Source organism: Sorex araneus, chromosome 8 (assembly GCF_027595985.1).
Source record: "Sorex araneus isolate mSorAra2 chromosome 8, mSorAra2.pri, whole genome shotgun sequence".
NCBI classification, from domain to species: Eukaryota; Metazoa; Chordata; class Mammalia; order Eulipotyphla; family Soricidae; genus Sorex; species Sorex araneus.
The window spans coordinates 38,519,065-38,804,986 of record NC_073309.1 but is presented as its reverse complement, the minus strand read 5'-3'; the positions used below and the strand labels follow the sequence as shown (position 1 = coordinate 38,804,986).

At 52.6% G+C, this 285,922-nt stretch overlaps 3 protein-coding genes and 1 long non-coding RNA gene across 5 annotated transcripts in view; 1 reads left to right on the top strand and 3 right to left on the bottom strand.

Annotated features, from left to right (window-relative positions):
- CHST8 (carbohydrate sulfotransferase 8) overlaps window positions 1-18,343 on the bottom strand; it is a 113,018-nt gene extending 94,675 nt beyond the window's left edge. Inside the window, exon 1 of one of the 2 annotated variants that reach the window (XM_055145530.1) lies at window positions 18,329-18,343. The gene's annotated coding sequence lies outside the window, so the exon portion shown is untranslated. Of the gene's footprint in view, window positions 1-17,352; window positions 17,693-18,328 lie in introns of those variants that run through there. The other variant, XM_055145528.1, reaches the window with a different exon arrangement.
- An 80,593-nt stretch (window positions 18,344-98,936) lies between these two features.
- LOC129406754 (uncharacterized) lies at window positions 98,937-101,223 on the bottom strand. The gene is made up of 3 exons (XR_008631211.1): window positions 101,109-101,223; window positions 99,460-99,501; window positions 98,937-99,201 (listed from the first exon to the last, which is right to left on the bottom strand). It is a non-coding gene; the product is annotated as an uncharacterized LOC129406754 (long non-coding RNA).
- Window positions 101,224-101,386: 163 nt separating this feature from the next.
- Window positions 101,387-190,218, top strand: PEPD (peptidase D). Its single transcript, XM_004600991.2, has 15 exons — window positions 101,387-101,478; window positions 108,964-109,147; window positions 110,822-110,949; window positions 116,183-116,246; window positions 122,820-122,867; window positions 124,079-124,140; window positions 136,011-136,055; window positions 142,995-143,070; window positions 143,661-143,707; window positions 174,782-174,850; window positions 175,701-175,778; window positions 183,256-183,404; window positions 187,424-187,608; window positions 189,343-189,534; window positions 189,790-190,218. Exons 1-15 carry the CDS (start codon window positions 101,462-101,464, stop codon window positions 189,910-189,912), a joined length of 1,467 nt encoding a protein of 488 aa, XP_004601048.2. The 5' UTR covers window positions 101,387-101,461; the 3' UTR covers window positions 189,913-190,218.
- Window positions 190,219-193,108: 2,890 nt separating this feature from the next.
- CEBPG (CCAAT enhancer binding protein gamma) lies at window positions 193,109-203,724 on the bottom strand. The gene is made up of 2 exons (XM_055146236.1): window positions 203,548-203,724; window positions 193,109-196,515 (listed from the first exon to the last, which is right to left on the bottom strand). The coding sequence occupies exon 2, from the start codon at window positions 196,415-196,417 to the stop codon at window positions 195,965-195,967; it is 453 nt and encodes a 150-aa protein (XP_055002211.1). The 5' UTR covers window positions 196,418-196,515; window positions 203,548-203,724; the 3' UTR covers window positions 193,109-195,964.
- Between the last annotated feature and the right edge of the window lie 82,198 nt (window positions 203,725-285,922).

Below are 285,922 nucleotides of genomic sequence, written 5' to 3'. Positions count from 1 at the left end.
TCAAGCATAATGGAACCAGGACACAAAGCGATTCTCAACTAAAATTAAATAATCAATAGTATGCAAACCACAATCTCTGACAACAATGCAACAAAATTGGAAAGCAGAAAAAAATGCCCTTCGAATGTTTGAGTTTATTTATGAGTCAAAGAATCACAAAGGAAATTATGAAGCTTCTGGTTACTGAACAAGCAGTATAATGAGATAATATATTCCAGCAAATTAAAATTAATCCATAAATGCACTATAGAATGGTTCAGTGCTAGAATATGTGTTAATAGAATTTATTGCATCAATAGGTCAAAGAAAAAAACATGTTTACATACATAGACAATATATTAAAGGTGTCTGATTATTTATGAACACTAACACAGGATCCTTTTTTCTAAAATAATTTATCCCATAGACAGCATAATGATTAATAGTGAAACATTAAAGTTAGATATAGAACAAAGGAAACCAATGCTATTCAATAATGTCCTGAGAACACTTGTCAATTTAATTAGAAAGAAAAATTAAACTAAAAACAAATAATAAATAGAAAGCAGAAAGTAGTATATCTTCATGACTCTGAGTGAAGCAAGGCCTTTTTAGACATACTATCAAAGGAACAAGCAACAAAAGGGGAAAAAAAAACAGACAAACTGGGATTCATCAAAATTAAAAACTTTTGTACTACAAATGATACTATCAAGGAGATGATAAGAAAACCCACAGAGTAGGATAAATATTTGCTAATAATATATTTAATAAGAAAGTCAGGTCCAGAATAAAGAACAAAATAAATAAGGAACTCTTATAACTTGATAATAGAAAAAAATTAACTTGTGAAAAAGGATATGAATAAACTTTTCTCAAAGATTACCAATAATCACATGAAACTATGCTAAACATCATTAGTCATTAGGGAAATACAAATCAAAACTACAATGGAATCAAAGATTGCCTCGCACTCACTAGGATGGCTTACATCAAAACGATGGACAAGAACAAATATTGGCAAAGAGGTAGAGAGAGAGAATTCTTGTACATAGTGCTGGGAGGAATGTAAAATGGTGCAGTCATTTGGAAAAACTGCCAAGAAGTTCCTCCAATGGTTAAGCACTGAATGACCAAATAACTCAGGAATCTGACCCATGAGCAAGGGAAACATATGTTCACCCAAAAAATGAGCATGTGACTTTGCAAATAATAGCTCAAAGGTAGAAATAACTCAAAAGCCCATCAGTTCATGAAAAGATAAAATAAGAGGTGTGGAGCATACTCATAAATTGGAATATTATTTTATCATAAAAAAGGAATCAAGTACCACAGAGTGAATGAAGCTATTATGCTATTTTAAAAATTATACATTGCATGATAAAATTTATATGACATTTCCAGAATTGCACATTTAAACAGAGAGAAGCAGACTTGTGATTGGCAAGGGCTGAGGAAGTGTAAATGAAGAGTTAATATTACAGAGTTGCTTTCGGGATGATGAAATGTTCTGAAATTGACAATGCTGGCAGTTGTACAATTCATTAGCATTCTGAAAACCATGGAATTCGATACTTGAAATAGAGGAATGATATGATAGGTCATTATATCTCAATACTGCTGTCTGTGGGTTTGTGTGTGGTGGGGGGTGGAGGTTCCAGATTCTACCTACCATGTTCACCCATGATGCCTTTTCAGCCTTCCCTGGAGGCCGAGGGACTGATGGGAGAGGCCCCGTCCACATCTATGTCCACTACAGTTCCAAGGCTCCAGGCCCATAAACACATTGTAGTCAAAACAGACACAAAGACTCTCCCTCCCTCTTCCTCTGCAGCTACATTTCCATCTCTTGCCTCCCCTTTGTAGAAAACATCTGGAGTTATCCATCTCATCTCTCCCATTCCCTCACAGACGCACGTAAATCAGAACCTTGTCCCCCCTCACACCCAGCCACTCCTGCTGGTTCTCCTTGCTGAGCCCGCTGGCCAATGCTTGGTCACTGTCTTCCTTGACCTGCCCCCAGCACATAAATCAAAGACCATCCCTCCTCCATGAAGCACTCTTCGCTCTTTCTGAGACGCGGTTTTCCTTCCTCACCCTCACTTCTCAGACTCTTTTGTGGCTCATGCCTCATCTCCATGACCTAATGTGTTGGAAGATTCTTGACCTCAATGATCACTTTTCTTCTCAGTCTGAGATCACTTCTTTACTGACCTCAAGCACTCTTTTGTATGGTTCCAAAACCACATGAGAGCCAGATGAGAACCACCCCCCAATTTCTATATCTAGCTCTACACTCTCTACCTACCCCAAGCCCGCCCAAGCCAGCACTAGGCCAGGTCGGCATTCGACATCCCACTTACAGTCCGTCCTTACCTGAATCCCAATGCCTCTTCTCCCCCGCCCGCCTCCCCCCACTCCTCCACCCCTCCGTCCTTCCTACCATAATTGCTGGGCAACTCCACTCTTCTAGGGTCTCCAATCCCAATCCAAGATATAAGAAAGTTCTGTTGGTTCCAAAATCTGCCTGGATTCTGCCCTGTTATTTCCAAGTCACTGCGAGCACCTGAGTTTGGGTCCTCCAAACTCTTGCTAGCTTTATTGAGTCACATGTCCTGGAAACAGGCTCCATCGTGGCATGCGTGGCTTTGGAACCCTATGGTGACTTAGCATAAAAATCTAATTTTTTATCCAGCCTGCCAGGCCCAGGTCACTTTACCTCTTCCCATCACCCCTACACCCACCCTTTGAAGCCTCATACTCAGCTGCCCTCCCCTTCCAACGACGCTTTCTCTCTTCCCCACTTCAGCCTTAAGACCTATTACCAAGTGCCTTCTCTGCCTGGAAAATCTTTGTGAGTTCAGTATTTCTCAGCCTCAGGACCCTTGTTGTTGTTGTTGTTGTTTTTGAGCTACACCTGGCAGCGCTCAGGGATTACTCCTAGTGGGGCATGGGAGACCATATGCAGTGCCGGGGGTTCAAATCCAGGCCTGTCACATGTGAGGCATGTACTATCTCTTCAGCTCAATTTCAGGATGGTTAAAATTTGGGGTCAGATGATTCTTTGTGATGGGGCCTGTAGAACATTGAGCTGTATACCTGGCCTCAGTCTGCACGGTTTCGGGAGCGTGCCCCTACATTTCCCAACTCCCAGCTTCGAGGCTGAAAACTGCACCTCAATTATCCATAGACCTTCAATCCTCTGCCTTTGCTCAAGCCTCATTTTCCCCTGGAGGCTCACCCTGGCCATCCCACTCAGTTCTCTGGCCCGCCCCTGCACCCTAACTCCCTGTTCCACCCCCCTCATATGGATTTTTCAAGGCAACTCTCAGGCTGACATCTCAGAGTTGAGGGAGATCCAGGTATCCCCGATGCCTTAGAAAAGTACCTGGCACATAGCTGGTAAACATTCACGGGTTAGACAAATCAGAAGACTCAATACGGTAAAATGTAATCAATATAGTACAAGGTCAGTTTATCTCCAGATTGATCCTAAATGTATCTCTAAATGAAACACAAGCTCAATATGAATCTCAACTGGATAGTATTTAAAACGCAACCCAATATTTTAAAGTGTGCCTGAAAGAATACGGCTATGAGATCATAAGAATAATGAGAGGGAACTTGCCCTCTCAGCCTCTCAGCTATCAAAAAATGCATCTATGAGGTTCAATCATGGAAATAGTGGGTACTGGTACTAAAATAGACTAAAACAGAACAGGCAGCGCCAGTAAATAAAAGAATTAGCAAATGATCAAGCTAACATGCGAAAACCAGGAAATAGGGCTGGAGGCATGGTATAAGGATTAAAATATTTGCCTTTGCCTGTGACTGGCCTCATTTTGAAACCCAGCATCACATATGGTCCCCCTGAATACTGCCAGTATTGACCCCTGAGCACATACCCAGCCCCTGAGTGCTGCTGAGTATGGACCCCCCCCCCAAAAAAAAGAGAAAAAAAATGGTGTGAAAACCAGAGAGCAAACAGTGAGGGTTCCTGAATGATGCTGGGATAACTGGTTCCAGTTCACAGGGCAGGGCCAGCCCCGTCACAGACGCAGAGGTGGTGGCACTCACAGGAACAGCTCCAAGAATATAAGGGGTATCTATAGTTTTGTTGCCAGGTTAATAACACTCTTTCATTATCTCGGCTGTTTTAAAAAGAAATTGGGGACCCACTTGTGCTCAGGACTCAATCCTGGCTCTGTCTCAAGGTTCACTCCTGGTAGGGTTTGGGGGTGCTGGAGATAGAACCCGGATCAGCCACATACAAGGCAAGCACCCTACCCACCATACTATCTCTCCAGCTCTATATAAAAAAAATCTATGGGTATATATTAGTTTAATGAAAAGAAAAGTTACGCTTATAAAAGCAATAAGCCTGCCCCTCTTTAACCTAGACAATTGAGAAAGTTTCTGCTTTAAACGAAGATTTGCTGGCGTGAATCTGAGCGAGACGGCGCGCGCAGGCACCTCTGGGTCTCCTTGGAAGGTGATTTGTGAGCAGGAATTAAGTCTTAAAACCATGCATACCCTTTGAGCCAAAGACTCCACTCCCAGGAATTTATCCTGAAGTGACATAGAGGAATACAGCGAGAATGTTCACTTCTACGTTCTGTAAAATTGAAAAACAAAAATGAAAAACCGCCAAAATGTCCAACAGGGAACCGCTTACATAAATTATGATAAATTCAGAGCAAGGCATGCCACACAGGTGTCAAAAGCGAGAGGGAAACGGATCCATTACCACGGAGCAGCGTTTCTGATACATAAAGTGATTAAGCAGGTTATGTGCAGGAGGCATACAAATTACTGCCTCTCTATCAAATGAGCATGACTTATGAGCCCGGGTACCCAAGGTGTCAGAGCTAAGCTACGCCTCTGACAGAGTAGAGGAGCCGCGCCGGGGGAAGAGCGTTTTCACTTTCCTTGGACTCCTGGGAAGGATTTCTGCGGGGAATGGCTCAGATTTAGGAAGGGACGGGTTGGGAGGTTGGGGGTGGGGGAGAGCCCTCACGTGGGGGTTGGGGCTCACACAGGCTATTGCGGTTCCCACTCATCCAGAGAACCCCATGTTGACTTGGCCAAGTGGGCAGGGCTCGACTGACGCCAGATCTAGCTCAGGACCGAGCCGGCTGGCGGCTGGAGGCTCACGGCCCCACTGGCCAGCACTTCTGCAGCCGCCATGGACCTCAGGACAGTGGGCAGGGGGCAGGCTGCAGAGACAGCGCTGCCACCAAGGGCCTGCAGTCTCGGGGGTGGGGGGCGGGCTCTGGCCTTTCCGGGTTCAGGCTAATGACACTGTGGGCTCCAGGATGGCCCTGCCAGACGTCGTTCATGGAGACACTGAGGAGTGAACTTAAAAAGTAACCGAAAAGTTTGGTGTCCGGGCTCCGGAGGGGATGATATTCCATATCACAGTCCTCCTGATCTCAACCTCCAGCCCACCCAGGCCCCATGGCGTCCTGAGATATCACTTTGCTAGCTCTTGGCCTTCAGGCAGGGACACTGGGACATCCCCGCCTCCTGCTGTCTGTTCCCCCCGGACCAGACTCCTCGTCCTTCCCATGTGGGACCCGATGCCCACACCCCAGCACCCCGAATCCCCATTCTACCCTCCCCCTCCGGATCATCCAGTTTCCTCACACACACACACACACACACACACACACACACACACACACACAATCCCTCCAGGTCTGCAGTCCCCCAGGCCTCCAGCACAGGGGGTGTGGCCACTCAGATTGGGGGGACAGGGGTGGGCTTTGGTCCTGCTGGTGTCCAGCTGCAGGAGGGCTGAGTGGGGCAGGCTGGACTGGGGCTCCTGACCAGTCAGCACCGATGGGGGAGGTCAGGAAGCACAGTGCTGCTTCTGGGGTGCGGGTACTCACCAGTGGGCACTCACAGGGCAGAAACAGTACCAGGGAGGCTTGAGCTGAGCTGCCCCAATGTTGAGTTTATTGGGGAGACCCCCTGCTAGGAAAGAACCCCTGGAGGATTTGAGGAGGTGAGGGGGAGGTGGTTACTCCCCAGCTGGTCCCACAGGTGGTCAGTGCAGGACATGGGGCAGATTCTCCCAGCAGCCCCAGAGGGAGAGCGTGGCCCAGCTTGCCGGGTTGGATGTCAGGCGTCCCAGGGAGACGCCCTCTTGGGGTAACCTCCCGGGGAAGCCTCCAGAAAAGACTGGAGGCCAGGATGAAGAGCTAGCATGGGGAAACTCAGTCACATCCCCGGCATTTATTTGAAACAGAACATTAATTCTGACTGTCATTAGAGTCCATTTCAATTTTGTAATAACATAAAAAGTTAAGAGTCTAATTTATTCATACAAATCTTGTTAGCATCCAATTTCCACATAATGTAACATATTCCTTAAAAAGCTGACAAAGCAGGAGAAATTAAGAACGCAAAAAAAAAAAAGAAATCCATCTGTGGATGCCTGTCGTCACAGCACCGAAGGTGAGCAGGAGGCAGGGAATGAGTCGCAGACCTGCACGGGCACCTCCACGCCACTCCCCAGACAGGAGGAGGGGGGCTGGGGGCACCCCACCCCGCCCCACGCCTCCCCACACTCACCCCTGCCCTCTGCGCCACAGACAGCTCTCTAGCATTTTCTTCCGCAAATCCACCCCGGAGAGCCCGTAACTCCTCTTAATTACACGTCTGCGGTGTTTGCATTAGATGGCTGTCACCCTGCAATTTACCGTACACGGGTTTTAATTGTACATTAATCTTTCCTACACGCCACTCCTCTGCTCCAACCTGGAACGGCGGCGGTTTGGGCCATTTTGTTTATTCCTCAGCCAGGAAAAAAAAAAAAAAGAGCTGATGAGGGGAATTGCAGCGTGTCCCTCCCCTTCTTTTCCAGGATGCCCTGGCTGGGCGCTGCAGCTGGAGAAGGCTCCTGGCATCCACGAGGCCCCTTTAAACACAGTTTTTGACGGTTTTGGGGGCTGACGGATTTCAGAGGCAAGATCAACCCCCGGCAATCTTGTTGCGTGCTGTAAACGCCCTTTCCTCACAGCTCCGGCCTGTGGGGTGTGGCGGTGAGCCCTCGGGGACAGGACCCCACCAGAGAAGACAGGGGACCACAGGGGAAGTCACCAGTGTGGAGGTTCCAAGGTCGCCACGAGAACCAGGAGGGAAGGAGAAGTATAAATTACAAAGCCCTGGATGCCTGCCAGGGCCCCAGGAAGCTACATTTAGCATATCATTCTCCCAGCTGCAGGAGGAAGCCTTAACTCCCTTCCCGACAGAATTTGAATGGAATTTGTTACAAGAACATTGTGATTGAAATATCACCAATTGGCTTTGCTGACAACCCTGCAATAGATTGCAGTTGCGATGGTGTAAGTGTGTCTGTTTTTGAGAGTGCTGTGTGTGTGTGTGTGTGTGTGTGTGTACGCGCGTGTGCGTGTGAGTGTGTGTCAGGGGTGGCCGTTGTCTTCTCCAACTGGCCGAGGTGGTGGTATCAACACTCCATACAATATTTATGAAATCTAGATGAAGCCCTACCCTGGCAATGAGCTGATATCATAACACAGATTTCAAAAACGCCTTGACATTTGCCCAAGATCAAATTTTCCCTAGCGAAAACCCACGAGGCTTTGTGCTGACAGAGGTCTGCGCACTTGCTCCCCGCCCTCCAGCGAGCTTCTCCGTTTTTTTGGCCCCGGTAATTAACACCGGGAGGGGGAGGACCCAGGGGCTGGAGGGGTGCAGGGGAGACTAATACCACGAAAGCCCACTTGTCCTTTGTGGGAAACACGCAGCCGAGGATTTTCAAGGGGTGAAAGACGGGAGATGTGATGATTTTTATTGTTAAACACTTTCCGATGTGCAAAACAAAGCTTGGTGATCTCCCTGCTGACGAGCCTCTGACAGCGTATTTGGACGGAGAGAGACAGGTGGTGATCCATCACACTCCCGCCCAGGAAACAAAAATGAAAGCAGAGATTATATTTCCCTGGGACCACAGACTGCAGCTGGGGATGACCTGTGATTTGTTTTAGGGGCACTCTGGAAGAAGGTGACCCTATCAGGAAGAGAAGGAGCCCTGGCCTTCTCATGGTTTGGGTGATGGGTTATTTGTAAATGGGTCCCAGGTGGCAGTCCACCTTTTTTTCCTGGGGGTTTCCTCTCTTGCCCCACCCCACAGGTCTGCGAGATAAAGCCTCCCCAAGACCCTGGATCAAAAGCAGTGAAACTGAAGATCCACGGGGCATCCAGGCAGAAGCCCCCCTCCCAGCCCCCAACAGTGCTCGAGCGTGGAAGGCAAGGGTGGTTCAGTAAACACTCCACAGTGCACATCCGATGAGAAGCAGAATACTTGTCAAGCATGCATCTTTATGAGCTGTCCGCCTATAAACCTCGCACGCAAGGTCCGTGCTTAATGTTGGTTTGGCAGTAAATTGGCGCGATGCATGGGTCTGCTGCATCAAATTAGCATCGACCCATAAAACGTTACTGAATGATCCCTCAAAACTGCCAAGTCTTCAAATCAATTCTGGAGAAACTGTCAGGGTTTCTTTTTTTAAAAAAATTTTTTTTCTGATAAACCTTTCATATTAGTTATCACAGAGGAGCATAAACCTTTCTAATCTGTCTCCCAACAAAGAGAGAGAGAGACAGAGAGAGAGAGAGAGAGAGAGAGAGAGAGAGAGAGAGAGAAAAGGTGTTGTTTTCCCCAAACTGCTTTTAGCTCTTCCATCTTGCACACCCGCCTCCACCTCACATAAACAATTGTGTGTGTCGTGCATTCTTGGGTGCCCTATTTTACAGTGACTGGTGTCCATGGTCAAGGAGCTTGAAGAGAACTTCATCCAGCACCAGGAAAAGGTCTCACCTCTGACCTCTGATGGACAGTCCTAAGCCCACCTCCTTCAGGAAGCCTTCCATAACTCACCGTTAATTCTGGTCATGCCTGCACATCCTTGGATGTCAGATCAGCCCCACCAAGGTCTCCCACGGACTCGGAGCCTGAGCCCTCACTGGAGGATCCTTGTGGCGGAGACTCACACTGAGTGGGCCACGAGGTGTCATGCCCCTCCCAGGCCCCTCTTTGAGCCCCCATCCAGGACTGCCTCCCTTATCCCCCACTCCAGCCACTTCCGTGACCCAAGAGCATGGTTGTGCAACTCCCAGAGAGCCTCTCCAAACCAGTCAAGGACAGAATCCAGATTTGAACCCCAGGACCTGGCCTTCAGGCCCCAGCAAAGCTGCTTTTGGAATAACTAGGTCCTGCTGGAAGGAGGAGGCAGAGGGAGGCAGGGCTGAGGGGGAAGGGAGGGCAGACCATGGCTCTTTTTGCCTTCCCCTGGCCAGTGGTCACATCATCTAAGAAAAGGTGGCATTTAGGGCCAGAGAGAGGATTCAAAGAGGAAGCACCTGCCTCCATCCTCAGGGCCTGGCTCAAGCAAGGGAAAAGAACCTTGGGGGGCTGAGGTCATGTAGGGGAGGCTTTCAAGCCTGCAGTCAGCGGGGGTGGGGGACGGTGTCCGGGGCCTGCAAGAATCTGTGGGCCTGGGCCGTGCAGTGGGGAGAGGTCGGGCTGAGGGGATGGAGCACCAGGGCAGGACTCCCCCGGGGATGAGGGTGTGGCCTCCAGAGCAGGCTGTCAGGTCAACGAGAGGACAGAGGCTGAGCGGGCAGCCTCCTTCCTTCCGTCTGTGGGCAGAGATGTATCCCCCACACTCGGCACGGCCCCAGGCACTGGGACCACAATAGCTGTTATGACAGGCGGGTGGAGTCTCAATGCTCGGGGAGGGGGAGAGCACGGGGAGCCCCCGAGAGATTCACAGGCCACGGGGATCCACGTGGGGACTCTGGCACCCCAGGGGATTCTGGGGCCGGTCCCCCAACCGCACTGGGGCAGCGCCTGCGTGTTCTACCCTCTGCCTCGCATCAGAGCCGGTTCCAAAGCAGCACCCCTGCTCATTTCAGACATCTACAATATGGAGATGAGAGGGAATTTTCAGATTTGTTGAATAATGTTTTCAGGTTCAAAATATCCTTGGCAAAAAACGTACTATATTAGTCATCTGGGAAATAAAATTAAAACCCCAGGATGAGGGCCCAGGGAGGTGGCTCAGTGGCAGAGCGTCCAGGCGCCGAGTGTCCCGGCACCCCCCACCCCCCAGCTCTGCTGCAACCATGTATGTGAGCATGAAACCCAAGCACGTAGGACCCTGGGCATCCCCCTACCCCCATCCCACCACGAAAAGGAAGTGAAAGGGAAAAAAAAAAAACTCAGGGTGAAATCTTTGGCCCCATGCACTCAGAGAACAGTGGAAAGAAAAAGATGAAGAGAAAGGAAAAGATAGAGATGCAGAGCACGGAGAGCAACTGGGACCCTCTGACAGGGGAAGGGAGAGAGCCTGAGCACCTGCTTAAGAAGGCTGCAGATGACCCTCCAGGGAGGACACTGCATCCCGTGAGCCTCGCGCATCAGAGACGTCTGCTGGATGGGCCCACTGCATGGTTCTACCGGCCCCGGAACCAAAACAATCCCCCCACTCTGGCAACAGGAGAGCAGAGAAGCACATTGGGGTCTCTTCACCCAATAGTCCCTGGACGGCAATGAGTGAGCGAGTGACTGCAGTTTGTGTGAGACTGGAGGGGAAACCAGTGCACACATGTTCACATGTAAGAACCCACTGACATCAAGTTTCAACCCGTATCACTCTGGGCATGGAGAGAAATGCGCCATGGTGGGGATGCACAGCCTGGGGGCTGCCAGGGGCCCTGGGGAGGCTGGTCCCATCCTCATTCTGGCTTCCTGGCGGGCACTCAGGTCTCCGGCGTTTACAGGAGCTCACCATGACAGCACACAAACTTTTCGGTGTACTGGGAATGAAAGGTCTGAAAATGTGGGACAGTGACGGTAAGACGGGGGAAAGGCAGCAGGGGGAAACTACTTCGGAGGAGCAGAGCCTGGAGGGTGGCGGGGGAGGGGTACATGCTCTCTAGGAAACGTGAGCATCAAGCTGGGCCTGAGACGGAGGACCGAGCCTCAGTGGAGAGATTAAGCACAAGGTGACAGGGCCACTGGTGGCGGTGGGGGCAGGGGCGAAGCTGACAATACAGGTGGGCTCTGGGGGTCGGTTCAGTTGTTCCCATTTAGGGATGAAAAAGGAAAACGAAGACTTGAACCTGCTGAAAACATGGTTCAGTGATGGTGGGGAAACGGGACGCAGTGAGTGGCTTCAGCGGCGTGGCCATGCGGGGTAGCTGTCCAGCAACTTTAATTCATGGCAGGGGGAACTGGGAAGAGTTCGGGAACGGGCATAAATTGTGCTTTCACGGGGATGAATGGTTGAGAAATTAAATTTGCAGATGAGGCTCACCCTCAGGAAGTGAAATAATATTGGTGGAGATGGAGGCGTGAGACGGCAAGACGGACCTAGTCGCGGGCAACAGGATTTATGACGCATACCGGGGCGGTGATCCATGCGGAGCACGGACATGGCCCCCAGCACCATCACCACCACGACAGGGGAGGGCCACTGGTACCCGCTCACCCAGCCCATGTCTACACCACTCCCGGCCCCAAGCCGGCCTTGGAGAAAGAAGACAGGGAACCTGAGGGCCCTCAGGGGCAGAGCTGTGGGAATGCCACTTGAGCCGGACTATGGGGTCAGAGGGGCAAGGGGAGGAAGCAGTGAGGACCCTCTGGTAAGGGGGTCTGAGGAGCCAAGGCACTGATCTTAAATGATCGAAACCCTGATCCGACCACCTTACCAGCATCCTATGCAAACTGATGGCCTGTCCGGGAACTGCACCCACTAAACTCTGCCCGTGTAGACAGACCACATGACAAGCTGTGCACCCCACTCTAGAGTCGTGTCTAGGAGCAAGTGTGGAAAGCTTAGCCCTAGGTCATGCCACTGAAAGCAGAGATATCACAGAGGGTGGTGTTGGCAGAGACTAACTACCAGGGCTCAACCAGCACGGGTGAGCGCTATACCAGGCGCAGTTCCACGGGTGTAGACAGATGGCACAGCGGGGCTCCATCTACCCACCAGCAGCAATCAGAATCCCAGCCTGTGCTGGGTCATTGTGGCCAGAGACGGCTGTCGGGGCATCTGCACCCTGGCCTGGCAGGACAGACGCCATGGGCGTTTCTGGACGCTGGAGGGGGGTGCCTCTCAAAAACCAAAGCTCCAGGCAAGAAGGGCCTCCGCAGTCATAGGCTTGGGCAGAGGGGTCTTGCCCGGGGGGATGAGTCAGCCCCAAAGATGGACAGCCTCAAGAGCAGCGGCAAACGGTCTGCCACGGGTGTGCCAACCTGAGCCCGGGCAAGAAGCTCCGAGCAGCAGGTGCTTGTGTGGCCCCTTCCAGGGAAAAGCCCTGGCTCATTCATAACCCATGGTGACAAGGATAGTGGCCAGAACAGAGGAGGCCTGAGTGGTGCAGCCAAGGGCCCCCTGCCCGGCCCGAGGAGATGCTCTGGACCCCTGGCTTCCTCTCCTTGGCTCTCATCCTGCTCGGCCCCGGGCTGGCCCAGCCCGGGAGGAGTTGGCTCAGGCCCAGGCAGAGTGAGGACAAGGTGACAGCGACCTGGGCCCGTGCCTACAGTCGGCGGCTGCTCACGCAGGGCTTGCAGCCAGCAGTGTGGGCACCACATCGAAGCGGGGTGACTCACAGATCCGCTCCCCACCCCCACCAGGAAGGAAGACCCTGCTACCCCGGGGTGGGGGGGAAATCCCAAGTGTGAGCTGAGCTGCAGGCAGCCCCAGGAAATTCATGGCCCTGGGAGAGTTTGGGGACCCCCAAGCCTGGAACAGAGATTCCAAAAGAGCCATCCCAACAGTCGGAGAGGGAGGACAGGGCACCTGGACAGAGGGCTGGCTTGAGCACAGGGACAGGAGTGGGGCAGGTGCCAGCCAGCTGCCAGGTGCAATGTACGTGGGTGACAGGTGAAACTTGCTGGGGACCAGGAGGCTTTGTGGATGAACCAGAGGCCGAATGTCTGGGCAGCACCCCCCGAGGAAAGAGGCTCCTGATACGGCCCTGGGCACTGGGCATTGACTTCCTAGATGCCCACTACCACTGCCATCTTCCTGCAGGACCACTGCTGTCATCCTGTCCCCCTACTTTGCAATGTTGGTCAGACCCAGGCCCAGTTCTTTGGAGTTTTAAGACTCCTCGTGCATCCTCAGCTACCTCTCCTGCTCCATTCCACAACCACACTGAGATGGGCGCTGTGTCCCCGCTACATGCACATCAATGGCAGGACCTGCGCCCAGCAAGCTCTTTCCTCCCCACCCCCTGGTTTGGTTCTAGGAGCTCGGCTCCACGGACCCCCCAGCGGCCAGCCGGGTCGTTCAGGTGAAGAAGCTGCCTAACAGGCGGCAGAGCCTAGAGACCACACATACTGGTTATCTGGCAATGGCACGGCCTGACAGAATGAATCAGCGAGTGGGGGCTGACGAGAGCATCTCTGTCCCCCAAAATTATAAATCCCAAAAAGACAGGGACCACTTCAATCACTTAAGAGTTTCCGGCACAGTAACAGACACCAAGAGATGTTCGCTAAATGTTACTAGATGGCAGAACAAGGGATGGAGGTCTGGCCCCAGGAATGTGGACTGGAGAATCCTGTGGCTCAGTATGGATGACTCTCGTTCAATGCAAAGAAACGTCACTTGGGGGTGGGGGAAGGCGGAGCGATAGTCCAGTGCATAGGGAATTGGTCCTGCACAGGGTCGACCTGAGCTCAATCCCCGGCACCCATATGGTCCCCTAAGCACTGCTGGGAGTGATCCCTAAGTGTAGAGCCAGGAATAACCCCTGAGTTCCAGGTGTGCCCCCCCAAAAAAAAACCAAAATGGAAAAGGAAAGAAAAGAAAAGAAAAGAAAAGAAAAGAAAAGAAAAGAAAAGAAAAGAAAAGAAAAGAAAAGAAAAGAAAAGAAGAGAAAAGAACTGTCACTTGGGACTAGAGAACTAGTAAAGGGGTTCAGGCATTTGCCTTTTATGTAGCGACCCTAGTTTCATCCCCAGCACCATAGAGTCCCGCTGAGCACCCTCAGGAGCAACCCCGGAGCACAGAGCTTAGGAGTAGTCCAAAGGCAGTGCTTGGGTATCACCCCACCACCCCCCCAAAATAATAAGTGGATGCCACTTGCGGGACCAGCTCTTGCCATGGTCTGGCAGACACATGCATCCTGCACTAGCAGCACTTACTTTCCGGAAATGCACAATTGCTAGAGTGGGGGTGGGCACCCCAAGCCATGTGCGCCCCCCCACTCCATCCCCCAGCCCCTCGCTGGCACACAGACCCCCTGCCTGGAATCAGGGAGCCTTTCCCACCTCAGCCCACCCGGACGCGGGCGGAGGCTGCTCCGTGGCCAGCAGGCAAGAGCTCCAGATCACAAATGACAGGTAGTTTTGTCGAGGGTAAAAGTCACAACTTTTCCCCACGGCCGATCTGTAAGTCTCATCTTCTGCCACGGTGATTTACCGAGTGCAGGTCACACCGCCAGCAGCCTGGGAGAAATGAGACAGCGTCTCGCGGAGCTGATGTGCAGCCATTCCCCCGAACCCTCCTCCCCACCCCCAACCTCACACCGGAGCCCAGGGACACCTCTGCTAGGGTCCAGCCTTTTCCCAGGAGGGAACCTGGCTGCTCTGAGCTCAGGCAGGTCCCAGCTATGATTCTAGGAACCATCATCACCAGGTCGTCACCATACAAGCTGCTGCCAGCCCAGAGAAAACTTCCTGAGTCCCCAGACGTGTCGCCGTGGATACATCCATTCCGCCCTCCTGGCACTGGTTTATTTCCCACTGTCCTGTGGCATGCTGATCTCCTGGGCCAGCTACTATATCAATCCCCCCTTTATAACTCACTACTTTCTGATTGGCTGGAAGGCCAACATGGCTTCAAGTGTTTGCTGATTCGCACTGTGACCCCTGGTTCATTACAGAGCTGCCATAATCCTTGGCTCACCTTATGCCCATAGGTCCCCTCCCACCTGGACGCCAGGATAGCGCAGCAATCTCTGCCCCCCCCCACAACATGTGGAAGTTAGAGGTGGGGGGAAGCAGGAATCTGAAACTCCAGACCAGGCAGGAAACCGGGTGCCACTCTCCCCCAGACTCCAGCACCCACTGCCGGCGCCTCCAACCAGATGCATCAGCAGACAACGCTAAAAGCTCTCAGCGCCCATCTCTTCGATCAGCAAAACCACAAAAAGCCCATCAGGCCACCTCTGGCATGAACTCGGAGCGGAGAGCAGCGAAGCAACCTGAACGATGGTTCCAATCAGGAGAATCTGACTCAGTGAAGCGTAAGCGAACTAAAGGTCAAGTCTCGGATGAGCCCACCAGGCACTTTCCCAACCATACAACATGTGGCGAAAAGGAAACCATAGCTAGCCAACTTTCCCGGCTTGTGAACATCTATAAACAGAGATTTGAATGGATGTTTTAAGAAATGAAATTCCCTTGCTACTCTGTAATCAGTAAATGTTCGTTATGGAAACACAGCAAATATGCATGAAATTTCCCAAGTGGTGTTCTGGTTATAAGATTTAAGAGGCATCTCCAACAGCAGGCTGGGGTGCAAAGCCTCCTTCTCTGCCCACCATCCAGCAAAGCCTGGCTGAGCCCGGGACCTGGCACAAGCCAGCGCCTTGCCCCGCCAGAGCCAGCGAACTGGGAAGCTGCTCCTTTTGCCTGCTCAGGCGATTTAGAAACCAGTCCCTCCCCACCCCCATGACCACTGATTGATGTCTCTATAAATAATTCATCTTTGACCTTGCTTTAAGAAAGCCTTGACTTTTTAATTTGGGGTCTTTTAAAAAAAATCAATACCGGGAGAACATAATTCACTGCTGTGGAGTCTGGTTCCAGGTAAACAAGGAAGCGGTGCCATCCACCTGACTGTGGGTGAAGGGGTCGGGCAATAGGTGGGGGGGTCACTCTTGCATGTTTGTTTCCTGTGTTGGAAAGCTGGGGTTCTCTGCCAGCCAGCCAGTCTCTGGCTCCTCACGTCCAAGATCCATAGCCTCCTGTGAGTCACTTCCCAAGGCAGCTCTGACAAGGCTCCTGTATATGCTTTTCCTCCCTAGACCCAGAGAAGGTCCCTAGACTCCATCCTGGCAGGTGGAAGGGGCTGCTGGGGCCAAGTGTCGTCCCATCCTGTGGCCTGCATGCATTGCTTTTGGAACAGGGGCAGAGGGTTGGCGGGAGATGCAGGGCATCGGGAAAAGTGGTTACACTGTTAAAGAACAGGGCTTAGGAAATACCCTCCACCGATGGACAGGGGTGGTGTGAATTTGAATTCACGAGGCAGCTCAAGTCGCCTGGTGCAGCTTTAAGTCCCCCCAGGGATGTGGGGATGTGGCAGGACCATTTCAGCTGGAGTCTGAGAGTGCCTCCACTCAGATCCGCCTTGAGAGGGGAGCAGGACCTGGCAGTCTGCCCAATTCCGACTCAGGACCCCAGGGCCCAGGGGCCACCCTTGTACCCAAAAAGACAACAGGACAGGGAGTGGGAACCAACCCTTCCGGATCCAACAAAACAGTTGAGGAGGGAGCTAAGGGGCAGACACCCGCAGGGTCAGGCCTGGAGACCCACGAAAGTTCTGAAAGTCCCACGCTGGGGAAGAGATCCTGGATCTCGGATCCTATGCCGGTGAAGCCGCCTGGCCTCGGCAAGGGCAGCACAGATGGGCGAGAAGTAGAAACCAACGGGGCCAGAGCTGCTCCCGCAAGAACGCATCCCTCCATCCCTTACCCCACACACCTCAAGCCGCCTGGGGGGGAGGGGCTCGCACCCCCCCAACACATCCCGCACACGGTCCCAGACGCCAACACAGGATCCCCAACGACTACATAGGTCAGTGGCCTGCGGTGCACCTCCTGGGGTGCACATGCCCCCACCCATCATCATCTCCTCCTGCGTCCCAGTCCGCCGCCCGCGGTTCCGGAGCCCCAAGCCCCCCCAGCCTGCGGCAGCGCCCAGCCGGGGGCTCCCCTACCCCGGGCGCCCCAGTCCGGCTCTTGCGACGCCCGACGCCGCCTCCAGCCCTCCTTGCACCCGGGGCGGGGACGAGGAGCAGAGGCTCCGCGGGGACCTCGGGAACCCGCGGGGAGTCAGTTCACAGGCGCGCGGCAGCGAGTAGAATCCAAGGAGCAAAAGTCTAATTAAAGTTCCCGCTCCCGCAGCAGGTCCCCAAAGTACAGCCAGACCGGAACCCCGCGCGCCCAGTCTCTGACCCCGGCAGCCGGCGGCTCGCAGCTCCCCCCGATCTCCCGACCGGAGGAAAGGGACGTCCCTCGCCCTCCCGGGACCCTCCAGGCGCCCCCCTCGCCGCCGGGAACCCGCACCGGGCGGGGCTCGGGGTGCGGCTGGGGGCGCCAGGCACTCACCTGGCGCAGCCGGCGCGCGCGGGGCGGCCGGAGCTCCCGGCCGGGGCGCGGTCTCTCGGCGGGGATGCTCTGCTCCCGGGCGCCCGGGCAGCCTGCCGCACGTCCGCCCCGGCTCGCTCGGGCCCGGCGCCTCCTCCCGCTGCGAGCGGCCGGCGCGCGCGGGCGAGGGCGCGGGCGAGGGCGCGGCGGCGGCGTCTCCCCGCAGCCTCCGGCCCGGGTCGGTCCCCCACCTCCCCACGCCTCCGGCCGCCGCCCGCTTGCCCGCTCGCTGCAGCGCGGCGGGCTCGGGCTCGGCCGCCGGGAGGGCTCCCAGCGAAGTGCGAGCGGAGCCTCCGGCGCGGCTGCAAATAGCGCCGCGCCCGCCCCGCGCCCCGCCCCCGTCCCGGGCCCCGCCCCGCGGTGGCCGCGACCGCGGCGGCGGCGGTGGCGGCGGCGGCGGCGGTGGCCCGGAGGGCAGGGGACCCACTCCTCGGAGCCGCTCGGCACCGCCGGGCCCGCGCGCGCTCTGCGGTCCCGGCGCCCCCACGGGCGGGAAGCTCCGAAGTAGCCGCTGCTGGGCGCGGCCGGCCGCGGGGTGGGGCTGCCTGTCCGGGGGGCCTCGGCTGAGAACCCGAGTCCCGGCTGCCACTTGGCGCCAGACCGAGGCCGGAGTGCTTGCCAGTGCCTCGGTGGGTCGCACGCCGGCGCCGACCCGAGAAAAGGACAAGGCGTCACCGGAACGGTGGCTGTGACCACAGCCCCGCAGGGGCGCGCGCCTTAGGAGTGACGCCGCGGGGGAACCGGGCCGGAGAGACTCCGGGTACTGATGCGCAGGAAGATTCTAAGGGGTCCTGCCCGCGCTTACCGCATCGGCGGGCTTCGGACCAGGACTTGGGGCAGCGTCGAGCCCTGTGGTCTGCACCGATCCCTCGCCCGACCCCTCCCCATCCATGCCCGAGGCTCTGCATTTTGCGTCAGGTGCCCCCAAGCCTCGCACCTGAGTTACCTCCCGGGGGTCCCTGAGGTTTCTCGGGAACTGCCCACGCGCGCGCCCCGGCAACAGTGGGTGTGGCAGATCCCGAGTCACTCAGCACCCGGCCGGTCTGGGGCGTGGACGCCGCCGAGGTGCCAGTCCCCCCGTCCTTCCCCGGAAGAGGCAGCCCCGCCTGCAGGGGGCGAGCGGGCGCCAGGATGCGGGCTTTCTGCAGGCACGCCTGAAACTGAACTTGAGGAAGGCTCACCCAGCACTTGGCAAAGCCTGCAGAGAAGCCATTTACGGAAGAGAGGGATGCGCATCCCCGCTCTCATTTCATCTGCTGAACTGTTGGCCTGACCTCAGCTGGCCAACGGAATGTGAAAGAGGGAATGTGAATGGGAAGGAGTGGAAGCGTTGGAGCCCCCGCTCTAGGGCTCCGCTCGCATGGTACCCCAATTCTCAGGGAAGCCTTCATGGCCCAGGTGAGCTCAGAGTCTCAAAGATAGGACAGGAGACGAGAGGGCACCAACTGTGACCTATTGATGTTCATGACCGTCCTTTAATTCTAAAAACCGTGTGGTCGTTGTTGCTCCTGGTGAGGAAACTGAGGCAGAGCAACATCACCGGGCTGCAGGAATCCTCCCATCTGGAAGAAGGGCATGGCCAGGATTCGAACGGTCCCAGAGGGGTGCTGGGGCTCCCTCTACAAGACACCGAGTCCAGGGACTGTTCTAGACTGAGGTTCATGGTACTGGCTGTCTGTCTAGGAGAGAGTGTGTGTGGCTGAAATCACCCCTGCCTACCCCAGGCAGGGGCAGAGGGTGTGAGTGGACAAGGTGGACACTCCAGCGCTGGGAGGAGCAGGGCTGGTAATCTTCATCCAACACCTCCCCAAACTGCCAGAGTGGGGGAGAGATGATGGGAGATTGGGTGAGGGGGAGTGGGCAAAGACACACTGAGCCACAGGTCCGGACTGTGTACTCCTGTCCCAACCTCCTCCTGACCACTGGTTGGCTGGGGGGCTGGTTGTCGAGGGAAGCTTGGTGGTGCCATGCACGGTCCCCTGGGTGTGCGCGCACACACTCACACTTACGCTTGCTGGGCCATGGGGAGCTGGTGACGTTCTAATTCCTTGACCTGGAACAGAGCATGGCCTCCAGACCCGCGGACAGAGGCGTTGCTGGGGTCAGACCTTGTCAAGGTTGGGCCGCTCCACCCGACTGCCCCACGCATCTGCGCACACCACGCTCCATCCTCCGGGGAAGGATGGTTTCTCCATTAGCTGCTCCAACCGTACTTATTAGCACTTATTTGCATCTAATATTCAGGCAGCCTCCGCTAGGAATCAACAATGCTGCATCCCTTTGACATATGCTACAGTTTTGATGTTTCGCTCAGACAGCCTTCTTGCTTTGAGAGGCCCTCGGGAGAGCCCCTAAGGGGGCCCGAGGGCCCTGGCCCTCCCCAGGCTGAAATTTCCCTCCTTGGGGCTTGCCAAGGGCTGCATGCCCTTTTTTGAAAGTCAGGCTCGGCCTCTGCAGCGAGGGAGGCGGAGAATCACTGCAAATCCCGGCCTGCAGCTCTGAGCATTGCTCGCAGTTTTTGATATGTGGGTCTCCTCTGTGAGATTAGGGGCAAACTGGTCCTTTTGCATCCCAACGAGGAGAAAGATACATTTCATTTATGGCCCTGAGCCCACCGCATGGCCCCAGCTTTGGTAACGAGGAGGAAAGTTCCTGTAACTGCTGCCAAAAGGGTGGGAGTGGGAGCCGGGGTCCAACCCGTTTGTTGGAGGACACAGACCCCCCATGCCCCATTCCCAGATTTGGGCCCCGGCTGCTCTTTCTGAGGGAAGATTCCCTCTTCCGGTGCTTGAGCAGGAGTTGAAGGCAGAGCAGCGGGGGTCACTGTGAAGGACAGAGCAGCGGGGGTCACTGTGTTTGAGGAAGGGCAGTGCCGCTGTCCAGCAGAGCGTGGCAGACTGCCCTCTCACCCTCCCATCCTGTTCTCAGTGGGGAACAGGACGTCAGGGGTGCGATACCCTGAATCCCACGGGAGAAAGACCAGGTGGTGTGGCTCGGTGATCCTGGGTGCAGGCTGAGTGGGGAAGTATTCCAGAAGGTACACCCAGTTGCAGAGTCCTCACCTGAGTCGCTGACCGCCAGGGACAAGGGTGGCAGCAAACATCCGTTCTGCTGAGGGTGAAATAACCTCCACCCTCCAGGGTCCCAGAAATGACCAACCCGCAGCTGTCAGTGACAGGCTGTTGAGAGCCCCCAGAGTGGAGCAGTCTCTGGTGGGCCTGGGGGTGGGCTTGGGGGAGTCCCCCCCACCGCTGCTCAGCAGTGGGGGGTGCAGCCCAGTCCGGGAAGGGTTGGATGGATGCTCCTTCCTGCCCTTCCCTCCCCCTCCACTCAGCTCTCTTCCTTTTCTGTTCCATCCAGGTTTCTGGATGCTGGAGTGCCAGAGGAACCTTCCCCCCACCTTCTATGGTAGGCTCCTGAAATGTCCTGATGTCACCTTGCCCTTGAGAGGGTCCTCTATATTAGTAATGCTGTCAGAGTTCCAGGCACCCCACCCTCTCCCCACGCCCTCCCCATTCCATGTACCTGCTACAATTTCTGGTATCGCTCCCTCATCCCTGCGGGCATCAGAAAAACTCTTTGAGGAGCTGGTTTCCAGGGCCAGCTGAGGTGAGGCCAGCACCCATCCTTAACACGGATGTGACTTGGAGAACAAATGAGGTTTTCTGGGTAATACCCAGTAGACACTGACTGTGGCTAATTTGAACAGGAAGGGAGGGATTTCTTTTGGTTTGTTTGTTTGTTTTTTTGGGCCACATCCAGCAGTGCCCAGTGCTTCCTCCTACCTCTCTCTGCACTCAGGGATCAGTCCTGATGTGCTTGGGGAAACATATGGGATACCAGGGATTGAATCCATGTTGCTCACATGTAAGACAAGTGCCCTTCCCGCTAGACCATTGCTCTGGCCCCCAGCTGTTTTTTGGTTTTTTTTTTTTTGAAGAGTATTGGGGAATCTTAGAGCAAGAGGAAAGCCGACCAGCAGATAGGAGGATGGCAGGAACGACAGCAGGGGGCTAGAGGGGTCTCTAGGGAGGGTCTCTAGGGAGGCAACATGCCCCCATATCCCACATGTGCAGGTTTGCACACTGGGCTTTGCTGGACCTTCAATCCAAGAAAGAGCCAGGCCCAAGGCCAAGTCCGTGCACACTGGGCGCTGAGCCAGCCTAGAGTCTCTGATGAGGTCTTGCCAAGTTCAAGTTCATTATTGCTGTTTCTTCATTAAAAAAAAAAACTCACCCCTTAGGGACAGCAGAGCAGCTGAAAGGGCTGCAGTGCCTGTTTTGCCTGTTGGAGCCCAGGTTCAATACCTGGCATGCGGGGCTCCCTAAGCATTGAGCATGCTGCCAGGCGTGGCTCCAACAAAACAAAACAAAAACGATCCAGGTGGATACCCCCTGCCGTTCCCACAAGTCCCTGAGATGCCTCAAATCCTCCAGTTGGTGATGGGCAGAGAGATGCTAAGTGCGGGGGTGATGCGCAAGAGGGAGTGCATGAGTGTCACCACGGAAGACTTTCAACTCTCAAATATTCAGTCTCTGCTGTTGAATTTGGGCCAGACTCATCAAGCATTCCCGTCATGCAGGCCAGACTGAAGTTTACTTTCTCGCTGTCACTCAGAGGTGTGGGAACTAGCCCTGCAGCGGGGGGAGTGTCTCCCCTACCTGGCACAGTAATTGGGTTTGACTCCTCTTGCCACGGTGGTGTGTGCAGACCTCTGCATCGAGACATGAACGAGCTCATTAGAAATAGTTTCCTCTAGTCACTCGAGCTGGCTTGGCTGGCTCTCTCTCTCTCTCTCTCTCTCTCTGGCTATCTGTTGTGGTTAGTCATTATCTGAGGTGACTATTCAAATGAGGAAATCACTGTGTTGCACAAATGGATGGTACTTCCCCTTAAATGCTGCTGATAACCCAGAACTCCAGCGAGCCAAGTCCCCAGCTCCCCCGCCCCGAGCAGTGTGGCTGGTGTCGGTGTCACCTTCTCGAGCACGCTGGTACTGGTGCTCCTCTCTCTGGCTCAGCCAGGGTGCATTTTCAAATCCCCGCCACCCTTGCCAAGGGTTCTAAATCAGTTCAGCCCTGTGCTGGGCGCGTGGGCCTTTAAGCGTCCGCTGAGCCGTTGAGATGGCAAAGAGCATCTTTTTCTAGGCAAAGTTGAATACTGTTCTCAACGGAGAGCTTAGTTTGAAGAAGCAGGTTTGGAATTTGCGAAACCACAAGATTTGCTTTGAATTGAACAGAAATCCTCCTGTGGAACATTCTAGAAACATTCATCAGCTGTCAGGGGGACCATGCCCTTGGTAAGGGGACAGACACCCTGAGACTTCCTTGCCTTGGGCAGTTTCGCAGGTGTGCTTAGAAATGTGACACAAAGACAAAAGCGATGCAGGGACAGTTTTGTGTGGACAGACGGAAAGTATCTCTTCCTGCAGGAAGATCCCTTCTGAGCTTAGAGCTGGGGGCACAGTGCTCTCTGCAAGCCCAGTATTCTCCATCTGGTGTTCATCTGAAGACTGATGTGACTCCAAGGGACCTGGGTATAGTTCAGCGGCTAAAGAGCCTGTCCCACAAATGTGAGTCTGTGAATTGGAGCGTTGGTGCCACCCACATGCGCCGGGCAGAATCCTGGCAGCTCTGCTGTCGGTGCCTCGTGGTACTACCAAGATCTCCTGCACCGCAGCCAGGCATGTGTGACGAGCCCCACCACCAACATGTGTGAGCAGTGCAAGCAAGAACAGCAACAGAGGAGCGAAAAGGCGAAAGCATCTCTCCCAGGCTGTCGGTTTACCTAGCGGCTTCCCCAGACCCTCTGAGCCTGGATAGATTGTGCCATCGCCCACGTGGCAGCCACTGCAGAGATGGCCCTTCTCAGACGATCCTGAGCAAGTGGCACTCATTCTCACTCTGTGCCAAGAGCACACGCAAGGACTGGGGTGCGTCTCGATGCTGCAAACAAAAGCCTGATGGAAGATACGCTGCGGGGACCGGACAGGGAGGTGCTGTCCATCAGGCTGCGCCCTTGGGGACTCCACCTGGGGCTGCAGTGCTCCCCCATTCAGAGGCCTCCCACCCACTGCAGCTGCAGAAATGCCAAGTTAGTTCTGGAGGCAGAGCCCGGGTGAACCTTGTCCTGCGGGTACCCTGAGAAAAAGAAACTGGAAATCCCGCAGAGGGTTTTGTCCCTCAGACACAGCATAAGTTTTCCTAACTGGAACTACCGGTTCCTCCAACAAGGGGCATTTGCTAAGGGCCCCCGTCTCCAAGTATGCTGGAAACTCCCCCAACCTATCCCGCAACCCCCAGCCACACCAGAGCAGAGCAGATGCCAGGGTTACAGACGTGGGGAGTAGATGACAGGCCCACAGAAGATTCCCAGTGGGCAGGGCAGTCCCAGTTCTACAAGGTTGCTGGGTGCCCGATGCCCTTCCGGAAAATACTTGGACCCTAGAACCATGATACACTCACGCCAAGAATAGAATAGACCCTTGGGGCAGGAGCAGCGGCAAGCAACTGCCAGTTGGTCCTGGGGTTCTCCCTGCACCCAGGAAACTTGGTCTCGCAGGCAGAAGCTGGATGTGCGGAGTTCAGCACTGCCCGGTGGCGTCCTGGCGGTCGCCATGGCAACAGTGAGCCCTGGCCGCCCTGGCGGCTGGTGTGTTGGAGACATCTTGCTGTCAGCCGTGTTTAAAGTTAGCTTAGAAAAGACAAGACAACCCAGATCTCCTCTTTGACACCACACGAACAGCCCTGTGGCGTGGAGGCAGCCCTGCAGCCGCCAGCACGGAGCCTGTCACGCTGTCCTTCCCTCCACACAGACACAAAGTCCTGTCTGCTCGCTCTTAGCACTGATGTCTTGGGCTCGGATGAGTCACCCTTGGTGCCCGTTCCCGCATCAATACCTTGTTCCTTGTTCCAAGATTGGGGTAGAGGGGGAGCAGGGCGTGGGCTTCATTGGGGGTGTTGCCAAGATGAGGCCTGGCTCTGAGTGGAGCGAGGAGGAAGGAGCACTTGGGCAGAAGACTGGGCCCCCTACTTCGGACAGAGCCCCCTCCACCAAGCCTTTCTTATCAACTGCTCACCGGGAAGGGGGACCTCAGGCCGACCATCTGTGGACAGACAAACTAGAATGCAAGACAGGTTCCAAAGTCACCATGAAGGGCTGGCTGAATCGTGTTCCAGGGAAGAGAGAAGGTTCAATGAATTGCTGAGATGAGGTGGATTCGGGTCTGACCCTTTGGCCTGACCTGCTTTCACCTGGCCCGTCCTCAGAAAGAACCAAGGGGAGATAATTCAATATACATTTTGAATTTATTTTTCTTCTTGGGTCATACCTGGCAGTTCACAGGGGTTACTCCTGGCTTCCTGCACTCAGGAATTACTCCTGGCGGTGCTCGGGGGACCATATGGGATGCTGGAAATTGAATCTGGGTCAGCCGCGTGCAAGGCAAACACCCTACCTACTGTGCTATCGTTTCAGCCCCTCAATATACATTTTGTTAACCATACAGGAGAGCTTTATTTACCGAATAAAGACCATGGCTTCCATGGCTCTGAAATCAGGTAGGCACTCCAGTGGAAGGGAGGGATTGCTGATTCTGGCAAACAAGCCTAGCATTTAGGAAATAATGTCTGTGGGGAAACAGCTAATCAGCCAGGGCCTTTGGAGGGAGCAACGGGGCTATAGGCAAGGAAAGACGAGCATCTCATTTATGTGGAATAAAATGATTTCTCATCCAAGGCTGTTAAAATATTAAGCTAACATGCTTTTATTTTTGAAAGTGAATGGGAGGGTTGTACTCTATGAGGGAGATTTAAAATAGAAGGGGGGTGGCTGGAACGGGTGGGTTGTTCACCTTTGATCTCTGGCACCCTGTATGGTTCCAGGAGTAATCCCCTGAGCACAGAGTTGGGAGTAAGCTCTGAGCACTCGTGGGTGTGCCCCAACCCCTCCCCCCCAAGTAGAAACAGGCAGGGCTAGTGATCCTCCTTAACTGAATGTCTGTCTGGATCCGTGACCCATGTTCCCCTCAAGGAGACCCCAGACCAGCTTTGGGTCTGAGTAGTTTATTGGAGAATGATCTCAGGAATCACGAGGTGGAACCACAGAAATTGCATGCAAAGAGAGATGTGGGAGCTAGAGGGGGCACTGCCTCCTGGGCTTCAACTCAGATGGACAGAGGGGGACTCACGGGGTCTGCTGGAGTCCCCAGCAGCATACAACACTACACAGACAACCATTTCCATAACTGCATCTTGTCTAGTCTGCTTGGACCCAGCAAGCCTCAGTGATGTACTGGTCTCCATGGTGAAGTTCTCCCTGGGGTGTTTTTGAGATGATGGCGGATGAGCCAGTGGGGTAGTTTTGAGTATTCTTGGATCCCCAAGTGATAACAGACAGACCGACTAGATAGAAAAACCAGAAAGCTGTGTGAGATGTTCCCAGTGAAATGGAGGGCCAAGATGAAAATCCTAGTAAAGGGGGAAATGGGGTACTTGTGCCTGAGAACCCCCAGACAGGAGTTTATTGGAAAGCACAGAATCCCGTCTAGAGCAGAAGTCGAACCTCCTAGGGTTAGTTGGCTCCTCCAGGCACACAGGTCAAAGCACCTCTGGGGAATGCTTCAGCGGGGAGTAGAACAGCCTGGAGGATTCCAGAAACTGCCCAGCTCTACCTTCCTTCCTGTCCAGGCCCCTGCAGGGAACCCCGGGCTGGCAGCAATCAGAAATGAGGGAACAGCAATGAGAGCTCAGGGGACATAGAAGAACCCAAGAAAAGTAGGGCTACGGGCCAGAGAGTACAGTGAGTAGGGCACTCGCCTTGCATGAGGCCAACCCGAGTTCAATCCCAGGCACCCTATGAGGTCCTCCAAACCCTCCAGGAATGATCCCTGAGCACAGACTTAGGAGCAACTCCTGAATTCAGCTAGGATGTGGCCCCACTCCCCCCAAAAAAAGGAAAAGAAAAGTGGGGTCAGGAAATCCAGAAAAGACAACGTGCCCGATGAGACCACTTGAAACAGGGAGCTCTGTACAGCAGAAAAGCAAATTTGAGGGCTGGAGAGATAGTACACAGGTTGGACACTTGCCTAGCATGTGGCAGAGCCAGGTTCAATTTCCAGCATCCCATATGGTCCCTAGGGTCCACCAGGAATGATTTCTTAGTTCAGAGCTAGGAATGAGCCCCGAACATTACCGGGTATGACCCCAAAACCAAAATAAGAAAAACAACAAAAAGAAAAGCATTATGAACAAAGCCTCCTTTTAAATTTTTAGAAAAATAGGTGCCTGGGGTCTGGAGAAATAGTATAGTGGGTCGGGCATTTGCCTTGCACATGCCAGACCTGGGTTTGACCTTCGGCATCTTATATGACCCTCCTAGCACTGCCGGGAGTAGTTCCTGAGTGCAGCGCCAGGAGCAATGTCTGATCATTGCTGGGTGTGACCGCCTCCCCCCCCCCCAAAAAAAATAGACAAAATAAGAATAGGTGCCCAGAGGCCTAAAGTGGGTAGGATGTTTGCATTGCATGCAGCTAACCTGGGTTCTATCCCTGGCAGAGCCAGACAGGAGTAAACCCTGAGTACAAACATGTGTGATGAAAAAAAATGGGAGAAAAAAAATAAAAAGCTCTGAGATGTGGCACATCAGTAGAACATCTATACAGGCTTTTGTGTAGATGACCTTGGGGCCAATCCCTTCCAAAAATTCAGAAGAATTGATTTAACCTTTACAGAAGTGAGCACAGTAAGGGCTAAGGTCATATCTCATACAAGTAAGAGAAGAGAGAGCGGGAAACCATCTCTATAGACAAGGCGAGGAGCAGCAGAAAGACGTGCCTCTGAAACAAATAGAGCTACAAAATACCTTTTTCCTTTCAGCCTTTGGGTTACACCAGCAGTGCTCAGGGCTTAGTCCTGCCTCTATGCTCAGGGAGTTATCCCTGATGTTGTTTGGAGGACCCGCAGTTCGAGGGAGCAAACCCAGAGCTCATGATCGAAAGTATGTGCTCAGTCTGTTAAACTCTCTTTGGTCCTAAATTTAAAAAAAAAGTGGGTAAACGAAATGCAAACATGAAAGTTCATAAGTTTGTAACTGTACCTCACAGTGATTCACTAATAAAAATTTTAAAATGAATAAATAAATAAACAGAACTACCTCAAAAAAAGTGGGGCTGAAGAGATAGTACAGTGAATAAAGCACTTGCCTTGCATGCAACTGACCTGGGCTCAATCCCTAGCTTCCTGTATGGTTCCTTGAGCCTCTTCAGGAATGATCCCTGAGTACAGAGCCAGGAGTAAGCCCTCAGCACTGCTTGGTGTACCTCTCCCCCCACCCCCCCAAAAGAAAAACAATCTGGGAAGGAAGGAAGGAAAGATGGAAAGATGGAAAGATGGAAGGAAGGAAGGAAGGAAGGAAGGAAGGAAGGAAGGAAGGAAGGAAGGAAGGAAGGAAGGAAGGAAGGAAGGAAGGAAGGAAGGAAGGAAGGAAGGAAGGAATTCTAGGAGTAATGGCATTGTGACTCAGGGATAGAGCATTTGCCTTGCATGCATGAATTCCTTGAATTTGATCCCTGATACCACCCCATGTAGCTACCCAAAGTGATCCTCCACTGTAAGATAAGACTCTGAGACGGAGGTGGACAGGGAAAATCATTTCAAAAATAAAAAGTAAACTAGGAAGAATGCAAGAGTGAATGCCTATGACTGATAATTCCTTAAAAGAAATAGAAGATTGGAAGATGGGTATTTTTTTTAAATAAAAAAATACATCAGCTTTGCTTCCAGATTCACAGATAATCTTGGAAGAGCTGCAAGCCAAACTGCAAAAATCCACGGGCACACCACCAGTCTTCTGGCTGAAAACTTTGGTGTGCCCTCGGGAGGGAGGGAGGTGGATTGTCTGCTTTGCCAAAGCCCCAACACCCCATAGCTGCCTCCACACCAACAGTCCAACTTCAGGACTAATCTCTGTAGAGACACCAAACTGATGACAATTCCAGGTACACCGTTTTTCAGGCTGAAAACTCTGGAGTCTTCTTGGAGTGGGGGCCAGCAGCCTACCCCCAACTCTCTCATACTTCCAGGAGCCCCAGCAGCTACCCTCACAGCTCACGCAAATTCATCAGCCCTGTTTGACAGAGTCTGGAGTTCCCGGAGTACATGGCCTCCTGTGCAGCTGTGCAATACCTTCAACTTCAACAGTACTGACCGCCCAGCAGGCGTACACCAAATTAGATAGGAAAATAGCATAAAAGCCAACGTAAACAATAACACAGAAGGCGCAACTAGCAACAACGCTCAGGGAACCCTCAGACCAGGATTTTAATGACTCCATGGTGAGATAGAACAGCTTTCACAAATTTTCTCTTACAGAAATATATATATACATATATATATATGTATTTTTGATTATTCAAGAAGTCACTTTATTGTAACAAGCAATACAAAATAAATTGTTTTGTGCCTGCTAGGGAGGCATGCTTTGCGGGTGGGGTGGGAAACTGGGAACAATGGCAAGAGGGAAGGTCACACTGGTGGTGGGGTTGGGATGGAAACACTGAATGCCTATAACAGCAGTTATTATGAACAACTTTATAAACCATGGCATTTTTTAAAAGTTCTTTTTTTCAAAAAGATGTGAACATGATACAAGGGATTCTAGAGAAAGTGGAGGAAGGAAAAGATTATCCAACATACAGTGAATTGAGAGTCTGAAGGGGAAAAAAAACAATATCAGGAAACGGAAGAAACAGTAAAACATATAATTCAGGAAACACACACTCAAGATACTCAAGAAAACAAAATGTAAGTCGAGGGCCTTTCATCTAGGGAAACTGGCTCGCAGTACAAAAGGCAGAAGCTCTTACCAAAGTGTGAAAATTCAGCAAAAACTCAGCTAGTGTTGCCGTAGCCCTTCCTTACTGACAGTGTAAATAGAGAAGAGTTTCAGAGAATTGCAGTGACTTGTCATGAGGAAGGGAACTCTGCTTCTAGGGTTGGTAAAATTAACTTTACATACAGAGCTGGGGGGGAGGCTGGAAAGATAGTACAGAGGTTAAGGCATTTCTCTTGCATGTGGTCAAGCCCAGTTCAATCCCTGGCATAGAGTTCCCAGAGTGGTTCCGGGAGTGATTCCTGAGTACAGCCAACTGTGCACCCCACATACAAAAAAGAACAAATGGGGGTTACAAAGGAAAAATCATTGCCTGCAATTACTAGGTACTCTTCCAGTTACATGGCATGTCTGTTTATTTACAAATGGCAGAGAAAGAGGATGAAGAAATTACACAGAAAGACTATTTCAACAATCATGCTGATATGTTTTATAGAGATAATCTTTTGTGGAATCCAGGATAGGTTTTGCAAGTGAGCCCTGCCTCGTCGAACTCCAGACTCCAGCGTTCTTGAGAGTGAGGTAAAATCCGTGGTTAAGAAAAGGGGATTTGGAACCATAAGGTACATTGAAGACAAGGTCGGCAAAACCCTCCATGATATTGAAGATAAAGGTATCTTCAAAGATGACACGGAACTAAGCAATCTAGTAGAAACAGAGATCAACAAATGGGACTACATTAAACTAAAAAGCTTCTGCACCGCAAAAGACACAGTGACCAGAATACAAAGACTATCTACAGAATGGGAAAGGATATTTACACAATACCCATCAGATAAGGGGTTAATATCAATGGTATATAAAGCACTGGTTGAACTCTACAAGAAGAAAACATCCAACCACATCAGAAAATGGGGCGAGGAAATGAACAGAAACTTTCCCAAGGAAGAGATACGAATGGCCAAAAGGCACATAAAAAAGTGCTCTACATCACTAATCATCAGGGAGATGCAGATCAAAACAACCATGAGATACCACCTCACACCACAGAGACTAGCACACATCCAAAAGAACAAAAGCAACCACTGTTGGAGAGGATGTGGGGAGAAAGAGACCCTTCTACACTGCTGGTGGGAATGCCGACTGGTTCAGCCCTTTTGGAAAACAATATGGACGACTCTCAAAAAATTTGAAATCGAGCTCCCATTTGACCCAGCAATACCACTGCTGGGAATATATCCCAGAGAAGCAAAAAAGTATAGTCGAAATGACATCTGCACTTATATGTTCATCGCAGCACTGCCAGAATTTACAATAGCCAGAATCTGGAAAACACCCGAGTGCCCTAGAACAGATGACTGGTTGAAGAAACTTTGGTACATCTATACAATGGAATACTATGCAGCTGTTAGAAAAAAGGAGGTCATGAATTTTGCATATAAGTGGATCGGCATGGAAAGTATCATGCTAAGTGAAATGAGTCAGAAAGAGAGAGACAGACATAGGAAGATTTCACTCATATGTGGAATATAGAATAACAGAGTAGGAGACTAACACCCAAGAATAGTAGAAATAAGTACCAGGAGGTTGACTCCATGGCTTGGAAGCTGGCCTCACATGCTGGGAAAAAGGCAGCTCAGATAGAGAAGGGAACACCAAGCAAAATGTAGTTGGAGGCCATGCGGGGGAAGGGTGATGCGTGCTGAATGTAGACTAGAGACTGAACACAATGGTCACTCAACACCTTTATTGCAAACCACAACACCTAATTAGAGAGAGAGAGAACAAAAGGGAATGCCCTGCCACAGTGGCAGGGGAGGGTGGGGGGAGATGGGATTGGGTGGGTGGGAGGGATGCTGGGTTTATTTGTGGTGGAGAATGGGTACTGGTGAAGGGATGGGTTCTCGAGCTTTGTATGAGGGAAACATGAGCACGAAAATGTATAAATCTGTAACTGTACCCTCACTGTGACCCAGTAATAAATAAATTAAAAAAAAGAAAAGAAAAGAAAAGGGGATTTGGGTATAGGAAAGAAAAAAGTTTATTTATGTTTTTAAATTTTTTTTTTTTGCTTTTTGGGTCACACCTGGCTCTGCACAGAGGTTACTCCTGGCTCTGCACTCAGGAATTACCCCTGGCCATGCTCAGGGGACCATATGGGATGTTAGGAATTGAACCCGGGTCAGCTGCGTGCAAGGCAAATGCCCTACCCGCTGTGCTATCGCTCCAGCCCCGGTTTTTAAAATTTTTTTAATTTAATTTTATTTTTATAAAATTGTTCACAATAATTTATTACAGTTAATAATCCAAGACCAGAGTGGGGGTGGCAGGAGGGATACTGGGAATATTGGTGGTGGAGAACAAGCACCAGTGGAGGGATGGGTACTCGATCATTGTATGATTGAAATGTAATCATGAAAGTTTTTAAGTCTGCAACTACATCTCACAGTGATTCATTAAAAAATATTTTTTAAAAATTCCGACACCAATCCCATTACCATTAAACCTTCCCACCGCTGTATTTTGAATACTTCCACCCCAACCCCAAAAGGCTGCCCCTGAAGGAGGACCTAAATAATTTGCTTTGTATTGCTTGTTGTGAATAATCCACTAAAACTGTTCCCCCCAAATTTCCTTAGCGGAGAGTGTGTGTAGATTGTTGTAGTTCACCCTGGAGCCATTAGGCCCTTGTCTTGGTACATCAGTGGTGTAGAGTACGAGATGTCATGCTTCCACATCTGCGGCTGCGAACTCCAAGAATTCTAAAATTTTAAATACAGTGACACAGCTGAGGTTAAGTTAATTTTTTTTAACTGGATGGTGACTCTGGGGTCCAGTGGTATCCCTGCGGTGTATCGCTCTCTGTTGCTCTCTTCTGAGAGATTTATTTCCAAGGCTCAGAAAGAAAGCTTTAAATGAACACTCAACAGTTCTGAATTTGAATAAGAAAAATCCTACAAGTTCAGGAGGGATTTTTAAAAATCTTTTTTTTTTAATTAATAGAAGTAATTTTGAGCAGTTTTAGATTCACAACAAAACTGAGTAGAAGGCACATAGTTCCCATACACCTCTCTTCTCCCCTGTACAAACACACAGAGACATACACACAGACACAGACACACATACACACACACACGCACACACACAGCACACAGCCTCCTCTACCATCAGCATTCAACATCTGCATGATACATTCATAACAACGTACCAGCAATGACCAGTATCAACTTAAGTCCATTATTGCATTAGGGTTCACTCTCTGTGTGGTAAATTCTATGAATTTTAACAATGTCTAATCACATGTCATTATAGTGAGTACAAAATAGTTTCACTGGCATAAAAATTCCCTGAGCTCCCACAATTCACCCCTGCCCTCCCTGTACCCCCATTCTTCTTCCCCTGAACCCCTGGTAACCACTGATGGTTTTACTGTCTCCATAACTTTGCCTATTCCACAATGTCACATGGTTGGAATCACCCCGTGTAGCTTTTCCAAATTGGCTTCCTCCACTTAGGAAGTTTAAGACTCTTTCATGTCTTTTTGCTGTTTGATAGCATATTTCTTTGTATCTCTTTGTATATTTTGGATGACATTCCTTTGACAGATACGTCTTTTACAATACTTTCTCCTAGACTGTGATTTGTCTTCCTTTTCTCTTGACATTTTTATCTTTTAAAAATAAAAAGAAACAGACAACAGAGCTAGGTACACACATTGATAGATACATACACGCGCACGCACCCACACGCAAGGAGGATAAATAGAGACTCACTAATAGAAACCGGGACTTACTGGTGAAATAGAGCAAGAAATGTAAAGACAAGTCTGGACTTTTTATCATGCAGACAGCAAGGAGACTAGCCAAGACCAAAAGACCATGTCGCAAGGTCATAGGAACCACCTGCAAGATACTCTCAGCAGTCAGACACAGAATCATTTGAATGTCACTAAGATTATAATTGGAGCCAGAGAGGCTGAGTCCTGCTTCGCATGTGGGAGGCTTGGATTCAGTTCCCAGCACCGCCAGATCCCCTAAGTACCACTGGGAGCACTGCCGGGTATGACTCTCTAACAATAACAAAAGAAGAAGATTATAAGTATAATGGATTCAACCCAGGACATATGCGTTAACACAACTTTTATTCATAAAGCTGCTTAAGACAGGTTCACCTTCAGAGAACAGAAACACATTCATTGTCTCAAAACTGCAAAGAGGAGCTAGAGACATAGTACAGCAGGTAGGGCACTTCCCTTGCACACAGCTGACCCGGGTTTGATACCCATATGGTCCTTTGAGCACTTCCGAGAGTGATTCCCGAGCACAGAACCAGGAGCAAACCCTGAGCATTGGCAGGTGTGGCCCCAAAACAAAACAAAATAACAATGACCACACACACACACACCCACACACACACACCCCAAATAATAATGAATAAAAACCTGCAAATATAAGGAAAGAATCAGATACTTATCCTGCCTTTTCATGTGACTGTCCCATTAATTGGCAGAGGTAGATGACTGGAAGTGTCTCTTTACAGAAGTACTCAAGTTAATGTATGAAAAAGCAGTGACTGGATTAGAATATCACCATTTGGAACCTTGAGTAAATTAGCAGAGTTAGGAACGGTGTAGTGACAGCTGTTAACCTCACAAAAGAGAGGAAAACAGACATCACTTAGCTCCCCATGAAAGAACACAGCAGCACTGGAGGTTTTGCCAAAGGGACTGAACCCGAGTCAGATTCAACCCCGGGACTCAGCTGCCAATTTGCAGGAAATACAGAGAGGAACGTATTGAATTGCAACCAAGAGTATCAATCAGCAGAATCCAGACAGTGGGAACCGGTGGGTCAAAAGGCTCAGATTCTTCAGCAGATAAATTGTAAGGAAAATAAAGGGATGGAACAGGAAACCTGTAGATTAAAAGAGACTCCAAAGATAGATCGGGTTTTTTTTTAATGGCATGTCTACAGGCTATGTCTGGGAAGGCACACTCGGGTGATAGAACTAAAGAAAGACAGCGACTGGGTAACTCTAAATGTCAAAGAGGGCTCAGTTCTGCAGGAAGGAGGCTGGTAGGAGACAAGGGAAGCATCTGGGCACGGGACACGGAGACCAGGGAAAGGCTCTGTTCCTTGACCAGAGTTGTGCTTGCTTAGAATAACTCCTCAAGCAGTGCATTTATTTGGCTGGTGCTTCTTTTGTTTTGTTTTGTTTTCTGTCTCTTATTTTACAAGAAAGTATCTCTTTGAATTTTTTTTTCCCAATCCACACTGTAATTCTCATTCTGCGCATGCCCAGAGGCGATGATTGTGGCTGTGACTGATTTCTCAACATAATGCCTAGGGCTCCAGTCCAGAACACAGACACGGAGTGTCTAATTAGCAAGACCCACTGACCCACTGGGACACGAGCTCCGGGAGAGCGGAGACTAAGGTTGCTGTGTTCGCCTCGGACTTTTCAGCCGCCCCTGGCACCCAGGAGGTGCTCATGTGGTGTCTGTCCAATGAGCGTCCTGGGGAGAACTCAGTGGGGGAGCTCCTTCCTTGCACACTAGGTGCCTCGAGTTTGATCCCGGCACCAGCAGCCAAGCGTACAAAACCCATCAAAGCAGCAAGCGTGCCATACCCAGACATTGCAACAATAACAACAAAGGAAAGGGGAAACATGCAACAATTTAGATCACACTGGAAAAAAATAAAGATGTCTTAAGAGAAGAATTTGTTGGAGCTGGAGAGATGGCACTTCAGGTCGGGCTCTGGTCTCAGGCTTGATTCCTGGTGCTACATATGGTTCCCTAAGAACCACCAGGAGGGATCCCTGAGCACAGAGCTAGGAGGAAGCCCTGAGCACTGCTGGAGGTGGCCCCCAAACAAACAAACAAATAAAGTCACACAAAAAGGAGGATTGGTTGAATGGATGACAGGGGCTAGATTCACATTCTGGCTCATGGCAGTGAACTGAAGGGCACCTTGGCTCATTGAACAGACCTTGTGCTCTGCCCCAGGGATCAGCTCCCTCCTGATTTGTGCCTCTCATCCCCACATCCCTGAGGTCATTTCCTGGCCCTCCTAGGGACCCTGGCCACCTCCTGCTGTTTGGCTGAAAGGTTGAGGAGCTCTAGGAAACTGTGCGGCCATCTGCAGCTCCACAGGAAGTGTGACCGCTCCCAAATGAAGGCCAGTGAGATGATGCTGGCGGCCAGGCTGGGTCATCCCTTTACCTGATTTGGGACCAGCATCTGGCGATGCTTCAGAGAAGCTGGGACAAAGCCGGGATGGTGCCTGTACCCCTATGTCTGCTTCCTCAGGAAGTGTTTGCTCATCAGAAGCCCTGAAGTCTAGGGGCTCCCCGGCTCTGGTTAGAACACAGCGATAATATCCCAAGACTGGGATTGTCTTTGCCAATAACTTATTGATCACAGGTTCACTGCAGAAATTGTAATCTGTAATAAATAATAAGCCCAAGTCTAGAGCAGACTGGATAATGTCTCTAAATAGGCAAATAAAGAAATAACAAGCTCCCAAACAATGATCGATGAGCGACACCATTATTCCAGGCAAGGGGGAGAGGAAAGAAGGAAAGCCCCTGTTCCTATCTAGGAGGGGGTCCTAATAGTCCTTCTAGAAGGGGGTGGGTGTCTGCTGCCCCCCAAGACTGTCACTGCTGGGGCGCCACCAGGGCTGGCAGACACTGCCCATTAGTAATAGCCTGGACAAGGCAGGGAAGATGTCCCTCCTGTTCTCGAGACTACTGCATCACTTAGCGCCACGGCTGACTAAGAGCCGCGGGGGTGAGGGGCAGAGAATCAGACAGACAGAGACTTTAATTTTAGTCACTGTGAATTACAAAGTTATTCATAATTGGGTTTCAGGGGTCCAATGTTCCAACATCAGTCCCTTCACCAGTGTCTTCTTTCCTCCACCAATACCGTCCCCCCCCCCATTTTCCACCCGCCCACCAGCCTGTCTCTTTGAGAGGCACTTTTTAAAAATAACTTTTGGGTTTTGTTGGAATAAGCAATGTAAAAACTGGAGCGATAGCACAGCGGGTAGGGCATTTGCCTTGCATGTGGCCGAGCCAGGTTCGATTCCTCCGTCCCTTTCAGAGAGCCCAGCAAGCTCCTGAGAGTATCCTGCCCGCACGGCAGAGCCTGGAAAGCTATTTGTGGAGTATTCGATATGCCAAAAACAATAACAACAAGTCTCACAATGGAGACGTTACTGCTGCCCGCCCGAGCAAGTGGACGAACAACGGCACAGCACGACAGTGACAGTGACGGTGAAACAATATAAAGTAAATTTGTTCTGTGCCGAAGAGGGCAGGATGGGATTGGGAGGAAAGCTGGGGATATTGGTTGGAGGGAAAGTCACACATGCTTAAAACAACTGTGTGAAGAACAATTTTGTAAATCATGGGGTTTTAATTAAAAGTCATTGAAAAACGAATAAATAAAATAACTTTTGGCGCTGCCTTGTGCAGGATCGTTCCTGACAGGGTCGCATGCCTGGCTCTTTCCTGCTCCCGGCATCGTCTCCTCCTCATGATTGGACTCTTGCCTCCACCGCCATGGCAGCCTTCCCTCCCCTCCCCAGCCCCCCACTCCCCGACGTGCTTTTTATGAAAACCAGTTTTCATGTTCTCTGTTTCTGCTGCCTTTGAGCATTTGTTCTTCCCCTCCCATGTCTCTTTATAACCCACATAGGACAGAAATCATTCCATGTCCAGAGTGAGAGATTTTGAGCGAGTTACTTCAATCAGCCATGAGTAACCCTGCCTAGATCCTCTCACTACTGTCAAAGCGCCTGATTTTGGGGAGAGCACAGGGCTAGAATAGCCCCTGAGCACTGCCTAGTGGGACCCACAACTTTATTTAAATCTAACTTCCAAGGCAGGGATTGAAAAGGCCAAGTCTGCACGCCACAAGCTAGGTGTCCCCGCCACCAAAGCACCAGAAGTTGGCACTGGGGCTGTTGGGCAACCTTCTCCCTTCTTTTTCCCAATCAGGCTTCTGGCAACCCACCCCCCCCAAAAGCATAGGGATGTGAGGGACACCCACAAGCAAACACAAGATGTCACCCACATCTCAGGAGACCCAAATTTAGGGCATATTTGGAAGGTGGCATCGCTAAGCTGATTTAGATCAACTTCAAGTTCACACAAACTCACTGAGAATCTATCGTCCCTTCTCCCTGGTTGATCAGCCCACTTGACAGCTGAAACTGCAGAGTCAAAAAGGCTGCTCACTGTCGTCTGTGTGAAGAGGGAGGGTCCTCAAGAGCTCCATCTGCTTTCCAAGCAACGCGCAGTTCCCAGTGGGCGTGGGGAGCGGCTCGGCCTACAGTACCTGCATGTACTTGCGCATACAAGACTGAGCCCCCGCAGTACCCCTGTGGTTAATTGTGTGCCTGGGGGACACTCCCCATGTGATGCTGGGCACCCTCCACCTCAGCGAGAGCAGGCACAGAACTGAAGAAAATTCACTTCTAATCAATCTCTTCACAGCTAACATGTGGGCTGGAGCGATAGCACAGCGGTTGGGCGTTCGCCTTTCACGCGGCCGACCCGAGTTCGATTCCTCCGCCCCTCTCGGAGAGCCTGGCAAGCTACCCGTGCGTATTGGATATGCCAAAAACAGTAACAATAAGTCTCTCAATGAGAGACGTTACTGGTGCCCACTTGAACAGTGACAGTGACAGCTAACACAGCAAGAGCGGGAGCTTGGCGACTGCACCACAGCAATGGGATGTGGAAGGAGGCGGGGTGGGGGTGGAGGAATAAAGCCAAGCACACCGCACCAGCCCCGCTTGTGCCAGCCTGTCCTGCCGGGAGCGGCCACCTTCCACAGGGCCTCTGAACTTGACCTTGGCAAAGGATGGAGAATCGGCAGGGTAGAAGCTTCCCTTCACTCTCCTGGCCTGGCTTGCCTATTCTTGCCAGGACTCCCAAGGTGCCACCCCCCCACACACACACTCACTGAACCCCCTTCCCAAAAGACATGCTCCGACAGCCTCCTAGAATCCAACATGGGTTCCTGGACCACAGGGTCCCCACAGCTGCCCTCTGTGACTTACTCCCTCGCATCATTGTCCCATCCAGGTCAGGACTGAGAAAGCCTCCCATGCCCTCAGCCCTCAGTGGCTGGTCTCTGGCCTGAAAAACACTTCTCCTGGCACACCTCCCCTGGGTGGAGGGTGGTGTCCTGGTCTTGAAAGAAAGGATCGAACCCTGCATCTCCTGGGGAGCCCTCCTCTTCACTAACTTAAGTACCGCATGGCCTTTTTAAGACTCTCACTTAAGACACGTAAAGTTTATTTCACTGCATCATATAATCCCCAGAAAATAGGGAACCTGTAATGAGAATGCCAGCAGCAGGTGCAAAAGGCAGTTTTACATCAATAGAAAATTCAATTCTAATTAATCTCTTCACAGCTAACATAATTGAGTCTTCACAGGGACCACCAGACACCCCCACCCCACCCCATCCCACCCCACCCCCCACGTGGTTTCCGGAGACCGGCCTGTCTGGCCCACTGCTCTGCTGGCATCTGCCTGGAAACAAAGGGACAGGCAGAGACGAACCATCTCAGGGGATGGGGGTGTGTGGCGCTGAGTGTCTATTTCCATCTCGGAGTTATTACTGACACCCCAGCAGAGAGAGCGCGGTCTCAAAGGCCTTCCCCGGCACGTACGTAGTGTCCTGTTCTGTTATTTATTTGCCAGTGCTCCTCTTTCCTCCCCTGCCCCCAGGGCTGTTATGGTGTGAGTGAGTGTGCGAGTGTGTGTGTGTGTGTGTGTGTGTGTGTGTGTGTGTGTGCACGCGTGTGTTTAAGCCATCACCGGGTGCGCCTCTCCCTCATTGCTCTCACGGCACTCTCCACTTTCACAGGCTAAGCAAGAATTATGAGCGGGGCCAGCGCCCGTGTCCTGCATGCGGGCGGGCGTCTGTCTTATCTGCCTCCCCGTCCTCCTAGGTTGCGGCGGTAATTCAGGCCTGGGTGACAGCCAGTGGAAAAGCGATCACCGCGAAGCCACGAGAAAATGCACAGAATTCATAAACTCCCAGGATTGCTGCCTCTGATCTATTTCCTTCATTGCTTTCTCCTCCCGACGTTAAACGGCGATCAGCGTTGAGCAAAGTTACAGCAGCCTAATGTTTCAGACCGGTTGTGGTAATTAAGATGCTCCCCCCCGTGCTGAGTTCTCATTGGCTGGGCTCCCAGCAGCCCTGGACATCGCAACAGCCCAGACCGCACTTGGCTAGCAATGCATGGCCACGCTGCTGCTTCAGAAGCAGCAGGCCCAGCAGGGGAGGTGGGGCGGGGGAGCCCCAAGTCTGCCTGTGAGCCTAGGTTTGTGGCAGAAAGAGGAAGTGATCCTTGAAGCCGGGGCTCCTCATCAACCTAGTGGTTCCTTCTTATTTGGAGTCCCGGGCCTGCCTAGGATGCATTGGGAAACTCTGCATCTTCTCTTTTTTTTTTTTCTTTTTGGGTCACACCCAGCGATGCTCAGGGGTCACTCCTGGCTCTGCACTCAAGAATTACCCCTGGCCATGCTCAGGGGACCATATGAGATGCTGGGAATCAAACCCGGGTCGGCTGCGTGCAAGGCAAACGCCCTACCCGCTGTGCTATCACTCCAGCCCCCTCTGCATCTTCTGTTGCCACTGGGTTCCCGCCCCACGTGGGAGAGTGAGCTTTGTTTGGCACAGAGACCCTTTTGACAACTGCTGAAGTTCCCAGCCTAGCATGTAGAACCCCATGGCGGAGCAGAACACTGGAATGGCAATTCTGTCCACTGTCCCTCTTTTTGTTTGTTGGGGGCCACATCCAGCATTACTCAAGGCTTATTACTGGCTCTGTGCTCGGGGACCTGAATGTGATGTGGGAATCGAACCGGGGTCAGCAGTGTTCAAGGCAAAGCGCCCTATCTGCTATGCTGTCTCTCTGACCCCACCATCCTTCTCAGACGCTTGCGTTGTTTATATTCCATGAATTAAGACAATAGACCGCCTGCGAGATGGCCAGACTTCTTCATCAAGACCCTAAATGGTTTGAGGCTCGTCGTGTACCTGGAGCGAGCAGACACCAATGGGCTACACTAGCACTCAACAGGGGCAAATGGAGAAGTTACTGGCCCCCGCTTGAACAAATTGATGAACAAGGGGATGACAAGTGATACAAGAAGACAATAGGGGGCAGCAGAGAGCCCAAGGACCAGAGAACTCTTGAGTGGAGTCCTGATGGTGACTGGGGCAGTAGAGGACCAAAGCTATGTGGCCAGGGCTTATCCTACCCCAGGTGCTGACTTCCCAAAGGGACCCTGAGAGCATCCCTTGGTCTCGTCAAACTCCCATCTTGAGAGCTCGTTTGGAGGTTCAAGCAGGGCCGTGCAGTTACTCATATGCCCTTGACCAAAGGAAGGCTCGTCTCTCTCAGGGACAGCCAGGTGCCTACTTCAGGACACACAGAGAGCAGAGAGGGACACCCACCTAGCCCGCCAGAGCAGCTGAATTAATCCTGGGGATCAACGGGGCTACATGTCACAGCCACATCGTCCTCATACCCTCACATACCCATCTTTGGGCACATCCTCCCACTGCCCAAGCTCTCAGGCCCCTGCAGCCTCCGTCCCCTGCTCCCCTCTCTGCCCCTAAGGGCCATGCCTTCTCTGGGGTCCTCTCACTGCTGGCTGCTATGGATGCTGGGCAGGCTCCACCCCGCCAGGACCTGCCTCTTAAGGAGGAAGATTCAGGGCTGGTTAGCCTGAGGGTGCTAAGGGGTGAGGATGCGCTACTCCACTGTGGGTCCCAGGCCTGCGCGCCCATCCTCACACCACATCTCAGAGGCCCAGACATTCCCACTGTGCTGGAGGTGACAGGCAGAACAGACTTTAGGTGACTGATCCAAAGGCAGCTATTGGAGGAGGTGTGGATGGGGGGGGGGGAGTGGGGGAGCGTGGGGGGCAGAAGGAGAAAGCCAGGCCTTCATGATTGGGTCAGAACATTGTGGATTGGGGTTCTGCCGTATCGACCAATCAATCCCAAAGCAAGGCAAACCCCACAAAGGACCGCCCTCTAGGGGATAGAAAGATAGTCCGGTGGGCAGGGCAAGAGCTTTTGCCTTGCACATGCCAACCCATCTCATCCCTGGCACCACATAAGGTCCCCGGAGCCTGCCAGGGGTGACCTCTGAGCAGAACCAGAAGTAACTCTGAGCACCATGAGGTGTACCTCCCCAAACAAAACAAAAGCCCAGCATCTTTTGAAAGTACAATAGTACAATGGGGACATTCTCCTGGAAAATGAAAAGGGAAGAACTGCCGACAGCTCAATCCTCGTGCACTTGAGCCAGGATGAACCACAAATCTTTGTGCTTGGACCCACTCCAAACACTGAGCCATGAATCTTTTTGTGCCCCGGGACCTATGGCTTGGGCCAGAGAGATAGCACAGTGGGGAGGGCATTTGCCTTGTATGTGGCCAACCCGGGTTCAATCCCCAGCATCCTATATGGTCCCATGAGCACTGCCAAGAGTGATTCCTGAGTTCAGAGCCAGAAGTAACCCTTGGGCAATGCCAGGTATGGCCCCAAAACCAATCCAAACCAAAAAGACTCACGGCTCTGGGACGTACCCTCGTCCCAACAGAAGACCTGGGTTCTCACGACAGAGGGAGCAGCAGGCCCCCAGCACTGAGCATGGCCATCCCCTGAGTGCCTCTGTGCCATGATGTGTGAAGGTTTCACTGGCTGCTCTGTCTGGCTTTCTGTTCCCTGGGAGGCACAGGGTGAGTCCCGCTTCCCAAACAACCAGAAAACCCCAAGAGCTGCCCTTCTCTGGGAATCCAACCCACAATCCTCACCCTGACTTCCCGGACCAGCTTCCCCCTTCCTTTGATTAATCACCCACCAGAGACATCGCCTGTTCCTCCCCACAGACTCCCCACCCCAGCCCCGGTGCTGGGCGCCTGCCCTCACCCACGTCTGCTCCCCTGCTCCCTCTCCTGCGGCAGCCACCTGGAAAACAGCGAGTTCTGAGTCAGCCTGTGCAATAAGTCACAGAAAAATGTGTCGATATAGCAACAGGAAAAGAGGAAAGAAATAATGATTTGAAGATGATACGCTTAAAAAAACACATTAGAACATCAACAAAAGAACTGAGAGTCACAGTTTCCTTATATACCAATAACTACTAGTTAAATACCACTGAAAAAACAGTTCCACTTGCAAAGCAACAATATATATATGTACATATATATATATATATAATATCTAGGAATGAAGCACAAGAAATTGTGGGACCGTATAGAAAAAAAAATCTCTAAGACTGTACTATAGGCTATAACATAAGAGCTTAATAAATGAAGAGACGTGTTATGGCAGTGGTAATAAAAATATTTCAGTCCTCCCTAAATTAATCTATAAATGTGACTCCAATAAAAATCCCAGCAGGATTTAGGGAGAACTTGATAAGATTCAATTGGAAGAATTGCCCATAACCGAGATAAACTAAGAATTAAAAAAAAAAAAAAGAAAGTAGGTAGATGTGGTTTACTGATTATGAAAGCAGAATATAAAGGAATGTTTATTAAAAATAAGAAGTAGACAAAAAAATTAAACAACAGGACAGAAAAGAGTCCCCAGATGGATCCTTACGAAGGTAGAAATTTGGGATGTGAATAATAGCAGCCCCTAAGTACTCCCGTGTCCCTGTTTAAGCACGTTGCATGTATTAATTCCTTTCACCCTTGGCAACAGCCCATTGACAGAGCGTGAGATAATACAAAATACACGCATTAGTCTCTGGCCCCAGTTCCCAACATAGAGAGAGCCCCTAAAATCTGAGAGCATCTTTAGTGAGGAACTGCAGGAGAGTCTGTGATGGGGGGCTGGTCCCCAGAAGGACAGAGCCATGACAAGATTTCCCTGGAGAGTGGGGAAGGGCTAGACACAGAGTCCAGAGTTGACCATGCCAATTTTGAGGATTCCTCCATAAAACCCCCAAAGAAAGGGTTCAGGGAGCTGCCAGGGGAGCAGGTGGAGGTGGGGGAGGAGAGAGATGCCAGGAAACTCTAGCCTGGGAGGGCATGGAAGCCCCACGCCTATCCCCTGGTGCTCATCTGTATTCTTCCCCACATCCTTTAAGGCTAGGAAACCATAAGCCAGCAGTTCTCCTGAATTCAGGGTGCAAATCAAGTTGATCAATCCAGCCTAAGTGGGGGAACTTCCAATCGAGATGTAGAACAGCTCAGTTAACAACCCAAATTTATGAGTGGGATCTGAAGTAGGGTTTGGGGTACATATTGCAGGGGACTGACATCTTTCCTTCTAGCATAGAGTGCAGCGCTGTCTATTGACAGTTGAGTCAGAACCTGGTCACTTTGGAGGTGCTGGCACGGAGAATGGCTTGGTGGCCCACCTCAATGTCCAGTGCACACATCTGCCACGAAAGTGTGCTGTGGGGGGCTGGAGCGATAGCACAGCAGGTAGGGCGTTTGCCTTGCATGCAGTCGACCTGGGTTCGATTCCCAGCATCCCATATGGTCCCCAGAGCACCGCCAGGGGTAATTCCGAGTGCAGAGCCAGGAGTGACCCCTGTGCATCTTTGGGTGTGACCCCCCAAAAAAAGCAAAAAAAAGTGTGCTGTGAGCGAGCAAGAAGGAAAGGCAGGAAGACACAGGTGAGGGGAGATGGGTCCTTCTTACAAACATTCCGAGTTCCAGGTGGGAAAGGGAAGCCAGTTGGGCAAAATAACTGGCCCGAAGGCCTCTTGGCATCAAACCCAGGACCGTCCGAAGAACATGTGGCCATGAGATGAAGGAAGAAAATGAAGTAAGGGTTCCCACCTCAACTCGTGCCCAGAATTAAATCACGAATGTTGCAGAGATTGCCCCGTACACAGAATCAAGAAGTAGTTAGAGGCCCCATTGGAGAGATTGTACAAGAGCTAAAGTGCTTGTCTTACATGCAGCAGACCCTGGCTTCCTTCCTGGCACTGCACGCAGTCTCCTGGCATGGGCCACTCCTGCGCACAGAGCAGAAACAGCCCCTGAACATTAGAAGGTGTGCTCCCCAAACCCCAAACATAAAACTAAAAATAGAATAAATTGTACTGGTTTTGTTTTTGGTTGGTTTGTTTGGGGGGCCATATCTGGCAGTACTCTGAGCTTACTCCTGCCTCTGTGCTCTGGGATCACTGCTGGTGGGTTCAGGGGACCATACGGAATGTCAGGGGTTGAACCCAAGTCATCCACATGCAAGGCATGCACCCTATCCGCTGTACTATCGCTCAGGCCCTTAAACAAGGGGTACTTCTTTTTGGAGGGGGTCACACCCAGTGATACACAGGGGTTACTCCTGGCTTTGCACTGGGGCTGGGAAGATGCAATCTGTCAATTTGTGATGGCAACTATTGTAACAAGCTACTGCAGTATTACACCAAGAATTACTCCTGGTGATGCTCAGGGGATCATATGGCATGCTGGGAACCGAACTTGGGTCAGCTGCGTGCAAGGCAAATGCCCTCCCCGCTGTACTATGGCTCCAGCCCCAAACAAAAGATACTTTGAGGGTCACTGGAGCATCATTCACATGGTAGAAAGAGCTAAACACCCATCAGCTAATTGTGGGTAAATAAATGTGGCCATTCCTTCCCAGGAGCCACAGGATAAATCTGGCACAGACGCAGGCAACAGCATGGCAGAACCTGACAACAACAGAGGCCCAAAACCCAACAGACTTTATGAGTCTATATAACAAAGCACCCAGAGTAGGTCAACCAAGAGAGCTGGATATCAGGGGTCCAGAGTAGGGGTGGGGCTGGGGGCTGGGGAACTGTGGGCCTGGGTCTTCCTTCTGGTAGGGAGTTGGGAAAATCTGGCATAATAGATATGATGGCTTCTCAAAACTGGAAATCTGCTAAATGTTGTTGAAGATGGTTCAAGGTTCATTTTACCCACTTACCTGGAGGTGAATTTCACCTCTCCAGAATTAAAAGGCACCAGAAGAGTCTCTATTAGAGGAGGAATTTTAACATCACTGCAGTAGCTTGTTACAATAGTTGCCATCACAAATTGACAAATTGCATCTTCCCAGCCCCTTTGTACTGCTGTTTGGTTTTTTTTTTTGTTTTTTTTTTTTTACTGTCTTCCCACTTTTTGAAGTGAGACCTCCTGACACCTTTTGGCAACTATAGTTCCGGCTAGTGTCAGCCCCACCGTAGGGGACAGTGTGGATTTGACTCTCACTCTCCAGGCCTCCACACGTGGCCAGGAAGGAGGCCAGTATGGAGAACTGACTGAGGCCCCACAACTAGAATCCAGAACCAATCTGCGTGCAACCACAGCAGAAGCCAGTAGAAAGACAGGCATGTCCCTCCCGGAGAGCCACAAATAACAGCTGTGGCAGTTTCTTGGAGCCACTAGGATTCAGGTGGAACCTTTTGCTACAATAGATTGTTGGTACATTTGGACCAAGCAAAGCCTTTCAAAAACACAGAACAAAGGGCTGGAGAGATACTACTGTGGGTCAGGTAGTACTTGCCTTGCACACCGCCAGTCCTCAGCCCCTCCAGGAGTGATCCCAGAGCACAGAGCCAGGATTAAAACTTGAACACCCTTTAGCGTGGTCCAAAATCAAACAAAAAGAAAGAAACAAACCAAAAAAGGTAGAACAATAACCAAAAAAAGGAATAAAGAAAATTTGAGTAGGGGGAATTTTAAGCTGCAAGAGAAAACATGTCACTGTCACTGTCATCCCGTTGCTCATCGATTTGCTCGAGCGGGCAACAGTAATGTCTCCATCATGAGACTTGTTGTTGCTGTTTTTGGCATATCAATTACGCTACGAGTAGCTTGCCAGGCTCTGCCGTGCAGGTGAGATACTCTCAGTAGCTTGCCGGCTGTCTGAGAGGGACGGAAGAATCAAACCTAGGTCAGCTGCATGCAAGGCAAATGCCCTACCCGCTGTGCTATCGCTCCAGCCCACCATTAATCAATGGTCCTCATCCTGGGGGTGCACTGTCCAGGGAGCTTTTCGAGATGCACAGACCAGACTATTTGGGATTTCAGACAATGGGAAAAGACTACTTGGGATTTCAGCACGAGGTCAAGGGACACCAAGCACCGTGGTGCCTCGCAATGGCCTTGGATCTTGTTTACTGGTTATGCGTCCTTGGACACAGCTTCTCCGTGCCCATGGCTGCCTCTGTAACAGCCACACAATAACAGTACGTACCTCATAGGGTTATTGTTGTATTGATTAGGCCAAGTTAATACGTGTGAGGCAATTAGAACAGTGCCTGGCAGAACATAAATATTTAATAAATGTGACTAGCCTGTGAATATGGAAAATTTTTCAAGCGATTCCCATAACCACCTAGGAAACCCCGAACACAATGTTTGATGTGCAGGCGGGGTCCCAGGAAGGGATGAGTAACACATAGAGATAAGCAAAGGTTATTTTTCTCTGTGTTTAAAGAATTCTTGATAGCAAGAGGGGGAAAAAAAAGACAAATGCAACCAATTCCCAAAGAAATGCAAATGTACAATGAACATGAAAAGACCTTCAACCTGTTTTCCAATAGGCCCCTGTCAGCTAGGCCCTCAATGCCTCCATTCCAGCCTGCAGGCAAGGACCTGCTTCTGACCTGTCATCCTCTCCCTGCTCCCTGCGGTGTCCTGGGGCCAGAACTGAGTCTAGCTTTCTTCCCACTGGGCAAAATAAAGGGGCGGGGGAGGTATATTTGATTTAGAGGTCATACAAAAAGCTTGTGGGTGGGGAGCATGAGTAGCCAGGGAGTTGAGAGAGGGTGCAGCTGCCCTCTGCTTGGCCCACCCTACCCTGGCCTGTGAGTGCCTGGGAAGGTCAGGGCTGGGCAAGGTCCTCAGAGAGATCAGCATGGACACTGAGATGCTCACATCTGCCTAGGATCCCCCCAGGGGCTCATTGTCAGCCCTTGCAGAGGAGAATTTCAGAAGACAACTCGTGAAGTCAAGTACCTTCGATTAGGAAATGTGCGAGAGGGGAGAGAGGAGGGAGGGGACTCCATAAAGAGAAAGGAAGAAATGATACCTCCCAAGCAAGGGGATGCAACTGGGGCTTAGGTCTGCTTGTTTTTGTAAAATTGGTTTTACAGATCAAATGGTCCAGACAGGCGTTTTCTATGTAGATGAGTTTCCCTTGCTAGGGTGTGGTCAAGGAGTTTGAACCTTCAATATCATTATCTTTGTATCTCATCAGAGCCCTTCGTGCTTGCTAAAGTCTCTGGTCTTCGAAGGCGGTCCCGTCTTCCCCGTCTGCACTGGAGTCATTCAGAACCTGTCTGGCCTCAGTTTCTAGGGAATCGGCTGCATCAGGGGGTCGAGGCTTTGTGCCTTTGGACTAACAAAAGGGCCGACATCAGAGTCTTTTTTAGATCACATCTTGGTTTTCTGACTTCCCAAGTCTCATTGCCAAGTGGGTACCCCTACCTGACTGCCTATTTCATAAATCTATATAGAAACCATATTTCTGGTCTTTCACATCTGCAAAGAGAAAGAAAGGATGAAACAGGGGCTGTCAGACCCTGCTGAGCTGATTCAGGATTCCTCTTCGAGGACCAGGCGGTGTTCAGCATGCGCATTGGGAATGTGGTCTGCTTCTGAGCTGGAGCAGGAGGAAATCATCAACCAGCTTCTAAACAATACCAGTCAAAGGATGCTTATAATATCTTCCATGTTATAGCAACCCAGACACGAATTAGGAAAGATTGTACTATGAAGGATGTTGGGGGCCTGGGAGATAGCTCAAACATTTGAGCATATGTCTTGCATGTTAGAGGTCCTATTGGCCCCTGAGTCCCACCAGACATGACCCCCCCACCTAGAGCAAGAGTGAAGAAGGTATTGCCAAGAGATAGAGCCCAATTCTCTACAGAAAATCTATTACTAGTTCAGAAAAACTAGTACAGTGGGTAGGCCATTTGCCTTGCAAATGGCTGACCCTGGTTTGATCCCTGGCATCCCCATATGGTCCCCCAAGCACACCAGGAATAATCCTTGAGTGCAGAGCCAGGAGTCATCCCGGAGCATTGCTGGGTGTGACCCAAAGAGCCAAAAAAGATAAAGGGGAAAAAAAAAAGAAAAACTATGACATAGTTTAGATACATATGCAGGAGATGTCACTAACTACTGTCCCAGCTGGTGGGAGGGTGGGTACTTGGGTATAAAATGTGGGCGCCCACCAGGAGCCGCAGATCCTGGAGACCTCATGTCAGCCTAATCAGACCCCAAACTGATTATCTCATCTTCATCTGATTGCTATATTTTATTTTCCAGTTGGTTCAAACCCTGATGGGAAGAGAAAGGTATTGTTTATTGCTCCGGAAAAGTGTCCACAAACCCTTCATCTCCTCTTGTTCTTTCACAATAGGCCTGATTGGACGCGCCTGTAAGCCCATCATTTAGCCACCCAAACCCTAGTTACCCTTTCTTTCCTCAAGGGCAGGCAGGGCTTGATATGCAAACCAAGGAGAAATGAAATATTTGCATTTTGTCTCTCTCACAAAAAGGGAAAAAAAGATCAAAGAGTCTAGATTCTCCAATAAAGCAGGATGAGCGTGCATATTCTGCTGCCACATACATGTAACTGTTATGATGAAGACAGGGGGAAAACAGATGGGGAGGAAGTGGAGGAGGGCAGGCGAGTTGAACAGCATGTTAAGAGTAACTGGGTAGATGGGAATCAGTATGGTTCCTGTTTTCTTTTTTTTTTTTTTTTGGTTTTTTTTTTAAATTTTTATTATATCACCATGTGGAAAGTTACAAAGTTTTCAGGTTTATGTCTCAGTTATACAATATTCAAACACCATCCCTTCACCAGTGCCCATATTCCACCACCAAAATCCCCAGTATACCCCCTGCCACCGCCCCCCCTCAACTATATGACTGATGAATTTCACTTCATTTTCTCTCTACCTTGATTACATTCCATATTGCAAAACAAAACTCATTATTGTTGTTGTAGTTTCCCCCCAGGGAAGACAGCCCTACTAAGGAAGCATTTGATAATTGGTTTGTCATTAAAAGATTGTATATTTTCAGTTTTTAGAAAAGGTCAGGCGCTGCCCCACTCCAGTGCCCCCCCGCGGCTCGGATGTGTTCCAGTCCCGCAACCCGGAGCCGTGTAAGTTGCTGCTCAGTGTCGCCAGGGTTCCATCCGGAGAAGGTGTACCAGCTGTGGTTCCTGTTTTCTTGACTTTGATAAATTTATATATATTTCTTTTGAAATAAAAAAGTGATCTTCTATGCTATTTAATTTTTGTCTTTTGGTGGGGGGTTGTCTTCAGCTCAAACAAATCCTAGACCGTTATTCTGATTGTGTTGATGGGCATCTAGCTACCCTCTTGTACGACCACCATCAACTCCGCAACACCAAATTCTGTCTCCATCCTGACCCAAAGTTTTAAACCAGGAGAGGGTACTAACCTGAGCTGGGCTCACTGAGATCAACAAGGAAGTTGGTGTGACAGTCCTACCTGTAGTGAAACCTACAACCAACACAGCCAGGAATGGAAGGCGATCATGGTTTCAAAACTGTGGAAACAGGACTCCCAGTCATGAGAGAGGGTTGGGTCCTGCTCTTGGTTCCACCTTCTTTAAAAAGCACATTTTAATGTAAGCCTGTTTTAGGTGGATGCTATACTTAGATGAATAATAACAGATATGATTATATTATGTTATTAATCTTCATGCCAGAAGTAGAATTCCAGGTAGCCATCCTGTGGAATCTAATGTGCTGTCTGAGGTATGATGGATAGGAGGAAATCAGTCATGAGAAATTCCCATCCAATGCGGAGAAGCTGTCCAATGGGGTTAGCCTATTAGAGAAGCAATGGTGACGCATTTGAGTTATTGGACAGGGATGTTGGGGTCCACAAAGAGCACAGATATAGGGCACCCCTGCAGAGAGAGGGCTCGGGTCTTCACAAGAGATGTGTCTCACCAGAGAGAAATGAAAGCCTGGCCCCCAAGAACGTGAAATCCCCAGTCCTGGGAATTCTGTGATTCTGAGTGTCACTCTAGCTGGGATTGAACTCTGAGGTGATTGGGCGCTTCAGGGGAATCGCTTTCCTCTCTGAATTATCCTTACAGATCACTGGCCAGAACTTCCCTGATGAGCCAGAGCCTTGGGAGGCCACAGGCAAGCAACCAAAGAGCTGACAAAGCAAGAATCTTCTGCTGTTGCCACTTCCTTCTTCCTCCCGAGCAGAAATACATGGTGCCTACTTTAGACTGGCGACTGAATGGGATTCTTCTCTAGAAGATTCTTACATATCCTTCTTCTCATTGAAATTCCCCACGATTCAGGGACCCGTTCTCACTCAGCCTTAGAGCGGCAGGTGTCATGGCAGCCAGGCTGAGTGGGGCCATCAGGAGACCATTGCCTGAGGAACTCTGAGGATCCACCCAGCAGCCTTGTTTGGGGGCTCTGGAGTCCTCTGGTCTAGGAGAGAGACTGCTGGACAGGTGATGGGGCTGTCCTTTTAACATTCCCCCTGCTTCCAGGCCTCCCCATGCTGACTGCCCTCTTGGCCTTAGGCTTACATGAGAATCTCTGACCCTTCACTTACATACCCTTCATGCTCATGTAAACCCTCACCTGGATTATGCTACTTGCAATGGAAAGAGCCTTGAATTTTTGTAATGAATTTATTTTTCACTAAAAAAAATTATCTATGGGGGCTGGAGATCTGAGCCAAGTAATCAAGAATATGTCTTTGATCACTAATCATCAGGGAGATGCAAATCAAAACAACAATGAGAAATCACCTCATACCACAAAGACTGGTACCCGTCAAAAAGAACAAGAATATCAGCACTGGTGTGGGTGTGGGGAGAAAGGGACTCTCATTCACTCTCATTGCTGATGGGAGTGTCGACTGCTCCGGCCTTTCTGGAGAACAATATGGACAATCCCTTTAAAAAGGAAACAGGGGGCTGGAGCAATAGCACAGTGGGTAGGGCATTTGCCTTGCACGAGGCTGACCTGGGTTCAATTCCCAGCATCCCATATGGTCCCCTGAGCACTGCCAGGGGTAATTTCTGAGTGAAGAGCCAGGAGTAACCCCTGTGCAATGCTGGGTGTGACCCAAAAAGCAAACAAACTAGGATTGAGCTTTCATTTGACCCAGCAACTCCACTTTTTGGAACATACCCCAAGGTCTCAAAAACAAAATGGAGAAAAGTCATGCAATTTGTTGCTCCATGCAAGTATCTGAGAGTATCCTGCTGAGTGAAGTTAATCAGAAAAAGAGAGAGATCAACATGGAATTATCCTCTTCTTTGAGGGAGGTGAAGAAACATAAGAGTGGAATAATGCATGTCCAAAGACACTGGAAACAAAGAACATGAGACCAGGATCTTCAGGAGAAAACATGCCGCTTAGGTGTTAGGACAGGGAGAGGGCAGCTGTGGTGGAGGAAATTGTTCAACCTGCAGGAGGAACGGGTGCTGAGATGGCAAAATGAAACCCTATCAGCAACATCCTGTAAATCACAGCGCAAAGTTTCTAAAATAAGCGCTTCTCATAGAGCACACCGGTGAGCTGGAGGAAAACGGGGGACGTCATGTGGGGGGTATTGGTAGAGGGAAGTGGGCAATGGTCAAGGGATTGCTGTTGAGACACAGTATGCCTCAAAACCAATCACCAGCAACTTTGTCATTTCATGGTGACTCAATTTTATTTATTTATTTATTTTTGCTTTTTGGGTCATACCCAGTGATGCTCGGGGTTTACTCCTGGTGCTACACTCAGGAATTATTCCTGGCGGTGCTGGGGGACCATATGGGATGCCGGGGATCGAACCCGGGCCGGCTGCATGCAAGGCAAACGCCCTTCCTGCTGGACTATCACTCTGGCCCCTCAATTTTAAAAATAACTATTGAAAAATAAGTTCATGCCTTAAATGGATGAGGCCCTGATGTGGGTGTCCCAGTTCCCCATGTCCCATCCCCCAGGACTACCAAGAGTGACCCCTATTTTTGAAAAAAAGATTTAAAAAAAATTTATAACTGAACACGGTACCTATTTAAATACATCAATGAAAATTTAATTCAATCATTACATTTAATAGTTCTGATTAATTTAACTTAATGGATACATTTCATTGAATGAAAAAGTAGGTCTCCCTTCCACTTCAGACCCTGGTTTCTCTCTCTGAGGCGCCACTTAGCATGAGCAGATCCTAGAAAACCCTTTCAGGAGCGGTTGGTGCAGACCGAAGCGCGTGCATGTAAGTTTTTAAATAGACAAGGGCTCATTATGTACACTGCTCTGCACTTTTAAAAAACCTGAATACAATCTCAGAGATGATTTCATGTACTAATTCATTTTTAATTTAAAATCCACATAAATAAATAAGTGGTGCTGGGATAATTAGTTAACTGTTTAGGAAACATATTAAATTGGTTTCCCTCCCCACACCATGCACCAAAATAAAATTCTAAGTAGTGGATTAAAGATTTATTTATAACAAGTGAAGCTCTCAAAAATAATAGCTCTCAAAAATAAAGAAAACGTGGGTGTGTGATTTCCATGTGGTGGATCCCAGAGTGGAAGGAAGTCCTTTCAGGTCTCACAGAAAACAAAAATGGAAAAACCCAGGGCCCACAGGCTTGAGGTGAGTGAGTGTGTGTAAGAACGTGTGTGAGAATGTGTGAGATTGTGTGAGAGAGAGAGCATGGGAGTGTTTGAGAGTACGCGATTGTCTGCGAGAGACTGTGTGAGACTTTGAGTTTGAGTATGTGTGTATGTATGTGAGAGACTGTATGAGAAACTATACGAGTGAGTGTGTGTGTGTGTGAGAGAGAGAGAGGGAGAGAGAGTATATATGTATGTAAAAGACTTCGTGTGAATATGTTGTGAGACTGAGGTGCTTAAGTGTGTCAGCCTGTGAGAGATTGTGTGAGTGTGTGAGACCTGCCTGAATGTGTTGTGAGACCATGAGTGTTTGTGTGTGTGTGAGTGTGTGATAGAGAGACTATGTGAGTGTGTGGTCTTGTTGGACTCTCCTGTCAGAGGAGAGTATCTTAAGGGGGTCCCTTTAGAAGCTGACCCTGAAGAAACACCACAGTGGAAGAAAGGCGTGGGCCACTCAGCAGCCTCCGACCAAGTCCCTGCTGACCCCTCCATCCTGCAGTGTCTGGGCTCTGTCTCCTCGTTCCTGTGGGTGGCCCGGGGTGGTCAGGGCCTAGGAGACTGACCTTACCAGATGCAGCTCACAGCGTGGGGGCAGGAGATTCGAGAGGGCTGGGTGGGGCATGGCTAGTGTCTAGCAGAGGGAGGTAGTGAGTGAGGGGGGCTGCGGGGTGGCTGGGGGAGGGGCGAGGCGAGGGCCGTGCCGCTCTCTGAGATGTTGAGATTAGAAGTGAAGCACTGAGTTTGCAGCGGTAATTCCCCAGAAAGCCGCCCAAGCCCTTCCTCGCCAGCTGCAGCCAGCCGCCTCACAGACAGCAGAGAGGCGCAGTCCCGGATGCAGATTGAATCTGGAGCCAGGTCACGGATGGACGGGCTCCAGGGGAGAAAGCCCAGCAGGGAAATGAGGAATTCAGGAGAGAGTGCGAGGCTTTTCCATGAAGGGCTCTGTGGGTGGAGGCGTGGAGGTGCTTCCCGGGGCACTGTGTTGAGAGGGACATTCCCAGGAGTCTGCGTGAGCTCTGTGCACCCCACACAGGGACCCGAGTGTTCTCACCCACGGGAGGGACTGAGGGGAACCCAAGAAGCAGCAGAGCCAGGCCATTGGGACGGACCCCCGAGATCTCCCCTCTCTGTATCCTGGGGTGGTCCCCATGCATGGGCTGGCGGGGGGTGCCGATGTCTCCTAGAAAAGGAAAGATGGTTTCAGAACCTGGGGTATGGGGACACTGAAGGTCAGAGTGAGAAGAGTCGCACACTGGGTGCCCACAGCGAGGCTGGGGGTGGGAGACGCTCCATGGAGGGCTCTGCAAGCCTGAGTATGGGGGGCGGGGCTTCTCCAACAACTTGCTCTGCCTCCGCAGGCTGGACCACTTTGCCCTCTGCGAGGGATCCACAGAGCATGGCCTGGACAGTGTGGCTTTGGCTTCCGCTTCCCCAAAGGCCGGGAAGGGCAGAGGCTTCCTGATGCCTTGAGCCCCGGGGCTGGCTCCAGAGCTCGTGTCTGGAGGGCTGCTGTGCCCCCACCGCCACCCCAACCCTGACTGTCACCTCGATGTTGTTGCTTGGAAACAAGTAGTTTGGAGAAGCAGGTGTGTGTGGGGGGGGGGCAGGGGGAGGCCACCCTGGGGACAGTGGGACTACCCCACGTCCTTTTGCAGCAGAAAGCAGCTCTGCGTGTCCTCAGGGCGCAGGTGGCAAAAGCGGGCGGCTCAGGCTGGAGACCCCACAGAGGTGGGGCGTGGGCTCATGCACAGCTGAGGTCCAGCGGGGGCGGTGGGAGGGGGCGGGGCAGCACGGGGCTGGAGCCCGGGTGTCGGGACGCCTCTCTCGGCTTTGGCTTTCGGGTGTCTGGTTGCCAGGAGACAGCACGGCCTGCCTAAGTACCCCTGGAAAGCGGATCTCCCAGAAACACCCCGGCCAGCGCGGAGCCCGGGGCTCCGGCCTCATTATCAGCAGAGCAGGCAATTCTGAACAAATTGTCCTTGCCAAGCTTCAAGCAGGGCAGCCGGGATCGGGTGGATGGTGGGGAGCGACGGGCCTCTTGTGCACAGAGAGGGGCTCAGAGCAGAGCTGACGGGGACCGACGTGGGCTCAGGCCCAGAGCCCTCCCACCGACACGCTCCGCAGTCTGAGCCTCAGGCTGCCCTACGAGAGCCAAGCACTAGGAACTACGCCCCGAACTGGAAAGGACAGCGAGAGGCCCAGGACGGGGCTTTGTTCCCCTGGGCTAGGTCCCAGCCCTGGGACCCAGAGGGCCACTGGGACCACTGGGGGCAGAAAGGGCCAAAGAGGGCTGAAGAGGGCCAGAGAAGCCAGAGAAGCCCCCCGGAGAGGGCCAGGGAGGACAGGACAGGGCTGGGAGGACAGAGGAGCATGGGAGAGGGCAGGAGCGGGCCGGGGAGAACCAGCTCATGGAGGAATGAGGCTCCGGAGGGCGGACTCAAGAACCTGCAAGTCCGCTCTGGAACATACATACAGGTGTGTCATCAGGGAAGATACTCCTTAGGGACTAAGGTAAATGGGGATGGGGGTGGGGCCCGGGATGATGGTGCCGCAGATTCAGGTCTGGGCCCTGACCCTCACTGGAAGGAGACGCCCTTCAGGATGGCAAAGGGTCCCAAGTGCCTCCTCAGTGGTTCTGCAACTGCGGTCCACCCACCTCCCCCTGAAAACCGTCCACACAGGTTCCTGCTGGGCTGGAGTGAGGCCTCCGGACAAGTGGACTCTTGCCCAGGCCTCAGCACCTCCGACATTCAGCTCAGCCTTCAGCCAGTGAGGCTGGCGGCCAGGCATAGTCGGAGCGGGCATGGTCAGCTGTCAGGGAAGCACAGTGTTGTGATTCTCCGGTCTCCGTGAGTCAGTCACCGCTCACCTCTGCTGTCAACGTCCAGGGGCTGGTGTGGGATGGAGGGAAAACAATGTCCGTCTCTGTTCTCAGGAGGAGGGAGCTTGGATGGATCCTTCTAAACTGTGCTCTGCTCAGTGGGTCTGCTCTGCCAGCTGAGCCGTGTGTGTGTGTGTGTGTATGCGTGTGTGTGTATACAATTACAATGGGCCTAAAGAAGCCATGAAAGAAAGTGCAGGGCCTTCTGGGGACATCGAGCCCCACATCTGAGGATACTGGAAGAAGAGGGAAACCAGGGTTGACATAGACAAAAGGGAAATCTCAAAACCGTTCCTCTGGGTCCAGTAGGATAGTCCAGTGGGTAGGTCGCTTGCCTTGCACGTGGTTGACCCGGGTTTGATCCCCAGCATCCCATATGGTGTCCTGAGCCCGACCAGGCGTGATCCCTGAGTGCAGAGCCTGGAGTAACCCCTGAGTATCGACAGTTGTGGCCCCCAAACAAAACAAAAAATGCAATAAAAATAATTACAAAGCAGCCCTCGTTGGCAACCAGTAATAAATCTCTGACCCCAGCCCTGTTTTCTGGGGCAGGTGGACTGAATCAGGAAGTCACAGAGGCGTGAGGGAGAGCAAGCATACCAGAGCCGGAAGCACTACCAATGTCATTCACCTCACCCGACCCCCAAGTGTCAGGCTCAGACTTGCAGACCTCTCAGGAGTGTGATAGGACATCCACTTGCTTGCCAAATCATGTCTATACAGTAAAGGACGGCTGAGTGTGTTTGGTAGTTTGTGTCTTGCTTAAATTTCATACATGGGGCTGGAGCGATAGCACAGCGGGTAGGGCGTTTGCCTTGCACGCGGCCGACCCAGGTTCAATTCCCAGCATCCCATATGGTCCCCTGAGCACTGCCAGGAGTGATTCCTGAGTGCATGAGCCAGGAGTAACCCCCTGAGCATCACCGGGTATGATCTAAAAAGTCTAAATAAATAAATAAATAAATTTCAAACATCATCAAAGCAACACATGCATGTGGTTCAAAGAGTGTACTGCAAAAAATACGCACGTGGAAGGAGGTGTATTCGAGGTCTCTCCAGGCGACTCTCTCTCACCGCCAGCCTTTGGTGCTCTCAAGCTGCTGTGTGTGGACTGGATCTGGACGGCTGTTGGCGATAGACAGGCGAAGGAAGAACAAGGACCAAGCTGGTTGCTGATAAGTTGCTATTTATTCAATCTCCCATCTCTCCCATCTCACACACTCTTCCTTCCTAGCCCCTTATTCCTCGATCCCAGCTCTCCGGATTCTGCCTCTCCCCCACTCATCTCTCCACCCCTCACCCCTAGCCCTATGCCACACTCAATCTGGTAGCAAAATCCACATAAGAGAGCCCTTCCTGACTGCCCATCAGGCTCAAGGGCGGAAAACACCACCTAGGGGTATTCCTCTTCTCTTAACATCTTAATTAACATCTTAATATTAGTTATTTTTGTATTGACATAGTAAGAGATACATTGAGGCTTGTAGGGCAGCTCTCCTGGGAACATCTTGCCATAGACTCAGACTACAGTGCTCAGGCTCAAGACCCTAGCAGGGTCCCAATCTAGTTATTGCTGTTTGAATCATGACAGCATTTGTCCATGATCTTGCTCTTAACTTATAGTTAAGCATTATGGCACTTTGGCCAGGCCCATCTTGATGCCAGGGTAGCACATAGCTCATCGCTTGCCCTAGGTCCATCCAGTCCCTCATTGGGACCCTGATTTTGGGGGTGCTAGAAAGTAAGGGCAACTGAGGCTTAAAGAGAACAGATGCCCAGGAGGAAAATATCATTTGGAGTCAATTAGCTCTCATGTTACAAAAGCATAGCATTAACTGTCTTCTTGTGTCCATACAAAAAGGACATTGCTGGGGCTGGAGTGATAGCTTAGTGGGTAGGGCGTTTGCCTTGCACGCAGCCGACCCGGGTTCGATTCCCAGCATCCCATATGGTCCCCTGAGCACCGTCAAAATGATTCCTGAGTGCAGAGCCAGGAGTAACCCCTGTGTAATGCCAGGTGTGACCCCCCCCCAATAAAAGGACATTGCTCTTAATTAACTATACAAAGGACTTAAGGAGAAGAGATGAACAATATTTACAAATTAACAGAGCACAAAGAAAGAAGTTACAAATAAACACAGAGGAATGGGAGCACTGTGATAGGAGTAACCCAATAAACCTAAGCTGCCTGCGGCAAGGCAGAAAGGACAAACAAATGTTATCCTACAGTCAACTATTATCAAAGGATTTGCAATAAGAAACAGTCATCCTCCCTCTCCATAGCCCCGTCTTGCTCCCAGAGGCAACGCTCTCAGCTCTGACGCCATTCCTTAGGAGTTCTGCCATGTTTTCAGTCACATTCAGAGCCACGGCCCTGTCTCCATTTGTCAATCTGTCATTCTTCGATCTCCCACCAAGTGGGTGAGTTTCTCAGTTCGCTCTGGGCCCCTTCCCTGCTTTTTCCTCTGCTACCCCCATCACACTTCTAGTTAAGACTGTGGCCAGAGTTTATGTCCTGACAATTTGCCTGTTGTTTATTGTTGAGTCCAGAAATGCAATATGGTCTCATCTCCTTTCTTAGCCAATAGGGTTTTTCTTCTTCCTCAGGGCTAGTCATTGCTTCACTTTTTGGTTTTCCAGATTTTCAATGTACTTGTCATTAATTTTTCCATTCATTTTTTTCAGGTTCCTGCTGGGCCTGAGCAGGGCCTCCGGACATCTATACTCATGTCCAGGACTCAGCACCTCCAACACTCACCTCAGCCTTCAGCCAGCTATTTGAAATCTCTCTCATAAACCCATTAACAATCCCAGTCACTGTGTCATCCCGTTGCTCATCGATTTGCTCGAGCGGGCACCAGTAATGTCTCCATTGTGAGACTTGGTGTTACAGTTTATGGCATATCTAATACGCCACGGGTAGCTTGCCAGGCTCTGCCGTGTGGGTGAGATACTCTTAGTAGCTTGCTGGGCTCTCCAAGAGGGGTGGAGGAATCGAACCTGGGTCGGCCTCATGCAAGGCAAACACCCTGCCATTGTGCTATCGCTCCAGCCCTCTCATTAACAATATTTTTGATATGTTAATGACCAATTTGATACTAATATCATAATTCCCTGTCTTAGGTCCCCCAAGACACTGACACATAAACTCATGATGGGGCATTTTATGTTTATGAGAGACCCAGAGCCCTAGTCTGTGTTCGTTAGCTATCAGAAGCTCCTAGCACTGTCAGAACATCTGCATCAACCTACTTCCCTCACCATAATGTATTTTTGAAATGTTGAAGTTTCTGCACTTACTATGATAAAAAGCAAGTACTTGGCAAATGTTGAGTAAGATAGAACATGAGATGTATGTTCTAACTCAGGTATTTAAGGAATCATGTAGTGCCTACGAGACATGCATTTAGGCACTCATTAGGGAGTGATTGCAATTATTAATGGATGACTTTTTCAATATTCTCTCCTACGCTAGGTGTATTAGAGCTACAAATAACTAGGTTTTAAGGGCCTAAGCACTAAGCGTTGATTAAGTTGCTTGTATCTAATTATTTAACAAATAGAACCAAGTAATTCTTTTAACCTAGGATATGTGTATATATGTACCCATACACACACACACAATTTAAACCCAAAATTTGGAAATTTCTTGACCCTGTGCCTTAATACATTTGTTCTGCTTCATTCCAGAGGGCTTTCCTCTGGAACTTTCTCCACATGTGGCATCTGCTGTGATGCTTCCCCCTGCAGAGAGGTCCTCATTCTTCCTGATTGGGTTCTCTGTTCCTGTATCTTAAGCATCTCATTTTGCTGGAGCGTGTTCTCCTGCTACTTCTTCTTCATCATCATCATCATCATCATCATCATCATCATCATCATCATCATCATCATCATCATCCCGTTGATTGTCAAATTTCTCGAGTGGTCTCAGTAACGTCTCCATTCATCCTAGCCCTGAGATTTTAGAAGCCTCTCTTTACTTGTCCTTCCCAATGGTGCCGCATTGGAGGCTCTTTCAGGGTCAGGGGAATAAGACCCAGCATTGTTACTGGTTTTGGCATATGAATGCACCATGGGGAGTTTGTGAGGCTCTCCCACGTGGGCAGGAAACTCGGTAGCTTGCCTGGTACTCCCAGAGGGAGAAGTAGGCTATAAGATATCTTCTGGGAGCTTGGTTTTAAGTCTCTGGATGTTGGCCATTGGTGGAATTACACAGTGCCTGGGGCAGTCCCTGGGTGTGAGCGCCTAGCTACTGGAAAATGGGGAATCTGGATGGAAGAGGCCCAGTCCTGATCCGAGCAGTCTTGGAGTTCTCAGCCCCGGGTCCCACACACCTGGGTTCCTCTGCCGGTACCTTTATGTGTGAGGCTCGTCCGAAGGTGTGAAAAGGGGCCTTGATTGAGTATGGCTGTGGCTAGGCTCCGGAGGTCTTCAGCCGCTGGAGCGCTGCTCAGGGTGGGGAGGGAAGCTGGAGCCCACCCCCTCCAAGGGGCCCCAGGGAAGACAGCCAGACGCCCGGGCAAGAGACTCTCTGTGTCACTCTCTTAAGGAAGGGTATAAGAATAAGTATCGAAAATGGAAAATAAGAATTTTTGTTTGGTTTTGGGGCCACACCCAGCAGTGCTGACTCTTCCCGGGGATCACTTCTGGGCAGGGCTCAGGTACCATATGTGGTGCTGGGGATTGAATCCAGGTCAGTCATGTGCAAGGCCTTAACCTTGTACAAGCTTTCCAGCCCTGGCAAATAAATATTTATACTTGAAGACCAAAGTTTTTGTTCTGCTCTCATTCTTTTCCTTTTTTTGTTGAATCACCATGAGATATCATTACAGACTTACAAACTCTCATGATTATGCTTCAGTCATGCAATGATTGAGCACCCATCCCTCCACCAGTGCTCAATCTTCACCACCGATGTTCCCAGTATCCCTCCCGCCTTCCCCACTCCTTCCCACCCCTGCCTCTGTGGCAGGCACATTCCCTTTCTCTCTCTCTCTCTCTCTCTCTCTCTCTCTCTCTCTCTCTCTCCTTTTTGGTGCTATGGTTTGCAATATGGTACTAAGAAACCATCATATTTGGTCCATAGGCTACTTTCAGCACACACCTCCCATCCTGAGCGATTCCTCTAACCATCATTTACTTAGTGGTCCCTTCTCTATCCCAGCTGCCTTTTCCAAGCCGTGGTTCTTCTCTCATCCTTGAGTGGTATACATTTTAGATTGAAAATAATTTTTCTTCAAAAATTTAAACACATAGATACATTGTGTTCAAATTTTACAATTATTTTTGCAAACTCCTATACCAATTGAATCCCCAGTTCTTTGTATTATATCTGAAGATGACTATTATGAAAACTATATCTTTTCCCTCACTGATTCTTTTTGGTGTCCTTGTTGAAAGTCAGTTGACCACATATGCAAGAGTTCATTTCTGAGTTCTCTATTCTATTACCTACCTGTCTTCATATGCTGTTTTGATTTTGGTATCTTATCATGTTGTTTTGATTTTTGTAGCTTTAAAGGAAGGTTTAAAAGTAGAAACAATAAATCTTTCAATGCTGCTTTGTTTTTCAAGATTGTTTCTCAAAATGTTCTTTCAAAGGATCAAAAACTCAAAGTTTTTAGTTTCAAAACTCAAACCTCTGGTAAAGTTCTTGTAACTGCTCTGATAGGTTTTGATTGTGGGCCTCCATTCCGAGACTAAACTTGTCTCTTCCGATTTGAATTCACTATGGACTCTTTATTTCTTTTTAAAATTGTCCTTTGTAGGACAATAGAAATACAGCTGATTTTCATATGCTGGTTTTTATCTTGCAATTTTTACTAAATTCATTTATTAGTTTTAATATTTTGTGGATTCTTTAGAGTTTCTACATATAAAATTCACATCATCTGTATCAGAGATTATCTTCTTTCTTCCCAATTTGGGTGCCCTTTATTTATTTTCACAATTAATTGAGTCCAACTTTCTATACTACTGAGTAGAAGGTGTAAATGGAAATTCAGTAAAGTGGTGAAAGCAAGTGTCCTTCTAACCCTGACCTTAGGGGAGGCATTTGGTCATTCACCATTAACTGTGATGTTAGCTGTGGGGGATTCCTTATGGTTTTTCTTATGTAGAAGATAAAGTTTCCTATTCCTGTTTTATTCAACGCTTTCATCATGAAAGGGTACTGATTCTTTTGTCAATTTCTCTTTCTGCATCTACTGAGATGATCGTGTGCTTTGTCCCTCATTTATTAATGTAGGTATCATATCAATGGATTAATTTTGTATGTTGAGCCATTCTGACATGCTTAATCCTTTTAATATGCTGCTGGATTTAGATTGCTAGTATTTTCATCAATATTCATGTGAAATATTAGTATATATAGTTTTCTTCTCTCATAATGTCTTTTCTGGGATTTGCTGTGAGCACAATGATGGCCTCATATGTTGAATTATAGTGTTCCCTCCTTTATAATTTTTGTAATCATTTAGGAAATAAAGGTATTCTTTAAATGTTTAACAGAATTCACAAAGGAAGACATCTGGTATAGGACTTTTCCTGGTTAGTTTATTTATTTATTTATTTTGCTTTTTGGGTCACACCCGGCGATGTACAGGGGTTACTCCTGGCTTTGCACTCAGGAATTACTCCTGGCAGTGCTCAGAGGACCATATGGGATGCTGGGAATCAAACCCGGGTCTCCCGCATGCAAGGCAAATGCCCTACGCCATGTGCTATCAGTCCAGCCCCTAGTTGTTTTTTTTTAAACTCAGATCCGTTCTCCTTATTAGTTATGGCTTCAATTGGAGCAATAGCACAGCAGGTAGGACATTTGCCTTGCACGTGGCTGACCCGGGTTTGATTCCTCTGTCCCTCTCCATGAGCCCGGCAAACTACTGAGAGTATCCCGCCTGCACGATATGCCAAAAACACTAACAACAAGTCTTACAATGGAGACGTTACTGGTGCCTGCTTGAGCAAATCGATGAACAACGGGACAACAGTGCGACAGTGCAACAGTTATGGTTTATTGAGATTTTTTTCTTTCACTTTGAGTATGCCTTGGTACATCGCATGCTTCTAAGAATTTGACTATTTCATTTCAGTTCCCATTTTTTGACATACAACTATTCATAGTGTTTTCTTATCATTGTAATCATATGCTCACTTTAAGTTCTGATTTAAGTAACTTCAGACTTCCCAAATTTTTATTTAGTTTAGATAAAGGCTTGATCCACTTCTGACTTCATTATTCGTATTTCCTATTCCCTGCTTTATTTTTTCGCTAACCTTTACTGTATCATTCACCCACATGCTTTAATTTTAATTTGCTTTTCTTTTAAGTTCTTTATACTGCATAATTAAGTTACTGACTTGAGATCGTTCTTATTTTGTATTGTAGGTTTTTACCTCTATTTATTTCACTTTTCCATACTGCTTTTTATTGCATCCCACAAGTTTTTATACTTTCTAACCCCTGATGGTTTCTATAATCCACTGGTAGTGTGTGTAATGCTCAATTTTCACATATCTGTGGACTTCCCAGCTTTCCTTCTGTCACAGAGTTCTCACTTCATTCTGTTATCTATTTCTAATTTTTATTTTTCTGTAATCAGAAAAGATATTCAGCTTTTACAAATTCATCAAGGTGTGTTTTGTTCTATAACATCTAGGGAAACATCCCACATGCATTTGAGAAGAATGCATTTTCTGCCATCTTGGGTGGAGGGTTCCATGTATTACTGTTAAGACTAATCGCTTTACTATCATTCAAGTTCTTTTTTTTCCTTATTGGCACTTTTTCCATATCGCTTTTTCCATTAGAGAAAGTGGAATATCAAAATCTCCAACCACTACTGTAGAATTATCTCTCCTTTTAATTCTGTGGATTTCTGCTTCATATATTTGGGGGCTCTGTTGTTAGGTGTGTGTAAATTTATAATTGTTGTAACTCCTAACTATATGGAATTTTTATTTAACTGTCAATATTTTGTTTAGTATTTCTTTGTCTATTTGTTTTATATATAAGTATCTATTTTGTAAAGGCCCATGCCACAGCTTCTGAATCTCTGTTTGCTGCTCCACCCTTTCAGATAAGACCAATCTCTGGCTCACAATCCTGGTCCTATTTTTAATGAAAGGCAGAGCCCTTCTTTTATGGCTAGGTCCTGGTAGACTCCACATTCGACCTACACCATATTAATAGGCCCATGCTAAAACTCCTGAAGTTTGTGGTCACATATATGGCCATGCGACACATCTACTTAGCAAATTTCACACTTCTCACAGATATACTTACTGTTATTTAGTAAAGGCAGTCAGAGAAAGAAAAGAGCAACCCTCTGTCTAATCTTTCAGAGTCTTTCAGAGGTTTAACTACAAAGATTCATCCTCAATATAGTAGGGATACTGGAAAACCAATGAGTGAAAACTTGTAGACGTTCAAAGAGCTAAAACAATAATATGTAAGGAACAAACAATGCCAACTAGCTCTGTAAATCTTCAGAAAATGACTTCAGTGACACTGTGATGAGGATGTTTAATAAGCACAAAGAAACTATGGCACAACTAGTCAGCAAAGCTCAAGAAACTACAAGAGCTGAAATGAGAAAAACTATAAGCAGAAATGGCAGAAATGAAGAGTATGGCAGGTGATTAAAAAAACTCATCAGAAGCTCTGAGTAGCAGAATAACAGAAGCTGAAGAAAAGATGAAGAAACGCCAAGATGAGATGGAGGAATCCTCTAGAAAACTACAGAAGTGTAATAAAATTCTGAAAAGAAAAAGCAAATGAACAGCACACCAGAGAACTATGAGATGAGGAACTTAAGAGGAACAATAGTGAGGGTTTTTTTAGAATTATTGAGGTCCCTAAAGACCAGGAAGACTAATATCATAAAGAAACCATAGTTAAATTATAGTTCAGAATTTCCCAGAGTTCAGAAAAGCAAACAACCAAACACAAGAGACCCAAAGAGTTCCAATGAAAATAGACTCAGCTAAGACAACTCCAAGACACATTGTGCTCTGAGTGACAAAAATCAAAGTCAGGGATAGAATATTAAAAGCAGCGAGATCATAAAAGGAACTTACATACAAAGGAAAGTCTGTATGATCTGTAGCAGACCTATCACATGAAAGTCTATGAACCAAAAGAGAATAGTATAAAATGTATTAAAAAAACTCAACAAAATTACCACCTCTCCTAGAACACTCTACCCAGTTAAATGACCGTTTCCGACATTAATTCAATTTCTATAAAGAGAAACAAGTATATTTTCTATTGTTCTGTATGCCATATAATTTTTGTTCTATTACCCCATTAAACAAGCATCACTTACATCAATAATAGACCATATATAACACAATGACCCTAAAAAAACTATATCACATTGCCTGTGTGTGTAATAGATGATCCCTTCTAGGTTTGTATTTATGAGGTTTACACAATGTCTTCTCCAATATATTTCATCATTAAGCATATTATAACTATATTGCCACTCTTGTATTTGAGTGTTTTGAGGAAAGTCCCAATTTGATTTTCTTCTTTTATGTATTTGAATATTGGAAATCAAACCCAACACATCTCATAAGTAAATTAATGAGCTACATTCCTTGTCTCTCCTAAACACCAACAGGAGTAATTTCTGAGTGCAGAGCCAGGAGTAACCCCTGAGCTTTTCTGGGTGTGAATATCTCAAAAGGAGTAACACCCCCCCCCAAAAAAAAGGAATAAAAGGAAAAAAAGGCTTTAATCTATGGAAAACAGTTTGATAATTTCTAAAAAAAAAAAAAAACTAAAAACGCAGGACTGAAGTGATAGTTCACCAGGTAGAATGTTTGCCTTGCACATAGCTGACCTGGGATTTGATCCCTGGTATCCCATATGGTCCACTAAGCACCACTAGAGTGATCTCTGAGAACTCTAAAATAAGCCCTAAGTACCACCAGTTGTGGCCCCCAAACATTTATTTACTTGTTTATTTAAAATGAATCTTCCCAAACTTGTGATCATAGTTGCTTTCAAAGGACACACAGGAAACCCCATGTTTTTTTTTAGGAAACCCCATTTTTATTGAAACTCAGAAAGGTTCATTTTCTTGGACTTCTCCAGGGTGAGACAATAAATGTAGCACAGACAAATGGTGTCTGAGAGTTGGACGCTCATCAGGAATGACCAGGACAAAGGCACCTACAACTTAAGTTATGTTCCTCTACTTGAGGATGAGAGATGCTACAGTGGGACAGGGGCCAGAGAGCGGAGGGATGGTCAGCAATTTCACTTCTTGTCATCTACCCCAAGGGCCGAAAACTCTCACTATTTTGAAAAGTCGTTTGTAGTGCTAGGTACAGTGCAGTACTATTCCCAATAGCCAAGATCTGGAAACAACCCAAGTGCCCAAGAACAGATGACTGGATAAAGAAACTATGATACATAAACACAATGGAATATACTTGGCTATAAGAAAAGACAAAATCTGAACAATTCATGCCATGATTTCGTGATTTCATGCCATCAGTCAGCAGATGACTGATGACCACAGCAACAGAACCGGAGAGTGGCCTGTGGAACTCAGTCTGCCAATCAGGGGCTAGGGTGGGTGTTGGGAGGACGGAGGCACGGTCAGGGCTTAGCCGCCCTGCTAGGCACAGTGGGCCATGCTCCCGCTGGGTCCATCAGCTCTTCGACTCAGTGGTCCCCTGGCTTCTCCCATGAAGGGTTCAGCAAGTCCACTGGGCTCTTCCTTCTGCCTCGCCTTCTCCCACCTGCAACAGGGATCTCCTCTGGAGAGCTGAAGGGTGAGGCTTAGCCTGTGCCCACTGTCTGCCTCTCTGGTCCCCAAGGGCCATTTTACTTCCTGAAGCCACAGAGCAGCCTAGGCCGAAGCCGAGCCAGCATGATCCCAGGAGTAGGTGACTCTAGAAGCAGAGTGTGAAACAGCTGGACTAGCTGGAGGGGACCTCAAGTCCTAGGAGGGGGGCAGGAGGGGTGCAGGACCAGGGCAAAGCCACCTGGGACTTTGTCTCAGTTTCCCTGGTACATGATCCAGTCTTTCTTTTTAAATTTTTGGACTGTATCTAGAAGTGCTTGAGGCTTACTCCTGGACAGTGCCTGGAGACCAGTTGGGATATTAGTCCCAGGTCAGCTGTGTGCAGGACAAGTGCCTTACCTGCTGTTTTAGCTCTCTAGACTGACTCCATGCTACAAACTTTCAGCCCTCAGATTCAGACCTGTCCCACTTCAGTCAGTTCTCCTTTATTTATTCTGGGAGGTTTATTTCTTTCCTTCTGGCTCTGTTCTCCTGAGTGCAGAGTCAGAAGGCAACCAATTTCATGGTCACTTCTTAGAGGATACCTGGTCTTCAAAGACGCTGGCCCTGCTCTCGTTCCTTCTCACTTTTCTTGTCTGATTCCACTGAGTTCTGACTTGGAGCCTCTCAGACACCCCTCCTGCCTCTGACCCTGGTCTCTGGGGCCCCTCTGACTTCTCCCAGGGCAGAAGTCAAGGGTGCCACTTGTGTCCACCAACCCCCATCCCCGCCTTGACTGCAGCTTGTTGTCATCCTCTCTTCGTTGCTTGGTCTTTCAGAGTGACTATGTGCATTCCAGGAAAAAAAAGGGAAATTGATGTCTGTGTCCTGGAGAGACTATTTCCCACCGGGGGTGAGTTTTTGGCTTGCTTGGCCTTCCTTGCTGTGAGCACAATGTGGTTTCCGCTCCAGTACCCCTTCTTCCTGGAGCTTCCCTCTCCCTGGCAGACTTCTGCTGCCCCGTGGGGGGCCTAGAAACCATGCCATTGTGTGAGAAAGGAGGCCCCTCCTACTGGGAGGGTGGACGAGGGACAGAGCCCAGCTCCAGCCTCGCCCTGGATCAACACTGCTCCTGGTGTCAGGTGTCTGGGAAATTCAGAGATAAAGAAAGCCCGGCTTCCGTTTGGACACAGGGCAAGTAACAGCATCTGCCTCGGTTTCTAAGGCTGAATTAATTAAGCGATCAATATTTGCAAAGCCCTTAGAACAGGGCCTGGCCCACAGAGGAGATCAATAAGTGATGCTCAGGCCCTATTTACTGTTGTGAAAGTGTCACTCTCATTCCTGCTACAACAGGCGTCCTGGGTAACGGCCTGCGTGGCGGGGAGCTCACAGTCAGTATTTACAGGAGACACGCAACAAGTCTCCCCCCTCTCAAGGGCCGGGGTTGGGTGGGGAGCAGCAGGCCCCAAATTCATGCATTCACTAAAGAACACGGGGAAAATTAGCATGCCACTTTGTAAGGGAAACAAAACAAAAACCCTTTGAATGATTTAGGACTGTGCTATGAAAACAGGTCTTGTCTATAAACTCATCTGGAAATAATAAATGAGAGAGAGAAAGAGAGAGAGGGAGAGATGGAGAGGAAGGGAGGGAGGGAGGGAGAGATAGCTAGAGAGTGAGGGGGGAGGGAGGGAGAGTGAGAGCGGGTCCTGAATAACATTGTTTTGTTCAATGTCCTTTTGTCACAATACTGGTGAGAGAAAGAAGATCCCAGAGCAATGAGGACATTATTCAAGGACCTGCTTTCCTTGTCATTTCACTTAAAGTGATAGCTTCCTAGAACGAACCAATGCCACCAAGTAAGGCCTTTCGTAGTTTTCTGAATAACCTACACACACACAGGACGGAGACTTGGAAGGACTAATTTCCATCTGGTCTGATGCCCTTTGCAACCTGACTAAATGGGACTGTTTCCTCCTGGGGACTGAGTCAGCAACCCCTTCCCAGGTCTCTGCAGTGGCGTCCCCAGAGCCAAGTCCCCAGAGCCCTGCCTGCCTCCCCTGTGCGGCACCAGCTCCTAAAGTGGGAAACCAGCGCTTATTCCCCAAGTGCAGTTACCCCCAGGGAGACACCGCAAGGGGACCTGTGAGCTGAGGCTATAAGAAAGGCAGTACTGTGCATGGCCCAGGGAAGTGGGTCAGTGTCTGTGCCTGAATGGCCCCATCTCGAGGCTCAGAGGGGCCATTCTGGGTCCCCACGCACTTATCAGCCTTTCCAGTCTTGCAGGAAGGAGGACTGCTTGGAGGCGGTGTCTCTGTGGGCTGGCTCAGAAGGGAGGGTTGCATGCACCAGATTGAATGGGATGTAATGTAGAAGGCAACCAATCTCGGTTAACAAAAGATCAACACAGAAGGCTTAATGCGTAACAACATCTTAGCAATCTCATACACAAGGCTTAATAGCTCCATGGTGAGAGACATAATCTTCACTAACTCTCTTCCAAGGAAACTTTATTTTTTGATCATTCTTTTAGCAAATTATAACACGCAATATAAAAGAAATCATTGAGGGCCTGCTATGGGGGCAGGCTTAAGGGGTGGTTGGGAAAATTGGAGATAATGGTGGTGGGAAGGTGCAATGCTGGTGGGATTGGTGTTGGTATATTGAATGTCTGTAACAAATCGTCACGAAGAACTTTGTAAAATGCAGTGTTTATATAAGGTGTAAGGGGAAAAGATTTTAAAATCTATTAAACATTATCATAAGAAATTAAAGAATATCTAAATAAACAAATGTTCATGTTGAAAAATAAAACTAAATAAAATTCTATACCCAATCCAAAAAAGAAGAAAAAAGGAACGGGTTTCACGGAGGAGGTGACAATGTGGGCTGGCTCAGGTGACTCAGCACAGGAGCCCCGAGCAGCCATGGGCAGGTGCACCCCCTCTCCAGCTGATGGGAGAAGCTTCACAAATTGACCCTGGGTAAAGGGGCATGCATGGGAGAGGCAGTGGAGGGGTCCTCAGAGCCCTGCCTGGTGGGTTACCCCACTCTGGCCGCCGCAGCTATTTGCCAAGCTGTTAAGCTGTGTCTCCTCCCACCGATCCCCGGCTGCGGTCCCCACGGACTCTGCCCAAACACTGTGCCAGGCGTTTCCTTGAGGCGAGAGGAGGAGACAGCTCAAGTGACTCTGGTCCACCCCCAGGTTCCTTATCTCCCCAACAGCCCCCGCATGGTGCCCGTGGGTGCTGCTGTGGGTGCTGGTCTGTGCCACTGTCCGACCACACAGCACTGTTGGCTGCTCCATGCCAGTCTGCAGCCTCTCCAGGCTCCGAAAATCACTGTGCCTGGGTCAGGGCACTCATTCATGCCACCAGCATGTCTCCCTGTATGCACCCACACACACCCCGACACAGACGTGGACACAGGCACAAAAGCGGATTCAGACACAGACACAGACAGGGTCACAGACAGAGACAGACACAGACATGAACATGGACACAGACACAGACATGGACACGGACACAGACCCGGACACGGACATGGACACAGACATGGACATAGACACAGATACAGACATAGACACGGGCATGGACACAGGCCCAGACCTAGACCCAGACCCAGACACAGACACAGACATAGACACAGACATGGACATGGACACAGACCCGGACACGGATATGGACATAAACATAGACCCGGACACAGATATTGACACGGACATGCACACGGACATAGACACAGGCACAGACATGGATATGGACATGGACATGGACACAGACATGGACACAGACACAGACACAGACATGGACACGGACACAGACATGGACATGGAGTCAGACATGGACATAGACACAGACACAGACACAGACACAGACACAGACACAGACAGACATGGACACAGACAGGAGACATGGGCTTTGGGCACTGTTCTCATCTCTGGGTCCCCGAGATTGCCCGGCCCCTCTGTGCCCTCCCCAGCTGGCCCTGCGTGTCCCCAGCAGGTGGGGGTCTGATTCTCCTTCTCTGCCCTTTCCCCCCCAGCTCAGTCCCAGGAGGCAGTGCTGCAATTTTCAGTTTCTTCCCCTCCTTGACGAGACCTCGGCCACCTCAGCTGCCCAAGGGAAAAAGCATGTTTCGAGCTGAACAAGATTCATTTAGGAAGCTCCAGAGGGGTGTCAGACTGTCTGCCAGAGTGTCAGACTGTTTTTTATAAACAACCCAGTGTCTGGTCTAGGCACGGGCCTTCTGATAGGCGCGTATTCGAGTGCGTGCACGCATCACACACACACACACACACACACACACACATCCCCAAAGTATATACTCATGCAGGCAGGCTCATGTCAGAGACATACATGGAAATGTCTTCCACGCTTTCCCTCCCACACAGCACAAGCACACACAGTGTACACACCGAGACACACACACGGGGAAACCAACTCAGAATCAGCATGCATGCACACAAGTGCCTACGTAGGGACCAGATTCCAGGGGCGTCCTGGCCTTGGGATCCAGCCCTGTCTCCTCTGCCAGACTGTTCCAGGAGGGCCCCTCGGCTGAGTGAAGAGGAGACACGCCAGCTTGGCTGACCTCCAGCAGAGGGGAAGCAGAAAGACGGATTTCACCTTCTATTTTCACATGCCTCCTGGCTGGCCAACGCTCTCTCCAGGATCTGCTATCTTGTCAGGATGCAAGAACAAGTTGTTTTAAGGACCAGAGCGATAGCGCAGCTGGTGGGGCCCTTACCTTGCATGCTACCTACCTGGGTTCAATTCCTGACACCTCAGCTGGTCCCCTGAGCCCTGCCAGGAGTGATTCCTGAGTGCAGAGCTACGAGTAAGCCCCAAGCACTGACAAGGAGACCCTCCAAAACAAGACAAAACACAAAAAGACAAAAGCAAACAACAACAACAAATTGTTACAGAGGAGGTGTGGGGAGGGCAGATAATCAAGATGATCTGATTGGCCATTTAATTTATTTATTAGGTTTTTTGGGCCACGCTCAGTGGTGTTCAGGTCTTATCCCTGACTTTGCACTCAGGGATCATTCCTGGCAGGGCTTAGAAGACCTTGGGGATGCCACGGATTGAACCTGGGTCAACTACATGCAAGGCAACTGCCCAACCCGCTCTACTATCACTCCAGCCCTGATTGGTTGCTTTCAACCTTGCTTACATAGGGTGTAAACCAATAAGAGATCAGAAACAGAAGAGGAGGGGATAAATAATATATACCAGTGAACACAGGTCCCTGCATAGGAGGTCAGGCAGGTGGTATAAATGGACAGCAAGACAGATCAGCAGACAGTGCGACGGACAACACAGGCAGGCGGACAGCATGGACCAACAGCAAGAAGACGCCGCTCATCTGCAGACAATGCAGAAGGCAGAGCGACGTGTGGCAGGTCGTGAGTGACAGAGCAGAGGCTGGCAGAAGGTGCAGACTGGAGAAGAGTGGACAGCGGCAAGAGTGGCAAGTGGCCAGCTGGCTGAGCTGCGTAAGCCACCAGAGACTCGATGTTCCTATTTCTGTGGCTACTGCAGCCCCTAGAGCTATTCCGATTTGAGCTGTAAAGTAAAGATCATTCACTGAACAAACTGTAACACTGAAGACTCCGGGTGGCCGGTGCTCATCTTACACACAATCCAAAAGAACCTGGGAATGGGCGGGATCAACACGAGTCTCTGGCAGCTCCATGGTCATCCAGAGAAATATTTTGCATAGTGACAAATATCAGGACAATAGCTTAGAGGTGAGTGGAAGGTCGGCTCCTCTCCTGGGGCTGCTCTGAAGGGCCGGTGGGATCTAACTCAATGTGGCGACCCCCGAGTGTCCACGTATCAGTTCCATCCCAATGTCTTGGCATTGTCCCTCCTAAGGCCAGTGCATAATCCAACAGGATCAAGAACTTCCTTGGCTTCCTATACTTCCTTTGTATCTGTCTACCTCCCCGCTCCAAGCACTTCCTCGCATCAACACCACCCAGATTAAGTCCTCATCATATTTCCCAAGCGTGTGAACCTGTTATTTGAGCCCTCATGAGCGCAAAGCTATGGACAAGCAAACTCTATCCCTTCCTCAAGCTGGTCCGCAGAGGCACATGGTTTATGCCATTGCTTATTCTGTTGATTCTGATTCAAAGTTGTTAGCCCACATGGTCTGTGTCCCATCCTCGAATACTGACCCATGGGATGAGGATTCTGCTCTCTATTCCTGTACTCTTATCCAGGCAGCACGCAATGGTTTCTGACTACACCACTACCTGGCTATCCACGAGGACACGGATCTCAGACTTACCCTGAGGTTTCTACCCAGGGGCATGCTGTGCCCCGTCCCTGGGGTTTACTTCCTAGGCAGAAACTTTCAACTTTGTTCACAATCAAAAGGAAGCAGCTCCTGGCTCCACCTTTAAGTGTCCAGCCATGAGGCTACAGGCTCTGAGCTTTCCCCAAGGTTCTTATCCAAGGGGCAGAGACTCTACACCATAGCCGTGGGTGATCACCCACTGGGATTATTAGCTCAGTTTCCAGTGTTTCACTGTACCCTGGGGCAGCATTCTAGCTCATGGGATGAAGGAACAGCTCATTTGTCATTGGCGTCTCGCCCATCAGGTAACAGGCAGCACCTCAATCCCTGGGCGTCTCTTTCTCTGAGAGTTTGCATCAGCCACAGGTGGCTCGCTGGATCTCTGAATCTACTCAGAGCTTCCTCCAGGTAAGCCAGGGGTAAAGGAACATACACCCCAGTTTCTGGTCTGGTCCTCCAGGCCACTCTCTAGGGTTTCACTTTAGGCAGTGCTATGTCCTTAGGTTGTCACCCAGGAGTAGCAACTTCACCCTATGCCCCTGGATCTTCACCCACTGGGTGGCAGGTCTCTGCCTCTGCCAGGGAAGTTCTATTCATGGGGCCCCTGCCCCTTCTATGCACTTCATCCATGGCTTTACGTCTGCTGGGTAATGGCTCCAAGGCCTGTGGGGGCACAGGAATGTTTCATCTATTGGTGACTCCCACGGGGAGTCACGGCCTTGGGTTTTGGTAATAGAGAAAGGGGACAGAGCAATAATACAGTGGGTAAGGTACTTGCACACGGCTGATCCAAGTTCGATCTCTGACACCCCATAGAGTCCTCTGCGTCCCTGTCAGACATGACCCCTGAAAACAGTACCTGGAGTATGCTATGAGCATCTCCAGGTGCAGCCCCGAGTCCCTCCCCAGGTGAGGGGGACAGCTCACCACCTCTTCTGTTTGTGTGTTCATAAACTCACAGCAGGCAGCCCCAAATATCAGAAACAAGCTTCGAAAAACAGACGTGGCATCACAGGTTACACTGGCCTCCTTGTTCTATTACAATCGAGAGCTTGAGGAGGGTCAGAGGGTCCTAAAAGGGGACAAAAGAGAGCCAACCTCCTGGCTATAGCTCTGAGACGGTCCCAGCCACCCCAAAGGGAGAGCCCCCCCAAACAGCACTGGAGGAACAGGGGGCCAAGTAGACCCCAGGACCGGGCAGTGGTGCAGAAAGAGGACTGGCGCAGGGCTGCCCCTCCATCACTATTGCAGTCCTGAAAATCTCCCCAGAGGACACCTGGGGGGCGCCAGCCCCAGGAGCTCCCCAACAAATCAGTGTTACAGGGACTCCCTGACAAATCATCAGCATAATGGCAAGGGAGCCTAGGGGGACATTGGCAGTGACAGGCAACACTGTTAACTTCCTCTTGGATACCAGAGTGGCCTGTCTAGTCTTATTTTACTTAATTTATTTTATTCTGAGGTTAGGGGACCACATTTGGCCATGCTTAGGGCTTCCTCCTGGTGGGGCTCAAAGGACCACAAGCAAGGAATCAGGAGCTAGGGCCTTAACCCCTGCACTGCCTCTTGGCCCCATGTTCCTTTTTCAATTCCTACATGGGACCCCAATCCTCCCACACCTGTTTAACTATTGGGACTGCAGGTAAATGCAGGTACTGGGGCTCTCTGTCTCACAAGTTAATCAGGAGACCACAGTGCATACTTACTCCAGGAGCTAGACGGGATCCACCGGAACAAAAATGAACGTCCAAGTGTCTCTGAACTGAAGTCAGACTCCTCTGAAGTCAGGGCTCCGCTCTGGGGATGGAGGATCTGGGCCAGCAGGCGAACCCACGCTTTCCAGCAACAGAGCTCTGGAGTGCGGCTGAGTCCCCAGAGGGAGGGTCCTGCCAAGAGCACTTGGTGTGGGAAAGGAAAGTTCATCTCTAGGTGCCATCCAAGCAAATGCTGCCACGCTGGGGAAATCCCGTTCTCCAGAAAAGGGTGTGTGGAATCCGAGGTTCTGTATTGAAATCTGAATGATTTCAGGTCCCTGGCTCCAATCTGTTCCCAACCAGCTGTGGCTGGGAGCTTGGGCTGGGCACATGGAAGGGGGCAGTGCTCCTGCCCTGGCGACTTTGGTGGGAAATATCACATCTCTGTCTTGAACTCTGCCATGGGTTATACCTGTGTGCAACATGGCAGAGCACAGCCGCACCCAGTGGGGACCCGTGGTAGCCTAATGCCTGGCAATATTGCAGTTTGGGCATTTGTTCCCGCCCAGCCTGCCCTGATGAAGTCGACCTCCCCTTTGTCCACCTCTTTTTCTGTAAGTCCAGCTTGGTCCAGTCTTCATGGAGTCATTGACTTTTTTTTTCCTTTTTGGGTCATACCCAGCGATGCACAGGGGTTACTCCTGGCTCTACACTCAGGGATTACTCCTGGCAGTGCTCAGGGGACCATATGGGATGCAGGGAATCGAACCCGTGCCAGGCAAACGCCCTACCCGCTGTGCTATTGCTCCAACCCCAACATTGACCTTTTAAAGACACTTAAGGATACATTTTTGTTGTTGTTTTGTTTTTGCTTGTGCCACAGACAGCAATTCTAGGGCCTTACTCCTGGCTCTGTGCTCAGGGATCACTCCTGGCAAGGCTCAGGGGCCAGACATGGTGCCGGGGATTGAACCTGGGTGAGCCGCATGCTAGACAAGTGCCCAGCCTGCTATGCTATTGCCCCAGTCCCAACACTTCTGAAACTTTGTTGCTGGAGTTTCCAGTTGATCACGAAAGCAATTATCAGCTCTAAGCTCCCTTCTCCCTGAGACAATGTCGCAAGATAGCAGGAGCAGGGCTACAGTTATAAATAACGTCTCTGCTTCCTGCGACTGGTTTGCAGGACTGTATAAATCTTTAGGTGTGCAAGTTCCATCATCACCGGCATTCTTTAAAATGTAATAAAACTTTCCTCGTTAAGAAAGCCAGCCAATCAAAACCCACCCGTCCCGGGCCCTCAGACTCAGCCCCTTGGAATTTGCATTGCAGAATGACTGTAATTTTATTCATGAGTTGGCTTCGCTGCAGCCCATCAGTAATTAAACCCGGAACAGCTGTCACTCTGCTGAGTCCGTGGCAGACAGGAAGGAATAATGAGCCCCTTTCCCTGGGCCGCTCTGGGTCTGGCCCGGGAGGAGGGGTCCGGCGGAGAAGGGGCTTGTGCTGGCTGCGGCTGGCCTGGGTGTGGGATCTGAGCCTGGGTGAGGGACCGTCCTTGGCTCCCGAGTTCTGGACAGACTTTCCTCCCTGGTTGGGTGGGGTGGGGGGCACAGGCATAGACCATGCAGCACCGTCGGAGTGGAGATGACTAGAGGTGCCTCTCACGTGGGTGCATGGGGTAACGCGCCTGCAGGTACTGCTTTTAGGACGGACAGAGAAGCCTTTTGGTTTCATTGTTTTTTAGTTCTGGGGTCACACCCAGCGGTGCAGGGCTGCCTCCTGCACTCAGGAATCACTCCTGGAGGTGCTCTGGGGATGCCAGGATTGAACCTGGGTCAGCCTCATGCAAGATAAATGCCCTCCCCGCTGTACTGTCACTCTGGGCCCGAGGGCAGCATTTTGAACGGGGCTTGGCAGTGTGCCGGGCACACCAAGAAAGGAAGGTGGGCTCAGAGACGAGCCAGGGCACCCGTGGCTCTGGACAGCAGGCAAGCAGGGCCTTCTGCAGCCTCAAGCCCCACACCCCCATTTTTTTTCTTTAAAAAAATTATTTTACTTTATTTTATTGAATCGCTGTGAGACAGAGCATTACAAAGCTGTTTGTGATTGGGTTTCAGTCATACAGTGTTCCAGCACCCATCCCTCCACTGGTGCAACTTCCCAACAGCAGCGTCCCCAGTTTCCTTCCCACCCCTCCACCCCTGCTTGCTTCTATGGCAGGCACCTCTCTTTGCTCCTTCTCTTTCTCCACACCCTCATTTCTACAGGAGGCACGAGAGTGGCGCTGCTCTCTCGTTGCTATTGGCACCGCCCAGCTCTGGAGCGTATCCCTCAGGTCTGGGTTTGGGGCGCTCACAGCCTCCTACAACCGCAGCAGATCCATCTGTCTCCATCTGTCTCAGACTCAGGGGTCCCCCAGCAGGGCATGGGGAACCGGGCCACAGGCGTCCTTAGGGCTGTCTTCGCAGATAGACCCTCATCTTCGGGGGCTCAGAGGGAGCCCCGGGATAGGGGGACTGTGTTCGGTCCCTCCGGCAACCCTGCTGGCATCCCCTGGTACCTGCCTCTCCATCCCAGACAGCACAGCAATGCCGGACACCAGGGACCCTCTCCTCTCCCTCCTTCCTTCCCTCTTGCAGCCCCTCAGCGTGTCGGAGCCACCCTCTGGCCAGCAGGGACCTTGCAGGTAGGTCTCCCAGGGCTCTGCACTCCTACAGGGGACAGCCCCGCTCACTTTGTTCCTGCCTACTGCGGAGCTCACCCTCCCTCAGGTGCCAGTGCATCCTGACCCAGCCCCTAAGTCTGGGCTGAGGAGAGGCCACCTCCCCCAGGAAGGCTCCTTGGCTTGTTTGGGCCCTGCCCTCTCACCTTCCTTGTTGCCAGTCACACCCAGGCAGGGAAAATCACAATGGACCTGATCCCTGGGGCTGCTGCTGCACTGGGTGGCGTGGGGGCTGGGGTTCGTGACACACGGTGCAGACTGCAGGTCCCCTGGGAATTAGCCAGCCTTGCCAATTCTGGGACCTGAGATCTGTCAGCGGCTCTCGGGTCCGGCATCCCCAGTGCGGGGCACAGGGGACCCCACACAGAGGAGGGGAGAGAGGAGAGCAGGGCTGAACCCTGCAGCAGAGGAGTGTTTTGTACCCTGCACTGGATGGGCACCTCCACCGCCCAACTGAGCCCAGGGGCTCAGCTGCTCTGGAGGTGGCCGCTGGGCTGGGGATCCTCTGCGGGAGGGGACAGCTTCTCAGCTGGCATGGGCACAAAAAGGCTGCTACAGCAGAGGACATGTGAAGTCAGGGGCCACCGGGGGGTTGCCGGGCAGACAGCATGTCAGTGTGTGTGAGTGTGTTGAGCGTGTGTGTGAGTGTATTGAGGGTGCATGAGTGTGTGTGTGTATGACTGTGAGTGTGTACATGTGTGTGTGTAAATGTGGTTAATGTGTGAATGTGTATGTGTGACTGTGTATGTGAGTGTGTGCTTGAGGGTGTGAGAGTGTGTGTGAGGGTGTGTATGAGTTTGTGTGTGAGTATGTGTGTATAAGTGTGAGTGTGCATGAGTGTGTATGTATTGAGTGTGTATGAGTGTGTATGTGTGAGTGTGTATGAGTGTGTGAGTGTGTGAGTGAGTGTATGTGAGTGTGTGCTTGAGTGTGTGTGAGGGTTTGAGGGTGTGCATGAGTGTGTATGAGTGTGTGTGAGGGTGTGTATGAGTTTGTGTGAGTATGTATGTATGAGTGTGAGTGTGCGTGATTGTGCATGAATGTGTATGTATGAGTGTGTATGAGTGTGTGAGTGTGTGTGTGATGTGTGAGTGTGTGGGAGTGGGAGTGTGTGTGAGCGTGGGTGTGCGTGGAGGGCGGGGGTTCACAGGAGCCTCAGTGCTGGCTACCGCCCACCTACCATGCAGCTCTGAGGGCAGGAAGGGCAGGAGCAAATGCTTCTGGGGCTAACCTCACTCAGTCAGGGCCTGTGGGTGCTGCAGCTCACCCAGGGGCACCTGCCAAGCCTTCTCTGCCCTAGCACCAGCAGAAAAAGCAAGCACGTGCTGGGAGGACATGTACACACATGTGCACATGTGTATGAACATGTGAGTCCATGTGTGTGCATGCATATGCCTACCTGTGTATTTCTGTGCATGTGTGTGCGTGTATCCATGTGGTTCCACTTCACCGCGCAGTTCCCAGGAGCCCCCACACCAGCTGGAGGCCGGGCCCTGTGCTCTCCTGCCTTCTCCAAGCACAGACAGACCCAGAAGCCCGGGAGGGGAGTGCTGGTCCCCTTAAGAAGTGGCTTTCCCTGACCATCAGGGCCAGCGGAGAGCAAGCGAGCAGGCTCTGGTGCAGAGAGAAAGCTGTCTGGGGACAGGTCCCGACCCACACCGCCACCTGTGAGCCGCATGGAGAGAAGCAGCTGGGAAGGAAGCCCCCGCTCAGGGGCTGGGATTCAGACTTTCCCCCCACACACACACCTGGTTATAATGGGTAGGGGCTGGTGGACGAGTGAGCCAGAAGCTGCTCTGCTCCCAGCGAGGGCCCCCAGGGAGGTCTGTCTGTACGGGGAGAAAATGCTGTCACTGCAGTCAGCTCAGCGACGGCTGCAGGGAGGTGGGGACAGCACCAGGAGGGCGAGGGAAACCTGGGCGCTGCCTCTCAGGTGGCTCAGGATCCCAGGCACAGTCGGGAACTGACGTGCTGGCCGCTGCCCTGCCCGTCCCTCCCGCCTCCTCGCCTCTGCTCTGAGCAGGATCAATACAAAGCTGAAGTGGGCGCAACCAGGACCCCGGGCCAAGCACCATCAATCAGGAGGCGCCCTGGCCAAGAAGGCAACCGGATGCTGCCAAACCAGCCCCAAATGGCTCCTGCTAGTGGTATCAGGGCCCGATGGAGGTCCGTGCTTCGAAGTTCTCTGGCCTCCTTTCCCTGCCCTGTTCTGGGGGTGAGCAGGCAAGTTCCCCAGTACCCCTAAGAATGGCGCACTACCCAGCTCAGCCCTGTGCATCCTCGGAAAAGCCCGAGAGGAGGGAAGCACGATGCCCTCCCTTTGTGTTGGTGGAGACGCATGGGGTCACAGGGCGAAACAGCCGTCTGAAACAAACACCAGCAAAACGAGGGTGGCTGGCGCATTCAGCTCCCAGCCTAGGCGCCCAAATGACTCCCCTGGACATTCCCCATCATTCCTGAGAGATCTCAGGGAAAGTGACATCCGGCACCAGCTCCACATGGATGTGTGCTTGGCCAGAACCAATCACCCTGACTAGGAAGTGCGCTCCTCTGATTGGCCCGTCTCAGAGATGGGTGCCGAAGCAGAAAGAAGAAGGAGAAGCGTGCAGCCTGGTGTGTGTGGCCAGGAGGGAGAGGCCACGCTGCGCTGCAAAGCACAGGAGCCCACCTTGAAGGCCAGATGTGAGTCATGACTCCAAAGCGCTGCTCTCCCTGCTTTGCTCCAGTGGCCCCTGTGCCCTGTCCTCGGCCTTCCTGACTCTCTTTACTCATCTCTCCTGCAAGAGCTTCCTCTTGCCTTGGGGACCCCTTTCCATCAGCATCCCCTCTGCTCCCAGTTCTGGGGACGGACAGGGTGCGGGTGTCCGGGCGGAGTGCCACAGCCAGGGCCCTGGGGTGCCGGTTGGATTGTTGTTTGGTGCAGTTACACAACTTAAATATATGGGATGTAATTATTTTTTTTAATATTCCAATAAAATTGTCTCTGATTATTTTAGTCACAATACAAATAGCCTCAATTAGAGCAAAAATAGGGTGCGGGTTTATGGCGCCCATGAATCTGAGCACAACCCTGGTTGGGAGCAGAGAAGCCGGCAGCTCCCGCTCAGGTCAGCCGAGTGCCAGTGTATCCGGTGGGGGCAGCCAGCTGGAGGAGGGAGAAAGGGCCTGGCATTTTCCTGCCAGGGACTCCTGCAGGCGGTGCTCAGGGGCCCCGGTCAGTCCTGGTGATCCTCACCCAGCCGGGCCCACAGCTCAGGGGCAGGGTCCCAGGAGGTTGTGCTGCCCTGACCCAGCAGTGCCAGAGCCACTGAGGCAGCCTGGCAGTGCTTGGGGACATCAGGGTCACACTCCGCCTTGCTCGGGGCATCTAGCGGTGCGGGTGTTGAATTCATGATGAATGTGTGCAAGGCGAGCCCCTTTGGCCCTGGACCATCTCTCCAGGCCTCAATGGACACTTGGGGGAGGGGATCGCACAAGGCCCTAACCCCAATGGCTGCTCCAAGGGATAGAGATTCTCCAGGCCTCTGGGATGGTAGGTTTGAGTTTGGCCCGTCTGACCCGCTTCTGAGTACATCTACGCTCTCTGTGGCTGTGGCCACACACACACACACACACACACACACACACAGAGAAAAGCCCAAGCCCCACATTCCATCTCTGTCCCGGGTTCTCCTGGACTCAACCCCAGTCTGGCCGCCCCAACCTTCCCAGCCGGTGGAACATTAAGGTTCCATTTACGAAGGGACCCATTTGGGAGGGCCACAGACCCTGAGATTCAGTCAGTTCCTCCTGGTTAGAGAAGAGGATGGGAAAATGGTCCAAGAAGACACAATGAGAGAAATGACAGAGGAGGGAGACCCCCAAGACTTGGCCTTTTAGCCCCAAAAGGCCATAGGAAAGGCTGAGGTCAGAGGGGAGCAGCCTCCTTCCAGCGGAAGCTGGGCCCGCTCGGTCCTCCCTTCTCCCCTGGGCCTTTGCTCAGACCTGAGAGCCCATGCAGCCATCTGCCAGGAGACCTCTCCATGCAGCCACCTCACAGGCCTGGACTGTGACCGGGGCTCAGCTGCGAGGGTCCCTGGGCACCCACCCCCCTTCCACTGCAGATCCACACACTGTGGGCAGCCCCGGCCCTTCTCTGCCCCCCAGCCAGGGGGCACCAGTGAGAGGTCACAGAGCCCGGTCCCCACAGTCCTGAGGACCAGGGAAGATGTCCCCCAGCGCTGGCCCAGGGGAGGAGGTAAGGCCGCCCCTGCTCTCCAGGGAAGCCTGAGCATCTCTCCCAGACACCCGTGAAGCTGTCGAAAGTGGATTTTATTGTCCCATAAAAACACATAAACTGGGAGCGAGTGGAAATCTCTACAAAGCCAGTTTCCTGTCCAAGGAAGAATCATTTCTCTCTAACCAGAGCTCATTTCTCTCTGTGTCCCTTTGCATGTGGTCGAGATTTTTCATCTGGCTTCTTGCTCATCTCGCGCTAAGTTCACAGCTTTATTGGTGCTGTGAGGGCGGCTCCTTCCCATTTTGTTTTGTTTTGGTTTTTTTCTCGTTGCCCTTCACTGGAAGCGCTAGACTTTCCTCCCCGCATCCTGCCAGGCTGCGCTCCGAGCTGCTCCGCACTGCCTCTAATTGTCACACGGCTACTCCCTGGGATTCCCTAGGCAAACAGACGCTCTGCTCTGCCCGGAATGATAATGCCGTCCCTCCCTCCCAGCCTCACCCGTCTCGCGGTGGAGGCCCCGTGCCATGGTTTCCAACTGTGGGTGCTAGTTGGAGAGATCGAAAGGCTGAGCACACGCCTGGCATGTGGGTTCCTTTGCAGGGTCCCCAGCACCACAAGGCATGCACGCCCCCCCCCCCCAAATAGAAAAAAATAGCAAGGTCACTTCAAGCTCCTGTGAGGCCCAGAGACCTGGCCCTAAAATCCCACAGATCCCCTCACACCTCAACACCATGCTCTGTGGGAAGGCGCACGGGGGTGAGGAGGGTTCTGGGGGGAGTCCCCTAACAGCACTGCATGGGACCTGCATGGGCGTGGGGGTGTAACTGGGAGGGGCAGGGGGAGAGAACCTCTCTCGCTTGGCTCTGTGCACTGCAGGGGGTGGTGGGGGAGAACAGGGGAGATCCCCTGGGGTGGGGGGTAGGGGGCAGGCAGGGGAGGGAAGAACTACTCAGAGGGGTGAAGGACGGAGTGCCCAGGCCAGGCCAGCGGGGCAGGACTCCAGCGTCACAGGAGGAACACGGAGGTGATGGACACATCCGGCTCTCAGAGCACCCTGAACTGACCGAAGACCCAGCTTCTGGGCTATGCAGGGACAGAGAAACAGCATCGGCCCCTGAGGTCGGGTCAGAGGCCTGGGGTGCAGGATTCCTGGGGTGTGGTCTGGCCTCAGAAATGTTTGGGTAGTGGAAAGTATATGGTACGGTGCATCAAGGGGACAAGGTAGGGAGCAGATAAGGCAGGAGTCCTGGGCCCAGGGCTTGGCTTGAGCTGGGTGGGCATGGACCAGGGGGCTAGAGGCTGGGGCCAGAGGGCAGGGGTTGGGGTCTGGGGGCTGGTGCTGGGGGCTGGGGCTGCAGCTGAGAACTGGAGGCTGGGGGCTGGGGCAGGAGGCTGGGGCTGGCTGCCCAGGCACCTGTCACTGCATCTGATTTACTGCAGGTGGGTGATCATTGATTTAGGACTCCTGACAGGTGTGCCGCTCCTGAACTTGACAGAGAGAAACATTAAGTCCGGGAGTCCCCATTTTGCATCGAGCAATCGCATTTCTCTACGCCTGGTCAATTCTACAGCCAAAGCACTTTTGTCCCCTGGAGGGAGTTAGGATGGATTTGAATTAACCAGGAAGTTCTTTGATTGCTATTTTAAAACTTCTCTCTGCTACCTGGCCTGACATAATAATTACCTGCCTGTGATTTATCTCAGGCAGATTATGAGCGATGATAGGGTTGGGGTGATAATTGAGTGTATCCAACACCTCACCTCCTCCCTCGTCATCCAGACGGAAGCAGCTTTTCCCTTTCCCCCCGGGCCTCGCGTGTGCACGGCTGTCCAGCCAGAACAGCTCCAGATGAGACGTGGAGATGGAGGGTTCTGTGCGGGGTCGTGCCAGCCCTGCCAGCACCCCAGGACCCTCGGGAACCTGAGGCGTCTGAGGATGCTGTCAGCTCCATCTCCACCCAGCGCCCCGCAGGTCACCTGTGACGCAGACAGCCTGCACGGTCACTAAACAGCTCATGCCTCCTCGGGCCAGAGTGCTGGCACAGCAGGGAGGGCTCTTGTCTCGCACGCAGTCAACCCAGGTTCGATCCCTGTCACCTCATATGCTGAGCACAGAGCCAGGAGTGACTCCTGAGTGTGGCCAGGTGTGCCTCCCCCCTCTACACACACACACACCCGCAAAAGTTCATGCCTCTATGAACGTGTTTGTCCAGCACTGTTCTGAACCAAACAGCAAGAGCTCTGTCCTCTGGGTTGGTGGGCGGATTGGGGGTAAAGGGGGTGCCCACAAGCACATAATCCAATTGAAAGAGAGGCGACTTGGCTACCCAGCTCAGGAAGGCCCCTTGAATGCTGGAACAGGAAGGAAAGGCTACGGGAGCCAGGCGTGGAAAGTGCTAGAAGGAAATGGGCATGGAAGGCCCCGTGTCGGGGAGGGTGGGAAGAAGGCGGCTGGCGGGCAAGAGGGTGGGGGAGGACTGAGCTCAGAGAGTGAGGAGATTGACAGATGGCCCATTTGGGGCTGCTCACAAGCTCTCTAGGAGCCGTGGGTTAGAGACTGCCCCAGAACAGCAGCCCCTCACCCCGCATCTTCTCCCAGAGAAAGCCCTCCCCGAGGGGGCGTGCAGAGCAAGCCTGGGTGTGACCACAGGAAGGTGAACACCAGCAGCACCAGCGCCCCCTGAAGGCAGGGCGACCTGATTGCAGGGCCCAGCGCGGCTTGCTCCCAAGGTGGGGGGTGAGGGAGAGTACTTCCTTCCATCTGCAAATTATCCCTCTTGTCATTCTCTGATTTGCCATTTCATGCCGCTCTCTCTTGCTCACGGAGATACGAATACGAACACAGGCGTCAGTGCTCCACCCTGCCACGCAGTGCTAGCCCCGAGCCTCCTGTGACCTGTACACAGGTCCCGGGAGCAGAGGGAGACAGAGGTTGCTGGGTGGAGGAAACCCACCCTGGGGTTGTGAGGAGTGGGTGGAGGATGGGGAATGACCAGTCCGGCTCACATTCCCTCGTGCCACTGGACTTCACCCATGAACTAAAAGTTCAGAGATAACAATTATTGGGAATTCCCAATCAATGATTGCAGAGGTTAATGTCCTTAATGAATCAATTAAAAAGGTCTGAGCACCAGGGAAAAGTCCTGTTTGTCCCAAGCAACACCCGGCCCCTCTCCCTGCCCTCCACCCGTATGATCCTGACTCACAAAGAGCCAAGTTCAAGTGAATATAGCTGCAGGTGCACACTTAGTGATGGCTCCCCTGGGGATGCACTGTCCAGGCTCCCCTGAGGGCCCATGGCCCAGGTTCCCCAGGGTATGCAAAGTCCAGAAGCTCCCAAAGAAAGTCTTTGCACCATTGTCCCAGCAATGGCCACATCCCTGTCCATGCATTTGCCTCCTCCACCGAGGGACCCCTGTGCCCCTCTAGACCTTGAATCCTGGATAACTGGAGAGTGGGGAGGCAGTTGGGTGGAGTTGCATGGCTTGTTGGTACTGGTGGCCTTATTTTAGGGGGGCACAGGCCAGGAGGGTAGTGTGATATGGTGAAGTTCTCTACCCGGTCTCAGGCGATCTCAGTCCTGATCTGGTTCTGGTCCTGGTCCTGACACACCCTTTTTTGTTTGTTGGTTTGTTTTTTTGGTGTCACACCTGACTTCTGTACTCGGGAATTACGCCTGGCGGTACTGGGGGATCATACGGGATGCTGGGAATTGAACCCGGCTCGGCTGCAAGTAAGACAAACGCCCTCCCCGCTGTACTACCGCTCTCACCCTCCTGCCACCCACTTGCAGGGTGCTCGTTCATTCATCCAACATGGCTTTTCAGTAAGGCAGGGGTAAAGAGCAGAGAGCTTGGTGCAGTGGGCAAGGCGCTCACTCGCAATCAGCCAACTCAGGTTCAATTGCCCGCACCACGTAGGGTCCCTGGAGGCCCACCAGGAGTGATCCCTGAGCACCACCGGGTAGGACCTCAAAACACAATAAGCTCAACAAAAACACGTGTGAAGACTTCTCCACTGCTGGGTTGTCCAGCTAGAGGGAGGCTGTGAAGAGCCAGGACTGGGCTGCCAGAGGGAAACCCAGGACCTCACAGACATGGGCTGCACATTTCAGCAGTCCCCGAAGAGTGAAGAATCCTCTAGAACAGTCTGGCTCTCAGCACCAGAGTGTTGGTGGTTATATACCATTTGTCAGAATGGGGAGCCAGAGACGAAGAGAGTGAATCCAGATTTAGGGGGTGGGAACATGGCAGGGGTGAGGGCTCTCGTTTTTGTCTACACAGCATGATTTTTCCATGTTCTCTTCTACTACTGGAGCCTGTGTTTGCAGGACTCGAGAAGGGGATGCATCTGCTTCAGGGTGGGATGGGGCCCAGACCTATCAGCGGACCTTGATGACCCTTAGCCTTTCTGATTGGCTCATAGGTGAACACGTGGCCTGTGCTAGTTTGGCACGGGAGGGCGGGGCCCTCTTTCCTATCACAAGCAGAACTATTTGTAACTGTTATGGTTGCCACAGGGAGCCAGCTGGCCTGAGAATGAAGCCAGGAAGGCAAGCAAGCAGAGCCACAGAGAAAGGGCAGACACCCCCGATGATATTGTTTGGATCCCCTGGATCCAGCTGTACCTGCAGCAGGACACCCCTTCTGCAAGTCAATGCATCCTCCTTTGTTCACTCAACAAATAACACTCAAGCACTTAGCACACGCTGAGTGCTGCTTCGTGAGCGATGGGGGTGAAAGCAGAGTTGGCAGGGTTCCTCAGGAGATGGCAGGCCGCTCAGCGTTTCCCCCCGCTCCGGTCTAGCAGGCGCGCGCCAATTGGATCTTTGCAAGGGATGCGAACAACACACTCCATGGTGTCCATGGGAACCGTTTCATGGCAAACGCAGAGACAATCTCCACGTGTGCATTTTTGTCTATTGATCCTCAGCAGAAGCCGAGGGCGCAGTGTTAAGATATGTCTTGGTAAAAACAGCTCGGTGTGAAAGCAGAGAATTGCGGAGCTGGTACAGGGCTCTCCGGTAGTTCGAGACAAGTTGTGGGGCGGGAATAGGTTCTTGGAGAATCTGTGAATGGCTTGTCCCCTGAGCAACCTCTTCTGAATGACAATTTTCCTCATCCTACTCTTAGCTAAGACAACTTGGTGGATTTTTTTTAATGTTTCGCTTTTTTTTTTTAAATCATAGAGATAATGTCAGCCTATTAGCACACAGCCTCTCTTAATCATTGTTAAGAGCACTATTTGGGGAATGTGCTTCTGTAGATATACCTAGATGACAGCAGTCTTTGATTGGCGAACCTGTGATGTGTTCATTATTCTTTTATTGGCTCACTCTGGGCCCAGGAGTGGCCTCAGGGGCAAAATGGGGTGGGCTGTGGAGAGAGCTCAAAAGTGGGGGGGCACCTGCTTTGCATGCAGGAGACCCTAGGTTCGATCCTTGGTACCACATGCTCCTCTGAGCCCCCACACTAGCCGTCCCTGAGCACTGAGTCAGGAGCAATCTCTGAGTATTGCTGGGTGTTGGGGACCAAGGGCTAAGATAGAATGAGAGAAAAGGCAGAATGGGCAGAAAACAGGAGTCTGAAATCCAGAAAGCCGGTGCCGATGTGGGATCACTGAGGCAAGGCTCCTGTGACTACTGATCTGCTTGTTGCCCCCAGGAGAGAGACCCTTTAGACCAATCCACACGAGATGTTTGACCCTCTGATATGTAAATAGTTTTAGCCCAGTTAGAGGGTTAGACTCATGAGCAAAGATGGTCATTCTCCTCCTTCTAATAACTTGTTTAAATTTTGTTTTTAATTTTTTGTTGGTGTTCCAGGGCTTACTCCTGACTCTGCACTCAGGAATCAGCTCTGGAGGTCCTCAGGGGACCATATGGGGCTGTCAAGGAAGGAACCTGGGTCAGCCACATGCAAGTCTGCACTATCTATCACTAGACCCCTCCCCCATAATCCTTAAGCCAAAGCAATAAATATTGCATGTGTGCATGAAGGACTCTCTATATGAAGAACTCTCTGTTCATGAAGCTGCGATGCAAGCCCCCCTCCCCAAGATGACCCCATGCTTTTTCTCTTATTTCTGTCTTGCTTTCTTAATCCTCCTCCCTCCCTCCCCTCGCCCCCGCCCTGCAACGCTTTCATCCTCTTCACCCAGGACTGGTCCCTGGCAGCTGAGTAGAGCCCCAAACAAACAAACAGAAACAAAATTCCTAAAAGAATGAGGTGGCAAAGAGAACCTCTGAAGTCAGACAAACCAGCACTTTGAAGTCCTGCCGCATCCTCTTAGAACCCTGAGATCCTGCACGAGTTACTGTGCTGCCATCTCAGTTTCTTCTGCAAGGAAATGGGAATGACAATGGCACCTAGCGTTAGAACACTGAAGTCGGATGGAGCAGCACACAGGGCAGTCCCCCTGAGCCTCCTGCCCCAGCCACTGCAGGGCACACCCCCGGCCCTGGCTGGGCTCCGTCCCGACTCTTCGAGCAAGACACTGTGGATGGACCAGCCCGGAGCTGCCTGTGGTGCGCTGGGAGGGGCTGTTACTTGTACGCGCCTGCACTGATCTGTACTTGCCTGCACACACGTGCATATGCCCACACACACCTGCTCATGCCTTCACGTGCCTGCACACAGGTGAGGCTGTATGTCTTGGATGGGGGTGGGGTGGACAAGCAGGGACCCTGCACGCTATGCCTTAGCAGAGGTGTGGGGGCAGAGTAGCTGTCTCGGGGATGAATCTCCTGTTTCTTTCTCCTGGTGTCTCTGTCCTGCAGGCTCCTTTGAAGGTGAATCCAGGATGTGCTGCAGTAAAATGGGTGAAATGCAGTAAAGTGCTGTAAAATAGGTTTTTAAAAAATGCAGTAAAATGTGTAAAATCCTCTTACCCATTTCCTGAGGGCTTTGATATGTGGGTGCACATTTCCCCCTCTTGTTGCCAGAGGAACTGGGCTCCCTTTGGTGTCTGACTGACCACACCTTCTCTGGGCTGGTCCCCATGTCTCTCTTGTTGGACAGGTGGCCTGGGTCTCAGTGGTCAGAGCACTGGCCAGAGAAGCAGGAATGTCAGGGGAACAGAGGGGTTCAGGAAGGGAGGCGTGGTCTCCTGTACTAAGTGCCGAGAGGCAGTAGAAGGAGGCTGAGAAGCTCCCCGTGGATCTAGAGAGGTAACGAGCAGGGAAGAGGGGGGTTGGCCCTGCTCTCCTCCTCCCAACCCCACCCTCTTTCAGGCAGCTCAGGCAGGTATTGGGATAAAGGATGACTTTGGGGGTGCAGGCTGCAAATGTTCCACTCATCTTAAAGGTCAAACTAGGAGCACAGATTTCTCCTTTCCTGCTGAGGGGGTGGGAGACTTCCTCCCCACCCCTGTCCTTCTTGGAGTGACTGCGTGAAGGACAGTGTGTCACCCATCCTGGAAACACATGAGCTCTGCGGATGTTCCCATAATGCCAGCTGCTGGAAGCCTCTCCTGTGCCCCCTCACAGACACCCCCCCCCGACCCCGCCAGCTGCTATCCCGACGTCCTGCAGTTTAGATGAGTTTTGCCCATGGGCTTATTTTTTTCTTGTTGTGTTTTAGGGGCCACACACTGAGGCCTCAGGGGCCACCCCTGACACGCTACTAGGCCTGACTCCTGGTGGTGTGAGGGAAACAGGGATCCATGTAAATCACCAGTCCCCCTGCTCATGCCAATGCTCTTCTAAGGCATTTTTTAAACTGTTCCCCCTTCCCCCGTGTTTTGTTTCTCTTTAAAACAAGTAGGCATGGGGCCAAAGGGATGAGCTTGTCAGAAAAGCACCTGCCTTGCATGAATAATGCCCTGAGTTCCATCCCTGGCACTGTCCCACCTAGCAGGGTGAGAGCCCAGTGCCACAGTGCGACCCCTGGCACTGCAACAAGTGCCACCCCTGGCCCCACAAAACAGATACATGTATGTATATATACATATATGTGCTTACACATGCAATCCATGCACTTTACGGGGGTGGGGTTGGGTCACACCTGGTGATGGTCAGGGGTCACTCCTGGTTTTGTACTCAGGAATCACTCCTGGCAGTGCTCGGGGAATCATATGGGATGCTGGGGATTGAACCTGGGTCGGCTACATGCAAGACAAATGCCTTCCCGACTGTACTATGGCTGGGGCCTGATCCATGCACTTTTGAGTTGCCCTTAAGCAAGCTCGAGCTTGGCCAAGTCTCCATCCTCTCCCTCCTCTGCAGGCACATGATTGGCCCGCTTTGCGCTCCAGAGCAATGAACAGGCCGAGGTAAAGTGGTGGCCGTCCCTGGTTCTGTAGAAAATAGCCTCAGAAGCACCCCACACACCACTCCCAGTGCTGCCCCCTGCTGACTCGACCCCCCACCAACCACCCCAAGACTATGACCGCACCCCAGAGCTTCATCCTCGGGCATGGGTGGCCAGGGCTTAAAATGCCATTTTGCATCCCAGTGGGCAGGCATTTGGGTTAGTCCAGTTGGGGGGAAATCTGAATAGCTAGTGCTGGGTACTCTCACCGAGCCCGTGGGCAGCAAACACTGCCATGTCCCCAGGGCCACCCGGGACCTCTGGCATCAGAGATGAGCTTCTGACTGAGACTGCAAACTAGTGGCTTCATTTCCCTTCCGGTCCAGGCTCCTCATTTCCTCCCTGACCATAAACATTGAGACCGCATTTGGGGGGAAGAGATGATGGCGGGGGGGGGGGGAGGTATGGTTCTGGGGGCAGCCTTCAGGGGGCAGGAGCAGAGTGGAGATATTGGGAGATTCACTCCTGATTCACTCTCGCAACACCCAGACCCTAGCAAAGGAGGGCTCCATCCTGGTTACCAGCAGAATCGGCCAGGGGCCTTCAAGTACCCCTGTGTCTCATCTCCGCCCCTGGGAATTTGAGTTTAGGTCCTCTGGGGGACATTCAGCTGCCCAGAGGTTTCAAAGACTGTCCAGGGGATTCTCCTGGAAGCCAGGAGAAGTAGGTGGTCCCCAGGAATCTCAGTTCACAAGGACGGTCCCTACCCCCACTATATGCTTCCACACTGGTAAATGCCGTGGGGACAGAGGGGCTCTTGGAACCAACCTCCGAAGAGGAGGAAATGGAGAAAATGGAGACACAGCAGGAAACACCTTGGGGGAGGGCGTGAGAGGGACTCCAGGGCCTGCTGGGATGGCCAGAGCAGCAGAGCGGGCAGTCGGCTGTTCCGCCCCCCCCACCCCCTCTCCGACACACACACACACACACACACACACACACACACACACACACACACACTCCACTCTCCTTAGGCTGAGAGGGACACGGGCCTGGCCATGCTCAGGTCTCAAAGGCATGAGGGTGTGGGAGCATGGGGCAGCTCAGTGATGGTGCCCTCCGGGCCTGCAGGAGTGGGCACTCGGGCTCATCCCAGAAGAGCCTGGACGGGGAGCTTGGACCCGTAGTGAATGTCGTCAAAGATGCCTGTGTCCTTCCTCACCTTCACTCCAGACCCAGGGTCCCCGCAGGACAGACCCACCCAGCGTGTGCTTGTCCCCACCCCAACTGTCCTGCCCTCTGGCCAGCAGTGAGGTCCTTAGGCACAGCCTGTGTTTCTTGTTGCTCACATGGAGGGTGCAATGATGAGGTCATTCAAAGTTCTGGGCCACCCGGCTGGAGAATGCCACGTGACTGGCCCGCAGGGAGTCCCCAGCAAATCCCCTGGGAGCCCACAAGCTCAGAGGTCTCCAGGAAGAGAGGATCAGGCCCAGGGGGGCCCAGAGGGCCTGCTGGGAACAACTTTCCCTTCCCCAGCCCGGTCATAGGCCACCAGGCCCCTCTCTTCCAGCTCAGCAGACGGGCCACGCCCCCTCTCCCCTCCCAGCAGACGGGCCACGCCTCCTCCCCCCTCCCAGCAGACGGGCCACGCCTCCTCCCCCCCTCCCCCTCGCTGGGGCTCAGGTGCAGGGAGCAGTGTCTGAATCCATGGAAACCAAGAGAAGGCTGGAAATCTGCAGGAGCTTGCTGAAGGATGGAGTGAAGCTGGGGAAGGATCTGAACCCCTCTCGGAGGTGGGGGAGAAATAGTGGAAGGAAGAATGATCTCCAGGAGCTGCTAGGTCCTGGATGGAGGCAAAGGTCCTTGGGGAGGTGAGAATTCCCTGATAGAGGGACAGACAGACTAACCCCGAACTCCCTCTCACAGCCAGGAGTTGGGAGCCAAGGAGAGACCAGAGTTGGGTGCAGCTGGGACAATGTCAACAGATTTTTCCAGTTTTTCAGAAGCTATACGGAGTCAGACATTGACTAGTGAGAGGCGGGTGAGGGTGGGGCTGGAGGTGGCTGTTGAGATCAGGGCTGGGAGGTGGCCATGAGGAGATGATGGGGGTCAGTGGGACAGAAGGGGGAGTTGGGGAGGTAGTGAGACAGAATCAGGGCCAGTGTAAATGTGGTTTACAACTGACCTAGCTGGGGAAGGAAGGGGGAAACCGCCTCTCGGGGAAAATCATTCCTGCGTGCAGACACTGTGAAGCTCAGGCAATACAACTGTTCCCCTGTCCCTTTAAGGACACACCCATGCGGTATATAAGGACAGAGACAATTGTACCCTTTCTTTTAACATGCCAGCACCAGTCACCCCCACCTTCTCTCTTTGATCAGATTTTCCTTGCCAGCCTGCACAGAATGCTGGAGGCTTAATATGTTTTGGCCAAAGGAGTCACTGTGTTCAAACGCTGGATGCCTCAGGAGGTGAGAACAATAAGGTTTGGAGTCAGTTGGGGCCTGAGACCAGTTGGAGTCTAGTAAGTGTAAGATAGAGAGAGGGTCTGGAGGCTTCAGAGATGGATGGATAGCGGGCTTGAGAGATGGATGGATAGCGGGCTCGAGATATGGATGAATAGCGGGCAGGGCATTTGCATTGTATGCAGCCACCCCCGATTCAGTCACTGGTATCCCATATGCTTCCCAGAGTACCACCAAGAGGAATTTCTGACTGTGGAGCCAGTAGTGGGCTGGAGCGATAGCACAGTGGGCAGGGCTTTTGCCTTGCATACGGCTGACCTGGGTTCTATTCCTCCGTCCCTCTCAGAGAGCCCGGCAAGCTACTGAGAGTATCCTGCCCACACGGCAGAGCCCGGCAAGCTACCCGTGGCATATTCAATATGCCAAAAACAGTAACAACGAGTCTCACAATGGAGACATTACTGGTGCCCGCTTGAGCAAATCAATGAACAACGGGATGACAGTGATACAGTGATACAGAACCAGTAGTGATCCCTGAACATCACCAGCTGTGGCCCAAGCTGCCCCACTCCTAAAGATAGGGGACCAGATGAGCCTAGGAGTGTCTCCAGATTCATTATGTCTCATTTTTTAAAAAAAAAACATTTACATGACAAAGCCACACCCACTTACACCAAGATCCATTTATAGTTGCCATGGTAACCCCAGGCCACCACCAAATATGACTAGAAGCTGAGCGTTACCTTGACTCTGGGAGAAAAGAACCCCCAAACACTCGTTCTTGCCTGAAATCCCATGTCGATTCCATCCCTTAGTAACTGACCCGTTTTTATACCTATGTAACTCAGAGATTTGTGTGGAAAAGTCTCTGCGCTCTCTGGAGGACGCCAGCTCTCCATCTGCCTGCATGTGGACTCTCAGTAAAGTGTTTGCTTTACTTAGAAACTACCCTCTGTAGGTTATGCCTGCACTTTGTATGTATGTGTGTGTGTGTGTGTGTGTGTGTGTGTGTGTAAGCGCGCGCACGCGCGTGTGTTGGGGGGATGCTACTCATTGGTGCCGGCGGCCACCAGTTCTACCCTCAGGAGGCTACTCACTGATGCTCAGGAGGCCACACAGAGTCAGAGATGCAAACTGGGTTCTGGTGCATGTCAGGCATGTCACTCCAGCCCTTTCTCTACTTCGCCGGGATTTTCGCTATTTGAGTCTTGGGTATACACTTTTGTTAATATTTGCTGTACTTTATTTCTCTGACTTAACTCTCAAATTTTTCAAGAGTTTGGTTTCCAGGGTAGGGATGGCTAACAGCATTATTCTTTTTCGTTTGCTTTTGGAACACACCCAGCAGTGCTCAGGGCTTACTCCTGGTTCTAAGCTAAGGAATCACTCCTGATAGGGGCCAGGGGACCATTTAGGATGCCCAGGATCAAACCTAGGTTGGCCGTGTGTGAATCAAGCACCCTACCTGCTACGCTGTCTCTCCAGCCCCCAGCGTTATTCTTTCCCAAGTTTTCTATTGCCTTACGGCCATAAGTTGGTTGTGGGAGGGGGTAAGAGGTAGGTGGCCACCGTCAGGGTAGTGAATATGAACCAGGCTGTTCATTCAAACCACAAACTGGCTGACCTCTCCCCGCTTCCTCCCACCTGAGATGTGACTCCAGAGCCAGGAGCTAGGAGGCAGAGATGGGCCGGAGTGTGGGGCAGCTCCAACCCTTCCCCCAGTTTGCAAAGGGCTCCTCATGCAGGCTGCAGATATTCCTGATATATTCTTCTGTTTTAAAGTGGTTTAAGGTGCCAGAGCAATATATAGTGTGGAGGGCACTTGCTTTGCTTGTGGTAAACCCAGGTTTGATTCCTCAACATCCCAGTATCCCCCTGAGCCCTGCCAAGAGTGATCCCTGAGCACAGAGCCAGGAGTGAACCCTGAGCATGAATGGCTGTGGCCCCAAAACAAAACCCAAAAAAGTGACTTAAGCTTTTTTATTTTTTGGCTTTTTGGGTCACACTCGGCTATGCTTAGGGGTTACTCCTGGTTCTGCACTCAGGAATTACTCCTGGTGGTGCTCGGGGGACCATACGGGATGCTGGGAATCAAACCCAGGTCGGCCATGTGTAAGACAAACGTCCCTACCCGCTGTACTGTTGCTCCAGCCCCAAGCTTTTAAAAATTACCCAAACGTATCATGTCCTTAAAAATACCTCATCTTCTTTCCGTTTCTGCCCGACCACAGTCAGTTGTTGATTTATCTTCTTTCTGTAGGTCTTCAGAGTGTGTTTATACCCACAAATGTGTATCTATTGAGAATTCACAAAAGTGTCGTTGTTTCATAGACTTGTAGTAAACATGAAGGGTTGAACACAGCGTGCCGCATTCTCCAACTTCTCATCCAAAGCACGGCTAAGATTTCTCCACATCACTGTCACTGTCACTGCCATCCCATTGTTCATCAATTCACTCGAGTGGGCGCCAGTAACGGTTCCATTCATCCCAGCCCTGAAATTTTAGCAGCCTCTCCTTACTCTTTTTTCTCCATGATTGGAGGCTCCTTTCAGGGTCAGGGGAATGACACATGTGCCCAACCCCTCTCCCATCCCCTTATCTAGAGAGCAGGAGCCAGCGGGTGGCCAGGCCTCCGCGCCTGTCTCCCCATGCCCTCTTGACCTGACAGAAGCCCAACAAGGCCAGGTAGCCAGAAGAATATGGGCATGAGGAGCGGGCACTGCCACTGGCTGCATGAGAGCTTTGGCCAGGTGGGGGGTGGAGCCAGGACACAGTGTGAGTAAGAGACAGAGCCCCAGGGCAGAGATAGAGGCCCGAGTTCTGTGGCGTGGCTCAGTTCCCATTGAGGACTGTGTGGTCCCGGGCTGACCTGACCTTCAGGCGCACCCCTCCTGAGCTTCCCTCTGCAGGGGAGATGCAGACTGGGGAATGCTTGCTTCCCCGGGGGGACGCGTGAGCCCCAGGCAGGACACAGGCTGAGAGCGGGAAGGGACCCCAAGGGCCTAGGAAGTCATGGGTGGCTGGGAAAGGGATGCATGAAGAGCAGAAGCAGAAAGGACGGGATGCAGGAGCAAGAGTGAACAGGGGTACGTGGACAGGAAAGAAGGTGGCCCAGGTGACCCCAGTCTTGATGGGCTCGCCAGGGAGTCATTAGGGAGAGAGGCGAGGGGTCATTTTATGATGTAAGAAAACTTGCTCCTTCAAATGGATAGATGCCCAAAATTAGAGAGAGAGAGAGAGAGAGAGAGAGAGAGAGAGAGAGAGAGAGAGAGAAAGGAGGATGGTACCCGCCACAGAGGCTGGGAGTGGGGTGGGGTGGGGGTGGCAGGTGGGGACACTGGGAACAATGGGCGTGGAAAATGTGCACTGGTGGAAGGACGGGTGCTCGAGCATTGTGTGACTGAAACGTAATCATGCGAGTTTATTGTATCTCACGGCGATCCAATAGAACTTCTTTAAAAAATGATAAAAACAAAATGGATAGAGCCGGTAAGGTGCTTGCCTTGCATGCAGCTGACCTGGGTTCACTCCCCGGCACTGTATATGGTCATGCTAGGAGTGATCCCTGAGCACAGAGCCAGGAGTCAGCCCTGAGCTCTCTGGGTGTGGCTCTTCTTCCCTCCCCCTCCTCCCCCTACCCCCCACCCCCCACCGCATGCCAAGCCCTTCACCAATGCCCCATGGACAGAAGCCCAGAGTAGGGGCATCTGTGAATGCCAGCAGGACCTGGACAGAGGATTCCCTCTGCTCTCTGGATCTTCCTCCTGGGGATATATATATATATATATGCCGGCGTGAGCCCCCACACCCCCTCGGGACTCTGCACTCACATCTTTAAAATGAGGAATTTCATTCATTTCTATCAAGATCCTGAAATGTGGTAACAAAGTTACCCCCAATGAATAGCCCAGCACAACACGGAAAATGTAATAAAGGTGAAAGCAATAAAAGGTGGAGAAACCAGCCACTCTCCGCTATAGACCGCAAAGAAATAAAAGTAATTATCACCCGCCCAAACTGGCCAGCCCTTGCGCGGGCGCGGGGGAAAGCCATTCCAGAACTTTATTTCCTATATTGAATGTCGATAATTGGATATATTTATAAGTCTCTCTGGAAGCAAACAGCTTGTGATTTCAAGATGTGAAAACAGTGCTGCGAGCCGTGCTAGCAATATCGCCCCGTCGCCGCCCGCACGCGCGGCTCGGCCTCGCTGCTCCGAGGCGCGTGATTTGCCTTCCGGAAGGCCCCGTTCCCATTTCTCATCCGGAATTGCCTCGCAGACCCCGGAGAAGCGCTCAGCAGGGACCGCTTCATCTGTGTCGGCCCGGGGTTCCCAGGAAGGCCCGGGCGGCAGACACTTTCCTGCAGGAAGATGGATTCCTGGCACAGGGCAGGCAGAGCTGAGAGCAGGATGTGGGGGTGTCTCCAGGGGCTGCCCTTGGTGATGGCGGGGTGTGGGGGGTGCCCTGCTCATTGCTTCAGACAAGAAGGAGAGGCAGAAAGGAAGCCTGAACTAATTTTTCCAAGGGCTCCTGCCTTTCCAATTCCCCATCCCCCCTCCACATACTTTCTCTTGTGTTTCTATTTATTTCGTTATGGGGGCTACTCCCAGCACAGTGCTCAGAGGTTGCTCCAGGTGGTGCCAGGGATTGAACCCAGCCTGACCTCCTGCCTTTGAGCCATTTTCCCTCCTAACTGCCCCCCCCCCCGCCACACACACACCATTTTCTCAAGTTTCCATTTCCATTTCTTTAATTTTGGGGACAATAGTGCTCAGGGAGTCCTGGGGCCCCTCCCACCACAGCCAGCCAGCCAGCCAAACTGACTTTTTTTTTCTGCTCAGGCCATTTGGGGTGACTTTCCTGAACCCAGGGCTATATAGTCTTACCAGAGGCTCAGGCCATAGCTGCGATTGGTCACCCACTTTCCAGCCTCAGTTACCCACGTTTGCCCTGGTAAAAGGGGCACACACAGCCTCTGCCCAAGACCCCCAAAACCCCCACTGGAGAAGGGGCAGAAGCACCAGGCTGGGTGGGGAGGGAAGAGAAAGAGGCCACCCCCACCTCCTCCTCTTAGTTTAATGACTTAAGGCTTGTCACTGTGACTGATAGGAGGAAAAACCAAATCTCATACACGTAGGGGGCAACACAGCCACGGGGTCTGGGAAGGGAAGGACGGTCCCAAGTGAGCTAAGGCACGGCATGGGGCCCAGGGCTTCCAGAGGACCGGGGGTGTGGGGCGAGGCACAGCTGCTCAGGCCTGGCCTGGGGGAGCAACCGTTCACCTGGGAATCACCCCACTTCTGCGGACACTCCTAGTTAGTAAAGGGAGTGGCACAAGTGTCCCCAGTCTTCAGGACCTAGTGGGGTTTCACTCAGAAACCCTCCAGCCAGACAGTTTGGGATACTTGGGGGTGTGTGCGTGGAAAGGTCACCCAGGTCACCTCATGGATTCCCAGAGCCCCATAAGGGCCTTTAGTCAGCAGCGGGAGAGGAAGAGGCCCAGGCAGGGACCCCGCAGGCCCGGTATGGCTCCCTGGACACAGCCTAAGCTTCTCGTGGGTCTCTGCAGCGTGGTGCTTCTGCAAAGTGTGACGCTTGGACTGGGGACGTCCCCAGGGACAGGACCCCCGGTGGCCACCTGCAGGCCACTCTGAGGGGTGTGCTGCTTCAGTTAAGCACCCGTGACTGAGGTGGGGGGCAATGCCTAGCGAGGCCCGAGTGCCCGCCTCGGACTGCCTGGGCTGATTTACTCACTCCGACTCTAACACTCTAAAACCAATCTCTCTTCAATTGCTCCTGGCGGCAAAGGGTGTGCCCTGCATGAACAACTATACAGCCTGTCCACTGGCAGGGCTGTCCTGGCCAGCCAGAACCCCTGAGGGTGATGTACCCCCTGAGGGGGGCAGCCCACCAGAGCCCTGGTGAAGAGGGGTGGGGTGGGGGAGCCCCCACTGGAGCTCAGAGAGAGGGGTGGGGGGCAATCTCTGAAGCCTTATCATCACAGACTGGGCAGAGACCCCTGGATGGGGAACCCCTCCTCCACGTCCCCTGAATGTTTAAGGCAATCACTTCTCTTTCATGTTAAGAAATCCTGAGAGCTGGCAATGGGCTTGATTATTTTTTTCTAATTCTGAATTGGTATTATTCCTTTTTCTATGAATTATAATTCTTAAAGAATGATTCAATGCTCTTAAAGTTTGTGAGTACACATGTATATAACTCTCATCTACTCTATTAGAAACCACTCATATGTGAGGAATATTTTATTTAATTTTATTTATTTATTTTTTTATTAGTGAATCACCATGAGGTACTGTTACATACTTACAAACATTCATGTTTGCATTTCAGTCGTACAATGATCGGTTACCCATCCCTCCACCAGTGCCCATTCTCCACCACCAATGGGTTTGACTTTGACAAGTGCCCCCTTCCCTTTGTTGTTGCCATGCCCATACGTGATTTTGGGCAGCTGTGCTGGCACTTGGCTCTTGGCAGTGTGGGGTGGTGCAGGGATGGACTCGTGACGCTCTGCATACACGGCACAGGCTCTGCCAGACAGCACGTGCCTGGGCTGCTATATTCCCCCATTTGATGTGAAAGACTTGGAGGAGGCTGGGCTCAGCTCAGACAAGGATTTCCTCCCACAAAGGAAAGATCAGCCCAAGCTCATTTTTTTCTTTTTTCTTTTTGGGTCACACCTGGCGATGCACAGGGGTTACTCCTGGCGCTGCACTCAGGAATTACCCCTGGCGGTGCTCAGGGGACCATATGAGATGCTGGGAATCGAATCTGGGTTGGTTGCATGCAAGGCAAACTCCCTACCTGCTGTGCTATGGCTCCAGCCCCCAGGCCAAGCTCATTTGGAAGATGCCCCCTATCGGGGAACTGAACCCGGAGCCACTGCTTATGGGGGTGGTTCATGCTCCCTGGACCTGGCAGTGTGGGTTCTGGACTTTGTGCTGCTTCTCTTTTCCCTGGAAACTGACCAGAGACAGGCAGGCCTCTCTGGGGTCCCACCTGGAGAAGAGAGAACGGTGATTTACATCGGGGAAGGCGCTGGGGGGGGGGAGTTCTATCAACTTCCTGCTGCTTCAGATCTGGGCCACCTCTGGGTAGAAGTGACAGGAAGAGCTGACAGGATGTGCCATCTTTCTTGTCAGCTATGCCCCCTGTTGTCACAGGCATAGCGAGGGGTCTTCTGCTGGGGGAACCCAAGCAAGATCAAGGTGGGGTTTGAGGCAGGCAGGATTGCCCCCCACCCCCAGACACACATACCTGTTCATGGTCTGACTCAGCCGCTTGTCCTGTTTGAGGTGTCTGTAGGGACAAATAATTGTCCCTTTAGTATCAATGTCCCATCCCTTGCCCTTGGTGACCCATGTCCCTGTCTTGACAGAGGAACAAGAGGCACCCCAGACCCCAGATCTTCAACCAAGAATCTACTTACTACTATCTGTGAGACAGCTGGGGCTGAGGCTGGGAACCCTGTGGGTTTGGGTCCCCTTCCATTATAGAGCCAGGGTGGGTTGCTTCTAGGGGTGTGACCAGACGAGCTGTGTCCCCCGGTGTGAGCTCAGGCAGGCTACCCACCTCTTGGGGTTCTCATCTGTCAAACAGCACCAGGAGACAGAGCTTCCCTATCTGTCCTGAGGATTGGACGGACTAGTATTGTGAGTGCCTGGTACCTACCCGCCATAGTAGCTGGTATTTCCTCCCCCTCTTTCCATTTAAAAAACTTTTAAAATTGAATCACTGTAAAATAGACCCTTACAAAGGTGTTCATGATTGAATTTCAGTCCTAAAGTATTCCAACACCCATCCCTCCACCAGTGTACATTTCCTAGCACCAGTTTCCCCAGGTTCCCTCCCATCACCCCCCACCCCCTGCCTGCCTCTATGGCAGGTGCTTTTCTTCTCTCTCTCTCTCTCTCTCTCTCTCTCTCTCTCTCTCTCTCTCTCTCTCTCTCTCTCTCTCTCTCCCCTTTCAGGTATTGTGGTTTGCAATATTGATACGGAAAGGTTATCAAGAAAATCACTTTACCTACTTTTAACCCTCAGATCTTGTCCAGTGTGATCATTCCCAGCTATTATTATAATACTGGTCTCTTCTCTATCTTACCTACCCTCAGCCCCACACATACTAGTGGTTAGTGCCAACCATTGACCAGTCTTCCTTATCCCCGTTTTCCCTGGCCATGGATATTAGTCTTCTACTACATACTATATAAATGTTTTTATATCCCACAAATGAATGCAGTCATTCTGTATCTGTCCCTCTCCTTTTGACTCATTTCACTCAGCATGATACTCTCTATTTTGTCCATCCATCCATTTATAGGCAAATTTCATGACTTCATTTTTCCTAACAGCTACATAGTATTCCTTTGTGTAGATGTGCCACAGTTTCTTTATCCATTTGCCTATTCTTGGGCACTCAGGTTGTTTCCAGATTCTGGCTATGGTGAATAGTGAGTAGCTGGTATTTCTAAGGCAGACGAAGTCCAAGGAGCTCCCCTAGAATTTATCCTCTGTCCCTTTCCCTGACCTTCACACTCCGAGACTCTGTGCAGAAGAGAGTCTCACAGCACCAGAGTCCTACTGAATCAGTGGGTGCTCTGTGTGTGTGTGTGTGGGGGGGGGGTTCTCACTTCTGCCAAACTTCAGACTGTGCCTCCCCCCTACCCCCACACAGCTGGCCTTCCTACCTCCATCCCATGGTCTATAGAGCTTGGAAAGAGACTGTCAGACTCCACAGTCCAGGTTGCATGTCCGAGGCCCGAGGTCGCACCTCTCACGCCCTCTCGCCAGAACCCTGAGCCTTGCACTTCTCTAAAGACTTTGCTCTCTGTTCAAGCCTTGTCCTTCCTTAAGCTTCAGCAATTTACCTCTGCCCCATGAGTCAGAGACTCTCTCCCCAAGGTTACCTAGCCAGATGAGGACAGATAGGGCGCTTAGTCAGAATGAGGGAATCCGCTGCCTCGGGACACCCACGCCTCTCCAGGAAAGGTCCCCGCCCACCGAGGCTCAGAGACTGGCCCCCTCGAGGCGGCCAGTGAGCTTGATCACCCACCGCGCTCCCTCTCCCGACTTTGCTTTGCTGGAGGAGCCTAGGCCGAGGGGGCGGAGCATGTTACAAACCACGCCCACACACCAAATCCAAGACCACGCCCTGGACACGCCCTCGTCCCACCCTTTCCGCCCCGCCCGCCCCCCGCGGGGATATAGTGGGGAGCTCAGCTGACTGTGCACTTCACGTGACCCCCGGCTCACGGCGAACATGGCGGCGACCAGCGGGTGAGTGCTGCTCCGTTCGCGGTCACTGCCCGGCGGCTTAAAGGCGCCTGGGCCTCCCCGGCTGCGGCCCCTCCCGCTCCGCCTTGTGGCCACCCTCGGGGGGGCCTGGATCCTCGCCCTGGCCGGCTCCGAGTCGCTGGCCGCGCTGGATTCGCAGCTCCTCTCCCCGCTGTCCCCCGAGCGTCCTGGCCCTCTGGCTACACCCGCGAGTGTGGGGCGCGCTCCTCTGCGCCCGAGTGTGTGTGGGGGGTGGAGAGGAGGGGTTCGGGTCGGTACTTGATTCACCCTTCCACGATTTCCAAAGCGGAAGGCGATCATCGCCTGGACCCTGCAGCGGGGAGCTCCCGGGGCAGCGGTGTTTGAAACGGGCTTGGCATCCTCTCCCCGGCACTTTCCTCTCGGGTCCTGGTGTCATCTCTTCAGAGAAGCCGCCCCAAAATCCCCACCCCACTTCTTGTAGCCTGCCGGTGCTCAAAGTTGACTTTTCTTTTTTTCCCCACCCTGCATTTAGAAGGTCAGGGCCCGGCCCCCTGAAAGAACAGACAGGTGGGCCAGTGCGTAGGCGTGTGGACACCTGAGTGCGCTGAATTTTGGGAAAGATGGTCCAGACTCATCTGGCACGTCCCAGTAAAGGTTGAGGAAAAAAAGCCTTGAGGGTTCACAGTATTCCTGGGTGAGGTGAAAATGGGTGTGTCCCAGGGCTGGAGCGTGCAGCGCTCCAATGACTTCCTCAGACTTTGTCCCGAGGACCTGGAATGCTTTAAGGTCTTAAGTCTTCACTGCTTTTTTTAAAGTATATTTTTAAGTCTTCACGGCATTTTTAGAGCCCACGTTTTCTTGGCTCGTGGGAGTTATCGGGGAGCCCTGTAATGGGAAGGTTTTGTGGACGTGGGGGTGCTGCAGGTGTGGTGGTGATAGGGTGAGAAAGGGAGATGCCTGAAATGCCAGGTGGGAGTTGAAATCAGAATGGGGGAGTGTGTAGGAGAACTGGTGAGCTGTGTGGGCAAGTGGGGAAGAGGGGCCACAGAAAATGGGGTCTTGGTTGGTCCCCAGGGTTGGTAGAGCTTAGAACATACAAATCAAATGTTTTCTGGATTTTTGCTATTTTCCAGGAGCAGAAGCAAGTGTCTCACCTGCCCTCAGATGTTTCTAGGTCTCTGGGGTAGGAGGTACCCTTTAGTCATGGTCTGCCTCTGGCCTTGCTGGGGGCTCTACAGGGTATGAATTTGAGCTCGGGGAGAATGCAGGAAGCGTGCACTCCATGATGGCACCCACGCTACTTCAGGCAGAGAACTCTGTGCGCGAGATTCGGCAAATGTCAAGGAGTACAGGGCCACAGCCTTTCCCCCAGCCTGGGCTAGGCTCAGAGAGCAGTGTGTAGTGGGCACAGGCTAGTGTCCAGGGGTGGGCACATTGTCTCTAGTCTGGACCAGTTGATGGTTGAAGGTCCTGCCAGTGGCATTCAGGGCTCCTTGAGACTGCTGCCCCCTGAGAGACCGAGGGCCAGGCTGGGGATTGGGTTGGGAGGTGTATGTGTAGAGCTGGCTAATCCCGGACAAAGGGCTCTTCTGGCAGAGCTGGTTTTCCGGGCCATGGGGTCAGGCAGAGAGAGAAGTCTTGGGGATGTGTGTTATCAGAAGGGAAACATGGTGGGGTATGTGTGTGGGGTGGGGGTGGGGAGATTGGCCTTCCTTAGCAAGTGTCGTCCAGGCATGGGACTGCCCTGCTGGATACTGTGGGCCTGGGGAGGAGCCTCGCTGCCCCCCAAGGGAGGTCGTTTGTGTGTGCTTCCAGCAGAGCTCAGCCCTCAGCGGTGCACCCTGCACAGAGAAAGTCGGAGAGAGGAGGCTGCCCACCATCTTGGCATGGCTACAGGTTCCCTGGGGGTTGGACTTGGCTGCCCATCATCCCGTCGGAGCCAGGGCAACAGGAGACCACGGGAGCTCCAGGAACTGGGCTGTGCAGCTGTGCTTTAGGGAGTAGCCCTCAGCTGGCACCTCAGACTTAGCCAGTAACTTGAGGGACTCCTGGGGAGTATTTGGCGGTTAATCCGAATCTCTCCTGGGCAAGACATTCAAGTTGTTTTGGTTTGAGGCCACTCAGGAAATACTGCTGGTTCTGTGCTCAGTAATTACTCCTGGCGGGACCATATGGGGTGCTTGGTCATCTGCATGCAAGGCAAGAGCTCTGCCTGCTTGCTGTAGCATCTCTCCAGCCCCCAGAGCCTTCAAGTTTGAGGCAGAGGGTTTTCTCTGAGCCCCCACCCCTGGTTCCCAGAGAGGGACCCTTCCCATGGCACTTGGTGGAGAGAGCCTGCTTGAACTCATGGTGGCAGCAAGGAGATTCCCATGCGCCCCCTCTCCTCCTTGGCTGTGGCCCCCGCTGCCCTGTACCTGTGCCCTGCTGCCTCTCCTGGTGACCTTGGCGCTTCAGTCACTGCTCCATGGACAGGCCATTCCTTGGTGACACGGTGCTGCAAAGAGAAGGGACCCCAGTGTGCAGCCAGCCCCTGCCATCGTGTTTCAGGGGAGTGCTCAGGGCTGAAAGAAAGGCATCGAGGGTGGGCTCAGGCTTCATGAGAGAGCCATTTTTTGTGATGACATAGCACCCAGGGACCTGTTACCCAGAGGCCTTTGCCCGGGGAGAAGCCATCGGTGAACTGCCCTGGGTGTGTACCTGTTGGGTCACAGATCACACTGGAGTCAGCGTTGTACTGCGGGAAAGGACTTGAGGAGTCAGGCCTGTCCCCACCCTTGGGTGATCTTGTGTCCCTGAGTGAAGGCCTCTGACTGACCTGGGAGCTAGGGTAGGCATGGGGACATGGTGGCAGATTGGCTGCTAAGTGCCCTGGGCTGTCCCCAGCCTTCTTCAGGCCTGGTCCCGACCCCCCTCAGTCACTAGGTGGGGTGGGGGGAGACACAGACCAGCTTCCCGGGGAGTGACGCCCAGAGTCTCTGCTCAAGGCCTGGCCCGAGCTGAGGGCTGAGACTGCCATCAAGCTGCCAGGCCTCCCTCCCCACCCCTCTGGAAGTGGCTTCACATTCCAGATGGGGGTCTTATGCCACAGACCCAGGGGGTATCAGTGAGTCCATGGTCCCCTTCTCAGAATGTCTAAAAGTGTGTGAGGGACCAAGTGTCAGGCACAGGTGAGTGGATGGAGAAACAGCGGTCTATCTTGGCTCAGCACTGAGCAAAGATGGAATCACACAGTTTGCCCTGGGTGGGTGGACCTGGAGGGTATCCCGGAGGGAGCTCTCGTGTGTGGGAGAGAAAGAAGCAGAGTCAGGGGATATCGAATGCCCAAAAGCTACAGAACCTGAGAACTTGTTTACAGAACTGAGCTTCCCATAGCGGTGGGGTGGGGCGGGGGGAGATAAGGGAAGGGCACTCGGGGGACCCCGAGACAGTGATGGAGGGAAACAGACACTCTGGCAGGAAGGGTGTGGTATTCATGAAACCTTGTCAAGGGTGGTATTGTAAATCACAGAGACCCTCCCCACCCAAAACAAGGGTCTGAGGGGTGTCTTGGACACTGTGCAATAACGAGCCCCAGAAATGGAAAGGCTGGTGCCACGGAGACACTGTGGTCGGAACTCTGTCATGACACTTATTTATTTTGCTGTTTGGGTCACACCCAGCGATGCTCAGGGGTTACTCCTGGCTCTGCACTCAGGAATCACTCCTGGCGGTGCTCGGGGGACCATATGGCATGCTGGGAATCGAACCTGGATTGGCCAGGAGCAAGGCAAATGCCCTACCCGCTGTGCTATCCTTCCAGCCCCTGTCATGACATTTAAAAACAAAATGTATGAGGGGCTGGGAGACAGTTTGGTCCACAGCTCTACATGGTCCCCGCAACTGCCAAGGGCAGCCTCTGGGTGACCACGGGGCTTCCCACTCTCCACAGGGCCTGAGCAGCACCTTATAGTGGATCCCGTTCGAACCCCTGGCCCACTTGGGTGAGAATTTCCAGGAGGGGTTCCCAGACCACCTGAGCATCACTTGGGAGGCACTCCTCCTTTTCCCCCTTCTCCCCCGAAAAAAAAAAAACCCACAACTTTATAAAATAACAACTTACAGCTAACATCACATGAAGCCTAGTACCAAAATGTTAGAAGTCTCCTGCTAATAGACATGTCCTTAATAACATGTTAAGTCCCAGAATCTGGCAGCAGGGCTAATGGCCACTTTCCTGTGAGGGGAAAGGAGCCACAGTAATGACCCTGTGACAGTGACGTTGTGACGTGACAGTCCCCGCACACCGCAGGTGCCCTGGGAGTTAGTCGCTCACATTCCCAATGCGTGAGAATCGCCGTTAGGCTTGAGAGGTCAGGGGAAAGCAGGCGCTCTAGCCCATCCTTGTACAGAGCACCCCGGAACTCGGGCATGAGCCCCCTGAGTCTAGGTCCGTGAGGACAAAGGGGAGGGTGGTTCGGGCCTGGTCTGGGGGTGTGGAGACACACAACCCCCTCCTGGTTGCTGTGTTTGCGGCTCAGGCCGTTCCTGGGGCCCCAGCAGTTGCCAGGAGTGGACTGGCCTGAGGTGACCTGCTGTCCGTGGGTCCCCGCCGACTCGCCACCCCGCTGCCTGCCGGGCAGTCTGCCTCATTCACGCTGGGATCTGGGGGCTGACCTGGATTTTGCCTTTTCAGTCCGGCTTCCGTTAGCAGCAGCCCCAGCAGGAGCGCGCGGGAGAGGTTTTGTTGGTGACGCCTTTGCTGAGCAGGCAGGGGAAGCGGCCGTGCTGGCCCTGGGCCCGGCCGTCTCTGAACTCAAAGGGCAGGGGCCGGAGAGATAGGGCAGCAGGAAGGGCGTGTGCCTTGCACACTGCTGACCTGGGTTCGATCCCTGGCACCAAACATGGTCCCTCGAGCCCCGCCAGGAGTGATCCCTGAGTGCAGAGCCAGGAGTAAGCCCTGAGCACTGCCAGCTGTCGTCCCAAAACAAAATGAAAGCAAGCAAAGGGCAGTTCTCAGGGCCTGGTGTCTGCCATGCCCGGGGACCTCTGGCTGCTGCCCTGCCCAGCCCTGCAGACCCCAGAGGAGCAGGTGGGCAGTGACTTCCCTTAGGGGGCTTCTCCAGCTTCCTGTCGTGACCAGAGCTGACTAGCCCTGGGGCCTGAGGCCTCTGTCAGAGCATCCTGAGGGGTTTAGGTTTCTCAGAAAGTTCTGGAAGAGGAAACCCAGCATTCTGGGCTCGTGGGGGCGGTGCTCCTCAGGCCGGGCTGAGTCAGACACCTCCAGCCACGGGTGCCAGAGTGGCACCTTGGGCCTTCTTGATCCAGAGTGGCGTTCCTCCAGGCTGCTGCAGGGTGTCCCTTCCTGTGCCCAGCGACCCTTGTGGCCTTGCTGAGTGAGGGGAAAGTGGTACGGGTGCTGGGTGCCCCTCCCGCAGTGCTGGCCCTGTTGCTTTCACTTCCCTGTAGCCCCGCCAGGCGAGGACAGCGGGTTCTCCTCTGCTCTGTGACCGCGTGTGATGGCTGCCCCTGGGGGGCTGGGCCAGAGTGGTCCGAGCTGCCTCCAGCTGCCGCTGGGCTGTGTCTGGGCTGGAGGGAGCACCCTTGTTTGCGAGCAGCACACGCTCCTGTGAAGTGACGGTGCCACAGCATCCATGTCTGTATCCACATAGGGCTGGTCTCCGGCGCCGTGGGTTATTCTGAAAACCGAGAAAGGCAGGATGGGGAGCCTGTGAGGGCTGTGCCCTGGGAACAGGGACCCTGGAGGCCGGGGCGGGGGGGGCGTGACCAGGGCTGGGTGGTCTGCGCTTCTTCTAGGAAGGCAGCAGGATATATATATATATATATATATATATATATATATATATATATATATATATTAATCTCCTCTGTACCTCCCTGTGCTCTTCTTGGCAGGGGAGCATATGGGGACCAGCGACCAGCGTGGGCACAGCATGGGCACTGCTTGGGGACAGTGGGGAAGCCCAGCCGTGTGATGTGGGAGGGTCTGTTGGGAGAGTTTTAATGAGGCAGGGGAGGTGTCAGAGATGGCTTTGGAGCCAGGCTGGGTAGAAGGACCCTCGTGCCCTCCTCCTCTTGCTCGGATGCCGCTGCCCCCTGACAGCCCCCATGGCTCTCACAGCCCCCGGCAGAGCCCTCTCTGGCATGTGGTCAGCTCTGGGCTGGGCCTCCTCCTCCATCTTGTGCCCAGCTGCTAGCCCTGCCCGCTCTCTTGGCCCAGGGCAACTGTCTTGTCCAGAGCCCGGATCGGCAGACACTGGCACCTGCTGTGGGCCGGGTGCTGGGTGCTGGGCAGATCACTGAGCTTCTGCTCACCTGGAGCCAGGCCAAGAGTATCCATAGCACCAGGTGCCCGGCAGTGCTGGGGGAGTGGAGCCCGGGTGAGGTGGGGCTGGGCCGTGGCGAGCAGAGGAGCGGGTGGAAGGGCCTGGGAGAAGCCAGCACGTCCCTTCCTGGAGTGGAAGCAGTTCCAGCGGCCAGCTGGGGTAGGGGGGTACCACACACTGGGCTCAGGGTCCCGGGCCTGGTGACAGGGTCCCTCTGGGGGTGTGGAGAGACAGGGAGCAGTGGTGTCACAGAGGGAGATGGCAACCCTGGGCCTGGGAGGGGTGTGTGTGTGCGTGGGGGTTGGGCGTGGGTCTGCATGGAACGAGGCAGTTGCTGAGGATGACCTGGGCGGGGGGTGAGAGGTTGAGTGGGGGCAGGGGGCAGCACGGGTTTGGGGTCATGGCGCGAGGAGGTGGGGGTGGAGGTATCTGAAGGCCCGGGGTGGGAGTGCAGTGAGGGAAGGTTCCAGAAGCCAGCCCTGGGCTGAGGAGGTGGGAGGCAGACGGAGGGAACCCTGGAGGGTGGAGGGAGCTCTCTCCAGTGTCCAGGGCACGGAAGGGCCCAGGAGCCGGGACTCCAGTGCTGATGGAGTCGGGGGTCAGTGTACCTGTGCAGGGCAAGGAGGAGCCCAGCTGGGGATGCCCAACAAGGAGAGGGGGAGCATGAGCGGGGCTGGAGCAGGGAGGTCAGCCGGGCTCTGTGCGGAGTCGCCAGCGGCAGCCAGTATTGGGGGATGGGGTGGGCTTGTTTTCCTCACTGGAGAGGGGGCAGTGGGGAGAGACCCCCCTGCTCTGACCCTCCACAGACGCTGGGCTGGGGGTTCTCCACCTGCCCACCCCTTGCTGGCTGCTTGCTCCAGCCCTGCATCCCTGGGGCTGATCCCTGGGAACATCGGGGCTCTGTGAGGACCTGGGGTCCTGGGGGGATGGGGCTCTTCTTCCTGGGCTGCACTCAGCCCTGTCCTGGCCACCCTGTCCTTGCTGGGGTGACCAGGACCTCACAGACCTCACAGACGCGCCCCTGTGGGGTGCACCTGCCCCTCACCCCGACGTGCATGAAGGGACTGTTTGGGGGTCACTATAGGGTAGCGTTCACGATGGTGGGGGGGGCACTCCTGAGGGCGGCCGGTGCTGTGTGGGCGCTGCTAAGGTGCCTCGGGCCTCTCTGCTTCTGTCCCCGCAGACCTGCCTTTTGGCTGGGCAACGCGACCCTGAAGGTGCCCCTGGCGCTCTTTGCGCTCAACCGGCAGCGTCTGTGCGAGCGTCTGCGGAAGAACTCGGCCGTGCAGGCGGGCGCCGTGGTGCTGCTGCAGGGCGGGGACGAGACCCAGCGCTACTGCACCGACACGGGGGTCCTCTTCCGGCAGGTGAGCAGGGCGCTGGGGGACAGAAAGCTCCAGCCTGCGGTCTCTGCTCCGGCAGGGCAGATCTGCCCACCAGGGCTTGGCTGGAGAGAAGCAGCCACGCAGCTCTCCTGCGGGAGCAGAGTCCTGGCGGGTGGTGCTGGGGGCAGTGTTCTCGGTGGGGCAGGGGTGTCGGGGGACGGGGGCAGGAGGCAGAGGTGCAGTTTCCTGGTGCCCCTCCTGTCTACAGTAGGGCCTGGGGGTGGTCAGAGTGATAGTGCGGCAGGGAGGGCATTTGCCTTGCATGCCATCAACCCAGGTTTGATCCCCGGCATCCCATATGGTCCCCCAGTACCACCAGGAGTGATCCCTGCGCACAGAGCCAGGAGTAAGCCCCCACTCCAGCCTCCTCCCCTCCAAAAAAAAAAAAAAAGAAAATATACTTTAAAAATAGGGCCCACAGGGGGGAGGGTGCTTGCTTACCTTGCATACAGCAGGCACTGCCAGGAGTGATTCCTGAGTGCAGAACCACAAGTGACCTCTGAACATCTCTGGTGTGACCCCAGGACCAAAAACACCACCACCACCACCAGCAAAAACCTAAAAACAAAAACAAACAACGAGACCAACGAAACAAAAAACAAACTTGCCCGAAGTGAAGACGTGATCTCAGTACCGCTGGTTGTGGCCCCAAAGCCTCCCACTACAGGAAAAAAAATACAGTGGGGTCTGGGAGCAGGCGTGTGGCCGTGGGTGGGAGTTCGGGCCCCCTCACTTCCTGCAGCAGGAGCAAGGATGGGACAACAGGCCCCCTTCGCTGGAGTCAGGGAGGCCCTGAGCCGTCCTGCTGCACCCACTTTTCTTCTTGGCTGGGTCAGGAAACCCTGTGTCAGAGGCAGAGCTGGCGTGAACCAGGGCCCATTTTCTGGTTCCAGATGTGGAGCTGGACCAGGTACTGTGGGGATCCCAGAGCCTCTGTGGGGACCGACAGCCAAGGGACAGGCTGTTTCCATTGGTGTCCCAGTCAGAGAGCAGGTGAGGTGTGGAGTGGAGGCTGCAGGTGGCAAGCGGTGACCCAGCTGGGTGCAGCCTGCACCTTGCGAGGCCCAGCACCCCTGCCCAGCCCTTCTCGCACCTGCTCGAGGCTCCGGATTGGGGCAGCTCTCAAGGCCCCGCCTTGAAGCTTCGTGGCGTTTACAGATCCTGGTGGCTTAAAAGCCAACTTCCTAAATTCAGCACTTGGCTCCCCTTCTGATGTGCGGCAAGGGTAATTTTGGAAGATGTCCTCCTCCACTTCCTACCTTTCCAGCGTCACTGTCGCTCCGTGTGTATGGCCAAACACTGCCGCCACCCGCTGTCCCGGGGGCGGAGAAGGACAGAAGGAGCCCGCGGTGGGGGGACCTGGCCTGGGCTTCCAAGTCAGGGTTGCGTGGGGCCTGCCTTCGGGTCAGTGTGTCCCCAGGCCCAGTGCCCCCCACACCCTCACCCAAGGGGCCTGCGGGGCACATGGTACTCAGTGAAGACAGTTAGCCCACCCCCCATCATGGTGGGATTGGAGGGTGCTGGGTGGGGGGGTGTCTGAGAGGTGGAGGAGTCTGTGACTCTCCCCCGCCCTTCCCCCACGACACACCTCCCTGCACGCGCTCCTCTTCCTGCCTGCTGATAACTAACTGACCAGGGCCCCTCTTCCTGCCACAGGAGTCCTTCTTCCACTGGGCGTTTGGGGTCACCGAGCCGGGCTGCTATGGCACCGTTGACGTCAGCACCGGGAAGTCCACCCTGTTTGTGCCCAAGCTCCCGCCCAGCCACGCCACCTGGATGGGCAAGTAAGGAGCGACATGGGCTGGTGGGGGCGGGGGGAAACGGGAGCTGAGGGGGCCAGCGGAGGACGGGCTGGGGGAGTGTCCTGGCCATCAGACACTGTTCATGCGCGTTAGAGGTGTGCTTATCCCACCCCGGAGTCTGGGTTTCCAGGGGCTGAGGTGGGACCCCCAGAGACTGTCACATCTGCAGGGCATTTATGCGATTGCCAGGGGGGTAGGGTGACCTGGGCCAGGCTGCGTTCTGGACCCTCCCCGAGGAACACAGCGGAGAGGACACAGCAGAGCCACTGAGGAGGCCTCTTGCATTACTTCTGGACCCTCCACCGCCCGTCCTGGGCCCATTCTGCCTGCTCAGAGGCCCCAAGAAGCAGCTGTACTTGCCGGGAACACTTGGGAGCTCCCAAGTGGGCGCCCAGAGGCTGTGTGAGTGGGGGGCAGGCGGCAAGGAGGCCCCTTGGTTCCTGTTGGGGAACAGGCTCAGATTGGAGCCAGGCCAGGTGCTGCCTGTCCCGAGTGGCCGGCGGGAGCTGCAGGGGGCCCACCACCCCTCACTCTGGCCTCCCACAACTGTTTTCTTCCTGGCTGGGCCCCTGCTCCCGGGGGTGGGGGGAGGGCGGTCTGGGAATTGGGTTCAGTGTGTGGTCTGTGCTTGCTGGTTGCTCCATGGCTGCATGGTGGACAGCACTGAGAACCGGCACCAGGGGGACCCGGAGACACCCTGAGATGGGGCGGCAGGCAGGGCCCTGAGCCAGACACTGGCCCCAGCTGTGCAGGGAAATGACCGGCAGGAGGCTAGAGGGGGAGTGGGAGAGGAGGCCCCGCTGACGGTAGCGACGGCCCCAGCCCGCGCAGAGCTCTGTGGGTGGAGAACGCATCTGCTCCAGCCCCGAACATGCACCTGGCACCCTCCCAGCCCTGGCCCCAGCCCAGTTGGGGGCGGCTCTCTCTGAGCCTGCAGTGACCGCCCTGGCTCTAGGGGCTGACGTGATGGCTCCTGATTTGCTCCCTGCTAAAGCTGTGCTGGGGCGGAGAAGCGTCCAGAGACCTTGCCTGACCTTTCTGTCTGGGGCCAGGGGGCTCGGCCGTGTCTTCCTGTGTCTCTGCTGCTCTCTTTGCCACCCTGGGTGCTCGGGGGTGCCCTGGCCTGGTGATACTGGACTGCCTCTTCAGGGCTTTGGCCCAGCTTGGCTCGGGACTTCTAGGGCTCACCTTGGGGTCCTCCGGGGACCATGTGAGGCTGGGCTGCCTGAACTCAGGCCCTCATGCATGCTGGGCACATCCGCTGATTCTTCTGTTGCTCCGCTCCCTCGCCCCCTGCCCAGCTGCTGCTTTTCTGAGGGGGAGGTGGGAATTGGGTGCAGGTGGGGTCCTCAGGGACTGCATGGCCAGGAAGTTGAGGTTGAGAGCCCAGGTGGGGTGGGCTGTTGGCTCTTTAGCTGCAGAGTCTTCCTGCAGATGCAGGCACTAAGTTCTGCATCTGTGTCTGTGTCTGGGCCGTGGCAGGCCGCAGGGCTGCTGTGCAGTTCTCACGTGCTCTGTCCCCACGTGGCCCCGCCAGCCAATTGTCTAGGCACAGCGACAGGCTCTGGTGGCCCGGGAAGACCCTGTGCAGGCTGGGCTGGCCAGACACGCAGCTCACTCCAGGGGCACTGCCCCCAGCCCATGCTGCCCCCTTCTCTCCTGCAGTGTTGGCCCTCCCTCCTCCCCCGCCCCCGGCCAAGGCACCAACAGACCTCCTCCTCCTCCTCCTCCTCCCTTCCCCCAGCCTGAGACCCCAGGTGCTTTGGGGCGGAGGTGAGGAGCGGCCCCTTCTCATCGTTGTGTGGCTATCTCCAGAAGCTCCTGATCAATAGGGCTGGAGCGAGGCTGATGGGATTACCCGCCTTGACAATCAAAGCCCACCCGCCTGGACATTTGCCCTTCAGCTCCCGGCTTGCTTTGCAGTATCTTTCTGATGCCTTTTGGAAATCCGGCCGCTCCCCCAACCTGGAGTCTCTCAGGAACCGGCTCTCCGTTTGTGGAGCTGTCCTGTCTAGCGTGGCCGCCTGTCCCCCGGCAGGCCTGCAGGCGCCGGCCCCTCCCCCATCCCCAGGGACTGGTGTGGCAGCTTTGGAGGGCCTTTCTCTGGCTGTGTGGGTGCCTCCCGCCTGCCAGGCAGGTGCCTCAGAACTGGGCCACCTCCCGGCTGGTTTGTCTTTGTTTGGCATCTTTGTTTACATAAGCCTGGTGCCTTTTGGGTGTTTCTTGCCATTGTGTTGAGAACAGGCCTACTTGTGACAACTTTGACTCTGTGTTTGTGTGTGTGTGTGTGTGTGTGTGTGTGTGTGTGTGTGTGTGTGTATGTCTGTGGGTGGGGTCTGTCTGGGGTCTGGGTTCTTCTGAGCAGACAGCAAATAGTGCCTGTGATTCACCTGTTGGGGTCTTCAGAGCCCCCCAAGGTGAGGAGCTTTGGGCTGCTGTAGGACCCAGGGAACCCTGACCGCTTGTGTTCCACTCCTGGGCGCAGAGCCTGGGTCTGGGGGAAGGAATCCACTGCTGATGCCTCCCTGGGGTGCTGTGGCCCCGAGCACTGTTCTGAGGGTGGAGGGCTACGGCTTGGGGGCCAGTGTGTGTCTGAATATGAGTGGGCCATGTACATGTTATATGTGTGCGGTGTGTGTATGTGTATGCAGGTGATATGAGTGTGCATGTGTCTATATGTGTTATATGGGCATAGATACGTGAGTGTGTGTACGTGTGTATATGTTTATGCATGTTATGTTTGTGGGTATGTGGGGGGATTTGTATGTATGTAGAGTGGGTGTATGTGTATATGTGGGGGTGTGTATGTTGGTGGGCTATGTGTGTATAGGTGGGGCATGTATACATGTGTGTAGCGTGCATGTGTATATACATGTGGTGTGTGTTATATGTGTAGATGTGGAAAGTATATGTCTGTGTGTGGGTCTATATATGTGTGGGAGGTGTACATGTGTATACATGTGTGGGATGTCCCTGTGTGTATATGTGTGGATTGTGTGTATGTGCATATATGTATGTATATGTGTGTGCTGTGCACATGTGTGGGATGTGTATGTATGTGTACATGTGTGATGTGCGTGTGTGTGTACCTATGGGATGTGTGTATATGTGCATGTGGTGTGCATTCAGGTGGGATGTGTGTATTGCATATCTGTGTGTGGTGTGGCTGTCACCGAGCTCCTCCCCCACAGAATCTCCCAGGGCTGGGTGGGACGTGGACACTGAGAGGACAGTGGGAACTTCCTTGCCTGAGACTGACCCTTCCCCAGGACCATGCCACATTCCCCAGCCCCAAGGGTTTGTGTGTGACACTAATAGCTGTCGAGAGGCCCACTGGACCTGGGGCTGTGCATGTGTGCGCATGTGTGGGGAGCTTCACAGCCTCTGCCCCCACCCTCTACACTGTGGGAGCACAGATGGCTTTTGCCTGTCAGCTGCCCTGGCCCTGGCTCCCTCTGTCTTTGCAGAGGGCACATGGAGCACCTGGTGGGGACGCTGGGCTGGCCAGAAGCCTCTGTGGGGTGCCTGTCTGGGCACGCTCAGCACGTGCTCCTTTCCCTGTGCTCCCTCTCGGGGACAGTCCCCGGGCTCAGGCACCCACACTGCCTGCAAGCTGTCTGCTTTTCTCTGCTGCAGCCCTGCCAGCCTGGGAGAATCTTGCAGTGGCTGCCTCGTCCGTTCTGTGCCAGGGCTACTCTGTTTGTGTGGGACGGAAGGCAGAGCGTGGGGGTCGGAAGGCAGAGTGCGGGGTTGGAAGGCAGATGCGAGGGACGGAAGGCAGAGTGCGAGGGACGGAAGGCAGAGTGCGGGGGACGGAGGGCAGAGTGCGGGGGATGGAAGGCAGAGTGCGGGGGACGGAGGGCAGATGTGGGGGACGGAAGGCAGAGGGGCTGGGGAGACAGAAGGCAGAGTTCGGGGTTGGAAGGCAGAGTGCGGGGGACGGAAGGCAGATGTGGGGGACGGAAGGCAGAGTGCGGGGGCAGAGGGCAGAGTGCGGGGGACGGAAGGCAGATGCGGGGGACGGAAGGCAGAGTGCGGGGGACGGAGGGCAGAGTGCGGGGGATGGAAGGCAGAGTGCGGGGGATGGAGGGCAGATGTGGGGGATGGAAGGCAGAGGGGTTGGGGAGACAGAAGGCAGAGTTCGGGGTTGGAAGGCAGAGTGCAGGGGACGGAAGGCAGAGTGCGGGGGTGGGGGGACGGAAGGCAGAGGGGGTGGGGAGACGGAAGGCAGAGTGAAGGAGACGAAGACCGTGTCAGGAGCTGCAGGCCTGCTCCAGCTGCTGGAAGTGATGGTGACAGCAGCAATTGGCTGCTCATCTATTCGTTAGCCACGTGCAGGTGGTCAGCCAGCCTGTGGTCTGTGCTTGGGCATTCCGTTTTCTGGAGGTTTCCGTGCAGCTGTGCCATGGGCGTCTGTGCCTTGTCTCCTCCCCCGGGGCCCAGTCAGGGGTTGGCCTCGTAGGTGGGGACCCGGCTGCTGGCTTGAAGATACAGCAGGGCAGGTCCCTGGATACTGGGTCGGCTGCTGCATGAACTTGGCCGTGGGTCTTCCCAGCCAGAGCAGTCCCTGTTTGAGGGAGAGTTTCAGGGTGTTCAGCCGCTGCCCACCCCTCTCCAGGTGTCCCTCCGTTTTCCTCTGTGTCCCCCATTGCTGGCTCCCCCCACACACGCACTCTGAGCCCTGCAGGCCCTGTGTGACCTGCTGTGTCCTCCTGGGGCCTCTGTGACTTGGGTGTCACGTGAGTGCAGGGCTGGAATGAGGGACATGCGGGCATTGGACTTGGTTCTTGCCACCCTGTGTGGCTGGAGCTCCTCCTTTGTCACACAACCACCAGCAGGCTGGAGGGGCTCATCACCATCCCTGGCCGGCCCAGCCTGCTCTGACCAGTGCCTGCCGCTGGCCCCTCGCTGCCTCGGCTGCCGGGATGATGCCAGCGCTAAGAGCATCTCCGCATGGCAGGCCAGCGACTTCTCGCAAACATTGTTTCTCGCTTCCCTGTCGACTCGGCCCACTGGACCCGGGGTGGAGAGTGCTGGCCACCTGCCTGACGGACTCTGGGGGTGCTGGGCTGAGGGAACAGCTGCGGCTCTGCCTTTCTCTGTGCCCCGGCCCTGGTCCAGCGTGGAATGACGTGTGTGGGCCAGCGGGGCAGGGAGCCGGGGTGAGCCCAGCCTGGTTGCACCCTGACCCTGTTGCCCTGTGTTTCTCTTTGAGGATCCACTCCAGGGAGCACTTCAAGGAGAAGTACGCCGTGGACGACGTGCAGTACGCAGATGAGGTCAGCGGCCGCTGCTCGGGACTTGGTGCCTGCTCTGTGATGGAGCCCTCCCCCCCTCCTGCCCCCCACCCACTGCCCGGGGCCAGAGCACAGGCAGGGTTCATACTCCATGACTGACAGGCCCCAGAATCTGCCAGTGTGTGTCTGCCCATCAGCCCAGGGCCTGCACTTGTCTGTCCATCTGTCTGTCCATTGGCCTGGTGCCTGCAAGTGTCAGAACCTCTTTGCACAGGCCTTGGCGGCTACAGGGCAGCCATCAGGGGCCCCGGGTGGAGGTTGGGGGTGTTGGGGGGCCCAGGTCTCATCTCCCCACAGCGGCTGCACAGGGGAGGCACGTCACTGTCCTGCGGCCTCCACATGGGCACAGGGGCTGCTCCTACCCCGATTCTCATGGGGTCTGGCTACCACCGAGCTCCTCCCCCACGGGATCTCCCAGGGCCCCCATGCTCTCAGTCAGTGCTGGGTGGGACATGGACACCGAGAGGACAGTGGGAGCTGCCTGAGACTGACCCTTCTCCCCACCCCCATGCCACATTCTCCAACCCAAAGGGTATGTGCGTGACTCCTTATACCGGGGGGCCGTGCTGCCAATACCGGGGGGGTCGTGCCTCTAGTTCCATGCTGGAGGCCAGGCGGCTCCCCCTTGCCCTGGACAGGGCACTGCTGCCTGGATGACAGTGCTCGCCCAGGGTGGGAGTGGCCCGGTTTCACCTGTGCACTCGGCCTGGCCCACGGTGCTGGCCAGGAACAGCCTGGTCCACCGCCACCCCACTGCTCCTTTCTTCCATCCTCTGGGGCCTGGGCCACCCCCACTCCACCCCGGCTCTGGGACTGGGCGTGGACAGGGCCCTGCTCTCTGGGAGTCCCTCTGCCCTTAGCGGCCGCAGTGCAGCTTTTTTTTTGGACAGTGTTTATTACTGAGAATTTGGTAAGTTATAAAGTGCTTTCTTCTTGAGAAAACTACAGTGTATAGAAACATGCACTGTAGGAGCTAGAGCGATAGCACAGCAAGTAGGGCATTTGCCTTGCATGCGGTCGACCCGGGTTCAATTCCCAGCACCCCATGTGGTCCCCTGAGCACCGCCAGGAGTAATTCCTGAGTGCAGAGCCAGGAATAACCCCTGTGCATTGCCAGGTGTGACCCAAAAAGCAAAAAAAAAAAAAAAATGCACTGTAGCACCATTGTCCCATTGTTCATCAATTTGCTCAAGCGGGCACTAGTAACGTCTCCATTGTGAGACTTGTTACTGTTTTTGTCATATCGAATATGCCACAGGGAGCTTGCCAGGCTCTGCTGTGCAGGCGGGATACTCTCAGTAGCTTGCTGGGCTCTCCGAGAGGGATGGAGGCATCGAACCCAGGTTGGCCGCGTGCAAAGCAAACGCCCTACCCGCTGTGCTATCGCTCCAGTCCATATATAGAAATATACACAAGATAATTCAGGGTGTAGGCTCAAGAATGACAAAGGTTACCACTCTAACACTACATCTGTGATAGTGTCATTTAATACTAACAAGGCAGGACCCCTCCTCCCCCTCAGCAGTTTCACTGCCCCACTTTATTGCTCAGTGTTGTCCTTCCCCCTTCAGCATTAGTCCAGCAAAGGTGGGTGCGAGAGCAGGCTAAGACCCAGGGCTAAACTCAGCTTTCAGCACCAGTCTGGGCCAGTGCAGCAGGCGGCCACCTGGGCCAAGGGGTCCCTGCAGGGAAGAGTGCTTCCGGGTGGGGCCTCTCCAGGAAGGTGTGTGACTAAGCGCGGGTGTTGGCTTTTACCCTCTGCCCAGTTGGGTGGGCACTGCCAGGCCTGGGTAGGGCCTTTGGTTTTAGGGACAAGTGTTCCGGTGATTCAGGACACAGGATATCCTGGGGCACTCAGTGGCCTGTCCCGGCTTCCAGGGGTTGGGACCTGAAGGGACCAAGTGTTTGTGGATCCTTTGAGGTTGGGCCCTTACTTTGAGGGCTGCTGAGGGAGGGGACCCCTGTCCCCTTTGCCCAGCTCTCTGTGTTCCAGACAGCCCCTCTCCTGGAGGCAGGAAGGTGGGTAGGGTTGGATAGGGTGGGGTGGGCTCTGTGTGTGTGTGTGTGTGTGTGTGTGTGTGTGTGTGTGTGGTGGGAGGTGGGGCTCTGTCTGCCTTCACGAACCACTCACTTCCGGAAGTCATTGCTCTTGGGGACCTTGATCTCAGGTCTCCTGGGAGTGCAGCTTGGGTAGGGAGGGAGAATGGACCCCAGGGCCGTCTGCCCGGGTCTCAGCTCCTGCAGCTGCACAGCCCGGCCTCTCCGCCCCCGCCCCCGCCCCCATCTGTCCTGGGGAGGAGAGAAAAGGAGGAGAACCACCTGCCACCTCACCTGTGGAACAAGTCTTGCCTCTCAGGGCCGGAAGGGTCTCGTGACCGGGCGGGGTAGGGTTACAAGCCTGCTGAACTGGGCCTCCCTCGGGCACGGCGGCCTGTGATCCTGTCCCACGGACAGAGGGACAGGTGCTGCCCGGGGGTGGGCCCTGAGGGTTTCTGGGAACTGCCCTCACTCAGGTGCCCTGGCTCAGAGAGGCTTGTCTACAGCCTTACAGCTGAGAGCAGCAGCCCTGAGGGCGGCCCCCGTGCCTCCTTGCACCTCCACCCGGGGCCTGCTTAGAAATGAGGGAGGGGGCGCTAACCCCTGCTGTGGGGCTGGCACAGGCACCCTTCATGTTGTGCATGGCTCAGCGTGGATTCTGGCCTTGGGGGAGACAGACTGAAGGGGTCAAGCACGTGCCTGGCCTGCAGGAGGCCCTGGGTCTGGTCCCCGCCATGCCACGGTGCCCAGGCATGCTTGGATGTGGTGCCAGCGGCCCTCCTACATCTCCAGGCTGAGCAGCACTCAGCCACCGGGCCTGGGTACCAAACTCGTGCGCCCACCACTGGGCTGAGGGACGTCAGGAGTGGCCCCCAGAACCCTGGAACCCAACAGAGAACAGACAGACAGCTGGATGCAGGTGCTGCCGGCTGCTGCCTCGGGCACGCTGGGCATCCCGTGTGAGGGTGGGCTTCCTGGGCGTGCTGGAAGCCCCATGGGGGCACGGGCTCCCCGCACCCGCTGTTTGCCCACCTCTTTGGGGCGCAGCTGGCATCTGTCGCTTGTGAAGGAAAGCAGGAAGCCCGGGCCGGTCCCTGAGAGACACACCTGGAATCGGGTGCCTGGACCGGAGGGATAGCTCCGAGGGCATAGTGTGTGCTCGTGGGTTCCAGCCCCCGTCGGTCCGGCACTACTGGGAGTGACCCCCCCAAAACACTGCCCTGGTGCAGCCCCTGAATACCAAAACCAGAAGAGAAAAAATAAAAAAGAAGGTGGAATTTAACCGGGTACCCGATGTAGCAGGCTCAATGCATCATTCCTGGGACCAACCCGGGCTTCACACTGAGAGGGGTCGCTCTGAGACTCTTGAGAGGGGCTTTTAGGGTGAGGGGCGAGGCTCGCATCTGTGAGGGCCATCCCTGGGGGCCATCTCCATGCACGGTGAAACCCATGATTCCACTGGCGACGTCCCTGGCGCTCCTGCGGTGGGCGGTGGGGCTGCAGACGCAGGGCTGCTGGCGTGGCGCTGTGCCAGGCAGGCAGGCAGGCAGGCAGGCCCAGCCCCGCTCCTGAGAGTTCCCGGTCCCCTGTGACCTCGCGTCATGGAAACCAGGCTGGGCTGTCAGCCCAGCCGCGCTGTGGGCCCGAGCTGCCCTTCATTTCTGAGGTGCAGAATCTGAGCGTGCTCTGAGCTGCTCCCCGGGGAACAGCTGCTAGGCCTGCCCGGCGGGGGCGGGGGTGGGTCGCGGTGAGGCAGCCAGGGACCCTCTCGGGCCCAGCTGTGCCGCTCCATGACAGCTGTGACCCTGCCTGGCCTGTCGGTGCTCCGTGGTGGGGGGCGGTGCCAGGCAGCCGGGAGGGGCCGCCCCGCACTGCGCTCCCTCCTTCCTCCCCCAACCCGCTGAGCTGCTGCCAGGAGAGAGCCCGTCCACCTGCGCATTTGTTTTCCTGCCTCCTGCTCCCAAGGACAAAGCACAGACAATCCCCCAGTGCCCGCCCGCGCTCCGCTGCTGCCGCCTAATTGACAGCCTCCTTCCGGGCTGACGAATGTGGCCCCTGTGCCCTGCGTCAGCGCAAGCTCCCCGGGCCTCTAATGAGGACGGGCCCTGCGTGCGCGCACGCGCGGGGGTGGGGGGGAGTCGGCCCTTCCCGCAGCAGCTGGTGCGTGGGGGAGGGGGGCGGCCGAGGGGGCACGCAGCTGGAGGGTGGGCTCGCCCGCAGCACCACAGACCTCGCCACAGTGCCCAGGTCGGGCCTGGATTTGTTCCTCTTAGGGGCCACATCTGACACTGCTTAGGGTCCTGGGGTCACTTCTGCAGAGCTGGGCCTGGCACAGACTACACTGTGCCTGGGGATGAAACTCAGGGCCCTGAGCAGGCTACGCCTTGATCTTCTGTATTTGGGAGATTTTTTGTTTGTTTGTTTGGGGGCCTCACCCAGCCGTTCTCAGGGCTTCCTCCTGGTTCTGAGCTCAGGGACCACTCCTGGTGATCCTCAGGGGGATCAAACCCAAGTCAGCTGTGTGTAAGGCAAGTGCCCTACCCATTGTACTATCTCTCCGGCCCCTGGCACTCTGTCACTGTCACTGTTACTGTCACTGTCATCCCGTTGCTCATCGATTTGTTCGAGCAGGCATCAGTAACGTCTCTCATTGAGAGACTTATCATTACTGTTTTTGGCATATCCAATACGCACGGGTAGCTTGCCAGGCGCTGCCATGCGGGCTCCATCCTCTCAATAGCTTGCCGGGCTCTCCGAGGGGGGTGGAGGAATTGAACACGGGTTGGCCGAGTGAAAGGCAAAAGCCCAACCGCTGTGCTATCGCTCCAGCCTTTGTTTTTTTAAAAAAATCATTGTCATTATTTTGGGTTTGGGGTCATAGCTGGTGATGCTCAGGGGTCACTCCTAGTGGAGTCCAGGGGGACCATCTGGGAGTACCAGGGATAGACTCCTGGTCAGTCTCATGATAGCAAGCGTGCGTTAACCGCTGTATCTTCCCACCCTGGAAGATCAGCTCTTTTTTTTTTCTTTTTGGGTCACACCCGGCGATGCACAGGGGTTACTTCTGGCTCTGCACTCAGGAATTACTCCTGGCGGTGCTCAGGGGACCATATGGGATGCTGGGAATCAAACCCGGGTCGGCCACGTGCAAAGCAAATGCCCTACCCACTGTGCTATCGCTCCAGCCCCAAGATCAGCTTTTAAAGAAATGCATCTTGGGGGAAGAACAGCTTATGGGTCAGGCTGCCCACCCAGCGTCTCTGTTTCCACGAATCCATTGCTTGTGTTCTCTGAAGAGGGTGTTGGGAGGGTCCCCAGGTCACCTGGCACTCACCTCCTCTGACTGTGGCCGGGCATGCAAAGTCTCCCTCTACCTGCTGGCTGGGGGGAATCCGGTCGCTGGGAGCGGTGGGGGGTGGGAGGGATGGTGTTTGACCGCCACAGCCTCTGCCAGCAGATGACCCCCGCCTCCCAACCACCTCCCCAGCCCTGCCCTGACGGGTGGATTCAGGGTGTTTGGAGACGGTCTAATGACAGGAAATAAGCGGAGCGTGTAACTCCATATGATCCGGTGTCACTTTAGATCTCTGCTTCCGAGTGCAGAGACGGAGAGTCTCCGGGGAGGGAGGGTGGGTGCGTTTCCTCTGTTTATGGTCTTCTGCGCATTCCAGGTTTTTTCTCCGGGAGCCCCTAGCTACTAAAAAGCTGCGTGTATGTACTCATATGTCAAAACTTATCAAAACGTTGCACTTTAAGTACGTGCAGCGTGGCGTGTGGAGCTGTTGAAACAGCAGCAGCAGAGCTGCCTCCTCCCTCCCGCCCCGTGCTGGGGTGTGCTGGGGTGTGGAGGTGCGGGGCGGGGGGGGGGGGCAGGCTGGTGGGGTGGCGGGTGGGGAGCAGCTTGCTCGGGAGCAGCTGTTGCAGCTGCGTGCACGCTCTGCTCAGGGCGGGGGGCTAGGAGGGAGATCTGGGGGACAATGCCCCAGGCCAGAGCCCCTGGGCGAGGGTACCAGCTGGGGCAGAGGCGGGGCAGGGGTGTGTGTGTGCCAGAGACAGAGCATGCCGGGTGCCCCCACAGGCCGAGTGGGTCTTGGGGGGAGGCTTGGTGAGCGGGGAGGGACCATGTTGCTGGGGTGGGGGCAGCTTACCCGGGCTAGGACATACATGATGGGGAGGCCGGGAGGGGTGTGTGTGTGTGGGGAGAGTCAGAGCAGGGCCCACGGGAAGCTGCTTTAAGGGCTTTGAGGATGACTTGGCAGGGGGACAGTGGCCAGGGTCTCGTGGTGGATGGGGTGGGGGTGCCGGGGTCAGGTGGGGTTGGCGATTTAGAGACTTCCCAGGTGTCAGTGGGAATCTTCGCTCCCCACCAGAGCCTTTGTAAACCTCAGTTTCCTCATCTGCAGGGTGCCCCCTCCCCCAGCGCCCCTAGGTAGAACGCCTGTGGGTGAGTGTGATGGCTGGTTGGTATCGGGGAAGCTGCCATGCTGGCGCTGAGGACTTTTCTTTCTGGCCTTTCAGATTGCCGCAGTCCTGACGTCCCGCAAACCGTCCGTCCTCCTCACCTTGGTAAGTGTCTGGGTACAGGGGAGGGGCGCAGGGGGGCACCTGCCCCTGTGGGAGGTCAGGGCTGTGGGCAAGGGCTGGGAAACCCGGGATGGGGTGGGGGATGGTGCTAAGTCATGACTCCGGGGGCCGTGGCTGGGACCAGGCCCTGGTTCTCCCGCTCCCCGGGGAGAGCCGAGACACCCTTGGCTGGGACCCACGCCCGCTGGGAGGCTTGAGGCCGGCTTGAATCTGGCTGGACTTGCGGACATGGTGAGCAGTGCCGAGTATCAACCTGCTTCTGGCCTGTGTCTCCAACGGTGTTAGGGAAATGCGCATCTGGTGGGGACGGTCACAGTAGATTTGTTTGGGGGCCACCCCCAGAAGTGCGCCGGGGTTACTCCTGGCTCTGTGCTCAGGGATCTCTCCTGGTCGGACTCAGGGAACCATCTGCAGTCCTGGGGATCAAAGCTGGGTCAGCCGTGTTGAGGCCGCGTGCTCTATCCTTACACTAGCTCCCTGGCCGGTGGCACCCTGGGGTGGCATGCTTTCGGGGCAGGCGCTAGGAGGGAAGTGGGGGCATTCAGCTCGGAGAAAGAGTGGGCTTTCTGCCTTCCAGTGACCTTGAGGAGTCACAAGTATGAGGCATGCACAGTCCCTCCACTGGCTGGGGCCCCTGCCCTCTCACAGACCCATTTTCCAGGAAGTGTTGGTGGTTTTCCTCAGGGTCTTAATGGTGGGGGGGGGAGTCTCTGTCTTGGAAGGACCCATAGAGTGATTGTGGTCACGCATGGTCCCATGTGTATTTTTTGCAGGGGAGGGGAGGCAATCAGACATGGCCATAGTCCTATTTTTTTCTTTTTTTTTCTTTTTTGGTGAAACCTGGTGATGCTCAGGAATCACACCTGGCACATTCTCAGGACGCCAGGGGTCAAACCTGTATCTGCCATGTGCCTGGCAGACAGTGCTCTACCCACGGTACCATCTCACGGGCTCCAGGCACTGAGCTCTCGAGGACAAAGCACTCGCTGAGTGCTCGACCCTCCCGGGGACGGCACGTTTGTTTCTGTTGTGTCCCGTATTTCTCCTTGCAGCGTCCGTCCATGTGAGGTCCACTCAGATCAGGACGACGGGCAGGGTGGGGGCTGGGGGAGTGTGTGTGGTGGGAGACGGGCGTCCTTGGCCGCTGCCGCCCTGGGCCCCTCCGTTCTCATTCCTGCACCCTCTCTCCACAGCGCGGCGTCAACACCGACAGTGGCAGCGTGTGCAGGGAAGCGTCCTTCGAGGGCATCAGCAAGTGAGTGTGGCTGGACCTGCCCCCCTCCGCCCCTCCTCACCCCGCTCGCTCCCCTGCAGGGCTGGGCGCACCCTGGCCCGCGGCACGCCTCGGTGCACTCCTGCTTCTGCCTTGGCCAGGCTGGCGCTGGCACGTGCCTCCGATGGTGCACACTGGAACGTGGAGTGTCCACACTCGAATGGACACGAAGGACCAGTGTCAGCATGTTTAGGAGCAGGGCCCGAGCCGCCGTAACCCCGCCTCTCTGCTGCTCCCCTCGGTTCTGTACCGGACTCCCCGAGTTCACTGATTTCCAGCGGACCGAGTGCCTTTGCTCGGTTATCCCTCTTCCCCACGTTCGAGGGGGAAATCCGCTTGGATTTGCTTTTCTCCTCCTGACTCGTTTTGCTCAGCTTCCCCCCACTCCCTCCCTTCGCATCCATGTTGCCTCTTGGGGCAGGATTCTGTTTCACAGCGTATTTCCACGCTGCAGTTCTTTCTATCCCCGTGAGCATAGGGGTGCGTGGACCCTCACGGCCTTCGTCTTTGTCTTCTGCACGCAGGTACCTAGAAGTGCAGTGGCCACCGCGCAGGGCAAGTCTATTTGTGGGGTGTGTGTGTGTGTGTGTGTGTGTGTGTGTGTGTGTGTGTGTAGGGTGCCCTCCTTCTGTTTTTCGTGGACATGTGCGCGCACAGTACATGAAGGGTCCTCGTCTGGGGTGTGAGGTGCGATCTCATTTGCCTGATCTGCAGCTCCCTGATAACAGGCGGTAGATGAGCGCCTTTCCCGGGCCCGTGCCTGTCTGTGAGTCTTCCCAGGTGAAGCGTGTGCTCAGCCTCTCCCGTGTGCTGGTGGACTCGCCTGACTTCTTTTCCTTGTGGATTTTTGTGAATTCCTCACACACCTTGGCTATTAGCCTCTGGTCACACGCTCTCTCCCGACCCGCAGGATGCCTTTCCATTTTAATGCCGGGCTTCGTTTGCTATGCACGAGCTTTACCTGTTTGATGTGGTCCCATCGGTTTCCTTCTCCATACGGTTAGCGTCGATCTCCAAGATGTCACTGCAGCCCAATATTGGCCCCCGCGACAGACGTGATCTCTGTCCTTGTCAGCCCCCCCACTGCTAGCCAGCAGTGATACCTGCCCTCTGCCCCTCCCCCTGCATTCACAGCTGCCCCTGTCAGGGATGGGGACCCCTTTCCCGCTCTCTCTCACCCCAGCACCCTGTGAGCGTCCCTCCCTGGCCCCTCCAGCAGGGCGGTTATGGATCCCTGCACCCCCTGCTCCCCTCCGTGTGGCTCCTGGAGGGCTCCTGGGGGTCTGCTCCGCCGACCAATGTTGCGGGGTGAGCCTGGCACAGCCTCTGCCACACTGGCCCTGCCCTGCCCTGCCTCTCCCCCCCTCATCCCCACCCCCCACGTCCCTTAGTGGCCCAGGCTGTGCCTTATAGTTATGCATGAGCCCGAGCCCCGGAACTGCGTGCGTGTGATGTGGGGTGATTAGGAGGATCATGAGCTCATAAATATGTATCACTCCCCCCAGTGATGAGAGTGATGTGTATGTGGGGGGTGGGGGGGCAGGTAGCAGTTCTCGCTGCTCACTGCTCAGATCTCCTCGCCCTCTGGGGGGCTTTTCAGGCAGCCCACCCCCCCACCACCACCACCACACGACTGTGATCAGCTCCGCCTGTTGACTGTGAGCTGCATTTCCCCAGGGCCTTGATGTGTGTGTGTGTGTGTGTGTGTGTGTGTATGCATGTGTGTGTGCACGCGTGCATGTGCATGCCTGTGTGTACGTGCCTGTGTATGTGTGTGGGGGGAGGTAGGTGGGTACAGTGGGGTGCAGACTGTTCTGGTCCAAGCCACAGGGCTCTGCTTGGTCTCTATCTTTGAAGGGGGGCCCTAGAAGCAGCCCTGGTGGCCCCTTGCTGCTCTTGGCACTCTTGTCCTTGTGGCCGGAGCTGGACAGGGGCGTGGGACAGCTGCTCCCTCAGAGCCTGGGGCTCAGAAATCAGCCGCACGCAGGCAAACGCCCGTTCAGTCCCGGTTCCCTCCCTGCACCCCTGTGGGTGGGCCAGGCACACTCGGGATCACATGTTCCAGGGTCCCCCTTGATCAGTGGGCCGTGGGTGCCCCCCATGGGTGGCAGTGCTCCCTTGGCATCCGGGGCACAGGTCTGCCTGGGTTCGGGGAGTGTCGCTGGAGCTCAGCCCCTGAGCCTCGCCAGCCGGCCACTCCCTGAGGGCTCCTGGAGGGAGGTGGGCAGGCCCCAGTGCTGCAGTGGGCTTCGGGAGCTAGGCCTCGGCTCTTAGCTCGCCACCGGTGCTCCGGGGAACCGACTTCCCTCCTGAACTCTGCTGTGCCACCCTGCCCCGCCCCGTCCCCCACCCCTGCCCGCACTGCCCGCACTGCCCGCTGGCCAGGACTGCTGTTCGGGAAGACCCAGGAGGGCCTTCACTGTGCACCCAGCCCAGGCTCCATGCAGACAGGGGTTGGCTCGGGGGCTCGTCAGACCCTCCCTCCTGGGGGATGAAGAATGGGTCCACATCTGCACGGACCGGGCGTGCCCTGACAGCTGGGGAGAGCCCTACTGGGGTTCTTTCTGCTTGAGGGGGGGGGTCACCTGGCTGCTGATCCCCTCTCCTGTGGCCCGAGCACATTCCCTCCTCGGGCCTGCCGCCTCACTCTGCACTGTGAGCCCTGCCATGGAGGGTGGTGCCATGGGATGCCCCTGACCTCCAGCTCGGCCTCCAGCTGCCCGCTTCCCTGTCTAAGACTCCCCTTGTGCAAACTCGAGCCTATCCTGTGGGCCCCATGTTCCCCCCCCGCCCCCCCCGCCCCCCTGCCTGCTCTGGGCAGCGCCGAGCCAGGCTGGGAGGGCCCTGCCCTGGAGGGCCCAGACCTCAGCGCTGCCGGCGCCCCCCTCGGCGTCTCCAGCTGTTGGCCGGGATAATAATAGCCCGTGTCCTAAGCAAGATGGATCTCGCTGTCGGCCTACTTTCCAGGGCTCAGCGGCCTGTGTCCCCCCTCACGTTGCCGCCCTCGGCACCCACGAGCCCCCACCCTTCCAGCTACAGCGGCGACTCCGTTCAGGGCCTCCTGCTTCAGCACATTCGTGCTGTGCCGGCCCCGGCCCTCTGTCCCTCTGTCCCCATGTCACACAGCCCCCAGTGACACTGCTGCCTGGGGCTGGGCAGGTCACCTCTTCTCACCATGGGCCCCTCAGCTCCTTGGGGCCCCGGGGGGGGGGTACCTCAGCCTCCCCCAACCAGGGCCGGGTCCCTGCTGCCCACAGTAGGGTGCCCAGAAAGGGGACACAGGCACACTGAGGTCTCCCCATGACCCTGGGACCCTCTGCTCACTGATGGGGCTGACTCTGTACTCCCGGGCGCCCAGAGGTCCAGGAGGGTGAAGAGAGCAGTGTGGGGTGGGCGTCTGCGCACAGGCCTGCCTCATGCCCCCCAGCAGGTTCCCACCAGGCTGTGGTAAGGCTGCGAGGGGACTTGGGGCTCCCTGGCCTGTGGCGGGGATGGGGGGGGGAGCAGCCAGAGCAGCAGGCCTGTGGCCTGGGAGCAAAGTCAGGCAGGAGGAGCCCTGGCAGCTTCTGGGGAGCACCACCTGCTAGCAGACTCTCCTGAGGGAGGCTGACACGGAAGTGGAGTTGGGGTTCATGGGGGCCAGGTGACCCCCGCCCCTCCCCGTCAGTCACCTTTGCCCCGTGCCTTCCTGGCCTGCCTCACTCCCCTGCACTAGGTGCCCCGGAGCTTGGGGTGATTCCCAGGGGCGGCTACTGCCGCTGTCGGAGAGAGAAATACGGCCAATATTTTACGTCAGCCGGTTAGTCGGGATAAGCATATTTCCTATCTTTTGGCATTTACTTAAATTGCCTTGCATATTTGAAGACAATTGGTTACAAATTAATTCCATTTAAATAAGCAGTTAAATATGAAATTGCTGAATTTGGAACTTGTTAATGCGGGGACATTAATATTCAGAGATGCGAATTGTAAACCCCAGGAAGTAGGGGGGAGTTATGAAAACTCAGAGATGACAACAGAATGCTGCCTGGCGTGGGACTGTGCTTTCAGTGACTGATAACGTGAGTGTCAGGTTCACACATGGGACAGGACTGGTTGTGGCCCCTGGGGGCCCGTGGGGGCTGCCCCCACCTCAGAGACAAGAACCTGCCTCAGTCCCCCTATAAGCAGGCCTTGCCGCCCTCCTTGGGGTGGAAACCATGGGGTAAAGACCCTGGCCCGCAAGGAGACCTCTCCCAGAACTCCGCTGCCAGGACCGTTTTCACCCCCTGAACTGTAGACACTGGTTGTGGTGATGTTTTTATACGGCCCAGGGGTCGTTTTAGAAAATGGTCGTTTGGCTCAGAGCTAGCAGTGCAGGTCATGGGGACAGACACCTCTGGTCTACACTTGGGGATGGCTTTGTACTCTTGTGTGCCTGAGAGTCTGTTTCTGTATGTTTCTGCATTGAGTGTGTCTCTGGGGGAGTCTGTCTGCTGCTCTCGGCACACACATCTTAGGGTGTGGGTCTGTATGCGTCTCTGTTGGGGTATGTGTGTGTCTGGGCATGTGTGTGTAGGTGTTGGGTGGGAGCCTGTGTGTGTGGGGAGATGTGTGTGTATCCAAGTGTATGTTTGCAGGACACACATCTGTGTGTAAGCTGGGCGCGTGTGTGTGTGTGTGTGTGTGTGTGTGTGTGTGTGTGTCTATGTGTGTGTGTATATGAAAGGTAAGAGTTCCCGGGCTGTGTGGCTCTTGAGTAGATGGGGGCATGGCTTTTTACTAACCCCCCGATGGCCCGATGGCCCGCTGGGTGTCGGAGTCTGCACTGTAGTCTTGCCTCAGGTCCTGGCTGCTTGTCCACCCCCAGCCGTGCCGCTGCCTGTGATGGCTGTAAGCCGGGGACTTGGTTTCACCATCACAGCTGACTTTGGGCTAAGGGTCTTTTCCGTGTCGATGAAGAATTCTCCCGGCCTGCTTCTCTCCTCCCCTTGCCGGCCTTTTCCTCCGCTGGCTCCGAGCTTGGCGGTTCCAACCCCAGGGATGCAGCCCTCCTTGGCTAGTGGGTCCAGGCTGGCACCCTGCATGTGCAGATTCCTGACCCGAGACACTGATGTAGTTCCCGGGGGCGAGGGGGTGGGGGGACCGGCCTGGGCCCCTTGGCTGGACTCATACCTCCCTCCCACCACCCTGCAAACCCGCAGCCCCTCGCTGAGTCCTGGGGCTGGTCCTCGGGGACCTGCCCTCCCAGGTTTGAATATGCAGATCTCAGAGCAGCAGTTGACCTGTCCGGTGTGCTCCAGTGTACATTTGCTTTTTGTTTCCTTGGTTTCCTCCTGCTTTCCTTATTCTCTCTCTGAGAAGATGAAGCCTTTGTGGGCTTGTCTGCCTCTACAGTCAGCGCCGTGTGTTTTCCTCCACACACCGTTTCAGCTGCATTTCTCCAGGCACGATACTCCGTGTTACTGTTTTCTGGTTTCTTTCTTTGCTCTTTGTTTTGGTATGTTGTTGCTCAGTTTCTGAAAGGTTTGGGATATTTTTTGTTTGTTTGTTTGTTTGTTTGTGGGGGGCATGTTTGTTGGTGCTCAGGGCTTACTCCTGGCAGAGGAGACGATAGCTGCTCAGGCATGGGGACCACCTAGGGATGGAGGCAGAAAACAAGTGTCATGTGAGACGAATGCCTAAAACTCCGTACTTCTTCTCTGGCCCAGAATGTGGGATTTTGTTGATTTCTTTCATTTACAGCTGTTAGTTTAACACTACCCTAGCCAGTGAACACTCTCTGTTAGTTCTGTCCCGTGAGGTTTCTGGGAGCGTCAGGTACAGGAGCATCGAGCCTGTGTGTGCCGTCCCACGGGGCTCGCCGGGCTGGGCCCACCCATGCGTCCTTCCAGGGTTCTGTCGCCAGGTCCTGTTTCAGAGTTGTGAGGAAATCACAGAGCCATGCTTGGGAATCGATCCATTTCTCTTTTCTCTTCTTTGAGTTTTTAACAGACCAGCTCAGTTCAGTCCTTCCTGTGCACCATTCACTAACATGTTGTAGGAAGCGTTTTTATTGGGATGTGCCTCACACGTGGAATTTCTCAGGACCCCAAATGGCTTTTGTGCGTTTCCAGATCAGTGCAGCTACTGTCACAGTCTGCGGTGCAGTGTTCTTGGTCCCCAGAAAGCCACCACGCACCTGTCAGCAGCCAGCTGTCTGCTCGCTCGCGCCCTGCGGGGCACCCTCAGACTTCCTCTGCGGAGACGCCAGCTCTCACATTTCATAGAGAAACAATCATGTGACGTGGCCTGTTGTGTTTGACTTCTTCGGCTTATCACCACTGTTCGCAGTTCATCCATGGTGTCAGAAGAGGCAGGCTGTGGATCAGGTTAAGGCTGGAAACCAGTCCTCTGCCTTTATGCTGGCATCGCAATCCAATGATTGGATATTTGGGTTTCTTCCCCCTTCCAGCTGTTAAGAGCAGTGAAGAGCAGTGATGCTAAGGCTCTTGAAAGTTTGCATATGCTCCTATTTTGTTGGGGGGGTGGGTGCCACACCTGGCTGTGCTCAAGACTTATTTTATTTATTTATTTTTTTGCTTTTTGGGTCACACCCGGCGATGCACAGGGGTTACTCCTTCCTGGCTCTGCACTCAGGAATTAACCCTGGCAGTGCTCAGGGGACCATATGGGATGCTGGGAATCGAATCTGGGTTGGCCGTGTGCAAGGCAAACGCCCTACCCACTGTGCTGTTGCTCCAGCCCCTAGGACTTAATTATTGGCCCTGTGCTCAGGGACCATCCCTGGTGGGGCTTGGGGGACCACATGTGATGCCGAAGATCAAACCCAGGTTGGTCCCATGCAAGGTGAGCTATCTGATACTTTATACTGAGGAATAGAAGGAAGAATAGAATTTCTGAGTCACCTGGTAGCTGTCTTTATCTTTCTTATTTTTCATTTTTATTTTTGGTCACAGCAGGCAGTGTTCAGGGTTGACTCCTGGCTCTGCACTCAGGGATCACTCCTGGGGAGCTTGGGGGATTATATGGGATGCTGGGGATTGAATGCGGGTTGGCCACGTGCAAGGAAATGTGTAGGCCGCGTCCTACCTGCTGTACAGTCACGCCGGCCACTGTCTTTTAGCTTTTTTGAGGAATTGTCAACTCTCTCCCAAGGTGACTCCATGGCTCGCATTTTCTCTGGTGATGTATGACGGTCGGACTTCTCCACGGCCTCATCAGCACTTGTTGTTATCTGTCTTTTTTTAATTAAGGCCCTGTAAGTGAATATGAAGCACTGTCTCGTTGTGGGTTTATTTTCATTTTCTCGATGGCTAATTATGTTGTGCATCCTTTCTTGTCCTCATATGCCATTTGTGTCTCTCTTAGGAGAAGCGTTTTCTTAGATCCTATGTCCATGTTTTAATGGGGGATATTTGTCTTTATTGTGCGGTTACATCTTCCGGATCCGAGACCTTAATAATGTGCAGAGATATTTGCTCTGTTTTGTGTCTTGTCTTCTCCCTCCGTTGAAGTGTCCGGTGCTGTACAGAGGCTTTTCGTGTCTGTGAAGTCCAGTATATCTTTTTTCCTTAGGCTGCTTGTGCTTTAGGCTTCGTCATCTGAGAAACCACTGCTGAACCCAAGGCTGTAAAGATCTATAGCCTTACTTCCTTTATTTTTTTTTTAATTTCTATTAGTGAATCACCGTGAGGTACAAACTTAGGAACTTTCATGTTTGCATTTCAGTCATACAGTGATCAGTGATTGTTTACATCCCTCCACCAGTGCCATTCTCCTCCACTAATGTTCCCAGTATCCCTCCCCTCACCCCCACCCCAACCCACACCACCCCACCCTGCCTCTGCGGCAGGATATTCCCTTTTGTTCTCTCTCCTGTTGGATGTTGTAGTTTGCAATAGAGGTGTTGAGTGGCCATCATGTTCGGTCTATAGTCTACTTTCTGCACGCAGCTTTCAACCCGAGTGGGTCCTCCCAACATTCTTTACTAGGTGTTCCCTTCTCTATCTCAGCTGTCTTTTCCCCCAGCATGTGAGGCCAGTTTCCAAGCTGTGGGGTAGACCTCCTTGTTCTTATCTCTACTACTCCGGGGTATTAGTCTCCCACTCTGTTATTTTATATTCCACAGATGAGTGCGATCTTTCTATGTCTGTCTCTCTCTTTCCGACTCATTTCACTCAACATGATACTTTCCATGTTGATCCACTTATATGCAAATTTCATGACTTCATCTTTTTTAACCCTTGCTTCCTTCTAAGAGTCATACTTTGAACTCTCACATTGAGATCAGTGGGGCCAGAGAGCACAGCAGGTAGAGCGTTTGCCTTTCATACAGCTGACCTGGGTTCAATCCCCGATACTCCATCTGATACCCCAAACACCACCATGAGTGATCTCCAAATTTGGAGCCAAGAAAAAGCCTTGAGTGATGTCAGGTGTGACCACAAAACAATCAGAAAGAGTTATGTTTTTGTATATGATAACAGATAGGGATCCAGCTTCATTCTTTTTTCATGTGGATATCCAATTGCTGAAAATGCTTTCCCCATAATTCATTTTTCTTGGCACCCTTGTCAAAATTTAGCTGACCAGGGCTGGAGCGATAGCACAGCAAGTAGGGCGTTTGCCTTGCATGTGGCTGACCCGGGTTCGATTCCCAGCATCTCATATGGTCCCCTGAACACTGCCAGGATTGGTTCCTGAGTGCAAAGCCAGGAGAAACCCCTGAACATCGCTGGGTGTGACCCAAAAAGAAAAAAAAAAAAACATTAGCTGACCAAGAACAGATAGTATATAGATCCACCTATATGAGGCCCCCAAATAATAAAGTTTATAGAGGCATAACTAGAATAGTAGTGGGCTGGCTTGCACAAGGCTGATCCCAGCTCAGTCCCTGGTACCACCGAGGGAGCTTGGAACCCCTCCAGAAGTGATCCCTGAGTGCAGAACCGGAAGTAGGCCCTGAGCTCGTCTAGATATAGCCCAACCCACTCACCAAAAGGAAAATAAGGGTGGGGGAAAAAAAGAAAAAGAAAAAGGTTACCAGTAGTAACTGGGGAGTCATTGGCTTTGTAGTTTCACTGTGGGATGTTGATACAGTTTTGGATAGAGTTGTTGGTGTTACTATACTTAATGCCCCTGGACTGCAAGTGTAAAAGTGGTTCTGATGTTACATTTTGTTTCATGTATTTTACCACAGTAGCAAAAGTTAACTGAGACCTGCAGAGACAGCACAGGGGTTGAGGCCCGTGCCTGGTTCATTCCCCTGCGTTTATTGGTTCCTGAGCACCACCGACTGAGCAGCACTGCGTTCTCAGGCCACTGCTTGGAACTGCCAGCCCGTGGGCTGTGGATTGGTTGGAAGGGCTCCTTGACTTCCTGAATAGTGCTTAGAAGAACCCACCCCCCAAAAAAAATTTTTTTTTATTAAATAAAAAATATTCAGGGGCTGGAGCAATGGTACAGCCAGTAGGGCATTTGCCTTGCATGTGGCTGACCCGGGTTCAATCCCTGGCATCCCATATAGTCCCAAGCACTGCCAGGAGTAATTCCTGAGTGCAGAGACAGGACTAACCCCTGAGCATCGCTTGGTGTGAGCCCCCCCCCGCAAAAAAAAAATCAAACCCAGGCCTCTACTTTTAGTGTATTTTAATATTTATATATTTACTGGGGTAGGGAGAGGTGAGGATGATAGCTCAAAAGGCTGGCGTGCACACATGTTTCTTGAGCACCACTAAGTGTGACTCCAAGCCACCCCCCCATAAAAAAAATTATTGGACCCCCTCCCCCAGCTTTGACATTCCATTTCTGGGGAGTTTTTTCAAGTGCACTTGTGAAAACAGGCATTTGTTTTGTTGGGTGTTATGTTCTCGAGGTGTTTATTAGGACGAGTTGTTATATAGTGTCGTTCAAGTCTTGAATTTTCTAGTTTTATCCTTATTGCAAATGGAGTGTTGAAATCCTCAACTCTTGTTGAACTATCCATTTTGTTTCCAATTCTGTTATTATCATTACCGTTATTATTATTTTATTTTGCAGTGCAGGGGAGCAAATTTTAAGGGCCTCCTGAATGCAGAGTGTATGAGTTTACCACTGTGTCGTATCTCTGGCCCTGGTCAACTTTTGATTCCTATATCTTGGCCTTTGTTGTTTGGTGCATATATAAGATTATTATCTCTTCTTCAGGAGTTGACTTTTTCATTAATAGAAAATATCTGTTTGGTAAAAAATTGACTAAAATTCTTTTTTTGGGGGGGGGCAGGGAAGTCACATCTGGTGATACTCCTGGCTCTGCACTTAAGATTTAGCAGACCATGTGGGGTGCCAGCTATCAATCCTGGGTCAGGCCGCGTGCAAAGCAAGCACCTTGCCTGCTGTACTATCACACTGGCCCCATCAACTCAGGTCTTATTTTTGACTGATATTAGTTATTCCAGCTCTCTTTGGTTCTCTGTTTATATCAAATATACTTTTCAATTCTGTCGCTTTCAGCCTGTTTGCATCTTTGAATCTAAAGCATTAGGTTGATTTATAATTTAAAAAAAAAAACACAAAAACTGTTCTCCTGGGGCTGGAGCAATAGCACAGCGGGTAGGGCGTTTGCCTTGCACGAGGCCGACCCAGGTTCGATTCCCAGCATCCCATATGGTCCCCTGAGCACCGCCAGGAGTGATTCCTGAGTGCAGAGCCAGGAGCAACCCCTGTGCATTGCCAGGTGTGACCCAAAAAGCAAAGCGAAAAAAAAACACCTGTTCTCCTAATCTCTGCCTTCTACCTGGTGATGTAATCAGTTTATATCTAACATATCTACTAATAAAGATGGATTTCTTTATGGCATTTTTTTTGTTTCTATATGTCAGATGTTGTATTTGCTGATGTAATTACTAGGCCCCTTTTGCTTCACGTTGGATTCAGGTTACTCTCAAAACCCCTTAATTTCAATCTGAAGGATTCACTAGATTAATTAATCAATTGTTTTCTAAGATGGGCCTTCTAGTGACAGATTTTTCTTATTCCTGTTTATCTGATTTTCTCCATTTTTGAAGTGTAGTTTTGCTGGATATGGAATCTTGATTGACAGCTTTTTTCCCCCTGCTTTCACTGGTGCCGACCTAATATGTCTTATCTTCTGACCTCTGTAGTTTCCGGTGAGAAATCAGCCATTAATCTTGTTGAAGATCCCTTGTACGTGATGGATTGCTTTCCTCTTGCCTCTTCCAAGGTTTTCTATTTGTCACTTGACAGTATGACTTTGGCATGCTAAGGGGTGGGTTCCATGGACTTTATTCCACTTGGTGTTCATGCAGATTTATGAGTATATATAGTTTAGTGTTGTTCACAAAGTCAGCTAACTCTGTAGCCTTTATTATTTTTTTCTACTAGCTGTTCTGTTTCTTTCTTTTTTTCTTCTGGGACTCCCATCGTGCACACGTTGTGATACTTGACAGAAGAATCTTCTGCTGTCTGCTTTGTGAAGGTGGACAGTGGCTATTCTTGGCTGTGTTCTGCAGCCAGGTCACTTGTTCTCCAAGTCACTGCACTAAGAGGACATGACTCAGCTGCCAGGTCAGCTGTAGGAAATGAACCTCCGGCCCGCCGTGGCCCAGTAGTCATGAAATGTGCACACCCCCCCCACCTCTTAACTTTTACTCTTTGATTTTTGTGATGTACCCAGTGGTGCTCAGGAAACCATATATGGTGCCTGGGACTGAACCCAGGTCAGCCTCATGTAGGGCAAGCACGCACTCTTTAACCCCTGGACATGCCAGGATCCGTCTTGGTATCATGGTACTTATTTTTTGAATGCCTTGTCTTAGGCTGGAAGTTCTAGACCGTTGGACTAATAGGCTTGGTTTCTTTTCCCTCCGTAGGTTCAATGTCAACAACACCATTCTGCATCCAGAGATCGTGGAGTGGTGAGTACGGCCTGGGGCCCCTTAATGGGTTGCTGTGCTCAGCGCAGGAAGGGCTGGGACCCCACCCCTTCATCTCCCAACAATGAGCCCCGCAGACAAGACGCTTTGCCCAGCCTTTTCCTTCAGCATCTTCTGCTTTGTTTTCCTGTTGGACAGTTGGTTGGCATTTCTTGCCATTTCGATGGCAGTTAACTTTCTTACCTTTCCCTTTATTTTTCAGTCTTTAAAAACCCCTTCAACAAATAAGCCACACTTCTGTCACTCAGTTGGAAAAGTTAGCTAAACAAATCAAAATGGGACTGGAGCAATAGTGTAGCAGGTAGGCTGCCTGCCTTGCATGTATCCGACCCAGATTCTACCCCTGGCACCCCAGTTGGTCCCTGGGGCCCTGCCACGAGTGAGCCCTGAGCACAGAGCTGAGCATTGCCGGGTATGGCCCCTAAGCAAAACGGACAGAATACATCAACTCCTACCAGGAGGTTCCCCCTCTTTGTCTCAGGTCATGTATGTCTTGGCCTGTTCTTGTTCTTGCTTTGCTTCCTTTCTTCCCTGGTGGATGCATGAGGGGTCCCTGATAGCCTCCTGTAGCCCTCCTGGCCTCTCTCTCTCTCGCAGTGGGGGACCCACCCCAGGCCGGGCAGCACAGCTAGCGAGTGCTCACATGCCCTCAGTTTTCTTCCTCAGTCGCTGAGCTGCTCTTAGGAGGGCACCAGCACGTTTCCACTGGGAAGTGGTGGAGAGAAAGTCCCCTGGACCTGGGGCTTGGGGACACTCACGGGTAGCATGGGTGGAGGTGGCGGGCCAGGCCAGGGAAGCCTGCAGCAGGGGCGGAGGAGAGAGTGGTGGGGGCCGAGGCAGGAGACCCAAGGAAAGGCCGGGGCCTGCTTGCCTGGTGGAGTGACACAGCCCGGGGAGGGGGCAGAGAGCGGGGACCAGGCCAGCTTTGGTGTCAGCAGGGGCACTGTCACGGGAGAGGCAGGAACTGTGGGGAACCCTTTCGGAGTTTGGAGCAGGGGAACGGGAGGGTCAGGCATGCATCTCAAAAATCATCTGACCTCAGGCTCGAGCCCCAAATGCAGGCCAAGGGTGGGCCAGGTGCCAACTCGAAGGCTGTCATGGGGTCCAGGTGGCAGGAGGTGAGCAGCCAGAGGAGGACCTGGCCGTGATGCCCAGGTGGTGGGTGGGTGCAGGTGAATCTGGCTGTTTGGTGGGGGCAGTCGCTGGCGTGTGGCTGAGATGGGTTACAGGATGGGGACTAGCTTGGGGTGGTGGGTGTGTATGTGGCGGGCTGTAAAGGGGTGCTGTGTGGGAGACAGAGAACGTCCGAGGGCATTGGGTCAGCCCCGTCCTTCTGGCTCACAGCTGCCTCTGCTGGACTCGTGGGCTCACACTTGCCCCTTATAGCCCTGGTTGACTGAAGACTCCATCCTGGCTCCTCTGTGGCCTGGTTTCTGTTCTGTGTGTGACAGTCCCTTGGGGCTGCTCACAGGGCACTGGAGCTAGGGCTAGGTGTGGCCAGTGAGAGGGAGAGGCCAGTGACTCCTTGGTCCCCCACCCACTGGAACAAACATACCCTGCTCTGGGACATTCCTGAGATGGAGACAGAGCCCCCGGCTTCACGGGGAGGTGGGATGGGAAGGGGTGGAGAGGGATGTCAGCAGGTAGTGCCTGTGACATGACTGTGTCCCTAGTGAGCTGGAAACTTCAAGGGGGACGGGAAGGAGGTGCAGGAGAGCTTCGGGGGGAGGGGTGATGCTGGGGGAAATGGCCGTGATCGGGGGTGGGTGCAGGATGTCCTGTGCCCCTTTCATGACGTCAGACAAGGCCTGTGGAGCTCCATGGACCCCCTGGTCCTGCACGCTCTTCCACTGTAACAGCTCCCGGCCACATTTCCAGATTCTCACCCCAGCTGGTGCCCCCTAGGCATGCCTCTGGGCTTCACAGTAGACAGGGATACAGAGACACTGTGTGAGCAGAGATCCTCGGGACCCTGAGACCTTTCCAATCCTGCGGGCACGAGACGCAGCAGAAAGCGCCCTGGCCGTATTCCGCGAAGCCCCTGGGCCAGGCGTGTCTGTGAGGCTCCCCTTCTCACCTGACCTTACCTGGGGGTGGGGGTGGGTGTTCCCGGGGACTTTTTGTTTATTTCTTGTTTTTCTGGCGATGCTCAGAAATTACTCCTGGTGAGGCTCGGGGAACCATATGGGGAGCCCGGATTGAGCCTGGGTCGGCCGGGCAAATATCCTCCCCTGTAATACTATTGCTCTGGCCCCCTCCCCAGGCTTTTTAATGCCCCCCACCCCCCATGTCCTCGTTGCTTCCTGAGGACCCACCCCCAAGCCCAGCCCCTGGGAGATGCCATACCCCTCTGCACATTTTGGAGGGCCGCAGACTCTGGGCATGTGGCCGAGCCTCGCTTCTCTCTGGCCTGCCGAATCGAGGCAGTACCCCCAAATGGGGGACTTAGCCGAGTGGGCAGCACCGTGGCGGTCCCCGTGGCCTTCTGTATGCAAGGCAGGGAGTGGAGCCCTGGCTGCATACAGTCCCCTAGTTTGAAGGGTGTTTGACTCCCTGTCCTGAGGCTGGCGTGCTGGCCTTCCCCAGGCTACGGAAGAGGGCAGGGAGGCAGGGAGGTTAGTGACCTTCCCACTGCTCTGGGGCCCTGGTGGGGAACCCCGCGCTGCGGGGTCTGCCTGCATGCCAACCAGGCCGCTCACACCAGCAGGCCCCAGCGTGGATTGTAGGGACGCCGGGAGCTGTGCAGCTGCCACCCAGCCCCATGTTCGGGGCCCACCCCCACCCCCCAGAGCCCACCTCACGGGGAGGGAGGGGAGCCCTCGGGCAGCCTCTCCGCACACACACACCTCCGTGCATGTCGTTCATTTCCTCTCTGCGACGGCTTTATTGTTTTCCATTCTCTCCAGCATTGCCTTTTTGATTTCCTGTAAATTCCTCTGTAATCATACTCTTCCCTACAAACATGAGATCATAACTGATAATTTCCTCTCTGCTTGCCGGGGATTGCAGTTTGAAGGCGGAGGTCAAAAGTTGAAACTTAATAAGAGCGGCTGTGCCGCCTGGCGCCAACGGGACTGATGTAGGGGGGAGTGGGGGGGGGGGAGAAGACGACAGGAGGCTGGCTCGCTGCGGGGTTTTGGGGGGAGCACCCCCCCCAGACGCGTCACAGAACAGGCCCGCCAGCAGTCGCTCCTCTCGGGCTTTCAGTGCGATGGTGAGAAATTGAGTCACAGGCTGGTTATAGAGTCATTAATTCCATGGCAGCGGAGGTGTCCAAGTGTGCCCGGTCAGGCTCCTCCGTCCCCCCCTCCCTTCCCACCTCCCGGGTGCAGGAGGCGTGAGGGGAGTGGTTCAGGGGCAGAAGCTCCTGCATCCTGCTTCTCGCATCCCAAATTAGACAAAGGACGCAGTTGATGGCCTAGATTCCTGGGAGCGGACGCAGGAGGTATTCCCCGAGGTCTCTCTCCTGGTACATACGGGACCGGAACCGAGAAAACCCAAAGTCAAGGGCGATAGTGAATAGCATTTCTCACCTTCCCCACGTGGCCGCCCTTGGACCTTATTTCCTTCCCGTGCCCCCATCTCCAGCCCCCTGTCTGACCTATAGGCCTCCCTTAGTCTGGTTGCGTGGACGTGAATTTCGTGTGTGGCCCCCTTGGAGTATCCTGGTGCCCCTTGGTGGGGGGGTGGGGTGGCATATTATGAGAAATGCTGCTCTGGAAGATGGGGAGATGGGTGGGTCCCCCTACCTGATCAAGTCTTGACACCCCATGGTCCTGATCCCCCACCCCCACCCCCACCCCAGGCCCACCTGCTCCCACAGGACCTTCCCACTCATCCGTCTGCAGGAGGGATGGCACTCCTGTCGCTCCAAATGGGTTCTGTTCAACACTGTGGCACTCGGATACTTAGAGACTGATTCTGGAAATGCGTCATCCTGTCTGGCCCCTGTTTTAATCAGTGAAGCACTCAGGCCTCCCTTAATTGATGGCTCAATCCCGGCTTTATTGCCCACAGGCAGTTTTGTGACCTGTGAATATTTAACGGGGGGAAAAAAAAAAGATTGCACAAATAAATCTCAGCTTGGTCCCATTTTTGTCATTTCGGGCCTGGAGCAGAGACTGGTCTGGGGAAGAGCCTTGGCGGATGGCCCTGGTGCCTTTTCTCCGTGGACTGCCCCCTCAGTGTGGTGGTCCCCATGGGTGGGGTGCCCACTGCCTTGCACCTACAGCTGCCCAGAGCCTGGGGCCTCTCCTGGGGATAGGCCTTGGGCCAGCAGGAATCGCAGCTGCCCTTTCCCTAGTAGCTTCCCCTTGCCCAAACTCCGCTCCTGGCCTCTTGGAGCTCAGGAGGAGTGGATGGTGCGGCCTTGGGGGTCAGGGTGTTGGGGGCCCCCCATGGTGTGCTGTCTCTTCAGGCCTCCCGGAGCCCACCGGGCAGGCTGGACGCTGAGTTGCCCACAGAGCCCCAGAAGCTGTCTATGGCCACTGTCCACAGGCCCCCGGCCTGGAGGATGCGCAGAGCTGCGTCATGGGACCATTTGCCCTGGTTCCATTTGATTTGTCTCTCTATATTTTTTTTAATGTGCCTTAAAAAAGAAAGTCCTAAGTCAGCCGTCCAGAGGCCTAGTTTGTCCTCACAGGCCTCAGCGCTTGGGGGGCGGGGTGTGGCGCCCCGACTCTCTGCTCTGGGGCCTGCTCAGGCTGCTCCCGTGTACCTAGGGTGGGGCCACACACGTCATTTGCCCTCCAGCTCCCTGCCCAGATGGATGGGAACCTCGCCTGGAAAGAGCATCAGTGGCCCGGGGGGGGGATCTCCAGGGCCTGCTAGGGGGACATGCAAGTGAGAAAAGATGTGACTGGCCACTCCCTGGGGCTTTGGAGACGGGTCCAGGCTGTGTGGGGGAGCGGGGGAGGCCCTCCACTGGAGAGAGGGCAGGTTGAATGGGGGTGGGGGTCTCCCTGTGGGGTTCGGGTCCCCTGAGACAAGCAGAGGCCCCGGGAAGGGTGGACACAGGGCGGCGTGGTCAGGCTGCCCGTGCCCAAGTGGCCCCGTGGCTCTCAGGCTTTGGGAGAGAGGTGGAGGTCAGCCCTGGCTGTCTCTGACCCAGGGTGTGGCCTGATGGACAGGCCAGAGCGGGCTGTCAGGGGATGACCCTCAGGCAGGGTGGGAGGTGCGGCTGCAGGAGGGAGGTGCAGGGGAGGGGTTCGCCTTGCTGGGCTCCAGGTACCAGGGGTGGATGGCGGGTGGGGGGTGTCTGCAGGGCAAGCACTGCTGGGAGGCCTGTGTGAGGTAGGGGACGCTGAGGAGAGCACATGCAGCGGGTCTCACTCGCACACGTGGTGGTGGTGTCTGGGTGGGTGGGTGGGGGACAGAGCATAGGGAAGAGTTCCAGGTTAAAGGTCAGAGCTGCCCTACTGCCTTCCCCACCCCCTCACCCCTGGGCCAGGAAAGCGTTTGGGCTAGAGGTGGGCTAGGAGGTTTGGGGAGAAGGTCTCCCGTCTCCCCACCCCGGCCCATGTTACGGACAGGTGGTTGGAAGACATGGGGCGGGGAGGGCGTCCCCTCCTTTGCAGAGGGAGAAGGAGGGGTGTGGGGTAGGCAAGGCCGGGCAGGGTGTTCCCACATTTCTGCAGTGAGGGCTGTGCCCGATCCTCTGCTGAGAAGCGACAGTGGGACGGGGAGGGAGGGTAGGGTGGGTTCTGTCCGCCCTACCGCGGTTGCCCACTGTCCTCAGCCCACAGCCGCACACAGGGCACTACCCCGGCCGTGCTCCAGAGGGCTCCGATCACGCGCTCGCGGGCTCAGGACCCGTGGGCGGGGTGTGTGGGGTGGGGTGGGCGCTGCCAGGGCTGCACCCCCACCTGTGCTGTCCCTATGCCCGCCTTGGCTCCCTGCCCCTGGGGCGAGTCAGAGCATCCCGGGAAAGTGCTCCCTAAGCCTCAGGCTGCGCCTCAGCAGGTGCGTCTGTTCTGCGAAGGCCCAGGTCAGAGCCCGGTGTCGCTGGTGCCTCCCTGTGTCCTGGAGATGCCAGTGCGGGCCAGCCTCCGGTTTCAGCAGCCTCCGGGAAGCCCCCGAGCAGGGTGGAGGTTTGCTGGAGGGCGTGGGGGAGCCTGATGGGAGAAACAGGGTGGCAGGGAGGGAGCGGCCAGCCCAGCTGAGTGGCCCTGCTGTGTGTAGGTGAGGCTGCGCCCCCCAGTGCGGAGATACACACCTGTCGGAGTTGTCGCCACAGGGGCCCTCTCTGTGCATGGAACTGAGTGGACCCCGGGGCTGTCCTTGGATTCGGCTCCCGCCCCCATTTCATGAGCAGGAAGTGGGTGAGCTGGGAATGAGTCGTGGTGATCGCGAAGAGCAGAAACTAACTAACTGAGGCACAGCTGGGCATTCGCTCACCCCCTCTGCCTCTCTCCGCCTCTCTCTGGGCCTGGCACACACCGACTTGCACTCGGGGCTTCTGCGAGGGCCCCGTCCACCCCTTCCCTGTCCCCCAAAGTCATGTGACAGTCCTGCACTGCTGCTCCGGCCCCTGGGCAGGAGATGGGGCCCCAGTGAGCCAGCTCGGCGGGGGGCTGGGAGTCCGCCCACTTCACATTCAGGCCCACCCGCCGTGCCTGGGAGCTGCATCCCCGTTTTATGGATGAGGCAGCTGAGCCTCGGGAAGAAGCGGTGTTTGGTTCAGTCTCTGCTTCTTCCTTCAGAATCGGAAACAGCTAGTCCGCCCCACCAGGTGCCCCAGCTGGCACTGGGTCAGGTTAGGCAGAGCCACAGCCCCCACCCCGGGCTGCTCGGTACAGCCTGGCTGGGCAGCCCCACCCCCACCGCAGCCCCGTGCACCCTCCCGGGGGCTGCAGAGCATGGCAGTCCCCGAGGTCTCCACGGGCAGACCCCTGACTGCTGCTTTGTCTTTCTCCTCTGCAGCCGGGTCTTCAAGACAGACATGGAGCTGGAGGTTCTTCGCTACACCAATAAGATCTCCAGCGAGGCCCACCGGGAGGTCAGCAGGCCTGGGCGGGGTGGGCAGGCTGCGGGCTCTGTTGGTGGGCGGGATGGGGCAGGAGGAAGTTTGCTGTGCCCAGAGACACAGTGATGGCCCTGAGCCTCGTGGGGGGCGAGGCCGGGACTGCAGGGACAGGGGAGACTCTGCCCCACTTTAGCCCCTGCAGGTGCCCCTGCACCTCCAAGAACACTGGTGTCCCTGCAGGTCCGGCTCCTGGAAGGAACCTTTTATCCCCAGGCGTGGCGCAGGCACATGCCGTCTGATTATCCCCAGAAGCCGTCCTGTGATTTCCTCAGCCCCCTCCCCTGCCCAAATTCCCCCTTTCTGAGTCTCTTGCAAGTTACAGAGGCCCTTTCTGCCGTAATCTCGGGCAGTGTGGCCACAGCTGTCCTGGACGCACCCGCCTCCAGAGCTCCCAGGAAGTCCCCGTTTGTCACAGTTCTGCTCCACCGAGGGCACGCATCATTCTTTGTTTTTTTGTTATTTTTTATTTTTTTATTTTTGGAAGGAGGAGGTTCTTTAGAGAAAGTGCTCTTCATTAGTTACTCACCCCGCTCTTCCCACTGTGCTTCCTGTCCGCCCTGCAGGTGATGAAGGCCGTGAAGGTGGGGATGAAGGAGTATGAGATGGAAAGGTAAGTGTGGTGTTTCTCCGCGAGATTAAAATGTAAAAACCGGGAATTGATGTTCCTTGAGCGACTGACAGATGAGGCGGCTCCGAGCCCAGCAGATTGTAGGGTGCTCGGCAGATCTCGGGCGAATGAGGGTGGGGGGCGTTCCTTCCGCCTGTGGCTGCAAGCCCTCCTCTCACAGCGTTCCACACGGTGGGCCAGAGTCCTTCTCGAGGTGTTCCCTGTCCCGTCTTCCACCTCTTGGACGTCGTGTCTGCCGTTGGCAGGATCCTTGACCAAGTAGCTGCTATTGTGCCTCGGGAAGCCGCCCACGATGCGACTGCCCTTTCTCGGTGTAACACGGCCACTATGTCTGCGGTGCTGGATGACTGGGTCCAGGGGTGGCTAAGTGGCTTGTGAGGCCTTCCGGAAGCTCCCTGGGCCTTTCATTCCAAATAGGTCTGCAGGGAGCTGGGGCTGGCCGGGGTCTTCCCAACTCCTCACTGCCTGAGGGACCTGAGATCAGCCTGACGGGGCCTGAGGGCGCCCTTGGCTCCCCTCCCACCAGGAGGCCCCCATTTCAGGGCTTCCCACCAGAGACTCTGCCCTGGGGGGCATCAGGAGACTGACATCACACACACACACACACACACACACACACACACACACACGGCATAGCAGGGGGTTGATAACTCTCTCTCTCTCACACACACACATACGGCATAGTAGGGAATTGATATCACACACACATGGTGTAGTAGGAGGTTTCTCTCTCTCTCTCTCTCTCTCTCTCTCTGACACACACACACACACACGGCATAGTAGGGTATTGGTGTCTCACACACACACAGTAGGAAGTGCAGGGTAATACTGGTTTCTTTGGTTTGTTTTCAGCCCACAGCCAGAGATGCTCAGGGCTTACTCCTGGCTCTGCACTCAGGGATCCCTCCTGGCAGGACTCGGGGGTCCATATAGGATTCCAGGGACCGAACTTGGGTTGGCTATGTGCAGGACAAGTGCCCTCCCCACTGTGCCGGTTTCAGGCTAGAGCTCAGAACCCCTGTACTCCCGAGTGCACACCCAGCGGGTGCGGGGACAGACTTTCCTTCCAGCTTGGGGGTGCTGCTTGTGCTCTTAGGGTGACGGTTGGGGGTCCTGGTGGCCGGAGGAGCCTGCCACATGATTGGGGGAGGGTGTCCAGGGAGAGGGCTGGCCATGTAATCCGTCTCACTGACTCAAGGCTCCCCCTAGCTCCAAAGCCCCGGAGCCTGTGGGTGCAGGAGCAGAGGTGCCGGACAGTCCTCCCGGGGTCATCTCCCCGCCCCATGCCCCTGCACCCCTGCCTCCAGCTTGCCCTGCGTGGCAGCTGCTCCTTATAATAGAGGCGCAGGGGGAGTCTTTGAGCTCCATGAGCAGCCCCAGCAGGTCAGCAGAGCCAAGGCAGGTGACCCCCACGCTGGAGCTCTGAAGACCAGGACTTACAGTGGGCGCCTGGGGCCCTTGCCATGTGCCCAGACTGCTCTTGACCCTGGCTGCCAGTGGCACATTCGAGGCTTAGGTGTTCGCAGAGGGTGGGAGCTTAGGGTCCTGCCCTTCACCACCTGTGGGCTGTGTCTGCCAGCTCGGCCCCTGCCCTGTCCCCTCCCAGACTTCCTGGCCTGCCTGGCACTTCCGGGTCAAATCTCCACTACGTGACGTTCAGAGGTGCCCCCTGTGGGGACCTGCCCAGGGGCCCTCTACTGCCCTCCCCCACCCCCACCTGCCCCACTGCCGCGGCCAAGCGTGACCTGGCTTTGAGGACCCTGGAGGTGTGTGTGGCCCAGAGGGGACCCAACCCGGCCCTCTCCAGGTTTCCATGGGCTCCCTCTGTGACGCGGCATCTGCTCTGTGCTCCTGGTGTCCGTGCCCATCGCCCTGTCTGGACCCTGAGGAGCTGGGTGCGCCCCTCACACTGGCACTGACCCAGCGGGCTCCTGGGGACCCTGCGCCAGTGCAGGAGTCAGCAGGGCCCAGGGAGGTCCCACTGCCCGCGCCCGCTCTGTGCTCTTCATGGTCAAGGGTTCAGCTTGACGGGCTCCTGGCCGCAGCCTGAGCCCTCCCCTGCCCCCCGCCCTTCATCCTGGAGCCCCAGCCCGGCTCCTCCCTGCCCCCGCCCCAATGGGGTGGAAAACCTTTTTATGGTTTGAATGGGGAACTTGAAATATTATTCCCTGCAAAAAAGAATAGAAGGCTGGAGTGATAGCACAGTGGGTAGGGCATTTGCCTTGCACGCGGCCGACCCGGGTTCGATTCCCAGCATCCCATATGGTCCCCCGAGCACTGTCAGGAGTAATTCCTGAGTGCATGAGCCAGGAGTAACCCCTGTGCATTGCTGGGTGTGACCCCAAAAAGCAAAAAAAAAAATAAGAAGAAGAATAGAAGAGTGTTGTGACTCTTGTGCCTCTGCCTTGTTTGACGGTGGTCCCAGCGGCCTCAGCTGCTGTCCTGACACCGGGAAGGGGGGGGTGTCTGTCCCGTCCTGTCACTGTATCTGGGTCATGCTAGCGGCCGGTCCTTCATTCCTCTCTCTTAGGTCCATCCCTGCCTAGAACTGGGCTGTTTCAGGTTGCTTTGGCCAACTCAGGGCCCCAGGCTGCACGTCGTGCTCACTCTGGTCTCGGGGTGCACTTAGGTGTAAGCCAAGCGCTGGGGAGACCTCACCTTCCTCTTCAGAAGGGCCCCCTCCCCACTCTGGGAGGGGCCAGCTCTTGCAGAGGGAGCTGGAGCCTGGGTGCCTGGCCTGTGCCGGGGCCCGCTGCCCTCCCCACATGGCTCCCAAGAGTGGTGGGGCAAATGGGGCCTGCCTTTCGGCTTCCAGGCTGAGAGCAGTGGGGGGTTCCTAGGGTACAGGGTGGGGAATGGGTCAGGAGTGCTCCAGGGGGAAACTGCACAGAGGGGGACGGGGTCAGACCCTGAGAGGCGGTGGCTGGGGCGAGCTCTGGAGTCTGAGGGTGTGCCCCAGCCCTGAGGATGTTGGGGGACATTGTTGTGTCTGGAGGTGCTCCCTTGCCAGACCGCTGGAGGAGGGTGTCCCCGACACGCCACTCGGGGACCTGCTTTGCTTCTCACCCGGTCCTTTCCCTTTGGCGTCCATGTCAGAGGTCTGTTCAAGTCTTGAGGGCACGCTTAAAAAAGGGAAAAAGTCAGCGCGCTGATGACGTGTACGAAGACGCCCCTCCTGCGTGCTGTGCCCCGAGCGGGGTTTCGGAGGAAATGAAAATCATTTTCCACAATTGAGCCGCAGTAAATTGTGTTAGACCAATAAGACGTGCGCGTTTGGGTAAATGGAGCGCTAACAGCCGCTGACTGCCGGCCCCGTCAGGCCGTCCATTTTAGCGCCTCGAATTATTTAATGCTTGTGGCGGAACCAGCTTGTAGCGGCTGGCACGGGGCTGGCAGCCGAATCAATTACCTGCACATACTCATTTAGAGCATGCTCAATTGGCTGTGTAAGCAGGTCCCGGTTCACATTTGCCACGAGGAGATTAATAACTTGATGGTTTTGACAGCGGGGCCCTTAATTGAAATCACGCTCTCTCTTCTCGCTGGGGCCGGGGAAGTTGGGGTCCCCTCGTACCACTTCTGGGGGGGCTCTGTGAGGCCTTTGTAGTCAAAGAGAGAGGGTCTGATAGAGAGGGCATGAAGGCTCCATGCCCTTCCCCCCCTCACTGCTGGGGTCCTTGACAATCCCCAGATGGTCCAGACCCCCTGCAGGAGTCCTGCCCTCTCTGCATTCCCCTGCCCCTCCACCAGAGGGAGCGAGTCTGCAGTCAGTGGTCAGTCGGGCAAGCTGGGTGCAGGCTGGGATAGGAGCCGGGCCCTGGGCTGGGGATAGCCCTGCATGGGTGGACCCCCCACACCACGCACCCTGTTCTGTGAGTGTGCACCCCACCCCATGGTGTGTTTTTCCCTGCCGCCCACCCACAAGGGGCATCTCTGTGTTAGAGGGTGGAGGGCAGGCCTGTCGAGGGGGTGGTCAGTGGCATGGGGAGAGTCTGGGAGTCCTGGCCCTGTCACCCCTGGTCGCTGCTCTCAGCGGCCTTGCCCTGCTCCTCCCTCATCCTTAGTATGGCCCTGCACCCTGGACAGCTCCTTGGTCACTTGCTGCCCCTTGGAGATGACCGAGCCTTCCAGAATCAGCACCCTCCATTCACTTGCCTGTCGCCCCGACACCCCACTCCCACTGCCCAGAACGGGGTGGTCCCAGAGGAGGGACACCCAGCCAGCAGATGTCCCAAGGGCAGGCCAGACATCGAGGTGTGCCGACCCCTCTGTGCGCCCCCTGTCGAAGTGGCCTGGCAGGAGACCCCAGTGCAATCCTCCCCTAGCCCGCCCGGGAGAGGGGGCAGCGCTCAGCCAAGGCAGCCTCCCTGCTGCCCGGCTGTCCTGAACTGAGCTCGAGGGTCAGCCACCCTAGGAAAGGGGAAGTGGCACCTCCGCAACCTCCAGGAGAGGGACAGAGACCCCACGTGAGCCCCACCAGCAGGGAAGCTCTGATCCTCCCTGTGGCTCCCAGACCCTCTCTGGGGGATGCCACAACCTTCAGGGGCTGGGAGGGTGTCACCGTCTCGCTTTAGCAGAGCCTGGGGTCCGAGTGTGCTGTGGACCCCAGCAGGTGCCTTAATTGGGAGGGTTTGGGGTAGGGGTGGGGGGGAGGGTGTCTGTGGTGATGCCACCAAGCCTGGGCCTGGGTGTGTTCGGGCATAAGCTGCCTGGTGCTCAGCGAGAAAGATGAGCAGAGGGAAGGTTTCCCGCCACGGCACCCGGGGGTGCCGCCCCAGCCAGGGCTCTGGAAGGCAAAGCCGGCAGGAAGAGGCGCCTCCCTCCCAGCTGCCAGGGTTCGCCCCTCGGGAACCTTGAACCTGATACTTTTCTGCCGTCAGTTTAAGGAGCGGGTGTGTTTTTTCTGTTTCCCTGTGAGATTTTTTTTAATCAGGAAAAGATGTTGAATTTTGTCAGCTGCATTTGGGTATCGCGCGCGTGCGTGTGTGTGTGTGTGTGTCTGTGTCTGTGTGTGTGTAGTGTGTGTTTGTTTGCTTTAGACGATTAATAAACGTAATTTTAGGAGAGTTTTAGAGCACAGAATAATTATAGGATTATTAGAGGCAGATTTCATATTCCCTGAACCCTCTTTCCCCTCTCATTAGCGTGATTACAGGAACATTTGTCACAACTCAGGAACATATCAATGCATCATTATTATCTGAAGTCCGTACTTGATTCCAGTCTACGGAGCTCTTACCTACAGTCCCTTTCCTATTCCAGAAGTCTGGGCTCCCCTCCCCGCACCCCCCCCCACACACACATACACACCACCGCCTCCTGCCACATTCAGGCATTGTCACATTTCCTTGCCTCCTCCCCCTGGCTGGCACCGTTACTCCCCTCCCTTGGCTTGGGGGACCTTTGTAAAGGAGGGCGGGTTGGGTTTTTGTAGAGTGACCCAGTCTGCATGCTCAACTATCCCCTCTCCTCCCTGGTGCACCTTTTGTGAGTTTGGCTGCTGGCAGGAATACGGGGTGGTGTGGAGTTGCCCCTTAGACCACCTGGGCATATGCCAGTGGACTGACCCTGGTGGCCTAAGTTCCCGAGCCTGCATTTCAGGGTTCAACACGGTAGGGTAGGGATCAGGACCCCTCTTTCCCAGTGTATTCTGGGGCACGCACAGCCCACACTGTGGGGCGGGGGTCACGCCACCTCCCCGCCGTTCTCCCTGTGGCCCTTCCCTCCAGGGCCAGGCTCCTTCTCCCCATCTCTGTTACTTACCTGGTCATTTATGGACTCAGAAACCACTGGGGCGGGCAGGCGCTTGCCTTGCACACACACAAGCCCGACCTGGGTTCAATCCTGGGCACGGCACATGGTCCCCATGTCTGTCAGGAGAGACCCTGGGCACAGTGGGTGTGACTCCAGCCCCCAAAATAAACCGAGCTCACAGACTCACGGCTGTTGAGATCCTGCTGAGTACTGTGGTTTGGGTTTTGTTGATCCAGTGATTGGTGTGGCCCTCCAGACTCACCCACATGACTCCTGTGGCTCTCCCCACATCCCTCTGGGTGCCTCACGCCTGTCCCTGTGTCCCTCACCACGTCCCTCTTCCTGCCCGGTGCTTCCCGAGCCCTCTGCTCCCTCCTACCCACTGTGTGCAGCTCCAAGCTTGCCGGAGCACAGACCTTTCCCCACGGACCCTGGGTCTTCCACACCATGATGGGACACCAGGTCTCACAGGGTCTCTCGAGCAGCCTCAGGGGCCGGGCAGCCCCCCCCCCACGCCTGCACTGTCATGGCAGATTACTCTTGACCAGTCGGCCAGTGGACGAACATGTGTCTGTTTGGGGACTGAGATCATGTCTCAGTTTATTTTTGATAGAGAAACAGAAATTGGTGACTGCTGATGAGGACAGAAGTGGGGAGCCTGTACCATAGTGCTCGGAGCATGGTTCCCAGGACGTCAGGGTTGGGTCCCTGTACCCCACGAAGCATGGCTGATGTCTGCTGACGAGTTCTGGGTTCCTGGGCGGCATCCAGGCAACAGATTGCCAGTTTGGTGCTTTTGCTTTGTGATGACATGTTAGAGAGACTCAGCACAGGGGATCAGGGAGCATTTGCTTTCCTAAACCCTTCTTGGCCATACTTTAAGGTCAGGGATTTTGGAATCGTGGTTTGGAAAGCTCTCCATAGTTTTTCTGCTTCCTAGAAAAATCTCAATGACCAATGACACGGGGCCCTCTGTCCTTGCAGCAGGAAGTGATCCCTGGATCTGCCTCTGGGGACAGTTTCCTTGGTAACTTCTTAGCTTTTCCTATGGGCGTGGTGGGCTGGTATTACCCTTGAAGGAGCTAATATGTTTTCCTGTAAAGTATTTGTTGTTTATCAAGAATCTTAAACTTATTAGAAACAAAGTAGCACTTTCATGGTCATTAAGTTTCAAAGCCGTCTCCTCTTCACTTGGCGCTGCCTTCCCTTTCCCGGCCTCAATTGGATGCATGTGCTTTCTGTACGGGTCAGATTTGCCAGAATTCTGTTTTAGCGGTTGTTCCAGGAAATCAGCCTTATTGAATTCAGTCCTCTCTGCCGGTCTAACTCGGTGATTTTTAGCAATTCCTCTCTTCTCCCTACATGTTCTTGCTTTGTGAATTCATCTTTTAGTTTGCCTAGTTGGAGCTTAGTTTATTCTCATTCTTACTTGGACCAGAGCGATAGTACAGCAGGTTGGGCATTTGTCTTGTATGGGGCCAACCCGGGTTCGATCCCCGCCATCTCATATGGTCCCTGGGGTACCACCAGGAGTGATTCCTGAGTACAGAGCCAGGAGTAAGCCCTGAGCATCACTGGGTGTGACCCAAAAAGCCAGGAAAAAAATTATAAATGAATCTTAACATATATATGTTCATATATCCCCTCTCGGAGAGCCCGGCAAGCTACTGAGAGTATCTCACCCGCATGGCAGAGCCTGGCAAGCTATCCGTGGTGTATTCAATATGCCAAAAACAGTAACAACAAGTCTCAAAAATGGAGACGTTACTGGTGCCCGCTCGAGCAAATCAATGAGCAACGGGATGACAGTGATACGTTCATATATATGTGTGTATGTGTGTGTGTGTGTGTGTGTGTGTGTGTGTGTGTGTGTGTGTGTGTGTGTGTGTACTCTTTGGGCCGCACCCAGTGGTACTCAGGGCTTACTTCTGCCTCTACACTCAGGGATCACTCGTGGTGGAGTGCAGGGGACCATATGTGGTGCTGCGGATCAGAACAAGTCACCTACCCACTGTATGATCACTGTGCCCAATTTTCACTGTAGCACTGTAGCACTGTCATCCCGTTGCTCATCGATTTGCTCGAGCGGGCACCAGTAACATCTCCATTGTGAGGCTTGTTACTGTTTTTAGCATATTGAATACACCACAGGTAGCTGGCCAGGCTCTCCGAGAGGGACGGAGGAATCGAACCCGGGTTGGCCGCGTGAAAGGCAAATGCCCTACCTGCTGTGCTATTGCTCCAGCCCGTGCCCAATTTTATTTTTAATTAATTATTGTTACATGGTGCCGGGGGCATGTAATCCCATCAATGGCCAACATCCAGAGACTATAAAATCAAGCTCCTGGAAGACATCTGATAGCCTAGTTCTCCCTCTTAGAGAACCTGGCAAGCTACCAAGAGTTTACTGCCCGCATGGGAGAGCCTGGCAAGCCCCCTGTGGTGTATTCATATGCCAAATATAGTAACAATGATGGCCCTCATTCGCCTGACCCTAAAGAGCCTCTAATGCGGCACCATTGGGAAGGATGAGTAAAAAACAGGCTGCTAAAATCTCAGGGCTAGGATGAATGGAGACGTTACTGGGCCCACATGAGCAAATTGTTGATCAATGGGATGACAGTGATTGTTACCATTTTTATTATTTTGGTTTGGGCATCATGACGGGCAACGCTCAGGGATTGTCTGACTCTGTATTCAGGAATTCCTCCTGGCAATGCACAGGGAACCAGATGAGATGCCGGGGACCAAACCTGGGTTGGCCCCCTGCAAGGCAAGCGCCCTACCCATTGTACTGTCGCTCTGCCCCTCCGCCCCAGTTTTAGCTAATATGTTTTAGAATGTCATCTTGTTTGTATCATGAGTTTTATACTTGTGTTTTCTTGGGTCACACTCAGTGATCTTCTCCTGGCTTTGTGCTCAGGGGACCATATAGGGTGCTGGGGATGGAACCTGGGTCAGCACATACAAGGCAGGAGCTTGAACTGTCTTTCCAGCCCCATATCTGGGAATTGATTAGTGGGTGGGTTTTTGTTTTGTTTTGTTTTTTTAATCCCAGAAAGGAACAAAGAGAGAAGAACCAAGAGGGTGTTTGACTTCTGGTTGGCTGTGGGGTGTGGTTGGTCGGCTGCCTGTGATCAGTGCGTGACTCGGTCTCCGTCACAGCCAGAGAAGGCCAGCCTGTTACTGGTACCTGGCTTTGAGGTGGCGGGAAGTCTGTTGCCATCCTATTTTATGGAGTGGTGGCGGATGCTCGTGTTGCCTTGGTGGAGTATGTTGTTGTGCATTCCGTCCTGTGCATTCCGCCCGCCCGTCTCCTGCCGTAGTCAGTCCTTTGCGGCTCCCTTATTCTTGTGTATTTAAGATGAAGCCGGGTGGCTTTGGGAGTTCTTTGTGATGCTAAATGGATGTTGCTTTATTCATTCCCTTACTGAGTCCAGGCATAAAGGTTGATGGTTGTTTTGTCTGTATTTTACCTTTGCCGGCTTGGCCCAAACCAAGCCCCGCTGTCTCAGATCTGGCTTTATCTGATACCAGCATTGCTGCTAAGCGTCTTTGGGGGCGTTATTTCCTAGTGAATCTTAGCCCTTAATTTCTGGGGGGAGCCGGAGGGATGGTGGCCTGGGGGTGTGGGGGGGGGTAACTTGGGCAGTCCCCAGCAGTGCCCTGGGGCTATTCTGACTCTGCGTTCGGGAGTGACCCTGTTGGTACTGGGGATTTGAATCAGCCTCATGGCCACGTGCCCTTACCTCTCCTCTGCTCACCGGTTACTCTTCCCCTGCTAGGGAAGCCGTTTGCATCTGTCAGGACGACCCCGTGGGGTGGCGCTTCCTGCCTCTCTAACCTTTCCTGTTACTTCTGCAGCTGGGGAGCTGGCGGGGCGCCTGGGCTTCTCTCTCCCAGGCATTTCCCTTCATGGCTGTTGTCTGTGGGGGCTCCACCCTGCTCCAAAGTCGCCCCTGGCGGGCTCGGGAGAGCGTGTGGCGCCGAGGATGGAGCCCAGTTCTCCCACCTCCCAGTTTCGCTGCAGTCACACCTTGAAGAAAAGAGTATTATTTCTGTATTATTTCTCCGCATCCTCTGCCCTTGTTTAAACATCGATTCTTCACTTTGAAAAATGAGACATTAGGCATGGTTTTACTTTTTTTTTTTAATCTCTGCTCTCCCCCCTTCTTGCAGCTTTATTTTTTAATTACGTTAAGTTTCTCTTCTCATTAATTATTTCCACATTTGCATTCCTTTACGAGGATTTTGGAACCGGCCAGGCACTGCCTGCCTGGCCCTCGAGCACCCCTCTCACCCCACCCTGTCCCCCTCCTCCTGGTCTGGCTCGGCCCCCACCCCTCGAGGGTGGACACCCCAAGTAGATAATGAGTCTTGGTTCCAGATGACTCTTCTCCTTGGTTGCCTGGGAGCTTAAGCAAAGCCTCATCCCTCTCCGTTCTGGGGTACTCTTCCTTTCCTGCCTGGATACCTTCTTTAGGGGGATGGGTTCCTTATTAAGAGGCTCAGGATTCTCTCGAGGTGGGATGCACTTGGCAGCTGAGTGCCAGCTCTGCCCGGCTGAGGCCCGAGCTTCATTCCTGGCAGCTATGGGAGGAGTTTCTGGAAGGTCAACAGCTGAGCTCTGCTGGTGTCCGGGTGTCAGGGTCCCCCTGCCCTCCCCTGTCCCGAGAGGCCCTTATTCTCAGTGCCTGTCCCATGCGTCGGCTCCCTGGGGGCCCCTTCCAGGCTCGTCCCATCTCTAGAACTTTCTGACCCTTGTTCTGAGCCAGCCATGAATAAAAGCAGGGGACCCCCCCCCTCCCTGGGGCCTCCCAGGATGCCGGCAGCAGGTAACAGGATGTTTGCGCTGAGAATTGGCGGGTGAGAGCCGTGGGCACCGCCTTAGGGGCAACCCCCCACCCCGCAGACGCCCCTCATGGGTCCCTCTCATGCTGCGGGGTCTCTGCTGGTGAGAAAGATTCCTCAGATGCGAGAGAGGACACTGAGAGTCTGCGGGAGAACAGGGGACCCTGGGTCTGATCTCCCCTCCCCGCCCCGGGGTTCCTGCCAGGGTCCCAGGTGTCTGCGCTGCACCCCTGGGAGTGATCTTCCTCACTCCCCCGAAGGAGCCCATGGGAGGCAGGAGGCTCCCAGGCCCCCTGGGAAGCAGGAGGCTCCCTGGGAGGCAGGAGGCTCCCAGGCCCCCTGGGAGGCTCTGGCCGTGCCCCTGAGGGGACCCGGCCCCGCGCACACTGCGGGTCACCTGCAGGGGCCCCGTTCCACAGTCCCCAAGCCGCAGAGCGGCCGTGATCCTGTGGTACGGTTTGGCTGCGGTTGGGGGAAATTTTCCAGACCAATTACGTTCTGGAGTAGAGAGAAGCTCCCTGTGGGAGCAATTACTCGGGGCCTGGAGTTTTTCTCGCCTAACTCTGAATTCTGTAGCTGTCGCGGGGCCTCCATCCAGGAGCTCAGGAAGCTGCTTCCAGCTCTGCCAGCGGGAGGAGGAGATGCTCCCGGAGCCACACAGGCACCTCCCTCGCGGGCCCCTGCCAGCCTCCCACCTGCCCCTCACCCCGGCCCCCAAGCAGGGCTAGGCAAGCCAAGGCGGGCTCTGTGGCGGGTGCAGCACGGCCCGCACACGTGCCTGAGGCCTAAAGAGATGGGGGCACCCGGGGGTCCCACTCAGGGCTATGGGCCCCCGGCCGGCCAGGGGGTGCTCGGCAGCTCTGACCCCCACAGTGGCCTCTCCCACGCCAGCCCTGCAGAGTCTGGCATGGACACGCGGGTGGGGGAGTCTGGGGGCACGGTTGATGCCCCTCTTTTGCTAGTGCTGGTTTGGGCGGTGGGGGCGGCAGAGCCTGGTGCCTTCTCCGAGGGGCCTGCAACACCCTGCAGCAGAGGGGTGGCATCTGGGCCTCCTGGGACCCCCTTTGTGTCTGGGGCTCCTCTGTAGCTCTCCCGGGCACTGCTGGGCACCTCTCACAGCCATCCCTTCGGGGGGTGCTTGGCGCTGAGAGGCCCTGCAGGTTGCTCAGAACAAGCCTACCCGTGGGCCGAGGCCTGGAGAGGAAGGACCGTCTTCGTTTCTCTTGGTGGGGAGTATCCGGGCGCCCCGGGGGAGCCAGTGAGGGTGGAGCATCCGGGAAGGGATGGGGGGGCCTCTGGGATGGGCGGGGGGTAGGCCACGCAGGTAGCAGCCGTGGCTCCGAGATCAAACAGCTGAGAAATGGTTTCCCAGGAAGAAGTCGGGGAATTCTAAGTAGGTAACGAGTAGTGACTTTCTTTTGATTTACGGCAAGACTTGGCAATCAATCTCTAATGCTTTGAAGAGGGAAGAAGTGAGCCTCCTGGTGGGCTGCGGTCTGGACTCGGCGCCCGGCCGCTCCTTCGTGGGTGGAGAAGGGGCCGTGCCCCCGCCCGGAGCAGGCTGGTGGACGGCAGAGCTGTGGGCAGATGGATAGAGGGGGTGTCTGGTGCCCGCTCTCTCGCTGGGCTTTGCCTCGGCGGGTCGTCGAGGCTCTCCGGGGCTGGGGGGTCTGGCCTCAAGGCAACCTGTCGCTGCGTGCGGAGGCCCAGGCGGGGCACATTCCTGTCCTCTGAGGCTGCCTGCCCCTCCGCGGGCGCCATCCCCGGGCATTCTCGTCCGACTTCCTCCTCAGGTTCAGGCCTGTCCGTCGGGGCTGGGGGACCCTGAGCACCTCGCCTCATCCGGTCCCCTCTGTTCTGGCCCTGGGGCGGGGACTTTGGCACAGAAGGGCCCCTGGATCCCTACCTTTAATCCTGGCCCCTTGTCTGCACACACGCACTTCTTTTTCTTTTTCTTTTTTTTTGCTCTTTTGATTCTTTCTTACCCAGCGATGCTCAGGGGTTACTCCTGGCTCTGCACTCAGGAATTACTCCTGGCAGTGCTCAGGGACCGTATGGGATGCTGGGAATCGAACCCGGTTGGCCTCGTGCAAGGCAAACGCCTTATCTGCTGTGCTATCACTCTATACATGCACTTTCCGAGGGTCACAGAGACCCAGGCGTGAGCGGGGTCCAGGATTGGGACCAGCCTGCAGGCCATCGCCCGGAGAGGCCCCAGGACTCTGTGAGCCAGGGAGGGGCAGCGGGAGTGGGCAGGGTACCTTGGCTGGCTCAAGCCGTGGCTTTGAGTAACAGGTGGGCCCGGGCTGTGGCAGGAGGGCAGTGAGGGGCTGCACTGAGCATGTGTGCCGTGGCCCCTGCCCTCCCACTTCCTGCCACACCCCTGGGACAGTCCCTGGAGGGAGAGAGCCAAGGGTGGGGTCCCTGTTCAAGGAGGCCCAGGAGGAGCGGGACGGAGATTCTGGGGTGCTTCTGCAGACAGGAGGGGGTGCAGGGGGCTGGACACAGACCTACCTCCTCCCCACCACCAGCTCATGCTTTGTTCAGCTGAACCCTGTGCTAAGTGGACAGGAGCCCTGCTCCTGCTGGAACCCTCTTCTGGGGGGAAGTAGTGGCCCTGACCAGCTGCAGGGATAGCCCTCAGCTGCCCACCTCGGCGGGTCCAGCCGTGTGGCCCCCGACTCCGCCAACCCCCGCCCAGTGCTGCAACCATGCAGGCACTTTTAGGGGGCCCTTTGGCACAGGGTCACCCCTCAGCTCTCAGGGAAGCTGAGCCCTGGTCCCCCCCGCCCCAGGGCCAGGCTGCTGTCAACACTGTAGCCAGGAGGCGCCTGGTTTAGGGGGAGCTCTGGGCTGGGGCACACCTGTACAGGTGAGGAAGGGCCGGGCCAGGGCGGGCGCTCAACTGGTGGCCTCTGTCCCCCACCTGTAGAGCCCGAGCTTGTCCCCAGCACTGCTGAGGCGGCCCCGGAAAACAGCCTTTCCGGTAGAAGAGGGCAGAGGGGCTCCCGCTATGAGTGAGTGACACTGGGCACGAGCCTGCCCCCAGCGTGGGACGGGCTCAGTCACCCCTGATCCCCCACAGCGGAGAGGCCACCTCGGGCTGAGGTTCCAGACCAGCCTTGCTCCGACTGCGGTGGCCGGTTCTCTGTGACTGGGGACTGGGGGCTGTGGGGGGCGGTCAGGGCCAGGCGGGGCAGGGCGGGGGTTGAGGTCCCTGCATGGAGGCTCAGGGCCAGAGGCAGGTGTGGACCGGGCAGAGCCCAGCCCCAGGCCCATACATGGCGCCCGCTCTGGACCCGGCTGACCAGGAGGCTGGTGGGGCGCAGGGTGGGCCCGAGGGCCTGGCACCGCCTGCCTGCACGGGTGGAGGAGTCAGGGGTGTCCAGCCAGGCCAGTCCCACCCAGGGCCGGACAACCCCCGCCCCCTGCCCCGACCCTGGGTGTCAGGGAACCAGCGTGGGGCTGTGCTGGTATGGCAGTGAGGGGCGTGTGGCCGTCCAGGCGGGGGTCTTGGGGCTCGCAGCCCCACGACGGGGAGCAGGGCCGGGCGGGATCCACCCTGACCAGCCTGTGCTAGGCAAGGCAGCCGGGCTGCAAGCCGAGGGTCTGGACAGAAGCCACCTGCCAGCCGGACTCCGGCCAGGCCCCCGCCGGGTCCTGTCCAGCTGCCGTGCGCCGGGTCTCAGGACATCATTTAGAATGATGATGAACGAGCCGTCTGGGGGCTCGAGGAAAGCCAGCGTGAAGCCGCTGAGAGCGGTTCTTGGAAGCCCGGCTCAGGAGGTCTGGGCAGCCGTACCCGAGCCCGGGAGAAGCATCCGGCAAGGCGGGCGGCACGTGGCCCCCGCGGGGTGAGGTCGCCGCTGGCCCCCTTTCTGGGCCACCTTCGCTGAGAGCCCCTGAGGCCTTGGTCTGGGTGGAAGGGGGGACAGGGCTGCTCCAGGGGCAGTGTGGCCTGTGCCGCAACGAGCTGTCCACACGGGGCCTGCCCCTCAGTGCACCGGGCAGCCTGACATGCCCCCGCCCCCACCCGGGAGCGACTGCTGCTGGGTAGTGCTGGTGCCCGTGGCTCAGTCTCCCGCCAGGTGCTGTGGGACAGGCCACTGGTACTCCCCAGAGCCTGTGGCTGGGGTTCTGGGAGCCTCACCCGCCCTCAGCTGTCCTGGGGGCAGCTCTGTCTGCTGGACAGTGGCGCCGAGTGCCCCCTCCTCCTCCTCATTGTCCAGCAGTGCGGACTCCCTGCCCGTGCCCCACCCCAGAGCACCCCTCCTCGTCTCTACAGTGTCACCTCCTGGGTGCTGGCTGGGGCCCTGGGCTGAGATGCCGCCGGCCACTGGCTCCCAGCAGGGTGTCCGGTGTGGAGAGCCTCATCTGCCCTGGTCCAGCTGCCCTGCCAGGGCCAGTGTCCTGTGTCCCCGCCTGCATCACGGGGCCCGCTGTGGCTGAGGAGACAGTGTCAGGGCCACTCCCTGTGTGGCTGGGACACTCAGGGTCTGGCAGGGTGGGGCTGTAGGGGTCTCAGGGGTCCCGACGGCTCCATAGCTGGGGTCTGCCGGGGTCCCAGGGCCAGCTGTGCCTTGCTCCCCTGCAGCCCAAACGTGGCAGGGTTGGGGGAGCACTGGGTGAGGGGTCTGTTCTCCCTCTGCACAAACCCCAGCCCTGGGGCCCACTGAGAAGCTCTCTACATTGGACAGGGAGAGTTGGTTCTGGCTGCCGTGGACAAGTCTGTGCCTGCCTGCCCCGTCCCTCTGCAGGGTCATGGTCAGTTGGTGTTGAGTGTTCTCCCTGCAAGCTCTCCCCACACTGCTCTCCCACAGTGCTCTGCTTCAGTGCTCTCCTTGAGGTGCTCTCCACACAGTGCTCTCCCTGTTGCTCTGCTGTGGCTTCAGTGGTGGTTGGAGAGAGCCTGAGTGTCACAGGGAGGCTTCCAACCCCACCTTTTCCAAGGATGAAATTCATGGCAGGAAAAGGCCCGGGTCGGGGCTGGAGCAATAGTACAGCGGGTAGGGAGTTTGCCTTGCATGCGGCTGACCTGGGTTCGATTCCCAGCATCCCATATGGCCCCCTGAGCACCGCCAGGAGGAATTCCTGAGTGCAGAGCCAGGAGTAACCCCTGTGCATCACTGGGTGTGACCCAAAAAGCAAAAAAAAAAAAGACCCGGGTCAGTGGGAAAAGCCCCTCCCTGCTGGCTCCACATAGTCGTGGGTGTCAGCCACAGTGGCATCTGATACCCCCACCCCCTCTCTCCTTGCCCCCCGCCCCTCCAGGGTGGCTGCCTGCTTACCTGGTGCGGACACTTGGGCTGGGTGTGTGCGGGTGGTGCTGTGCACTGGGTGGTGGAGCCGGGAATCTGCCATGCAGCATCTCGCATGCTCAGTGCTCAGCGTTGGAGACCGTAGACTCCACCCTGCCTCCGAGGGGGCGAGAGGCCAGTGCCCGCAGTGTCCGCCCCGTCTCCTGGGCCCCCAGCGTCTCTTTTGAGGCTGTTGATGACAGCTCTGCCGGGCGCCCTGTCTGTGACGGGAAACCCATCTGAGGGGGTTGCATAGCACGTCACTGTCACTGTCACTGTGATCCCGTTGTTCGTCGATTTGCTTGAGAGGGCGCCAGTAACGTCTCCATCCGTCCCTGTTGCATGCTAGTGTAGCCCCGGCATACTGGGGGCTCTTTCAGGGCCAGGGGAGTGAGGACCGTCGTTGCTACTGTTTTTGGCATATCGGGTGAGGGTTAAAAATGGACATTCCTTGGGGCTGGAGTGATAGCACAGTGGGTAGGGCATTTGCCTTGCACGTGGCCGACCTGGGTTTGATTCCCAGCATCCCATATGGCCCCCTGAGTACCGCCAGGAGGAATTCCTGAGTGCAGAGCCAGGAGTGACCCCTGAGCATCGCTGGGTGTGACCCAAAAAGCAAAATAAAATGGACATTCCTTTGTGCGTGGAGCCGGTTTCGGCCAGGGGGAGTAACAGGGACTGTGCCTGTGGACAGCTCGGGGCCATTTGCTCGGGAAACCGCTGGCCCATAGGCGGGGAGAGTTCGCCGTGCTCTTGTTTCGGAAGTTTGAGGCGGGGAGGAAACTGCTCCGAGGATTCCGTGCTCTGGGAAGCAGGCGGTCGGCCCTTCCCAGCTGGGCTGTGTGCCCCCCCACGATCCTGTGCATCTCACACGCCCTGCTCCCTCTTCCCTCTGCTGGGGAGACACCCCCCCCTGAGCTAGGCTCGCCCCCACCAAGGACTGTGGACTCTGTCCAGCTCCTCCCTGGCCAGTGCTCGGGAAGCATCTGTGTCTCTGCGGGCTGAAGGCCTGACTCGGCCCCGCCCCGGCGGTTGTCGGGTGTGAGATTGGGGTACTGAGGCCTCCTGGGCTGCTGGGACGGCTTCCTGGGCTGGACACAGAGGTGTGGGCAGGGCTGTGGGCAGGGCTGTGGGCAGGTGCTCCCCGGGGGCTCAGCTGCGGGCCCGTGTGGGTGCTCCCGGGAACTTGTCTGTGTGCTGGTGTGGGGTAACGGGTGGGTGCTCCCAGGGGCTTGGCCAGGTGCTGGGGCAGGCACTGGTAGGCACTCCTCAGCGCTGGCGGGGGCAGCAGCATGCCTGGCAGAGCCTGGAGACTGTCACTGCCTCCCCAGGGACGGTTCAGCGGTGCCCAGCAGGGGCGCCTTCCCCAATGTCCAGCTCCGTCTTTGCTGGTGGCCCGATGGCTTGATTGCCACAGCCCCGGGCCACTGTGGGGGCCTGAAGGCACTTGTGTGACCCCCCTCCCCCGGTCCCTTCGGCATTGGCAGGTGGGGCTGCTGAGGCCCCAGGGCATGCTCAGGAGGGCCAGACTCAGGCACCAGTTTCTTTGTTCTGGGCTGTGGCCACGTGAGGGTGTGGAGCCCCCCCCCCCCACCAGCCCTGACCACCTGTCCCCTCCAAGGCGGGCGCCGTCATGGTGAGTCAGCTGCCCTCATCTCTGCCCGGCTCCACATTCTGTTTTCCATCACTTTAATTGCATTTATTATTCATAAACTTCTAAAACCGACTTCCGAGGCCTGGAGTTTCGAGCCCGCCCCCCCAACTCCGGGGCTGTTACAGCTGAGGCTCCTCATGGTAGGTTTGCTGGGGGTCTCCTGTGGCTCGGAGACAGGTCAGACGCTGGCTGAGCCGAGGGCCTTGGAGTGTGGAAAGGAAGAGCCAAGGGTTCCCGGCAGCGTGGGGGCTTCCCAGCCGCCCCGGGGGCTGGGCCTGGGAGTGCCGAGTGGGGTGTGCGCTGTCACTTCAGCACCCCCAGTCCCAGGCGCGCCCCGCCACTGCCTCTTTGTCCATCTACCTCGTCCCTCCACCTCCCGTTCCAGTCCCAGGGCCCTCTGCCCCCGGGGTGGCCGGGCCTCCAGCCAGTGCCCCATTGGTGCCCGTCTCCATGCTGCACACAGACCAGACACAGCATCTCGTGTCTGCACGTGTTGCCCTGAGTGACAGACATCGGCGGGGGCAGAGCCTATGCCTGGGGGGTGGGGGGCTGCCAGGAAGCTGCCTTGGGTCCGAGGAGGGTCTGCCTTTCTCCCCAAGAGGTGTGTTCATGTAGTTCCTCCATCAGGACCCCTGAGTGATGGGCACTCCTGTCTCCCTGAGAACAGTTGGCGAAACCCAGGGAAAGAAAATCCCACCCGCTGGGCACTGGCCTTGCAAGTAGCCGGTCATGTTCAATCCCCAGTGCCCTGTCGGGTCCCCTGAGTGCCACCAGGGGCACTTCTCAGCACAGAGTCAGTGCTCACACTCTGCTGGGTGTGGTCCCAAAATCCACCCCCACCTCCCCAAAAGAGCAGGGGACGGCAGAAGGATGGCTGGGGTCTCCTGCCCCTCGGGGCCTCCGCCCTTCACGTCTGCAGGCATGGTCAGCTCCAGGCTGCCCACTGGGGTACTTGCAGAGTTCTTCTGAGGGTTGGTGACAGAAAGAAAATGAAAAGTTAAATGCAATTTAGGCAAGTTCGGCCCAGCTGTCTGTTAAGGGCGGGACCTGAATATTGAGTCTATTAGAAGCAATTACAAAAGGGACAGCATTTCTTAATGTTTCTCATTTGACAGGAAGGTCTTAAATTATGGGGTATTAGTTAATAAAAAGTCCCCAGAAGCCGATTATGCTCTGTCACCTAAATCCTAACCATTTTTAGCCACTGAAGTAGGTAAAAGAGAAATGTAAAATTAATATGTCATGATTATTAAAACTGCCTTATAAATGAGGTAGGGCCCCCGGAGACACAAAGAGGGGCCTCGTGATTCTAAGGTGTCGTGCCCCTGATGTTTGTGGAGTGGGGTGCCCCCTTGGCAGGGCCGGCAGAGCTCCCGCCCGGTGGCTTACGGATAAAGCATCTCCTCACTGAGACACGAATACAGCAGTGAGCAGACACAGAGACTTCCGAGCCCCTGGCCCCAGTCAGGAAGAAGCTTCTGGAAGCGGCACTCAACTCCTTCGAGCTTCTTCTGTGCCCAAGAGAGAGACAGTGAGGCCCGTGGCAGTGTTCTGGGGGTTCCTGGGGAATCATGAGTTGTCTCAGAGTGGTGGGATGTGACCCCCCCCCCCGACCCAGAGCCCCTGTTGCAGGCCGCATAGCTCCCAGCTGGGGTTCTGGGCAACGTGTGCCCATGACCGGCACTGCCCGTCCACCATCTTCACATCACCTGCAGTGTGGGGAGCCCCGGCCCCATCTTGGCCAACGGCGCTGCTGTGCATGGGGCATCTCTCTCTCCCCGCCGGGTGCTGGACCCCACGTGCCCGCCCTTGGGCCATTTGCTGACGCCCATGTTTCTGGACAGACCCCCAGCTCCCCTCTACTCCCTGGAGACCCCTGGCAGCACCAGAGGCCAATTTGCTTCTGCATGGCGCCCTTTGGTGCCCTCGTGTGTGTCCCGGTGGGGAGGGGGTTCCGGTGTGGATTCAGAGCCAGCAAGAGGGGTGCACCCCCACACCTGTCAGCCCCACCCACTGCTGTGGGGGGGTCCTCTTCTCCAGAAGACAGCCAGCTGCTCAGAGCCCTGCAGCAGGGCGGGCAGGCCTGGAAGTTGGCGGCGGGGGGGGTGCAGGGGGCTGCGTTCTCCAATTCCCACGCCCCACACCCTGCCCGGGTGCCTTGCCCAGAAACTGCCTGTCTCCGAATCCACTTCCCTGCGGCCAGGCCGAGGCTGTCCGTGTGCGATGGTGAGCCCTGGTGGTAGCGCCTCTGCATCTCAGATGGCAGCCAGGTGGGGCCGCACCCCTGGGACCCGGGGACCGTGTGCAGGGTGGGCTGGAGGGGTGCCAGGCTCTGGCGAGTGGCTTCCCCTTCTTGGGAGGCACACTTTCCAGATGGGAAGCTCCTTCCTCTGTGAAAGGCCCTGGGGTTGGCCCAGGGTGAAACATGCAGCGTCAGCAGAGCAGAGAGAAGAGGGGTGTGGGGTGGGGTCAGAGGCCCGCAGAGGCCTGCAGCTGCCCTGGGGGTCTCCAGCAGGCAGGCAGCCTGACCGAGACCTGTGGGGCTCACAGGAGGCGGAGCTTTCTCCCCACCTACGTGAGGGTGAAAAGGCCCCTAGGGTGCTCCGCCACCTCCTGCAGGAGCCTGGACGCCCGGTGAGCACTTCCGGTGCTTCCTGGGGCTTTGTGGGCTTTTCTCCGTGGAGATGCAGCCCCGGGAGTGGCGTCCTCTCTGCCCTCTCCGTGGGCTGGGCAGGCCCTTCCCGAGGTCCCGGTGCAAGCAGTGAGGCTCATGCTCCAGCCGATCTAGCGTCTCCTGGGTCGTGCGGGCCCTTTGCACTGCCCACACCTGCACTGCAGCCGCTGTCCCCACGGCTCTGGCCTCTGCAGGGTCCCTTGGCGGTCTTTGGCACTGTTCCTTCTGGGGGGTCGTCCACGGCAGTACACCCAGCTTGTAGCTGCTGTTAACCTCCGGGCCTGTGGGACATACCTCTCAGGGAAGCCACTGGGTGTCCCGCCTTCGCCCGCTGGCGTGATGGCCCAGGCTGCTCCTACTCTCTCTCTCCGGAAGAGAGAGAGGAGAGGGGGAGGGGAGGTTCCCTTTGCCCACTCAGTCTCCATCAGGAGAGCAGCCGCCAACTTCCAGCCCAGCTGAACAAAGGTGGCTGAGAAACGTGCGCAGGAAGTGGGGAGGGAGCACCCCCACCAGGCTGTGCCCTGGGCTAGGGGGAGGGAGCACCCGGCCAGGCCCACACCCTGGCGCCCCTGGACAGGCCCTGTACCCGGGTCCGGCCAGCCCTGCATCCCAGGTTGCCTCAGGCTGCCCCGGGCGGGTGGAGCGTGTGCGCATGTGTGTTCTGCCATGAGCCTCAGGTGTGTGTGGACCTGCAGCCCCGCCCCTGCTGCTGTGCTCTGGGCTGATTTAGCTGCCCCCAAGGAGGGAATCCCCAGGGCCCATTGAGGTGCCGAGGGGGAGAGAGGGGGAGGGTGGTGATGAGTGGCTGGGGGGGGTTGTGGGAGGATGGGCTGTGGTCCTGGGCAGAGGCCCCACGGGGGTGCCCACATCAGGGCCAAGGCTGGAAGGAGCGGTGGATGGCATGGGGGCGGGGGAGGGTCTCTCCCGTGATCCAGCCAGCACTGGGCCCGAGCTGCCCCCAAGGGTGGCCCCTCCTATTCTCCTGAGGTTTTTTTTTCTTTTTTTGAGCTTTCTTTGTTTGGGGGAGGTGGGTGATGTGGTTGCCCTGGCGAGATGCACGCGAGTGTGTGCCATAGGCAGTGGTGGGGACTGGACAGGGGAAGGCTAAGCTGGGTCCTCATTCCCAAGCCGGATGTCCAGCTGGAACCTGAGAGTGCGCGTGTGTGTGTGTGTGCGTGTGTGTGCGTGTGTGTGCGTGTGTGTGAGTGTGTGCGTGTGCGTGTGCATGTGTGTGTGTGTGAGTGTGTGTGGGCGTATGTGTGTGCGTGTGTGAGTGTGTGTGTGTGTGCGTGTGCATGTGTGTGTGTGAGTGTGTGTGTGTGTGTGTGTGTCGGGGAGGGTGCTGGACCATGATGCGCCGTCACCTCCTCCTGGCAGCGGGAGGGCGCCCCCCCAGCACCTGGCTTGCCGCCTGCAGCTCCCGCCTTCCCACCTCTGAGGAACGGATGTCGAACTCTGCATCAATAGGCAGGGAATAATTAAAACATAATTAAAAGCATGGATTCTTCTAATTATTGGCTTTATATAATGTGTATTTAAAAACAAGACATCTGTTAAGGTTCGCTTTTGAGTCTGTCCGGAAACCAAGAAGAGGAGGGGGCGGGGAGGGCATTTTAATTAAAAATGGATTATTTGGGAAACAGTTTAATCACCCCGTCATCCGAAGACCGAGACCTTATTAATTAGCTATTGATAAATAGGTCCAAGTTCACCCCAAATCCCATCTGTGAGGGCTGGGGGAGCAGCTGGGGTCTGAGCATGCCTGCCCTCCTCCCCACCGAGCGCAGGGCAGCTCCTGTGTACGGGGGCTCCCCTTTCTGCTGCCCCACCCCCAGCAGTACCCCCTCCTTTTAGGGGTGCTCCTTCTCCAGGGCTGGGGGCGCACACCCCCATTTATCATCCTGTGGAATGTCACCCCTGCAACTGTGTTGAAGACAGCCTTTGGGGGTGGGGAAGTTCAGGAAGGGGTTAGCCCGCCAATGGACGCAGGCTCCCCACCCCGGGTGGGGTGTCAGGGACCCCCTCAGCTGGTTTAGCCTTCTGGGCTTGGTAGCTCCCGAGATCTTGGGGAGACATCCCCTCCACACCCAGGTTTGATTGGGGATCTCCCCGTGACTTTTTCCTGCTTCTCCTTCCTGTGGGTGGCCGGGAACATGGGCTGTGGGGTCACGGGCCCCTGGTCCCCGAAGCACAGGAGAGGCCCGGGAGGCCCCTACAGACGCAGGACCCACAGGGACTATCTGGTGGGGTCCCAGTGGCCACTGGATTGAGTCAAAGACTTGGGCCCAGGGCTGCCCGAGGAGGCTGGGCTGGGGAGCCTACAGGCGCAGGGAGATGAGGGCTGGAGATTCGGCCCGGGAAGCACAGGGTCAGCCCCTGGGCCAAGAGAGGAGCTGGTGGAGGGACCAGGGGCCACTGGCTCTGGGGCTTCCCTTGCCCCCCGATGGAGTGGCCCGGAGCGCCTGTCCCGGCTGCACGAGGGAGAATGGGACCCACACCCCACTGTGGGTAGGGGAGTCCAGGTTTGGGTCCTCCCCTGAGGGGTGGGAGACAGGAGGGCAGCTGCAGTGGCCCAGCATCTGTCAGCCGAGGGTGTGATAAAGTGGGGACTGACCAGGCCTGGGTCGGGCTACCGGGGACACTCCATTGCCGGCACTTGGCAGCTGCTTAGGGTCTGAGGCCCACCCTCAGCTTCCTGCTTGGCTGGAGCGACCCCTTGGCACCTCCCTCAGATGCTTTGGGGTCCCCGCTGGCCTGCTGTTCTGCAGGCTCAGGTCAGGGTGTAGGAAGAATCGGGGTACTTCTATACCGACGTCTCTAATCCCCACTGCCTGCTCATCCCACCCGCACCGTGGTGTTTAATTGAATATTTCTTATTTTATTTTTAGTTTTTCTTTTTTTTTTTTTGGCGGGGGCGGGGGTGGGCACACCTGGTGATGCTCAGGGGTTACTCCTGGCTCTGCACTCAGGAATTACTCCTGGCTGTGCTCAGGAGACCATATGAGATGCTGGGAATCAAACCCTGGTCGGTCTCATGCAAGGCAAACGCCCTTCGCGCTGTGCTATATCACTCTGGCCCCAGTTTTTCATTCTTTCTGATATGGGGGCTCCACCAGGCAGTGCTCAGGGGGTGCCGGCTTACTGCTCGGGTGTCACTATGTTTGGTGCTGAGGACCCTGAGGTGCTGGGAATCGAACCATGCATGCCCGCGAGCCTGCTTTGCTCTCACTGGTGCCTCCCGATTGTTTCCAAAGAGAGCATCTGCCCTGAGTGAGTGCGTGAATGAGAGACGCCTGTGGATAAAGACGCTGGAAGCTGAGGCTCCGGTCCAGGAAATGGGCTTGCAGGGGCGCCCCCTAGTGGCATCTCTGGGAAGGCCCTCCCTGTCTGGCTGCTGAGTCCCGGGGTCCTGTGGTTAGAGGGAGCGTGGGTGAGGCCAGGAAAGGCCGCACCGCTGGTGTCAGTGATGCCAGTGGGTGGTGTGGGCTCAGCTGTGTCCCGGCACGGGGCAGGGAGCAGCTGTGTTCCTGGGCGGCTCTCCCAGGACGTCTCACTTGCTCAGCTTTCGAGTCCCCACCTGGGCTGTGGGGCTGAGGGCTCCTCACCGCTCCTGCCCCGGGCACTCGGCCCTTCTTGGGGGCTGTCCACAAAGAAGGTGCTGGAGAAACCCGGCTCCTTACCCCACAGACTGTGATCAAGACCACTTGCTAATGCCCTCAAACAGAAAGCCCTTAAAGGATCAATAAGAAAAAGATGAACATTCAATTTTCTAAAAAATAAATAGCCCATTCAGAAAGGAAGAAATATGGGGAAATAAACATAGACGCATGTTCAGACTTGCCAGTTAATCAATGAAACAAGGAAATACGGTTTTGTTTTGCCAACCAGACTCGCAGTCTGATGGGTAAACAGGCCCCGCAGTTCCCAGAAAGTTTGGGGAGTATCCAGGGGTGGGTTTGGCAGAGACCCAGGCACGGGCACAGGATTTCAGGATCGAATGCACAGGGAACCTGCTCCTGGGGATTTAGCCCCAACGCGGCCAAGGTACGTCTGATCAGGGGGTGTCCGTCAGAGCAACAGGAGCCGAAGCAGTTGAGACACCGGGCAGCATGCAATTAGTTAAATAAATGATTGCCTGCAGTGCTGCTGATGCAGCCATTCACCTATTCAGTCACTCAACAAAAGGGGACGGAAGACTTCCTGTGTGCCAGGCACCACTCTGGACTCTGGGCACGTGACAGGGAACGGAAGAGCGAAAACTCCAGCCTGACGGGAGGTGAGAGAGGACAGAGGGACAGATATTGGATGGATGGATAGACGGATAGATGCACGGATATATCAGATAGATGGGCATATAGATGGATGGGTGGATTTATGGGTAGATGGATGGATGATATATTGATGGCTTGATGGATACATGATAGACAGATGGCTATGTTGATATATAGGCGGATGAATGGATATATGAATAGATGGATATATAGATGGATGGATGGATAGATACATGGATCGATCAATGGATGGGTGGATATATGAATGGATGGATAGATGGACTGATATGGGTGGGTGGATGGATGGATGGATGGATGGACAGATGGACAGATACAGAGATGGTGGATGGATGGGTGGTGGGCATCTGGATGGATAGCTGGATTGGATCAGGTGAGGTGGGGTGGAAGGGAGACGGGTGCCTGGTGAGAGAGAGATGATCTGTTAGATGAGGGAGCGCATCTTGACGCAAGACTGCTGTCTCCAAGGAGGGGCTGGAGGAAAGATCTGATGTAAGAAAGAATAGTTCGGAACCCCTGGGACAGACACTGCAGGCAGAGAAAGGGGCTCACCAGGTAGCCGGGGATGTGGGGGGCAGGGAGCCCAGTGGTCAGCATTGAGCAGGACAGACCGAAGCGGCCAGGGTGAGCAGGAGACAAGCTTCCCTCTAGGGAAGCGGGGGGTGGCCCCGAGGAGTCCCCAGAGCCCCCTACAGGGCCCCTTAGGGATCTCACCAGGAGAAAAGGTGGGGTCTGCCCCAGGGAAAGTGCCGTATTCCCGGGGACATAGCGACAGCAAGGAACAGAAAGCATTTCACAAACTGTACCAGAGCGAGAATCAAGGCAGGGGTCTGCTCTCATCCAGGAGGACCTGGATGTTCTCACAGGGGTGCCCCGTGCCCGGGTTTGGTGTGGGCAAGGAGCCTGGTCTGTGTAGTGGGCGTTTAATGTTCAACATTGTGTGTTCCAGTGCGGACTTCCCCCACCCCCCCGCACACACACATTAAGTGGAATCACACACACATTATTAAGTGGGGAGACCCCCGCCCCCCAGACAAAATCTTCAATCCTAGCTCTGTGCTCCGTGCACTTGCTTTGTTGGGTCACACCCGGCGATGCTCAGGGGTTCCTCCTGGCTCTGCACTCAGCAATCACTCCTGGCGGTGCTGAGGGATCATATAGGATGACAGGGATCGAACCCTGGGCCGGCTGCATGCCAGGCGAACACCCTCCCTGCTGTACTGTCGCTTGCCCACCCCCGACCCATGGAGATGCTTGTGCGTGCCCCGGGGTGGGGATGGGGGTGGGGGTGGGGGGAGCATGAGGGCCGTGCGCCGACACCCCCTTTCCTGCAGTGGTCTCCAGTCCACAGCGCTGGGCCTCTCGCAGGGCCCCGCGGAGACCGAGGTATGTTTCCGCCCCTCACTGATAATGAGGAGCTCAGAAGCGCAGGCTAATCAAGCATGTCCAGAATAAAGGGGAGTATTTGTTAATTGAATGTCATGTTATGTCCTCAGTTGTGCTTTATACAAGATAGGCAATTTAGAATTCCCAATTATCCAATTAAAATGCTAATTATCTCCTACCTTGATAAGGCTGCTCCCGGGGGACGGGGTGGCCTCTCGGCGCCCCCTCCCTTCCCACCGCCGCTGCCCTTGCCCGCCCCTGCCAGGGCCGCTGCTTCCCAGGGGCCACTCCGGAGGCACCGGCTCCGCGTGGGCAGCGCTGGCCCCGCCACTCAGCATCACGGAGCAGAGCCCTCTCCCAGGCTGTCCCTCCCCACCTGGACCCGTGGCCCTGTGGGTTACTGACAGCTCCCCCAGCTGTCGAGACACTCACCCCGCCATACCCTGCCGCAGGCTGGCAACCCCCCCCCCCCAGCGATAGGAGCCCCCACCCCCGCCCTGTCTTGGGGATTCAGGTATTCGCAGAGCCTGGATGGGCTCAGGTCTGCGTGCGGCCCCTCCGCCCCCGAGTCCCCACTCACCCTCTGTCCCGTGGCTGCAACCCTGAGTGTCAGGAGTGGCCAGGGCAGGGGGCAGGTGCAAGCCTGGCTTCATCCTCTGGCCGTGTGGCCTGGGGTGTCCATGGTGTGCGGGCTGGGCCTGCAGGGAGTCCTGGCGAGGAGGCTTGGCACAGGTATGGTGTCTTGGTGGCGATGCGGGCTGTCCTGGTAATGCACCTCTGGGGAGCCCCAGGCTTCACCCTGCTCTTCCCACTGTCGGGTGGCGTGGTCGCCCCTTGCTCGTTTAAAACAGAGGGGTCGGAGAGTTAGTACAGTGAGTAGGGCTCTTGCCTTGCACACGGCCAGCCCAGGTTTGATCCCCGGCATCCCATATGGGTTCCCTGAGCACTGCCAGGTATGATTCCCCAGTGCAGAGCCTGGAGTAAGCCCTGAGCATCCCTGGATGTGGCTCAAAAACCAAAAAATGCAAACAACAGCAACCGCGCGTGCGCACACACACACACACACACACAGACACACACAGAGCCAGGCTAGGTAGGCTCTGGCTCTCTAGCTTGCTTCACCAGGGGTCTGGGGGCAGGAGGGACCGAGTGTGCCCCCAGCCCCACTCCCCATTTCACTTCTCAGAAGGCACATGGGGACCCCAGGACCCCAGGCACAGGAGCTGGGAGTCGTCCAGGAATTCGGGCCGAGCCCCAGGCAGCCCCATGGCCTGGGGCCAGCCTGGCATGCAGCAGTTAGGGGGTGTTCTTGCCAGGTGGCCCCCCACCCCCCCATAAAAACGACTGGAACGGTATCCAGCTCCCCCTGGGAACTCAGGGGTCATCAGGCATGTACTCCCGGCTCCCCGGGAAGCTGTCCGACCACCATGTAGACCCCCCAGCTCCCCACGTCAGGCTCGGAGGCTCTCGGCTCTGTCCCCTCCCTGGGACCCCTCCCCACGGGCAGCATTTTTCTTCCTCTGAAAAGAATGTTCCTTGAGTAAGTGGATAGATCAAAAGGCTCAGCGCGTTCATTACATAATTACGGTCATTTTCACCCAGGAAAGAAAACAGTGAGTAATCAAACCACGCCGTTAAGAGTGACAAGTGTCCCTGGCTGTGGCGGCCACACAGGCACAGTGTTTAGCCCCAAACATCTCCTGTGCCCCTGCCCTGCCTCCTCTCGTCACACCCCAGTCCTGCTGGGTTCCCCAAAGGCTTCTCAGTCATTGTTGGGGTGGGGGAAGGGGTGTGAGGCAGCCTGTGCAGAAGCAAGCCCTGAGAGCGTGTACGTGGGTGTGTGCATGAGGGGTTGTTTGTGTGTGTGTGTGTGTGTGTGTGTGTGTGTGTGTGTGATCCTGTTTATTTCAGGAGAGAGGAGGGAGGGAGGTGCCCTAGGCCCTGGGTGTGTGTGTGTGTGTGTGTGTGTGTTGGCGGGGGGGGGGGGGTGTCGAGGGGCGGGGGTCCAGCCCAGGCTACATGTGTGTGAGCAAGGCTGACCCGCAGCCTTTTTACTGAGGGCAGGTCAGTCGTGTGTGGGTGTACATGTGTACGCGTATAAGTGTGTGCTCGTAAGTATATATGTGTGTATGCATGAGCGTGTATGTATGTAAGCATGCATGAGTGTGTGTGCATCGTGTGTGCCTGTGTGCATGTCTGTGTATGTGCACGCATGCAGCTGGAACCTGGGCCCGAGGGCACCCCGGGAGTGGCTGGCCCGGGTGTGAGTGTGTCCTTGGGCTCCAGCGGCTGCCTGGAGGCCTCTGTGTGATGGCAGTGCCCCGTGGGTGGCTGTGTGTCCAGAATGCATCACTGCAGGGCCGGCACGGTCCATGGGAGATTCCACTGCCCCATTTCACAGACACAGAAATGGAGCCACAGGGGCTGGAGCAATAGCACAGTGGGTAGGGCGTTTGCCTTGCACGCGGACGACCCGGGTTTAATTCCCAGCATCCCATATGGTCCCCTGAGCACTGGAGTAATTACTCAGGAGTAATTCCTGAGTGCATGAGCCAGGAGTAACCCCTGTACATCCACAGAGAAACTAAACCGCTGGTGCGCAGAGCAGTGGACAGCGCCCCCAGGGGGTGTGTTGTGAGGCTGCAGGCCTGAAAGGGGGGATGAGGGGAGAGGGGGAACAGTCCCGAGGGACCTGACCAGGGCCACCTCTCAGGCCAGCCCCTCGGTGCCGCCTCCACCCTGCCCTCTCCCCTCCTCACACCTGGAGGGTGTGAAGAGGCCTGAGAAGCGGGTGCTTGGGTGCCTGCGCTGACCCCTGACCCCACATTGCTGTCCCTTGCTGCCGCCCGTCGGATGTCCCGCCTGGAGGGCAGGAGCCCCAGCCGCTCCCCGGGCTGCACCTGCGTGCCCCGGGGAGGCCCAGGGTGGCCGCCCTTTCCCCAGAGATGCCGTTCCCGCAGCGGTGGCCTCGGGGCCCGCCGTCCTGGCTCCATCCGTCACCTGCCGGCAGAGACAGATGTGCCCGCCTGCAGCCGTCGCCGCTGCAGCTCTGCCGGCTCGCGGCTTGCGGCACGGCCCTCCCAGCCTCTGAGAGGTTCTCAGTCATGCCCGGCCCGTTGGCTTGGCGGAGATTGATGGGCCAGCGTGGCCTAGAGACGGGCGCTGTGGGGAGGAGCTTCGGGGGCCTCTGCTCCGGCGGCGTGAGGCTGCTGCGGGCCAGGCGGGCAGTGCCCGGCGGGGTTCTGTCTCCCCGTGAGGTGAGGGAAGGGGCCCCGGCAGGACGGAGCCTTCAGTTCATTCCTGGCCTGGGCTCCACCTGGTCCCAGGAAGCTCCGCCTGCCCCCAGCCCCAAGCCCCCTGGGCGTGCCCAGCTACCCTCAGGGCGCACCCCCGGCCCTGGCCCACCCATCGCCCTCACCACTGGGGGGTCCCCACGGGGCCCCCCAGCTGGCAGCTCTCTCTCCCTTCAGACTTGCCGCACCCATCTGAGTGTTGAGCGTCCAGCCTCGGTCCTTGTCTTTGGGGGGCCCTGAGGGTGGTAGGTGTGGCCGGTGCTGGGGTGTGGGGCCTGTTGGCCGTTTCCCTGCCAGGGTCCGGATGGGCCTTTGCTCTGTGTCCTCCTGGCCGGCGAGGCCTGCGAGCTGCCGGTGGGAACCGGGCAGGCGTATGGCAGCCCACACCACAGCGTCCACCCCCCCCACCCCCGCCCCTTAGAACTCAGAACCGCGTCCGAGTGCCTGTCCCTGACCTCCAGCTGACGACGGGGCCCCACGCTGCCCCGAGCACCAGCTCGCCCCCACCTGGGCGTCAGGAAAGCTCGTTCCCTGCAGAGCTCGGGGCTCCACTCCACTACAAAGGGCTTCACCCCGCGGACACCCCGCGGAGTGCATCTCCCGGCCTCGCACCCCTGCCTCACGGGGCAGACGGAGTGTCCGCAGGGTGGGCACAGATGCATGCCGGGTCCCTGTGGGGTGACTGAGGTTGTGGTGCTTTGTGAGAACGGTCCTCATGAGCAAGCCAGCGCGGTGAAGCCTGGGTTTGGAGCCAGCCATGGGTGAGGGGTTCACCCAGAGCCCAGCCCGAGTCCCCACCTCATTTGCTCACCCTGGCCTCAACCCTCCATGCCCGCCTTGGCCTCCGTGCGGTGTGAGGCTCCACTTCCCCCCAGCAGGGCCTGTGCATCCCAAGTCCCCTGGAAAGGGAGGCAGCGGGGTCTTCCCCTCCCCCGAGGGCTCCCCATCCTGGTGTCCTGGGCGCAGGGCTCAGGGGGGCCGTGCTCAGATGGTGACCTCACCTGGCAGAGGTGCAGGGGACGAGGGCAGCCGCCCGCACATCTGCAAGAACCAGGGCCCCTCCCCAGCCTGGCCACCCCAAGCCCCCCGCCAGGCGCCCTCACAGGTCCCCCCCGCCGTGAGGGTCCGAAAAAAGGTGGGGCAGCATGTGCAGCCCCCCCACCGCGGCTGCATCCCTTGGGCCGCAGAGTGGTGAGGTCTGACCTGGTGTCCAGCCCACAGGGACGCTCCCAGTGCAGCCTCTGGACACAGCCGAGGGCCGCCTTGGTGTCAGAGATGGGGCCTCAGGCCCGGGTGCTGGGAGGAGAGCTGGGGCCCCCCAGCCTGCGACTCAGAGGGCAGGGGTCAGGGCAGTCCCACCACGAGGTTTGCAGAGTTGGGGTCCGTGGTGCTCAGGCCTCGGTGAGCCCCCAAGGGGTGCGCCTGATCCCCGGGAGCTCCTGGTCCCCCGGGGGCACACATGGGTGCTGATTTTCTTCTCTCAAGTCGGGGGAGGGGAGCAGGGCCACCCCTGGATGCTGCCTCCCACCCCTGGACACACCCCAACACAGTGTCCCCTCTCCCCGCCATGCTCCCCCAGGCCCGGCCCCAGGAGGAGCCTGTGGCTCTTGTGTCCCTCTGACTGAGGGTCCAGCCCCTGGCAGGGGAGGGGCGGGGACAGGGCACGGCACGAGGGGGTCTCGGAGGGGCCGGCAACCAGCTCACACATGCCGGGCTGCCCCTCCGGGGGCCTGGGACACGGGCAGTGCCACGATCAAAGGGGCAGCTCCTGTCCAGCTGGGTGGCCCTGGCCACACCCTGACGCCTGTCCCCTCCCCTGCCACCTGTCCCTTCACTGACGCTTGTCCCTTCCTCACAGCCTCTTCGAGCATTACTGCTACTCCCGGGGCGGCATGCGCCACAGCTCCTACACGTGCATCTGCGGCAGGTAAGGGGCGTCCAGACCTCGGGCTGTGACCCGCAGGGTGCGGGAGCCGTGGGGACACGTGTGCCCGGAGCACGCTGGGACGGGGTGGGACTCCGTGTGTCGGCTGGGTGCGGGGAGCACGCAGCACACCAGGCCGGACATGTGGTCTGGTCCTGCCCCCTCATCCTCCGCCCGACCCCCCACCCCCCACCACGCCCCCCCCAGCCCCCCAAGGGTCTGGCCACCGCCAGCCTGGCCGGAGCGGGCGGCCCTGCTGGTCTGGTCTGCGTATCCCGGCACATGAATAATACATGTGAACGCCTCAGTCCTTGGAAACGCTCTTCTCTGGTGGGAAGAGAGAAAAATCATTATTTCTACTTTTATGATTCCTGAGACTCCCGAACGGGGTCATAAATATTACACCCAGGTGGGGCTTTTTTTTTTCCCTTTGGACAGACTTAAAAGTCCTTTTTTTTTCCCCCTTAAAGGCGTCGCTCATTAGGGAGGCCCTGGCACGGAGGAGCCCCTTGCCGCCGGCTCCGAGCAGGGGGCCCTGGTGGCCACACTCCCCCTGGGCGCTGCGCCCTGACCCTGCCCCCCAGCGCCCAGGACGGGCGGCTCCCTGCCCCCTCGCCGCAGACCCTTCTCCCCATTCTCTTCCATTGCTGTTGGGGGGGCCGTGCCAGGGGTGGAGCCCAGGCCTCACACTCCAGGGGCCACATTCTGTGTCTGAGCCAGACCCTGGCGGCCCTGGAGGGGTGCGGCCCTGGTGCGACTGCTCAGGCCCCTGGGGCAGAGGGGGGCGGGGCAGCACTGTGGGGGGGGGGTCGGGGCTGACGCTGGGCCCTGACCCCTGTCCTGTGTTCGGCAGCGGTGAGAACTCTGCAGTGCTGCACTACGGGCACGCCGGCGCCCCCAATGACAGGACCATCCGGGACGGAGACATGTGGTGAGTGAGGGGGTCCCGGGTGGACGGGGCCTCACGCTGCACCCTGAGATGCCCACAGGCAAACCCCTCCCCCGCACCCTCCAGCCAAGGAAGCGCCAAATGCCAGGGGCTGCTCTTTGGGAGGGCAGCAATGGCCCTCACCACGCTTGTGCCATTGAGGAAACCAGAGGTCAGCCGCACCCCGAAACTCTGCCACCGCAGCGGGCCTGGGGGTCAGTGGCTGTTGGCTGTCAGGCTCCCCTGGCCCAGGGGTGTGCGCTGGTGGGGGCCCCACGCTGGAGTCCCAGCGAGGCGGCCCATGGCCAGAGCCCCGTAGCCGGGAGCCAGGGCCATGCCAGAGGCCTGGTGTGTGCCTACCGGCAGGTATGAGCTAAAATGCCATATCCCGGTTTCAGGGTCCCTGCTGCCACCAGCTACCATCTTCCCTAGCCATGGAGTCAGCTGCGGGAGAAGCTAGGGGGGCGGGGTTCAGACCCCCCGTTGGCAGCTCAGCCTTCTGGGAGGAAATGGAGCCACTGCATGGCCCCTGAGCCTCAGTGGTCTCTGGTGTTCATGGAGACGGTGCCCCCCGCTTGGGACTGCAGGGTGGGAACATTGGGTTTGCATGGTGCCCACCCCCCCGCATACACTGGCCGTGGGTGGCAGGGGCAGGAGCCCTCCAGAGCATGGCATCTGACCTGCTTGGGGGGCACTGGTCACCCCCCACCTCCCAGCCTCTGAGATACTGAGCCAGAAGGGCTGGGGAAAGTGAGGGCAGGTTAGGGGGCAGCCCCGGGCCAGGGCGGTCTCCAGGAGAGACCCCCTGCCTCTGTGGGGACTGTACGCCGGAGTGTACCCCCTGGTGCGTCCATTCTGGCCGGCCAGGAGGGCCTGGGAGCCCCATCCCCGGCCAGCCTGCGTGGCCCGGCCCAGCCGGCACCCTACAGCGCCCTGGGCGTGCAGAGGCCTTGGGCGAGAGCCGCTTCACGTTGTGACGGCCGGGTCCCAGCTTGTCCCTGGACAGCGCCTGGTGGGCCAGAGCAGAGCCTCCTCGGGCCTCCGCATGACTCAGTGCTCAGCTGTGGCCCTCCCGGGCTGCGTGTGGCACCTGCGGCTCTCAGGGTGCAGCTGGAAGGACCAGGAGCCATCCGGGCCCCCCACCCCCCGCCCCCGGGGTTCCCACCAGGCCCAAATCGGTGATTTTCCTGTGCGAGTGCTAACCTTGAAACAGAGCCAGTCGGATAATTACGAGTTTATTATAGCCCATTTATTATGCAGTATTTAGAACAACATGTTTTGTTGATCACTGTGACTGCCAGGATGCTGGCAGCATTCATAATCCATTGTTTTATTGGAATTGATCCGCCGGGCGCCCACTGTGTGGTTCGGCAAATAATAAATCTCTGTGATCTCAGCACAAAGCCAGGGTGCTGTCGCTTCCCGAGGTGGGAAGCCAGGACAGGGGCATCGTGGGGGCTCTGCTGCCCCCGAATGCCCCCGGCACTGCCAGTGCCTCGTGTCCGGCCACGGGGGACACTCCTGAGCTCAGCCCCATCATGGGTGTGTGTGTGTGTGTGTGTGTGTGTGTGTGTGTGTGCGCGCGCGTGTGTGTGCGCGTGTGTGTGTGTGCGCGTGTGTGTATGTCTGTGCATGTGTGTGCATGTGTGCATGTGTGTATGTATGTGTTCATGTGCGTGTGTGCATGTGTGTATATATGTGTTCATGTGCGTGTGTGTGCATGTATGCATTGTGTGTGTGCATGTGTGTGTGCACATGTGTGTGTGCATGTGTGCCTGTGTGTATAGTGAGGGAGGGGAGGATGAAAACGGGGCATGGAGTGGACATGGGGCCCCTTCCTGCACCCACACACCTGCAGGGAGGCAAGCAGGGATGCCCAGTTCAGGTCCCTGCCACCGTCCCCCCACCAGGCCTCAGGATCTCAAGTCAGTCCCCGGGACTGGAGCAGCGGGGTGGGGGCTTGGGGGTGACAGGGGCAGGCACGGGGCAGCACAGAGCCATGGTCCGGCCCAGCTCCCAGCCTGGAGGTGAGTTTTGAGTTTTCCCAGCCGCCTGCTGTGTTTTGCTTTCAGCCTTAAGTGCCCCCCACTCCTGTGTCCACCCACTGAGGTCTCCAGGGGGCTGGGCCGTGGGTGGGGGGGAGGGCCGCTCACTGCGGTGCTGCTGCTCCTGACTTGGGGAGGGTGTGGTGCTGGTGCCCCAGAGCTAAGGAGCCCCCTGCCAGCTCCTCAGGTGCGGTAGCCCTCAGGGCTCCCCAGGCTTTCCCCGGGTTGAAAAAGCCCCTCCCACAGCCCCTGCGTTCCCACCCCGCCTCTGCTCGCCCAGGGACTGGCCTGCAGGCGTCAGCACAGCCCTGTCCCACTTGGGCCCTGGTGAGTCACCGTCCAGGGGTGCTGTGGGCAGCTCTGCCATCTGCCAGGCGCAGTCAGGGGCTCCCAGGAGCCTCTGGAGGAAGCCAGCAAGCCTCTCCCCGGCCCAGCCAGTCTGGCCCGGGGCTGTGAGCACAGGTGTGCCCGGCCCTGGGGTGTGAGCACAGGTGTGCCCGGCCCAGGGGCCCCCACAGTCTTGTGCAGAAGCAGCTGGGAGGCTGTGGAGCCAGCGCTGCCCACTAGGGAGCGCCCGTGGTCTGGGTTTCCATCTGTGGCAGCCCCGCCTCCTGTTCCCTCCACCTCTCCATCCCCCCTGCCCCCCACCCCCCATCCCACCCCCATTTCCCACCAGTGCTTCCCGCTGACGGACCCTGTCTGGAAAACCTCTCCTGTCCCCTCCACCCGCCCCCCACTGTCCACATCAGCTGGCAGAGGGCGTGGCTGGGGAGGTGGCCCGTGGCCCCTCGCAGACCCCTCTAGAGCCCAGTCTGAGTCCCGCCTGTGGAGCCAAGGCCAGTGCCATGTGGCTAGTGAAGCAGGGCCTCCTGGCACTGGCCGGTAGAGGGCAGCGTTGTCCCAGGACAGGACACGGGAAGGGGTGCGTGGGAGGGGGCTGCGCCAGTTCAGGGGACGAGGCCCCAGGCTGGCTGAGCAGCTCCTGTGTGGGGCAGGGAGGGCCTGTCCTCTCTTGCCCCTCACTGCCGGCGGGGGGTGGGTCCCCAGCCCAGAGAAACCCGGGAAAGCCTGGGGAGCCCTGAGGGCTACCAAGGCATGCCTGGGGCATGGTGCCCAGGGCAGTGCCGCCCTGCCCCTGCTGCTCCCGCTCCTGCTCCTCCTTCTGCTCCTTCTTCTGCTCTTCCTCCTGCTGCTGCTGCTCCTCCTCCTCCTCCTTCTGTTCCGCCTCCTAACTCCTCTTTCTCCTCCTCCTCCTCCCCTCTCTCCTCCCCCTCCTCCTGCTATTGCTCCTCCTATCCTCTTCATCTTCCTCCTTCTCCTCCTGTTCTACCTCCCCTTACTACATGGCTTCTCCCCTGCCCTCTCCCGCCCCAACCGCAGATGAGCCATGAGCCCCTTCCCCTGCGTGCCCCCTCCCTGGGCCACTGTACCCTCAGCCAGGTCCCATCAACCCCCCCCCCAACACACACATACACACACACACACACACACACACACACACACACACACACACACACACACACACACACGGCTCTGCTGGCTTGGGGCACTGCTGCCTCCCCAGGCCTCCAGCAGCCTCTGGTGCCGCCCGTGCCCACGGGCCGAGCAGAGCCATTGTGCCCACCCCGCCCTGCTGACTTGGTCTCATGCCCACGTGGCACCTGTGTGTGGTGAGCCCACAGAGGCCCCTTCCTCCCGTACCTGCTGCTGTGGGGGCTTCTCAGGGTGCGTGTCGGGGTCTGAGACGGCTCAGAGGGAACCCTGGTTCCATCCCTGGCAGTGTATAGGCCCACCTGGTGTGCACCACCCCCCTCCAAAAAAAAAACCAAATCAGTGCAAGTGTCAGCCCCTAAAACCTCTTTCCCGGTTGTTTCCTTCAGAGAGGACATGCCTTGGGGACATGTCCACCCTCCAGGGCAAGAGCACCACCACCCAAAGGCCAGGGCCAGGCTGGGCCTCCAGCAGGCCTCTGGGCAGGGGTCCCCGCACCCCTCCGGCCCCAGTTTGCTGTTTCTCATGCACCCGTGGGCCCCACCCAGCCGCGTGGGCTTCACAGGACATGGTCGGGTGCCGGCCAGACGGCCCGGGCGCCCACAGACACCGAGGCCCCACTCCGCCGGCCGGAGGGAAGCACGTGCTGGACGCCTGACGCCGGCTCAGGCCACCCTGGGCTGCTCTGCGGGCACTGTGCCCCTGGGTGTGACCCGTGGTCTGGGTGACTGTCCAGTCTGCTGAGTCCCAGGGGTGGGTTGGGGGGAGCCCAGAGGCTGAGGGAGATGAGCCAGGGCTGAGAGAGGCCCCTGACTCCCCCAGGGGTGGCCGTTGCCCCCACAGTCTTCCCTGGAGCTCTGCCCTACCCAGAGCAGACAGCGGGCACCTTTGGGTCTCTCCTCCCTGCCAGTTGGGGGTCCGAGCCACCCCCCTGCAGGCCCAGTGCCAGGCTGCACAACCCGAGATCAGAACACACATGTAGGGTCACCGCGCATTGCCCACACTCTTCCCGAGCCGCCGAGCACTGGCCCTCCAATGGGGTCACAGACCCTGGGGCAGGTCTGGGGGGGCCCCGGATGGCAGGTTCCCAGGGCCTCGAGGTGCCGCGAGGAGCAGAGGGGACACAGGCCAGAAATAGAAGTGCGGGACACGGGCGGGGGCACGCAGGCGCGGGCAGTATCCCCCAGATGGCTTCCATTAGTGCTCACGTCCACTCGGCCAGAGACGGAGCTCCTGGTGGGTGTCCCCCCCGGCACCAGGGTAGGGGGCGGGGGGCGGGGACAGGAACCGGCGTCCTGGGCCAAGCCAGGGGATGGCTGAGTTCTCGGGTGTCTGTCGGCGGGCGCTCGGGGGAGGGCTGAGGGGGACCCCGAGGGGTCGGGCGGGGATGATTTATGAAGGACGTGGCTTTCCTCCTTGGATTCCGGGACGGCTCGAATGTGAGTCACGTAGGCGAGTAGGAACTCCAGGGGGATCGAGCAGAGGAGCGGAGAGAGGGGGAACTGAGAGCAACGAAAATAGCCCGGCCGCGTGCGCGGCGCCAGCCCCGCGCTTCCTTCTCCACGGGCAGACGGCCCGAAAGGAGAAGCAGCCCACGTGGGAAGGCGTCCGGCCAGCACCCCGAGAGTCGGGCCCCGCAGCCTTCGGGGTGCTCTGGCCGGTCCCCCGGCCTTCCCGGCCGGCAGCTCTGTTCCTTTGAGAGCTGCGTGCCCCCCCCCACCCCGCCACCCCCAACTCTGCCGGGGGAGCTGCTCCAGGTTCCCTCTGATGTGGCGGCTGAGAATCTGCCCCCTGGTGCCCAGCCCCACGCCCTCGCCTGCTGTTCTGCATCAGCTGACCGCAGCCCATTGTCCCTCTGCTGCCTCAGAGGAGCCCAGATGAAACGGGCCCGGCCCCCGCTGACACTGGCCCCGGGGCCCCCGGAGGACGGAGGTCCCCTGCGCGAGGCCAGCACGTCTGTGCCTGTGTTCTTGGCGGCCGCTCGGAGGAGAGGGTGCCGAGCTGGGACAGGAGACCCCGCCGCCCACTGGGTGCTGCTCAGCCCTCGCTCCCCTGCAGCATAGGGGCCCCTGGGCCCTTTCCATCCCCGTCTCCTTCCTGGGTGGGGCTGCCCGGGCTTCTCTTGCCCCCGCCCTGCCCTGCCTCCACCCATGAAGGGTGTGGCCCCTCCAGAGGCTCTGACTCTGTCCCCTCTTCCCCCCCCACCCCATCCTGTGCTGCTGGGGCTCCCCCGTGTCCCTGAGGGTCACCTGACCGCCGCCCGTCGTTTATGGTGTTTTGCAATCAGAAGACGACAGATTAGAAGGTGCCCAGCTGGGACTTTGGATTCGGCAGGCTTTTCCACTGAGAAGGCTGTTCCCGTGGAGCCCCGGTGGCAGCCCCTGTTCTGGGGCGGGCTGCCCCCTAACCCCCGCCACACACACACACACATGCACACATGCACACACACACACACGCACATATGCACGCACACACACACAAACGCACACATGCATGCACACACACAAATGCACACACGCACACACACAAATGCACACATGCATACATGCACACACGCACAAACGCATGCACACACGCACACAAATGCGCACACGCACACATACGCATACACATATGCACACATACGCACACATGCACACACGTGCACATAAGTATGCACACACTTGCACACACGCACACATGCACACGCATGCACACACACGCACATACACACACACACACACACACACACACCAGTGGGTTCTTCCCAGGACTCAGCTTTCCCCAGGCTTTCCGGGCTGTGGACAGACGGACGCCCCCATTCTGTGGGAAGCTGGGGGAGGAGGCAGCCCCAGTTCCAGCCAGTCCCCAGAGGTCCACTCCCGTGGCCTACCCCCCACTTCTGTGCTCCCCTGGCCCCCGACCCAGCAGGCCCTTAGCTGGTTCTGTCCCCCAGCGGCCCCACTGCTTGACCCTGGAGGAGCTGGGCTCTCACGTGACCCCTTCATCTGCCCCGCCACCCCAAGGCGGACACCTGCTCCATCAGCCCTGCCCGTCCCGCAGCGCCCCTCCTGATTGGGGCCCTTGGGGGTTGCTTTGTTTTACTTGGATCACTGTGATATACAGTTACGAAGCTGTTCATAATTGGGTGTCAGTCATAGAATGTTCCAACACCCGTCCCTTCACCAGTGTAATTTTCCCACCACCCATGGTCCCAGCTTCCCTCCCCCTCCCCCTCCCCCTCCACTCACTACAGCAGGCACTTCTCTCTCTGTCTCTGTCTTTGTCTCTCTCTGTGTCTCTCTATCTCTGTCTCTGTCTGTCTCTCCTCTCTCTCTCCTTTTGGGCCTCGTGGTTTGCAGTATGGATAATGAGAAGTTACCAGCTATCAGGTTTATCCCTTTACCTACTTTCAGTGCTCAGTTCCTGTCCAAAATGATCCTTTCCAACTATTACTGTCATGTTGGTCCCTCCTCGACCTGGGGCCTTTTTGTGGGATACCCAGCGGAACGGCTGGGCCGGGCCCCAGTGCCCTGCCAGCTCTGCTCTCCTCACCCAGCGGGGGGCCGTGCTGCCCATTCCGAGTGCCACCTGGAGACCCCCCAGAGGGGCTGTGTTTCCCCTGCCGCTGGGCCACCTGCTGAGCACGGCAGGGGGTGCTGATTAAAAGGCCGGTGAGGTCCTGGGGACAGCACTGATTTCCCAAGTGAGCCCCCTGGCCTAGGCCTGTCCTGCAGAGTCAGTGGAGGCCAAGGCAGGTGTGGGGGTCAGAGGTCAGAGGTCACCCTTCCTGCCTTCCCTACTTTGGGGTCAGAGTCTCCCAGGATGGCTTCCAGAGAGGACCCCCCCCCACACACACACACAAGCCTTGCCCCTGGAGGTGACCATGACGGGTGGCCGGGAGTTACTGCTGCGGGGAGGGTGAGATGCACACGGGGCCCAGCCTGTCCCCTCTCTGCCTGCAGCCTCTTCGACATGGGCGGGGAATACTACTGCTTCGCCTCAGACATCACCTGCTCCTTCCCGGCCAACGGCAAGTTCACCGCAGACCAGAGGGCCGTGTACGAGGCCGTGCTTCGGAGCTGCCGCGCAGTCATGAGCACTATGAAGCCAGGTGAGAGCAGCCGCCCTGCCGGGGTGGGATCCCGGGGCGCTGCCCCCACCCCATCCCGCTCCCTGCAGCAGCACATGGGAGCACCTGGCGTCAGGGCTGAGGGCGGGCTGGACTCGAGCTCACCCCCCGGTTCCGGGCCCCGAGGAATGTTCAAGGCAGGGAAAACCCCCTCGTCAAAGACCAGGACGTGGCCTGGTGTGGGCCCCTCGCCCTGGCGGTCCCTGGGGTGCTTTGGCCCCTCCGTGGCTCGTGGTGCTGTGTGAGGGGCTGTGGGCAGCTGAGTCTTCAGAGGAGGCAAGTGATGGTCAGGAAGCAAGGGGGGGTGGGAGGGAGAGGCTGGGTGATCGGGTGGGACCTGGGAAGCCCCGAAGGCCGGCCACGGTCACCAGGTCAGGAGGCAGAGTGGCCCCAGAGCCTGCAGCACGGGGCAGAGCAGGACAGGCCTGAGCCTGCCTGTCGAAGGGCCAAGGAGGACGGGTTCTCGCGGGGCTTGTCTTCCCTCGCAAGGGAGGACGGACGGACGGATGGACGGACTCATGAGCAGGCCAGAGTGGGCAGGAAATGCGTCTCCCACTGCTGGGAAGGCCTGACCCCACCGAGGAGGCCCCTCCGTGTCTGAACACCAGGACTCTGGGTGGGGAACAGCACGGACCGCCCATGCGACAGGGGCCCCTCAGAGCCACCCGCCCGCAGGCCCTGCTGATTCGGGTGGCTGGGGCAGAGGGCCCCGAGGGCAGGGCAGGGCCGAGCCAGGGGGGGCTGCTTCCCCGCTGGCCACAGGGCTGCAGAGTCAGGCTGGGCAGCCACTGGCCGGGCCGGGAGGTGGCGGGGTCTGGACGGAGGATGTCTCCTGAGGGGCTCTTGCTCCTCTCCTGAGTGGCATGGCCCCAGCCCTGCCTCACCCCAACCCCAGCCCGAGCAACGAGGGGCCCCCAGAGCCCAGCGCCTCCTGCCCCACTGAGAAGCGGGTCGCCCGTCACCCGGGTCCCAGCTGCCTTTGGGAGCAGCCAAGGGGCCGGGATCCACCAGCAGTGTTGGTCTGCACGCCGGGGCCAGCGCCAGCCCCTGGCCAGAGGAGCCAGACCTCCCCTCCAGGCCCCTGGGTCAGGACAGGCCCAGCCCGTCCTACTGCCCAGCACCTCGTCCCCCTCCTCCTGACGCACCCCAGAATCTCTGGCAAACCTGAGGCCCTGGCCATGTCGGGGGCCAGGCTGACGTCACGAAGTCATGGAAGGGACTCCGAGAAGTGACCCGTCCCCGAGACAGCCAAAGGGGACACTGTTCAAGGCCCGGGTGAGGGTGGGGAAGGACCCCGAGGAGCTGGGCGGGCCCGGGGATGCGCCCCCTGCCCTGTCTGTGTACCCCAGACTGGCCTGGGCCCCTTTCCAGCTTTGGTCCGTCCCTGGCTGGGGCAGGGCCGGGTCCCCCTGGCTCAGGGGGACAGAGGTGCAGCCTGGGAGCGGAAGCCGGGTGGGGAGGGTGGGCTCGGGCGACACTGACCGCGTGCTGGCTGTGCGGACCAGGGCCGACCTCTGGCCTCCTGCCCTCTCGGACCTCTCTGCCCAGGTCAGGGGAGGCCCTACCCCAGCGCTGCCCCCCAGAGCCCTCTGGGACAGGAAGCACCTCGTCCGGGAGGGCCGGAGGATGCCCCCCAGTTCCAGGGGGTGGGCTTCCCACAGGGCCCCCCCACCGGGCCCTCCCTGTGGAGGGCAGGGTGTTGGAACACAGGGGCGGGCACACCTCCCCCTGTGCCCCACCACAGCCAAGGCTGCAGGGAAGCCCAGGAGGCCGCCTGCCCCCTCAGATCTGTGCTGCCCACAGACACAGTGCTAGCCTGCTGCAGTCAGGGAGGGCTTCCTGGAGAAAGCTTCAACACAGAGGCCACTGGGGAGATGGGAGCAAGTCCGGGGAGGGCAGGGGACAGTGCCGAGCAGCACCAGGGCCACCCGTGTTGGTCTCGGCGTGAGCGAGGACCTCAGGGATCTGACCTCAGTTCCCTGCCTGTGTGTGGGTAGGGTTGTGACAATGATTAAACCTGAGATCAGCCTCGCCAACCACCGTGCTGCAGCAGAGACGGCTCGGGGTCCGGGCCCCGGGGAGCTTGTCGTCCGTGAAGTGCCCGGGTCCGGTGCCTCGGGGAGGAGGGGACGAGTGTGATGCTGGGGAGGAGGCTACAAGGCTGATGGTGCCAGCCTCTCGCGTGCTCCCCGTGTGGCACCCCCGGTCGGTGTGGGCTTGGGCGGGGGGGGGGGTCGGTGGCTTCTGACCGAGCTGAGCTGGAGGGCGCAGGGCGTGGCGCCCCAGTGCCAGCCGCCAGCCTCCTCCGGGACAGTGACCTTCACACAGTGAAGGGCCCCTGCCCGGCCCGGGAGTGTCGTAACCACCATCCGGGCCAGCGGCTGGGGCCAAATTGCCGGAGGTTTAATCACTGTCACAACCCTAACCACACACAGGCACAGAGACTCCCACTCCCGGCCAAGAGGGCCGTGCGCAAGGCCTCCCCGCGGGCGCAGGCCAGGAGGACTGGAGGCGCCGCGGGGACCCCGCGAGGGGCCGAGCTGCCAGCACGCAGCATGATTTATACCTGATTCCCACCCTCTGTGGGGAGACCGCAGCCCCGCGTGGCAGCCGGCCAGGCCTGGAGTCAGGCCGCACTTCCCGGGGCTCCCCATCGGCGCCGGGAAAGGCCCCTGCCGGAGGGCCGGGGGTGGGCTGGGGCGGCAGCCACCACCCAGGAGGCCCTTCCCCCCGTCCCGGGCTCGGGCGGGAGGGGCGTGCCTGCACCCCCTGATCCCAGGCTCCTCCGGAGCAGAGGCTGGGGTGGGCAGCGACGGGGCGGGCATCTCTCCAGCCCCGAGGCCGAGCCCCGCAGGCGCCAGGCCAGTGCGTGGTGCTGACGACAGTCTGGGGGCGCCAGCGGTGTGGCCCCGGGACACAGGCGGCCTCTGGGGCGGGGCAGTGCCAGGATCCCATCCCTGGGCACCCCATTGTAGGGCCCCAGCCTGGCCCCGCCCCCTAGGGGTGCAGGTGGGGCCCAGCCAGTTGCCCACGAACTGCTCCTGGCCCCGGGGGGTGGGGAGCCCGGCCGGATGATGGGCTCAGTGCCGCCTGCAGCCCAGTGACCGCAGCTGCCGCCTCTGGTGAGGAGGGAGCGGACCCCAGGACGAGCCACCTGGTGCCCACCCAGCAGGGCGCCTCTCGCCCACTGCGGGGAGGCCCCCCACGAGAGCCAGGGTCACGCCCCTGTGCAGAGTGGTAGGGACTAGAGGTGGGGGGAGGGTCCTGCCCCCAAAGCCCTGGAGGGGTGCCAGGTCTCGGGCCTTGTCAGGTGCTCCCAGGTCAGGGCAGAGCCCCCAGGACACGCTAGGGGGGCCTGTGTCTGTGGGGCGGGGGGCCAGGCGGAGGTGCCTGCAGAGAGAGAGCCAAGACACTTTAGGGGCAGCTTCCCCTGAGCCCCCCACCAAGCCTCTCGCAGGGGAGTCTTCCTGTCCAGAACTACCTGGAGCGCCCTCCCCCGCCCCCTCCCCCCGTGACCCTTGCCCCGGAAACACAGGGCAAAGCTGACTGGCTGGAGTTGGGGCCTCTGCACCACCGCGGACCCCTGCCAGTGAGATGAGGCCATGCCAGCCGCACCTCCACCCCAGAAACCTTTGCTCCCCAACAGCTCCGAGGGTGACTCAGCCTGGCCCCGGGACATGGAGGGGCTGACCGCCCTCTGCCCGCCCCGGCTCCCCTGGCCCCACAGCTCGAGGCAACATTTGGCCCCGGTCCCAGCCCCGTCCCCGGCTCGCTCAGGCGGTCCCACGCCCACGGCCAGGGGCCAGGGGCCCCCGTTCCTGCTGCCACCCCTGAGCCTCCTTGCGCCCCCCCCTACCCCCACCGAAAGCCAGGCAGGCAGCAGGGGTGGACACAGCAAGGGCGGGTCCTCCCAGGAGCGGGCACTCGAGAGTTCCTGGCTTGGGGGGGGGGGAGCTGGTCGGTGCCCGGGCTCGCTCACGGCCGCCTCCCTCCTGACATAGGCGTCTGGTGGCCTGACATGCACCGCCTGGCCGACCGCATCCACCTGGAGGAGCTGACCCGCATCGGCGTTCTCACCGGCAGCGTGGACGCCATGGTGCAGGCCCACCTGGGAGCTGTGTTCATGCCTCACGGGCTCGGCCACTTCCTGGGCATCGACGTGCACGACGTGGGCGGCTACCCTGAGGTCATTATGGGGACGCCCCCGCCGCACAGCTGCCCCCAGTGCCCCGGCTCAGCCCGGCCCCTCTCTGGGCTGCCGTGGGCTCGGGGAGAGCCGTCTGGGCTCCCCCAGGACGGGGCAGGAGGGCGGCCAGGGAGTAGGGTGTCTCTGATCCGTCCTGGCCGGCCATAGGACGCCCCTCGGCCCTGCGGTCTGAGGAAGACAGGGCGTTTGTGGGAGGGGGTGGATGTCATTGCTACGGTGTGAGGGTCCCCGAGGGGAGCCCCGGGGGGCTGGTGCCACACAAGCACGTTGTCCTGCCCTGCCAGCCGCTGACGTGTGCCTCCACGCTGTCTGCCAAGGCCAGCGCCCGACGGGCCCCTGGGCACCCTTCGTAGGGGAGCAGGCGCATGTGGGCCTTCTTGAGACCACCCAGAGGGGCTTGGCACCTCTGAGCCCCGTGGCGGGCAGGTGGCGGGAGAGCGCGGCCCTGCCCCCCTGGCCCGGAGCCCACGGCACAGGGGCTGATTAGGCAACGGGCACACCCCTGGGCCCACCAGCCACTCGGCCCAGCCCGGGCCTGGCCCACTGACTGCAGGGTATTTTGAAAGCACCAAGAATGATTGGGGTGGGGGGGGGGCAAGGGGATTGCTCAAGAGAAGCATTATTATTCAATTATTTTTTTCCCCCTCAAGTCTAAACAGTTAAATTTGGAGAAACAAAATCAGTTTTAATTTCCTAATTTCTACCCATCACACTGCAGGGAGCCAAGAGCAGGGCCTCCCAGACATTGTTAACTGAAGACCATTATTCATTAGTCGCCAAAGCGCTTTTTTTTTTTTCCACCAGAGAAAATTGGCAGCAAACTGTTTTCATCTTTTCCAGTAAGCAGCCCTTTGTGCTCCGAGTCTATTCTTCTGACAGTTAAACATTGTGGAAAAAAATATGGCTTTTCCTATAAAAAGTCATTTGTTTTATTTCAGGCCCACAGACACATCTGGGTTGCCTCTGCCCAGAGCCGGGCGGAGCCAAGGCCCGTCGGCCCCCACGCCCCGCCACACAGGGACTGGCAGGGGCTGCTGTCCCCCTGCCCAAAGGAGCTTGAGGCCCCCGGGCCAGGAGCTGGGCCTCCCCTCCTCGTGGGGCCGCTGTGCCCTGTGCGTTGGTAGCCCGAGGGTGCCAGGGGCCTGCTGCCGCTGAACCCCTCCCGGTCCTCACAGCTGGGTCGGAGGGGAGGTCCCGCCCGCTGTCTTCCGGAAGGGAACCTGTCTCTGCCCCCTCCCCTGCACCTGGCACAGGGTCATCTTGCCTTGGCGAGGGCCCGGGCACCAGGCAGGGTGCCCACGTCCCCGCCCTCCGCCCAGCCCCCACGGGCCAGGGGCTCCCCGTCCCTACACGCCCCTCCCCCCCATACACACCATGCTGCCCTTCCAGTACCTGACACTAAGCGCTATCAAAGTCTGATGCGCTCGGCCAACCGGCAGGAGTGGTTGGGCGCGGCGTGGCGGGCAGAGCTGCGGGCAGCCGCTGCCCCCTCCCTGCCCCTGTCCCCTCACTCCCTAGCTGCTGTGGGCTGTGCCCATGGGACAGGTCCTGGCTGTGTGCACCGTCCCCTCCTGTGCCCAGCACTGGTCCCCGGGGCCCCTGCAGGCAGTTCTGGGAGTGGCACGGGGCAGGGACGCGGCACGGGCTGGGCCATCGGCTGGGGGAGGGGGGTGAGAGGAGGGCCCCCTTCTCACGGCTCCTGCCCCCTCCCAGGGCGTGGAGCGCATTGACGAGCCGGGTCTGCGGAGCCTGCGCACGGCGCGGCGCCTGGAGGCGGGCATGGTGCTCACGGTGGAACCGGGCATCTACTTCATCGACCACCTCCTGGACGAGGCCCTGGCGGACCCGGCCCGCGCCTGCTTCTTCAACCGGGACGTCCTGCAGCGTTTCCGGGGCTTCGGTGGGGTGAGTGCCTGCAGGGGGTGGGGGAGCCCAGCCTGCGACCCCAGGCCCTCCTGCTCTAGGAACCCCCAGCCCAGGGGGCAGCTCGGGGACAGGAGGGGGCCCACATGGGTGGCCCCGGGGGAGGAACCGCCTCAGAGCCCGGGACTGCCCCTTCTGCCATGGGGAGCACTCCCCACCTCCAGCTCAGGAGTGGGGGTCGGCCTGGAACTGGGGGGCCCAGCTCACCACTAACGCGCGCCTGTCCCCGTGACGCAGGTCCGGATCGAGGAGGACGTGGCGGTGACGGCCACTGGCTCGGAGCTGCTGACATGCGTGCCCCGCACGGTGGAGGAGATCGAGGCCTGCATGGCCGGCCAAGACAAGGCCGTCTCCCAGTAGGCTGCTGCTGCTGCAGTGCCCAGCGCTGGGAGCCCGGCCGGGCCACGGCCCTGCCCCACGGGCAGCCGCTGATTGGCGTCCATGGAGGCCACGGTGCTCGGGACCGCAGACCCTTCCTCCGTGCTTGCTTCACGTCGATGACAAACCGCCTTCCACAATGCCCCTCGACTAGCTGCAAAGTGTCTCCGATCATTTATAATCTCGGGCTCTGGGAAGATGCCTTCCCAGTAAATTTTCTCAAAAAACGGTTTTTCTCAATCCATCCACAGAATGGAATTTGCAATAAAATTTTCTGATGACGATGCAGCCCGGGCACAGCTCCCGTTCTCTGGCCGGTGGGGATCCGAGCCTTTCTGGGAGGGTCCTGCTCCGCCCCAGTGCAGGTGGCAAGGTGCCCTGCCCCGCCCCCCTCCAGTGGTTCTGGGGCCCCATTCTTCAGAAGGTGCGACTCACAGTGTCCCCACCCCGACTTCCGTCCTGTGAGGGCAACCCCGATCAAACCCCTCACCAGTCTGGGTCAAGGTCCCTGAGGCCCCACGGGAGTGCTCTTGTTCCTCCCATATTCTCCCTGCCTCTGCCTGCCCTGAGCCTGTCCCACCCCAGGGTGGCAAGCCAGCAAACCACCGGTCCCTCCATGGCGAGGACCAGTCCTTCCTTACCTTATCCAGCTTCCCATGAAGCCCCCACCCCAAACCCTTCGGCGGTCTTGCAGAATTCTGTGCCCCTTCCTCTGTCTCCTCCCGGTGCTTCCCCCAGTCCAGCCCAAGATAAAAAAGCAAAATGAGATGTAGTCATGGTGGGGGATGGGAAACTGTCACTCCAGCTAGAGACTGTCTGAGAAGTCACTGGTGTTAGTACAGGAACACGAAAGTGACTGATGACACAGCCCACGTTACCACGGGACAGTGTCCGTCCCAAAGCCCCACTCTGTATTTGCTGCTTAGGTTTAGGTTCGTACCACTCACTGCGGAGGGAGGAGAGCTGAGGGCGGCTCCAGCCCCAGAGCTCGTTCACGAGCCACATGCAGGCTGAGTGAGGCCCTCTGGCTCATCCATCCTTCTTTTGGTTTTTGGGCCACACCTGGCAGTACTCAGGGATCCCTCCTGGTGGGCTCGGGGGACTGGATGAGGAGCTGGGGAATGAACCCAGGTCAGTCGTGTGCAAGGCAAGCACCTTCCCCACTGCACTCCCTCTCTCCAGCCCCGGCACAAACATTCTTCAAGGTTTTCTACTGGGGCACAGATATAGTCCCTCAAGAAACTTGTGAGTTACGTAGTCTGAGTACCGACTGCATGTAAACAGTCTATTAGGAGTTCACAAAACACTTCTGTGACAGGTACCATCTGATATATGGGGTTCCAAACCAGCCCCCCCAACCCCAGCGATAAAAACCAGTTAAAGTTAGGGTAGCACTGTAGCACTGTCGTCCCGCTGCTCATCGATTTGCTCAAGCGGGCACCAGTGACGACTTGTTGTTACTGTTTTGGGCATATCGAATACGCCACGGGGAACTTGCCAGGCTCTGCCGTGTAGGCGGATACTCTCTGTAGCTTGCCGGGCTCTCCAAGAGGGATGGAGGGATCGAACCCGGGTCGGTCGCATGCCAGGCAAATGCCCTACCCACTGCTGGGCAAATACCCAGCTCCAAGTTAGGGTGAACTTCAGAATGCTTTAGTCTTGTTAGAAAACAGCTGGTGTATCATGCATCTTTCTCTTCCTCCCCTCCACACACCCACACCCCATTTCACATACAGGTGTGCTCCAACAAGCAGACAAGAACACAACTGTCTCTCGACACTTTGTCCGAGACTGTGAGCCAGGCCAGGTTGGTAGGTCAAAGGGCATCTTGGCAGGCACAGGAGCCAACCACCCCAGCCCGGGTTCTAGAGGGCGCATTCGGTTCCCAGGTCTGCAGAAATTTGCAGAGCTGCAGAAATACATCAGAGACCCTTCTAGAGAGCTGTGCTGCTAAAAGGCTGCCCGAAGCTGGGAAAGCGTCTGCCTTGTCCCTCCACAACAGTCAAGTACCATGAAGAAAGGAACTTCCCATTTAGTGTAAAAAGCCTGGGGGTCGGGGGGTGGAGGGGGCGGGGAGAGACTGGTGTTGCAGAGGCTTTGGCAGCCCCTGGGATACAAAGAACTTGGCAAGGCCCTGCAGTCAGAACAGGGGAGAGAGGTGCAGGAAAGAAGGCTTGGCTCAGAATCTCTCGGCAGAGAATGGGTCTCGGCCTTGGAGCAAAGGGGAGTGAGGCCAAAGCTCCCGAGGAGGCGGGTGCCGGAGGGACGCAGACAGGACCACGGCCCCCTGAGAAAGGATGGGAAAGGCAGCAGCTGTCTGGCTGCTTCAAAGCAAGTGGCCCCACATACGTCCTGGGACTGGCCTCACTGTTCCACTCGCATCCAGGCCTCTTCCATCCCCCCCATCTCCAGCCTGAGGCAGCCTGAGGCAGGCTGGCTGCGGCAGGCTGGCTGCAGACGCGGGACGTTACTCCGGGTTGCTGGTGTTCACAGTGTGTGAAATGCCTGGAAGAAGCACACCTGCGAGTGCTTTCTTTAAAAAGCAAACACCTGCACAAAGAAATCATCTCTAAAATTTCCCCCCTGCTCCCCCTCCCCCCCAGTTACTAGAGGATAAATTACGACTAATTCATGGAACGGAGATGAGGCGGAACTACCCACAGAGATCATTACGGCCCTCCGCCTCTCACACAGATGCAGGAGGCAGAAATCTCCCAAGATACAAGACTCACGCAAGAAAGGACCAAGATGGCACTTGCCGTGAAACAGTCCCAGTCTCACCGGCTTCTTGGACTCGGTGTCTGCGAATTCCTTTCCAGAGGCTTGCTGGCACCGTGTAAATGAAGACAATGGTGTGTCCTTGGGAAGGACAATGCCTGTGTCACACTGGGCATCTCCCCGGCTCAGAGCCTGAGGACTCGCTTCCTGCCGTGCCAGTGAGAGCTTGCTTGATACCCCGCTACCCCGCACACATTTCTGCAGGAGTCCCGGTGGCAGACCAGCTCCCCGGGCCCGGAGCAAACTGCATCCCCGTCCACGCCTGGCAAGCTGGCCATGGAAGCACTCTCCCCTATCCTGGGCCGGGAACGGGCACGGACCTGCATGGTCAGAACCACGCCATACCCACCCTGTCGTTCTCCGTATCCACCATAAAGAAACCCACAAGGAAATGCAGCCATTATTCCAAAGTGTTTTTGTTTTTATTTCAAATTCATTAAAAGAAATAAAATTATATTTAAAAAAATAGAGTAATCTCACAAACTGAAGAAAGCCAGGAACAAAAAGAACAAATGAATGTGTTTCCTGAGGCAGACCGAATAGCTGTAGAATAGCTGTAGAACGGACTTTCTCCTTCCTCGCTTTTGTCAAACGAACAAAAAAACCACCTTTCCTATTTCAAAGGCATCAAAAAGCTCTTAATTGAAGGCAACCAAAGGTGCTAAGTGGGTTGGCTGTGGGACCGTTAACTTGGATAGCTGCTCCATCACCTTTTGATCAAAGATCAAATTGCACACACTTCTACCTTTTCGTGTAAATTTGAAAGTTTCACATTTATGACATAAATTTCAAAAAACCCAGTGACATCTAAGGAAAGCTTAAGTCAAATCACCTGAGTCTCAGAGCTCAGGCAGTCAGTCAGGGCATCAGCTAACTGCTCCCAGGGTTACATGCAGGCACAGCGACATGGCAGCGCCCCCTAAAAGCCTAATCCTAACTTTGGGACCTGGGACGACAGCCACTCCCAAGATTCCTACGCAACATACAGAACAAAACTTACAAAAGCCCACGATTCCCAAAGCGCCGCACTTACCCGCCCCCTACATCTGGTCTCCCTCCAGTTCACAGTGATGAATGTATTAAACTAAAACCTTCCATTCCCCAAACATTTCAGTGAGATCAAGATTGTGGCTCACGTGTCATTTTTTGTCCGAGGCATGGCTCCCTGTGCTAAGACCTATGATTTGCACAGGTAACAGGAGAGTCCGTATCAACGTTTTTCCCCTGAAAACTCCAATCTTATGTTCTGATTTGAACCTTGATCTGAAAAGACGATGTTTGCCACTGATTGCCCTAACGCTTCTTTTTCAAGAAAGTCAAGAAGTCAATCTGCCTAATTTGAACCATAAATTCCACGGGAACATCACTTTGACATTTTTCTTTAAGTAAATAGAGGACTGAAATGTCCGTAACATCAACTAGAGGTGCTTCAAGATTCGGGTGACACAACTGCAACTCCAGTCAGATCAGACATCGATCAGTCATTAAGGATTCAGTAGGAGTTTTGACGAATATCCCCATTATTAAAAACATCAACCTTTATGAGTAGATCAGGACTCCCGAGTGGACTGGTGTGCACCCTCGGAGCGAGTCCTATTACTATCTCGTGGAGGGCACCCCGCTGGGCTGTCACTCGCAGAGGGGCGCATGTTGGCCTTTCTGAGCTGAGATGCTGGGGTGTTCCTGCCGCTGGGTAGAGCACACAGCATGCTTACACCAAACCCTCAGTTCAGCCCAAGTTATGCCCTGGTTACCCTGTCCCGGGTCCTAGTCTGAAACAGCAATTTGGTCAGACATGACCAACTTCACTCAGAAGATACCTGGTTCACACACAGTTTTCGATGCAACTTGGTTTTCCCAGAACAGCCCAGGCACAACAAAGAAACCACACGAAAGTCTAAAATTTGAGCTATAAATTGTTTCTTAAAAAAAAAAATAAAGCCAACAAAGACAATCAAAATTGATTTAAAAAAAAAAGCCATCTTCTAAAAATTCCAACTTGGTGATTGCCGTGTTTCTTTTTTTTTTACTTTCAACAAAAGTATCAACAAGATATCCTGAGTATTTTTTCTAAAATAATTTATGATTGGAAAAATAAGTGAACAATGACTAAATAGAATAGCACAAACATCTGGAAGAAAACCCCACTAACGAGAAAAATAAATGCCACAAAAACAATATAAAAAGATGTCTTAAGGAAAATAAATTAAAGGTTAAAACCTCACACTTTCAAGTTCTTTTAAACAGTAATTTTGGTAGATGTCATGGAATTGATACATTTTTCTAATCATTAATTGGTTAAGATCAAATACTAAAATGAATCCATGTGAAAATTTTGCCTTTCACAAAAATGAACCCATTTCAGGTACTTGTATATAGGAGAAACTTATAGGAGAAACCTCATCAGTAGCTTGTATTCAAACTGTGTTAGGATTTTTATCTACTAACTTGGCAGTCAAAATAGTATCCCAAAATGCTTATTTTACTATTACAGGAACTAAAACTTGGGTGTCCAAATTTTTCTGAACTTCCAAATTATTTTAGTGCTGGGGGGGGGGGAATGCCAATCCAATAGCTCAAAAGCATAATTCTAATATGCACTTCTTTTCTGTTTACAAGTAAATTTGTTTCCTCAACAATTTTTAAAAATGTGCTTTAAGCTAATTGACTGCATGCTGCCTTTAGAATGCAAAGCAAGTTCTTAATCCAATCAGCACGGTTCACCAACGTGGACAGATCTGCTAAAACACAGTTTATACTATGCACAAAATTCTCCAAAATTACAAAGTGATTGGTTTTGAGAGCCCTAAGAATTAACACATAATTTAGAATAAAATCACAGAGATTAATATAAATGGCATTCCGCTGCCATTAATAAAATTAACCAGACCCATTAAAACCGAAAACCTTCTTTAAGACCTGTCAGTTCCCCGGGTTCTTTTGCCAACCTAAAAAAGAAACATTTCTTGGGAAATAAAGATTTATTAAGAACATTGAGATCCAGAGTCAATTTGTTTTTACCATATACCTTAGAGCATATTTTTTTAAACCCCACAAAAATGACTGTCCTTTAAAAGTGGGCATCCAATGACAAGGCTGATGTGTGAGCTCGCCAACTCTTCAGTGCTGATGCTATTCTAGCCCCTCCGGGGGGGCCTTTGCCTCACAGAGCACAAGGGCACCGAGGAGGAGGAGGAGGCGCATTCACACCCCCAAACGTTCAAGACCTAGGAGGGGGAGCGGGGAGGGGTGAGGCCTACGGTCCTGTGTTCTCAGAAGTCGTGGTTGCATTTTCAGTGCTACTGGGCTGCACGTTGTCTGCGAGGTTGTGTGCATGCTCCAGAAACAGGTCCTTCAGTACGCTTAACTCCTTAGTCAGCAACTTAATCTTGGCCTCCAACCGTTCGTTCTCTTCCTTGAGCTGGTTCACTCTCTGCAGGGTATCCTGAGCCTTCTGCTTGCTTTTCAAGCGGCTCTTTTTGACCGCCATGTTGTTCCTTTCTCGGCGCTGCCGGTACTCGTCACTGTTCCGATCCATCGGGGAGCTCTTTTTGCTCTGCTTGCTGGGGGGCACGGCTTTGCCGCCTCCGCCAGGGCCGGCGGGCACCAGCTGAGGAACCTGCTGCAAGCCGCTGGCCTGCGCCTGCGCATGGATGACACTTATTCCATTCACTCCCGGGGCACTGTGCGGCTGCACTATCTTGCTCATCTGGGCGCTCTCCCTCGCCAACACAGAGCAGACAGAAGCGACAAGGGCACGGCGATCGAGGTCTCCACGCTAAACCGCCAAGGTATCTTCGCCCGTACCTAAAAAACACATTGCATTAAAATATTTGAAACGACAAGCTCAAATGAGATTAAACTTGCATGGACCGAACAGCAGGCCAACACTAATTGATTAGGATGGGGGAAAAAGGCTGTAACAACTGCCAACTGGTTCAGTGTTTCAGAAGTCTACATAAATTTAGTTCAGAAAGCTAAGTTACAACACAAGGCCAAACTGAGCCCACGTGAACCCCCCTCGGGGCCTGCCCATCTGTGATTATCAAAAATGGGAGGGAAAGACACAGACTTCCACTAATTGGGGAGCACAAATGAACCAGCAGGACTTGGCACTACTTCAAGGGTGCAATCCGAGCTGCTGAGGTGGAACACGGAAAGGCGGTTCCACTGTGACCTGAGAGAGACGCGGTTTCACTGGTCAGGGCAGAGCGGAATGCTCCGGGGAGAACCGAGTCTCCAGGACTCGCCGGGAGCACTGTGCTACACTCACCGCACGGCCCGCCTCTGCATCGCACTCAGCCAGGATCCGACTACCTCTCAAAATACACCTTGATAAGGTATGTTATATTAGACATGTTAATTTTAGGAGATTTGACTTTCTCTCAAAGCCGACCTTGATAAGGTGGCCTGAAGGTTTGTTTTTCACATATTTTTGATGGCTTCAAACACTAAGAGTTTACCGAGCTTTGCTGCTTCTTGAATCACAGACTGAAGGAGCTGAGACCACCCCCCCGCCCGCCCCATCCCCAATTTACTCCTCTCTCCCATCATGCTTCCGCCAGTGATTTTCTTCCTGCTGTACTAAATACACCTATAAGCAGCCCTCATGGAACAAGCTGTGTGAGGCAAGCAGGAGGGCCTGGCCGGAGGTGGCTTAGAAACCCTGGTCTGCGCTGGTGCACAGCTGGAGGAAGAAGGCTGAGAGCACGCGCTCAGCTCAGCGAGACCAAGAGCCCTGGCCGCGTGAGGCCGGACGACCAGGCCTGGGGCACTCCTACAGGGCTGGCTCCAGAAGAGAAAGCCCGGATTCAGAAACGAGGCCTGCCGAGGCTCCCAGAGGCTGGCGCACTGGGCCCCTGGAGCTGCTTCAAGCAGCAGCGGCAAAAGCACACCTGTCCTGGCACCACGCAGGAGCCTCAAGACAAAACCACCAAGTGGAGTGACCCATTTCCACCAAGAAGCCACAGAACCTCCCTGGTCTCCTCACACACCTGCTGGAACTTCATCGGCAGGAAAAAGCCGGAGTCAGAATTCCGAGATGCCTCAAATACCTACATCTCACAGTTCTTAAGAGAAGCCAGAGTAAACAGCAGAATCTCTCACCAGGCACTTCTGCATAAACACGACGCACTGAGCTGCTTCTTTGGAATCTCTGCTTTTAAAAAGCCCAGCTATACCGGTACCTCAGATGCTTTTAAACCCTCGAGGCTAGCCCTGAGCTGGTGGGCCATCGGTCACCGGACTCCCAGGCAGGACTCCAAGCCACGGTGGGCAGCGGTGAGAGTCCACCTTCAGGAACAGTGCCTGCAACTTTCCTTGCAAGCGTTTATTTTTCATTCCCGTAGAAAAGTTGCTGTTTGGTATTCATTTGAACCATGGTGATTCACTGCATTATCAGCCATCTACACTATTGCTTATCTATTTGGCATAAAGTGATTTTAAGTATTATACTCATTTTCCCCCCATTTTTTTTATTATTAAGGCACCGTGATTTACAACGCTGTTCCTGACAGTTTCAGGCATCCGATGCTCCAGCACAATGCCTGCCTTCCCGACAGAAATATTTTCAAGTTTGGCTACTGCAGCCTGGGGCTCCTGCTTACAGTGGTGCCGACTCCGTAGTTCCCACTTACAGACATTCCACACCTCTCCCCTACCCAAGTCCCCAAGGCCCCGCCTCCCGCCTCCCGCCTCCCATCCACCCTCGTCCCCCTTCCCCATCCTCCTTTCTATAACCTGGGCCAAGAGTTTGTCCCCTTGCCAAAGGGGTCAATCTTGGTTCCCTTGACCTGTTTTCCTCAGCTCTGAAAGCTTAACTATCACTGAATAATCATGATCATGCTCAAGTCCTGTAACTTCTTTTTCATACATCACGTATGTTTTCAGTCCTTAAAGCTAGCTGCTACCTTCAACTCAGCAGTGACCCAAACAAGCCCACCGGGAACCGCGTCAATTCTCGTCCTGGCTCTGCTCCCACATCCCGCCCAGTCCTCACTTTGGACCTTTGCTACCACTCAGGGATTCCTCTCTGCAGATGACGGAGGGGCCACGGTAAGATGCTTTCTGCCTCTCACAATGGACCATGACCAAAGTCACTGAAAGCTCTCCATCAAAGTGTCAGAGTCCACCAAGTTCACGCTTGGTCTTCGCTAAGGAAGCCCTCTCTCCCAGCAGCCTGACCGCTGCCGCCCAGCTGGCCGCCGTGGGCAAGCCTTTGAAAAGGAGCCCTTCGACACGGGGAACAAGAGTGAGCACCCACGGGCAAGTGTGTAAGAAAGGGAATGAGAGTGAAAAGACCACCAAGAACATTGAAAAACAAAAAAATCCTTAACCAAATACAAGTCAGGAAAGTAGTTCTCAAAGAGTAGTTCATTAAGGAAACGGAACCAAGTCAAGGAAGCCAAACATCAGTGATCTTAACTATCTAGCTCCAGAGATTGTTTTGTTTTCACAATGAACCAAATAGCTGCCTGTAAAAGCAAACTCAACTTTTTTTTTTCTTTTCAAAAGGAAAGCTGACTGTAAATTGTAGAATGTTTGCAGTCTTTAACTGTAAAATAATTTTTTGGCAGGGGGCCACCCCCAGCTGTGCTCAGGGCTTACTCCTGGCTCTGTACTCAGGAATCACTCCTGGCGGGGCTCAGGGGACCACATGGGAGCTAGTGAGCGAGGCCAGGCGAGCGCCCTACGGGCTATACTGCCTCTTTCATCCCTTTTCCTCTTCTGTTCCTTCCACAGCCTTTAATGGACACCGACAAAGGGAGAAAAGTGTCTGATTCAAATCTGGCTGAACTCAACATGCAAGCCCAGCTCCTCTGTGGACAAACACCACTGCAGGGCTCAGTCCACCAAAGGAAGCTGGGAGGAGCCTGTTTCCTCGCATTGAATCATGCCAGCAGGAAGCAGTGGGGAAACTAACAGCAGCAATCCTCCCGGAGTGGGCCCTGGGCCAGAGCAGCATCACTGACCATGCAGAAATACAAACCTGCCCAGCCCCAGGGAGTGGGGGCTAGGGACAGGCTGGAAGAGTCCTAAGTGATTCTGATGGTGTCAGGGTCCAAAAGATAGCACAGTGGGTAGAGCACTTGCCTTGCAAGTGGCAGGCCCGGGTTTGCTCCCTGGGGGCCCACAAGCACTTCGAGGCGTCACTCCTTAGTGCAGACCCAGGAGTAACCCGAGTACCACCAGGTGTGGTCCAAAAAAACAAAACAAAAATGCAAACTGATTCTGATGACACTGAACTGACAGCCCCTGCCAGACAGTAACGACAAACGTTAAGAATAATGGATTGACTAGGTGACATTGAAAAAAAATTGTGTTTCTGGGGCCAGAAAGATAGCAAGAGGCTGACTCGGGTTCAATCCCAGGCATGGTCCCCCAAGTCCCGCCAGAAACGATCCCTGAGTGTAGAGCCAGGAGTAAGCCCTAAGTAATGCTGGATGTGGCCTTAAAACTAAAACAAATTTCTTAGTTCTTATTATAGTTTTTTAACTTTATTTTTCACAGTTAAAATTGTCATGATTGGGTTTTAGTCATACAATATTCCAAGACCCTTCCCTTCAGTGTACATTTCCCACCACCCATGTCCCCAGTTTCCCTCCCACACCGCCCCTTCCCCCCCACCTCAATGGCTGGCACTAATCCCTCGCTCTGCAAAACTTCAATTCTAGCACCACAATGGTTTGCATCACGGTGAAAAAGGTTATCATGTAAAAATTCCTATTTCCTATTTCAAGCATGTACATTCAAATCAGTTACACAGAAAAGCAGATTGTTCTAGACAAACCGAGTAAGACTTTTCTCAAGTTCCATCGGGAAGAATAGACCTGTCAAGAATTGTCCTGACCCAAGATGCGAGCTGAAAGTAGACTATAGACCGAACATGATGGCCACTCAATACCTCTACTGCAAACCACAAGACCCAAAAGGAGAGAGAACAAAGGGGAATGCCCTGCCACAGAGGCAGGGTGGGGTGGTGGGGATGGGGTGGGGGGTGGGGTGGGGGCGGTGAGAGGGATACTGGGATCATTGGTGGAGGAGAATGGGCACTGGTGGAGGGGTGGGTAAACGATCACTGTGTGAGTGAAATGCAAACACAAAAGTTCCTAAGTTTCTAACTGTACATCACAGTGATTCTCTAATAAAAAATTTTTAAAAAATAAAAGGGTCTATCAAAAAAAAAAAAAAAGAATTGTCCTGACCCTCATGTTTTTCTCACAGAGCAATAATCAGACAGTCCTTCCTCACCTCAGTCCACCCCAAATAATTTCTTCTACTGTCCATGGGGAAGATCCACGTCCAAAACATTCACAGCCGTGTCTCCTTGGTTCATCTTTGGTTCAGCCTTAAAACTTCAATTCTAGCACCAACACACACACACACACACACACACACACACACACAGTCCCCCCCCCACAAAAAAACAAAAACAAAAAACAACCCCAAGGCCCCTCACATCATCCCACAGCCAGAAATTACCTCAGGCTGACATCATCTCTCAGCTGACATCACCTCCTGGGGGCTCTCCCCCCTCCCCCCACACTGTCCCCAGAGCCATCTAACACAGATCCCCAGTGTGTCCCCCTCCCGGGCCAGGCCCACAGACTCCGCCCTCCAGGCCCTGTTCCTCCTGGTCCCCATAGGCGCCAGCTGCCGCCTCTCTGCTCCTGTGCAGCACCAGAGTGACCGAGACACCTGCGAGTGCCCCTGCAGACAGACCCCCAGGCAGGCCCCTGCCTTCTTCCCCCTCAGCTGCAGAGCCGGGCTACACGTGTGAAATACAATCACTTCTGTGACTGTCATAAAAGTGAGACTAGAATTAACATTCCCGAAACAACAGTGAAATCGAAGTTAAAAATCAAAGCAGTGCAACTCAGCTACCAACACAGTTCCATTCGCTACCTCGCTCCCGTTGGTCCACACAGGTCCACGCTCTTGATGCTGTGAACCTGTTTTCTTTTTTCACTGGTTTTTGGGGCCACACATGGAGATGCTCAGAGCTTACTCCCATCTCTGCGCTCAAAGATCACTGCCGGGAGGGCTTGGGGGACGCCTCATGCAAAGTGCCCTGCCCGCTGTCCTGTGACGGCCCCTTGCCAATCTCTTTTCTTCTTAGCCCTGTGACACTCCCAACAATGGTGTGCTGAAAGTGAAGCTCAAAGGTGCTAAGACACCCAAGGGAGAGGGGCTTCTAAGAGCTGCCCCTGCTAGCTTTCTTGGGTGTTTAGGACACACCTGGCAAGGCTCAGGGCTTACTCCTAGCTCTGTGCTCAGGGATCATCCTGAGGGGCTCAGGGACCATACAGGGTACTGGGCACTGAACCCAATGCAAGGCACACATCGTATCCACTGTCCTATCCCTCAGAGAGGGGGCGGGGCTGGAAAGACAGAAGGGTAGATGCGTGCGTGACCCCCCTGGAATTGGGGGATCCTGCATTTCCCATGGCCGCAATCAGGTGAGGTAATGTAGTACAGGAGACCAAGTCCATCCCCAGAGGTACTATTTGTCTTCCCGGGAGAGGAGGGGAGGGGGGGCCGGGGAGCTGTCCCGGTGCCCCGTAAATCCCCTGGGATGAGAACACCTTCCCAGATCAACCAGCCGGGCTGACGGCCACAGAGCGCTCTTGTTTTGTCTGGACCCATGTGTTCTAGGCAGGTCTTAAAAAATGAATGAATCAGCCACGCGAGCCAGCCAGAAGCAGGAATCAAACTAGAACTTCTTCACCGGCTTCGCATCCTGTAATTATTCAGCTTTGTTTACATTCCGCCCAGAAACAGAATCACCTTTAAGACTAGCTTATCCCAGACACGACTTCAAGCAAGTGGCAAGAGCGGGCCAGTTTTCTAAGTTTTCAAGATGCACCTTTTTTTTTTTTTTGGTGGGTGGAGGGGATGTCATTAAGGCATTTTATATCAAAAGCTCCTTCGGAAGTGCCACCTCCTACCTGAATTAAAGGACCCAAGCGCCACTGCTCTCGTGTAACCCCCCCGCCCTTTCCCTGCTGAAACACGCCCCGTTTCGAGGTGCCCGAGGACAGCACAAATTGAGACGGGAGGGGGGAAAGCCCAACTCCCCCCGACCCCCCCCCGCCTGGACCCCTGCACAGGGAAGGGCAGACCCTCCCGGGGAGCCGTGCTCTGCAGCGTGGCACCGCCCGATCAGGCCCACCAACGCTGTCCCCCGCCTGGTGCCCTCCAAGGGCATCGTTTCTGGGGCTGTCCTCTTTCTTCTATTCACCCGCGTGCCGGCTGCATGCACGTCCCACGGGGGACTCGAAATCAGAGCTCCGTAAGAAAAGCATAATTACTCCTCCACGTCTGGGGGGTGGGGGGTGGGGATCAGCTGCTCTCCCTCTCTCCCTCCCTGTGTCCATCAACTTCCCAGCGGCATTCCCGGCCAGCGCACACCGGGCAGCTGGGGAGGTGGGGTGGGGGGGGCGGAGAAAGGGGAAAGGGGCTCCAGCAGGTCCAGTTCCACCTCCTGTCCACCTCCTGCGGCTCCTGGGAACAGCCCGACCCGCGCCCGGCTTCCCGCGCCTGCACCGTGCACGGGGCGCGCGGGCCGGGGTCCGGAGGGGCGCGCGGGGGGCGGGGTGGAGCCGCGGCGCTGGGCGGCGGCCAGGGCATGAGCTCAGCGGCCCCGCCGGGTGTTGCCGGCAGGTTGCATCAGACGCCGCGCGGGGCCTTTCCCGCGAGCCGGCAGCCTCGGGCCGGGTGTCCCGGGGCCGGGCCCGCGCCCACGCGAGCGGCCGGCTCCGCCGCGGCCTCCTCCTCCTCCTCCTCCTCCTCTTCCTCCTCCGCCTCCGCGGCCCACCCGCCCGCCGGCCGCCTCCTTACCTGCGCCTCCAGCCCGCCCGCCCCCAGGCGGCCTGCACTCCGAGCGGCCCCGCGCGGCGCGGCCCGAGCCCAGGCCTCGCAGCCCGCGCGACCCAGCGAGGAGGAGCGACGGTTACGAAACCGGTAGCCTCCGCCCGTTCCGCCGCCGCCGCCGCCGGCTTCCCCTGCTCGCCCCGACCGCGCGCGCGTGGCCGCCGCCGCCGCCGCCAATGGGAGAGCCAGCCCGCGCGCGGCGCGCCCGCCCCCTCGCGACGAGCAGCGCCGACAGCCAATCGGCGGCGGCCAGGCTGCGGGAGGCGGGCACGTGGCGGAGGCGTGGCTCCCGAGGCTGGGGGAGCGGGCGGGGCTGGCGGGAGGGAGCCGGCGGCTGGGGGCGGCGGCGGCGCTGACCTGCGGTTCCTCCTGCGTAGGTCCCTGGGGCTCCTTACGGACCCGCCTGGAGGGCAGGGTCTACCCGCCACGAGGAGGGGTCTATGGAAGCCGAGGCTGGGGGGAGAACCCGAGCCTCGTGACGGCAACAACACCTGTCTGTGGAAAGCGCCGTTTGTGAATCTCCGAGCCCGGTGCGCGCCCCTCCCCTACTCGGATGCTGGCCTTGGGGGGCCCCAGAGGGGATGCTCCCCGCGGAGGGGAGTCCTGGACGCTTGTTGAAAAAGCCAGTGAGTGGTGGAGGGAACTAGACGTTGGTGGTGAGGTTGTGTTGGAACAGTGCACACCTGAATTGCAATTGCAGAGCTATGAATTTGTGAATCAGAGTGGTTTTTTTTAAAAAAAAAATGTGTTTTTAAAATTATTATTGTTATTATAAAGGGAAAGCCAGGGAAGTAGATTCATCCAGACGCGTGCAGATGACACCGCTGTTGCCAACTCTGCCGTGTTGTTATGGTGAAATGAATTGCATTTCCTCGAGTGATTCCCATCTCTTGCATGCAAACAGATGGGAAGGCGGGATCTCAGACACTCTGAATGGGAATCCAGTTTTATTGATCTAAGACAGCTCCCAGGCGGATCTGAAAGCCTCTGCAAACCAGGAAGCAGGGCCCCTGGGTGTAGGGCAGAGCCCGCTGCCCTATAGGTTTGATTGCTTCCTCTTTAGCAATTCTTATCGTCCAAAAACCAGTCTTGGAAAGAGGAAACGTTTCTTCATTGCCCAACTATGCGACCAGCTCTCCATATAAGACTATTTCGAGGAATCACGAAATATTTGCAAAAAAAAAAAAAAAAAAATCTAATAATAAAAAAGTCTTGCCAGCCCAAACCAGTAACTAGAGCAGCACCCTTGGTTGAATAATAGATGTCCTCCAAACCACTTTGGTCCTCTCTGCTCAGAATTCTGTCTTGTCTCTCACAAAATGATCATTTTCTCCTGACCATTTTTCTAATCGAAGTGTCTGGGGGGGGGATTTTTTTTTTTTTTTTTTTTTTTTAGCGGTGGCTTCCTGTCTCTTCTGGTTAGCTAATCAATCGTTCTGCCAATGTGCTTGGGCATCCTCTAGGTCTGTCTGGACAAGCCTTCCACACTCCACAGGTTTGGTCAAGGCCAAGGAGATGGAGTATTTCTCTCCTCTTTCAGCTGGGATTTGGTGATTTCTTCCACTCAGCTTATAAGTAGTTACTTGTTGCCAGTCAGGTGCTAACCTTGGCTAAGTGCAGGGGATTCCGCAAGGTACAGACAGGGCCCTCCCCACCTGGAGCTTTTGCTCAGAGCCAGGGACATAGGCAAGCGGTGATGGTGCCGCTCTGTCAATACCCATCTCCATAGCTTCTATCAAAAGAACATGATGGATTTTAGGATGGTAACTGGCCTGTGGGTCGGGGCAGGCCTGAAAGACACGTAACTCTTACGTAGGTGGCACAGAGGGGGTAGACATTCCAGTCAAGAGGCACCATCTCACCTAAAGGTCATGTAGTAGAATTTTAAAGGTCAGAGTGGCTGAAGCGGTAGTACAGCGGGTAGGGCGTTTGCCTTGCACGTGGCCGACCTGGGTTCAATTCCCAGCATCCCATATGGTACCCTGAGCACCACCAGGGGTAATTCCTGAGTGCAGAGCCAGGAGTAACCTCTGTGCATCGCCGGGTGTGACCCAAAAAGCCAAAAAATATAAATAAATACAAAGGTCAGAGTGGCTGAATCCCGTACCTGGGTGGATATGGTGAGATTGGCAGGGTGTTGTGGTCCAAGGCTCTGATTTTCACCCTGAGACACAGGACTGGGAGAGATTTGCCTCCACTTTAAGGAAATGAGGAGAGGGCTGCAGAGGAAGCTGAAACAACTCGAGTTCTGTTATTTTTGTTTGGGGGCCACACCCAGTGGTGCTCAGGACTTACTCCTGGCTCTGTGCTCAGGGATCATTCCTGGCAATTTGGGGGGGACCCTACAGTGTGCTGGGGACAGAACCCCAGTAGACAGCATGCAAGCACATTACCCAGTATGCTGTCATTCTGGCCCCTGGAGCTCAGAATTCTATCTTGTCTTGGTTTGGGGGTCTTTTGTTGTTGTTTGCTTTTGGTCTATACCCAGTGGTGCTCAAGGCTTACTCCTGGCTCTGAACTCAAGAATCACTCCTGGCAGGCTTAGGGGACCTATATGGGGATAGAACCTGGGCCTGCCACATGCGAGGCAAGCACCCTATCCACTATACTATTACTCCAGGCCCTGGCACTCGTGTTTTTATGTTTTGATGCAGAAGCATGCATGGTCTTCCTGCCGTGGAGACTGTCAAGGAGACCTAATTGGCTTTCTTGCAAGTCACAGACACAAATTGTCATCAACCTTTTTTTTTTTTTTGGAAGGGGAGGTGGGTCAGGGAACCACATGTAGTGCCAGATACTGAAGCTGGATCAACTGCATGCAAGGCAAGCACCCTACCCATTGTACTCTCCAGCTCCTAAAAGAAACATTTTTTCAAATGTAGCTCTTTGCCTCCAAAGGACTTTAAACATAGGCTCTCTTATGCATTGAATGTTCTGCTTACCTGAAACCTATTACAATTGAGTACCCTTTTTTTCTTTTGTTTTTGGTTTTTGGAGCCCCACCCAGGAGCACTTAGGGGCTATTCCTGGTGTGTGTGCTTAGGTGTGACCCAGGTGGTGCTCAGGGAACGTTATGCTGGTGATTCACAGTAGGGTCATTGGGGTGCAAGGCAAGTACTTCCCACCCCGTAACCTCTGTACTATCTCTCTGGCATAAGTGCCTTAGTTTCTTAACAGGTATGGATTCTGTGCTGTCTCTACTATACAGCTTCACCTTTTTCTGGTTCTGTGGCCTCGGGTAAATTGCTTAGGCTCTCAGTTGTCTGTGTGGATAATAGTATCTCCCAGTAGGATTGCTGTGATGATGCCAAGTCCCTCAGACAGTACCTCTCAGGTCCTGGGTCACTGCTCCTGCATCAGTCTTAGCTATGATTACCATAATGTTCATAGATGAATAGTAAACAAAATCTGTAGACACAGGTCAAAATAGACTTCAGTGCAAGGCTAAGCCAGGCTTTCTATCGCTCTGATGATTCAGACACAGAAAAAAAAAACCATTGAGGTTGGTGTTAACCCTACACACTATCACAAAAGGTGTCTTTCAGAATCATTCCCTCATTTACTACAGCTCATCGTTTCATTGGTCCCCCTGGTGAGGAGGGAAAATTTAGTACAAACGAACTCCCAATGTGTTTGAAAGTCAAATCAGTAGAAGTTTACTCTATGAACAAATATTTATATTAAATGTGTTTTGAGTCCCTATAATCTGTAAGTATCCATCATAAATGTGCATTTGAAAAGTTTCCAGAAATGCCAAATGAACCTCCTGTGACCGGGATGTGAACCACAGGTTGTTTTGTTTGTGTGTTTTGTTTTGATGAGAAGTGAGACTATATTGGCCACAGGTTTGAGTCTCAGCAAACATTTTCAGAGGTCTCTCAGCAATCATATGACAATGATTGGCTGGCTGGCCGCATGGGGTCAAGTTTTGATTGGGAGAATGAAAACTGACTTCAAATGGAATTACCTGCTAAGCCCCACAAAGACTTAATATGTAACTGATTGCAGATTTGGCCTCTTACTGACTGAATCCAATCAGCCTGACATTCCTTAATCAGCACCAGAAAGGTGAGCTTCCCGAAACAATCCTTTATTTTCTTTGGCTAATAACTTTTCTGTCCTAGAAATTCCTTCCATTGGCGCAGCTCCTCACCTCACCCATCTCTGTTAGTTAACAGATGCTGGCTGGTTTCATTGTTTGTTTGTTTTTTTTAAAAAAACAAAAACTCCTAAAATTTACTCAGCTTAATTTTTTTTTTCTTAAATAGAGGGCACTGACCGTTCTCTCCAATGAGGCTTGGTAAAGTATAAAATTAACTTCATAAAATACCCAGCCCCCCTTAAATCCCAAAACATGAATGAATGCTGAAATGTTATTATGTCTGCCACCGTGTGCCTGATGGCTTCAGTTTTCTTTCTCCTACACACACACACACACACACACACACACACACACACACACACACACACCACACACACACACACACACACACACACACACACACACACACACACACACACGCTGTTCTCACAGGGCCCCTGGCAGTCTACCTGTTAATAGCTTTAGTCTCTCAAGAAAGGCCAGTTCTGGAAGTTCCAAATGCAAAACTGCTAGGCAAGCACTCGGCATTAACCCAATTCATTCAAGTGCTCGGCCCCGAATGACCAAATGATGGGGATCAGGACATACAAGAAGCAGTAACATGGTGGCTCAGCCAGGGCGCAGGGGCCCTTCTCAGATGGAGAGGAAAGCTTGCTGAGAGGGCCAGCTGTCAGCACCCACAGCGCCGTCACACTATGTCACGTCAGCCTAAGTTCCTCTGGCAAAGGTATGTTCTTTCCCACATGATCGGATCCCAAGCCCTTGAGGGCAAAACAGAAACGTCTGATCCTGCCTTTGGAAGCACTATTTGGAATCATCGCTGCTAAGATGTTGTATGTTGTCTTAGGACACGCCCGCCTTACCCCTCACACCTAGTTCCATATTTTCAGGAAAGGAAAAAACCCTAGATGGTGTAAAATGGAAAAGTTAGCAAATAGTATGAATATTCCAGGTAACGCGCCTTCCACAAGTTCGAGTTCACTATCTGATGGTTAAGACATGTTGTCTGTGTTATTTGAAGGTACGTTAGGCGTCTGGAAGTCAGTTCTGAGGCTTCACGTAGCTAGGCTGAGCACGAAGATTGAGAACATAAGCTTAGTCCCAAGTGCCACCACATGTGTCAAGGGGCTCTTTACCCCCGCAAACCTTGCTGTCTGGGCTCCTTGCCAAGGGGGCGGGGGGGGAATATTCAGGATAGTATGATATATCTGTGCACACAAGAATGGGACAGATCATGGAAGCACACAGGGTCAATATGACTGTAAAACCATAAAGAGAAGTTGTATTACCTGTCACCTTGATCAAGGCCACTGATCTTTTGGAGAAGGCCGGGAGAAGTTGTTTTAAGAAACCATGAAACAATTGTTTAAAAATTCATCCACACCAGGGGAACTTTTAGTTGAAGTTCCTTTTATCCTTTCTAGAAAATCAATAATCGAGTAGGTACTGCTAAGAAGTCCTCTTAACACTAACCAACTCTTTTCTTCAGTCCCTTAATCCATCTTGCTCTTTTTGTGCTATAAAATCCCTCACTTTATTCCCTACTCAAAAGTACACTTTAGTTTTTCTATATTGCGGTTATTTGACCCCAAATAAATATGCTTTGCTTTCAACGGACCTGGAATTCCTTGTTTTGATTTTATGCCCAAAACAATAACAACAAATTTCACAGTGGAGATGTTACTGGGGCCCACTCGAGCAAATCAATGAGCAACGGGATGACAATGAGAGTGACAGCGATAGGGTGATTTTGTTTGGGTGGAGGATGAGGGGGTCACACCTGCTAGTGCTAAGGGTTTACTCCCAATTCTGTGCCAAGGGGTTACCCCTGAGGACCAGGGCTACAAAACAGACACTGGCCTATGGCGCACTCTCTCCAATCCATAGCTTGGAATGCTCATGCTGATGGTGAATACAGCTCACCTGGTTCACACGGAGAGTCGCTGTGCCTGATGCCCAAGGCTAGCCTCCCGCATTCTGAGCTGGTAAGGAGAAGTACATGTCTCCCTTACATCTGAGAGAGGACTGCCCTATCTGTGCACATCAGAGAGATTCTCTGTATCTTTTGTGGGCCCATGAGGATCCTGCTCCCATTTTCTAATTTTTTTTTCCAGTGTTGGAGATTCGACCCAGGTGCTCACCCCTGCAAAATAGTGCCCCAGTCTGGGAAGGTTTTATTCCTTTTTGGTTTGGTTTGGTTTGGTTTGGTTTGGTTTGGTTTGGTTTGGTTTGGTTTGGGGGCCTCACCCAGCAGTTCTCAGGGCTGATTCCTGGCTCTGTGGTTATGGGTCACTCCTGGCAGAGCTGGGGATCAAACCCAGGTCAGCCACATGCAACACAAGCATCCGACCCGTTGTTCTATTGCTCTGGCCCAGAAGGATCTTTTTCTTATCTCCTATCCATCAAAATCGCAGACTGCCACGATGCAAATTATTCTACTGCCTGAAAAGCCATCAACTGAGGAAAATCTGAAGAAAAAGTGGAGTGAGGGTTTTTCTGTCGCTCTCCCTCTCTGGCAAGGGCGTTGGGAAAGGACAAAGTGCTGTGAGTGCACATTGAGCCCAGTGAAACCTCTGTTCCACATCTGGAGTGAGGGTTGACAGTAAATACCTCCGGGAGTTGTGGGATCAAGGCAACAGACATGAGAAGAAATTGGCATTAGTGCCTGGTAGGATGGAGGCACAAAACAACGTGTTCGTCCAACAGGAATTCACTACCAGGTACCCAGTCCTTGGTTCCTTGATTTCTCATTTATTCCTTCTCCCAGGAAAGGACCTGGGCTCCTTGGGAAAACGACTGATTCTGGGGCTGGAGCGATAGCACAGCGGATAGGGCGTTTGCCTTGCACGTGGCCGACCCGGGTTCGATTCCCAGCATCCCATATGGTCCCCTGAGCACCGCCAGGGGTAATTCCTGAGTGCATGAGCCAGGAGTAACCCCTGTGCATCGCCAGGTGTGACCCAAAAAGCAAAAAAAAAAAAAAAAAGAAAAAGAAAAAGAACTGATTCTCAGACTGAGGCAGGAAACACACAAGGTGAGCCCGGAGCATGTGAAAAAGTACTCCCAAAGCAAAGCCAACTTGGAGCCCCTCCACTCACAGCCAGCAACGGGGGGGGGGGGGGGGACTGCTCCTGCTCAGTCTTTGGTTCTTCCTTCTATAATCCAGTTTTCTGTGATTATCAGCCCACCCCACCCCCTCAGAGGCTCAAACTGAGATCTTCTTGGCCAGAAGGAGGCAAATGCTGTCTTTAGCCTCCACTTGCTTAAATACTGATGTGGGGGCAAGAAGGAGGTTGCCGTTTTCCTTTGCACTGCAGAGGTTTCTGGGAGGGGGCAGCAGAGGTAGGTGGAGGCAAAGCTGTGCATCAGAGGGGTGAAGGCACGTTGTAGCTCTCAGCACGTGCCCAGCTCCGCAGGCAGGCCCAGCTTCTCCCACCAACCAGAAGAGGAGTGAGTACAATCCACTTGGGTACCGCACCAGGATTTTTTTTTCATTTGTTTGTCTGCTTGTTTGTTTTTTAAGAAACATCAAGAATCGGCTGCCTTGGCCTATGGGTCTCAACTCTGTGAAGGTGAGGGAGAGGTTTTGGTGCCAATTGTGAAAGGGAGGGAGGAAGGAAGGAAGGAAGGAAGGAAGGAAGGAAGGAAGGAAGGAAGGAAGGAAGGAAGGGAGGGAGGGAGGGAGGGAGGGAGGGAGGGAGGGAGGGAGGGAGGGAGGGAGGGAGGGAGGGAGGGAGGGAGGGAGGGAGGAAAGGACAGAGGGAAGGAAGGACAGAGGGAGGGAAGGAGGAAGGGGGAGAGGAAGGGAGGGACAGAGGGAGGGAAGGGCCAGACAACATTCAGTGAAAACCACCCTCTTCCCTCTGACCACGGAACTGAGTTGCCTGCTGGGAGGAGGGGCGGGACAGGCCCTGGGAACAGTGGCTGAGGGACATTGGCACTTTGATATTGGGTGTGGTATAATAACATTGTTACCTAAGACATAAATGTTACACTCTTGTAAACTAATGTTACCTCAATTACCTTTGAAAAATATTTTAAAGAAGAAAGTAGAGCAGGGGAAATAGATGTCTTGAGGCTGAGTGAGGGGCTGGGGTGTGCCCCCCACCCACCCCACCCCACCATCCCCATCATATCCATGACTGTAACTTGGCCTCTTGCACTGTCTGACTCACGGTTCAAGTCGGCTAGCCCCATCTTGGAACAGCTTCTCAGAAATTCTGGGAGGTTCCCCTTCCTGAAGAAACTTGCCCATTGATAACTCTGGATAAACTACTACCCCTCGTGCTGGAACTAGGCTTCGAGGCCCATTCTTGGCCCCCCTCTCCTCGCCCCCCCCTCCTGCTCATTCTCAATGACCCTTGCCCTTAGCTAGCACCATTTCTAGAGGCTTAACTGTTAGTCCAACTCATACCACTTTCCCGAGACTGTGTCCTTTATTGGCATGCCCTTTAACGGCCGTGGCTAGCGCATTTTTCCATGCGCCACTAAGATTTTGAAGGGGGGTGCTAAGGATATGGCTCAGAAGTTGAGTACCGGCCCTGGGTTTGACGCTCAGCACCGCCCCACGTCACCAAGCCTGCCGGATGTGATTGCACCGCAACAAAAGTGTGCCACCCCAGACACTACAACAGCACAACGTTGACTTAAAAAAACAAAACAATAAAGAGTTGGGGATCATCCCTGCAAAAGCAAGATAGGAAGATCAACCGGCAAGTACTGAGACTCTGGTAATCTACAGGGGTAGACAGGCATGGGAAGGAGAGAGTGGGAGACAGAGAGGAGATGGCCCGGAGGGTGAGTGGCGCCTTTGCACGGCCCTTTTGTAGCTCTGACACTGAGCACCTGCTTTTAGAAATAGTCGATACCAAAGACGGGGGAGCACCCAAGGCGAGAGACAAACAAGGACAAGGAGGTAGAGGAGAACAACTTGAAGAACAACTCAAGCACAGGGCAAAGAAAACCCTCTCTTGAGTCACTTTAGGCAAGAGCAATCTGCTTGGATAAGGCTCAGTACAAAGCAAGCTGCACAAATAGATGGCACCAGCCACTCCGTGGGCTATTCTGGAACTACTTCATGCATGAACCTCGAGTGGGCCAATAGTAACTATATTTTGAATATTAGAAACAGACTTCTTGGGGCTGGAGCGATAGTACAGTGGGGAGGGCGTTTGCCTTGCATGCGGCCGACCTGGGTTCGATTCCCAGCATCCCATATGGTCCCCCAAGCACCTCCAGGGGTAATTCCTGAGTGTGGAGCCAGGAGCAACCCCTGTGCATTGCCAGGTGTAGTCCAAAAAGTCAAAAAAAAAAAAAAACTTCTCTGCTAAAGAAGAGAAAGAGGAAGGCAAGATTGAAACCTACTGTGCCAGACTGGAATCTGAATGATCAAGTGAACCTGCAATTAGTAGTTATCAAATGAACTGGTGGTGGAGAGAGAAAGACAGCTGTCTGTAATGATGTGTGTGTGTTATCACTAAAATAATCTTGTCCTCTAAGAGAGTCTAGAAGCAATTTTCTAAGTCTCGTCATAAGGACTAGGAGTCATGGGAAAAGCGATTCCAGAACTGAGCAAGGAAGACAGGAAATCTAAAACTACTTTTGAGCACACGATGTTCAAGGTGATAGACAATATAGGAAGTAAATGGCCAGTGTTCAACAAAAAATGAGACAGTCATTAACAGAACTGAGACATTATCCCCCCCAAAAAAGGAACTAAGGAGACAGGGCAGCTAAGGGTAACTTGGTCTGTGGGTTGGGTTCTGGATCAGGAAAGGATATTAGTGAGATAACAGACACTCTAACAGGGACTGTAAAGCAATTTCCAGACACATTAGCTCAATGTTCATTTCCTCATCTGACCATTACTCCCTGCTTCTTGGTGCCAGGAAGTAAAGAAAGGTTCAACACTGGTATCGTATCAAGAGAACATAAAATTTTTTGTTTGATTTTTGGGCCACACCTCAGAGCTTCCTGTCTCTGCACTCAGGAATTAATCCAAGCAGTACTCAGGGGACCATATAATGTACCGGGGATAGAGCCCAGGATGGCCACATGCAAGGTGAATGCCCTACCCACTGTACTATCGCTCTGGTCCAACAGAACATAAGAGTAATTTGAAGGTGGCCCAAACTGGAATACTTTGATTAAGAAAACAAGTAATAGTAGAATAACTTGTAGAATAAAATACCTCTGAGTCATGCTAATAATGCAAAATGGGATATTTGAACATATGGGTGAGAAATAGGTCTTCCTTTTGGCAAATTCCAGTACATAATAAATGACAGAAACAGCGAATTATGATGACACAAACCACAGTAATAATTGTGCAGTCCCAAAACATCAATGAATGTTAACCAGTGGGTGAACTGGCTATTTGCATATTCTCAAAATCTTTCCACAGAAGATACTGTTTAATAAACAAAGGAAAAATCAGCCCTTTCCCATGATGAAACCGGGTAGATACAGTGCTTTTACCAAATGATCAAAGTCAGAGTTGGCATTGAGAAGCCCTCTGACAGTGTGTGCCCTGCTTTGATATGCTGAGAAAGGTACACCCTATCCTTAACACAAGAGAAATACCAGATAAACCTAAATTTTGAGGGGCTATGGTATAAGTGTCCAGGACACTTCAAACACGTTAGGGTTCTGAAGGGAAAAAATAAGCAGGGAATTTGTCTGCAAGGAGAGGAGATGGAGGAAGTACAGCACTGGGGGACATGGACAGTAGGGAGGATTCTACACCTGACAGAAGACATTATGGGGACACGAGAAAATGCCATTTGGTTTAGAAATATTCTGACGGTAGCATGTCAATGGCACTTCCTAATTTCCCACTGTGCTGGGACCTGAGTCCTCCCCTCTCACCCACAACATGGGACAGTGTGCCTCAGCAGGCAATAGACTCATTTGGTTGTCAGAACCAAAGGGGGGGGAGAGAGAGAGAGAGAGAGAGAGAGAGAGAGAGAGAGAGAGAGAGAGAGAGAGGAGAGAGAGAGAGAGAGAGAGAGAGAGAGCGAGGGAGAGCTATGGTGCTATGTTGTGGGTCAGGCACTTGCCTTGCATACAACCAACCCAGGTTGGATCCCCGGCACCACATATGGTCCCATGAACACTGCCACAAGTGACCCCTGAGAACAGAATCAGGAGTAAGGCCCAAGCACGGTAGGGTGTGGCCCCCAAACCAGACGGGAAAACAAAAAAGATGCCCCCCAGTATACAAAACAGAAAAAAATAGAAAAGTGTGACTTCAAATCAGAAAAGACCAAGAAAATGGTTGACAGAGTGGATCATGTAAATATTTAAAACATTGGGGTATAAAAATGGACCAAGAGTAAAATTAGCAACCAGAGAGAAACTTGAGAAATATTTACCACAGATGAAAAAGCATGCACATACTTATTATTTAAGAAACCCTAAACACAGCGGGTAGGGCGTTTGCCTTGCACGCCGCTGACCCGGGTTCGATCCCCGGCATCCTATATGGTCCCCCAAGCACCGCCAGGAGTAATTCCTGAGTGCAAAAGCCAGGAGTGACCCCTGAGCATCGCTGGGTGTGACCCAAAAAAAAAGAAAAAAAGAAACCCTAAACAGTAACTGTCGAAAGATGAGCATTGAAATATACAAATGGGCAAGAGGCTGGAGTGTTGCTCGGGGCAGAGAGCACTCGCTTCACAGGGATGAGATTCCGGGTTCAATACCTGGCACACCAAAAAGCAGTACAGAAAGAAAGAAAATAGGGCAAGAGACATGCACTCACATTTTACAAGGAAATACTAGTGGCTCAAGAAATGAAAGGTATCATCTTAGTATCACTCAACTGCAAGTGAAATAGCATGCCCTCTCATGGCTATTATTCTAAGCTGTCATAAAAAAATGTTAATAGATCATGTTAGTGAGAAGATAAAGCTTTTGGTGTTTCATTGAAGGGTCAAAGGAAAAGTAACCTGAGAAAATTTTTCTGAAAGGCCGCTGGGCAATTTACAAATAAGAACCCTAGAAGTGTGCAAACTCTTTGACTCAGCCTTTTGCATCCAGCCACTGATCCTAAAAGGTTATCACATATACACCCCAAAGATGCAAGGAAGTCTTTTGCTACTATGGTCTACACTAGTTGAGAAAGAGAGAATTCATCTCCTTGTCCGCATCAACGAGTCCCATCCAGTGGGGACCACGTTGGCAAAATCACCAGGCAGGAATGAGGATAATGCTGACCAGAAAATCGATGCCTGGCACGGGTAATTGCCTTCAACGGGATTATGACTAACACTAGCAGGATTTTTCGCCACCTTCCCTTCTTTTGTCTTCTTATCCCTTGAGGAATGGAATGCCTATTTGTATGGATTGCGCTGTAATTTGATCATTAGTGCACAGAACTCTATCCATCCCCACCTGATCTCAGGTGCTGATTAAAAAATGCTCTCCTCTGGGCTGTCTGTTTTTTGAACAAAAGCAAGATTAATTGCCTTTGCTCCTTCTCTCAAAAAGACACACACTTGACTTTGGAAGAAACATATATATATATATATGTATACTTATTTCAAATAGATATAATATGTACATATATATATTTCTAGTTGCCAATGCTCAAGATTTTATACTTCTAAATTTTGAAAGCGTAACCGTACATAGATTAGTCTTATTAGATCCTATCTTTCTTATAAGGTAAGCTGATACCAAATCTTACACAAATGTTTCTTGTTTAAAATGATGATTTATGGGGCTGGAGCAATAGCACATCGGGTAGGGCGTTTGCCTTGCATGCGGCAGAGCCGGGTTCAATTCCCAGGATCCCATGTGGTCCCCTGAGCACTGCCAAGAGTGATTCCTGAAGCAAAGCCAGAAGTAACCCCTGTGCATCACCGGGTGTGACCCAAAAAGAAAAAAAACGATGATTTATACAGTGCTATACTGTTAAAGGTATATTTTAACAAGAGGTGTTTATTTTTATAATGAAAAGTTTGTAGAAAGGTTTTTAGTCTAACAATTTTATATTTGTACTTCTAGAATGTGTATATTTGTATATATCACCTGGAATATTGTGTTGAAAGGTTGTAGTATCAGAAACGTAGTAAAAACAAAACAAAATAGAATTTCTATAGGAAGCCGAAAAAGTCACCAAGGGTGAAAACAGCCCAGGCTTTTGCCCACCGGTGGGGGAACAGTAAAAGCCTACTGCTAGACCATCCGGAGTGGCGGTCAGTAGCTGGGATGCTGAGGAGGGCATCAGTGCGCCATTTTGTGGCTGTGCAAAACATCACAGCATCAGACTCCCAATCCTGGAGTCTTGCCTACCACACTCTAGGTACAAGGTACTACAGCTTGCGAGTGCTCCTTCGTGACCCAACAGGGCTGGGCACGACATGACTCACCGTGGAACAGAGGTCCCACACAGTGCTCCCTGGAGGAAGAAGGAATCCCGATCCATGCTAAAATCAGGAGAAGCTTGAAGACACTAAGCTAAGTGAAACAGGCTGGTTACAAAGGACAAGTACTAAAATACTCATATATAAATATAAAGTATACATATTTTATATTTATGTAAAATTCTCATCTCCTTCCACGGGACGTCAAAAGACTGGGTGGCCACCCACCTATGAGATGGTCAGACTTCTTCGTCAAAACCCTGAACAAATGATTTGAGGCTCTTCATATTCCTGGAGCGAGCAGATACCATTGGGCTACACTAGCATGCAACAGGGATGAATGGAGACGTTACTGGCACCCGCTCAAGCAAATTGAAGCTCAACAGGATGACAAGCGATACAAGTGATATAAAGTCTCCAAAGGGGTCAGTTTCTAGATATGGGAGCAGTATGGGGTGACTAGGGGCAGAGGGGAAATTTGAAATGGATGAGGGGGTTCCAGTTCTGTAGGAGAAATATTTCCAGTGATCGACTTCATGCTGATGTAAATATGCTGAACCTTTAAAAGTGATGAAGATGACACATTTTCTGTGTCTTTTTACCACAATAAAATCAATAAGTTGTGGGGCTGGAGTGATAGCACAGCGGGTAGGGTTTTGCCTTGCACGCGGCCAACATGGGTTCGATTCCCAGCATCCCATATGGTCCCCCTGAGCACTTCCAGGAGTAATTCCTGAGTGCATGAGCCAGGAGTAACCCCTGTGCATTGCCGGGTGTGACCCAAAAAGAAAATTAAATCAATAAGTTGTCTTTGTTGTTTAAAAAAATTACAGATGGGCTGGATAGATAGTTCCAGAGGACACAGCACTCGTTGCCTGTAGGGGGCGGGGTGGGGTGGGTGGGGCCTGACTTTCGCCCTTGGCTCTGCATGAGCCCCCTCTCCCCCCAAATGCCAGGTATGCCCCTAGGCTAGAGCAGCACTGCAGGTAAGACCTGAGCACTGAGCTGTCAGGCCGTGTGCATTTTCAGCAGAAGCATCACTGTGAGGGGCCCCCCACCATCCTAGTAATCCTGGGCGTCCCCCATGGCCCCAGTCAGAGCTAACGCTAAGCTGTGGGCTCACAATAGGACCATTCATTCGTGCCAGAGACCCACAGTTCGTCTGCGTTGTGCCCGGCACTTGGGGTTCGAGGGTCACGAGTAAATGATCTCTGCAGATGAGAGTTTGGAGTGATGGGGCAGGGAGATGAGTAATACTAGGGGTGATGGTGTACGGTTCAGTCCCTGGCACCACGTGGCACCCCGAGCACCACCCACCCGCTGCCAAGGCTGCCAGGACTGGAGACCCCCAAGCATCACCACCAGGCAGCCCGGGAGGTCACTGGCACTCCAGGGCCCGAGCAGCTCCATAGCCTCACGCTCTTACACTGAATTTCGGGCCCTGCTCCGACAAGAATGTGGGCCTCAAATACTGCTTGGAAGAGTCCCCGCTCCCTGATTAATTTTTTTAGTGGAAGACGAACTAGAGAGATCGAACAGAGGTTAGGGCACTTGCCTTGTGCACAGCTGACCCAGTCCCATTGATCCCTGGCACCAAATACGGGCCCCCAGAGCACTGCCAGGAGTGATCTCCGAGAGCCAGGAGTAACTGCTGGGTGTGGCCTAAACCCTCCCCCCACTAACGAAAGGTGGGGGACAGAAGCTGTGTATGAGCTCCATGTTTTAGGGTGTCGGGTGCTCTATCTGGTACAGAGGCGACTCAGGAAAGGCTTCCCATCCTCTTGCTAGAGAACGGAAGTCAAATGTGCAGGCAGGGTGAGGGGTGAGGGGCAGAGGAAGCAGAGTTTAGATTTGTGGAGGGAGGCACGCTCAGGAGCTGGGGCAGAAGGGATGCGAAATGGAGAAAAGCTTTGAAGGAATGGAGCGATGTCCACACGGGCAGCTTGAAGGCATTACTCTGGCGACTACAGTGAGAATCAGATCAAAGAACAGAACAAAGGCAGGTTATTGTTAAAGACTGAACAATAAGGGCCCTACCTGGGCCTTTGAAAGACAGAAGAGATGAGTTTAGACAAGCTTTTCTGGAAGTGTGACTTGGAACAAGGGAGAGAGTGAGACAGACAGACAGACAGACACAGAGAGTTGGGGATGAGACAGAGACAAACAGAGTTGGGGATGGAACAGAGATAGACAGATTTGGGGATGGAACTGTCTCTCCTGTCACTGTCTCAGGAGGAGGGGCCAGGATTCTGCCTCACTGAACAGGAGGGGAAGAGGAAAGGAGGATAGATTTAGGAGCAAGTTTGTCAATTTGTCACCAGATTTTGCTGTTTGTCACCAGATATTGTCACCATGCTATTGTTGTTTCTAGCTGTAAAGTGGAAGGTTCATCCTGCAGGAAAGATATTTGTTTAAAGAATGGCTTAAGTGTGAAATAGAGTTAGGAAAAACAAAATAAAACAATGTTACCTCATGGGGCTGGAGTGATAGCACAGCGGGTAGGGCGTTTGCCTTGCACGCGGCCGATCCGGGTTCGAATCCCAGCATCCCATATGGTCCCCTGAGCACCGCCAGGAGTAATTCCTGAGTGCAGAGCCAGGAGTAACCCCTGTGCATCGCCGGGTGTGACCCAAAAAGCAAAAAAAAAAAAAAAAAAAAAAAAAAAAAAACAATGTTACCTCAATAGAAAATGTTTTTATTTCAGAAGGAAGGAAGGAAGGAAGGAAGGAAGGAAGGAAGGAAGGAAGGAAGGAAGGAAGGAAGGAAGGAGGAAGGGAGGAAGGAAGGAAGGAGGGAGGAAGGAAGGAAAGATGGGAGGAAGGAAGGAAGGAAGGAAAGATGGGAGGAAGGAAGGAAGGAAGGAAGGAAGGAAGGAAGGAAGGAAGGAAGGAAGGAAGGAAGGAAGGAAGGAAGGAAGGAAGGAAGGAAGGAAGGAAGGAGAAAAGAAAAAGAGAAAGAAAGGAAAGAGAGAAGGAAGGTAAGAGAAAAGAGAAAAAGATGAAGGAAGAAAGAAAAGAAGACAGGATAAAGAAAATAAGAGAGAAAGAAAGAAAAGGAAGAGTAAAAGAGAAGAGGAAAAAGAAAAAAGAAAGAAAACAAAAGAAAGGAAGAAAGAAAAGGAGAAGGAAAGGAGCAAGAAAGAAAAAGAGAAAGAAGGCAAAAAGAGAAAGGGGAGAGAGAGAGAGAGAGAGAGAGAGAGAGAGAGAGAGAGAGAGAGAGAAAGAGAGAGGGGGGGGAACTCTGGAGAGTGAGACCAGAGCAGCAGTATCTCAGGTGCCCAGTGCTCCTGTGGTTGCCTCTCGGGAGGCCAGCAGCTCCGGAACTGCTTCTCTGGAATCTGACCTCTGTGCTCCGCCTGGCTGCCCCTGCCCTCCCCAACCATCACAAGGGCACTTTGCAAAGTGGCCACCCAGCAGGGAGCCGGGAGAACAATGGGCTCCACACACACGCTGGGCAGGTCTGCTGCCAGGACAGATATGCAATCACCACAGCGCAGCGCGCACGGCTTCCAAGGATGCAATCCCCACACATCAAATGAACAGCAAGGGAGTGGGGGTGGGAGTGGGGGACCCCTATGAATACACCACGGGCTGGGAAGAAAAGAGAGACTCCTACTTGCAGAAATCAAAATGTACTGTCTTGTTATAGTCCTACAGTGTGACCTTAGCCCAAGGTGGGATAATAGTGTAGTGGAATGGGCTGAGGAGGCCCCCGCAGAGACAGTTGTCTGTGGAAGGGGATGACAAATGCGCCCTTTACGTTGCTGCAGAAAGAAAGGATCAGTCATAAACGGGAAGGTGACAACTAAGTCGTGCAATGCGTACTACACACTATTCACAAGAGGCAGCTAGGGTAAATTCTCTAAGCATTTCTATTTATTTATTTATTTGTTTATTTATTTATTATTTGGGGGGGAGGCACCCCTGGCAGTGTTCATGGATTACTTCTGGCTCTCTGAGCTCACGGATCACTCCTAGTAGTGCTTGGGGCACCCTATAGGATGCTGATGACAAAAACCAGGTCAGCCCTGTGCAAAGCAAGTGCCCTATCCACTGTACTGTCTCTCCAGCCAACACAGCCAAGTATTTTTAAGAAGCATCTATTTTTAGGAAAGAGAACAAACGGGAATGCCCTGCCGAAGAGGCACGGTGGGGTGGTGGGGGGTGGGGTGGGGGTGGTGAGAGGGATACTGGAATCATTGGTGGAGGTGAATGGGCACTGGTGGAGGGATGGGATCACTGTATGACTGAAATGCAAACATGAAAGTTCATAAGTTTGTAACTGTACATCACAGTGATTCTTTAATAACATTTTTTTTAAAGAAGCATCTTTTTTAAATTTTTAATGGCGTTTGCCTTGCACATGGCCGACCTGGGTTTGATTCCTCTGGGTTCGAGAGCCCGGCAAGCTACCGAGAGTATCCTACCTGCATGGCAGAGCCTGGCAAGCTCCCCATGGCGTATTCAATATGCGAAAAACAGCAATAACAAGTCTCACAATGGAGAAGTTACTGGTGCCCGCTCCAGCAAATTGATGTACAATGGGATGACAGTGCTGCAGTGCTATCATTACAGCAACTCTTGCAATACTATTGAATGATAGAAAGTTCTTTTAAATACTTCATGAGACCAAGAATTTGAAAGGAGAATTGGTCAACAGACTTGACTACTACAAATTAACCCGCAAAACTAAATGCTAGGGACCGAAGAAGGTTCAGTAGTTGAAAGTAGCTTTCTTCATCTTTTTTACACCTGCGGACCTGGCTAGGGGAACCAGAAAAAATATTTTGCAACTGGCTGAGGGCTAACAAGGAAGACTCACCAACAACAAAATAGCACCTATGTCATGGTGTAGCTGCTAGAAGCCAGTTCTGGGACTGCAGGTGGAAGAACAAGGGCTAAAAATACTTGCGGGTGGTCACTCGGTTCCAAGTTCAAGTCCAGTTGCTGTCCCCATGCACTGAGGTTATCCTGACAGTTCTGCTAGTCAGAATTCCAAGTGAGAAAGATCCTCATAAAGTACACTGATGGTGGTGGTTGGTTTGGGCAGTGCCCAGGGCAGGATGAGGCTGTGAGCTGAATTCCTGTGGGTACATGTGACCAGGCAATCCTGATCATCCTATGCCCTGGCGTCCCCAGTGAAGGAACTACACCCCCTCAAAAAAAAAAAAGAAGAAGAAGAAAACCCAAACCTCCCTGTATCCAAAACTAGAAGTTCACACGAATGGGTTAAAGAATGAGCTTCAAGTTGGGAGAAAATATTTATAATTTACTTAACACAGGATTGTTATTAATGCATGAGCTGCAAATCAAACTTATGCTCTGCATTTGTCACTTTTACAATAAGTCATTACATGCCTGTAGATGTGTAGATTTAGTTTCAAACTTCTGTTCTGTTCTATGGGTCTGTTTGTTTTGTCTGGTGCTAATATTGCAGTCGTATTATGGTAACGTAGTAATCACTTTTATTTTAATCTGGTAGTATAAATCCTCTAAATAAAAAGTGATAACAAATAGCAATAGTGTTCTTTTCCTTAAACTTGGTAGGGATACACTCTGGTATTTACGTCACCATTATTTAGAAGTCATAGTTTATGTATATTAATTTATAGCTGCTTAATATTTAATAACACCATAATAAAATAAACATTGATGTGTTTAGTATAGCATCAAAATGTGCAGTGCTGAAAGTCAGAAATATAAAGGGGAAAAGTGCAAGGAACCACATTGCCGTGGGTTACTTTTATACACCTCTTCTGTTTTTGACAAGTCAACATGATAAAAAATGTTGTTTATTTATTTTGACAGGTCCAGAAAGCTTTATGGGCAACCAGCTGGCAGTTTGGAAGATGGTATAGTCGTGTCCTCAAAGCCACATTTCCTGATAAATGCTTTGAAAGACATGGGGTTGAAGGGGTCCAGATGGTGAAAGAGCAGACAGAATCTTCAAAGGAGTCAGTATAAATATGTTCAAAGAACGAAAGAAAACCACGCTTACGGAATTAAAGAGGAGCATGATAACCATGTCTTATCAGCCAGAGAGCATCATAAAGAGATAAAATCATTTAAACAGCATCACACAGAAATGCTGGAGTTGAAAAGCACAATAATCAAAATGAGAACTCCAGTAGAGAGGTTCCACTGAGCTGGCAGAACTAAAGCCAGAAAAACTTCAGTTAGTTAGTATTAGTTAGACTAATACCAATGCTCCCGAAGGAAACATAGTGAGTGAAAGTATAATAAAAAATAAATTATAAAGATAATAATATTAAAAACATCCACCTCAGAGGCATTATTATTATAATACATGCTGAAACACACATTAAAGGAGTTAATGAACAGAAATACATGAGGACTGGGCTGGAGTGATAGTACAGTGGGTAAGGAGCTTGCCTTGCACACAGCCAACCTGGGTTTGATCCCTGGCACCACATGTGCCTGCTAGAAGTGATCTCTGAGCTCAGAGCCTAAAGGAAGCCCTGAGTTCCCCCAGGGGTGAGCGCACTGCCACCAAAAAAGAAAAAAAGAAATAGAGGAGGGACAAAGAAGCATTAAAAATATCCAAAGGGAGGCCTGGGGATGGAGCTCACTGACCGAGTGCCTGCCTTGCTGTGAGTTTGACCCTCAACATCACCCTACATGCTGAATGTGACTCTGGCAGCACTGCTGTTGGGAATCCCCAGCACCGCCCAAAGTGTGTGATGGCTGGATCCCCACAGCTGAGTGTACATTAGCCTGGGTACCCTGGTGAGGCCCACAGTCTAGTATTTGTGAGCATCACTCATTGCAGCACCACCGTCGGGGAAGAGAAGAAGAAAAGCGAAATAAAATAAGCAGGCTTGCTGTCAGCTTAAAATAAGGAACATAGTCTTGGAACCAGAGCAATAGTACAATAGGTAGGGTGTTGCCTTGCACACAGCTGACCCAAGTTCACTTCCTGGCATCTCACGGTGGTTCCCTGTGCCACCAGGAGTGATACCTGAGCACAGAGCTAGGAGTAAGCCCTGAGCATCACCAGGGGTGACCAAAAATCCACAGTCAAAGAAACAATGGCTGAAACTGCCCCAAACAATAATTCAACCAGCCCCCTCCCCAACCAAAGTAAAAAACTTCAACCTCCATTGCCAGGATGTTCAACAAACTCCAAGTGTGATCACCAGAGAGGCCCCACATCAGGCTACGTCACAGTTCAGATGCTGCAAGAGAACAAAGATAAGATCACGAGGCCTGCAAACAGCCCATTGGACACAAGGAATTCCCAGTAGAATTCACAGTGACTTCTCAGAAGGCACGGAGAGCAGACAGCCCTGGGCTGCTAATACATTCAGAGTGATACCCGTAAAATGCTGCCAAGCAGTATTTTCACTGGAACGGTAAAATCATCCCAGTAAAATGATCAAAAGCCAACTGAAGGCATTCCCAGATGAACCAAACATGAGAGCATGTGTGGGCAGCACCCTCACTCGACAAGAAAGAAATAATCAGGGTTCCCACAAGATCATGGACCAGTAAAGTTGTAGGATTTGCTCCACCCTGTGTCATGTTCAAGCAAATGATAATCCGGGTGAGATATGGGCCCTGACACAGGCCCAGATGGCCAGAGGAGAGCCAGAGTGGGGCAGAAACACTGGCAGGAGAAGGGCCTGGAGGGTCTCGGGCCACCAGGGTTGAATGAGCGTGAGGCGGATGCATTCCCCAGCCTGGATCCCCAGACTGAAACGCGTCGCATTGGGCGCCCTGATGCTTACAGGCTGTTGGGGAAGGAACCTGGGTACCACCAAGCAGGAAAGGTTTTCTTCCCTCCCTAGAGAAGGGAGACCCCTCCCTGCCACCAGACTTGGACTTCCCGGTGAGTGTTAGGGGAGCAGATGGACACCGGAAATGGCCAATGCCAGGCCGCTAGAAAGAGCCAAAGATCCAGAACCTGCCCTCCGATCCTGCAGAGCCTGAGCTGGCCCAGCGCTGGTCAGTCTGGGGGAATAACGGCCTCAGATGGACTCGGGTTCAGTCCCTGCGACTGAGAACCCCGAGGGGCCTGGCTGTGGGGCCCGGAAGGGCCTGTGCTCTTCTCTGAGCTCTCTCACCTGCCATGTTGGGCACCAAGGCCCCCTGCTCTGTCCATGCTGAGACCCCACATGTGCTGCAGGCTTCTAAGCAGAGGGAGGCCGTACGGCCTGGGCAAGAGAGCCGCTGCTGATGGAGGCCGTTTCCACCGAGTCTGCTCTTGTGGACTTTGCAAGTCACCGCTGCTGCCTCTGTCCCTTTCTTCTGGCCTGCATCCCGGTGAAGGACTGGAGTGGCAGAAACTTCAGATGAGGATCAGAGGGAGGCAGAGATAAGGGTTGCTTGCATGAACCGTGGGCCTTCCCGAAGGACGAGAGGACAGAGACATCGGCCAGCAGCTAGACACTAGCAGCTCTCAGGGCGGCTGGGATTCCAGGGCCTGCTAATAGTCCTTACTCTGTTCCCTGCTGATCTGGCTTCTACCCTGTGTGGGTACTGACTTGTATCCTCTAAAGATGAGAGATGTTGTGCTAGTCTAGAAAGCAACCGGCCCCTCGAGTCCTGGGTCAGTAACCAGGAGAGTGTCCTGGGCTTAAATCTACCTGCAGACAAGGGAAGACAGAGACAAGCTCAACACACAGAAGTAACCCACACTCTTTTTTTAAAAAAAAATTAATTTTATTGAATAACCGTGAGAGAGTTACAAGCTTTCATGTTTGGGTTACAATCTCACAATGATCAAACACCCATCCCTCCACCAGTGCACATTCCCCACCACCAATATCCCCGGTATACCCCCCTTTTCCCACCCTCCCCCTGCCTCCATGGCAGACAATATTCCCCATACGCTCTCTCTACTTCTGGGCATTATGGCTTGCAATACAGACACTGAGAGGTCATCTTGTTTGGTCCATTATCTACTTTTGGCATGCATCTCCCATCCCAACTGGTTCCTCCAGACAACATTTCTTTAGTGATCCCTTTTCTATTCCATCTGCCTTCTCCCCTCCGCTTATGAAGCAGTCTTAACTGCACTGCACTGTAGCACTGTCACCTGTTGTTCATCAGTTTGCTCGAGCGGGTACCAGTAACGTCTCCATTGTAAGACTTGTTACTGTTTTTGGCATATCGAATACTCCACAGGTAGCTTGCCAGGCTCTGCTGTGCAGGAGGGATACTCTAGGTAGTTCACCAGTCTCTCTGAGAGGGACAGAGGAATCGAACCTGGGTCGGCTGCATGCAAAGCAAACATCCTACCCCCTGTGCTATCGCTCCAGTCCACACTCTTAACAAAAAGAGGAAACAGAGGAAGTTGCCACAGAGATGGAACAAAACAAAAAACCCAAGGATCGATTTGAATATAATGCAGTTGGGTAGCTTGGCTGGAGAAGAGATGAGAGCATCCAGAAGTTGCAGTGTTAAAGGAAAGATGAACAACCAACAGAGATTTACAGCAAGGATGGAGAAGATATTTAAAAGCTTCTTCAGGCAGAAATAACAAACTTAAAAGTACAATGGATTTTAAAAGATATAATAGATAGTCAAGTGATACAATCATCATCCCGTTGATCATCAAATTTCTTGAGCCATCTCAGTAACGTCTCCTTTCGTCCTAGCCCTGAAATTTTAGAAGCCTCTCTTTACTCGTCCTTTCCAATGGTGCCGCATTGGAGGCTCTTCCAGGGCCAGGGAATACGATAAAAGTGATACAATATAAGGGCTTAACTGAAAGGAAGAAATGGCTGATAGAGCTGGTGATTTCAAAAGTACAGCAAGTGAGGGCTAGAGCCATAGTACAGAGAGTAGGGTGTTTACCTCATACATGCTGACCCTGTATGATTCCTGGTGCCTCATATGATTCCCCCAAGTCCCACCAGGAGTGATCTCTGAACTCAGAGCCATGAGCAATCCTCCTAGTATGTCCCTCCCCCTCAAAAAAGAAGTAATAAAACACTAAAATGTTACAACAGAGTAAGGCGGGAGAAAAGAAGGAAAGGAAGCCAGCCCACTAGAGTAAATGGAAGATCAATTCGTCAATGACCCCAAAATACAATCTTTACATTTAACCTCAGCCTTAACAATAGATCTATGGGAGAAAAACTGAAACTTAAAAATGAAGAAGGAGGAGGAAGTAGAGGAGGAGGAGGAGGAAGAGGAGAAGGAGAAAAAGAAGGCGAAGAAGGAGAAGGAGAAGGAGGTGGATGAGAAGGAGAAGCACGAGAAGGAGAAGGAGCGGAAGAAGGAGAAGGAGAAAAAGGAGGAGAAATAGAAGAATAAGGAGAAGAAGGAGAAGGAGAAGAAGGAAGAGGGGGAGGAGGAGGAGGAGGAGAGGGAGGAGGAGGAAGCTGTCCTCCTTCTCCTCTACCTCCTTCTCCTCCTTCTCCTTCTTCTCATTCTCTTTTTGGGGTCATATAGTCATGAAGTTGATAATAATAAATAGGAGAAGAAGGACAGGAAGAAGGAAGGGGAGAAGCCAAAGATATTGGACCTGCCATAATATGCCTCCTTAGCTTCTCCTACCAGCCTTCATTTTATTAATATTGTTCCATGCATGATAAAAGTATATGTATATATAAAATGCCAATCACAGCTAGATGAACATCAAAAATGCAGCCATCTGAGAAATTTCTTTAATATCCAATTAAATAATGGAAGAGCTTCTAAAAGAAAAACTTATCCTTAACTATTCTACCAAACTTCACCCAGGTTATCTAATTCTGGATAAAATCAGGCTTGCAACTTTACCACAGTTTTAGCATTATATATATTTCTATGTTCCTTATATATCATAACATAGCTCACTTAATACAGTATGTAACTTAACGAAGATACTTGATATTTAAAGCTTGTATCAAATATAACTTGACCTGTGAATGCCAAATAAATTATTTTAAATCATAATGGCCTGCATTCACCTAATAAAACACAGAGTGACAGACAGGATTTTAAAAAAAAGACCATCTAATTTATATTAACTTCTAAGACAAGTCTGAACTTAAAGTGAAAAATTGTGACATCACCCTATTGATCTGTGGTAACTTCAGAAAGCTGGGAATAGCTAAATTTGTATCAGATGACACAGATCTTTCAAAACTGGTTAAGATGTTCCTATAGCAAGAAGGCCTGATAGTAGGTCAGAAAGGAAGCTCACGGCCCTATGATACATGCTCTGCATGTGGATCCCTGGGCTTAGTTCCCAGCACCACCTGGTCCCACAAGCACTGCCCACACCCCAGGAACAGTGCTCACTGTAACTCAAATCCTTCTCTTTCTCCATCTCTGCAAACACGCTTATGAAAGATAGACACCAAATGAAGGAACGGCAAAATATACTAAGCAATTATTAATAAAACTAGTATAATCTATACTTTTCTATGTTATGTGATAATATATATTAGTGCATGCATGGCATCTAATGTAGCAGTAGTTCTGTTAAGTTCTATTAGTAACATTAGTCAACAATGACACTGACAGTCATGCAATAGAAGTTTCTAAAACCCCACTAACAACTATAGACAGATGCATTAAACAGAGAAAAAGGAAACGATAGCTCTAAATGATGGATGAGAACAGACTTAATAAACATTTAACCCCCAAACAAGTGAATTTATATATTTTTTCAAGTGCACAAGGAAGATTTTCAAGGATAGATTGCATGTTGACATAAAGCTAATAGCAATAAACATAATTACTAAAATATCAATTTTTGGGGTGACAGTGTCATAGAAATAGAACTCAGTGGCAAAAACAAAATAGGTTTTTAAAAAAACCCTCAAACATGTGGAAGCTAAACAATATGCTTCTCAGCAATCTTTGGGTCAACAAAGAAATTAAATCAGAAACTAAAATACCTGGGGACAAATGAAAATTAATGTGTGAGTTATCAGAACCTATGGAATGCAGCAAAACCAATACTAAGAGGGAAGTTAAAATCAATGATAACTTTATAAAGAAACCATAAAAACACAATTTAACCTTACACCCACAGTTACTGGGAAAAGAACACAATTTTGAAAACATTAATGGTGGGAAGAAAATAATAAAATCAGACACAAAGAAAACTGAAACAAAAGATCGATGAAGCTAAGGTTATCTTTCAAAAACATAAATAAAATCGATACATTTTGTTTAGTTTTGGGACCATACCTGACAATTCTCAGGGGTTATCTGCTGTACTATCGCTCTGATCCCAATATTCTTTTTTTAAACTTGGGGGCCACAATGGAGTGCTCAGGGCTTACTCCTGTTCCTACACTCAGGGATCACTCCTGGTGGGCTCTGGGGACCATATGGGGTGCTGGGAATTGTACCCTGCTCAGCCATGTGCAACGCCAGTGGCCTACACACTGTACTATCACTAGGACCCCCAAATCAATAAACCTTTAGATTTATGAAAAATGGAATCAGGAATTAAAGGGGGGAAATGACAGCAGTGGCACAGAAACACAAATGACTATGAGACTATTATAAACAACTCTATGCCAATGAATTTGATAACCTAGAAGAAGCACTTATATTTTTTAGGTAATGGACAAAGCTTTAAATAAATAGGCTGAAATAAACAGAGAACATGCATTAATGATCACAGGTATAGACATTGAAACCATAACTAAAAATGTTCTCGAAAATAAAAGTCTGGGATCAGATGGCCTGTTTTTCAAATTTTTTATTATTGTTTCAGTAGTAGTGTTACAATCACTGCACACCACTGATTGCCACTGAAATGCCCGTGACTGCTGTTGCTCTGCCAACTCCCAGTCTGACCTTCCTCCCCATGTATGCTCATCCCCGAACTGTCAGTTGATTGACAGCTATGGTTTGTGTACATCCTGTTACCTCCCTTAGTATCGCCTCTCTATCTATGTCAGTACAATCCCGACTGACCCTCCCTCCTGCCCTACCACCTGGCGTCCTCAGGTCTGTAACTGCAGTGCTCAGGATTTATTATCAATTGATAGTACCCGTGCCCTTACTTTGTTTCTCTGTATACTACAGATGAGTAAGGTCATCCTGTACTTGTCCTGCTGCTTCTGGCTTCAGTTGCTCAGCAGAATGTCCTCCAGTTCCATCCAAGTTGCTGCCAACTGCATGGTTTAATTTTTTTTTTTTTGCCTAGCTGCTATATAGTATTCCATGTGTGTCTACACCACCACAATTATTATTTTCTTTTTTGGGTCACACCTGGCAATGCTCAACGATTACTCCTGGTTCTGCACATAAGAATTACTCCTGACACAGCTTGGAAATTGGTCTCACATGCTGGGGGAAAAGGCAGCTCAGATAGAGAAGGGAACACCAAGTAGAGGATGTTGGGAGGACCCATTCGGGTTGGAAGATGCGAGCTGAAAGTAGACTATAGACCGAACATGTAGGCCACTCAATACCTCTATTGCAAACTACAACACCCAAAAGGAGAGAGAACAAAAGGGAATGCCCTGCCGCAGAGGCAGGGTGAGGTGGTGGGGGGTTGGGTAGGGGTGGTGGGAGGGATACTGGGAACATTGGTGGAGGAGAATGGGCACTGGTGGAGGGATGAGTAAATGATCACCGTATGAGTGAAATGCAAACACAAAAGTCCATAAGTTTGTAACTGTATATCACAGTGATTCTCTAATAAAAAAATTTTTAAAAAGAATTATTCCTGGGCTGGAGCAATAATACAGCAGGTAGGGCGTTTGTTTGCCTTGCACGTGGCTGACTCGGGTTCCATCCCTAGCATCCCATATGGTCCCCTGAGCACTGCCAGGAGTAATTCCTGAGTGCAGAGTCAGGAGGTAACCCCTGTGCATTGCTGGGTGTGACCCACCCAAAAAGCAAAAAATAAAAAAATTAAAAAAGAATTACTCCTGGTGGTGTTCAGGGGACCATATGGGATGCTGGGGATGGAACCCTGGTCAGCCACGTGCAAGGCAAGCTCCCTACCCGCTGTGCTTTCGCTCTGGCCCCCAACCACAACTTCTTTAACTGTTAGACATTTGGGCAATTTCCATATCTAGATTATTACTGGACTGAGAACTGCAATGATCACCAGTGTGCAGAAATCTTTTTGAATTAATGTTTTTGTGTTTGGGGGTAGATATGTAGGAGCAGGAGAACTGGATCAAATGGGGTCTCCACTCTTACTCTTTTGAGAAATCTGCCATATTGTTTTCCTCAGGGACTGGGCCAGTTGCCATTTCCAACAATAGTGGATGAGGGATCCTTCCTCAGCCTACCCCCGCCAACAACTGGTTGTTTCCAGGTTTTGTTTTTGGTATATGCCCTTCTCGCTGGGGTGAGGTGTTATCTCATTGTCATTTTGATTTGTGTTTTCCTGATATGAAATGAGACGGGCACATTTTTATATCCTTATTGGCCAACCATATGGGTATATTTCCCCCCCTCCAGTTTTGATGGGATATTTTTTGTTCAGTGCACACTCGACCATGCTCAAGGCTTACTCCTGGCTCTGTGAACAGGAATCACTCTTGGCAGACCTTGGGGACTATATGTGGTACCAGGGATCAAACCTGGGTCAAACCTGGGTTTTTGTGCCAGGCAAGCACCCTACCCACTATACTATCTCTCTGGCTCCAGATAGTTTGTTTTCAATTGTTGTTGTTGTGGCTGAGTTTTGTGCTTTGGGAGTATTTTATAGATTTTGGGTTTGTATTTTACCTGAAGTATGTGCATGGCTATATCTTCTCTTAACCCGTTGGATGCCTTTTTATTTTTGCCTGAATTTCTTTTGCCATGCAAAAACTTTAACTTCATATAGTTTTTTCCATTTTGCTTTTTTTTTTTTTTTTTCTTTTGAGCAACACCCAGCTATGATCCGGGATTACTCCTGACTCTGTGCTCAGGGATCATTCTTGGCGGTGCTTGGGGGACCATACGCGGTTCCAGGGATCGAAGCTGAGTGGGTCACATGCAAAGCAAGAGCGTTACCCACTACAAACTCTCTGGCCCTTGTCCACCTGTTTGTTTTTGGTTTTGTTATCGGCTCATTGAAGGCATCTTTGAAATCTAGATCCTGGAGTATTCTGCTTATGTTTTCCTCGATGTCTTTTATGGTTTCTGGAGGGATCAAATGACTTTTAACAGAATGTGTGTGTGTTCCTGTGCACAGGGGTTAGGGGCCAAGCCCAGGACCTGACATGTGCTAGGCATGTGTTCCCACTGCGCCAAATCCACAGCTCCACACTGGTAAAGAACTACACTCCACAAACTCTTTCTAAATTGAGGAGGGCATTTTTTTTTTGCTTTTTTTTTGGGGGGGGTCACACCTGGCAATGCACACGGGTCACTCCTGGCTCTGCACTCAGGAACCACCCTGGCGGTGCTCAGGGGATCATATGGGATGCTGGGAATCGAAGCCGGGTCGGCCGCGTGCAAGGCAAATGCCCTACCCACTGTGCTATCACTCCAGCCCCTGAGGGCATATTTTTAAATACAAAAAAACTGCAGAAAAAATAACAGACAAAACATTCCTTGACATCAGTGTTAGAGGTCTCTTTGGATAACTGGTCCCAACAACAAGGGAAATGAAAGTAAAGACCATCATAGGGACGGCAGACAGGGCATTTGTCTTGCATGCAGCTAATCCAGGTTTGATTTCCGGCACCCCAAATGGTCCTCTGAGGTTAACTCTGATACCAAAAATCAGATAAAGACGTCAGACAAAAGAGAAAATTATCTGCCACTATCTCTGATGAGCATAAACACAAAATCTCTCAAACAAGGACTAGCAAATCAATACAGTAAAAGCATCATGACCAAAAATGGCACCCCTACCAATAGGTGTAGGGGTGCAAGGATGGTTCCACATACACAACTCATTCACTTATAATATTCTGCTTCAATAAAAGAAAATAAAAAACTCACAGATCGTCTCCATACATGTTGAGAAAGCATTTGGCAGGACTCCGCACATATTTATGATAACAATTGTTAGTAAAATGTGAACCGAACTGAAAGAAGATATCTCAGCATAATTAAGGCCATATGCGTTATTTATATATTTGGGAGGTACACCCAGTAGTTCTGAGGGAACTATTCCCAGCTCGGTACTCTGGAACCATGCAGTTCCAGGACTGGAACTAGGGCCTGTTAAATGAACTCAGCCTCTTGACCAATCTCTATCAGCTTAAAAATCATATTCTAATATCATATTCACTAGCAAACAATTGAAATTTTTTATCAATGCAGATGGATGGGGGAATACAGTCAACATGTCTATTTAAGCAAAAGCACTGAATAGATTTAATGCAGCCCAAATTAAACTTTTAAGGAGTGGGGATAAAGTTCAGTCATCAGGGCTCACATTTTTAACTCAAATTTGAATCCCAATACCACACTGGCGGCCCAAGGCTTCACAGGATAAAGCCGTGAGGGTCATCCCACACCCTCAAACCTTAGCATTAAATCTTCCAGCCCCCGTTACCTGAGTGTCCTGGGAATGAAACGGGATGCCCTGACAACTACTTGGGAGGACATCCCAAAATGAAAGGGCATTTTAAAGAAAATAGAACTAAAATGTAAAAAATAGAACAAAAAATGTACACATTCTCCCTTCCCAAAGGGAGAGGTAGAAGGGGAGACATGTTACCTGACTTCACACGATATCACAAGTAAGTAAAACTGTATGGTATTGAGTTAGAAAATAATTGAAAAGGTGGAATCAAATGAAAAGCTCAGGGGCTAGAGCGATAGCACAGCAGGTAGGGCGTTTGCCTTGCACGAGGCCGACCCAAGTTCGATCCCCAGCATCCCATATGGTTCCCCGAGTACCGCCAGGAGTAATTCCTGAGTACAGAGCCAGGAGTAACCCCTGAGCATCGCTGGGTGTGACCCCCCCAAAAAAAAATTTAAAAAAAAAAAATCAAATGAAAAGCCCAGAAAAAAACCCACATTGATATTCGTTGATATTTAATCTATGACAAAGGATCCAAAACCATATTGTGGAGAAAGGGAACTCTCTCCAACAAATGGTGTCAGGAAAACGGGACAGCCACATGCAAAACAAACAAGCAAACAAACACCCGAACTATTCTTTTTGTTTGTTTGTTTTTTATTAGTGAATCACCATGAGGTACGGTTACAGACTTACAAACTTTCATGCTTGTGTTTCAGTCATACAATGGCCGAGTACCCACCCCTCCCACCAGTGTCCATTTTCCACCGCCAATGGTCCCAGCATACCCCCCACCACCCCCACCCTGTCCCCTCCACCCCACCCTGCCTCTGTGGCAAGGCATTCCTTTTTGTTCTCTCTCTCCTTTTGACACCCGGGCCATTCTTTAACTCCATATACAGAAATTCAGCTGGATTAGGGATCGGGGTGTCGAACCCAAAAGAAGCTGCATGGAAAATAACATAGCTGAAACATTTTTTGGCATCAAAGCCAGAGACATCTCTGGATAACTGACCCAACAGCAAGAAAAATGAAGTAAAAAACAGTCATGGGGCTGGCCCCATGGGACAGCAGGCAGGGCACTTGTCTTGCATGCAGCTAATCCAGGTTCAATCTCTGATACCTCTGATACCCTATTTGGTCCTCTGAAGCCCACCAGGAGTGATTGCAAAGCCAGGTGTAAGCCCTGAGCACTGCTGGGTGCATCCCCCAAACAAAAATATTTCTTTTAAAGATTCTTTTAAAAGGTAAATCAGGACATTAAATCAAAAGGCTTTTGTACAGTAGAAAATATGAACAGAATGACGAGACAGCCACTATCCAGAAGTTACTTACACAGCCCACATCGATAACAGGTTAATACCTAAAATGAATTATATCATACAAGGAACATCCAAATAATTTAATCCAGAAAGTGGGCAAATTTGAACAGATATTTCTCCCCAACTGACCTCTGCAGCTGATGAACAAGTGGGAAGCTGCTCATTGTTACCAATCGTCGGGGAAATGTGATTCAAAGCCACAAGGAAAGTGGCTTACATAAAAGAAACAAGCATCAGAGCAGGTGTAGACAAAGGAGAACACTTGTGAGTTGTGTGTAAAAGGTAAATGGGCATAAGCGTTTTTTCAGAAAACAGTGAGGAGCTTCCAAAAGAAGCTAGAAACAAAGCGGTCCTGTGACCCAGAACCCCTACCTTTAGTGTCTGTAGAAAAGGATAAAAATGAGAACCAAGTCACACACCCATCTCTGTGCTGTTACAGCGTTCTGTAAGAGCTAACATATGGAAATAGCCAAAGTGACTGACAGAGGTGATTAGAGGGAAAAGATGGGCTGTATTGACAAGGGAGAACTATCCAGCTATTTCAAAGATTACATTTGGTCATTTGCAGCAAAATGGAAGAAGGTAAAGGGATTATACAGTGAGAAATAAATCAGAAGGACAAAGATGAATGTCGGATGATTTCATTCAGACGTACAATATGATTGATATTGAAACGGGTAGCACGAAGCAAAAATTTAAAATTAGCTGGTGGAGATTGACAATAAAACTAAGTTAAACCTGAAGGGGAGGGGGATTACAAGAAAATGTAGAGGGTGATAAAGAATAGGTGGTAAAATATTCAGACAGAAAGCAAGCAACTCCAGATCACTGTATCACTGTATCACTGTCATCCCGTTGGTTGATTCTCGATTTGCTCAAGGAGGCGCCAGTATTGTCTCCATTCGTCCTAGCCTTGAGATTTTAGCAGCCTGTCTGTACTCGTTCTTCCCAGCAACTCCAGATGGCAGTCTGAATACCCTCCCCACACACCCATGCACACACCTACACAAACACATATACACTTACACACCTACAGGCACCAATACACACACACACACACACACTTACATACACGCGCACACATACTCAAACACTCCAAAAGCATGAGTGAAAGTAATGACAAAAATGGCAAGAGTGCACGATTGTGGGAGCCAAAGCAATAGGACAGTGGGGAGGGTGTCAGCCTTGCGTGCGGCCAAGCCAGGTTTGATCCCTCGCATCCCATATGGTCCCCTGAGCATTGCCAGAAATAATCCCTGAACACAGAGCCAGGAGTAAGTCCTGAGCATGGCTGGGTGTGGTCAAATACCAAACAACAACAACAACAACAACAAGAATGCAGAATTATGTATTTCCTCAGTGTTCTTTAAAGTGACTTGTGAAAACAATTGATAAAAATTGCATCATTTGGTTTATAGTATAGAAATACAAAATGCTTGATAATAACATTACACTGAAGGATGCAGCAAGTAACTGGAATGAGGAAATGAGTCAGGATATTAACCCAAATCTACCGAAAACCAAAAAGGAAAAGCAAGAAGGAAGTATGAATTTTAAAAATATACTTGCCTTCATTTATTTTACTGCTTTAAAATGCATGAAATTATCTGATGCATTGTCAATGATAATATATTGTTGGGGCTTTAACACAGAGAAACCTGGTATTTCTAACAATAATAATGTAGTGGGTGGAAGGAAGCTATGTAGGAGAAAAGTGTCTATTTTTTAGAAAAACAAGGTCATTTTAAATCGGAAGTAAAAGTTGATGTCATACTGTAAATAGAATATGCTGATTGTACATCTCTACAAATATACCAATGTACATCTCGATGAATAATATTGAATTGTATACCTTCTATCAGTAAATTGTATGGTATGTGAGTTACATCTCAGCAAAGACGTTATTTAAAAAAGACAGGGAATATGTCTTGATAAAGTGTGAGATAAAAAAGTGTCTTAGGGGACATCTCATTCATCTCTCTCATTTACCAAAGAGGCATAAAAGACTCCAGGGAATTTGCTGAAAGTCTCGTAGTTAATTTCTGACAGTCAGACTGTGGCATAGGCAAAACACTTTAAGCTACTGGGGCTGAAGCAATAGCACAGCGGGTAGGGCGTTTGCCTTGCACTCGGCCGACCGGGTTCGATTCCCAGCATCCCATATGGTCCCCTGAGCACCGCCAGGGGTGATTCCTGAGTGCAGAGCCAGGAGTAACCCCTGTGCATCGCTGGGTGTGTCTTAAAAAGGAAAAAAAAAAGAACCTTTAAGCTACCTCTTCCCAGAGGTCTCGAATGCCTCTTTAAAAACTGATCTTCAATACCGTAACTTTTACCACTAGTAAATAACACTTTATAACTAATAAAATCAGACCACAGTGATGACAAAGTTTGTTTTGTATTGTCTCTGTTTGAAGCTTCTATTTGAAGTCTAAATTTTTCAGATATCAGATTTTTTTTAGCAATAGTGCATTCTGATTAGTATGTTATTGTAAGACTTAAAATAATTGTCAGTGTGCTTTGTCATTTGGCCTATTTTTCATACAAATTTGTACTAAAAAGTTTTTAGTACAAAAATTTTTAATTCAATATAGCAAAGGCTGAATTACTATTTCTGATCAAGGCATCTATCTTTTTTTCTTTATTATTATACTTTCTAATCAGGAACAATGGCTGGGGTTTTTTATGTCATTGTCTTAGTGTTATGAATCGCTTGTATCACTTGTCATCCCATTGCTCATCAATTTGCTCAAGGGGCGCCAGTAATGTCTCCATCCGACCCTGTCGCATGCTAGTGTAGCCCAATGGCGTCTGCTCACTCTGGGAACATGAAGAGCATCAAACCGTTCATTCAGGGTCTTGATGAAGAATTCTGACCATCTTGTAGGTGGGCAGCCAGGTGTTCTTTTGACATCCCGTGGAATCAGTAACAGTGTTGTGAATAAGCATATGAAATGTTTTGAGATAGTGTAATTTTAAAAATTTAATAGAAAACTTTCTATTACTATGGGAAACTAGGCAGAGAGTCTCTTGTCCCCGTGCCTGGCTGTCTTCCCCAGGGCTCCTCGGAGGGGGTGGGCCTCAGCTTCCCTCCCCACCCAAGCAGAGCTCCCTCGGCTGAAGACCTCCGTAGCCTAGCCATAGCCATGCTTAAGGCCCTCTCCACATGTTCGGATGAGCCTCATGCATGAAGGAACCGGCAAAGGAACCCAGGTGTGTGGGACCCGGGGCTGAGACCTCCAAACCTGCTCGGATCGGGACTGGACCTCTTCCTCCCAGATTCCCCATTTTCCAGTAGCTAGGCGGTCACACCCAGGGACTGCCCCAGGTGCCCTGTAATTCCACCAACGGCCGACATCCAGAGACTATAAAACCAAGCTCCCAACATATTATAGCCTAGTTCTCCCTCTGGGAGAACCTGGCAAGCTACCAAGAGTTTCCTGCCTACACAGGAGAGCCTCATAAACTCCCCATGGCGTATTCATATGCCAAAAACAGTAACAATGATGGGTCTCATTCCCCTGACCCTGAAAGAGCCTCCAACATGGCACCATTGGAAAGAACGAGTAAAGAGAGGCTTCTAAAATCTCAGGGCTAGGACGAATGGAGACGTTACTGAGATGGCTCGAGAAATTTGATGATCAACAGGATGATGATGATGATGATGATGATGATGATGATGATGATGATGATGATGATGATGATAATGATGGGAAACTAAGAAAACCTTGTTTCACTGTATAATCTGGCAATCATAGATTAAAGCTTATTTTTTAAAGAGTTTTTATTTATTTATTTTGCTTTTTGGGTTATACCCAGTGATGCTCAGGGGTTGCTTCTGGCTCTGCACTCAGGAATTACTCCTGACAGTGCTTGGGGGACCATATGGGATTTTGGGGATCAAACCCAGGTCAGCCATGTGCAAGGTAAATGCCCTACCCATTGTACTATCACTCCGGTTCCCTTAAAGCTTCCTTTTATGTGAGTAAAACATTCAAAAAAGTACTAACCTTTAAAATGAAAGCAAAATAGGATATTAAGAGAGCACACTATAAAAGTTTCATATAAAGAAAAAAGTTGAAAGGCCCTTGGCTTACTCCTCAGCAGTGTGAGAAAAAAGAAAGAGAAAAAAAATCAAAAGTGTGTTTGCTGATGGGTGTTAAGATTTATTGTCATGTGATATTTGGTAATATATGCATCTATTGAATCATTATGTTGTAGACCTGAAACCAATATAATGGCATATGACATTATATTGCCATATGACATTATTTAATGGCATATATCTTAATTAAAATAACTAAGTATTAGGGAAGTGAAGAAAAATACACTGTTAATCAAAAACAGTGTTAGGTGTATTGTTAGAATAAATTTTTTCACAGCAATGGAAAGGACATGAAAGATCTGAACAGTGATATGTAACTGTGATTGATAAAATAAGTGCCAGAGTGGATCAAGAACATGCAGGTGAAAAAAATGTTCTTTTCAACTCTTTATGCAACATTCACACTCATGCAATTTCATGCTAGGTGATAAAGAAACAATTGATTCATTTTTCAAAGAGAACTTCCATGGCTCACTATACAACAAAACTAGATGTTAAATTAAAATGATCAAAAAACTAATTAAGCCACTTGTGAATCAAAGGAAAAAAATAACATTCAAAAATCTTTTGAGTAGAATAAATCTTTTGTATTTTAAAGGCTTGTCTTAAAAAGAATGAGAGCGAGAAAAGTGCTTGCCTTGCAGGCAGTCAGTCCATGTTCCCATATATGGTTCCCTTTGCACTGCCAGGAATGATCCCTAAGCACAGAGCCAGGAATAAGCCCTGAGCACCACTGGGTATGACCCACCACCTCCTTCCACAAAAAAATAAATAAAAGGTAGTCTGGGCTTGTATAGTATAGCAGGTAGGGTGCTTCCCTTGCACAGGGTAGACCAGATTCTATTCCCTGCAAGATCTTCTGAACCTGCCAGGAATAATTCCTGAGAGCAGAACCAGGTATAAGCCCTAAGCACCGCCGAGTGTGGCCCCCAAATAAAACAAAACCCCCAAAGAAACAAAAAGAATAAGTGGGTAATCATTCAGTTTGGGTAAACAGAATGGAAATATTTTTGGAATCTGAAATGTGATGTTTGAGATTTCTCAGGGAATCCTAAGAGGCAGGTATGAACAACAATGAGTCGGCTCTAGTACATTTTAACCACATCACCTCTTTACACATTTCCTTACTAAGGGCACCACTTGCCTTTCATATGACCCTACTGGGGTGGGAGTAGGGTGGGTGGGGGGTCAGTTTCTGACAGTGGAGTGGAAGACACAAACAACAGATCTACAGTGATGAAATTGGAAGGGAAAAAAGCCAGATTTCTCAGTCTGTGGAAGTCATACTGATGGGCTCGAATCACAAGTAAAGCCAAAGAGAAATGAAGCAAGATTCAGGCAGATTAACATCGCGAGAAAGCGGACTCCATGGATAAAGGGCACTGCCGTGAGGGAGACAGAAGAGCAGAGGCGGCTCTGGGAAGCATCTGAAAGCGAAGGTTCCAGGCACTCCAGGGGAAATCAGCGTCTCCTCACACACCTCAAGTGACACCTCCCGGGCCAACACCCAACTCACTGTTCCTTGGTTTTCAGAAACACACATAGTTGCCATTGTGATCCGTTTTCCTAAATAAAAAATTCAAACTGGCTTCTTAGAATGCTTGCTTAACTTTCTTTTTCCAAGTGATACACAGGGGTTACTCCTGGCTCTGCACTCAGAAATTACTCCTGGTGGCGCTCGGGGGACTATATGGGATGCTGGGAATCGAACCCGGGTCGACACAGTGGCCCTACCCACTGTGCTATCGCTCCAGCCCCGCTTGCTTAACTTTCAAGGCAAAGGACCAGCCATATATATTTTTGCTTTAATATGAAGGGGTTCAGTTTGATTTGGGACTCTGTGCCCTAGGATAACGAGGGATCTTCCAAACGTCCACCCTTCGCTGCCACACGCTTCCTGAGTGTGAATTCTGTTTCTGAGTGCCAGGAAGGTGCGGATGAAAGGGAGAGACATTGTGAGTCTAATGGGGCAGCCCCGGTCAGCAGAGACCCTGGCCTGGCTCCAGGAGGGCTGGTGCTGAGGGACACAGATTAGGGGGTCAACTTCTACTTAGCCTGACCCACCACACCCTAGAAAATAGAAGGTGGGTCCTGGCAGTCCTGGGCCCTCTTGAAAGAACTATATCATTCTTCAGTCATTCGGGGCTAAACACTATTTATTTCACTTGAGCCAGCAACTATAAGCCGGCAGAAGTCTACCTTTGGGTTTGCTTTGTCCAGCTTATCTGGGAGAGAGGTGGGGGCTCTCTTCCTGCATAGAGGGCCCCCCCTTGAAGAATCCAGCTAATCTCCTAATTGCGGCTGATGCCCGGCATGGCTGCCGGTGCGCCGCTGTGATTTCCAGGGAGTTTCTTGCCTTCCTGAATCTCTCCAAGTGGCACAGGGGGAGGACCACGGAGCGAGCCGCACGTCAGAGTCCTGGGTTGGGAGACACACGCTCTCCTCTCCTCGGAGCAGTCAATTCCAAACTGTGCCAAAGAAAAGATGCCTCTGAGGATGGCGCACGCGGCTTGTCAGGACCTGTTCGAACACTTGGTTGTGTATCTCCAGTCCTACCCACACCTCTCAACTGTGAGTCTGATTAGATTTATGCAGCATTATTTTTTTTAAAACTCTGCTTGCCGTGTATTTTTATGGGGTATATTGAAAGGAATTGGCTCTCGAGCAATGGTTGACGTGTGGCTCCCCCATTCAGTTTGGGACTTATTATTAATGACAAAGTAACATGCTCTTCGCCAGAGATGTGTCAAGGTCAAATTTTTTTCTTTTTCTAGAGTAAAGTGAAAAATGTCTGCCACACAGGCAGAAGGGGAGTGGGAGGGGGGCATGCGGGGGGTTGGTGGTGGATCAAATATGAAAACTTTGTTACTGTATCTCAGTGATTCAATAAAAAATAAAATTTAAAAAAATTTTTTTCTTTTTCTCTTTTATGCTATTTCTTTAAATATCGGGTATCCCTTCCCCCAACTTAAATGCAATTGTGAGTTATAAACTCTGTATTTTTTTCGGGGTAGGAGATCCTAAGTCATGCTCAAGAACCCCTAAATTTCCTTCCCCGAGATTCTCTGCCACCAGGACTGAGGTTCCATGAGGCAGCTTGAGGATGTGGTGCTCCTCAGGCTCTGAGTGGCTGCCCCAGATTCCTGGGCTGCCCTTGAGTTGTTTGGGGACCTTCCAAGCAACACTCAGTGGGTGGGAAAGGGTCGAGGTGGGCTCCAGTCTGCACCAACTGGTGCTCCAACAATTATATGGCACGGGGAGGGGGGTGTCAAACCAGGCTTGACTACATGCCTTCATTCCTGCAACTACCTCTCGGGCACCTGTTTCTTTTGATTCTTTGGATACACTCTCACACAGGTAAACCAGCACCCATGAACACCACTGACCCAGGCGCTGACGGGGGCATTCCGGCTTCCTCTCAGTCACAACTGTTCAACCAGCCCGGCTCACTCCTGCACCTTCCTCAGAGCCCCGCCATGCCCTGGGATCTTCCCACCGTGGCTTTTCCCAGCTGTGGGGTTTTTCTAATCCGAATTCTGGCATGAAAACACGAATGCCACCGGTTAGCCTGGCTCGTGCGTCTTCGCTCCAGGGGACGACCTCGGGATTTGAAACGCTCTCCATCAGATATTGACTACTTAATGCATGACTACATTGATGAGTCACGAACAAACAAAACTTGATTTCCCTCTGGGGGCGTGCCTTCCCTGCTCATAACTCACGCTGCACATATACCTGTCATGCAGGGTGTGTGCATGACTTCAGTGTGGGAGAAGCGCCCGTGGCCAGCCAGAACCTCGGTGCTTTGAAGGTGCGACTGTTGTAGGCTCGGACACGCAAGGAAGCAGATTTAAACAGACAGTGAGTGTGTGTCAAGTGTTTCCATGAGCTAAAGCACTTCAGAACAAAAGAAAAAGAAACGAATGACTTTTGTCTTTTTGAACAGAAACATGTGTTATGAACATAACTTAAAAATGCAAGAGTGGGGCTAGAGTGATAGTACAGTAGGTAGGGCATTTGCCTTGCATGCAGCCGACCTGGGTTCGATTCCCAGCATCCCATATCCCTCCCCCCCGACCCGAGCACCGCCAGGAGTGATTCCTGAGTGCAAAGCCAGGAGTAACCTCTGTGCATCGCCGGGTGTGACCCCAAAAAGCAAAAACAAATGAATAAAAATGCAAGAACAATAGTACATAGTACATTATGTAGGTGGCTTGCCTTCCATGCAGCCAACCTGGGTTCGATCCCCAATTCTCCGAGCACTGCCAGGTGTAACCCCTGAACTCAGAGCCAGGAGGAAGTCCTGAGCACTGCTGGGTGCGACCCCAAAACAAAATAAAACAAAGTTTCAATGGTTTTTTTCCAGATGGAGGGCGCATTTGGCTCACTTCCACTGGTGCTTAGGGTTCTCCCTGTAGCGTGCTCAGGGATTGCTCCCAGCAGTGCTCATGGCACCATGTGGTAGTCTTAGGAATTGAACCTGGGTCTCCCTCATGAATGGCATATGTGCCAGCCTTCCTGATCGCTCAATAATATTTTTGTTTGTTTGTTTTGGTTTTGGGGGGACACACCTGGTGATGCTCAGGGATTCCCCCCAATTCTGTGCTAAAGAGTCATTCCTGGCAGTGCTCAGGGAACCAAACGCAGGGCCATGGGAACCCAGCCTGCGCTGGCAGTGTGCAAAGCCAGTGCCTGCATGATACTTAAAATGCCAGCAAAGGCCCTGGTCCCTGTGCTAAAAGAGATTTGCGTTCTTCTCACAGATTTGCGTCCTTCTCACAACGCAAACACGAAAAACTCGGCTGAAGGGAAAGCGTTGGAAGAAGAGGGTTCAGTGAGCCCCAGCTGGAGCGTCACACTCGGACGTGGGTGCAGGGTAAAGGGGCAGGACTGAGCTATTGACACACCGCGGCAGGGCAGCCAGAGCAGGGCAGCCTCCACCCAGGAACTGGGTCAGCCCAGGCTTACTTCTTTCATGGTTTCAGGACTCGGCACCAGATCTTATCCGCAGGTTTGCAGATAAGATCTGGTGCTCTGGGCCAAACTGCAGAGAAGCCTCTCCCTACATCACCCCACTGCCGAACCAGCAGGGCACCCGACGGCCGCTGGCCTGTCTCCTCAGAGCCCCGCTCGGCCCCACGGCCTGGGCTCTCCCGGGGCTCCAGGGTTTCCTGTAGCCTTCCCCGGGCTTCGACTTCACTGACAGTTGCCTGCTGGTGACGAGCGAGGCAGGCAGCATCAGAGGAGGCCAATGACAATCTAGAACTTTCCCCCACTCCTGTGAGCTCTAAGTACCTCGCGATGCAGTTCAAAATAAGACGGCAAAGAAAAAGACACTTTCCCAGCAAAATCTGCTGCCGGACAAGTATGGTAAGGATTGTATCCACTCCAGAACGGATCGTGAGGACTCCAGAGGCAGCTGACCCCCCCAGGAACCTATCCAGAGCAGGAGCTGTCCACTCAGGAAGGGACTATAGCTGGCCTCGCCCAACCCACCCCACAGATGAGCTAACAGCGTCACCGCTCCATCTCTTACCCAGCATCCTGCAGAGGGGCTGTGAAGACTCACCCCAGCATCCAAGAGAGGGTGATGGGCCACGGGAGGTGGCGACCCTGAGTTAGCCCTGCACAGAGGGGTCATGGAGCCCGGAGACAGACGCCAGGTGTCCTAACCCAACCACAGCTCCTGTCTGGCATGAAGCCAGAGGTGCCCCTGGGGGGTTGGGTTGGGAGGTTGCCCCCCCCCCCACGACTCTCTCCCGTCTCCGGAACTCCCCTGCAGTCTGGGAGGCGCCGGGGTTGCAGAGGTACCTCCCAGTGAGATGGCGAGCTCCTCCACTACTCTCCCCAAGGAAACCGGCGTGGCGCTGCGAACACCACAATGACTCAAAACATATGTGTTGATGAAGAGCACGCAGCGGGGTGACATGTGAACGTCATGCGCAGTCCCTTGAGCACCGCGCTGTTTCCTGGAAAACCTGCTTGGTGTTGGGGGAGAAGACCCCCCCCCAGGCAGGGCCACCCACCCCAGTTCTCGGCTCCTGTCCCTGTAACCTGGGGCTAGCCCCTGCACCTGCCCAGGCTTGAGCCCCTTATCCCTCCCTGGGCAGGAGAATCCCTCCTTTGAAGGGCTCTTGGGGAAATCGAGGCAGCGCAGGCCAAATGTCTGGCACATGGCAGACATCCCTGTGCAATTTTAGCAATTTTAACAGTTCCAATCGGACACGGGCCTTTTTCATATGGTTTTCCTCAAACGGACACTTCATGCCGTGATTAAAGACAAATGTCTTGTGTCTTTAAGTCTGTCTTTGGAGAATCTTTGATTAACCCCAAATTTACTTTACATCATAGAATATCTATGTGTTAAACATACAATTTATTTTAGTTCCCGCGTATTTTTTTCATGTCAGGATATTAGAAGATTTACATGTAATCTTCTAATATTCCAATCATTTTGGCACGTGGGTCATGAAGCTTCTGACCTTTTACACTGCCCTCAAGTGTTCACTAAGTGACCTGGTCAGCTCACAGGAGTCAATCCCGAGAGAGACCCCCTCTTTCCTGGGTTAGATGGTCAACCATGGACAGAACAGAGAAAGCAGAGGGCTTCACCCTAATGTGAGGCAAAGGCTGGAACAAAACTGTGATGAAGGAGGCTTGAGTATGTACATGTGTGTACATGTGTGTGCATGAGTCTATGCACATGCGTGTATGTGTGTGCATGGCTGTGGACATGTGTGCGTGTGCATATGTATGTGCATGAGTGTGTATGCACATGCATGCATGTGTATATATGTGTGCGCATGAGTACATGTGTGTATGCATGTAATTGAGTACGTGTGACTGTGGATATGTATGCATGTGTACATGTGAGTGTATGAGTGTATGCACATGCATAAGTGTGTGTACACATGACTGTGGATGTGTATATGTGTGTGCATGAGTGTGTATGCACATGCAAGATTGTGTATATATGTGTGCATGAGTGAGTGCATATATGTGTGCACATGAGTGTGTGCACATGCATGCATGCATGTTTGTGTGACTGTGGATGTGTGTGCATGTGTATATGTGTGTACACGAGTGCATATATGCACACACATATTTGTGTGTATGTGTGACATGGACATGTGTGTATGAATGTGTGCATGTATATATGTCTGTACGTGAGGTGTGTGTATGCATATGCATGATGTGTGTGCATGTGGACATGTGTGCATGTATGCATATGTGCATATGTGTTTGCATGTGTGCATATGCAGGTAGAGCATTTTGGCAGAGAGCTCCAGAGAAGGCCCTGGGGCAACAGGCTGCAGAGTCTTTGGGAGAGACAAGCACCTCAGTGGGTCCTGAGACTTGCTGAGACTCTTCCTTGCCCTGCTCACCAGGAAACTCCATGCTCCAGAGGCAGGCAGAAAAAGTAAGGGTCTTTCTTGTAACAAGAAACAGGCCTTTTTGTTTGTTTTCCTGGCCACACCTGGCAGGGCTCAGGGTTTGCTCCTGGCTCTGTACTCAGGGATCACCCTCCTGGCAGGTCTGGGGGACCATATGGGATGCAAGGATTGAACCTGGGTCAACCACATGCAAGGCTGGTGCCCCACCTGCTGAACCATCTTTCCAGTCCCACAAGAAATAGGCTCCTTTGAGGAGATTTTTTAAAAAATTATTTGAAACTGAAGTCAAACCCACCCAAACTACAGAGAGTGGATGATTTTATAAAAAGGGGCCTACTTATCCAAATCGTGTCCAAACAAAGCGAATGGCATCCACCTGGGGATAGAGTGTGTTCTCTCGTACCTGGTTTAGTAACCACCACACCTAGTTCCCAAAGCTCCCCTGAGACCTGCCGGGAGCTGGGGCCCCTTCGCCTGGAAGAGCTGCAGAGCTGTGGCTCGGAGCCAGCCCGGCACCCGGGGAGGAGGAAGTCCCCACCTGTGATTACGCGCATATTCATAAATCTGAGCCTGTCCTGGACACATTTCTGGTTTTGATAGAGAGTCCCTCTCCCAGAATCACATGAGGCACACAGATGCCAGATCTTCAGAGTTCCAAGAGGAACTCTCCAGCCGGCTGCCCCGCAACCACCCCCTCCCCTTTCCATCCCAACAAGCGAAGCCAAAAGCTGCACTGGAGAGCTCAGCACTGCCCCCCTGGGACAAGGGAGAGGGGGGACTTGGCTTTTGATTGCTGGTCTCCATGGCATCTGGGAAGTGCCGGGAAAGAGGAGTTGGGGAATGGAGCCAGCAGGCATGCTCGGTTAGCACTGGGGCACCCCAATGCCTAAATTCAGCTGGAAAAAGTACCCCGTGGGAGCAGAGCAGGCCGCGTCTGTCCGTCCTTCAGAGGGATCTGGGCTCTTTGGAGGAAGCTCCCTCTGGGCGCAGCCGACTATTCTTGCCTTGTTTATCCACCGTGTTTTCTCTCCCGAATTCTTTCTCCTCGGTTTCATAATCAAAAGAAGTCCCTGATCAGAGCTCTTCTTTCTAAGAATAGTCAACTCCTGTTCTTTGGGCCCCGCCAAGTGTCTTTAGTCACTGGGGAGCCGTTTTCCAATGGCTGCTGGGGAGCTGAGCTGCAGAGGAAGTTGTAGAGGGCTGGAGCTCCCCATCTCAGCCTGCCTTGCAGACAACAGGGGTGTGGCAATTGCCCGGGGTAGACTCAGTGGCAGCTGAGGAGAGGTGGGGGCTACTGAGGAAAACTGCACACGTCTGAAGCATTTATGCAACTGCAGCCTTTGAGCATCCAGACGGGGGGTGGGGGGGCAGAAGCCCCTCCTGCTACCTTATCTCGCATCACTATCCCACTTCCGCCTCAATAACCAAGGAGGGGTCTCTTTACTTTTGCACTCCATCTAAATGCAAGTCTATTATTATTTTCTTTAAATTTTTATTTTTAGATCACACCCAGCAGTGCTCAAAGCTCACTCTTAGGTCTGCACTGAAGGATCACTCATTGGCAGGGTTTGGGGACCATATAGGGTTCTGGGGATCGAACCCAGGTTGGCTGCATGCAAGACAGGCAGGAGTGCCTTTCCTGTTGTACCTAATCTCCAGCCCCTAGATGCAGTGCTACAGAATGTGCTCTTTCCTGCCTGGTCCCTTGCTTGGAGAGTGCCTTCCTGCGATGGCCTTGGTGAGAAAAAGCCCCTGAAGAGCTCACTATAATCACTCTAGAAGTCTATCAGATGATTATTCTAACACTCACCATCCATTCATCCACTATGGGTACTGGGGGTATTTTCAGTCTGGGGTTGTAAATATTCATGCACATTCTTTCCCTCTTTCCCTTCCCTTCCCACTTGTTTCTGCTGCTGCCATGAGACTCGGCTGTCCACTTGCTTCCAGCACACTGGGCTCTGGCGCTTGCCAGGCCTCACGTTCTTTTTATTTTGCTTGTTTTGTTTTGTGGTACTGGCTTGCACACATACTCACTGAGAATCGCTCTACTGCCCACATGCCTGCCTGCCTGCCTGCCTTCCCTCCCCCTCTCTCCCTCCCTCCCTCCCTCTCTTCTCTCCTGCTGTCTCTTCCCTCCTTCCTTCCTTCCTTCCTTCCTTCCTTCCTTCCTTCCTTCCTTCCTTCCTTCCTTCCTTCCTTCCTTCCTTCCTTCCTTCCTTCCTTCCCTCCCTCTTTCTCCTTCCCTCCCTCTCTCTCCCTCCCTCCCTCTCTTCTTCTTTCTCGCTCTGTCTCTTCCCTCCCTCCCTCCCTCTCTCCTTCCCTCCCTCCCTCCCTCCCTCTCTTCTTCTTTCTCGCTCTGTCTCTTCCCTCCCTCCCTCCCTCCCTCCCTCTCTTCTCTCCTGCTGTCTCTTCCCTCCTTCCTTCCTTCCTTCCTTCCTTCCTTCCTTCCTTCCTTCCTTCCTTCCTTCCTTCCTTCCTTCCTTCCTTTCTTCCTTCCTTCCCTCCCTCTTTCTCCTTCCCTCCCTCTCTCTCCTTCCCTCCCTCTCTCTCCTTCCCTCCCTCTCTTTTTCTTTCTCGCTCTGTCTCTTCCCTCCCTCCCTCCCTCCCTCCCTCCCTCCCTCCCTCCCTCTCTCCCTTCCTTCCTTCCTTCCTTCCTTCCTTCCTTCCTTCCTTCCTTCCTTCCTTCCTTCCTTCCTTCCTTCCTTCTTTCCTTTCTTTCTCTCTTTCTCTCTCCCTCCCTGGTTGTGCAGAGGGTCTTGCATCGATGAGGATGAAACTGGGTCAGCTGCACATGAGGCAAGTGCTTTAACCTCTGTATTATCTCTCCCACCTCGTCAACTCTTTTCTATTGCGCTTTTCCTTTGTATTGACCAGTGGAATTATTATCTATCCTATCTACACCATCCTGTGTTAGGCACATTAGCAAGTATGTTCTCCCACTCTGGGACTACCCTTATTATTCTATTTTCTGGGTGGGGGTCTCCCAAGCTATGCTCAGAGTGCCTGGGAGCCACTGCCAGCACAAGTCAGACAGTTCGATGCCTGGACCCAGCAGTTCAGTGCTGTTCAGGCTTCCTGGTGACATCAGGCCACTCACAGCACCGTTGAGTGCTAGGATTGGGGCAGGTACAGGCAGTACTGGGGATCAAACTGGAGTCCTCCTGTATGCAAGATATGAGCCCCTGACTTCTGAGCTGTTTCCTTGGCTCTTCATTTTCCCTTTAAAGTTATGTTTAGCACTACTCTTGATAACTTCCTAATTTTAAACACATTACAATTTATTGATAATGTACCAATCTTTTTTTTCTTTACGGTTTGTGTTTTATATAAGAAATCTTCACACACCCCATGATAATGTAGATATTTTTCCTAAATTTTCTTCCAGATTGGTGGGGTTCTTTCCCCCTCTCACATTTAGATCACCTGTGTGGTAGTTATTTTTACATATACTTTAAGGAAGTGATCAAGATTTCTTTTTCCCTCATGGAACACCCAGTTGATTTAGCACCAATATTGAAAAGCTGTTCTATCTCTGCCACTCTTCATTTGTCATTTTATCATTGATAATGTGTTTATATGTGTCTGGATTTATTTCCAGACAGTTCTATTTATTGGTATGGATTTGTGCTGATGACACGGTCATACTACTTCAATATTATAGTAAGTTTTAATATCTGATAGTAGAAATCCTCTGAATATATTCTTCAAGGGTTTTTGCTTATTTTAGCACTTTGTTTTATTTAAGCTTAGAATTCAATTGCCAAGTGGTTGAAAATGTATGAAGGTTTTTGTTTGAATTACATTGGACTGGAGATGAATTCTACACTGACAAATTGAAGTTTCCAGTTATGAACAGAGAATTTACCGACATTTATTTAGTTCATATTTGTCTCAGTAACTTGTTTTTGTCCTGTTGAGTGGGGAAAAACACCTCTCAATACTTCTGACTCTGTGCTTGGGGATCATTCCTGAAGTTTCTTGGGGTATTGTATGCAATTCTGGAAGTGAATTGTGTGTAAGGCAAATGCTTTAACACTGTAATATGTTTCTGACTCTCCTGTAACAGGTTTTTTTAAACCATCATTGTAGAAGTCTTATATATTTCATTAGATGTATACCTAGTTATTAGTTACTTCACACTATTATAAATGTTATTTGTCTTTTCTCCCCCTTTTTAAATCAGAACACGGTAATTTACAAAGTTGTTTGTAATATAGTAGTTTCAGCCAATGTTTCAGCACCAATCCCACCATCAGTGTAGGGTCCCTCCACCAATGTCCCTAGTTTCCCTCCCACTCCGCCAAGCCAGCCCCCTTAGCGGCACACAACGAATTTAATTCACAGCTCCAACAAAATGGCAAATGGAATGATCAGAAAATAGGTCAATAAAAGTCAATTTGTTATGATTGATTGTTATATCTCACAAAGGTGTCATGAAGTCATTTTCTGAGGAGTCACTGAGCTGGCTGGCGCTGGATCAGCCTTGTATGCTAGTGTGTTTGCTCACCTAAACACTTAGGTGAGCTTATAAACAACTTTCCCATCAAATTGGAAAGCTTCTAAGGGGCTTAAGAACTATGACATTTGGTGGAGGTGTTGTGAGGCCACATATGTGGTTGCATGCTTCAGGAGCTGGGAAGCTGGGCCCATTTGAATAGCAAAGGAGGTCAGGTGTGGTGTGGCTGGTGGCCCAGGGAAAGGGTGGGGAATCTGCCTGTCCCCTTTCCGGAAAGGCCAGAGGTTTCAACCCAGAAGTCAATCTACAGTTCAGCAGTTCGACATCTCATTCTGTTATTTTTCCTACTTAAAAATCTTTTAATTGTCTGTTGCTGACATGTAGAAATAGAATTAATTTCTGTTTCTCAACCTTGTATCTCATAACCTACTGGATAACATTGGTTTGTCCTTGCTCCCCCTGCAAGGAGCTTAGGTTTATTGAGTTGCACCCATCACAGTGCTCCTGAGGCACAGTCAATTCCATCAGGCACTCCTAGTTCTATATTGCTTTTCTCTTTCCTTTATGTCCTTTGCATGGTTTAGCAATTAGCAATGTCCTTTTATGTATAGACACAGGAAGACAATTGATACTATGCTTTTGTAATATGGGAGTTAGTTGACTCTGAATAATATTTACTCCTGGACATCCATCATATTTACTTGACTTAAGCCTCAATTGCCCTTACTTTCTCACACCCCCAAAAGGAAGGTCCGGCCTAGGGACTAGGCCCAGGGTGAGCCATAAGCTACCCTGGCATCAAAAAGGGACAGGCTAAGCGCCTTAAGAAATATAATAAGTTAAGAGCTCTGTCATGACCCAAAAAGAAGTAACCAAAGAAGGAACCTGCTGGGGTTAGGAAAGACTAGCCTGGCCTGAGGACTGTAGTCTGTAATATATAGTGAGAAGAAGTGTTCTTCCCCTGGAAGAACAACGCTTTAAGCTTAATATATCTCTGTGTTCGTACAAAATGACTAGAAATATTAGTAAGAATTTAACATGACTGTTTAAACAGATTACTGGCTAAAGGAAGGAGAAAGCAATACACCCTTGGATGGAATCCCACTCTTCAGTGGATCTCCTAATAATCTAGAGTGTTGAGTCCCCAGATGAGATTTTGTCTTTAATTTAATCTGGAAGAACTTCCCCTGAAGGAGTGGCTTTACATCTGTTTGTTGCTATGATAATGTCCAACCACACCTAAGTGTGCCCTCACCCTTCATGATTTCTCTATAACTTATGCTGTGAGACTTGAAAAAACGGTCACTGATTATCAACCAGCCTGTGGCCCCCTTTCCTTTGTTTGTCATCCTTGTCAGCCAATCTGGGGAGACGGTTCTTGGCCACCAAATGCACTTATGCTTGAACTCACAATAACCCAGTCAAATTTATACTTTAATTTATACTTTAATAGTTTGCCTCTGATTTTTTTTAATCTATGCAATCACTCGTGTTGTTAGTAGCAATTTGTTTTCTCCCTTTTCCATCTTCATAAGTTTGTCTTTTCATTTCTTGCCTTACTGCCTTGCTGAGACCTGGTTCTCAAGTTCATGGTCCCCTTGGCACTTCCAGGAGCACCAAGCTGGGGGCAGCCCCTGACCACTGCCAGGTGTGACCCAAACAGCAGCAACATACTTTTAAATTTCTAGCATTTTGTAGTTCTTCTGGTTATTTTTAAGCCATGTTTTTCTAGCCTAAGCATATTTGGTATAATATTCATTTAAATTTTGTTCAGATTTGCTTTATAACTCAAAATAGGGCCATATTTTTGAGGGGTACTCCTTTGGGTGGGGTTAGGGGACCATGTGGCATGAAGGACTAAACCGGGGCCCCTGCAGTCAAAGCCAGTCCTCTGATTCATTTCCCTGGTCCTTTAGTTTTTATAAGGGTCACATCCAACAGTGCTACAGGGGCAAGAGGTCAAGCTCAAGGTCTCACACATGCTAAACAAATGCTGTACCACTTCAGCAATCTGCCCAGCACCAATTTTGGTGATAATTACAATACTCTTGAAGAGAGCTTTATTATTTATTATTTGTATATTGAAAACAATATCTCATATATGTTAATTAAGTTCAGTCACTGTCATCCCATTGTTCATCGATTTAACTCAAGTGGGTGCCAGTAACATCTCCATTCATCCCAGCCCTGAGATTTTAGCAGCCTCTCTTCACTCATCTTTTCCAATGATTGGAGGCTCTTTCAGGGTCAGGGGAATGGACCTGTTATTGTTACTATATTTGACATATCAAATATGTCACGGGGAGCTTGCCAGGCTCTCCCATGCGGGCGGGACACTCTCAGTAGCTTGCCAGGCTCTCCAAGAGGTATATATATATATATGTATATATATATACACACATATATACACACACATAAAATATGTATACATACATATACATATATGTATACATATATTCATATACATATATTTCCCTTTATGATGATGTGTTGATGTGTTGCATGGTCCAGGAATATGTTCACTCATGCGTGAGGCTCGGCCTGAGTGTGCCTGGAGCGTGGTGGCAGTTGGGTGGTGAAGGTCAGCTGCTGGTGCCACATTTGCTAATATTTGTTTCCATTTTGGGGACCAAACCTTACAGTATTCTCAGGCTATTCCTGGCTTTGGGAGCCAACTATGTTTTGGGGATTGGAACCAGGGCCAGTCACATGCAGGGCCAGCATCTTTACCAAGCCCCTGTGCTATCTTTCCAGCCCCTACCTTTGCTGATCTTATTATATCCTACATATTCACAATGGTTCTGTGTGTTTTGTTACTGAAAAAGATGTGCTAACATTTTCTTAACTGTAAATGGGTACTTGACTCTCTATTTGTTTCTGTTTTTTTCCTTCATATACATATTGAGGCTAGGCTATTAGATGTATACAGATTTAAATAATTTATATAATCTTTGTTTTATTTGGGGGTCACACCATAAAGAGCTCAGCACTTACTCCTGGATTTGTACTCAGGAATAACTCTGGCGGTGCTCAGGTAGATATGTGGGACTGGGGATAGATTCAGGGTTGGCCACAATCAAGGCAAGTGCTTTAACCTCTGTACTACCTCTTTGGTCCCTTGTCAATATAATCTTGATAACTGTTTTTTATTCCTTCTCTTTAGGCTAAGTAATGCTTCATAATTTAACATCTGCTTTGTTTAATGTTAATATAACCACTCCCATTTAAACAAAGTTGTTGGTTTTTCTGTTTTTAGTGTATCTATGGTCTCGTCTCTTAATTTTGAGTTTTCCTGTGTCCTTGGACTGGAAATCTACTCTTTTAGAATTTGTTTTCAATTGATGCCATTCCTGGCATTTATCTTTTCATCTTTCTTCCTTTTTGACTAAATCGGATCATTTTTACCAATCTATTTTCACCCTTGGTTAACCTTATCGATTACATATCAGTTCAGCAGATATCAGTTAGCGTCAGGCCCCTGTGGAATGTGGTCACCGGATGTCTGCCATTTCACAGCTCTTCATTTAGCAGCTCATGCAGGTTGCAGCAGCCTGGAAACAGGGACCTTCACCTTTGGGCCAGCAGTCCCAGCTGCTTCTCAGTGCTCAGAAGGGCTTTTTCCTGGTTCTGCCCACCAGTCACTCTAAATGACTCTTTGTAGGTCTGAGTTCTATGACGAGCTATTTTTGTCACTCAGAGCTCACTCACTTCCCTCCACAATGCCTAGCTGCCATTTCACTTTTTCTTGTCATTTGTTTGTCTGCCTGTGTGTGTATGTGTATGTGTATGTGTATGTGTATGTGTATGTGTATGTGTGTGTGTATGTATGTGTGTGTGTGATGAGAGACTATCCAACGCCCTGCATTTATATCTTTTTTATCCCCACTCTTAGCTCTTTCCCATGTAAACAAGATTTTGAAATGATTAATCAGATCTTTCTCGATTATCTACTCCTTTTTCTTCCATCCTAACAATATTACTTTATTTTTTCAAATGTGGACATTATAATTATATGTGTCTTCATTCATTAGAGTCTGGTATAAATTAATACATTTGTTTCTCCTTGGGTAATTAAAAATAAATTAAAAATTTTTAATTCCCCCTTTTTCTGTAGTAGATACTTCTTTTCTCCACCAAAACCCCCTTAGCATTTACTATATTCCTGCATACTGGTTTAATTTACAACTTCCTGCCTCTGTGACTCAACTAGCCTGAAGGCTACTTTGGATTCTGAGTGATGAACAGGCTAGCAGTGCCAGAGAGTTAAAACTCAAATAACCCTCAACCAGTTACTGACCAGAATTGATGGCTAAGTGGTACGTCTTCTCATGTGGGATTAGCCCAGAGCCACATGCTACGCTCTGGCCCCAGAATTTCCCATTCGGATTAGCAGTTAATTACAGGCGGAGATGTTTGCTAGACTCTGCCCAACTTTGTTGCTTCCTTTCCTTCCCTGCTTCAAGCCCAGAGTTCCAGAATGATGTTTTCTGAGTGAAATTTCCAAGTGAATTGTTTGAATCACATCTTTGTTTGGGGATTTTCTCTGATAAACACTTCTCACCGCGCGCGCATGTGTGTGCGCGCGTGCGCACGCGCGTCTGGTGTGTAAAATTGTGGTTATATGCGTTGATTCTATGTGTAATGAAACCCGTAAGTCATTGTTGTTTTTATTTTATCTAATGCAATTAGATTTACACACATTTTCTGGTTTGACACATTTTATTCTTCCTGAATTTCCACTCTTCACTTGGGAATTGTTTTACTTTTGTTTGTAGAATTTCTTTTAGCATTTCTTCTAGAGTAGATATACGAGTAACTCCTCATCCCAGCTACTGTTAATTTACGTTTTTTTAAGGGGGGTTTGGGTTACAACTGGCAATGCTCAGAGGCTACGCCTGGTTCTGTACCTCAGAGGTCACTCCTGGTGATACTTAGGGGACCATGTGGTGCCAGGAATTGAAATGAGGTCAGCTGCAGGAAGAACAAGTACTTGAACCCCTATACTATCTCTCCTACTATACTTAAATAATTTTTTAATTGCTTTTTGAGCATATCTTCATTCCTTGAAGCCTATTTTGATGGGGCATATAATCCTAAATTAGCAATTCTTGCAGCATCTCTGAAATATTTTTCAATTTTCTTCTGTATTCTATCTTCCTATCAAAAACTTAGCGGTTGGGGATTGTAGAAATAGTGTAGAGGTTAAGGTACCTGGCTGGCATCCTGCCAAGAAGTATCCCTTAAGCATCCCTAAGTGTGGCTCAATCCCAGAAAAACTCAGTTGTCGATCATATCCTTAGGAATTCGCTTGTCTTTTCTCTATAGGTACTTTTAAGATTTTTCTTTGTCTTAAAATTTTAGCATTGTTAGTATAGTGTGCCAAAGTGTGACTGTCTTTGTACATGTCTGGTTGGGGTTTGTTGTTCTTTCCTCGTGTTCTGGGGCCCTAATTACAAGATACTAAACATTTTCCACTTGTCTCTTACGTTATTTTCTGTATTTTCTATGTCTCCCTCTCTTCATATTTCAGTCTGGACTTACAGTTCACTTCATTAATCCTCTTGTGTCTTTGCTCTGTTTTATTTCTTTTCTTTTCTTTGGGGGCCACACCCAACAGTGCTCAGGGCATATTCCCGGTGCATTGCTCATGGATCACTCCTGGTGGGCTTGGAGGACCATGTGTGGTGTCTGGGATCAAACTCAGACCAGCACCCTGCCTGCTTTACTATGGCTCTATTCATGTTTCCTTTTTGGTTTTGTTTATCTCTACAGTACCAGGGATCAAAGCCCAGTCTCTTGCATTCAGAGCATGCACCTTCCCTCTGAGCCAAATCCCAGGCCCTTCCTGTGCTCTGCTTTTTTTAAATGTTTTTAATTTTTTATTATCGAATCACCGTGAGAACAGTTACAAAGCTTTCATGTTTAAGACTTAGTCATACAATGATCAAACACCCATCCCTTCACCAGTGCACATGTTCTACCACCAAGAACCTCAGTATACCCCCCATCCCACCCCCGACCCCCCTGCCTATGTACTGATGATTTTCACTCTATTCTTTTTTTTACTTGATTACATTCAATATTTCAACAGAAAACTCACTATTATTATTCGGAATTCTCCCCAAACAACCAGACCTGCCACAAAGGCATCATTTAATAATTTGTTTTCTATTTCTGGTATTGAAGAGCATACGAGGTCGCATGGCCACTCTTGCAGCTGCGCAGTTTTGGATTTCTGGTATTTTAGTAATTAAGTCCAGAGAAATTTCTGCCAGAAGCCACTGCTGGGTTACAAAATTGTTTTGTGTACCTCCCAGATCATGGCTGTTGAGGAGCAGAGGAGCTGGTTGCAGATGGCCACTGGGCGGGGAGCAATGCTGGTACCACCCCCCATCCCGAGATTTCCTGTGCGCCCAGTCACTGCAAGCTCTTACCTCCAGCCAATGGCTCTAAAAGACGGCGGTCACCATGCCACCGCCCCCAGAAGGAAAGGCCGAGGGACAAAAACCTTTCCCTGCCGGGGCGGCACAGGGCCATAGCTTAGTTCACAGTCTAGAGGCATTTCTGCAAGAAGCTGCTGGGTTATGTACGAAGTTGGTTTGTGCGCCTCTGGGATCATGGCCGTTCAGGAGCCTGTGCTCTGCTTTTAAACCCACCTGCCTTCCTGCTACTAACAAGTTTACTATTGACTCTGTCTGTTGTGATTGTAATTTTGGTTTTTTTTTCCTCTGTCAAACAGAATTTCCATCAGTTTTCTGATAAGTGCCATGCTGAAAATTTCTATTCATCTTTTATTTTTTAATTTATTTGAAAAATGGGTTACAAACATAAAACATGTTGAAGGAAAGAAGTCAGAGATCTCCAGATAAAGAGACCAATCAGATGGAGGAAAGGGGGCACTGAGCAATTTACTACAGAGCAGTAGCTCATGCCATTCTGAAGACTAGGAAGTCTGACCCAGGAAGCCTTAAAGGAGAAACACCTCCAGCACCACACAAGCTCATCTACATGTCGTGCTCCAGAGACTAATAAGTCTCAGAAGAAATCAACTCACCACAAAAATTTCTTGAACCCTTGCTCCTGGCTGAGACATCAATGTACTCTCGGAGCAGGGTGGGGCCATGCCCACCTAAACAAAGTCCCAGCAGTTGATCACTCCCACACACCGAAGTTGCCACTCTGCCTCTGGCTGACCCCCATTGTCTCAGAAACTCATCTCACAGAGAAATTAACCTGCCGAAAACTCAAGTATATGATGCGTTCCTGTGACTGAAATCTCCAGGCTTTCTTGGACGTGTAACGGGCTACCTCTCCCAGCTTCCCACCACCCTGCCTTGTAATTTTGAAAGCCCCAGCAGTTATGTCCACACCCCGAAGCTGCCATCCAAGTAAAAATTTAACTTCAGCTGGGCCACCCAGTTAAGAATTCTGGACTTCCTGGAGTGACATCTCCAAATTCTACAATACTGAAAATCCAGTGGTAGCATACCAGATTGGAGGGATGTAACATAGAAGCCAAGCAATCTCGAATAACAAAAGCATTAACACAGAAGGCTTAACTTATAACCACATTTTGGTAATCCCTCATACAAGGGTTTAAGGTTTCCATGGTGAGATACAACAATTGACACTCATTTTCTTCTAAGGAAATATTTCTCCATCGTTCCAATGGCAATTTATTGGTAAGCAATATAAAATAAATTATTGTGAACTTGCCAAGAGAGCAGGTTTGAAAAGTGGTTGGGAAAATTGGAGACAATGGTATGGAGGGAAGGTGGCATGGTGATGAGATTGGTGCTGGAATAATCAATGCCTATGACAAATCATCATGAACAACTTTGCAAATGAGTGTTTAAATAAAGTGTAGGGGGAATTTTTTTTACATATGTATGCCTTACCTATTTCATGTAAACTGAAAAGAAAAAAAATTTTTTGCTTTTTTGGGTCACACCTGGCAATGCACAGGGGTTACTCCTGACTCTGCACTCAGGAATTACCCCTGGCGGTGCTCAGGGGACCATATGGGATGCTGGGACTCGAACCTGGGTCTCTGCGTGCAAGGTAAACGCCCTACCCACTGTGCTATCGCTCCAGCCCCCGAAAAGAAAAATTTTTAAAAAGAGCAAACCTGAAGGATGAGTCCAGTCTGAGTTCAACATCCCAAGAACCAAGACAGACAATATTAAAATTCTAGCCCAACTCTGAGTCCAAAGCAGAAGACCAGTGTCCCAGCTTGAAGCCATGCAAAAAGAATTCTTTCTCGCCCAGTCTTCCTGTTCTGTTCAGGTCTTTGCCAGATTAGATGTGGCCCACCCACACTGGGGAGAACAATTTGCTTTCCTTGATTTGCTGATTCAGATGTTAATTGTATCCAGAGTCACCCTCGCTGGCACACCCCCAAATGAAATTTGTTTTGTTTTATTTTGAGACCACACCCAGCAATGTTCAGGCCTTACTCCTAGTAGTGCTCAGAGGACCATATGTTGTCTAGGGGATCATGCCTGAGTTGGCTGCATGCAAGACTATATATAATGCAAGACTATACCATCACACCAGTACTCCCCCCCACCCCAAAGACACTTATTCAAGTGTCTTAGTACGCTGTGATCCGGTCAATCTGACATGTGAAATTAAGCATCAAAGGTCACCCCTTATCAGCAGAGCACTCATAAGCATCTCCTTAAGTCATACTTAATTTTCAGCAAAATAAAAATTAAAAATGCATTAGTTTCACCGAATATGACACCACCATTCTGTTTGCTTCTGAAAACATGCCAACTCATTTCCCATCAGGGGAGGCTGAGTGATGTTAATGCTTTCCTTGATATCCTTTCACTTAAATATCTGATTTAAAATGAACCATAATTCAGTATGATGTGAATTCCATACATCTTATATTATGTGATAGGAAAATAAGAGAGGAAAGAAAACTAAGATCTTGGGTTGGAGCGATAGTACAGCAGGTAGGGCATTTGCCTTGCCTGCAGCCTACCCAGGTTCAATTCCCAGCATCCCATATGGTCCCCCGAGCACCGCCAGGGGTAATTCCTGAGTGCAGAGCCAGGAGTGAAGTGACCCCTGTGCATCTCTGGGTGTGACCCAAAACCGCCCCCCAAAAAAAGAAAAGAAAAAGGAAACGAAGACCTTTGCTTTATACACACACAAACATGTTCCTATCAAAGCAAGGAAGAAATACTTGTGGTAATCCCATACTTCCATGAGTTTCTGGAACTGGTCAGATGGTTGAACCTGATCATTATAATTGCCATTTTTGTATTCTCTTTGTCTCCAGTGAGCCTCTCAGCTCACTTTACCTATTGGGGTGACCCAAGCCTTGGTTCCCTAAGGCTCTGGGCCATTCACACACCTGCCTGGGTTTGGGTTACGGTTTCCCATCAACCTCAGTCATGGGCCTGGGCTGAGATACCTGAAAGGAACTTTGTGGTCCAGATCTTGCTTCCTGGTTTGTTTGTTTTATTGCTGTTGTTTTGAGGTCACACCTAATGGTGCTCAGGACTTACAGCTGACTCTGTACTCTGCATTGAATTGCAGGCTGTTTTTTTTGTTTGTTTGTTTTTGTTTTTTTGCTTTTGGGGTCACACCTGGCGATACACAGGGGTTACTCCTGGCTTTGCACTCGGGAATTACTCCTGGCGGTGCGCAGGGGACCATATGGGATGCTGGGATTCGAACCCGGGTTGGCCACGTGCAAGGCAAACGCCCTACCCACTATGCTATCGCTCCAGCCCCCTGAATTGCAGGTTGGATGCCGTCTCCCTCCAAGAAGTGCCCAGTCAGGAGCACTGCTCCAAGTTCTGCCTTTGGGGCAGCTCCCTTCGCTCCATCCTGCAGGACTGGCCAGGAGGGAACTGCAGGGCTTCACTTGTCCCTCTCAGCTGGTGCCTGCCTATGTAGGGTCCAGAGCATCTGTCCAAGCCCCAAGCCTTCTCTTCCTCTGTCACTTGATGATACCTCTGAGGAGGCCGCAGAATTCACATGGTTGAAGACTGGGAATTCACATTGTGTTGTAATATGGCAGATCGCAGAAAGAGATTCTGTGTTTGCTCTCCTGCGGTCCAGAAGAATTCCAGAAGGCATGTAGGACTCCAGACCATCTTAGGCCCTGCCCACCACATGCATCTTAGCAAGGAATTTTTTTTTTTTTTGCTTTTTGGGTCACACCCGGCGATGCGCAGGGGTTACTCCTGGCTCTGCACTCAGGAATTACCCCTGGCGGTGCTCAGGGGACCATATGGGATGCTGGGAATCGAACCCAGGTCAGACGCGTGCAAGGCAAATGCCCTACCCGCTGTGCTCTTGCTCCAGCCCTTAGCAAGGAATTTTAAATGAATTTTAAATGACATAAGTTCCATTTTTGCAGGACAGTTCTGCTCTGGAGAGACCCAGGTGCATTCATGGGCAAAGGTTCTATCAGTTGAGGTACGAGGGCTATAACAAGGGGGGTTAGTTTGCAGAAAGAAAATTATTGTAAAGATTTAAAGAGCTGGTAGCTGAAAATGAGCCATTTGTCCAGAGCTGGTGGGTGAGAAACTTGTATCCAGATTCCATCTTTCTTTCCTACTTCTCAGTGTCCTTTACCTGGTCCCTTCCTGGTCGCTGTTCATACTATTGCTGTGATGCCAAGAGTCACACATACACACACACACACACACACACACACACACCTGGCTGTAGTGACACACCTTTCTAACTGTGGTGCTCTCTGGGGGCTGGGGGTGGGGGTGGGGTGCCCATCAGGTTGTGGGGCTTGAACACGCAGACCTGGTACTCACTGGGGCTCGCCAGGACTCATGCCAAGGCACATGTGTTACGGTGGCATGGAGTTCATACATCATATTAGTGGTGCCGCTTGGTGGGACCCCCACCCTTTCTCTGTAGCCCCCCCCCCATATGCACACTGGCTGCAGTGTGGCCACAAATCATTGGCAAGAGCGGGGATCCTAGACAATAGAGCTGCCAGAATTACACCATGGGACATGGGGGACTTGAACTTGTGACCATACACTTGCCAAGTGGGTGCTTTAAGCCTCCTGCAGGTTGTTGCTCAGTATTCTTACCCTTTGTGGAACTAACATAATAGCGCTGTGCTTGGGAATACGGCCTTCATGGCGGGGATATTCTGTACATTCCAATATGGTGCTGTATCACTTTTTTTTTCTTTTTGCCAGGGTAGGGTCTTTGGGCCACATTTTGTGGTGCTCCAGGGCTATTCCTGGCTTTGTGCTCAGGGAAGCATATGGTGTATGTGTGTGTGGGGGAGGGTAAAGTTGGAGTTGTCTGCATGCAAGGCAAATGCCTTGTGCCACCTGTACTATATCTTTGCCCCTGGGGTTGCATAACTTTTTAAAACCAGGTTTAGAATAAATTTCTTTATGATTTATCATCAGGAAATGTTTGATTTGTGCATGCCTGGAAGGTCACATGTAGAAAAGCTCGAGAGCCCTGCCCAGGCCACCCCGGAGCACTGGGCAGAGGAGGAGAGTGACCTAGACCCTGCATTTAGATATGTTGCCTGGAGCTGGAAGAATCAAGCAATGTTCCCTATTTGAGTGTCTGCAACTGGATGATTTGAAAATAAACTTTGAAAGTAAATACCATAAGCCAAGGAGAAGCAGGGATGAAGGAAAGAATCAAGAGGACACAAGTCTGAAGACCAGGATCTGCTCAGCATAACCCCACTTTGAGCGGATGCAAGATGCACACGCATCTGAGTTCCAGGCCATTGAATTTGCCATGAATGTGTGGCCCAGACACCATCTAGGTTCTGATAGCTGAAAAAAGGAAAAAGGGGAAACTCCACAGCCATTCCTCTAGCTCGGCCGCCGCTACCTCCAGTCCCTAACATTGCATTTCAGAAATAGTCTGCTAAAAATGTGTGAAGCTCAAACAAACCCTTGTTTTGGAAAATGAGTGTGAAAGATGTTTACTTTAGCGCAGAGCATTTTCCTCCTAAGTATACATGTGTGGGTCTCGTGTGGAATAGACTTTGAACAAAGCATCACTGGCCTCCAGAGAGAATTCCATGGCCATGAGAGCACTGGGTGAAGGGCTGTCAGATGCGGAGGGCTGAGCATGACACGACCCCTCCCCCTCAAAAATTAAAAAACAGAGGGTCGAGGGCTAGAGTGATAGTACAGTGGTTAGGGTGCTTGCCTTGCTTGTGCCCAATCTCGGTTACCATTCCTGGCACCACATGTGGTCCTCCAAGCCCCACCAAGAGTGATCCCTGAGCACAGATCCAGGAGTAAGCCCTAAGCACAGTCAAGTATGCCCCCAAAACAACTACAACAACAACAGCAAGAATCCTGGGAATGAACCACTACTGCCATCCCGTTGCTCATCGATTTGCTTGAGTGGGCACCAGTAATATCTCCATCGTGAGACTTGTTACTGTTTCTGGCATATTGAATACGCCACGGGTAGCTTGCCAGGCAAGAACAACAGTAATAAATAAAGAGGCTTACTAAACACTGGAGTCTGAGTGTTGGCAAGTTATGCCAAATGAAATCAACTAAATCTGGAATGGAAATGGAGAGGGCAGATTTTTTCACTCTTTCGGAAATTGTCTCTTTCCTGCAAGGTCGGGCTAGATGGAAAGGCTAGCAGGAGGAAATAGTATCATTCTAGGGGTCAGTTAAAACCTATCCATCACTAGGAGGAAAAAAAAATATCCTCTCCATTATTACAAAAGACAAATAAAATGCCCAAGTTGCAAAGCTGTGTGGCACTGCCTAGGAAAAGGGCCTCAGTTTTGGGGTTGACTTTGCTCCGCCTTGTCACCCCTCATGTCTTCTCTGGACAAGACTATGAGATGCTTCTTCAGGAAATCATGCTGGCCGGGCCAGATGGAAGCCACACTGACCAGATGAACACAAGCAGGAAGTTATGATGCAACCAGAGTTCCCCTCTGGGATGGTGACAGGAGTGACGGGGACGGTTGGTACAGCGTGCCACCTCTCAACAGAAGCAGTGCCCTCCAACAGGCTGTTCCTGCTCCCTGGGCCCTGGAGTGACCCTGGTTGCTGTCCCTTGAAAAAACGCTTGTATTTTCCCTTGGATTCTGAGAGCTCCTCCAAATCCTTCCGATGGATAATTTGGTTTAAGTGAAGCCAACTCTGTTTCTGTTGCTTGTAAACAAAGACCCTGATGCATTCCGGAAATTCACCATGGAAAATCGAGGTAAGTGGAAAATTCAGCCTCCATCTAAATGGAACATCCTAAATGATGGTGAGATGGAATCATACGTAAATTACCCGAGAAAGGGGAAGACTGGTTTGCTATGCAGGAATATTCTAGCATACTATGCCAGCTCTTCAGAAATTGAGTATAATGTTGGGTGATGCTCAGACTGGAGCACATACTTTGCATATAAGAGCGCTGAGTTAACAAGGACAGTAGATACAAGGGCCAGGAGGATTGCCCCATAGCTAGAAGCCTGCTTCATGAGTGGAGGGGAGAAGGCAGATGGAATAGAGAAGGGATCACAAAGGAAATGATGGCTGGGGGAACCAGTTGGGATGGGAGATGCATGCCGAAAGTAGATAATGGACCAAACATGATGACCTCTCAGTGTCTGTGTTGCAAGCTATAATGCCCAGAAGTAGAGAGAGATTATGGGGAATATTGTCTGCCACGGAGGCAGGGGGAGGGTGGGAAAGGGGGGGTATACTCGGGATATCGGTGGTGGGGAGTGTGCACTGGTGGAGGGATGGGTGTTTGATCATTGTGAGATTGTCACCCAAACATGAAAGCTTATAACTATCTCACGGTGATTCAATAAAATAAAATTTAAAAAAAAAAAGAGCGCTGGGTTTTATCCCTGGCACCTCATGTTCCCCAACACTTCCCAGTGTTCCCTACCCCCGCCCCTTATGCCAAAGAGGGGCGAAAAGAAACTGAATCTGCCACTTAAGATGCTCTTCCTTATACCTCTTTTATAGCGTTGAACAGTGTTCATTTATTTCTATTACCCTGTTGCAGATTTATCAAATACATATTAGGTAACAAGCATGGCAAAACAGGATCTGGGGCAATAGGACAGTGGATAGGGCATTTGCCTTGCACACAGCCAACCCAGGTTCAATCCCCCACATCCCTTACGGTCCCCTGAGCACCACCAGGCATAATTCCTGAGTACAAAGCCAGGAGTAAGCACTGAGCATCTTCTGATGTGGCCCAAAAAAACAAACAAAAGAAGGCAAAACATTTCAAAGTGATGAGTGTGTGCATGTTTACTGTGTCATTTTCTCTGCTTCCGAGAAATCAGGTATATTGCTCCCTAATTCACTGCCGATGGCGTGTCTGACACGGGGCCACTAAAGGCAGAGAGAAGTACAAGCGCTTGTCTTTAAGGGCAGTTTCAGGTGAAGGGTGGCCGGCACGTTCTAGGCCCGTGCAGAAAAGTTTTGTGAGCAGAGCTGTGGAGCAAGGGACCTTCAGGGTGGAAGAAAATTGAGGAGGAGCCGACATGGGTGCGAGGACGCCAGGTGAGGACACAAATGAGCGGGACCATCTGGGACTGATGTCAGGGCTGTCTGCTGGCCCCTGGCCAGGCTCCTCTTGCAGGAACTTTACTTGCTGCTCTCCTTCCATCAAAGTGGGGGTGGCCACCCAACAGGAGAGGACAAACGAACACCAAGAAATGGGGTTTGCCAAAAGCCCACTGATTGTCCGTACCTGGATCCTGCCGCTCAGCTGCCAGAGCCAGGAGTGCTCTGCTTCTGACGGTGATGGTGGGGACGTCACTTCCAGGGCACGTGGGATCCTCCTGCAGAGGACTAGATGGCCCAGTGGTAAGGGCAGAATTGCAGGCCCGTGACGGGGATCTCTACCTTTGCTCTATTACTACTAGCTTTTATCAAGGTCGAATATATAACCTAAGGTACTGGAGCGAGATAATACTGCACGTAGGGAGTTTGCCTCGCATGCAGCCAATCTGGGTTTGATCCCAAGCATCCCCCATGGCCCCCTAAGATTTACCAGGAGTGATTTCTGAGTATAGAACCAGGAGTAAGGCCTGAGAACCACTGAGCATGGCCCCAAAACCATCATCATCATCATCATCATCACCATCATCATCATCATCATCAATAAGGTAAAGCTTACCACTAACAGGATGCAGTCCCTAGTGTTAAATGTATTTATAGTTGGGCCACCCAACTTTCATCTTGCAAAACTGACCTATCAGAAACCAATTCCCATTCCCTGTCCCCCCCCGACCCCCTGCCAACTGTCATTCTCCTTTCCCTCCGGTCACTGTGACTCCTCTAGGTACCTCCTGGAGAGCCCAGACATCTTTTGTCTCTGAAAAACTGGCTTCTTTCACATTGAGCAGAAGTCCCCGGACGTTCTTCCTGATGGCGCCAAGGCGGCCTGGCTGCCCTGTTTGATCCCCTCCTGATGATTTATGCATTCTTCAGGGGGGCCTGGGCTACTGTCACCTTTTGGCTCGTGAACACCATGACTACCCACTGTTGCAAAAAATTACCTCTTTGAGACCCTGCTTTCAATTCTTCCCACAAGTGGAATGACTGGATCATATGGTAGCTCTATTTTTAGGGTTTTGAGGAACCTCCACGCTGCCTTTTCACAGCAGCTGCCCCGTTTTGCACTGCCACCCACAGCAAGGGACTGTTCCGATTTCTTCATGTCCTCAACAACACTGTGAATTTCCTTCTACAGGGTAGCACAAGGAAGCCCTCGGCAGCATGGTAGGATGTTTCGATGGCCACGTTGGGATTTGGACAAGGGAAACCTGGGGTGTTTCTGTGACCTGCGGTGGAGGGTCCTAAAAGGAGCCATCATTGCTGATGGGACTTGAAGAGGTCCCACGAGAGATGGTCACGTCCACAGAGCCCCGTCGAGCCCAAGAGAGCCATGGCTGCCCAGAGGGGGGAAGTGCCCTGGAGCCACGCCCGGCCCCTGCTCCCCAGGCTTGTTCCTACCACAAGAATGCAGAGAAAAGGCTGGCAGAATGCAAAGAGGAACCAAAGTTATTAAAAGAATGGAGGAATTGGTCCATAGCAAAACCCTCCAAGGGGTAGTTTGGGTCACTGGTGTCCAATGTTTACAAATATATGATGCCGAGAAGTGGTGTGGCGTGCTTGCTTGAAGGAAAGGAATGTTTGCAGTTGGTGGAGCATCTGAGCACGATGGCAAAGATCTGAAAAGAGGAATCTGGGGTCTTGATTAAACCCCAGAGTGATGATAAAGCCATACAAAATGAAGAATAGTTTTTTTACCAGAAAGTGAGGAAGTACTATTTTTGGCCATTCCTCTGCTGAAAGTAGTTTGCCTTGGAGGGAAAGTTCAGTCTTCCTACAGGGCAGTCAAGTAACACAAGAACGGTCTGTCTCCAGCTTCTCCGAGAGCTCCTTTTTCTCTCCGTGTCGCTCAAAGTGACTTCCCAGGTGACTTCAGAAAACGTGCAAACAGCAATTTTGACCAGCCTGAGTTCAGACTCATAGTTCTCTTCCCTCCCACTCCCCCTCTTTTTTTTTTTTTTGCAGGGAGTGGGGTGGGGGTCGAGTGGGTTTGGGGACATACCCAGCAGGAATTCAGGGCTTATCCTGGCTCTGCACTCAGGGATCACTTTTAGTCGTGCTTGGGGGCCCAGGTGGTTTGCCAAGACTTGAACCTGGGTCTGCTGTCGGTCAGGCAAGCACCCCAGCCCCGGTGGGTGGCTGACGTGGCTCCTGCCCATGGACACACCTTGATTCTTCTCCTCTTCCTGAGTTCACAGTGGCTTTCTCTCTAACCACTTTCTGAATCTGCTCTTCCCCGCGCCTCATTCCTTCTGGCCCTCACGTCCCCAATCCCCAGTGAGTTACAGAGTGTGGCAGAAGCTTCCTCACCCACGGAGACTCACCTCCAGTCCCCCTCCTCACCCCTGCACCTCTGCACCCTGCAAATCGAGGCCACAGGGCCGTGAAGATGACTCGGCAATCGAGTCCTTGGCTTGCATGTGTGAGGCCAGGGTGTTGACTCCACAACCAGAAAACCAAGGCCACCCCATAGCCCACAGCCCTATCACTCCCCAACCACCCCCCCCATGACGCCCGGTTCCCCAAAGAACAGGCTCAATGCCCTTCACTGGCTTTCGAGGCAAATCATCCTCCGTTGCACAAAATAATCACCACTTCCTGGATTCATCATGTGCAGTTTCTAAATGCTGCATTATTCACAAAAACAAACAAACAAGTATAAAAATAGCAACCCAAACTCAAGGCAAAAATGCCCAACAATCCATCGGTTCTTTATGTCCAAGTATGTCTTTGCTCTTGTTCCCTTGTTTCTTGTCTCCTTACTTACAGTAATAGCTGATAGACTATTGACGATTCCATTTGCTTATCCCAAGAGCACAAGTAATTTTCCATTTCATTACAGTGTTGGTTGTTTTTTTCTTTTTTAACTATTTCCTAGTATTTTGCGAACACTGCTAACATGCCATTTTGAGGTAAACGCACTTACAGATGGGAAACCTTTACCTGTAATATCGATTCCTGATGTTGAAGTTTAGGAGTCACTGCAGGTCCTCACTATAGTACAGATGTATTTCCCACCTACTATTTTTGTTTGTTTGTTTGGTGGTCAGGTGTTACTCCTGGCTCTGCACTTAGGAATTACTCCTGGTGGTGCTCAGGGGACATATGGGACTCTGGAGATTGAACAGAACCTCCATCTACCCCCACCCCCAACCCATCCCCACCTTCATCAGCTGCCTGTAAGTCAAGATCCCTACCCACTGTGCTATGGCCCCAGGGCCTGATCTCCCAGCTTGTCCTATCTGTTCTGTCATGTGACCAGGCATCTCCTGCTCCCTCCCCTTTGTCATTGCCACAGGACGGGGCTGCATGCACTTGCGGGTGGTGCACACACTTCAGCTGTGATGATGCTCACTAGAGGTCTCTTCTGTTAGTGATGGGCTCACACACATTCTGGGGTGTGTTTGCTGGGGGGTCCCTCACACTTACACATATGCTCATAAGTAGTCATACACCTGGCTGCATGGCGAGAGCGTCTTCATTAGCTGCAGTGCTCAGAAACCTGGCTGAGTTCCCAGGGGCCCTAACAGCTTAGCCCGAGATGCCTGGTCCAGCTCTCAGCATAACAGTTATGTCAAACTTGCTACTTCGGGCTTTCCCAGCAGGTGACTGGGCCAGCAAGTCATCTGCTGGGCCCAGTGAGCGTTCCGTGTTTTAGATATTTCTGTTTCTTCATGTGTTAGGGTTTATGTCTCTTTTTTTCCTCCTATGAAAAGCACAGCAGTTGGGCGTTCACCTTTCATGCAGCCGACCCGAGTTCGATTCCTCCGCCCCTCTTGGAGAGCCCGGCAAGCTACCGAGAGTATTGAGCCCACGCGGCAGAGCCTGGCAAGCTACCCGTGTGTATTGGATATGCCAAAAACAGTAACAATAAGTCTCTCAATGAGAGACACTATTGATGCCCGCTCGAACAAATCGATGAGCAACGGGATGACAGTGACAGTGATGAAAAGTATATTAAGGTTTTTTTTTCCATTTTCTATTGGTTTGGAGTACTCCTCCCAAACTGAGGGCCTTTGTGTTCATCTGCTGTGCACCTTGCAAGTCACAGAGCACTCAGCCTCCTCTGTCCTCTCCCCCCAAATGTGACAGTCACCAGCACGTAGCAGGAGCCTGTCATACATTTGCCCCTTCCCTGGGCAATGAGCCCCGTAACCCACCTCCCCTTCCTCAGGGGTAATTCCCTGCTCCGTGGAATGATGTTTGGAAAGCCGTGGAGGTGCAGAGGCTGGGAGTGAAGTGCCAGCACCCCTGGATGAGTGGAAGCCTGGCACCTGGGACCAGTGAGGTGATGAGAGGGCAAGTGGGAGCTGGTCCACATAAGATCTCATGGGAATTTAAGTACAAACGACCAAGGAGACAGCTCCAGTACAGAGCACAGGCCTGGCCCAGTAGAATCTCTGATTTCTCTCCCCACCCCAGGGCCATGTGCTCCGCCCCCAGCACTGCCAGATGTGACCCTGGTGGTCCTCAAGCACGAACAAAGGGACAGGTGCAACCACACCTGGAGTGCCCCTGGCCCCTTGTACAAAGCAGTAAGAAAGAGATGAGGGGACTGTTGAAAGGCTGCCTGGAGGTAAGGGAAGGCCGTGGCCAGGAGCCCTGTGGGGGACATTGCTGCAATCTGGGCGAAGGACAGGAGGGCTTGGCTAGGGTGCTGGCAGCAGGATAAGGAGCCGCTGACAGGATCTCCGGAATCATGGGGAAGAGCGGATGAGGAGGATCGTGTGAAGGGCCCCTGGGAGAAGGCCCAGACTGACCCCTCGGTTTCCGGCTCCAGTGGTTGGAGGAGGAGCAGATGGGGAGGGAGTTTAGGGGAAAGCCCAGAGCCCGCCGGGACTTGTCCGCTGCCAGGCCCGACGGGGAAGGCCTGAGACCTTCATTCAGACCCAGCCAGGGTGCTGAGGAGCTTCCCTGGAACAACTCAACAGTGGAGGGTGTTAGCAGCCGGGGAGGAAACAAGGTCTGAGGGAAAGGGGGTTTTCCTCAGAGCGGGCAGGAAAGATGACCCAGAGGGAAGCACAGGTGAGGAGCCAGGGAGGGGGACTGGGTCTGGGAGCAGGGCAGTCACCTTTTCTCGGGGGTCCCCAAAGTTTCTAGTGCGTGGTGTGTGAGCAGACTGAGACCCAAGGCCAGAAAACAAAATGTAAACCCTGAGGAGGGGATTGGTGGGGAGGGGGCTCCTTTGCTTTCTATCGTGCGGGTGAAGAGCTGACAGGGAGCCTGTGAAGGGAAGAGGGCCTGACCTGGACAGGAGGAGTCACCTCTCTTTCACATCAGGAGGTGAGTCAGAGGGAGAGGGCCTGTGAGGCCGCAGAGGGAGGATTCTGGGAAACTGCAGAGGCAGGAAGGGCAGGGAAACTGGGGGCTGACATTCTAACAGAAATGTTTGCCTGAGAAGACGAAAATGGTCCTTAGGTTGCTGTGAATGAAGAGAAAAATCTCATGAAATTTCAGAATTCCAAAAGAAAATCTGATAAGAGAGAGAGACAGAGACAGAGACAGAGAGAGACAGAGAGACAGAGAGAGACAGAGAGAGAGAGAGAGAGAGAGAGACAGAGACAGAGAGAGACAGAGAGAGAGAGAGAGTTGGAACCTCTAAATTATCCCCAAGGTGAGAACAAGCACATTAGATTTTAGCCTCAATCCTCTCACTGACAATGGAATACCAGGACCTCAGCCCAAGCAGCCTTCACTAGGATTCCAACAGGAAGCACAGAATAAAGACATTTTCATTCACCCTCAAGCCGGTTAAGTGAACACTCACGGACATCTCTAAGAAAATCACTAGAAGAGGAATTCCAGCTAGTCAGAAAACTGAATCCATGAGAAAGAAACATATTAAACACAGTAAACACAAAACCAAGCAAAGAAACGAGAGTAGATGGTTGTGCTGGTCATTGAACCCAAATAATCGCTGGCATTTTGTTTCTTTTTTTTTTTTGGCAAAACTCAAGTACAAATCATGTAAACATGAGAAATGATGGGGAAGTGAGTGGGGAGGGAAGTGAAAGCTTAGTGAGTTCTTCTTATTCAGGGGAGGAGACATACTCAGTGTCTCTAGCTGTTGGTAGAAAAATAGGAGTTTAAATAGGAGTTTAAAATGTAATCTGATCGGGCCCTCCTAGCACGCCCTGCCACAGAGGTGGGGTGAGGTGTGTGTATTGGGGGGTGGGGGTTGTGGGAGGGATGCAGGGACTATTGGTGGTGGAAAATGAGCACTGGTGGAGGGATGGGTACTCATCATTGTATGACTGAAATGCAAGCATGAAAGTTTATAAGTCTATAACGGTACCCCCATGGTGATTCACTAATAAATTCTTTGTTTAATTCTTGAAATAAATTTTGTATTGCTATATTATAACAACTTGAAATAAAATCTGTATCCATTTTTAAAAAATGTAATCTGAGGGCCACTGAGAGAGCTCAGTGGTCAGAGTCACTTGTCTGGCAAGCACAGGGCCCCAAGTTGGATCCCTAATACATGTGGTCCACATAGTCAAACCGAGTATTGCAGGCAGTGGCCCCTAGATCCCCTGAGCTCTGGTTAGAAGCACCCCTCCGCCCCCCCCCCCCCGTCAAATAATCATGTTTCTAAAGGAACAGAAGATGTACATGCTCTCTATATTCTAACTCCTGAAGGGAAAGAAAAGAACAAAATGACCGCTGCTATTTCAAAGAACATAAAACGTTTCCAAAAAGAAAAAAAAATGTACATTCAGAAAAAGACTTAGAACACCACGAGAAGATGATTTAAATGGCAAAGAGTAAGTGAGTGACGAGAAAAATAGAATCAGATGTCTGAACATCTCCACCCCACCTGGAAGGTGCTGAGGGGGCATCTGGGAAATAATCTCCCCTCGTCACTGCACCGTTACTGAGGCCACATAGTCAAGCACCCTGCCTAATAAGGCACCCCGGATAATAATGGGAGTGAGACAACCCTTTATTTCACTCCTGGGCCCCGGGGTTGGGAGAAGGTACAGCGGGAAGAAAGGCCTGTCTTCGCCCCTCAGGCAGTTGGTGGCTCCCGGGGAAGATTCGCTTCCTCTCACGCCATCCGGGTCTCCTCACAACACAGCCAGCGCATCCCAGCGGAAGCAGCAGCAGACGCTGCATCACTGATTCTGTTCACCAGAGGTGAGTCACCAAGCTGGCTCATCTTCAGGGAGGCGAATCAGACTCCACCTCTTCCAGAGAAGAGGCAAAAGAATTTGTGGGCATGTTTTCAACCAACCTAATCCCCAAGTGGAATTCTCCATAATCAAACAGAAAATGGGCTATATAAACAAACACGAAAACGTTAATTCCTCTGCAAAACACGATCATGTACTGAACAAAGATCATCTGTATAGCAATGAAGACAGTTTTCCTTTCATTTAGTTGTTCCTAGAGGTTACTCCCACGGTGCTCAGGGAGGGATAGAAGGTTCCAGAAAAGAGCTTGCATAGACCAGACCTGAGCTCTAGCATTTGAACTCTATTTCTGGTCCTGGTCCAGGCAGACTCTGCGTGTGTGTGTGTGTGTGTGTGTGTGTGTGTGTGTGTGTATGTGTGTGTTTCTTTGGGACCACACCCAGTGGTGCTCAGGACTTACTCCTGGCTCTGTGCTCAGGAAATCACTCCCCAGGGGACTGTATGAGGTACCAGGGATCCAACCCAGGGCAACTGTGTAAAAGCGAAAGGCCTTACCATTATACTATCTCTCCAGCCCCAGACTTTTAAATGCCATTGGTCTGAGAGATTTGGCATTAGCAAATGCTTATTAAGTTTTACAAGCTCTTTTTTCCCTCCAGGTAAATCTATCAGAACTACATCAAGAAAATCCAGGGATTTGCTATTTGCAAGAAATGTGGACAGGGCTTGAGCGATAGCACAGCAGGTAGGGCATTAGTCTTGCATGCGGCCGACCTGGGTTCAATTCCCAGCATCCCATAATGTCCCCTGAGCACTGCCAGGAGTAATTCCTGAGTGCATGAGCCAGGAGTAACCCCTGTGCATCACCAAGTGTGACCCCCCCCCACAAAAAAAAATGTGGCCAAAACAAAATCAAAGAATACATTTAAAGAATAAAATTCTAAGGAATGTAATAGACATATTACACAGACATTTTAAAAAAATAAAAAGAAAAAAGTTAGCGTAAAACCATTAGGGAAGTCCACGGTTACTAATCTTAGCGATAACCAGGATGGCAGAAGTTAAAGCTCCAATGAGATATTGATCAGATTAGCAAAACTTTGGTAACTAATGATATCTGATATCTCCTTGGGTATAGGGAAGAGTATGTGGATTCACTATTTTGTGTTTGTGTAAAATGATACAGCATTTGGGGAGAATAATGTCTATTATCTTTAAGATTTAAAACCTCAGTCTTGACCCAGTGACTTCAGGCTGATGCACTAGTACACAGTATTTTTGTTTGTTTGTTTGTTTGTTTCGGTTTTTGGGTCACATCCGGCAATGCACAGGGGTTACTCCTGACTCTGCAGTCAGGAATTACTCCTGGCGGTGCTCAGGGGACCATATGGGATGCTGGGATTCTAACCTGGGTTGACCGCGTGCAAGGCAAACGCCCTACCCGCTGTGCTATCACTCCAGCCCCAGTACGCAGATTTTTAAAAGAAAAATCATGAAAGACTTTCCAAATTACAATGTCAAGTGAACAAAAAGCAAACAGCAGAAAACACAAACAGGGAGAACGTGGGTTTTTTTTTTCAGAATTAAATGATACATCATTCTGTTATTTATATTCATAAAAATGCAAATGCAAAGAACAACGGGAAGAAAGGACGGCACTAAACTGACAGCAATAGCTTCCTCTCAGGACCTCAAGAGATTTACAAGTTTGAACAAGTGGAATTTTTTGTCTCTACACACTGTTATATATGGATTTATTTTATTGTTTTTAAGGGCCAACCTGATAGTGCTCAGGGCTTAGTCCTGCCTCTGAACTCAGGAATCAAACAAGGTTGAACCCAGGCCAACCACAGGCAAGGCAAATGCCTTACCCACTGTACTATCTGTCTGGCCCCACATATGGTGCTCATAAGAATTACTCTATACAGGGCTAGACTGAAAGCTCAATGGACTGAACACATACTCGGCATGGAGAGGCCCAGGTTCAATCCCCAGCACCACAGGATCCCCTGAGCACCACTGGGAGTAGCTTGAGAGCACTGCTAGGGAGGTTGGCGGATACAAGCACAACCAAAGCAAAAAATTAAAACAGTAACAATAATGGGCTTCATTCCCTGGACCCTGAATGCGACAGGGATGAATGGAGATGTTACTGGTGCCCACTCGAGCAAATTGATGAGCAATGGGATGATAGGTGATACAAGTGGTATAATTTTAAGTAAAAAAAAAAAACATCTTGGGATGGGGGTGGTGGGAGGGATATTTGTAACATTGGTGGAGGAGAATGGGCACTGGTGGAGGGATGTAAACGATCACTGATCACTGTATGACTGAAATGTAAATATGAAAGTTCATAAGTTTGTAACTGTACCTCACAGTGATTCATTAATAAAATTGTTTTTAAAAATATCTTGGTTTTCTTCTTGGTTTCTATTACTTGGGAAATTGATTTTTTTCTTTTGGGGTCACACTTGGAGATGCACAGGGGTTACTCCTGGCTCATGCACTCAGGAATTACTCCTGGCAGTGCTCAAGGGACAATATGGGATGCTGGGAATTGAATGCCCTACCCTCTGTGCTATCGCTCCAGCCCCGGGAAACTGATTTTTAAAGATATAATTATCAAGCATTTCACCCCCGAACTGTGAAAAACGTAAAGATTTTTAGTGTGTTCTCAGAGAGGTATAATCATCATCACAACTCACTTTAGAACTTTTTTTCTCTCTCCAAGAAGTAGTGTACTCTTTTGCCGTCAGTCTTCCTGGGACACCCATCCCCAAAGTCCCAGGCAATCAGCAATGTACTTTTGTCCCACAGATTTGTCTATTCTGGACACTTTGAGAAATGGAATGCAGTTCGTCGTATTTTTGTTGTTGTTGTTGTGTTGTTGTTGTTGTTTGGGGGGGGGTACACCTGGTGATGCTCAGGACTTAATCCTGGCAGTGGTTGGGGGGACACTTTGGGATGGCGGAGAATAAACCTGGGTCAGCCACATGCAAGGCTCCTGCTGTACTATCTCTCCAGCCCCATTTGTTGTCATTTATAACCAGCTCCTTTTACATAACAAAATGTCTTTCAGGCTCTTCTGTGTTGTAGCAGGTACATAGTTTCATTCCCTGATGACCGAATAAAATCTCACAAATGAGCATACCCCATGGTCTGTCCATTCTACCCATTCTGGAGGTGGTGGGAAGTTAGGTTGGCTCTGCTTTTTTTTTTTTTGCTATAAATAATAAAATTACTACAAATATTCATGAGCAAGTCTTGGTATGAAGATTTTATTCCTCCTAGGCAGATATCAAGATATAGAATTGTTGGCTCAGATGTCAATCTATGTCTGAGAAGTTATGAGCCTTCTTGAAAAGTGGTTGCACACGTCACAGCTCCGTCCACAGTGTTTGAGGTGGGTGAGAAGCTGCAGTTTCCCACAACCTCACTCACATTTACTATCCATCATGGGGTTATTGTCATCCTCATGGGTATCAAGTGATACCACTGTGGTTTGGATTTTCATTTCCTTGATAATTAATAGTATTGAACTTCTTTTCATATGCTTCTTTGGGGCCGGAGCAATAATACAATGGGTAGGGAGATTGCCTTGCAAGCAGCGGACCTGGGTACAATCCCCAGCGCATCCCATATGGTCCCCCAAGCACTGCCAGGAGTGATTCCTGAGTGCAGAGCCAGGAGTAACCCCTGAGCATCGCTGGGTGTGACCCAAAAAGCAACAGAATGTGTGTGTATGTGTGTGTGTGTGTGCTGGAACGATAGCACAGCGGATAGGGCATTTGCCTTACACGTGGCTGACCTGGGTTTGATTCCTTCCTCCTCTCGGAGAGCCCAGCAAGCTAATGAGAGCATCTCGCTCACACACCCATGGAATATTCAATATGCCAAAAACAGTAACAACAAGTCTCACAATGGAAATGTTACTGGTGCCCGCTTGAGCAAATCAATGAGCAATGGGATGACAGTGATACAGTGATATGTGTGTGTATACTTCCTCATCTCTTGTTTATTTTTCTCTAGAAAATATTTGTTCAGATTGTTAGCCCATTTTTTTAGTTGGACTCATTTTGGTTACAGTCATACATTAAGGTCCTTGGGCCCACCAGAACTGCACCTGGCAGTGTTCAGGGGAACAGGCAATGCTAGGGGTAGAACTCGGGGCACACGCCAGTCTTAGTGTCATTTGAAATTCAAGATTTCTTTCTTCTTTTTTTGCAGCACCAGGGACCAAATCCTGACTTTCTGCAGGTAGGAAATGACCCTTCCATTGTGATGAAGTCAAATTTATCAGTTTTATTTTTTGTTATTGTCGCTTGTGTTTTTGGTCATAACTAAGAAGACACTGTCAGACTCAAAGCCCTGGCGATAATATCCCTCTGCTTTATTCTAAGAACTTGATCAGTTTTGTTCTTACATTTAAATCTTCAGTTCGTTTTGAGTTAGTCTTTGTATGTGATGTGAAACTAGGGTCTGACCTCATTCTTTTGATGCATCCAATTGTCCTGGTAACCTTTTCTTCCCTACCAAATGGTCAAGACACTCGTACCCCAAAATCAACTTAGATATATGAGTGTATTTCTGAGTTCTTGCTCCCAGTCAGCTGATCTACATGTCTACTACTATGCCAGTAATAGACCCATTGTGATTATTTTTGTTTTATAGTAAGATGTGAATTCACAAAGTATGAGTCCTCCAAACATTTTTTTCACATCAAGATTGTTTGGACTCTTCTAGGTTCCTTGAGTTTTAATACAAATTTTAGGGGGCTAGAGAAATAGTATAGTGGGTAGGGCACTTGCCTTGCACATGGCTGAACCCCAGCACCTCATATGGCCCCATGGCACCCCACCAGGAGTGATCCCTGAGTGATCCCTGAATATGTATATGTATATGTATATGTATATGTATATGTATATGTATATGTATATGTATATGTATACATGTGTACATGTATACATATATATTCAGGAATATATACTCAGGAATATATATGATCCATATTATATAATAGGGATATAATTATAATAATGTAATATTATAACACATATCTACGATCCTTTTACATAATAGCATCAGTGTGTCAATTCTACAAAGAATCCCATTGAAACTATTATGGGGGTTTCACTGAATAAAATGAACTTTAGAGTAGCAGCTATTATTATTATTATTATTGTTACTGTTCTGGAAAATGAGAACAGAGTAGTGGTTTTTTATTTTGGAACTGGCTTCAGGACACTTACAGGAGTTAATGGATGTCAGTATTTATCATCATCTAGTCAAGAATGGCCAAATTCTGGGGCTGGAGAGCTAGTACAGAGGTTAGGGCACTTGTCTTGCATGCATTGACCTGGGTTCAATCCCCAGCAACCCTCTCTGGCCCCCAAAGCCCTGCCAGAGCTTTTTTTTTTTTCTGCCCTGCGCGCAGAGCCAGAAGTAAGCCCTATACACCGGGTGTGGCCCAAAAACAACAGAAAATTGCCCAGTTCCAGATGCTTAGCATCAGTAATCACCAGAGAAATGCAAATCAAAACCACAGAGTGATATGACCTCACACTAATTAAAATGCCTATTATCAAAAAGACAAGATATAACAAGTGTTGTGGAAGATGGAGAGAAAAGCAAATGCTTGTGCATTTGTTCATGGGGATGTGAATTGGAGGAGTCACTATGGAAAACAAAATGGGGTTCCTAAAAAATTATCAATATAAGTAATGGAGCATGGGAAAGAAATAAAAGGAAACTGTATTCCACAGGCACCCGCGTTGCCCATGTACTCGATGCCTGCTGTGAGAACTGCACTTTCCTAGTTGGATGCTGGGTGTAGACTGGCTCTCTCTTCTCTGAGAAGGCTGTGTTTTCTCTGGAGCACATGCCTTAACCTATCTTTCTCCTTACCGCCTTAATAAACTTGTTAAAAATATATAAAGGAGCTGAAGAGATAGTACAGCAGGTAGGGCATTTGCCTTGCATGCTGCCAACCCGGATTCAATCCCTGGCACCCCCGAACATCCCCGACCCCTCTAAGTATTGATCTCTGAGTGCAGAGCCAGGAGTAAGTCCTGAGCACAGTCAGGTATGACACAAAAACCAAAATCAAGTAAATAAATGAAATAAAAGAAGCAAAATTATTACTGTTTGCAAAAATTCTGAAGACTTCACACTACAAAGATGCTAGAAATAGTAAATAAAGTGACAGGATATAATATTAATGTACTGGGTAAATTAAGGCACTTGTCTTCCATGCGACCAACCCCAGTTCAATCCCCAGCACTGCATATAGTTCCCCGTCACTACCAGGAGTGATCCTTGAGTAAGGAATAAATCCTTAGCACTGCTGGGTGTGGCCAACTTCTCTCCACCCCAAAGTCTCTATATAAAAATAGGTTTCATTTTGAACCATAGAGAGAGCACAACAGGGTCCAATCCCTGCCACAGGTGGTCCTCCATGTACCAATGACCCCCAACACGGAGCTAGGAGTAAACCCTGAACACCACCATGCAAAAGTAATGTTGCATCTCTATACACAGTGAAGTAAAGATCATATGAGACAAATAATCCCATTACTATCATTGTTACTGTCATCCCATTGCTCATCTATTTGCTCTAGTGGGCACCAGTAATGTCTCCATTGTGAGACCTGTTGTTACTGTTTTTGGCATATCGAATACACCACGGGTAGCTTGCCAGGCTCTTCGAGAGGGGCGGAGGAATCTAACCCGACTTGGCTGCGTGCAAGGCAATTGCCCTACCCGCTGTGCTATCGCTCCAGCCCAATCCCATTACAGTCACATCAAAAAGCTAAAAACATATGGAAAATATTTTCCATGAGAAGGTGGAAAAACTGGACATTAAAATATGCCATTGTTGGAGCCAGAGCAAAAATATAGCAGTTAGGGCATTTGCCTTGCACACAGCAGACTGGGGTTCGATGCCTGGCACCCCATACAGTTCCTGAGCTCCGTAAGGAGTGTTCTCTGACATGGATGTTGGATTGGTGTTGGGAAATTGTATACCAAAACTTGATTATGAATAACTTTGTAAGTCACGGTACCTCAATGACACGGCTAAAAGAAATGGAAGAAGACACAAATAAGTGAGCAGATATTCCATTTTCATCGATAGAAAGAATAAATGCTAAAAATGGTTCTGTTACCATTCAATATACAGATACAATGCAGGTCTTATCAAAATTCCAATAGCATTTTCAAATGAAATTAAAAATTTTTCAATACATACGGGATCATTACCATCCAAATCTAATCCAAATATCCAATATCACCCTGAGGGAAAAGAGAAGGAAAATGGAAGTTTCATGTTCCTTGACTTCAAACTATGCCACAAAGATAGAGTAATCAAAGCAGTGTGGTGTTGGAATGAAAGCAGACACATGGAAAATGGGGAGAAAACGAGAGCCAGAAACAAACCTACACACATATGGATGGTTAATTTAAGACAAAGGAGCCAAAAGCATAAAATGAGAAAGAATTGCCTCTTTAACAAATGGCATTGGCAGACACAAGCACCAAAGATAAAACTACATCATTAACACCGTAAACAAAAATGAGCTCAAATGCATTCATGACTTGGATGTAAGACTCGAAACCATAAAATACACAGAATTAAACATAGATGATACATTCCGGGACATCAACCAGAGAGATGTCCATAGGGACCTGACTTCAATAGCAAAGGAAACAAAAGCAAAATTAAACAAATGGGATTGCATCCAACTAAAAAGGCTTCATACAGAAAAGGAAACCACCTTTTGAGAATGAAAAGGACAGCCCAAATCAACAATTAATAGCCCAGTTTTTTTTTAATGGACAGGTCATAAGGGTCTGGAGCACAGGCTTTGCATGCAGGAGCCCCAGATTGGATCCCAGGCACCGCATTGGATCCCCTGAGAACCTTGAGGAAAAATCCCTGAGCACCAACCCTTGAGCATCCGAAGCCAAAAAACAATGGAGAATAAAATTTTAATAAGACACTTCTCTAACAAAGGCATATAGAAGGCCAACAGACATTTAAAAATATACTCAGCTTGAACTGGAGGGTAGGGTACTTGCCTTGCACGAAGCCAACCTGGGTTTCATCCCTGGCATCCTATATTAATCCTGAATTACTCCTGAGCACTGCCAGGAGTAATTCTTGAGCACAGAAACAATAGTAACTTGAGACCATTGCTGTGTATGGCCCAAAAGCCAACCAGCCAACCAACCAAACAAACAAATAAAAATGCTCAACTTCCCTCATGAATAAAGAAATGTGACCCAGAGCGCTAGTATAGTGGATAGGGCACTGGCCTTGCATATGACCGACCAGGGTTTGATTCCCGGTATCTCATATGGCCCTCTGAACCCTCCAGGAATGATCCCTGAGTACAAAGTCAGGAACAACCCCTGATCATTGCCAGGTGCTCCCCGCCCTCCAAAAACAATAAGAAGGAAATGCAAATTAGGACAGCATCGTGATCTCACTTCTCACATGTGAGAATGGCCTATAGGCAAGAAGAGAGAAAACAGCTTTGTAGGGAGAAAGTAATTCTGCTACACTCTTAGCAGGAAAGTCAATGTGTGCAGCCTGCAGGGAAACTGGTAGAGATTCCTTTAAAACACAAAAATAGGGACTGGAGAAATAGCACAGTAGTATAGTGTAAGGTGCTTGCCTTGCACACAGCTGACCCGGGTTTGAACCATGAACACCACAAGGAGTGATCCCTGAACACCAAGTCAGGGGTAAGTCCAGAGCACACAGGTGTGCCCCCACCCCCGCCCAAACCAAATAAACAGAAATACTGCATGATGCAGGGATACAGCTTCTTGATATTTCATTATGTATGTCACCCTATATTCCTCATTCCCTGTAGCTGAGACACAGAAACAACTCAGGTGCCCATTGACAAATAACCGGAGAGCAAAGATTGCAGTTTATGTATTCAATAGAATGCTATCATGCTATTTTATTTTTTTATTTTTTTTTCTTTTTGGGTCACACCCAGCGATGCTCAGGGGTTACTCCTGGCTTTGCACTCAGGAGTTACTCCTGGCGGTGCTTGGGGGACCATATGGGATGCCGGGGATCGAACCCGGGTCGGCCGCGTGCAAGGCAAACGCCCTACCCGCTGTGCTATCACTCCAGCCCAATCATGCTATTTTAAAACACGAATCTTGCCTTATGCGACAAAATGGATGGGATTCGTGAAGCCTAATCAGTCCGAAAATGAATGTCAAAAATTTGAGGTGGCTATCACGCCTGCATGGAATAGCATCAAGACAAAGAAGTTAACAAAAACACAATAACAATAGCCGTGAGAATTTGAGACATAGGGTGCATCTCTGAAAGGGGACCAAGGATGTTTGTGGGAGCAAAGGATGGTGTGGTCCACTGGGTAGTGGGAAGGATGGGAATTAGGCTTTGGAGGGCATGGCCAGGCACACACCTACACAGGTGCCACAGTGCTTCCTGAAACTTCGCAGAGCAATGGCAAGCCAGGATTTGTGAGGAAAAGAAGGTGGGCTCCCTAACGTTACAGGGAGGAAGGCCACTAGAAAGCGGCTTTGGGGATGCCACTAGAATTTAGGACGAGACCAGGAAAAACAACTTCAGAACAGACCAGACATCGATTCCCTCACGCACCGTTGCTGTTAGAGTTTCCATGTCTGGGAGCCACGTGTGTTTGGTTGTGGTCCTGGAGTGCTTTCTGCGGGCTGCCAGGGAGCTGAACTTCTCCCCTCAGAGCTTACAGACTCTCTCCGGCAGGGCTGACACAGCCGGCCACCCTGCTCTGGTGATCCCACACTCCTGTGGGCCCCCAGAGCCACTGGGACCAAGCCCCACGCAGGGGACCGTGACCAGGGATCAAACTCAATGATGCTTTTAGCCACAAGACCATTCCTGCCCCCCCCCCCGCCCCACCAACACCAGACACACACACACACACACACACACACACACACACACACACACACACACACACACACACACACCATGAAACACTTTTATGCTTCCCTGATGGCACACAACAAACAAATGACTTTTGTCAGGAAGACAGGCCCCGCTCGTTTCTGAAAAGAAAATTCATTGTTCAAGTATCATTTCCATGTTTTATGATGACACTGATGGTAATAGAATCAACAATTTAAGTTGTTGATATTGAATTTTAAACTGCAAGTAGGTAGACTTGGAATATAGTATTAATTTTCTCCCATCCTTAATCTCTAGGCATACCTATTTGTTCTGTCGATTTTTACATTTTGAGGTTCTACAATTAGGTGCATATGTATTTATAATTTGAGTTTCTTCATAATGTATTCCAAGGAATGCTCTTGTCCTTGAGGACTACTTTATTGATTTTCTATAGTCACTCCAGACTTCCTATACTCAAGTTTCACATAACATATGTTTCCCCTCCATTGATTTTTGACCTAGTTAAACCTTATATTTAAAGGATGTTACTTATAGGCAACACATAAGGAGACTGAGTGTTTTCATCCATTCTGATCATCCAGGTCTTTTCATCAGATGGTGCATCTCTCTTGCTTAGTGATCAGGCGAGATTTATACTTACAATTTCATTATTTGTTTTGTTTTGTTCTTTTTGTTTTCACTCTTCTTGTTTCTCTTTCTTTATTTTGATTAACTATGTTATAGAATTCCATTTTAACTTGCCTATTGGTTTTATAGCCACAGAATTACAATATACATCTTTAATTGCTCACAGCCTTCTAAGAGTTTATTTTTTACATTGGGTAAAAATTTATGTACTTAAGTTTCCCTAAAATTTAAGAAGGCAGCATGATTTCTTGAATTATAGCTTTTGGCAGTGAGCAAAGTTCACAATAAAGAATAATAAATCCCAACTGTCTGTAGTAACTTTTATTTTTCTCTAAAAAGAGTCCATTTCCTACAGGGATTAATTTAGATGAAACATATATCAATTTTTTCTGAAAGTGCCAAAACTCACACAATTCCCATAACTACACATGAAAATTACAGTGAGCAGAAGAATGCAGTCATTTAAATATTCAAGCTCATCTCAAAGCTTAATGGTTTTTGGGGCAGGGGAATAGTCTTGCCTGCAAATATTGTAAGTAGAATGTAGACAAAGAGACTCTAAGTCTTCATCATCTGATTCTTAATTATTTAATATATTATAAGATTTCTTATCCAAATCTAATTTTGTGGTAATAAGACCTGTGAGCATTTTGTAAGAAGTTAGTTTAAATCAATCTAGATGCCAGCAACATATGAAAAACTGCTAATAGACTTCAAGGAGGATATTGATAGCAACACAATAGCAGTTGGAGACTTCAACACCACCTGGTCATCTCTTGATCAATGATCAAGATCAGTGAAACTAAAACTCAGCAAGGAAAGACTTTGAAGGACGTAATGGAAGAGAGGGGGCTTGTAGACATATACAGGACTTTTTATCTCCCCCCCAAGCCAAATACACGTTCTTCTCCAGTGCACATGGAACATTCTACAAGTTAGGCTACATGCTGTGTCACAAAACATGCCTCCATAAAATCAAGGGGATAGAAATTGTATCAACTATTGTTTCAAACCATGATGCACTGAAAATATAATTTAATCACTGTCACTATCACTGTCATCCCATTGCTCATCGATTTGCTCGAGTGGACAACAGTAACATCTCCATTTTGAGACTTGTTACTGTTTTTGGCATATTAAATATGGCACGAGTAGCTTGCCAGGCTCTGCCATGAGGATGAGATACTCTGGGTAGCTTGCCGAGCTCTCTGAGAGGGGCGGAGGATAATTTAATGACACACACAAAAGGAGAATCAAATCAAACACCTGGAATTTAACAGCTCACTATTGAACAATCAGTTGGTTAATGAAAAAATTAAAAGATTTCTAGAAACAAATAATAATGAAGACACAATCTACCAGAACGTGTAGGACCTTGCAAAAGCAATGTTAAGAGGAAAGTCTATAACTCTGCAAGCATTCACCAGGAAGGAAGAAAGGGACCACATAAATTATTTGACTTCACAGCGTAAGATCTTGGAAAATGACCAACAAAAGGAGACCAAACCAGGCAGGAGGAAGGAAATAATAAAACTTAGAGCAGAAATTAGTGAGCTGGAATCCCAAAACCAATCAATCCAAAATATCAATGAAATGAAGAACTGGTTCTTTGAAAAAGTAAACAAGATCAATGAACCACTAGCAAGACTCACAAAGAAAGAGAGAGAACCCTAATAAATTTAGTCAGAAATGAAAGGGAAGACATCACAACAGAAAGCACAGAAATTCAAAAGATCATCAGAGATTACTTTGAGAACCTATATACCATGAAACAAGAGAACCTATAAGAAATGGATAAATTGCTGGATTCCTATAACCCCCCAGGCTGAAGTAAAAGGAGTTGGAATACTTGAACAGACATATATCTATCATTGAAATGGTAATGAAAAGTTTCCCCAAAAACAAAAGCCCGGGCCCAGATGAATTCACTAGAGAATCCTTCCAAAACCTTTAAAAAGGATCTACTGCCAGTACTTAGACTTTTCCAGGAAATTAAAGAAACAGAAGCACTCCCAAACAGTTTCTATGAGGCTAACATCACCCTAATACCAAAATCAGACAGAGATACCACAAAAAAGAGAGAGTTATAGGCCAATATCCCTGATGAACACAGATGCAAAGATCCTCAACAAATTACTAGTAAATAGAATCCAATGACTCATTAAAAAGATCACACACCATGACCAAATATGACTCATAACAGGGATGCAAGGATGGTTTAACACTTGCAAGTCAATCAACATAATACAACACATAAATAAAAGGAAAAAATATAAACATATGGTCATATCAATAGATGCAGGGAAAGCATTTGACAAGATCTAGCATCCATTCATGAATAAAATGTTCAACAAAATGGGAGTTGAAGAAACCTTCAGCAATGTAGACAAAGCCATCTACCACAAACCCATCTACCACAAACCCACAGCAAGCATTATCCTCAATGGGAAAAAAGATCAGGCACAAGATAAAGTTGCCCACTCTTGCTACTTCTATTCAATATAGTACTGGAAGTACTTGCCATAGCACCTTGGGGGGGAGTTGTGGGGGGGAAGATATCAAAGGCATCCAGAGAGGAGAGGAAGAAATTAAGCTCTCGTTATTTGCATATAACATGATATATACTTAGAAAACCCTTAAGACTCCACACCAAATAAAAAAACCTCCTAGAAATAATGAGTTGTATAGTAAAGTGGCAGGTTGCAAAATTATTACCCCAAAGTCCATGGCTTTCCTATTATATGCAAATAAGTAAAGAAGAGAAAGAAATATTTTTAAAATTCTGTTCACAATTGTGTCTTAGAAAATCAAGTGCCCTGGAATCAACTTAACTAAAGAGGTAAAAGACCTATACAAAGAAAACTGCAAAATACTACTTTAAGAAATGAAAGAGGACATGAGAAAAAGGAAACATATTTCCTGCTCATGGATTGGGAGGA

Excerpts from the sequence above, each read along its gene's own strand:
- CEBPG (XM_055146236.1), bottom strand. The coding sequence starts at position 196,417 with ATGAGCAAGATAGTGCAGCCGCACAGTGCCCCGGGAGTGAATGGAATA.
- PEPD (XM_004600991.2), top strand. Across the intron at positions 124,141-136,010 it reads TCCTTCGAGGGCATCAGCAA|GTTCAATGTCAACAACACCA; the intron begins GTGAGTGTGGCT and ends TTCCCTCCGTAG. Across the intron at positions 187,609-189,342 it reads ACGTGGGCGGCTACCCTGAG|GGCGTGGAGCGCATTGACGA; the intron begins GTCATTATGGGG and ends GCCCCCTCCCAG.